Raw genomic sequence first — 248426 nt, 5'->3', positions numbered from 1 at the left:
GTGAACTTGCCGGCATGTCGGGCGGGTGGGGAGGAGAGGCTGTTACAGCTTCACTCCTGGCCGCCCTTAAAGTAATGTGACCGCGTCATCTATCTGGCCAATATAATGTATAAACAAAAATCTGGTGCCTATAATATCTGCTGCCTAATGGCAGACTTAAAAGTATGGCCCGTTTGCTCGTTTCTAGGGGAGATTTCCGGCAGAGGTGCGAGGGAAGCAAGACAAATTACGTCTATTTTACAGATGTTGAAGCAATGCCACTTTTTTAATAATAGCCTTTTCAAATAATAGTACAGCAAGTAAGACATACCTCTCAAGTTTTCCAATTTTGGTGTGAGACAATCTGATTTGTGGGTCGTAAAAGGGGTGTACTTAACAAAGAGTGGATGGTGTTTTACCAAATTTATGGGCAGACTTTCAGCAGAATGGGAGGCAGGGCTTATTTTGTCCCAATTTCGTGATTCTAAATGTTAGGAGGTATGAGCAAGTAATTGCTACTGTAGTTATAATAACTATTAACTTTATCCTCTTCATATTTATCTGTTTTCAAATTTACTTAAAAAAAACAAACAACACACAACGATACTTTTTTCCTCCTCCCGCTCCACCACCCATTTTTCCTGAACCCCTAAGTCTTCCCCAAATTTTGAAAAAGAAAAACCCTCAATAAAAATGATTGCCATTAAAAATCTCTTGTTTGTTGTGTCTTGTTTGTCTCTTATATTAAGCGTCATTAAATATGGGCTGAAGGACTATGATCTTAGTTGGTATTGCTCTTGTATTTGTCCCACATATAATATATAAATGTCTAGTGGCGTGTGTTAGTCTGTCTGTGTGTGTGTGTGTGTGTGTGTGTGTGTGTGTGTGTGTGTGTGTGTGTGTGTGTGTGTGTGGAAAAAATAAAACCAAGCTGCAGCGCCACCTGCTGGGCGAAGTTATACACTGACCTACTAAATTCTTAGTGTGTGTGGAAAAAAAAATTCAGAAAGGGCTGAAATTTGGTATACTAAGATGTTTTTTAATTTGTTAATTTAATTTGTTAATTGTTAAAAGTGTTTATAAAGATTTAAAAAAAATATATATATATTTCTTGAAGGAGAAGTGACAGTTGGGAGTGGTTGGTGGTTGCCGGGGGTGACAGTGGGGAGTGGTTGGTGGTTGAGGCCTGGGCTATGGCCCAAATGCATGACAAGAACCTTTTTAACACCTTAAGTAGCTTGATTTGACTAGAATGCATGAGTATCATGCACGGGTTAACTTGTGTTGTATATATGTCTTTATTCTTTCAATAAAAACAAATAACACCAAAAAAACAAACAAAAAAATAAAAAAAAACAGCAAACACACTGCAGAGCTCTGTAATGCATCTGTTACTTGTATATCTCTACATTTTTACAAACAAATATATACTTCTAGATTTTCAGTTTATGTTTAAATAGGCACTATAGAGCAAAGTAATATATTGTGTTCTCCACATTTAAATATAGGATACTGCCTTGTAACCAATGTTAGACAATAAAATATCTTGTTTTTATTATACAGTACTGGAATCAATGTTTGTAGGCACACAGTGTCTTTAGAAGAAACTTGCACAACATTTGTGACTTGTTTAAGCTGGGTACACACTACATGAAATGCTAGCGATTTATTAACGACAGACAAAAAAAAAGTCACGATCAGCATGCCGATTCATGTGTACACACTACACACGATTTACCTTCAGATTTACAGCCTATCACCCTCAGCCTGGAAGATGTTATTGTGAGGAACGCAGGGGGGGGGTGTTTCTGGGTCTCCAGAAACTCCTCCCCTCCGTTAAAGAAGTGCCCTATATATTGGCACTGTACTATACAGCAGCCGCAGCGCTGTCAAAGAAGCGTCCGCGGCGGTGCTGTATTGAAGCATGCAAATGTCCTGCAGTGTCAGCTCTGCCCTTAAAGACCACACTTCGTTTATTTAGCTAACCTAGTGAAGCATACATCAAAGACTTGTGCTGCAGCAGAATGAATGAATGAAACGGCTGCCATTTTTCACTATCTGTAACGCTGACCTTGTGCTTGCTCGCTGTCTCTGTTCTCCTTCCCTCAGGATGCAGATAGTGCAGATTTACACTGAACTGTCAGCAGTTCACTAGCTGCTGAACGACAAAAATCAAACCAGTATGACCAACCAGATGAAGCGATGATCGGCACTTTGGGACAACTTCGGACCAACGGGTAAGTATACACACTCACTGATATCTGGCCAATCAGTCGTATATCGTCTGATTTGCCCAATAATCAGTGTAGTGTGTACCCAGCTTTAGTTATATATTTTTCTCCATTTACTGAAATAGCTTAGCTCAATATAAATAGCCTATAGATAACATCAGTTAGTTAGGGATAATTTAGCTACTGGAGATGAGCAACTTGTGCAAAATATCACGCAAATCGAGTTTCATGTTGGAACAGGATGTTTCACATGTGAAGTTCCGGTGATGCAGTCTTCAAGTTCCCCTTTTTCTTCACCATTCTGCAGATTCCCATTTCATATTGTATTTTAAAATTCACATTTCATGTAATTTATAGCCTATAACAGATGGTTATGCAGTGTACTAGATTTAATATTACTAGTACTGGTTAATTTTTTTGCCCACTGGCTAACGTGGCTAGCAAACCTATTGATCACTGTGATCCTTGTGATTTGCCCTACTGGATTAAGTAATTGTCTTTCATAAACTTGTAAAGGTGTGTCTGTGGTCTGTCGTACATTGCTGGTGATCAGACTTCTCCTTCATCAGACTATGTGTGCAATGTGCACAGGGGACTAGGTCATTTAGTGCTGTTTCAGTTCAGGAGAACATACTACTTTACCAAGTCAGACCATTTGATCTTCATTTTGTGTACTAGATTAGATTTACTATACTAATTATTTATTGTTAACCTGTTTTATCCTTACTGGCTAATATACCTATTGATCACTGTGAGGATTGCTAGGTTCTTGTTCTGTGACATTTAAAAATAATCACTATTTGGAAAGTAGTATGTTGTGATCGTGGAGCATTCTAGGCTACTGACATCGTAGACAATGGAAACTCACAGGGGGCTGATCATGCCCAGCAAAAATATGCTGGTCTCAGTCTTGTGTTTGGAGCAATTAAGAAAGAATGTACTGTACCCTGGCTGGCTATAGCCTTCCCATGGCCAAATAAGCAGCAATCTTGGGGCTCAAACAAACTGTTCAGCTCAAGTAATTACACAGGAAAAACATCTATCTGTATAAAGCGTATACTGTTTTGGCAAATACTGGACCAATTACATCAATACACACCATTAGAAGTTCTGTTGGGCCTGTGTCCAGATCACAGGTGGAGGGATGCATCCTTAGGGTAATTTCAAAATTGTCTTCTACATCCAGTGGGTCAAAGCTAAGTAGCGGACATTTGCAAGCTTGTAATCTTGGCACTTGTTTCACAGCACTGTTCCAGTCTGGATAGAAGATACCTTATCAGCAAAGAAGTTTGCAAACTCATTGCACCTTGACTGGTAGAGGGTTGTGTCAGGCTGCAGACATGCAAAGTATCTACACTGTATGGAATAGCTGAGCTTGTCTGTTGTTTGTTGCCACAATCTCACTTGACAGGAACTCTGGCCTCTTACGGGAGTGTTGTTATGAGCCGCAGCGGCTCTGGGCACTGCCGCGACTCGCTCCCCTCTGTCTCCCGGCGTCCCGGCCGTCGTCATGACGACCGGGGCGTCACTTCCGTCTTACCCCGACCATTGCCAAGGCAACGGTCGGGACGCTTTTGAGATGCAGCGCCGCGTCCCGGCATTCAGGGAAGCCGAGCGTGCGCGCTAATTAAACCTTAGCCAGGTGACTAAATGTAGGACCTGCCCCCAGTCCCCTTCTATTGGCCAGTTCACATTTATAAGGCAGGGAGGGGAAATCCTCCCCTGCTGGTTATAGTCCCTGCTTCTGTATACTTGTCCTGCTGTGCTGCTGTTGCTGAATTATATATTTTCTCTCTGTTGCCGACCTTTGCCTGGATTCTGACTCTGATTGATTGCCTGTGACCTCGACCCCTGCTCGTATTAGACTCTGCTGATTTTCTTGTGACCCTGTACCTTTAGCCTGGACTTGAACTCTGCCGTTCTGCTTGTGACCTTTGCTGACTGTGGCCTGGACCTGATGCTGCAGTTCGCTAGCCACCATACATCCCTTGCCGGGATCTTCACTCCACCTCTGTGTGAACACCTGCGCTAGGTTCTCTGGTATCAGCTCCTACTACTAGAGTACAAGACCTGGGGGAATCAGAGTACCTGTGAGCGCATCTAGCTCTACGGGAAAATCGGTTCCTATAGGTGAAGACCTCTGAAGCGGTTCTAGGAGTTGAAGCCTGGGGGCGTGAGCCGTAACAGGGAGATTGTGATTTGGTATTTGCCAGTGTGTTTGATTAGTTTTAGCTTGTTCTTTACCACTCAGGTCTTCTTTTCTGTCACTGTCTTTCAAGCCTGCAACCCCTCTTCTTCACCTCTGCAATACTGTACTCAAATGCATGTACTTGAGAAGGACGCTGAAACCTAAACTTGTAGAACTCTGGAAAGCAATACACTCAAATGAGCGAGTTATTCCCACTGGGTACAAGACTGAGTAGCACGTGTCTTGATCCTGGTCACCTTTGTATAACACTTCACAGCAGATGTAACTACCTGTGGATGCCATTGCAAACATGCATTGGTCCATTCAGGACAAGCAAAATTGCATCTCTGTGACTCCTATAGTCCTTCTCTAGCCCTGGGCTGGTGGTGAAGGTAACTGTGGGGGAGGAACAGTGGTATCTCTAGACAAAGGGCCAGAGTTACCACACTGAGAGCACATTATCACAGCAGCTGTTAATGTAATGGAGCCTGTAACAGATTACTTTACATTTCGCAGATTAAAATAGGGTACGCTATGACACAGATGGGAACGCTTTAAGCGCATCTCACGAAATGTGCGCAATTTGCGTCCTATTCTGAGTTACACGTATCTTTAGATACATGCAGCTCGGAATATTAAGTAAATTACAGGATGCAATTAGAAAAAATGCATCCAAATTTACATAAGGCCGTTAGTGTTTTACCTGTGGGGTATTTTGTACTTGCCACCGAAAAGTCTCTGAGCATAATTGAGGTACCTTACACATATACACTTTTTACCAGTTTAACGTCTAAGTGACGTAAAAGCTCCTGAAAGGGTAATAAACCGCGACAATCACTTTTTCTAGTGGAGTTTTTAAACAACTTTCTCCGATATTCCACTTATAAGAATATAGATCTAACTCTTCTTCACTCAGATTATTGACTTTTATTTTAACCATTTCCAGTCCGGATAAAGATAAAACACAGGTACAGAAAAACAAATCTTGGCTGTTTAATTGAATAAAAAAATCAGACAGATTCGAGAAGTTGTAAAATGATTAACACTGAACAAAATAATTCAAAATACTGTCAAGTATTCAATTCAGCTTCATCCAGCAGTAAACAAATGAATAGACACAGTAAAATAATATTAAGTAATGCTATTAATATGCTACTGGAGGTATTTGTGGTGCACACATCTTTTAGTTACACAGTAAATGAAACATTGTTCCTGAGCTGGTAATGTGTTATAATGGAGATGTTGGAATGTCTTCATAACACACCTTTGGGGAAAAACTCATTAAACCTTGTGCGATAGTATCAAATAGTGCTATGCTATTTTATGTGGTTGTTTTATCACAGATCCTCAAATAAGCCTGTGTTTAAATAATCAATCTCATGGCCTGACATAGCATGCACTCAAAGTATCTCATGTGAGATAACATCACTTGTTTGATTAATATACCCTTTGTCTATATGCATGGCCTAGAGTCAACAGTATGTCTTTTGTCTATAATTCTGTTCCTGGACAAGAATAAGGGAAGACTCCGCGCATCTCAAATGCTTTACTGAAGTCACTGGCTTCGGTCTGTGCGCCCTTCACCAGTTTCATGTTCTTCATGCAGCCATGGAATGAAGTCTGGCTGGTCAGGCAGTTTTGCTTCACATCAGCTACAAAAGAAAAACAAATAAAGAACACATTGTAACACACAAAGGAAGTGATGTTTATTTTAGCTAGATTACAAGCATCTATGTTCTAGAGCAGGGGCAGGCTATGCTCAATCAAACTCTAAATCACATAATGCTCAGCTAGCCAACAACTGACAAGCTACATGGTTCATTTAAAGTAAAAATGTAATATAATTGTAAATTAAAAGTAGAAGCAAAACAAACTTTGACATTACAACCAGATTACATTGTAAACTGAGCCATCTATACCATCTATGTCATTGTCATTCTGTGCATAATATATTGGTGCTTTATAAACAAAGGGTAATAACATCTATAATATAAATGTCTAGTGGCGTGTGTTAGTCTGTCTGTGTGTGTGTGTGTGTGTGTGAAAAAAACAAAAAAACAAGCTGCAGCGCCACCTGCTGGGCAGAGTTATACACTGACCTATATATTTCTTGAAGGAGAAGTGACAGTTGGGAGTGGTTGGTGGTTGCCGGGGGTGACAGTGGGGAGTTTTTAACACCTTAAGTAGCTTGATTTGACTAGAATGCATGAGTATCATGCACGGGTTAACTGACCTACTAAATTCTTAGTGTGTGTGGAAAAAAACCCTCAAAAAGGGCTGAAATTTGGTATACTGACATTATTGACGAGTTGAGGGGGTCAAATTAATTTTCGTGAGGTAATTTTACCTCATGAACACACATGTGTACAGTGGCGGATCCAGGGGGGTGCGATCGGGGCAATCGCCCCCCCCCTAGCAGGGGTTTGCTGCCGACGGCTGCACAGTATGTGCAGGTCCGTTTGGCAGTGACAGTGTGCTGCCCGGCTGCTCTGATTGTGTTTTAAACACAGTCAGAGCAGCCGGGCAGCACACTGTCCCTGCCTGTCACTGCCGAGCGGACTTGCACATACTGTGCAGCCCCCGGCAGTCTCAGAAATCGGAAAGGGAGCGGGGCCTAAATCGCCCCGCCCTAACATCCCCCCGGGGAACAAACATTTTCTAGATCCGCCCCTGCATGTGTAGCGGCGTGTGTTAGTGTGTGTGTGTCTGTGGAAAAAACTATTTTCTCAGAAAGTGCTCATCCAAATGACCTGAAATTTGGTATACTGACATTATTTGACAAAAAAATGCATGAGTATCATGCACGGGTTAACTTGTATAATACATACATTAATGGACAAATCTCTGTTGATGTTTCTGTAAACAATCTCTGTATAAAAGGCATATTATGATATCAGAATGCTGCAATTATACAGTAAAAATGAATCTCTTATCTTTTCCTGATGTGAAGGATGACTTTAAGTCTTTCCCCCATACTCTGCTCATAAGTGTGTCAGCTCCTGAGTCCAAGGATGTGACTTACGCAAACACACAGAAAGTCGAGATTGCGACTCCCTGTAGGCTGCGTCTTCAGACCCAGATACTGCAGATACTACTGCACAGGTGATGGCAGCAGTAGCACGGGTGATAGTTCCAGTGCCGTTGCTTCTGTGTGTTACTGTCATTCTTTGTTAGTCAATGTCTTTGTGAATATGGAGCAGTCAATTTTGTCAGTTATTGACAAAAATGTGTATGTCCTCGTCAACTCAGAAACTTGCACTAGGCCTATGGAACATGCAAAGATATGACACCTAAAAGGCATATCTCAAATAAACGTCTACGTCAATATTAAATGCATCTTTTTCTTTTAGGGGGCATGGTTCCCTTGCTTCTTTATGCCCAACATAGCTGAACTTACTTATAAATAATACCTGTTACCCATATAGTTAATCGCAAAATGCAACTAACATATAATAACTATACATTTGCTGTATTCAAAAGATTACATAGAGGAACACCCGCAGCTTCACAGATAACAAGCTGCCAGCTGCTGCCTCTTCCTGCAGTGGCGAAACTACCATTGGTGCTGCAGGTGCCATGCACTGGGGCCCATGGAGATAATGGGCCCCGCTCCGTGGCAGATGCAGAGAGTTGGGGACCTCGGTTCCCTCCTCCATGACTCCCTGTATCGGGGCCCAGAGCTCGCTAGTTCCACCTCTGCCTACATGTCAGTGGCCTAATGGACATAAGCCCTGGAATAATCACAGATGGACATAGTCTTGCATTTATTAACTACTTTGGTCCTCTCCTTCACCACCAGAGCAGCTACTACAGTAGATTAACCTTTCTATGTCTATATGGTGTTGAACTGGTATATTCAAATTCAGATACCAGTGTAGTGAGCTACATTTCATAAAGCTGACTCTGCACTACAAGTATTGGCTACTTAGCAAAGGGTGAGGTCAGGCGGAAAACACTGACTTGAACGTGTCATTAGTGATTCATCCTTCCTACTGTGTGGTTTCAGCAAATTCCAGATCTGATCTGATCCAGAAAAGCTGTGCTCATGTTATTTTAACACACTGAGGTCATTTAACTAATTTGAACATCAGACATGGTACTATCTATGAGCACAAAATTATTTAATTTTTCTAAATCTCAATTAGATCTGTTAGTTGATATCATCCTAGGAAAAGTTAAATTAAATGTATAAATTTCCACCCAATGCAACAGTCAGCCACTTGCACCAAATAATGTTGAGAGGCAGAAAATGCCATTTTTTTTGCAGATGTAGTTGGAGGAGAACAAATAAATAAACAAAGAATGTAAAAGGTACAACTAATCAGAAAAGTGATAAGCATCTTCTTTTATTAATCCCACATCTGCGGCAGAGTCCTGATGCTATCCTGTGAACATTTTAGAATCTTTAGAACTTTGTACTGCTTGCATTCATCACTGCAAATTTCAAGATTCTAGAACACTATTGCCAACCCATTACTTATAACATGTCTACACAATAAACATTAAAGCTGTCAAAACTCATATATGCTCCATTGTTGTCTCTGGTACTGCTACACAAGTGGCAGAAAAAAAGTGTGACCAAGAACAATCCAAAACAAAAACAATGGTTGTACTGGGTGATATTCTCTGACATTTATGGGGTCATCATTTGACATCATTGGGGACATCAGTGAGATGTGGCTGTTCAGTACAGGGCCAAACGTATGTGGCCAAATGTTCTCACATATCAGGCAGTTAGGCAGTTGTGTCACTGTCTGTGGACACCATTAAATAACTAGCAAAGAGCTATTACCTGGGTAGCCTCCAACAAAAACTGGATTATTTGTATCTGCAGAGGTTGATTGGATGTGAGGACTGTCAGTCTGAACTGTGCTCTCATCAACTGTAAGGACGATCTTGTGTTTAATCTTATTGGCGTGAATCTGGTGCCATTTCCCATCACACAGTGAGCTAGTGTCCTCTGGCTTGTAAATTGCCGTTATTCTGCCAGCACCATTGTTTACATGGAACAAAACCTGTCAGACATGAAAAACAATTATGTTTGCTATAAAAATGTACTTATCAAAATTGCATTTGTATGTTTAATAATTATTTTCTTTTCTATTGAATGCATTAATTCATATATGTATTTATATTATACATATAATACGTATTTATTGCTAAAACATTCTGCACGTTATTTAAATAAAACATAAAAAAATAACAATCAAAATAAACACTAATTAAATAGAAAACACTCGTAGAACTCCCATCATTTCATTTTAATCGTAGTACAGCCTTTAAAATTGCAGTATAGAAAAGAAAAACTTACCCTGCCATTTACTATCTCCAGGCCAATTGCATCGACTTTAGCACTACTTATTCCCAGGAGAACACCACTCATGGCAGTAGTGCGGAATTCTAGTGATATGTTCAGATCTGATCGCACTTTGTAACCCTCCTTAACTAGAAAAAGTTTAAATGGAACACAATCATTGCATCGTCTACAATACAAATACAATAATACTTATTTCCTTAAAAAAGGTGTCCACGTGTGGACATATCCTTCCTCTAATGTAACACCTCTCTGCATCTTAGTATAGTCCTGTGGACTACCATACAGATAAGGGAAGGCCACTATACCATACTTGCCAACCTTTAAAAAGTGAATTCCAGGAGATCCCAGACAAGGGGGCGTGGTTGGAGGGCAGGAGGAGGCGGAACGCGGTGAATTGTATCATTTGGCCCCGCCCCGCGTCAAAATGACAAATGAGTAAGTTCCAGTATGCGGGATACTTGCCTGCTCTCCCGGGAGTCCGGGAGACCTACCCGAATTTTGGGAGTCACCCGGACATTCCGGGAGAGTTGGCAAGTATGCACTATACTAGAAGAGTCACATGAGCTAAAGTGGATGTCTCCACCAGTGCTTGTCAAAATACTGCAAATGTAGAAAACTTGAACCGAATCAGTGTATAAGTTAATAACCTATGTATTACTGCATGTAGAAATACATGCCAAATATTTAACATATAACAAAGTACAAAGTGCTCTACTACTTTAGGATTGCATGAAGTGCAAGTGATACCTTGATGCTTCTTTCACTTATCGGTTACAAATTCGACTTCCAATGCTTCATTTATTCTGATTCTGATTGATTTGATGTCTTATGAATGACCACCCTTTATCCCCAGACCCCACTTCAGGAAAACTCATCTCTGCCAGATCAATAATGGATTCTTGTAATCACATTGAGAAGTGGGACCTGTTCAAACGGGTGAAAGGACAGAGTCTCTTCACCCTCTCTGTCTCCCGATTGTCAATGTGGAGAGAAGACGAATCGTAGCACTGGTGTGGTGAGCTCCCTCCCAGTTCTCCCAGTTAGGGATATGTATCTATCCAGTGCTCTCCTAGGCAGATTTACACTACATTTCATGTAGACATAGTCATTTCAAAAGCAGAAAACAATATCAGATAAGGCCACTTTGATAACAGCAATGAGAAAACAAGAGGAAGAAAATAATTTTAATGCAAAAGCAGACTATGCTGTAGGTATAAGTGACACTTACCTAAAGCAGCAAATCCAGACCCATCAAAATAGGTTCCCTGTTGTGCGGACGTATAACATTTATTCACAGCATGTATGGAAATGGCTCCCTCCTTATCCACTTGCTTATTGTTTATAGTAACATTGCTGATGCATGCTGGAATACTGTGTGTCAACTAAACACAAAAAAAACAGATCCAATCATGTACTCAGCTGCCCAGCTGATATCAGAGAGTACAGCCAAGAGAGGGCTTTACAACAATGCTAATGGTTTCAGTTTAGATATGAATACAAATGGTGACAAAGTTGGGTGCAGGTTAAAAGGAATGGAATTCCAGAGGTAAGGATCAGTTTTAGAATAAGTTTTAAGGTATGATAAGAAGTGGGAGTGGATGTGCTCAAATAAAGCCATATTGAGATGATAAAGCATATAAAGGCTTATATGAAGGAAGATGCATTGGCTGGAATATGGATTGAGAAAAGGTGACTTGTAGCATGACAACTACAAAGAAAAACCAAATACTGTTCAGACATGGGGCCCGATTCATTAAGGATCTTAACTTAAGAAACTTCTTATTTAGGTCTCCTGGACAAAACCATGTTACAATGCAAGGGGTGCAAATTAGTATTCTGTTTTGCACATAAGTTAAATACTGACTGTTTTTTCATGTAGCACACAAATACTCGATAGCTTATTTGTACACTGCAATTTAAAGTTGATATTTGTGTGCTATATTAAAAAACAGTCAGTATTTAACTTATGTGCAAAACAGAATACTAATTTGCACCCCTTGCATTGTAACATGGTTTTGTCCAGGAGACTTAAATAAGAAGTTTCTTAAGTTAAGATCCTTAATGAATCAGGCCCATGGAGAGGATTATGAGCAGCAAGGGCAAAACTGATGCCAGATCCCGCTAGGAGGTCTGATAATATCTTTACAAGCAGCACCATATTACAGCAAATGTATGCCAGCAATTCACACTTCTTACATGCACATATACATTTCTTCTGAAGTCTCCTTCATACTATTATTGGTATAAGGCAAAGATATGTTTGAATTATGCATTGGATATGTACTTTTTATTATGTCACCTACTCGCTTGAGCTCCTATATATCTGTGTGTAAGGCACTACATATAATTAATTGTTCTCTCAGCCATCACTTATACTTTCACTACAGTCAATTTAAAAATATCAAAAAAGGAGGATTCTATGATCCAAACAACAAAATTTAAGAGAATGATTAGTTATAACCAACAAACGTTATCATGTGTTACAATTAACTTTATGTACTTTTCTGCATAACGATTTTTTTGTGTGTATTCATTAATTGCTTCATTTCTGTGTTTCTATTGCTGAAAAGAACTGTCAATTTTAGCATTATTTTAGTGGATCATACGGTTTGCTTTTGGTATGTATTTAATAGGTGGGTCCCTTTAATACTTTAAATTGATATTAAATGTGTTGAAATATTCAAAAGTGCATATCATATATATATATATATATATATCTATCTGCATGAAAGGATAATGCTGTAGTAATGTGGACATGAAGAGCATGGGGTTACCAAAATAAAACCATTACATTAAATACTAACAGAGCAATGACTCATTCATAAGAACAAATGTGTCACTTACATTTCCTATGCTCTTAGCTGTATAGGTTGGTGGCAGACCGCCCAGGTACAGCTTTCCCTCCACATCCAGAGTGTTACTCTCACCAGGAGCACTGACCGAGGCAGATTCCTCACCATCTACAGTGATGGTGCTTTTTCTTTTGATGTATTCAGTTGTAATCTGGGCATGAGAGAGTGAACATGACAATGGGGAATTACATTATAATGGAGTAATTTAGTAAATTATTTACAATGGACATTCCTGAAATTACTATATTTCAAATGAATAGAAACATTGTGAACATACATCCAATGCTTGCAGCACCATCACAAATGCAGGCAGTAGGAGGTACAGAGATGATATCCTGTAACACTCTATTGCCAGGATGTTTTACTTGTCCTAGGCCTATTAGTATAAGGGGGCTGCCATAAACATCCTTGCAATGGAGTCTGGTTAGTAGAGAACCTAAACGTTTCTTTGGTTGACCAATGTAACCCTATTTCCTGGGTCAACTTAAAAAAAAAGTAAGCTCAACCTTATCCTAATAGTCTTTTTCATAACCGTTACATAGCCCTAATATTAGCCAAAGCACTGAATTTGAACCCACACCAAGCATCGATCAAAGTACTATCTTAAACTGTTACATTAATTCATATCCTAACAGAACTATATATTTTGCCAGCCCAATTTACAAAAAATAAAAAAAACAGAAACCTCACACATCAAATATTACACTGTGGATATGCAGATGCATTGTACTAGGCATACTGTAGCATACACTAAGATAGGTAGCAAGTTACCCCTCATATTTTGCAAGAGGTTTTGTTCCCTCTTATGTGGTTTTTTCCACGGGCCCACTGATTTGCATTAAAGTTTGCATGCAGTATATTTTTTGGCTTTATTTCACTCAATGAATTGTTATTTCCATTTAAAGTTAAGCTATTAACCCATAGGATTTTTGCCTTTCAAACTATACACAATGTTCATCCTTTCAATCCCTTTTTTTAACATTGCATTAATTCTTGATACTTGTATTTTCTTTTATTTCCTTTTAAATTCAGCAGTTACACTTGTGAGAGTGATAATAGGTTGATATGCAAATATTGAAATGAGGTAATGAGATAAACTGAATAGAAGTATCACCACTTAATGTAATATAAATTGATAATTATCTTTAATGGTAAATCTTAGCAGAAATCCCAGCTGTAGAACTGAAATGATCTCAATCTAAATACTGCAGAAAATGAGCATGAATTAGCCAGTCCCACAGCATGGTAGTTCACAAATAGAATATGTCAGTATCTGTTACATACCGTGTGCCATTTCCCATCATTGATAATAGCTGAATGCACAGTCTCAGTGCGTCCTTTTCCCATATCAAATAAGAAATACAATTTCCCTTCATGAACCTGAAGTGCAGCATAGTCAACCTGGTTTTGGTGAGCCATATAGTAGATGAGACCACTGGTGGCATATGTCCTGAGAGTCAACTGGACAGACAGCCTAGAAAAAACAACACATACATTTTGCACATAAACTGATTTGTTACAAGTCTCTCCCTGCCCTTCATGGAATATAACATCTGCTTAGAGCAAAACACTCACTGACGTAGCTTTACGGCTATGATGAGCAGATAGATTAACATGTAGACTATAGATTTATTAAAGTGCAATGTTCCTACGAAATCTCACAAGTAATACAGTTGTTAGAAAAGAAATGGTTTTAGTAAATGCAAGAACTGTCTAGGTTATAGGTGTCTATAATAAATGGACATTATCATTCAACTATTCCAGGTGATTGGGACATGGTGCAGCTAATAAAGCAGTGACCTCCTGCCTGGTAGAGTGTGGGTGAGGGCTTGCAGCTGTCACTGAAGCAAAAGTTGGCTCAGCCTGGTATTAAAGCGGCTTCTAAATGCCAGGAGGTGAACTATCACTGCGATATAGGCCGCTGACAGCCTGCCTCTCAGCATTGGTGGTCAGCACTGTAAGCTCCTGCCAGAAAGTTGGGCCTGAGACAAGGTTCTCACCTCATTGCAGGCACAGCATTGAAGTACTCACAAACGCTATAAAAACTATTCTTCAATTGCAATAACCCTCTGTGCTCTCTAGCATAGTCCCTGTCTAATCTCCCAATGTAAAGTGTCTCACGTATTGTAAATATGTAACTGTATACTTTTAATAAATATACTTACTTTCTTCTGACTGTTGATTGGTCAAATGGCAAAATAATATGGCTTCCTCTGGTAAGGCCAAACTGGTGAGCATTGGGTACGTGACCTGGCAATATGTCCTGGGCACACTGTAATGGCTTAAACAACAAATAAGATAATTTAGTAGGATTATGAACAACAGGACAATGTTTTCCATTTATTTTTTGCATACTATAAAAGAAGATTTTTACTTACCGTAAATTCGATTTCTCTTACTCCATTGGGGGAGACTGCGAGACATTGGGTATAGTGGGACTAGGAGTTTAGGCACTTATAAACTTCTTTGTCCCTACACTCCTCCCCTACTATGCCCCTCCTATCCAGCTCAGACCTCAGTTTTGTATAACCAAGCCAGGAAGAAAGGAGAAGCAATACAGAAAATAGCACCAAAAACAGTACTACTTTTCAGAGCAAGGAAGGGTGCGCAGTGTCCCCCAATGGAGTAAGAGAAATCGATTTTACGATGAGCAACTGTGGATGGACTTGTTATTTCCAGAATAAATACATCTGTTCTGATAATTACATAAAGGCGAGGCAATACATTTCATCCTGTACTTTGGGGTGCACACAACTATTTCAATTGCTTACTTTTGTGACATGTGATCTCTGTATCGGTGTGGTCATAGCTGTGTTCTTCAAAGTGATAGGTCCAGCGGGTATGGCTGATGGCTGTACTTCTTGTTCCACAATATTGGCACTGGGCTTAGGTTTCTCTGACAGCATGCAGCTATCCATTTGAACGTTCTCATACTTTATTACAGTGGTGAAATTAATCTGCCTAGTTATTGTTGAACAGAAAAAGTCATTACTCGTATATACTTACACATATGCCTGTCATGAAAACTGGTTAAACATATAGCTTTCGTGACAACTAAAAGGCATTTTAAGGTTGATTGAAAGGTCATTTCAACATTGGGAGATGTATTATTTCAAAATATTAGTGGTACCTACTTGTGGCCTGCATAGGTTATTGTAGTATCAGCAAATTATACATGTCGATACTGACAGGATCCAAGCTGATTTAATGTAGCGGAGTGGTATTATAACAATGAAGAAATAAAAACTCTAGACATTTTCTAGTTAAACTAACAGCATTTCAGTTTAAACAACATATTAAAAGCTATCTTAGCAAGATGGTGGTCAAGTGACAATGCCATAGTCAGTAAGTCAGCAAGTGTTTCTCAGCTGAACAGGTGTATAAAGAGTGGCAGTTCTACTCTAGTACTATAGGTAAAGTTAGCAGCTATATTGTGCAGTAGCGGACAGGCAAACAAGGATGGTAATAGGCTGATTGCCAGTGTATGTTGCATGTCATCATTGGTTTTTGTAGATGCTGAATACTATTACACAGTATTAGACACAATAACAATATTAGAATTTTAAAATATATTTTAGTATAGGATGATAGAACAAACATATTCTGTGTAATAAATTAAAATAATATTTAGAACATTTTAGTTTTAAAGCAGTATGATAACTCTGATACATAATTACTTCCCGATAGCTCTATTCAGGCCTGAAGCAGTTTCCCTTAACCTGGGTACACATTACAGGTTTTTCAACCAAATCTCGTGTCAATCCCACGATAAACAACTGTTAGGTCAGATATTGCATTAGTGTGTACGCTCCCATGATCATGTTTAATCATACCTAAACACATTGCATCGTTGATTTGATTTTATAAACTGACTAAAATCACTATGAACGATGGAACGATGTTGGGCAGATTCTGAAGTGTGTCTGTACTCATGACCAGCAGTGTAGGCAGATCTCCATAGAGTCACAATCTTTTCAGCAAATGGTTATGAGAGATGAGGAGCACAGATCTGAAGGTAAATCGTGTAGGTTGTGTTCACATAAATCTGCATTCTTATCGGGACACATTGGTTAAATTGTTACAGATATGTGTACCCAGGTTTACACTTATAACCATAACATTTTGGGGCAGTGTAAGGTGCAATGAAGGACATATATAGTCACTTTAATCATGAGAAGATCTACCAACAAGGTGACTTTGTAGGCAAACAATTGCATTTTTTTTATCAATTCTCTTAATTTTACCACCCCACAAATGTTGTTTGCTTGAGCCAGTTGGCTCAATTTGCAACACTGATTTTATCATTTGTTTAGAAGTTGACAAGCTTTCTAGTTTATTATATCTCACAGACATAACATTCTATAAAAAAACAAAAAACAAAAAACAAAGAGCAATGGAATTGTTCAGGTGACAGAAATGTGGGGTATAATTTACATTTGTGCTGCATTATTCATTATATGGAATAAGATTTCCTAATAAACACTAAAGTGATGACATTAGAACTCACCTTTTATAAAGATATTATTTATAGGAGTTTACACAAATATTAGCATCATTAGTGTATTGATGAAAATAATAATACATTTTCATGGGTTACAATCTATGGGGAAGATTCAGTTAGCTGTGATGTGCGACTGCGCACCTTGCTGGCTAATACACTACAGAAATCTAATTTTCCCTCGCTTCACTATGGGTCGTAAAGGAAAATGAAGATTTCTGTAAAAACTCTGAAGCGATATGTCTCGGCAGAATGTTCCGGAGAGACATCGTGTCCACTCTCGCCAAACTGAATCTGCCCCTATAGTGCAGCTAACCACTGAGCAGTAATAAACTTACTTCATATTTAAAATCAAATTCTGAATGCATCCATAGAATGATTGGCTTGTTCTCAGCATGGTGGCGCCCATTTTGCCGGGGACTCCACCAATGAAAAACTTGAAGCATTTATGGGGGTCAGTTCAACAGATGGATTTAGCTTCAGTTCTGTTGGCTTCCCTTCATCAACTTGCACACTTATAAGCCTACGAAGGACAATTGACAAGTAATTAGTTCTCTTTTCCAACTGATGTGACACATTCACATCAGTGCAGTAATACTACATTATTCTACTTAGTACAGCAGAGGATATAATTAATTCTAAACATATTCAATAGATGCAACAGATGTTTATAAAGGGTATGTTGAGCAAGCAGATGAGCACTTTATAAATACATCTAATTATATTTCTAATACAACAAGACCGTAGTAAAACAGGATTTGTTCTTGCTATCCGTTGTAAATAACTTTTATTACCAAATCTATCACTGGTGCTAAAAAATGATAACTTGTTGATATGCTTAGGAATAAAACCATGTACCTCTTGTTACGAAGAAGAATAACAGAATGTTCTTGTCCATCACTAAATATTCCAGCAGGCGATTTGACAATCACTTTTTTCGTGCTAATTCCAGTCATCGGATTGATATGTAATTCAATGTGTCCATTTACCAGCATTATAGCAAAGAATGGCTTAGAAAATAAAAATAAGAAACATAATGTTAACATGACAAGGTCCTAATACTTTGAGATTTTGCTTGCACAGACTGTAATTTAGTCCTTCAATAACTGATGGATTGTTTATTGAGCACATGCAGGTGGAGAGACAGACAGACTTGGCAATTGCAATGGTTATTTATAACACGTTCTAAGCTATACCAAAGGTTAACAAATTCCAGTGTCCACTTAACAACCTGGGGCCTGATTCATTAAGGATCTTAACTTAGGAAACTTCTTATTTAAGTCTCCTGGACAAAACCATGTTACAATGCAAGGGGTGCAAATTAGTATTCTGATTTGCACATAAGTTAAATACTGACTGTTTTTTCATGTAGCACACAAATACTTGATTGCTTATTTATACACTGAAATTTAAAGTTGATATTTGTGTGCTACATGAAAAAACAGTCAGTATTAACTTATGTGCAAAACTGAATACTAATTTTCAACCCCTTGCACTGTAACATGGTTTTGTCCAGGAGACTTAAATAAGAGGTTTCCTAAATTAAGATCCTTAGTGAATCAGGCCCCTGAATACTTGTACCATCAAAATTCCACAGAATTCTAAATCTCATGTGGATATTCTGTAAAAAGTAGATTTTTAGTCACTATAAAATCAATTTCTCTGACTTCATTGGGGGACACTGCGAGACATTGGGATATAGTAGTGGGACTAGGGGCTAGATTTACTAAGCTGCGGGTTTGAAAAAGTGGGGATGATACCTATAGCAACCAATCAGATTCTAGCTTTCATTTATTTAGTACTTTCTACAAAATGATAGCTAGAATCTGATTGGTTGCTATAGGCAACATCCCCACTTTTTCAAACCCGCAGCTTAGTAAATCTAGCCCTAGGAGTTTAGGCACCTAATAACTTGTTTGATCTTCACACTCCTCCCCCTACTATGCCCCTCCTCTCCTGTAGATACCTCAGTTTTTCTAAGTGCCTAGGAGATAGGTCACCTCGGTATAGGCTCCTGCCTATACTTATATTAGTTTTAGATTTTCCAATTCTAAATCTCATGTGGATATTCTGTAAAATGTATGTTTTATGGTCAAACTCATTACACAAATAAGCCATTGAGTTGATTAATGAGTACTTCAGAAACTCAAATGAGGCGAGAAAACAGGCATCTTGTAATTCTAAACCCTACTAAGCTGGATATTAGAGATTTAGATGAAGTAAACACATATGAAAATTACCATTGCAGGATTTTAACACTCGCAGTAGCACAATACACATGGCATACCTATCCTGAATAAAGAATAGTCTCATGGCTTTGTGACCTTATTATACAGAATGATTGTGCTTCAAGCGCTGCCTCTGGTTATTGAAGTCTGAAAATCTAATTTAAAAAAATGCCTGAGGCTTTGTCAGACAGCAGTAATTCTCTGACAACAGTGCTTTCAATGTGAAATCACACACGTACGAAGAGACTGGTTTATATGCAAAACAACCAGAGATGTATTTTTTTTTCTGGACAAGAATTCAACATGACCTATTCCCTTTACACAGTCTGCGTGCATATTTACACGTGGAATGCACTTGTGTTCTGTCTGTATAGTTACCAGTGTATCTTCTCTGACACAAAGGCACGGTCACACATCTAACTAGCCACCTTCAACGTGCTCAGCTAAGAAAGGGCAAGTCCATAGAAGCCAGGAGGCCATGTAATATAAACTCTACACACTTATTGTTAAAATTGTTTTGCATGGAACTTAGCTCACTTTATCTAACTTATAATAACAGTAGTGACCAGTGATGGCACCTATAAAGTAAATCTAGCCCTCTGTGAATACAGTGTCTACTGATGATATATCAGATGATTGATATATATATTATAGACTATAACTGCCTGCAGGGCCGCCATCAGGGGGGTACGGCCAGTACTGTTGTGAGGGGCCTGGACAGACTAGGGACCCGGACAGACCTCTCCGTCTGTCCGGGCCCCGCAGTCACCGACCGTGCCTCCCCCCTTTTTTTTCTTACCTTCTCCGCGATGCTGCAGCTCTGCCTCCCAGACTCTGATAGACTCTGGGAGTGCGGCGCGCGGTAATGATACTCTCATCACCGCGCGCCACACTCCCAGTGTATCAGTGACCAGGAGGTAGAGCTGCAGCAACGTGGAGGAGAAGGTAAGTAAATAAGCTATTATTTGTTTTGAGGGGGGAAAGAGGGAGAGCCCGGGGGACCTGGGGGACCATAACTGTGGAGGGAGGGGGGAGAGGGAGAGCCTGGGGGACCTGATCTGTGGAGAGAGAGGGGGGAAGAGGGGGATCTTAACTGTGGAAGGGGGGGATAGGTGGATCTTAATTGTGGAGGGGGGAGGGAGAGGGGACCTTAATTGTGGAAGGGGGGGGAGAGGGGGACCTTAATTGTGGAAGGGGGGTTGAGGGGGGCTTTAATTGTAGAGGGGGAAGGGAGAGGGGAACCTTAACTGTGGAAGGAGGGGAGAGGGGGACCTTAATTGTGGAGGGGGGAGAGGGAGAAGGGGACCTTAACTGTGATTGGGGAGAGAGGGGGACCTTAACTGTGATTGGGGGGGAGAGGGGGACCTTAACTGTGATTAGAGGGGGGAGAGGTGGACCTTAACTGTGATTGGGGGAGGGGGACATTAACTGTGGAAGGGGGGTGGAGGGGGACATTAACCGTAGGGGAGGAGAGAGGGGGACATTAACTGGTGGGGGGGGGGAGGGGGACATTAACTGTGGGGTGGAGAGGGGAGAGTGTGACATTTACTGTGATTGCGGGGAGGGGAGAGGGGGACATTTTCTTTGGGGGGAGGGAAACATTTACTGTGATGAGGGAGTGGGGGGGAATGTACTGTGATGAGGGATAGGGGGCGCATGTATGGCAAAGATGGAGGGGTGCACATGTATGGGGAGGGGGGCACATGTATGGGGAGGGGGGGCCCCGCCAGATTAATTAGTACTGGACCAAGGGGGGGGGGGGCGCTGGATTAATTAGTACTGGGCCCCACAGTTTCTGATGGCAGCCCTGACTGTCTGTATATATATATACACAAGGAAATGCTCATGCAAAATATATATAAACATGGCTACAATGTACAAAGTATCGACATATTGAAAGTTACACTGAATTTTACTCTCCTGAAACAATAGGGTCAATACTACTTACACATACTGTAAACACTAGTTTAGCATTAAAAAATGGACTACTCACCAGTTGGGCTTGTCTGCGATTGCGGTTCTTCACTGCCTTACCAAAACCAGCCAAGATAATTCCTGTCTCATTAAGTGTGGAAAAGGACACCATGAGCTCAGATTCGGGTGACAAGGACACAGGCAACATTTCTACGTAGCCATCATTTAGAACAGTTATGCTATGAGCAGGCTAGAAGGGAGGAAGAAGACAGATCACTGTCACTGATTTACAAAATAGATATGTTTGACTTTCAAAGTGTACCTTTCAACTAGACAGTGTAGGCAGCCAGTTTGTGAGTTTAGCCAATATTCAGCCTATCAATTCAAGAAGACCTAGTGACATCATTGAGGCATGAAGTAGTTTGTGCATTCCCGTGATATTGTTTCAGTGAACAAAATGGCTGCATTATGTCTACCGACACACATAGCAGCAGCCATTTTGTGAGTTAGACTAACATTTAGCCAATTCACTAAAAACTAGTGATGTCACTGATGCATGAATCACACTGTGCTGTCTTGTGTATATTGATTCAGTGCACAAAATATCTATATTAGCCTCAGTGGTCACTAGTTCCTTGTAAACTGATAAGTGCACAAAATGGCTGCATCCTCTGGGTGTAGGTGACAAGTACAATTTAATTATGGTTTATTCAAATGGCATTTCTTCTGTCTATGCTACGTTAAACAAATTAACATATAGTGCTGGTCGTAGAGAGTATTATTTCTCAGCATATTTGAAAGTATGTAATATTGCTTGCTTTTGGCAATTAAAAATAAATATGATTTACAGGCAACATTGTGTTCAGATTCTTGTGAAAAACAGTAAAAGATTAGATTAAAATGACATAGAAGCAACTTTTGAATCTAAGGGGGCAATTCAATTCAGTGATAGTTGCCCTACATGTCATTTATCTGAGTCTAATACCAGGAGTGCGATTCAACTATGAGACCATCATGAAAATAGGGTTTGGTTTTGCTCATTAGAAAATAAGAAGCAAATTACAGAAACCAAGAATACCTAGCACTGAGTTTTCATTTTTGTATTTTTTTTTCCTACTCTGTCTTATTAAAAGTGTGAAGACTCAATGCCTTTATCCTTTTCATTAAAATTAATATTATATGTAACACAAAGTGTTTCTTACCTCTAATTTGCAACCTTTTCTCACATCATAACCGTATTTTTGCAAGTCAAAGTTTGAGCGTGAAATCTCCAAGTTTTTTATGCAGCCAACGTAGGATCTACTGCTTAGTTGTCGCCTAAACAAAATCAAATAATTTGGATATAGTTAATGTTAATTAAAGAATATGACATGCTTTACAAACGAGGTATCTTGTTCTGACGACACTAATATTAACTAGTGTTATCATATTATATAGTCTTTTTAGCCATACATATTTTTAATTATCAAACATTTTGAAACATTGACCACCAATTAGAGTAATTTAAAATTTTCAATAAAGTTAATGTCACTTAATTTCAGGTCATTTATTTACTTTTTATTCATACAAAATTTGCTATATATTTGTGTCCTATTGTGGGTTTACGGGAAAAAACATTTTTTAATTATTTGATAAAATTGTCATTTTTAAAAAGTTGGCCAGGAGGGCAATACAGGGGGACAGTGCAGATGCCTGAACATGACTGACAGACTTGCAGTCTCCTAGCTAACAAAAATCCTCTGTATAGATTGGTAAATTCATGCAAAGGAGTATGAACCATGATTTCACCACAAACATAACTGAATTGCTGGACTTTGATATTTAGTATAAATTTTGACAGCATTTATTAACAAAGCTGTAAAGTCAGGTACACATTTTATACATTTATTTTTGGGTTTTCTTGCTCCTTTAGCTCTGCAGATTATTAGAAGAATAGTTAATAATAACATACCTGATAACCCGGGAAGGAGGAAGCCCACCGATATATATGGGATCCTTATCTGACCTGTTCAGGTCTGAAGCAGTTCCTGGGGCTTCTCCCTGTTTGGTCTCCTTGTGGGTGGAGTTGTAGGAATCCATAACAATTAAAGTACCTTTGCAGCAATGACAAGTATGTTAAATTATTATTTAAAATATATGATACGTTTCACTGTTACAATCCTGCACCCGAGGACATAATGTATGACAAATGCATATTGTTGACTTGTGTAAATTTTTTTCTATTGCACAACATCATAAAACAAATGTAGAACTAATATTCCCCCAAATACATCAATCACTCCTACAAAATCTAACACCGCTAAGTGATCCTAGGCATTATAAATATTTTATGAACACGTGTTGTCAACTGAAAAGCTTAATTGACGTTACATTATGAAGTAGCAACATTTCACAAGATAAATATATTAGTAGCAGTTAGAGCTCCAGAGTAGATGTAAGGGTTTCACAATCATTTACAGCACAGTCTACAAATCTATTTAGAGTAATATTCTATTATATCAGGCTTGGCCAACCTTTGGCTCTCCAGGTGTTGTGAAACTACATGTCCCAGCATTCACTGCCAGCGATCAGCTGGTTATCCACTAAACAAAGCATGCTGGGGCTTGTAGTTTCACAATACCTGGAGAGTCACAGGTTGATCAGGCCGGTACTATACTATAGTAGATATATTTTACTGGCTACAAATATTCTGTAAATTGCATGATGTTTGGCAATTATGATGCATTGTACAAATTTATGTATAAGAATACAATATTTGATATATGATTATTAATTTTATCCAACAATTAAGTCACTTCATATAAAATCTGTCTCTTTCATGTTTAAAAGAATCAAATAATATTACCCAGCTTTTTGTTTCGGTTGAAGACAACTTTATACCACTCTCCATTATTGTAACGACCATCTGATGTCAGGATTAGAGGGCCCGAGCCTAGTTCCACTGAAAGCCTCAACTTCCCATCCACTATTTCCAGAGACAGAAAATCTCTCTGACAAAGGAAAAATGGATTACTCATATTACAGTCCTTATTATAATTCTACCAATATGTATCATGAGAAATCTTAGCTTACGGTTTCTAAATGAATCTAAGAATTGAATGCAATGCCAAATATTGTGTCACCTAGAACAGAACTCTGGCTGTAATAATACAGTTTTGGCAGGAGCATTTTCAAACAACTATCAATACAATGCTCTCCTTACCCTGCTGTCAGCGAGACTGGATCTATTGTTCAGTACAGAATCCAAAAAGGTGGGCTCCCATTAAAGAGTTACACCAGGGCTACCAAATTAGACAAGGATTTCCAAAAGTGCACATCAGTTTAACAAATGAAAAGTTCTGCTAAAATAAACTAATAACATCTGAAACACATAAAATCATATATCTCCCGGGTACTGGAGCAATATTTTAGATGAAGTTTTTTTTTCTAAAACTCCACATGTATTTTATTTAGGAGTTATACCTAAAGACCTATCTGATACATTATATGATTCTTCAGGTGCATGTAATAAGAATGTGAAATGACTTGCACTGATCTTACCGTTCCATTGGAGGCCAGATAGAGCAGTAGACCATTAGGTGAGAATGTGCGGAAATGGATGACCATCTGTGTGGTGGTAGAACGTAGAGACCTTTCCACTGTGGAATACGCAGTGCCATCAAAATAGAAAGCAGGATCTTCATCCTGAGGACTAGAAAGAAAGCAATATGCTATTATACACTCTTTAAGCTTGAATTCAAACACAGAAGGCTATTTACAGACTGCAACAGCAACAGCCTCTACTCTTATATGACCATAATGCATAAGGTACTAAAACAGCCTCTAACTTTAGCAGTATCATTACTTTATCAGTAGTAGTAGTAACTTTTGTAACTTTTATAGCTATTGTGTTGTCATTTAGTAAGATGCTCATTTCCTGATTTTCTGTTCGCACTGTTACTTTGTGTATTTTCCCTGTTTCTCTTTACATGAAATAAACGTTCTAGAGACTTTAAAAACTGAACACATTTTATTTAATGCACTGTCCACATAGATTGTGATCCAGTCACTTGATATGACAAACAAGGAACGGAGGTGTATGCAATCTGATCACATGTGGATCCATCAAACAGAACAGATCCAGTGTGTGAGCTGATGATAAAGATCGTTAATGGCATAATTTTGTCTGTTACACTCAGGTCAATGATGTCAGTGGTGACAGGATATTACGCCTGGGGCGATCAGAAGCAGATTTGCTGGAGATGATCTGTTGATTGGATTAAGCCGTCATATACAGAAGTTTCATGATCAATTGAGCAATTGAAATGATGGCTTAATACTGCTGTACAATCAACACAACCAAGTAAAAGTTTGTAAGCACTCTCTTGTAGCAAATTATTAAAATATTTTTATATGCTTTTTCATTTAAATAACCAGTACGGTGTTTAACATTGCTCATAAAAAAGTAAAACATACTTTAATAAACTTTCAAGGCAATGGTAGTTCATGTTTGTGGTTGAGGCAAAAACGTGCAATAAGTAAATAGCTTACTGTAAACAAATAAATCAGTAACAGTGCGTTTCCACTGGCTTCTGAATGGTAATGTGATGTCACACCATCCAATCTGGTCAACGCAATCGACTGCTTTCTTTGTTGTCAAGCACAAGGCTATGCTATTTTAAAATGGGTGAAAATATGTTGCTATCCACATTTATACATTTACATACTATGGCTGTATGTATAACGTGTGGCATAAAATAGAAATAGGAACAAAAATATCTGTATTATTAATATATTATGAAAGTGAGCCCGTAATTATGAAAGTATGCCAATTTATGTTGTGCTGCAAGACAAATGTCTAAGTACAAGCTTACAAATGAAAATGCTGTGTGTTATTACACACCGCCATCTGCTGGTTTACATATATATTACACGCTGAGCTTAACTATGCAATCTCTGATTTACACTACCAGTGTGTTTGTGCAGAGAATTTGGGCATATTTCGTCAGGTATGAGTTAGTAGTATTATGTATGTTTTTTCCCCCCTACTAATTAGTATTGTTTTCTGTTACTGGGGTAGTGTTACTGAAACCGTGTATGTTTTAGGATAGTACTAATTTCAAGAAATGGCCATTTGTTTATGCAATGGGTTTAGTGGTTCCTGCAAGCATCTGGAACATATTAAAGGACGTTGGATATGGTGACAGATATTTCCTGAAGACTGTGTTTATTTTACATTTACTATGCTGTAGATAAATCTTACTTCTCATTTTAATAATGTGCAAACTGGATGCAATTTACTAACGTGTTTGAAAACTGAATATCCAGAGGCGATTCATACAAAGCATAAGTGTCAACAGATACAGGGAATAGTTAATAATAATAATAATAGAGGATAGTTGTGGGCAAGCCCCCAAATTAAGTGGAACATCTATTACTTATACTTCTTTTAAATAATTCAACATTGTCATTTTGTAAATAGCAAACCTGGAATTGTTTCATTCATAAGGAAATTTACCACAACAGAGCAGTAAGACTAACACTATTAGTTAATTCTCCAATAAATACCTCCCAGAGCATCCGGCACACTTGCCCTCTCTCTGGGCATAGTTCCATAAGCCAAAAGATTTGCCATTCAGAGATGCTTCACCCATACAGCCTGTGAAATCTGTTGTTTGGACTGTTGGGGACTTCTAAAAAAAGCAACAACAAAACAAATAAATATTATTATTATTTAACTAAACAATACAATGGTAGCGGCAAAGGCTCTTCTGGTCCTTATTTTAACCATAAATTAATTTAACAGTACTGCTAATTTACTAACAAACATGATAGTAGAGTAAAATCAGTGAAGTCAGTAGTCATCACTGTTGGGATTGTGGGTGAAGATATGCAAAGTACTTCTCTGTTACTCTATTTGGCCAACTAGGCACGTTAACAGCTTAATGGCAATGTACCATGCACTCACTCTTAGGGCTAGATTTACTAAGCTGCGGGTTTGAAAAAGTGGGGATGTTGCCTATAGCAACCAATCAGATTCTAGCTTTCATTTATTTAGTACCGTCTACAAAATGACAGCTAGAATCTGATTGGTTGCTATAGGCAACATCCCTACTTTTTCAAACCTGCAGCTTAGTAAATCCAGCCCTTAGTGATATTAATGTACCATGGTGCTTTTTCAACAGATATAAGGATGAAAAATAATGAAAACACTGACAGGGTTTGTGGACGGTAATTAAACATTAAAATAGGAGGATTGACGACCACATACACCCTGAATGTCTTCATTGTTTTTCATGGTAGCAGCTTTGACACAGCAAAAGATGCAGAGCTGTAAGTCCAACTTTCAGACAGATAAACAGATGTATTGAGCTTATTAGCTCTACTCTGTGTATTTTGTTTTTGCACAATGGGCTCAATTTGCAATTTCTACAATTCAAAGTAAGGGATAAATCCTTTATTAACTGGTTCTTTAAGACAATAGATGGTTGCTATTAGCTAGCTTAAGTAAACAATTTAATAATTCTTGTAAAAAACACATACAACTCTTCTTTTAGAAGGTTAGCACTGTAGTACTTACTTTATTTACTTTTAGTCTTGTATGTACTTTTTACAAGCATTATTATATAAACATAGCTATTACCAGAAGTTATTTTCCTGACTAATAAAGCAAAGTAAATGTCATGCAATACCTGTATTCCTCCACCAACTCCTCCAACAAACATTAGCGTGGAATTATCCACATGGAGAATGGATGACGTTCCTGGAGAAGTTGACGTTTTTGCTGATGTTTTCAGGGATGAGTTGACTTCTTCTACACTCAATGTGCCTGATCTACCAAACCTGAGGGTAAACAAATGGCTCAATGCTGAACTGTATTCTCTAGTTTGCAAGCTAGGCCACAATAACAAGAGGTAGGTAAGGTCTAGAATGTGTACGTAGAAACAGTGAGTACTTTTACCTTGTTGCGTGTATTTTATGCCATTTGTTGTTGTTTATTTGGATATCCGGGTCTTCAAGCCTTGCCGATCCACTGCCCGTGTCCCAGAGAAGAGCGACTTTACCCTGCCGCATTTCCACAGCCATGAAGTCAGCCTATCAAGCAGCAAACAATAAAATTAAGGACAACGTACTTGCAATTTCACATTTTGTCATGAAGGTACAGGGCACCTAACATGCTGCATACATTTCCATCTAATGTCCAAGGCTTCTGCTGATGGTGTAATTTTGCTACACGTACCTTCTCTCATATATGGTGGAACTGCTCAAAAATTACTTCATATTGGCAAAGGGCGCTCAAAAGCAATAATAAGGCCAGAGGTACCATCACAGCCAGAGTTCTGACTCATTTCTCTTGTTAGCTCCTCTATCTCTAGTTACAAGAAGTCTCTCCTTAAACATTTAAACAATGCTGCTAAGGTGCTCATCCACCTATATTGAAAACCCCCTTCATCTTCCTCCATTAACGAGTGGTTCAGTAGCTTTTTGCCTGTCTATGAATGAAATTACCATGTCAGTGATAGATAGAATCTATGAGTTCTATGAAATAAGAAGTTTCTCAAGTTAAGATCCTTAATGAATCAGGCCCGTGATCCATGGCCGATGTAGCCTTTATTATTTAAATGTATTATTCTAATATGCCCATGTGACATTAGCCTTAAGGAAAAACAATTAAAACACACAATAATACAATTTATACCTAATACTTTAGCAGACATCAAATGTATTGTGATTCCTTCCCGATATTGAGCAATGATATCTTCCCATAGAATAGCAATTAGAGAGATTTACTGAGATGTAGGAGATGGTGCTAGGCTGGCGCTACCATAAATTATAAATGAAAAACTAAGACACCCATGTGTGCTCAATGTTGCATAGGCTATAAAACCTAACCAATGCTTCCTTTCAAGTCCTAGGAAAAACAATTGTAGCTACTTAATCCTACAATGTCATGTTAATGTGGGTTCATCAGGAGGTGAATATACAGGAAAATAAACATTGTGAGGTGAAGATTGTGGGTTAAAATAGGGGACCATCCTGTGAATCCTAGGGCACATGGACGCCCTATGCTAGGCATGCCTTGTTGGTGAAGTGAAATAAAGCTGCATGCTTCAAAATGATGCTACCATTGGTTCACCATCTCAAACCAGAGCTTTTGATATTTATTCACATACTGAGCAGGCAAACAGATACGTGTGGTTCAATGTTTACTAAATGACTCCAAGTGGGAAATCAAGTTACAGTTTGTGAAAATAATCAGTTTTCAGCAATTCGCAAATCGCCATCTGAACCTTTAGCCATAATAAGAAGGACGAAGAAATTATGAACAAAGGTTCAAAATAGAAGGACAAATTAGCACTCCTTATGTTTATTAAAATATAACTTTTATTGATTACTGATTAATAATAATATCCTCCCGGAAGACAAGGTGAAATATTTTAAAAAAATAACTATCAAATACACACATACACACGTGTAATAAAAACGGAGACACCAACTGATAGGGATCTGTTATATCAAGGATTAATCATATGAATACAGAGAATTATCTGTGTGTATCCTTGCAGTGAACTTTACCATGTACAGGTAAGTTGTGGTTGATAGGAAAACAGGATGATTAATAGAGTGAATATAAACCGTGTCTCCTATGATGTAAATACTGTAAATCTTCTAAAAACCACTATGACTGTTATTGCAGGCAAGTAGCGGAGAAGAGTGTATGTTCTCCGTTAATATAGTGAGGGGAAACCCCTGGCTATAAATAGCGTTGACCTTCTTTATAATGATTACAGTATGGGACTAATATGGCTGATTCTGGGTCAATGGGAAATTAAGACACTGCACATTATACATTTGTGCTAATGTGTCAAACAACTCGTATGGTCCAAGCGATTTGTGAACTTATCAACTATGATGAATGCAATTTACTCAGGTGTAAATAGAAGCTCTGTTGTACCGAGCGATATAAATTGCATCAGAGTGGAGTGGATTGAAAAGTACCCATCACATTATCTCAATTGGCAGGAAAAGTCAAGCTGTTTAAAACAGACAGACTGATTGTTAATTTAGAGATTAGTCCTGCACGTTATAACTACTGTAGAGAGACCACCCTACCAAAGTGATAGTTCTAAGAAAGACCCTATAGAATAAAAGCCATCTCACTAGTTTGCCATAAGAGAGGGGATAAAGAAAAACGAGTGTGGCTAATAACGGAATATGTATTGTCCGTGATGTTGGCGGACTTGAGTAAAACCTCCATAAAGGAGAATGTTCTACACATTCAGACTCAATTTATCTGTATGAATTATATCCCATATAATGTGATCTCTTATGTGGCTAATCTGCAGTAAACTGAGGTAGACAAGTGTAACTGGTAGCGTGATGAACATTGTCCCTAATCTCAGCGGATTTATGTATAACCTCCGTGGAGGGCAGTGCTCACCGCAGTTAGACTCGTTATAATTATATAAGTGAACTCCCATAAGGTATAAAAATCTCGTGGTAAACTATATCTATGCCTGCTGTTTATTGGTGACGGCTGCTACATCCCTATTACAGTTGGTGTTGGCGCCAAATAACGCTGGCCCCAAGTCTGCTGTACTTCCGTTATCTGGCACGATCTATATATCATCCTGTTTCCACTCTTGACATGTGTTGAAACCCGCTGGTGGATAAAAGGATTACTTTCCATTATCATCGTTTTCTTTGGCAGATTGATCCTATCTCGATCTAAACGCTCAAAGATTGATAATTGGCTGCTTGACCTGTCCATCATCATCTCCGTTTTCTTATTTGCCACTTACAAGGGCTTTCCCTGTACAGAGACCAGTCTCTCCTAGTAACCTATGAGTGGCTTACACTATGTCACTCACCGGACTGTGAGTGCTTCTTCCCGGACATTTAGGAACCGTGGCCGTCCTCCATCCTGAGGGTCTGCGCATGCGCAACCCTTTCAAACCCTTCAGTACCTGTTCCTTTAACTTAATTGGCAGATCAGGCAACACTCCCTATATTAAGCACCTGTGGTCAATGCCACGTTGCCTGATCTTGGAGTCTCATTCCATATGAGTCTCTGAAGGTGTTCCTGTGTTTTCCTCGTGTATTCAGCGCTGCTGATTCCTGTGGTTTCCAAACCACTTCTACCTCTGTGGTTTCCAAACCACTTCTACTCCTGTGGTTCCCATACCACTTCTACCCTCCTGTGTATCATCGTGACTGTTAGCTGATTCCTATCCGCTGCCTCCGTGCACTACAGTCTTCAAGCCACTTCAACTCTATTATATCATTGTGACTGTTAGCTGATTCCTATCCGCTGCCTCCGTGCACTACAGTCTTCAATCTACATCAACTCTACTATATATCGTTGTGACTGTTAGCTGATTCCTATCCGCTGCCTCCGTGCACTACAGTCTTCAATCTACATCAACTCACCTGTGCATCATCATGACTGTTAGCTGATTCCTATCCGCTGCCTCTGTGCACTACAGTCTTCAACCTGCAACTCGTCTGTGTTTCATCGTGACTGTTTGGCTGATTCCTATCCGCTGCCTCTGGGCGCTTCAGTCTTCAGCTCATCTCAACTCTCCCGTGTTTCCTCGAGACTGCTTCTACTATTGCTATCCGCTACTCTCCGTGATCAACAGTTCCAGCTCAGCTCTGCTTCCCCGTGTGCCATCGTTACTGCACCTGCTGGTTGCTATTGGCTACCTCCGTGTGTCTGCAGAGTCCTGCTGCTGCTACTCCTCAGCTCTACTCGTCCTTCTACAGCTGATCCGCTCTCCATGCTTTCCTGTGTTCCCGCTGGTCTCTACCCGCCTGTCAGCATCGGATCTGCGCCTCACTACTTACCTCTCAGCTAGACCATCGCATCTCTTCAGGGTCCTCCAGGAGTCCAGTTCTACATACTACTGCTTCCTGAGTATTTGTTTCCCTGCTGGTCTACCTACCTGTGCGCTGCACCTACTTGACTACCGCTTCACCCATCCAGGGACTTCGCATCCTGCCGGCCTCCAGCCGTTCAGGTATCTCTGCACTCCTGTCTGACAGCCTGCTTCTGAACCACGGTATGCATACTTCTCATTGACTGTGCTGGTGTATTGCATATCTTGCTGGACTGTGTTGGTTCTCCTCTGGAGTTTGCTATCCGCTGAGTCTATTGCCATCATTGACTGTGTTATCTTGTGCCGGATTACCTCAAGTGACTTTCTATTATTGCAGTGCTGTTCAGTCATTTATATATTGTGCATATTATTGTGGATCAAGATTAAGGTGCCCGTGTATCTCCTGTATTGCAGTCTCTCCCCGTGCTCCTCCTCACATATATGTTCAGTGGTACAACTTGCTAGAGGCAGACCACTGACCCCTGTTTCCTGTATCACCTGTTCCAGTATCCTCTCACATAGCAGTGGTACAACTTGCTAACGCAGACCACTGACTCCCCGGATACCTCCACTTGGATTCCATTCCTTCACTCAGACAGCGGTACAACTTGCTATCCGCAGACCGCTGACTCTCATCACCTCCTCGTTTCTGTTGGACATTCCTCCTCACTATAGCAGTGGTACAACTTGCTACCGCAGACCACTGACTACCCTCACGTGTCCTTTGTCCATACAGTTCCTCCTGTATTATTACCTCCATATTACCAGTGCTGCTAGTCATAGACTTTCCTGAGCATCTCATCATCTGCTATTTCCTGTTCCGTGATCACCCTGCTACCAGAGTACCATATTACCACCTATACTGCTCTGGTAAGCCTATCACCTGGTGATCCCTGGGTAAAGACTCCTAGTGCCCGTGACACACTATGTATGATGTCACGGGAATTCCATCCGTTACTGGTTGAACACAGTGTCAATCACAACATCTGATTCCGCTCTTTGATTATAAAAGATCTTCTCATCGGTTTAAACGGTGATTCCCCTTGAAAAAGCCTGAGGGTGAAACGTACGTTGGGGCCAGCGTTATTTGGCGCCAACACCAACTGTAATAGGGATGTAGCAGCCGTCACCAATAAACAGCAGGCATAGATATAGTTTACCACGAGATCTTTATACCTTATGGGAGTTCACTTATATAATTATAACGAGTCTAACTGCGGTGAGCACTGCCCTCCACGGAGGTTATACATAAATCCGCTGAGATTAGGGACAACGTTCATCACGCTACCAGTTACACTTGTCTACCTCAGTTTACTGCAGATTAGCCACATAAGAGATCACATTATATGGGATATAATTCATACAGATAAATTGAGTCTGAATGTGGAGAACATTCTCCTTTATGGAGGTTTTACTCAAGTCCGCCAACATCACGGACAATACATATTCCGTTATTAGCCACACTCGTTTTTCTTTATCCCCTCTCTTATGGCAAACTAGTGAGATGGCTTTTATTCTATAGGGTCTTTCTTAGAACTATTACTGTGGTAGGGTGGTCTCTCTACAGTAGTTATAACGTGCAGGACTAATCTCTAAATTAACAATCAGTCTGTCTGTTTTAAACAGCTTGACTTTTCCTGCCAATTGAGATAATGTGATGGGTACTTTTCAATCCACTCCACTCTGATGCAATTTATATCGCTCGGTACAACAGAGCTTCTATTTACACCTGAGTAAATTGCATTCATCATAGTTGATAAGTTCACAAATCGCTTGGACCATACGAGTTGTTTGACATATTAGCACAAATGTATAATGTGCAGTGTCTTAATTTCCCATTGACCCAGAATCAGCCATATTAGTCCCATACTGTAATCATTATAAAGAAGGTCAACGCTATTTATAGCCAGGGGTTTCCCCTCACTATATTAACGGAGAACATACACTCTTCTCCGCTACTTGCCTGCAATAACAGTCATAGTGGTTTTTAGAAGATTTACAGTATTTACATCATAGGAGACACGGTTTATATTCACTCTATTAATCATCCTGTGTTCCTATCAACCACAACTTACCTGTACATGGTAAAGTTCGCTGCAAGGATACACACAGATAATTCTCTCTATTCATATGATTAATCCTTGATATAACAGATCCCTATCAGTTGGTGTCTCCGTTTTTATTACACGTGTGTATGTGTGTATTTGATAGTTATTTTTTTAAAATATTTCACCTTGTCTTCCGGGAGGATATTATTATTAATCAGTAATCAATAAAAGTTATATTTTAATAAACATAAGGAGTGCTAATTTGTTCTTCTATTTTGAACCTTTGTTCATAATTTCTTCGTCCTAAATATAACAGGACCAGCACCTCCACATGCCACTTGTTAAAGGCTTATATCCTGTTATATATTGCATGTGGTTGTTTCTTTTCAATCCCTGTGCAGAGCATTTCCCCCCCCCTTGTTTGCCATAATAAGAAGACAACGCATCCATGCATGGCATGCTGCCACTTGTAGGGCAACAAGTGTGCAGTATGGTGCCTTTATCATGGCTTAATAAGTGTTGCTCTATCATATCTAATTATTGCCCCTGTTAGCAGTGAAATAGTATTGCCCCCTTTATTTAATTATAAAATAACATTGCCCCCTTAATCTCAGTATAAAATAATATTGGCCCCTTAATTTTATTGTAAAGTAATATTCCCCCATTCATTTCATTATAAATCAATTTTACCACATAAGTTCATTATACGTTAATTTTGCCCCCTTAGTCAATAAATATTGCATACCTCATAATTCATAGGTTGATGGTGTTTGCTCTTATGTTATGAATGGCAAGATAGCTCAAACAGCATTACATTGCAATTGTGTTTTGACCCTCCAAACCGCTAGATCATTCATCCAATCGTTTGGATGGGAAAATCCCTGTCGATGTGCGATGGTTTCAAAACTGCCAAAAAGGGCAGCTTGATACACTTCCGGCAAAGTATTACTGTGTCATTATTATGTGTGTTAAACTGTGAAAGTCATTTTATACTGATAATGTCACTCACCTTAGTGTTACTGCCCATGTAAAATAGAAGGTTGTCTGGCTCGTTGGTCTTGACATTTAATGTTAGAGTATTGAAGTTAGAGGAGCGAATATCAGGGTGGTAAGAGCGCACACAATCTCTGTCTGCTGCAACAGCTACTTTAATCTGAAAAAAGGACAAACCACAAAGACTTAGCAATCATAAAATGATGAAACATATGTAAAAGAAAAATTATGTATGTAGTCTATGTATGTGGTCTATGTATGTAGTTTATGTATGTAGTCTACGGAAGCAGTCGTAAAAGTGCAGTATACTCCACATAGAAAATGGAAAATAAGGAAATGAGAAATGAAATAAACACTTCACACATTTCTTTCACTGAAAATTCATATCACTCTAATTGATAATAAGATGATTTGTAATGCATTGTTATTAAATGTTATGCTGCCTTCTGGTGGAAAAATAAGTATATAGATGTAACAAAGCTATTCAGCACATGATGTTGTGGACAAAGTGTGCTGCATTAACTGCACTGATTCCATATAGTGTGTATGTCAATGCGGTGCACTAGAGTAAGTGTGCTGTGTATCAAGTTGTACATGGAGAGGTTTGTCTCAAATAAACATGCCCAACCTGTATATTAAACTTGACCTGTCATCGGTTGGGGTATGGGGTTTTATTTATATATTGGAAAGAGTACTGGTTTATAAAGAGCTTTCTAAAATGTTCCCCGATCAACCTTTTCATATAGGACAGGTGCTGCATTGTAGTGTCCCCTGTGATAAACAGGATATGTGGACAATCAGCCCCCTCATCTCCTGGCAGGTAAGGATTGTAAACAGGAAGAAAGCTGGCACTGGAGAGACTAGGATATGACTGTCCAACTTATTAGCATTGTAATTTGAGGGGGTGGAGCAGAGTTTCTCCAGTGACCGCCTCTCTCCTGTACGTCAGCCATCCGAGTCCTTCTTACTGGTCAGGGGCATGAAAGTACTGACATTGGCACACTACAATGTGACCCCTCCTCTTGGTGAACAGATGGATGGAATAGTTTATTTTAGAAAAATCATTACAAAACAGTAATCTTTTCAATAAATAAATAAAACCGATCCCCTTCCCTGGTGACAGGTCCACTTATAGTTTTTTTTCTAAACAAACCAGCTTGCGAGGGGGGAAATTTCAGTTAGAAACATAGAATTTGATGGCAGATAAGAACCACTTGGTCCACCTAGTCTGCCCACATTGTTTGTATTAACCTATGGTAACCTCAAACACTGATCCTTTCTTTATTCTTCAAAGGTATCCTTATGTCTATCCCAAGCATGTTTACATTGCTCTTCTGTATTAGCCTCTACCACCTCTGATGGGAGGCAGCTGAGTTTGAAAATCCTTCACCACAATGGACCAGCAGCCACAAATCTTGAACTTTGTTAAAACAAGGTGGCAGCTGTCTGCAATGCAGTTAACCCTGAGCTTAAGACACCAGCAGTATCAGGACTGGTAATAAGCACCAGCACGAATTAACCCCTGCGTGGGGAGTCTGCTGCCCTCTATAACTGAGGGAGTTACTATTTACAAAATAACTGCATGAAATCTCTATAGACTTTATTGCTAGCTGGACATTGTTTATCTATGAGGACTAAACCTAGCACCCACTGCAACCATTGTTTTATGTACATTAATATGTGTGCGCACTTCTGCTTCCATTTGTAAAACATACTTGCCAACTCTCCCGGGAATGTCCGGGAGACTCCCGAAATTCGGGTCGGTCTCACGGACTCCCGGGAGAGCTGACAAATCTCCCGCATCCCACTACTGCCACCACTAAATGATGCGATTTGCGGTGAATCGCGTAATTTTGGCCCCGCCACCCGCAGCAAAGCGGCATTTTTGTCGCAGGGCCAAAATGACGTGTTTGGCACTCCGCCCCCTTCCGCCCTCCAATCATGCCCCTCTCCCGGAAAGAGCTTTGCGAAAGTAAGTAAGTATGTTGTAGAAATGAAAGATACACTGGCATACTAATTTGTTTAAAATAGTTGCTTTCAATAATAAAAAATTGACATGTTTTATGAAGGAGATACTTTTAATTCCCGCTACTATAAAATAAATAATGAACGTGTTAATATTGAAGTGACTGTGTGGCTCCAGTACACTTACCGATGCAGCTTGTTTCCGTACACGATTAATCAGCTCTTTTATTTCAGACAGATTCCTGCTCAGATTCTCCTCAAGCAGCTTCATGGGTTTCAGTCTGTCCAGTAAAATATTCGCTTGTGTTTCCACTTCCTTAATTCTATTCTCTGCTGATAGAGCTAAAACAGTGAAAACAGACATTAAAATGAATCATTCGTCAATGATGCATCACACAACTGCTGTTGTTATTTACTTACTACAGCAGAAGTTTATATGTATAGCGGGTTTTTTAGCACTATAGTATTTGGTGGTAAATGGAGTATCCCCTAATAATACAGTGCTCAGCTTTGTACATTATTAACGTGGTTAAAAGGGCTATAAATACTTTTAATTATTGAGTTTCCTAAGCTGCTCGTCGACGAACTATGAAGTCATAAAAACTATACAAGCTTTTCCTCACATATACTACAACATTTGAAATATTTGTCATTTTTATGTGCAGCACTGCAGACTCCATACCAGTCTTAGATGAGTCCACCAGAAGCTCATTGGTCTTCTGCAATGTGTCGTTGACCCTGGATAACGTAGATGTGGCATTTGTCAGCTTTTGGCTGAAGTTCATGATATGGCTTAAGGTTCCGGCTGCACTGGCATTGGCAGACAAAGCCAGATCTTTAGCATCCTGGAGTTTTGCACTTGTATCTGGTAATTAAAAGAAGCCAAAAATAAGACAATGGGTCAATTGTGTGCTTTTCTTATTTTTATCCAAAATAAACACCTAAGATAAATGAAATTTTCCAAAGTTATTCCCAACTGGCACGTCTGTATGACCGAAATAGTAAAAACAAAAAAATCAAGGTTTGTGACACTCCCCGATACTGTAATTTATAGATATAGGGCCTGAGTCATTAAGGCATGTATATTGAGTGCATTGGGCCCGAGTCATTAAGGAGAGCAACGCATAAAAAATGAGTAAATTTGCATCCGGGCAAAACCATGTTGCATTGGAGGGGGAGGTAAATTTGTCTATTTATGTTCAGTGTAAAAGTAAAACTATCAAGTATTTGTGTGCTAGATGAAAATTCAGCCAGTATTTAACTTGTATGCAAAATAATAAACTAATTTGCACCCCTTGCATTGTAACATGGTTTTTCCCGGAGAACATTTGCTCCTTTTTTTTGCCTTACTTTCCTTAATGACTCAGGCCCATTGTGCGTTTGTTTAAAACTGCACATAAAACGGCTCTAAATACTCCCAAGTCAACAAGGAACGGATCTCAAGATACGTTCCTTGTAAACCCTATGGAGATCCTGATCGTGAGTGCATACACACTGCCGAATGGAAACAACATTGTTCCATCGTTGAACGAGATTTTTAGTCCGGACTAAAAACCAAATGATATTATGTGCTTTGGAACGATCCTCGTTCATCGATGCAGTGTACACACTAATGCAATATCGGGCTGAACACTATATTTTCGGGTGATTGGCCCAATAATCGACTGAAAACACTGTAGTGTGTACCCAGCCTTAGACTAGCCCTAGAGCTAGTTCAACAGATGCGACAGAAAAACAAGTAATTTTGAAACAGCCAGCGCTTGATGCAGACGTGGCTGCGAGAGCAGGAGCGTGGCACCACCTTATTGTGCATTTATTACGGCCACATGCCCCTTCCTCTCCCTGTTCACTCCCCAAAATCATAGACTGTAGTAAGTGTCCTGTTGCATCCGCATATGCAGCGAACTTGCCTTTGTTGACGGATGTATATCCCAGTTCTGGGCATGCGCATAGTGATTTTGCATAAGATATGCTCAAAATCGGCAGATTTGTGCCTTAATGACTTAGGCCCGTATTGTTAATACACCAGACCACCAACATAGGCACAGTCCTCTAATAGGAAAGCATTGATTGGTACTGCAAAAATAAAATGTTCAAGTAATTACACAGCATTACAAGGTGGTAGGGGTAGGTCACAGTGCATAGTATAAAAGCTGCAACAATTCCTAGTTGGCCGACTACTTCCCGGAGCACTGTCATAATAAGCAGGGGCAGGTGGGGAGATGACTGTGGAAGTCACCAGCCATAGACCTGATTATTCTGTACTTCTACTAATCTGAGGCAACAATCAGAGAACGTTGTGTCAGACCATTGTAATAAGCATTGTAAGATAACACCAGCAACATAGCTGATGGAACCGATCATTAAAGGAAATCTATTAAACTGTGTAAAACCCTTTTTTCTGGTCAACAGTTTTAAGCCCCTAAGGGGTTGATGCTGAGTTGGGCATATTTCTGTTTGTTTAGCGTAAAATATGCAAACTGGTTCTGCACATGTCTACAAAAAAAGCGTACACCTACTTTTTTAGGAGAATATATATTTTTTCCATACAATACACATTTTGAAATGTAAAGTAAAAAATTCTGCCTGTATGGGGTGATCCTCAAATCCTGTTGTCCAGGTATGTCTTGCCTGACAGTTATGCATCCAATTACGTGTCAATTTCAGGATGACAATTTTAGATTGTACAGCAGTGACATCACTACTCTACAAATGTAACCAAATATAAGAATATATATAAATATCTTTTTCTAAATTGAAAAAGACATTAAACTTTTTAATCCCAGCATCTTGGCTGAATAGTCCACAAATTAAAATATATCACAGCTGCTGCATTACATGCTTTACACAGCTCTCCAGGAAGACAGTCCATTTAATGTACTGCCCTACACAAGTAAGCTCTCCCTGTCATTTTTCCATGCACACTTGAAGCTTGATTACCATTTTTATTACAAAGCTATGAGTATAAGGAGAACTTATATATTAATTACCATTTGGCAAGGTTCTCAGAGCACGCAGCTGCTCCTTTATCTGTCCAGTAAATGCACGCGTGCGCTTTTGTATCTTATCCACTTTGGTCTTCAGTCCTTTCAAGTGAGACACAAGTCCTATGGGAGCAAACAGATGTAGGTTAGCAGAGGGATCTTATCAACTAAGGGGGGGGGGACTATGAAAAACAAATAAAGTGCCATAGATTGCTCTTGTCTCAATCAACATAAAACATCCTATAATGAAAAGTGCATTGTGGTATTCAACTACAACAAAATACTTAAGCAAGCTGAAAACTGGTAAACTAAAAACTAGAAGTCCTAATATCAGTTAACAACAGTAGGTTTGTGTCTTTCATTTATTCAAAATGTGGTTGTAATTTGGGAAAACACTTAAAAAAATACCTTCTGTGTTTTGACTTAAATTTCTTGATTCATATAGAAGCTGTTTGCTGAAACTCATGGAGTTCTCGGATGTGGGATTTAAAGATCCATCTGGTCCTGATAACTTTGGATTGAAAATGAAATCTATTGTTAAAAATGTTCTACTTAGTCAATATTTGCACAGCATAAGGAACACAGAAATAGCTAATGTATATATCATTCATCTTGTGTCTCATTCAAAAGTTCTATTAATCCAAATATATTTTTTACATTTTCAACTTTACCTTATGCAAACATTAAGATATACATGTGGAATATAATTTACTCTGTTAGTCCTTATACAGGAAATACTAAGTCGGTATACAGAGACGCCTATACATGTGTAGGAAATATAAGGTCACCCATGCCCTTTAGCTCGGTTGGACGAGCATTCACAATCACCAGCCAACCACCTTAAACATCATTCCCAACTGATAACTGGTGGTTCCACACAGAGCCGGATTAACAATAGGGCTAAAGGGGCTACAGCCCAGGGGCCTCAGGCAACTGGGGGGCCCGCCGACATTTATCGGGTCTCTGACTGTCACTTGTTCAAGGAAAATGGTAAGCAGCTAACAGCAAATGTTATGGCTGCTGTCACTGTAGGACTTACCGCGTAATTGCTACAGCGAGTAGAACAACGGAAGGAGGTAAGTTCACTAGAGGGACCTCATGGGGGGTGCCCTCACAGTATCCTTAGCCCGGGGGCCTCCCTTCCCTTAATCCGGCTCTGATTCCACATCAGAAGAAGATCAGGACCAGCAGCCTATTTTGGCCCTCACACACTGGGCCTGACTCATGTCCGAAAACAACCTGCATGTGCGCTGCGCTTTTGCAAAGAGCATGTAAGTCCAAGCGTATCTCAATATATAATTCAATCTGGATGCATGTACACTCTGCCTAAACAGTACTTGCCGTACGTAGACACATAGAACAGACATAACAAATGCGTAAGTACAATAAAAGCTCACATCAGAACGCATAACACTTTTATTTGATCATGAAACCAAAGTAACAACTATTAAAGTATTTTTTTTACATTAATTACATAAAGATGATTTCAATGATCACTGTACATACAATGCATTTTAATAGTATATCATACAGCTGTTTTAAGATGTAGGAAGATTAAGGGTAATGTGCAGCTACTCAGTTCTAAAATACGTGCTAATAACAACTAGTGGAAAACTCAGAGATTCTGTATGTTGCACAGAGCCGGATTAACAATAGGGCTAAAGGGGCTACAGCCCAGGGGCATCAGGCAGCTGGGGGGCCCACCAGCATTCTTCGGATCGGGGGTATCCCCGCCCCCGGATCCAACTGTCACCTGTTCAAGGAGAATGGCAGGTAGCTAGCAGCAAATGTTATGCCGTTAGCTGCCTGCTGTCACTGTAGTACTTCCGCGGTGCACGATCTCCTTACTGAGGAGATCTCTTGAGAGTGAGACTATGAGTCATAGTCTCACTCTCACGAGATCTCCTCAGTAAGGAGATTACAGCAGGCCACGGAAGCACTACAGGGAGTTCAGCAACGGAAGGAGGTAAGCTCATGGGTAGGGGGGAGCTCATGGGGGGGCCTCACAATACCCTTAGTCCGGGGGCCTCCCTTCCCTTAATCCAGCCCTGGTGTTGCATAATGTATTTTTTAAGGATTGGTAATTTGAACTATCATTATGTATAATTCAGACAGCTATTTAAAATGCCTTCATCAGTTTAGTGTTAATATGCCCTGTGTCTATAGTTCGATTGGGGTGAAAAGGCTCCATCGCGAGAACCTTGTTACAGGAGCCTGTTATTACAGAATACTAAATTGTTAACTGTACAATGATAGATGCCATGGGATGGATTTGAAACATGGAGGAAAGAAAGCACTTCCTTCCACCTATTCCAGTTTTAAACTTTGGGTCCACTGGTAAATAATAACAAGCACATATCTGTCTCCGTCAGGGCCGGATTAACCCGAGGTCTAACTGGGCTATAGCCCAGGGGCCTCGGGCATCCAGGGGGCCCTTCAAACTCCTCAGCAGCATTATTGATCGGTCGGGGGCGGGGGCGCCCCCTGCCCGATCGATGCTGCTGAGTACTGTCAGTGCAGTCCTCCGTCCCGGCGCGCTGTAGTCTGCTTACTGAGGAGATCTCGCGAGAGTTCATGAACTCTCGCGAGATCTCCTCAGTAAGGAGCTTACAGCGCGCCGGGACGGAGGACTGCACTGACAGGTAAGTGCTTGGGGGGGTCCTCGCGGGGGGTGGGGGGCGGCGGACAGCTCACATTGGGGGCCTCGCGGGGAATGGAGGGCCCCTTAGCCCAGGGGCCTCCATTCCCTTAATCCGGCCCTGGTCTCCGTGTAGACTGGTCAAATCTATTTGTAAAGTTTCAAACGTCTCTAAATTTTAAGTCTAACCAATCTTCAGTTTATATTAGTGTTGTTTAATGTGTACTTAATAAGTCTGCTTTGGTACTTACCTGGGCCAGCGCCTGTGTGATGGTATAGTTAGACTGCTCAGCCAGTATCTCAGCTTGGGTAATCGTATGTTTAATGCCTGAGTGAGCTTGTATAGCGTTTGTGGCATTTAACGAAGTGTTTCTTACATCTGAGAGAGAACTGAAAAAGACACAGTTGGCATAAGTAGAAGAAACCGTCTTCCCTCAATTAAAATTGAATACAAAAGAATAAGAAAACTAGCGTAATGGGATTGTGGAGCTGGTTTATGCAATTATAGCCCAGTGCCACACTCCCAGGCCATCACTGATATGGAGGAGCAGCAGTTGGCAGCTGCACAGGTAAGAGGCTGCCTACTCCTCCATGCCAGCAGCTGGCAGCTAGTGTCAGGCAATGTGAATAATAAAAAAGGTGAGATAGTGACATTGTGTCACTCATTCAGGGCATAATGTTGAGTTAGGAGCAAAGCAAAGAAAAGGAGCAATTTTGCACCTTGACAAAACCATGTTGCATTAGAGGGAGAGGTAAATTTAAAATGTAGGGATAGATATATAGTTGGCATATGGCATGTCATAGATCAAGTTTAATTTCAGTGTAAAAATAAAGCTATCAAGTATTTGTGTGTTACATGAAAAAACAGCCAGTATTTTCCTTGCTTGCAAAAAAAGAAATCAAATTGTACCCCTTGCATTGTAACATGGTTTGTCCAGGTGCAAATTTGCTCCTTGTTTTTGTTTTGCTCCTAACTCAGCATCAGGCCCTCAGTGTTTACGGTGCTCCTTAAACCTTGGCAAATAGGCAACCTCCATAGGTCACCTAGTAGAAGCACCATCCAACCACAATGTATCCCTATTGGAAGACAAGTATCCCTGCCTTCGAATCACTGTTAAAAATAAAAGTGTAGTGAAAAGTTGACTGAATGTTCTTCGTGTCTGCAGTGTTTCATATGGTAGATTCTAAGGTTTCAATTGTATTGTCTACAGTTTATTCAAACTAAAACCTCACAACCTAAGTACTTGTACACTACTAAAGAGGTCCTTGTTAGACCAATTGTCACTAGAATGGACAAAAAAACTAACCATACAGAAAACTGATTCCCAGCTGCACACCTGAACATATTACTTTATGGGTGAAACAAACATGATACCTTTTTGTGTTTGTATAAAACACTGTGTGCTAAAAAGGCTGGGGTGTGACACAACCTCCAATATCCAATGTTGGTGTCTTGTAGTTTAGCTCAATAGAACAGCAATTTGTTTATTAACATGACATTAGGAACAGAACATGACTAGCAAGGAGCTTTAGAGTGTTGTGTTATCTACAGGGCCTGATTATCCAATAGGCTGACTAGGGCATGTAGGTTTTTGGGGCACAATTTTGGGGGGTACAAACTTGTGACAGGGAGAGGAATGAACTTAAATTAATTTTAAAATAAGATAATACTTGTTCTCCAAAGTATAAAGCAAAAAGTAGTAAGGTTTTAATACTGGAGTATTCACGGCCATCTTTAATTAATTGTATATAGAAATCTAGGAGTAAATACTTTATGCAATGTGGAAAAAACATGATATGTAAGTTAATAAAATATTTTTTATATTGTTTAATACAGGAATAAATGCATATTCTGTCTTAAAAAAATTTGTTTGTCCTCTGATATGGAAACATTTTTGTCTCTTAGACTAATGGGGAGAGAAATGTGTATTTTTATAGGTGCAAATTCTGAAATATACATTTCATATAATATCATGTAAAATGCCACATAGGTTATCTGTGTTTGTTGTTGGATCTATGATTTTTTTTTTTTCCAATCAATACCTGTTCAGGGAATCTGCAAGTCTCTGTAGACCAGCTGCATAGCTCTCAGCTTTGTAGACCAAATCAAGTGCATCTCGCTTGGACATCTGCATCACCAGCTCATCTACATGGTGTCTCAGCTTTGTGTTCCACATGATCAACTCTTCCTGGTGCATCTCTAATATCTGCAGAGAACATAAACATCAGCTAGGTGCAAACTGCATTGCAATCCACCACTAGGACTACTTGGTTAATAATGTGAAACATACAGATGTTGCATTAATCGTGTCTTCTGCAAGCTGAACTGCCTCATCAACCAGGACAAGTCCTTCCTCAATCAACACCACGGAACGATTCTTGTTTTCCTGGAGAATCATTTTTTTTACCTGCAAAACAACATTACATTTAGGTAAAGTAACTTTTGGACCTCCACTGAATTTCCACTGTTTAGTTACAGTACATTGGATAATGTGACCAATCAGATTTGTAAAAGATGCCATGGCAAACTAATTAAAAAATTAAAAATACTCACTTTGAAGTCTTCCAGGTTCTTTTGGATGATAATCAGCAGATTGTTGGTGTTATTGGTGTTTGATTCCGATTCATGTATGAAGTGTTTAGCTGCAAGTAATTTGTTGTTGTGCTGTGTTACCGCGTCCTGAAGACTCTTCTTCAACTTCCTTAAGTCCAGATGTGGCTTTTCATAATTATTCCGAACACTGGTCAATAAGTCTTCCGAAGCTCTGTTGTTGATACGAAGCAACACAAATAAATATAGCAAAGTAGCTGCACACAAGTCAAGGTAAAATCCAGGAAACCAAGACACTGTTTATAATTCAATTAATAACAGAGATGAATACAATATAAGACAAAATATAGACATAGATGCAAAAGAATATCAGCCTAAGGCTGGGAACACACTACAGGGTTTTCAGCAGATTATCGGGCCAATCACCCGATAAACGACTGTTTAGCCCAATATTGCATTAGTGTGTACACTGCAACGATAAACGGTTATCGTTTCAAAGCTCATCATATCGCTTCATTTAATTTTTAAAAAGGACTAAAAATCTCTTTCAACGATGGAACAATGTTGTTCCAATCCTGCAGTGTGTATGCACTCACGATCAGGATCTCCATAGAGTCATAGGGCTAGATTTACTAAGCTGCGGGTTTGAAAAAGTGGAGATGTTGCCTATAGCAACCAATCGGATTCTAGGTTACATTTTGTAGAAGGTACTAAATTAATGAAAGCTAGAATCTGATTGGTTGCTATAGGCAATATCCCCACTTTTTCAAACCCGCAGCTTAGTAAATCTAGCCCATAATCTTTTCAGCTGATGGTTATGACAGATGAAGATCACAGATCAGAAGGTAAAGCTTGTAAAACATGTATAGTGTGTACGCATGAAGCGGCATGATAATCAGGACTTTTTCTTTTATCAGTCACTGGTAAAAATTTTGTAGATAACACATTGGGAGAAAAATTCCGTAGTGTGTACCCAGCCTAACAAATCATTGTGAAAATTTTTGAAGTAGGAATTTATAAGTGATGGTATAGAAAATGTAAGTGAATGGAATTTGATAATTTTACAATCCAAGCCCCTCCTATTCAGCTCAGACCTCAGTTTTTTCTAAGTGCCTAGGATATAGGCCACTTCGGTATTGGCTCCTGCCTATACTGTTAATAGTGATAGGTTTTCACTTTTTTATTTTTATTCCCTCTTTTGGTACAGCAAATGGATCGAACCAAGACCCAGAGGAGTGTAAAGCCAGAGGCTCCCTTCACTCTGGTCCCTGCGGAGGAGGCAGCAGCTTCTGAGCTGACTCACCCCTCGCACAGCTTGCCAGCAAATCTCTCCCTAGATATATGAGCAGCTGCAGGGTCACTAGGTTATAAATCTGCTGGTAAGGAGGCAGACAAAGCATCTGTATGCAGTTCGGCCAGGAGTGAAGTTATTACAGCCTCTCCTCCCATCCCGACATATTGTTCCCCTAGGCAACGAGCATGGAACGAAAGTCATCACTTCATCTATGGGGGACAGTCAGTGATCGCACCCCATAGGAGGCGATACGCTAAAGACATAGCGCAGCAACCTGGGCACTTTAACTTTGCCAAGCGTTTGGTACTAGCAGTCAACAGCCATGTTATAGGGCTGTTCGACAATGCAGAGAGGCAGACTGGACAGCGGAAGCAGGAAGGCGAAACTTCCCCTTCCCCAGCAACATGGGCTCTCGCTCGGCAACCATTTTCACAGCATACTGGTAAGGTATACTCAAACGCTGTCTCCTATAGTTTGTGCCTCTGTACCCTTATCTGCACTGTTTATATATATATATATATATATATATATATATATATATATAGATCTTTCCGTCACTATACAAGCATGCAGTGATTACTCCTATTCTAAAAAACAAGATTCTGACCCAAACTCTCTCTCAAATTACCGTCCCATCTTTCAGCTGCCGTGCCCCTCCAAGCTTCTAGAGAGACTTGCCTACACTCGCCTCACACGCTTCCTTTCCGCAAACAGCCTGTTGGATCCTCTTCAGTCTGGCTTTCGTTCTCAACACTCCACAGAGACTGCGTTGACTAAGGTTGTCAATGATCTTATCACTGCTAAAACTAAACGCCATTACTCTCTCCTAATTCTCCTGGATCTCTCAGCTGCATTTGACACTGTTGACCACTCTTTTCTCATACAAACACTGCAATCCCTAGGGCTTCAAGACACTGTTCTATCCTGGTTCTCATCCTACCTTTCTAATCGCTCTTTCACTGTTAATTTCTCTGGGACCACCTCTGCTCCGCTTCCTTTATCAGTTGGAGTACCGCAAGGCTCAGTGCTAGGTCCTCTGCTGTTCTCTATCTATACCGCTTCTCTTGGAAATCTAATAAGTTCCTTTGGATTTCAGTATCATCTCTATACGGATGATACCCAAATTTATCTATCCTCTCCTGATCTCTCGACATCTGTGTTGTCCCGTGTTACTGACTGTCTTTCTGCCATTTCATCTTGGATGTCCTCTCGCCAACTCAAACTTAATCTTTCTAAAACAGAGTTAATAATATTCCCACCCACCAACAAGAGCATACCTGACATTTCTATCTCTGTTGATAACATGACCATAAGCTCGCTGCCTAGGTGTAATCCTTGACTCACACCTATCCTTTGTTCCCCACATTGACTCTATATCTAAATCATGTTACATACATCTAAAAAACATTTCCAGAATTCGCACATATCTCACACAAGACACTGCAAAAACCTTAATTCATGCACTTATCATCTCCCGCATAGACTATTGCAATTCCCTCCTTACTGGCCTTCCCAAAAACAGACTCAAACCCCTACAATCTATTTTGCACGCTGCGGCAAGATTGATTTTCCTTGCAAATCATTATTCCTCTGTTGAATCATCTGTATGTCTCTACACTGGTTGCGTGTTTTCTACCGAATCCAATTTAAAATACTCTTACTAACCTACAAGGCCATGAACAAAGCTGCACCAACATACATCTCCTCTCTTGTCACAAAATATCTCCCAACTCGGCAACTTCGTTCTGCACAAGATCTGCATCTCTCATCCACACTTATTACATCCTCCCATTCCCGATTACAGGACTTTTTCCGGGCTGCACCCACTCTATGGAATTCTCTCCCTCGCACAATAAGACTCTCCTCTAGTCTGCAAGCTTTCAAGCATTCTCTGAAAACCCACCTTTTCAGACAAACTTATAATATTCCTCAACCACCCTTTTTAACTTCAGTACATTACACTATTACCACCTGTTATACAACTACCCCTTGATCACCATTGTTGTGTGACAGGATCATTTAGCTTATGAGTCACTTTTACCTTTGCAGTCTGGCTGGGCCGACTGCAAATGTAGACTTAACCTCACATGTCAAACTCCCATTGTCCAATAGATTGTAAGCTTGCGAGCAGGGCCTTCTCACCTCTTTGTCTGGTTTACCAAGTTTGCTTATTAGTTTGCTATGTTTGTCCCCAATTGTAAAGCGCTATGGAATATGTTGGCGCTATATAAATAAATGATGATGATTATATATATATATAAATATATATATATATATATATATATATATATATATATTAATATGGATATATATGTGTTTGAATTATGTATATATAATTTTATAACAAGTAGAACTTATCGCAGGGACTGAGACTCTGGTGTGCAGGTTCCGGAATACCAGGTTATAACCTGTGTATTTATCCTGCCTCACAGGCTAAAGACATAATGTTTAAGTATTTAAAAAAAAACAAAAACGGCCCACACGGCCATAGGGAGGTTTTTCTAAGGGTCTCTCCGACAAGAAGTGTAACCGGGTCTTCACTCAGCTTAAGTGAGGGCATGCAGGGTCATAGCTTTATCCATAAAGCCATCCAGCTAGGGTCAGAGCAGTTAGCCAGAGGCTTCCAAAATGACATTCCAAAAATGAAACCTTTCACTTCTGCAGAATTACAATGTGGTATTCAGGGGCCACTGCCTTTTCTGGAGTTGAAATGCCACATCACTCCTCGCCTCCCAGAGGAGCATGTAGTACATGCACAGTAGCAGTTATGAGAGGAACCTATAGGCCTGGTAACATTCCCGGAGGTTGGAGTAATTTAATACAAACTCCTCCTGGCCCACAGTTAGACAGGTTCTTCCATCCCATTTAATCTTGCAGTCCCTCAACAAGCAGGCCTTCATTCTCTTGTTTCGGTTGTAGTCCCTATGCACAGTCATTGCAGGCTGTGAACAAAGAGACTACCTGGCCTCAATAGACATCAACCAGGTCTTCTTACATGTACCATTCTAGGGGAGGCACCGATGTCTCTTCCGTTTTGGCTGTACAGAAGCTTCAGTCCTGGATCAGGCACCTGCCCCTCGTTCTGGTCACTGTGGCTCAAGGGGTTCTAGGATAATGGCGGTAAGGGAAGGGCTACTGCACGCCCGCCGTCACAACAATACACTGTCTGGACGACCTCCTTCCGAAGGCTCCATCATTTTTTTTTTCTCTCTCTCAGATCCAGATCCCCATCCAGTGCCTGGAAGTGCTCTACTGGGTTTGGAACCTACCCAAGTCCTCACTCTTCCTACCACAGCAGATGCTTTTCTTATGCCTCATCTTCTATGCTGTGATCCACAGGGTCTTCCTACCAGGGAACAGGGCCCTCTCACTTCAGCGCAGGACCAGGATGTTCCTGGTGCACACAAAAGTTTCTCTTTTCAGTTGCACGAGGCTTCTTGAAACCAGGGTATCAATGTTCTAGGCAGTAACATTTGCATGCTCCACTCCCCACATCTCCAGAGGGAAATTCTCCAGATAGGTTCTGACTCCCATGTTATTGGATACACAGATATTCACTCTGTCCTAACCCACTCGTACATCCTTCTTGTGGTGGTTAGCCTAAATAAGTCAGGAGTGAGGTCCCTGAACCATGGTCATAACAAGCGCTAGTCTGTTAGGTGGAGGTGGATTAACAGGATCCTTAGGGTTCCACTGTCTTTTGAACCTGCCTAAAGAACTGTTCTTTGAAATTTGGAGCTCACAGCTGCACAAGGTGTTGCGTCAGGCTCAGCTGTTCCTAATCAGGAGACCTTTAGACATTCTGTCAGATAATGGCACAAAAGTTGCATATCTGTACAATCAAGCAGGGAACACGTAGCCCGAGGGAAATGTGAGAGACAACCAGGTTATGGCCTGAGTCTAGGGCGTCCATATTAAATTCTCAGGTCACCCTTTACTGCTCAGGATTGTAAGACCCTCAGGTAAAATTTTTCCAATGCCAGGATTTTCCCCTGGATCTTCAGACTGGTGGTCCAGTCTCTTCCATGTCCCATGTTCTCATGAGCGCTATAGAGTTTTTAAAAGAGGCGGCTTCCAGCTAACCTGGTGGACCCTCGTTTGCCTCGCAGAACATGGTTCTCATACATTCGGCGGCTGGTGCTTACACCATCCTTCCGCCTTCCAATGCCAGCAGATCTTATAGCTCAATGGCCTCTCCTGTCACTCTTTTGATCTCGTCTAGCTTGGTGCCATGGTGTTGGAAACCAGAGTCTTAGGCAAGAGATTCTTCGCAGGAGGCTGCTGGGTTCCTTGAATACAGCCTGTGTAGCATCTTCCGCACCCGTTCTCATTGGTCTGGGACTTGTACACCGTTTGGTGTGAATCACAATGCTTTCACACATCCTTGTGCTGGCTCTCTAAGTTGTTTTCTTTCGCTACTTGGCTCCAATATGAGACTCCACTTTGGTTCTCTCAAAGTGCAGCCTCCGGTGCTCTCTATCTAGCACTGGTTTACAGGATCATGGGAGGTTGTCTTTTCTTCAGGTTCAGCCCCCCTTTGGTTGGACAGGTGAAGGCATGGAATCTAGATCTCATCATCAGAGCGCTTCCTTTGGCCTCCCTTGGCCCTCTGATTTTGGGAAATTATGTCATCCCAGGGTAGGGGTGATCCCTTGGATATCGCCTTGGTTCGCAGGGGTTCGGTGCCGGGAGTGTGGATTGCACTTCCACATTTTACTTCTCCAAGAGGATACAGTGGTGCATCGCACCGGGCAGTATTGGTTCAGAGGATAGTGTCTTTATCTCACTTGACACAGGGGTTTGTGCTTAAGAATTCTCTTATTCTTTCCTCTTTTCATGTGACACTCCTCGTCGGCTGGACGTGGTTTGTGCTCTTCACCGAATCATCTCTGTCCACAAGACAAATGTCCTCTTCATCTTATTAGACACTCAATAGCGGGGTTGGCCAGTTTCCAAATAGTCTCTAGCCCGCTACATCTCTTCCACCATTCTGTTGGATTCTGTTCGTGACCCTCATCCTGTTCAAGTAACTTTTAAAGCTCAATCTCCGGGGGAGTTGGCGCTTCTTAGAAAGCACGTTGGGGTGCTTCACAGGAGCAGTTGTGCACAGTGGCAACGTCCACAACTTCTGCACAGTTCTTAGTGGCATGGCTTTGCATCTGAGCTAGCTTTGGCCGCAGGATATTGCGCGCAGCTGTTCAAGAGCAATCCCTTCCTTAGTGGCAGCTTTGGTATGTCCCAATGTCTCGCAGTGTCCCCCAATGGTAGGAAAGAGAAAAGAAGATTTTTACGCACGTAAAATCGATTTCTCTAACTCCATTGGGGGGCACTGCGCACCTTCCCTTGCTCTGAAAGTAGTGCTGTTTTTGGTGCTATTTTCTGTATTGATTCTCCTTTCTTCCTGGCTTGGTTATACAAAACTGAGGTCTAAGCTGGATAGGAGGGGCAGAGTAGTGGAGGAGTGTGAGGAACAAACAAGTTGATAAGTGCCTAAACTCCTAGTCCCACCTACTATACCCCCAAAGTCTTGCAGTGTTCCCCAGTGGAGTAAGAGAAATAGATTTTACGGTGAGTAAAAATCTTCTTATATGCAGTCTATAATATAGAAATAGGAAGAGTTGGAGTGGATCATGTGTAAGAGATTGGAGGCAAGTACCAGTAAATAAAAAGGGCAAAGCAGAGAATGTGAAGGGAACCCTTAGAAGGTGTTGGGAGTTAATGTGAGTATACTGCCCCTGCTACGGTTGGTGACGGCCTCTGCACTGTTGAAATTTAGGGCTTATATGTTAAAACAGCAGTATTGTAAAAGAAATGGACGGAGTGTGGCTGGAGTTAACTGACAAGAGAGGTTATTAGAATGGGCACATTGCTAATATCTTAATTAGGGTTATCCTAAAATCTTATTTATGTCTTTAGGAAAATAAAGTTAAATACACACATGGTGATTTAATTATCTATGTTTGTTTACTTAGAGCAAACTGATTGAAATTGCTGCATGTGTGGGCTTCTGAGATCAATAAAAAATTGGTAATACATTTGCATCTTGGAAGAGGGAATTGACTTTTTGTTCCCATATAGAACAAAAAGATCTATTAAATAGAGTACATAGAGAAATAAATGATGAAACAGGAAATTGTGCTCAAAAGAAGGTCTGTCACTCCAGAAGAGACGTGCTATCAAGTAGCGCCAAAGAGGAGAAAACACAAGTCACATATTTTGATTATGATACTCTCACCCTAATTGAATTGAATGTAAACAACATACATTTAGTACCGTTTGGTCCACAGTAAATTGTTATATATATATGTATGTATATACATATATATAAAAGCACATCTTACTTTAGGTTTGTGGTAGCCTTGTAATTTTGATCATTAAAGCCTCTTGCACTCATTGACTCAAACTTGGATGAAACATGTTCCTGATAATCCAGCAGTGTATTATTAGACATTTGGAGATCACTGCCTAGTGTATCATTCAAACTTTCTGTGACTTCTATAAGTACTGAAAGAAAGAGAAATGAAATGTTTATAAATAAGCACTCCAGTTACTGTATCTGCATAGAGAGACAATTGAACTATTTTATTCTACTTAAACAAATGCTCATTAAAATACAATTAAAATAAGCCAAACCAAAATAACAGGGACAAATGTAAATGTATAAATGGAAACACATTGGTAACCTGGGCAAATGATGTGGGAAAATTCAATAACTGCATCATTATATATATACTCTTCATCTTAGGTTGCTGGGACATGGAACAAGGTAGGGGTGAAGGAGATGAGGTGTTTACCGTGCCACTCTCCCGGTAACAACTGTGGATTTCCCTGTGAAAAGGGGTAGGAGGAATATGGAGGGAGGGAGGGAGGGGGGGGGGGGGGTCATGGTGGAATATAACCCACTACCCTAATGCAGAAGGAGAAATGTAATATTACATAACAGCTACAACTTTACTGATTAAATATTTTACCCTCTTTATGGAGAAATGGCAATAGTAATATCAATAATTAATCACTTTATCTGCATACAAGAGCTAATAACTCTAATGAAGTGTATGACATATAACATGACTAAAAGAAAACAAGGACGAGCATATATGATCATGTAGCTGTAATGCAAATAACATTTCAAAACTTACATAATATAGCATACATGCAAAAGCTATTACCTTTAATTGTTGCTTGCAGTTTGTCAATAAATCCCATTAGTTCTTGGCCATTGTTCAGCGTTTTGAAGGTGGAATTCTGCACACTTTGACCATGTTCTTTTATCTGTGTCATCTTCCAGACAGAAAAAAATGAGTTGTGACAGATATCAGAAAACCAGAATTGGTAACTTTAAACAACAAGCACAAGGACCAAAACCAAATTGTAGACCAGGACAATCAAATTTTGCATTTGTCATTCAGAATATTATTGCCCCATTCCTTCCAGCATGTATATTTAAAGCATGCTCTAAGGATACTACTGCAGTATTTCTGTCCTGGGCCCCATGGTTTCTGTCCAGCACTCTAGGGGGTATATTTGCTAAACTGCGGGTTTGAAAAAGTGGAGATGTTGCCTATAGCAACCAATTAGATTCTAGTTATCATTTATTTAGTACATTCTACAAAATGACAGCTAGAATCGGATTGGTTGCTATAGGCAACATCTCCACATTTTCAAACCCGCAGTTTAGTAAATATACCCCCAGGGCTCATTCTCTCCCAGTGGCTGTGGTGGACAGTGGGGGACAGTTGCAGTTAGTGAGGTCAATGTGGTACACAATCAGAATGAATGAGTTTTCACTCTGTTTCGCTGCGAGACTGACCCTGTACTACTGCAGAACTTGGTCTTGGAAGACCCTTTTGTTTGTGAAGTGGAGGAGCACAATATTTGTCCAGCTCAGGAGGAAGCCTAATGTTGGGAGGCATGAGTTATTTAATATCATCATAATTATTAAATAAAGAGCTGCACATTTAACAAAATCTTCCAAAGTTCTAATCAGTAAGGGTGGATGTCCAAGTTTGTAATTAGGCAGTGATTTCTCCTGTTTGTTTTACATTAGTAACATTGCAAACATCAAAGTTGTATATCCCAAAAGTACAAAGAGTGCACTAGCTGTACATTGGCTCAGCTATTTGCCCAATCTCACACTTTTCCTTATTCTCACAAATATAAACATTGGAAATTTCTGAATAACTATTGGTAAATGTCACAGTAGCCATGAGGAACGACTTTATACTAAAAGCAAGGCTGTGTTAGGATTTACTGAACTACCATCTCTGTTCAGCTGTTGGTACCACAGAGCTCAACTGTCATTGCTGTTTCAACATCTGGTCAGCTACCCACTGAGCTCAATTGTGATTTCTGTTACCATCTCTGTTTGGCTGCTGGACCCTCTGCACCTAACTTCCAGCATCCTGGACTTCATCATGTCAGGGCTACATAAACTGGCTACTTATTAACCCCAGCGAGAGGGTGGTAAAGTAGCCTTCACCTCCTTCATTGTCCTGCACAATTTGGATCAGTTGTTACTTCCCACTCTCTCATAACCTACCTTAGCTAACACATATTCATTCATATCTATCCATTATGCACCTACTCAATTTACACTCCTTCTCCTATTCAATTTCGTCATACTTCTCTGCAAACTCCGCTTCTCTCTCATGCAAAGTCTAAGCATCATTTCTCCATACGCATTCTCTTGGGCCTCTCTGCTGTTTTTGACACTGTTGATCACTCTCTTCTCCTACACACCTTTCACTCCATTGGCTTTCATGACACAGTTCTTTCCTGGTTCAATTCCTACCTATCGAATCTCTCCCTTTAGTGGTTCTACCTCTGACACATCCTCCCTTCCACTCCCACTGTCTGTTAGATTCTCTTCTTGGCCCTTTACTTTTTTCACTGTACACCTTTTTTTGGGGAACCAATTCGCTAATTTGGCTTTCAGTATCACCTCTACGCTGACGACACCCATCTGTCTTTCTGCTATATACACATGGATGTTCCAATGCTACCTGAAGCTCATTATGTCCAAAACAGAACTTAACATCTTCCCTCCTGCCAGAGTCACCACTTCCCCTCAAATTTCTTTCACAGTCGATAACACAGTCTTCCAAGCCTACTGCCAAGGTGTCACACTTGACTCCGCCCTCTCCTTTACTTCTCACTTCCAGATTATCTACCAGACTTGTTGACTGTACCTTAAAAACATTGCCAGAATACACCCATTTTTTACCCAACATACTACCAAATCTTTTATCTATTCTCTCATCATCTCCCGTTTTGACTACTGTAATCTCCTGCTATATGGCATTCCTGACACACATGTATCCCCCACTTCATCCTAAATACTGCTGCAAGACTGATCTTCCTTTCTCACTGCTTCACATTTGCTACACCACTTTGCAAATCATTACACTGGTTCCCTGTGTCCTCCAGAAGCCAGTTTAAGTTACTCACTCTTACCTACAAAGCCCTCAACAACACTACCCCTGCCTACTTCTCAAATCTCATATAAAAAAAACTCTTCCTCCCAAGCTCTTAGATCTACATCTGATCTGCATTTTGTCTTGTCTTTGGTAACTACCTCTCACTCCCACCTACAAGACTTCTCCCGCGCTGCTCCCCACTTATGGAATTCCCTACCACGTCCAATCAGGCTTTCCAACAGCCTTCCAATCTTTAGACAGTCTCTGAAAACCCTTCTCTTATTTAGAGCTCAACTTATCCCTGATGATACTATTCACACTAATGCATCCTTACACCTGTCCCAATCTTCATTGTGCCTTCTTCCACAAAGAAAGCAAGCTCTCTAATGAGCAGGGTCCTTCATACCCTTTGTTTTCATGTCTCTATTTATTTTGTCTACCTGATTTATATATGTACTGTTTTCCTTACTGTACAGCGCTGCAGAGCACTATGGTGCCTTACAAAGATATGATAATAATAATAGATGTAAATGATCCACTGGGCATTACCAAGGAACAGATAAATAAATAAAGAAGTAATTTTTCAATCTATCTTGCTTTACTGAAGTTTAAACACTGCATTTTATCTTGTGGATCTGCCTCAGCCTTAGGGCTTTAGTTCTGCAGCTCAGACATAAATGTGAATAAAACGTAAACTCTGCACCAATATTATCCTGCAATATTATTTTTATTATTATTAATATTACTTTGGGCACTTTATTATGACTGTTTTGAAATTATCTCTCACATTTTAAAAGGTTTCAGTGTCAAGCAACTTTATTTGCACATAATAGGTGGCTAAACTATGTTTAACAGATGTACAGCAGATGGCTATTAATCACAATGGTTTTGCAAACAAACATGGAGTGTATTAAACAGTATAAACTGTTTTGCTTTGTCATTTGTAATGTGAGTGCACAAAAAGATTCACATGAATTAATGAATTAAGTCAAATAGACCAGAACTTGCATTTGCTCTAACACTGCAGTAACATATTTTCATTATTTACTGAATCCTCTATGACAGATTTCTATAAAGACAATGTGCTGATACTCACTCTCTTATATAGTCTGTCCGTGTCTGTAGATACAGCAACCAGTTGTCCCATTGCTTTGTCTAGGGTTTGTGTAGTATTATCATTTGCGTTGACAGATACCTTTAAAACAATCCAAAGCAATTTTGGCATAAATAAACTGTCACATTAGCTTTGACAACATGCAAAATTAATTGTTTTCTTGAAGTGGGTGGTGTATATCATACTTGCCAACTCTCCCGGAATGTCCGGGAGACTCCCGAACTCCCGGGAGAACAGGCAAGTATCACGCAAACAGCAACCTGCTGTCAAAATGACGCGATTTGCGGTGAATCGCGTCATTTTGGTCCTGCCCCCGCGTCAAAAATGGCATTTTGTCGCTGGGGGGGCAGGGCTAAAATGCCACGACTCACCGTGCCCCACCCCTCCCGCCCTCCAACCACGCCCCCCTGCCCAGGTTCTCCCACAATGAAGTTTTAAAAGGTTGGCAAGTATGGTGTATATTTACAAAAAAATAAACGCATTACATTAAGCCAAGTGTTGCCTGGTATAAATACACTGAATAACTCATATTAATAATAGTGGGAAATCTGAAATGTGCATGTTAATCATATTGTTTCCACCAGCAACACTACGGTCAGATTTGATGGTATATCTTTGGCGATTTGACCTAGGTATAATCCAATTGCAAGATCACTGTTAGAGAATGCTTATAGGTACATTTAAGAATGTTTTATATATTTAGCAGTCACAGAAGCATAATTAACTCACTTTTAAATGACATAACATTAAAGATTAATAACACAGAGTTATTAATTATTCTAAAAAACAATATTTATTCTGGATCTCTCTTCCTGATGAATAAAACAAGGAATGTCTATGTTGGAAAAATGTTTTGATCAAAGTGTAGATGCAAAACACATTTCCTCCCAGGTTCATAATTAGGTCCCTAGAGGCTGTATTCCATTGGTGTATATTGCTTTTATTATACTTGACACCAGCTAAGGAAGCAGCATGATAGGTTGTATTAATTTATATTTACAAAACGATATAGTGAAAACAAAATCATTAGTTTCAATCAGTGCTCATCTACTCAGTAAACCACTCATGTACCCTGATCCAGGTTCTACCAGGCTAAGTGATTGGCATTTGCCTTGACTTCAGTCTTTTTGGACTGTGAGTAAATGAGTTAATATTGCACATTGTAATCTATAATGTATATCTGATTAAAGGAGGAAAACTCAAATATATTGTTATTTTTTGAGACTATATACACTTTTAGAGAACGCCATCCGTGTGCCCCTTTCATTAATGCCAGATCTTAAAGAACATTTGCATATATTAACAAGAATAGGTTAAATATGCATTCAAACTGAACATAAACTCCATAGGCCCGAGCCATTAAGGCACGTATTTAGCGATTTTGAGCGTAAAATCACTCTGCGCAGAACTGGGAGGTATGGCCGTTAAAAGCAACCCTGTATGCTGTGAGCATGGACGCAACGGTACGATTTCTGGAAAGGAATGGACAGGGAAGAGGTGTTTGGCCATCGTCAATTTACAGTGAGGGCATGTCAAGCTTGAGCACACGCAGCCACGTCCGAATCAAGCTCTGGGCATTTCAAAGCTACTTGTTTTTCTGCCGTATCCCTTGTACAGGCTACATGGCTAAGTCTAAGTCCTGAGTCCAAGTGATGTCAGTGTCGTGTACATGCTATAACGTGTAATCAGAAGCAACTGTAAAAATGTATAAAAAACATTTTTTTTTAAATTTTCGTTTATAATCATAAATTACTATATTATTGACAGGTAACATTTATTGCTTTATATTTTTTTGTGTGCGTTGTTTTGTGATTTTATATATTACACATAGGTATTGTACATAACCTGTAGTGTCTGGTCTATTTGAGCAGAGTAAAACTACACCTGTAGTCAACACCACACGTATCTTTAGGTCCGTTCCTTGCTGAATTCGGAAGTACGGAGAGCCGATTTACATGTAGTTTATAACAAACGCACAATGCGCGCAGTATAGGTGCCTTAATGAAGGTACCTATATATCCATATATATCCTATATATCCATAGTCACAAAAATGTTGCAGCAATGGAAAATTAATTCTGTAGCTCTTCAAAACATATCTTCTATCAGACATAGCAAAAACAGTTTGGTTTAGCAAACAAAATTATGATTTACACTGTACCTACTTGTTTTGCCTATTTAAAAATATTTTGTTTATAGTAACTACTGAATAAGAAACCGCTTGAATATTGTTGCATAGGAAAGCACAGAGCTTATGTCTCTGCCCCTAAAGGAGTATATATTCCAATAAACAAAAGATTATTTTGGATAAAAATCCAACATAACCAATTTTTACCGTTTCATGAGCCTTTTTTATTTGTATTATAATATTTACTACAATTGCTTTTCTAAACAATTCTCAAGTTGATCCTCCAAATTGTATTTTACCCACCAATAAAAATCAAAGTGCATATTAAAATGATATTTCCTTGTAGCCTTCAGCAGTTCTAGAGCATATACACTCTGAAATAAGACATGATTAAAATGTAGCATACAGAGTTCTTAACGGCTTCCTCTTTAGAAATCCAATTTAAGCGCTGACTCTGTCACCATAAATATCACAAATTAAATTTCTTCTACTTTGTTCCATCTGGACATCATCATCTACAGACCATCTACGAGGTTTAATTACATTTCTAGACAAAGTGATTGAGGGGAATATCAGGAATTAGAAGAAAACAAAGAGTGACCATAAACAAAACTCCTAAAAACTTTTATTACAGCTTTGTCATCAAAGACAGCAATATGATGATGTGTAAATAAATAGCATCACAAAATACTTGCTAAAATAAGTGTTGTATTTCATAACAGAAATACTGAACACATTTGTTCATATCAATGAATAATAGAAAAGTAATAATTCAACTTATTTTGTCGCTGCTTTGCAGAAAAGATGGTGTTGTCCATTGCAGTTAATAAAACTCATTTGTCTACTACTATTTGTATTTAAAAGCAAACATCTATAAGTTGTACATAAATAATGCAGTTAAATGGATCACTAAATACATAAATGTTGCAAGTTGTCAGGACATAAAGGTCTACTTGCCCAATGAAAGAGCTTTTGAGTGGGATGTACCATAGAGTGCTCCCGGAACAGTCGTGAAAGCACTCAGCGGCGAAGTAACTTTACAGGTTTTTCAATGCACCACATAGAAGTGCGCAAAAAAATGAGCGATATTACGGGTGCCGTAGTACATGGAAATGAGATTCTGAGAGATTCAGTGAAACGTGATTTCACCAGCGGTGCTCAAAGTTTTGCATATAACTGTGTATAAATTCTTCAAAAAGCAAATGTGATAAAATATTGTTATAAAAAGTGTATATTTAATATGAACTTATAATGTTGCACTGTAATAGACTGAATATAAGTGTGTACCTTTACATTCAGAGCCATGTTTTCCAGGTTCGACATAAATCCATGAGGCACAGTGACGATTCCAGTGATGTTTACAGAGAAAATGATCCGATGCAAATCATCCAAATCATCAAGTAATGGTCCTGAGCAGTCGTCATCACATGCTATATACAGACACAACATTAATGCAATATATTACATATTAGAGATATCCAATCCCCCAAATTCCCTTCTCATGAGGCCAAACCACAGTGATTAGCATTGTGCCTATAAGCGATGGGGCTGTGGGTACATCTTTACTCCAGATGATATGATAAGACGAAAAAGTCTATATTGTACAGGATCAGAAATTCAGATGTAGCCATTTTCCCACAAATGGATTCCATTAAAGTAGAATTTAAGAATTGCACGGTAAGATTAACATATGATTGTGAAGTATAAATTATTTATTCCTGCTGTAGAATGTATGTGGGTCAGACCTTCTTATAACATGCATGTGTCATTAACTCAATTGTTTTTAAGGGCATGTAATTATTAACTAAACTTCTTCGTAGATACTATCAAAAAAGCTACATCTTAAGGAGCTAAGAAATTACTATCAAATATAGTAAATAGGAATAAAATAAAACATATAACCAACACTTTGCTTTTTTGCTCTAAACTGTTGCATCTTATACATCCTATACAGTAAGTTCTGTTTGTGGTTTCTTTTCAGTGTTCTCCCCAGCACCTATTTCCTGGATGCTCCACCCGGCTGTTTTTACTTGCCACTCATCTCTTGGAGCCCAACACAGTCCTATTATAATAGAATAAACCATTGTTTCTTCTATTATAACAGGTGATATAACTATGTGAGCACTAAAGCCAGCAGTGTGTGTTAGACCACTGACCACCAGTCTGACCAGTCCTGGCAGGTGTGGGCAACAAACTCCAACATTTTTCATTATTATTGCAAAGTGTTACAACTTCCCCCATCTGGCTACTTCTTAATGCCCCCAGGCTGGCAACATTTTCTGGGAAGAACACTACTTTTGCCATAACATCAAAGCAGCAAACATTTAATGACGTTTAAAATTTAATAGAGGAACACTGCATTATCTTTAACAATAAATAAACTTACATATGCACTGTTGGTCCAGCAGAATATGCCTTACTTCACACGTGTCACAAAGACGTCCCGTCACCCCCGGCTTACAAATGCATTGACCAGTTCCTCTATCACAGTGATTACTCAATGAGCCACTTGGATTGCAATCACATAACTCACAGCTACCACTAGGCTCAGCTGGATTACCAAAGTAACCAAGAGAACACCTACATGTGACAAAACAATGAATTATATTAATAAATATAACTGGTCATCATTACAGAGCATTTCATGACCTTGGGTTAGATTTACTATAAGGAAACGTGGTGTGTTACCCATAGCAACCAATCAGATATTAGGTATCCTGTTCTAGAAAGTACTATGCAAATGATGGCTAGAATCTGATTGGCTGCTATAGTCAACATCTCCACTCTTACTTTTGAAGGTTCAGTAAATCTACCCTCTTGTGCCTTAGACCTTATGTTTACTAAATACATAGAAATTTCACACTGCAAGTATATAAAGATAAATTAACTAAGAGAAATTAAGCCCCCAAAATTTATACACAGAAGTATTTGTAATGTGTAATGTACAACATTTAATTAAATCTCAGGCAGTAGTGAATCAAAATAAAAAAGGGGGTACTGGGCAGTGCTTTGTTAGTCACTAGAACACTGCGCTCCAATCTTGATCACTGTTTCAAAATTACATTTCCATTGGAACATTCAGCAAGCTCCTCATCCCAAGTGTATAATGAGGTTAAACCACAAACATTTTGCAAAAAATAGCAATTTACTGGAATATCTATTGCCCCCCACCACAAGTTCTGGGGCTAAAACCTGATATGGCCATATTACAATCTGTAATTGTGCTCATCATCTTTTGAACTGGGAAATTATCTGAATATTTTTTTCACTGTGAAAGGTATTACGATGTATATACTTAGTGTTAAGAATATTTTAGAATGTTCAGTAACGAGTGGCAATTTTTTAATGGCATTCTAACATAAAAATGTTTTTTGCTTTATTGTATTTACAGGGGAACTCATATACTAAACCTAGTTTTACAATAAATTACTAAAAAGGCAATGAGAATTATGTCTGCTAATTCTTAGGCTCCTCTCTGTCATATTTTTTGGATCTCTCTGCCCTGATGTAATACCCACCTGTGATGTCATACCACCTCTTACCACTAGGTCAAACACCAAGTTATTGTATTGTGAAAGAATTATCCCACATTAATGCAGAGAATCAAAGCAATGTTTCTAGAAAAAACAAGTCTATTCTGATAACTATGGGAAGACATTGCAGATCACCCTCTACTAATGCATACACACTTTATTTTAGGTCTACCATCTCCCATAACATCATTTTATGTGTGATCTTTTAAAGACCATGGAAGCAGAAGGTCTGCTCTATTAGCTTTCTTAAGAACATAACTTTGAAGCCACACATTAAGTATAAGGATTTGTTTACTCACAATAACAGTAAAAAGAAAAGAACACGTCCACCTTCATGGATTTTTGGGAGGGGAGAGTCTGTTTTGTAAAAATAACCCCTTCCCTACTCTTAGGGTTATATTTACTAAACTGCGGGTTTGAAAAAGTAGAGATGTTGCCTATAGCAACAAATCAGATTCTAGCTGTCATTTATTCAGTACATTCTACAAAATGACAGTTAGAATCTGATTGGTTGCTATAGGCAACATCTCAACTTTTTCAAACACACAATTTAATAAATATACCCCTTAGTGTTTAAATACACTCCTTAGCAACAGGGGCTGGCTGGGGCGGGGGGCAGGGGGGCAGATGTCCCCCGGGCCGGACCCAAAAACACTATTTTGGGCCGGCTTTAACTTCACTTACTCGGTGGCTGGCCCCTTCTACGGGACCAGCCACCTTCTCATTGGCTGCTGCTGCCGACTGCCCATCCTCCCTCCCAATAGGCCGGCTGTGACATGGGGCGCGCACCACATGATAGGTGCATGTCAGAAGACTGCAGAGCAGAGCGTGCGGCGCCTATAGAACAAGGTAAGTGCGGGGGGGGGGGGGGCGGGGGGATGTCAGCAGTATCGTGTATGTATGTGCGCCAGTAGCATTGTGTATGTATGTGTGTCAGTAGCATTGTGTATGTATGTGTGTCAGTGTCAGCAGTATTGTGTATGTATATGTGTCAGCAGCATTGTGTATGTATGTGTGTCAGTAGCATTGTGTATGTATGTGTGTCAGCAGCATTGTGTATGTATGAGAGTCAGTGGCAGCAGCATTGTGTATGTATGTGTGTCAGTGTCAGCAGCATTGTGTATGTATGTGTGTCAGTAGCATTGTGTCTGTATGTGTGTCAGTAGCATTGTGTATGTATGTGTGTCAGTGTCAGCAGCATTGTGTATGTATGTGTGTCAGTAGCATTGTGTCTGTATGTGTGTCAGTAGCATTGTGTATGTATGTGTGTCAGTATCATTGTGTATGTATGTGTGTCAGTAGCATTGTGTATGTATGTGTGTCAGTATCATTGTGTATGTATGAAAGTCACTGTCAGCAGCATATTGTATGTATGAGAGTCAGTGGCAGCAGCATTGTGTATGTATGTGTGTCAGTGTCAGCAGCATATTGTGTATATATATATATGTGTATGGGGCCAGTATATTGTATGTGTGTGGCATACAATATACACACAGCATATTATATATGTGTGTGTATGTGTGTGTGAAAGGCCAGTAAATGAATGCAAAGTGTGTAGGGGGCAGTAAATGAATGCTGTGTGTGTGTGGGGGGGGGGGGGGGGAAAGGGGGGCAGTGAATGAATGTAGTGTGCGTGGGGCCAGTAAATGAATGTAGTGTGGAAGGGAGGGGGGGTCTTAATATAATGTGGGGTAGGCTATTAATTTAATTGCGGAGTGCAGGTGGGGGCTAATTATTGGGTGCTATTTTATTTGTGGGGTGATGGTGGGGCAATTTCATTTAATAGTGGGGCCTATGAATTTATAAAGGGGTAATTAGACCTTTAATTTAATGCTGGGGTGGTTTGGGAGCTATTTATTAATTGTGGGCTGGTTGTGGAAAATGAGGTCTATTTATTAAATGTGATTATGAATTATTTAATGCCTGTGATTGTTGTGTGAAATGGTAATATTTGTTAAATGTAAATGCTATTTAAATTATTATTGGAGCTGTTTGGAGGGAGGGAAGTAGGTTAATATATTAAATGTGTTTGCTATCTAATGGCAGGGTTGGTTGGAGAGAAAAAGATATATTTAGAAAATGTGAATATTATTTTAATGTTGTGGCTGGAGGGAGGCCTAATTATAAAACGTGAGTGCTATTGTTTTAACATCGGGACTGGTTGGAGTTTTTTAAGTTTCATGTACCCATTTTTTTTCCATATAGGGCCTCCAACATTCCAGGATCCAGACAACCAGCAAATGAGCTAAAGTAACCAGCAGCCACAAGTGGTGACAGTGGCAAGACAGGTAGGAGAGAGCAGGACAATCTGCCAACTGTCCTGAATCTGGTGAGACAGTCCCGAACTTGGGTGACTGTTTCGCTTAGGACAGTTGGGAGGTATGTCCCGCTTCACCATGTACTGCTCGTGAAGGCAGAACTGTGTGCATCGAACAGTAGTGCACACAGTATTGCCTGTGTATTTGTCTAAAATGATAACCATGTTACATCATAGGGGGTTATCCTGTCTAATGTGCCCAGGTCCCCTAGAGCCTTAATCCAGCTCTGGGTGGCATAAAAATATATATATGGATTAAGCAACACTACAATAGCCTCTTTTTATATAGATAAATATATATTGTACCAAAACCACCATTTAAGGATGGGCCGCTACTGTGTGCTTGCCCCCCGGGCTGGAATCTGCCAGCCCTCCCCTCCTTAGCAAAGTACGATTTGGTGAAGAGGACTGATCTTTAGTGGGTCGGCTGTATGAAGTCCTCTGGATAAACCTAGCCTTTGGGTATATTTTGCACATTTACCTCCCTTCCCCTAACTTATCTTTACACAGGTAGCACAGGAACATTCATTCGGCCCTACAGCAGTCACAGAAGAACACTACAAGGAGCAGTCAATGTGTAACCTGTGACACTAACATTACACACACACACTAATCATTGTTTCTTTCTCAAAGTTACTGAGGGACAGTAATTACAAAGATACTTTAATAAAAAAGAACTTGTATAAGAGAAAACGGTAAATCATGGTTACAATTATATAATTTTCCCACATATTGTTTTTGTGTTCTGTTTTCAATGCGATAAGAGAATGAGCAATAAGTGGAATGATTAATAGGAATAGAAACACCTAAATTCAATGTTCTACATCTAGGTATTATTATACAAGGAAAGCGTCACTTACTGTTCACAATATTTTCCCTCATATCCAGGCAGACAGGCGTCACAACGGAAATCATTATTTCCTTCAAGTACACAAGAAGGACTAAAACTGAAAGAAAATACAATACAAGCTATCAATATTGTGACATATCTCTGAATACATATGTATAATGTACACATACAATGAGAGACAGGCAGAACATACATTCAATAAAACCTCCATGCACAATAACGTACATTTCATTCCACATAGTAAAGTATGTGGGTGTTACCTTATCGAATTGCCTTTTGGGCAGGCACAGAGTGAGCAATCTGAAATTGACCCTGTCACTTTGCCGTAGTAACCGAGGGCACAAACATGGCAATTATGTCCAGTGGTATGATCTCTACAACCCTGTTATATGAAAAAGTAAATATTTAAATTAATATTACTTCAATATAAAATAAACATAACAACTGTGCAAATATAAAAGCACATTAGTAGTCAGCTGAATATATCTATTTATCTATATATTTATATATACAGATATATATATATATATATATATATATATATATATATATATATATATATATTCAGCTGCCTACTAATGTACATATATACGTACTAATGTATACATTCATATATGTACATATATATGTGTGTTTGCATTCATATATATGTGTATATATATATATATATATATATATATATATATATATATATATATATATATATATATATATATACTTACATAGTGAAACACCATCATTACATGGTATAGGGAAACAGAAATATTAACTGTTATGGAAATATCTAGAATTGTAAATGTACCCCATCTTTATGGAATAATTAACATTAAAGCTATAATAAAGGTATATATTTTTTTACTGTATATAGTTATAGTCAGCTTTTTCAGTTAGGGAGTCGGTAGGTGTAAATGTCATTTCATAGTTCCTATACTGTTTGCAAGTGCTGGGCAACCTGGTAAACTTAATGGGCCAACACATGACCCTATTTCCTCAAATGGGCTGTAATTTATATTTGCGAGGATGTATTTAACCACCCTTTCTTACTGCACCACTTACACCTGTGTTCACACCTAGTATTTCAATTCAAAACCTAAGAGACAGGTTCACCCAGCACATGTTACAGATTAATCAGGGATTGGTGAAACTATCACCAGCCAATCATCAAATCACCTAACAACTGAGTAGTAAATACAGGCTCTTTCTTAGCTTCCAGAATGAACATGAAAAAGGACTAAGGGTATAAATTGATAAGGAGACCTCATGTGAGCCCCTCAAGGGTTGCATGTGTCGCCCTACCCCTGCCTATCACTGCTCTATTTATTACATTTTAGTCTTGGTCCAGATTTTAACAAATGGAGATTTATTGACTTTACTAGTGTGGTCTTACTAGTTTTCATGTTTTGTTACCAATCCATTTCACTATGAGAACATAATTAGTGCACAAAAAAATTGCTATTCTAGAAACTGCCATTTCTGCTTTATTAAATTATCAGGGCACAGAAAGCAGTCGATGCGTCATTAAATGGATTAAAGTTAGTGTAACAACGATGCCTGTATATATAACATTTATTTCTAGCCACATGAAACATACCATGCATTCTCCAGTATCTGGATGACAATTCTCACTGTGGTTACTGCACTGACAAGGTACACATGGGGCGATCAATGCTTGTAATCCTCGTACATTTATTTGTGTCAGTTTCTCTCTGTAGAATCCAGGTGCACAATCCTGATCATTAAATAGATAGACATGGTTATATGAGGTACATCCATTTACCCCTAAATGAACCCAAAGCATCAAAGAAAGTCCTGCAAATCACCTGACATGACAGTCCTGTATAGCCTGAAGGACATTCACAGATCTCTATAAGATGTGCTGCTTCATGACCAGAATGCATGTCTGCTGCTTCCACTGCTAAGTCCATTGAGATATTCGATATCCTAAGAATCGTTAGAAATAAGAACTAAGATCTGCATAGGAACGAAGGATATTAAAAGCTTTGCTGTATCTTTAACTGAGCTGTTCTCTGGAGTGTTATTGGTTAACTATTTTGGTACGCCCATCCGGTGTTATAGGGGAGGGGTTCAGAGGCTATAAGTTGGATGGGCGGAGTTTTAGTCAGCCTTGCAGATCTGCATGTTGCCCACCCACCCTCCCTGTTTCGTTGGTTCATAAGAACATGAAGAATCGGATGGTTACTATTCAGGATGGGTACCAGTTGCTGGTGGTGGTCATAGTTGTCCGCGAAGATGGATTGAGTATTTGCCGGAAAACGCAGTTCAGTCGACGGTCAGTGGTTGTTTGGGCGCACATTTTTGGTATTGGGCACGTTGAACCCGCCTCTCTTCGAGTGAATCGGCTATTAGTCTCGGTTCAGGTACCGCCTCTGTGGGTTGCCCTGTGGCTGCTTTCCGTATAGCCCGGAGGATGGGCGGGTTCGGTAGAATTGGGACGGAGTGCCCCATCCAGGTAGATATGTGCGCCCGGGGTGTAATTGGTTGTCCCCCACTTGAACCCAGGGGTTTAGTTGCCCCGGATGAGTCCTAAGGAGATGCTGGGACAGTTGGGTTTTGCCTGGCACGCATCGGACTGACTGCTTTATTCTCCTCCGCCATAGTTAATAAATTAATTTAATTTTTCCACATTTAAGTCTCGTGTCATTACTTTAAGGTAATAGTTGAATAGGACGAAGAAGGTAAAAGAGTTTAAGATATCAGACATAATCCTTTTATAGTATACAGGTGACTACATAGCTTCTTAAATACAGAGACTCTGCAGCTTATCTGCTAACATTGCAATCACATGAAAATTCTGCAATAAACCATAACAACCAATCTTACTATAGAGAGATAAAAGATAATTGCTGATTGGTTGCTGCGGTTCAGTGCAAGTTTTGCACCTTAATGCAATATTAGTAAATGAGCCCTACTGAATATGAACCTAAAATTGCATTACATCTGCATTGCGGCATCAGAAAAACTGACACTTTTTCAACCCAGGTTGTATTTAAAACAATTTTACTAGTGCACATGTATCTAGGAGTTTAATGATCACATTCTGGAGCTGGTCAGAGCAGATTTAACAATAAAGAGCAATAGTGGCGTTTCCTCTCTGTGCATATATAATAGTTATTTGAGAAAATACATACCTGCTCTGTTGTAATCCATAGCCATAGGATGCTTTTATAAGAATGTAATCAATGTTGCTTAGAACAGACATGAAATCCATCCTTGTAACTGACTCGCCAGACATAAATTTATAGTATTTCCAGTTATTCTGCAGTAGGGAATAAAAAACCCCACAGATTTACGTTCTGAAGCCTTTGTGAATGGATGATTTAAAAAAAAAAAAAAGACCAGAACACAGGAAGATATAACAAACTACCAATGGCAGGGCTGTTTGGCATTTATTTATACAATTAGCTCTTCAAGTCAAGTAGCTATCTATAGTTGATTATATATAAATCTGAGGGATAAAATGAAAAAAGTGGCAAAACCACTGTACACAATAATAAAATATTTATTGAACTAATAATAACCAAAATTCAAATAACATAAATACAATGAAAAGTAAAATACAACAAGCCCTATGGAGGCAACTAGTCTATCAGTCATAGAGAATAACACAACATTCTTGAAATTATGTAACAGTTCAGGCAATAATATTAAGCACAGAGCATACTACAATACTGAACATGTGTCAGTGGCATAATGCGCTGTCTTTTAATCTGAAAAACTAATGTTCATCAAAACCCTATGGGGGGGATGTTATTCGGAGCATAGTGCCACCAAAGCCTCATGCTATGAGACTCTGCTGCAATCTTCTGGTTGGAATCTCTGCTCATTTTCCTTTGCACCTCATTGTAGTGCGATGAAAAATGAGTGGAGATTCCTCTACCATAATTGCCGGAAATGCAAGAAAGGGCACATTAAGAAAGGCTCCGGCAGTGGGTAACTGAATTTCCCACTTTAAGTTGCTTCAGTTTCTTTATTTCAAGCGATTAACTCTAGAATCAAAAGTAGAAGTGAGCGTGAAGACCTTAAATACATCTGGTGCAAATGCACGGACACCCAGTGTATGCTACTTGGATTTAAAGCTAAAGTATTTCAGTTACTATTTTCAATGGATAAGAAAAGTGTTTAATGAAGCGGCCGGATGTCCAAGTTATCAACATCCTTGGTGGTAACAGAAGAAAGAATATAGGGGTATATTTACTAAACTGCGGGTTTGAAAAAGTGGAGATGTTGCCTATAGCAACCAATCAGATTCTAGCTGTCATTTATTTAGTAAATTCTACAAAATACCCCTAAGTGTCTTTGTAACGAAACCGTAGCACAACTTTTGTAGGAATCTTTTGGAGCCCTTTCTTGTCACATTTAACAAAATTATACATACATTGGGTAGAGGACATTTTTAACACTGAAGTAAATGTGGAATAACAGAGTACAAAACGATCATTCAATCTGATTTCTATTGAATTGTTAAAGAATCTATACACATGTTGGTGACAAGCTATTCTATACTATCAAAGATAAAAGGCCACATTGATAATTGGATCACTTTTGATCAGATTGAATCTTGGGCACTGTACTTTTAAAGTCTATTGATCTTACAACTGAGCAACACTTTTCATGCAATGAAAATGTATATTTTACTTAGATCTGATTGAAAATGTTTGTTAAAAATTTACCAAAAATCTTATATTTGGATCCAGCAAATCATTTAGTAAATTGGTACTGATTCAGCTGATAAAAAGTGCCCTCTATAGAATCAGAACACACACTGACAGTGACAAGCAAATGAAAAAGAGCCAAATCGGTCACTCTACAAAAGTAGCAGCTTCACACTCATGATCCCTGGTTTTATGAAAGGAGGACTTCTATCAGAGTCTCTTTAGTGAATCTTGACTTCCGTACAGCTCTACCTATTAAACTGTTGCAGTCTATACGGCTCAGACTGAACCCTGCAGAGTTTTGTCAGTTTAATAGAGTATGTATCTTGAAAAATCGTGGTGAATAATGTCTTAGATGTCACATACATTATACAAATCAGAGCAGGTTTTTTTTTTGGTATCTTAGATCTGTCTTTCAGTTCAACCAGAGTTTTAAGTTTAGTGTTTTTCATTAATATAATTTATTAGTAATTGTGGTTTCAGATAATCTGCAAATACATTATGCTTAAAGACCTAGAAAATTGCCTGGCTCAAGATATTCCTGTTTTTACATTGCAGTAGGTGTGGACCCAGATCACTAGGAAATTGTCCGTCGTATTACAGTGTCTAATAAATTCTGCGGTAGGTGTGGCTATAAATAATATATATTTTATACTTATACCAACTTTTCTATTTGTTTAGCAAGTCTTAAAAATACCTTTTCTAACTATAAAACAGCAGTGTGTGTTTCACTTATGGTGACAGCAATATGCCTGGAAGAAAATAATAAACTACAACATTCACAAATACATATGTCTAGTACTGGGAGTTCACAAAACACAATTTTGTCATTATTTGCAGAGCTCATGAACCAGATTTAAATGCCATTATTTAAATGCACACAATTCTTACTTACCTCCCTCAGGTTGATTTGCATCTCACTCTTCACTCCATTTGTAGGGTTTGGCTTGTCCATATAAATAACAAGCTTCCTGAGAGGTCCACCTTTCATTATTATCTGTGGCTCAGAATCTGCAGAACCAGAATCAGCCTGTGCGTAATATGTAACAATAAACTTTATCATCCCTCCGTAAGACAATATCTGGGAAGAGAAAAGCAAAAGAATACCTAAGACCTAAGTAAAAGGTTGACATAAACATTCTTTTGGAGAAATATTGACCCTAAAACAGCATATAATTACAAATATGTACACATGATAACAAACTCTGATACATCAATAGAGCCTGAAAGAGATATACAGGTGAGAGAAATATAAAATACACCTTATGCTACAAACTAGCTCTCTCATTGAAAAATACATACAGTAGTTTATAGAGTATTTAGAGAATAGAAGCTAATTACAGAGGATTCGTAATGTCTCCACACAACAGAGAGTATCTTGGCTTCTAATGCTACAAACGTGTCAATTATTGTGCTGAGATATTGGCCAGAACATAAACAGGCATTATAATTTAAAAAGAATACATCTCTAACTACAAAGTACTTAAAGAAGGATTTACCCTCAACTAACAGAATGGGCGGTAACCAACAACTGATAATGTATAGTAGTCTGCAAAGAGTATAGCAGCTTGTATTATTTAAAAACATGGGGCTTATGTTGAGTTGAACACAAATTGCGTTTTGGAGTGTAATATGCTGTTTCACTTCTGCGCAAGCGCACAAAGCTCTAGTCCCTAAGCTAGTGGTTTGTGCGCATATTCATATGTAAAAAAGCGTATTATATGCCAAAAACATAATTTGCGTTCAACTCACAATGTTCCCCATGATCTCCAATAGTCTACACATTCCAGTTTTATGAAAAACTCACTATTCTACCATTTGGAATTGCAATAAAGCACAAAAACTTTTACTTACCTTATCACCAAGGAACTGTGCTGGCAACTGCCAATAAAATATGTCTGACAAAAGGTTCTGCCGAATCACTGATGCGTCTAACAACATATCAACAAATTCAGAAAATACACCATCTGTAGTTCCCTTCATGTCATCCAGAGAGACAACACGGAGCAATGACTGGTCTGGAACCAGCGAGATCTAAAACGGAATCAGAAATGTAACCTTTATTTATGTATCTGATTAGCTAGGCAAACTACACAATAAGGCAAAGGCAAACAAAGCTATGCCTCTAAGAAAGAAACAACACTTTTTATTTCAGGCTTTAATGTTTACATCTCTTATAAGATAGTCACTCCCTGGTGAGAAGAATTGTGTAAATTCTGCATCTGCAAGAAGTACAGCTGTGGCGCTATCAACAGGTCCAATTTTATTCTCGCTTCAGCTGCACTTATCAGGGGGACATTTTTCTATTCCAGGTCCATATCTTGGCAAAGGCCACATAGGTCCAGACCAGCAGAAACACATGGTTGGCACTTTGCTCACTTGGCTTGTCATTATTTTTTTTGTACATTAAAAATGTACCTTACAGTAAGCAAAGATGGGGGGCCTGAGTCATTAAGGAGAGCAAAGCTTAAAAAATGAGTAACTGTGCACCTGGGCAAAACCATGTTACATTGGAGGGGTAGGGAAATTTAAAATGTGGGGATAGATTTATAATTGAGATAGGGCATGACCTAGAACAACTTTACATTTTAATGTAAAAATAAAGGTACAAGTATATGTGTGCTAGATTAAAAAACAGCCAGTATTAAACTTATGTGCAAAATAATAAATTAATTTGCTCCCTGTCATGAACATAGAGATCTTACAGTTATTTATAAGGGTTAACCCATCACATAATTGTGGGGAATAAGGCCTAAATCATAACTGCAGTGTAAATATGTTATATCAAATGAATCCATTGATAAGATGAACTACTAAAGTGTAAAATGTGAAGACATAGTCTGATTTGATGGCTCTGCACATTCCAGTGTGAGAAGATAGGAGTGTCACCTGTGGCAGCTTCAAAGTGCCTCTGCTGTGAGATATATCCTGGCCTGTGATGAAGTTTTGACACCTGAATAGACTTTTAGGAACCATTCAGCATGGTGTCTGGCTCAAAGAGGCCATTTGCTGATTTAGGCTATATGTGATATAGACAAAAAGAATTCAGTTTTAAAATATGCCACTTAAAATCAATAAAAGTAGTGATCAACCACATATTCCTCAATAGCATGATGAAGGGCAGCTCATATGTCAAATTAAGAATTCTGCAACACAGAGAAGTTAATGAAATGAGTGTAAACTCTACGAATAAAGTTTATTTAGGCGTGTTTGGTATCAGAAGATGGACAAATTCATAGGGGATTTATGAATAATAAAATTGGGTCTGTGTAATACTCCACAGAAAAGTTAGGTCACATAGTAGAATTGGGTAGTAAATCAGACAACATGCAAATGGTGATTGAAAAAAGTATCACATACCACAACCCCAGGGGGTGGGAAAGGGTGTAAAGGTGTCTTAAAAAGCTGAGACCAGTTACAGCAAATTGTCAGTCTTTTGGGAAATCAATCATTCATTAATAAGCTGTCCATCTTCAAGCCAATTTCCCTTGGCTCAGAATATAACACTTCGATGTAAGTTATACTCTGAATATAATCCTTTTTACTTTAAACTGTTTTGCTTATGTATGTTATGTCAACTTATTACTTTTATCAATTGTTTTTTTATATCTGAATGCCCTGTACTTTTGTAATATTAAATCTATAATTTAATATGTGGCATCCTTGATACTCAAACGAATCCATTAGCCTGTTAAGAAGAATATAGCTCGACCAAGTTAACCCTTTGAATGCCCGTGTGTGATTTGTTGATACATTTAATTAACAAGCTTAGTATGTGCTTGTTTTTACATTTCTGCAACAGTCTGGAGGTGTGAAGAGTTAACCCTGTGTTTGCTGGTGGGGACCTTGTTAGCCTGTGGTAGCTAGAAGCCTTGTGTGCCAGTGTGGTACAGCATATTGGGGCCCTATTGCCCGTATTCAATAGGTGGTGGCAAACCTGAAGTGTCTGGGGGTGTGAGAGAGCGCTGTGGGGGAGATTCAGTAGTCCTATAACCTGTGTGATAGGTAGAGAGAGATTGCGGGCTGGAATCGTGTGTGACCTTATACAGCAAACACCCCAAAGTCACGGCAGCTGGCAGCATGTTTGTGACACTCCCCTTACATTGTAACATGGTTTGTCCCAGAGAACATTTACTCCTTTTTTTGCCTTACTTTCCTTAATGACTCAGGCCTGGGATGTTGAAAGGCTTGGACAATGGACAAGAATGACAATGGAGGAGTGGGTGTTTGAGGCAACACAGAAAAAGTGTCTCAGGGCAGCCAAAAATGTAAATCCTAGCCTGTTCTTTTAGCTGCAGAATGTGTTTATTGAAAATGTATGTTTAAAGCCGCAAACCCAAGAAAAACATCAGGGGTAAATGTATCAAGCTCCGATGTTGAAAATCCAGCGATTTTCTCAGGAGAGTTGAAACTCGCTGATGTATGAACCTGAGATTTCATGTAAAATCGTCATAGATGTGTTTCTGTCAAAATCGCCATTTCCAAAATCGATAGAGATCAAAGTCCCGACTATTTGTACACTGTACAAGCTCCAATACGCAATTAGCAAAGCTAGAGTGGCAATCTGTTGTAGCACCGTTTGTCATCTTCTTCCTTTTTTTTAACATGTTCCGGTTTGGTATACAATAATGGGTGCCCTTCTGGCCTGAAGAACAGAAGATATTTCCAAGCATGGACAATTGTAAAATAAATTATTTTGGGACATTTCAAGCATGGACAATTGGAATAAAAATTATTTTGGGACATAGTTAACAAGCATTTTTGGATTAAAAGCTGCTGACAACAGATGAAGAATTCAGATTGGTAAGTATATTGGGGTTTTATTATTTTTAATAAATTTATGTGATATTTATTGGGGTTTTATTATTTTTATTAAAATGTGGTTTTAAACAAGGTGTTGTGGTTTTGTAAACATTTAGTTTTGTGGAACTACAGTTCTCAGCCAGCCATGGGTGTCAGGCCATGTTGGCATTTGTGGTTCTCCTAGTGCCAGTATGACCTGGCTGCCATGGGTACGCTGGTGCTTGTAGTTATAGAAGCATCAGCATGCCCACACTGTTGATGGCAAAGTGGCATGGTTGGGACCTGTAGTTCCACAAACAAAATGGCCTCCATTTTTTTTCTTTACTTTATTAACGCCGATATTACCCTACTACCCACAGAGGTAGGAAGAGCCCTAGTGCTTTCAGCACTGGGCTGGGTATTCCTATAGGGGGGCCTGCTCGTTTTTTTCGGCAGACCCCACGCCCAGCACTGAACAACCTGGGATTGGTATGTCATTATGGAAGGGGGACTCCTTCCACGTGTTCCCATACTATAGTGCCAACCACCCCGGCTGGTTTGCCTACTGCTGGTTATGTGAAAATCGGGGGGACCCCATGCAAATTTTTCCCTGATTTTCACGTAATCAGCATTAGGCTGGCAGCACTAGGGTTAAGAGTGGACGGACGGCGGGACCCCGTGCTTTTTTTTGGAACATTTATTTATTTTTAAATTTTTGACAGCTGCGGGGACCTGTGGCTCTATAGACAGGTAGTGTAACAGTGACGTGTTTACTAATCACGCAGCTAGGAAGCAGAATGTTGTCTATGGGATTTTTAACCTAAACACAGGAGAGTTAGCTAAACACAAAAGTGTTTGACATCACAGCAAATCGCAAGAGATGACCAGCAATTTTGGAGAACAGAGTAAAATCGTAGCTTAATACATCTGGCGACTTGGGGACTAAAATGCGGGTTATCAGCCGCGATTTGCCGCACTTTGAAATCGCTGAATAAATCGGAGCTTGATACATGTACCCCCAGGTGTTTTTTCGTTTTACTTCCTCTGACTGGGAGTGGCAGGCTATAAGAAGAATACTGGTATTTACAATTTTGATTGCTTTTTTTCTTCAAACTGCTATTAATGATTTATGACACTGAACTACCATGGAAACCAAAGTCACATGGCACAGAGTGTAGTGAGCAGAGAGGCTTTGGAACACCCCTCTGAGCTCTGTCTGCACTGTGACATCTTCCCTCTCCCCCCGCTGGCATCACATGACATTTTCAGAGCTGTGTGTCTGTGTAACAGACTGACAGACTATGTGTCTGTGAGCCATTTCTGTTTGTCAAACAAAGAGCATTTGAAAAGGAGATGATGATTTTTAAAAGAATAGCTAAGACAAATGACTATGGGATACATGTTAAAAATGTACTTAACTTGCTATTTGAAAAAGAAAAAATGATTCTTTGTTAAAAAAAAGCTGCGTTTAGAAATGATTCAATAAATATAAGATACAAGACAAAGTGCACTTGCTGTTTCACTGTATAATATTAACCACATAAGCAGCCTCGGACTGGCCCGCCGGACAGCCGGTCAATCCACCGGTAGGCCCAGCGGGGTTGAAGCTCCGCCCCCTCCGTTGTTAGGGCGGAGCTTTATGTTGAACTTTGTTTAGATGGCGGCGGCGGTCACATCTCCTGTAACCACACTACCGCGCAGATGCAGAGAGCCCAGGCGCGGTAGTGTGTTTTTCAGCAGTTTGAGCAGGGGAGGAGGACGTCCTGATATTAACATACTGATCCAAGATCAGTTTGGTCATCATAGGTTCATGCAACACTGGACGCAATAGACCACGCCCCCTCTGACGCTGCAGAGTTTCCCCGGGTTATCTGAAGCCCAGCCAGTTTGATCGTGGCTGGGATACAGAAGCTGGATACTGCCGTTTGATCGAGGAAACATATGGACTGAAAGATACCTTTTTAACATACAAAATGTGAGTGTTTTTAACCCCATGTTTTAACTTAATAAATAGAGAACGTAAAACACCATGAGATCTTTCTCTGTTCTCTCCCTGGTCTCCCATATGTGCACTCTGGTGAGGAGAAGAAACAGGTTTAGAGGGGAGTAAAAGTACATCGTGGTGGTGCTTTTTGAAGCAAGAGGACACATTATTCAAATACTGTATGGAATAGAAAAGGTCACATTGATGTAAGTTTACCATCTGGGACATCGGTATAGGTGGAACTAGAAGACCAACATCCTTTAATGACTTTGGGACCGTTTTCCCCTTGACTTATTCATTGACCCAATCCTTGTGTTTCTTTACCCTTCCCCCATTTGCGCCCGTCCTTTGATATTTATATTCTCTTTCATACAACACTGGCAGCATACCAGCATATATGGAATAAATGTGACAGGCTTTGGATGGGCTGTATTCTGTTCATTTTTTTGTTTTTTAAAATTCCCTTCTCAACAAGCATTCATTAGTGAAGTACGCAACCGTAGTAGCACTGATGCTGTGTGTATGGTCTTTGACGAGTGGCATATTCTGTAAGAGTCCTTAAAAAATAATTATAACAAAGAGTCATTTTAATAATCAGACTGTGTATACAAGATCTGGCAAATGAAGGGTGCTTTTCATGTAGTCTAGTATTCCAATTGCATCCAGTTGAAAATATAATCATTCAGGGTTGTATAATATGTTGGTCTATATTGTATGTTAGTGTAGAAAGGCACATGCATAGGAGAACATAATTATATTTATATATTTTTCCTTTTGCCTATTGTGCATTCTTTTTGATGGTTGTCCTGTTTAGAATTTAGGGGTGATATAGTGAAAGTATTATAGGCATATATCAACCGTATTTAAAATGAAATTAGATGGATTTCACTGAGATTAGTTGAGAATTACAATCACTTGTTTTTTTATGAATTGACTTTTATTCCAGGACATGTCACAGCAACAACAGGTTGGTAACCATTGTACTAAAAAATTAATTGTGCAGTTTATGTCTTCTAATTGATGATGTTATTATTTGGTTTGTGTAGCCCTTGTAATGGCTTTTAATAAGCTCAATACATGATGGGCAATAACAACATATGAGGCGAGGGTTGGAGGTAACCAAATGATGCACTTATCATAAGTAACTGTCTTGGTGCATTAGGAGACGACAGGAGCTGGTACTGGAGTTTCTTCCAAACCACAAGTGTTTTATTAATGGGTCCCATGTAGTTCCCTACCAGTAGAATGGGCAGGGTCTAATGCAAAAGGTGCACATTTAAAATAGTGCTATAAGTTGTCCTCCATAGCCTGACCACACCCCCTTTACTGGCCACACCCACTCCTAAAGTTGGCCACACCCCAATATAGTGGGCCCCTATCACTGAATTCCCCCGGTGGGCCCTTCATGCCCCAGTCCGACACTGCACATAAGTCATAATTGTGTAGAGGCATCAGATTTCCATACAACAAAGATATTTCCTTTTTTTACCATTACAACTAGCTATTATTTACTTCCATGTAAAAAAAATAAAATCCAAATAAAAGCAGAGCACAAGCCACCCTGAACAGCTGTGTAGTCTCTGGCAATGTGCAGCATTCGTACTTTCATGAGTGTCATGTGTTAAATGAATCTTAGGGTATATTCAATTGTTGAATATCCCCGCGGTGTTAAAACTATTACCGTTATTACGGTAATAGAAAGCTAAAATTCAGCGAGAAAACTACCGTAATAACCGATTTTACGTGCACTATTACCGTAATCCGCCAACAATTGAATATGCCCCTAAATATCTCAACTGCTGTTTTTCTGCTTATTAACTGAACGCATTTTGTGACGGTCCATAAGATAAACAAATCATATACAGTAGGACTTACAGGTATGTGAACATAGTCTTCCACCTCTGCACACAGCTCGGATATCCCAGAACAGAAACATGGGGAACAACCGATGGGGTTATCAGCACGAAGGGCAAAGGTTCCACCTTTACATTCATTGCAATAACTTCCTACTACATTGTCCTGTAACAGAAGGCATAATAAATACTGAGTCGTTAATAAGAAAAGTTCACGTATTCAGCCACAGGTTGGGCTTTTGCACAATTCCCATTTAAGCACAAATTACTACCACTGTGTTTATGACTTACAATATCCCCACAGAGGCCAGTCCTACCATTCTGCCACACATGTGGGTTGCCAGATAGGACAGACCTGCCAGTCTGGTACTCGGGCAGGTCTCTGTAGTCTGCTGCACCTGCCTGCTGCCATTCCTGAGCAAGCTCTGCACTAGTGTCAGTGGGCTCACTCACAATTTTGACTAAGAACACAGCCATGAATAAAGAATGGTACCAAAACATTCTCCAAGAGCAACTTCTCCCAACCACCCAAGAACAGTTTGTTGATGAACAATGCCTTTTCCAGCATGAGGAAGCACCTTGCCTTGGTTTTCAAAAAGAAGGGTCACCACTGCAAAACTATGAATAAAAGCCTTTGACACTTATGAAATACTTGTAATTTTACTTCAGCATACCATAGCAACATCTGACAAAAAGGTCTAAAAACACTGAAGCAGCAAACTTTGTGAAAACGAATATTTGTGTCATTCTCAAAACATTTGTCCATGACTGTACACTAAAACTACAGTAGAGAAGACACATTCACATTATACCCTCCTTTACAGCATAGTGTGTTCACTTAGCAGAACATATGGATAATGAAATCATAGATCCATAATGAGAATGAAACTTCTATGCATAGTGAGGGCTAATGGAACTTGGATGCAAAAAGTTAGGTCATGTTGTGTGTATGGAGCATCATTCCTGTTCATGGACGAAGCTTGTTGTACATGGTCAATGTGATTTGTTTTAAAAAGTAAAAAAAACAACATTTTTCTTAATGATTGATTGAGGTTACAGTTTACTGCACCAAGGGTGTATGACAAATCAACTGTGAGTTAAATACATGCCATTAAAGAGTATTTTCTACAAAATAAAAGGATAGTGACTATATGAATCTACCAGTAGGTGGCAGTGTCTGAACAAACATTTCAAGTACAGATTATCAAGCTATCATTTGATGTATGTTGGAACACCGTTTGTAACAGTATAACTCAGACCCCAAAACAATAATCACTTATATCAACAAGTCTACTAAAGAGGATTTGTGAGGTGTAATGAATTATAATGTAGGCCTATAAGCTTTACATGATTCATTAATAATCTATAAAAAAACCAGCACATTAAAATGTTGTTTTATCTTGGGCATTTGTGATGTGACATGAAGTATAATATTAAAACAGTACAAACAGGGTTCATTTACCTTACAAGCACAAGCACCGCTCTCTTCCTCACAGCTGCACATCTTTTGTGTATCATCACACCAAGCAGTCTGGGTGCCTTTCACATCACAGTCACAAAAGATGCAATTAGGGTATTTTCTGAATCCAAATAGACAAGAATTGCAGGTCTGCCCACCAAACTCCTCTCTGCACGGACACCGGCCTGTGGTGAGGTCACACTGCAGACTGGACGACCCTTCTCTGCTGCAATTGCACTCCTGGAATAACGTCAGTATTTAAATTCTGAGCCCAACTACAGCTTCCAAACTAACTTAACAAGCAGAAAATGTTGCAATTTACAAATAGTGTGTTGGCAAAGGAGGGTTGTGTCACTGGGCCTGGAACTATTCAGTGTAAATGCCATTAAAGGTGGAGTTATCTTTTAAAATCTGCATCAAAATCAGAATTTTTCGCCATCCTGGTCATTACCGCAACTAACAGAACCAGATGGGCCTATGTTAGGTACCCTCACAGTTTGGGAAAATAAATTCATGCTGCCATGCATCTTCTTACCACATTGACAACCCGAAGGAGACATTGTGTTGTGTAGTGTGACCAGCAATGTCCAATCAGTGTCTGTGTTAGACATGAACACAGCACAGTTTGAGTCTGAAACTTTTTCAGTGGTCAACATAAGGCCAGGAAGCTTTTGGTATCCATATAATACACAGTTATTATTATTATTATCTTTTCTTGCACAGTGCTTACATATTACGCTGTACATTGAGGGGATCATAATCATACTTGCCAACTCTCCCGGAATGTCCGGGAGACTCCCGCATTTTGGGTGAGTCTCACGGACTCCCAGGAGAGTATGGCAATCTCCCGAATCTGCCTACTTCCTAGTGAAGTGGGCAGAATTAGGTCCAAAATGATGCGATTGAATTTGGCCCCGCCCTTGCTGTAAAATGACGCGTTTTGCATCATTATGTCACAGGGGGTGGGGCCAAAATGACACGATTTTCAGGGACCCGCCCCCTGCACACCCAAGTTCCCTCGGCAGCTCCCGGATCATGTTTGCCATAAGTTGGCAAGTATGATCATAATACATACAAATTACATACATTGACACAAAACACAAGGTAAACATGGCCCTGTCCAAATGAGCATAACTTCTAGTTTGCTTTTACATCTCAGAGAGGTTTCCTGCAATGACCTCAAAGACAGGAAGGTCAATGTGCACAGGAAAAAAAAATCCCCCAATAGCTCTCTCTCAAACATCTTGAGGTCTGGTAAGCTCCTGAAATAATTACTTAAAGATTTGTTAATGTTAATAAAACAGTAGTTATTTTATTTATAGTGAGCTTCTAGATTTTTTTTCTTACCAAACATCCAAGTTCATGATCATGGCCCCAGTAGTTGGCATCACAAGATTCACACTTTGGCCCATGTGTGTGGGGAGGGCAGATGCACTCTCCAGACTGCGGGTTGCAGTTATTCTGTGTGTGCTCACAGTCACAAGCTAGGGATAAACACATGCAGATCCATCCAATCAACCAAGGCACAAAACTTAAAAAGAATATAAATGGAATGCTAATTCAAGTGGAACATATTTTGATTGCTAATTAATTTTGTGCGTAGAAACAGTTTCCCCTAGTATCTTTATAGTGCAGCTGTCAACTACACACAGAGGAGGCGGCCATTTTGTGAGCTGGACAAATATTTTAGCTCACCAGGAACCAGTGACTCATTGAAGTGCCAGATACACTTTAAGTTCACTCACACGTAAGCTGTTTTATGAGACACCCCTAAGACTACCAGAAAAACCTACGTAAACCACCACAGTCTATTACCAGCACCAGCTCTCATAAACAATATCCATCTTATTTTAAAGGTATACTTTTTCTGTAACAGCAGCCCTTAAATTCTTACACAAATCTGGACGCATGGACTGCAGAACTTGAATGGGGCCTCATAATCTGTTGCTTGTGTATGTATATATGCCTCCAACTGGAAGCCATGTTTTCTAATGAAGAACTATTTATATTTGAAATCTTTTTTGCATAAAATAATTGAAGTCTAGTTGTATAGTATTTTAATTCTCATGATGAGAAACACTTGCATGCAACCTATATCTCAAACAAACATTATGTTTTTGAAAAATATTCGTTTGTCCAGTTATGAATTTTATGTGTACTTTACTATGTCCACTGAAATGAAACATCCACAAGCTGCTTCAGCCAGTGCGATCATGACAATAATGAATAATACATTTCTTAGTGAGTGAATCGGTGGAGAGGGCACATTTGCATCTCTGGATTTCAGCTCTCCATGCCACAGGAACTCGTTTAGGGACTGGCTGATCTGGGGAGCAGGGGAGCATCTGCCCCCCTCTCCCCAGTCCCGGGCCATTCCCATTGTGGACTAGCTTGGGCTGGGTAACTAGGGTATCTGCATTTTTTCCTTTGAAATACTCCTAACAGCCTGCTGAGCCCTCCAGTCCAAAATTTGCCTGTCAGTCCCTGAACTCACTAGAGTCAAAGGTCATGCCTTTGAAGTCTTGCTGTCACATGGTCTGTATTGACACAAATTAAACCTGCCATTACTCTTGCTAACTAAATGAAAGCAATTATTTGTTTAAATTATAATAATTTATTATTAGAGTTCTACATCAATGCCTTTGTATTTATATCTCCTAATTAAAACATAGACAGTAGGATTGTAGAAGGTAAAACTTCTTTAGTGACAGCGGTTATAGTTTAATTGCTACACCAAGGAACTGAATCAGACAATGTTAAACTTACGTATGCAGCCACCATCCTTGTATGCATAAAACCCATGAGCACAGATGTCACATTTATCCCCTGCCACTCCGGTAACACATGGACACTGTCCGGCATCATTGCACACTTTAGAGATTGAGCCTGATTGGCTACAGTTACATGGAAGGCAGCCAAGACCAGATGTCAAGCCGTAGAATCCAGGCTGGGGAGAACATTAAGATCACACTTAACAGGATGGAAAAGTGAAAGTTATGTAAAAAGTTCTACTGAAGCCAGTTTCCAAATAGTTATATTACATTAAATAAAGTAATAAACCAGGACAGTGAATTTAAAGACGCAATGCGCTGCCAGGGCTGTGCCTAGCCAGTCGGCTGTCCGAACTGAGAACAGAAATGGCGTTCTTCTCATCCCTTACACAAACCACCATAAACATTCATCTATGAGTACTGTGCATTTTAAAACACAAGGATAGTAACGTTTAAACATTATTACATACACCAATAGCTATTTATATTGTATATTTATGTTATTTATATATTCCAGAAAGAAAATTGGTATTTTTGCTGCCCCCAACACACACAATCACATACATAAATCATACATAGAAAACGTCAGTATTGATAGTTTCTTACTTCACACTGGTCGCATTGTTTTCCAAACACATTTGCTTTACAGTCACACAAGCCAGTTTGATGGTGACAAAGGGCAGAGATGGAGCTGTTCGGATGGCATCCACATGCTTAAAAAGGATGAAAATTCAGTTACAATTATAGAATATATAAGTATGTTAAACTGTCTCAGCTAAATTACCAACATTCATCTAAAAATCATTATTTCTTGCTTTATATTACAAACACGCAGCGATATTGTGGTAGATTGAGCTTGCAGCAAGGTCACTTTATGATAAATAGAGAAGAGGGATTTGGGATAATAGAATTACGGGCACATTATATGTATATAATTATTCAAAGCAAATGGAAGGCAGACTGTGGAAGAAGCATATACATACTACTCAGGCCCGGCGCTCCCATTAGGCAAGGTTAGGCACTTGCCTAGGGCGCTGGGCTCTGGAGAGTGCCTGGAGGGCCCCACAGTATTCTAAAAGACTTTAAAACTGTGCGGCGACCGCTGACCATATCTGTCACAGCCGCCGCACAGCATCAGATGCACGGGGTGGGGGGGAAGAGGCTATTTTGTCACCACCGCCGCCTCTCTGCTCCGTCTCCTCCCCTCCACTTACTAGTGTCAGTGAGTGGAGGGGAGGAGACGGAGCAGAGAGGCGGCGGTGGTGAGACAAGGTAAGGAGAGGAGGGAGGAGGGAGGAGAGCGGCGATTTTTGCGGGGGAGGGGGGGCGACGATTTTTTAAAAATCCCTAGGGCGCCGTGGACTCTAGCACCGGCCCTGATACTACTATATTCCATCCATGATCTGTTATCGCTTAGTTCTCGCTTGTACAGAAGGTCCGTTTTCCATGATGATCCCTGTGACAATCCCATTTGGCTCTGTACCTGTACTCCGTTTACCACATGGGGAGCAAATGCATTAGGGAGTAATCCGCCCATGTGTACATTCTCTTAGAATGCAACAACTGTTTCAACAAAGTATCTGGGATCACAAGGCTCTGTCAAACTTTATCAAAGTGAGTGATTGAGAACTAACAGGAGGAGGGGTGAGAGGGCAGGAGTCATCTAGATTGTGATTCAGACTGGCAGATGTATAAATGAAATGTAAAAACTGCATAGTGTTGATATATCTCTTTCATTGCAACCAAATCTCCTTCACATGTTCAAACACACTACAGTATTACTGTACATGAATAAATAAACACATGGGGTCTGATTCATTAAGGAACTTAAATTAAGAAGTTTCTTATTTAAGTCTCCTGGACAAAACCATGTTACAATGCAAGGGGTTAAAATTAGTTTTCTGTTTAAAGTTAAATACTGACTGTTTTTTCATGTAGCACACAAATACTTGATAGCTTATTTGTACACTGAAATGTAAAGTTGATATTTGTGTGCTACATGAAAAAACAGTCAGTATTTAACTTATGTGCAAAACAGAACACTAATTTTCACCCCTTGCATTGTAACATGGTTTTGTCCAGGAGACTTAAATAAGAAACTTCTTAATTTAAGATCCTTAATGAATCAGGCCAATGGACACCAATGTAAGTTTGGCAAAAGGTCACAGTTTTATTAAACAAAAATGGTGGCAGAGAGAGCAATGCGAGTCAGCTAACAACTAATAGCAAAACCAAACAGTGGAAGGTCAAATTGCCATTACACCACTGGTCCCAGGATATAATCCTTTACGATTGGCTGGTGCTAAATCTGACATCAGTACATCCTTTCTGGACTCACAATGCCCACACACAGCAGGTAAAGGGATCCTCCACACAAAAGGACCGAGAGTCAGGTTACTAAAAAGGGGGCAGTGACCTGCAGCCAATCAGCGTTGGCACTGTATAAATTAGTTGCTGACTGCAATGCTCTCCTGCCTACTGTGCCTCATTTGTAAGAGAGAGAAAAAAAATGTTAACACCAAAAGGAAAACAAAAATACAATTACACTTGCAGGGCAGGAGGGAGGTATTCAGTACAGCAAACAAAGAGACCCAGCATCTACTGGGGGGAGAATATATAGAGAAACCTGAGACCCTCCCTGTGGATATTTTTGACTGGGGATTGCAGGAGACTTAACACCTAATGGGTACGTGAATGACACTCGCACAAACACATGAGTTTAAGTGCGTTCGGCTTATAGTCATTAAAACATCTTTAGTAAGTGCTTTATTCCCAGCATAAGGGAGAAGAAAATAACAATTGGTGGATTTGAATATAAAAAACATGTATCAAACATAAAACAGAATGACGCCTTAGAAAAATGTCTGGCAATTTTGTAGCAGTGATTGATTTATTGTGTACTAGATTCAAATGGTTATAAAAGAAAGAACGCACAAGCCCATGATGTTATTATCAGCAGCAGCATGCAGTGTTTTTATAATACACTAAATACAGTGTAATGTACACACATACATTATTTTTATATAGGGCTGGGTATGAAATCTGAGGTACACATCTATATCAAATTGGGGAAGCCCATCACCGCTTCACAAAGAACTGCAGGTGGGTCCCTAATGAAACCATCCATTTATGGAACAGTGAATTCACCTTTTAATGGGGCTTTAGCCTATGTACTTGATTCCTAAGAAACTATTCACATGCTATACTGACAAGGAACACTTGTGGATAAATGAGAGGCATACTGGACCAAACATGAAGTAAGTTACCACCAATAGAGTTGTGTAGCTTTGCTGTAATTGGTGCAACAAAATCACCTATATGTTCCAGACCTACATTCTTTGCTAACAATAAGTGCTCCACACACCCATTTCACAGAGCAGTGAGACACTTATGAGACACTTACCAGTACAATTCTTTGCTAAGAGCGCATCCCCATGGAAGCCATCTGCACATCTCTCACAGTGGTGCCCAGCTGTGTTATCAATGCATTTAAGACATTCTCCTGTCGTTGGGTCACAATGACCGTCTTCAAAAGGATCTATATTGCCATTGCAATCACAAGGGACACAGGATCCTCCAGGTACGGATGGATTTCCAAAGTAACCATTTGCACACCTACAACACAGGGAGAGTTCATAAATACTGAAGTCATAACCAAAATTAGCCAATAATAGTCTGACTGAAAATGATTTGATAATTGCCAAGAATGTTGTTTGCCATTTAAAATAAATTACTTCAATTCTAACCACTGTCAGCATAGCCCAGAGGTTGTAGGCTTAGTTTAGGCTGCAATGCACAAGACCACCAATATGCATCCATAAGTATTTTTGGTATAATCACATGTCCATATCGCATAGAGGGGACCCCAATGTAATGCACATTGCCAGTCATAGCTGTCATAAGTAACCCTGATTCAGTTCCTGATAAATTCTGAAATATTAATAGGAATTAAAGCTCCATTCCTCATATACTCCACCATTAATTTTCATAATATTTTACATGTACATCACTGCCGTACTCATGACAATAAACAATATGGTTCTCAGGAAAAAAAATCATGACCAGGTAGTTGAATGGTTATCATGTTATATAATAAAATTAATAAACAGTTTTCCTATAATTGTAATAAAGTCAACAACGTATTTGTGTAGCCAAGGTGAGTTTTCTGAGACACATCGGTTGAAGAGTATGATCTGCTGCATCTAGATCAAAGACACTTATTTAAGAGACACCGTACTAAACAATTTGCACCACTGTGTCTAGATGCATATATATATATATATATAAAGGTGGAGGTCTAGTCTCCACTCTCAGGAAACGCCTACAGAAATTAGAATTGCATTTGGACCTGCAGAGAAAATTCTAAAAGGGTGCACGATGCAAAACTGTAAATGCCATATCAAAGTCCTGCCTCCTACCACTTGTGTTCCACCCTTTTCATTAAATTATACTTTTCCACTTTTCTTCTTAATCATTGCTCAAATTAGCCTCATTATTGCTTAAAATAATCATTTAAACAATAATCATGAGGATGAGGGACATTAGGAAGGTCTTTATTACATGTGTCACTTTTGTGCGCTTGCAGCTGTGTTTTGCGTTGGGCAAAGTGCACCTAGAAATGCGCATTTCCCTTGAGGTGCAAAGGGAAGGTGCGAAATGTGTCCCATTAAAAGTATAGGAGAAGACCCAATCTCTGCCAGCTCCGAGCTGGAGCAAAAACCGAGTCCTTCTGCAAAGTGGACATGGTCATGTACCTAAAAACCTTGATTTGTCACTCCTCCACAAAATAGATACCACTAGTGCGCCTACTCTGTAATTTTCAAGGAATGACCCCAACAACTCTGGTGCAAACTTCTGCTCTCCCGCAAACACCGCCATGTGGCTCAGTGAAACGGATTCTAGACTTTGTCAAATCTATACACATTCCGCCACTAGAATTTGGGTTGTGCTTTGTAATTGAAGTTCCGTCAATTGGTGGATAGGAGAGGGCTAAGGCACCAAACGTTATAGTCCTGTTACTATTATAATAGCTTTTATTCAACCAGAGAAATACAGTAAATAGCGAGATATTAATATATGCTTAAAATATACATACTTTTCACACCGTGTCCCAGTATAGCCAGGTGCACACTGGTCACACACCACTCCTTCTTCCACGGACAAATAACATGTCGGGCTGAAACTAAAAGAGTGGAGATATGTCAATCATTTAGAAATAACAAATCAGCAAGACATTTATCTGGAAGAGAAAACAGTATAATGCAGACTTCATTATCAGAGTAAACCAGTCAAATAATAATTAGGCTATATTTGGGATAATATACCGGTAATAGTAATACGTTTCTGCTGATGACTAGATGCTGTGGAAACATTTAAATACAGTTTGTGACATATTGACAATAACACAAATGTCTCTTACTTGTTAGAAGAGATGGTTAAAGGACATGCACAGAGCTGGCAGTCGTGAGGAGTTCCAGCTGATGGATCCCCATAGAAGCCTGGCAAGCACTGGTCACAATGGGAACCTGTAGTATTGTGTTGACAACCCTGAGAATTACACAACAGGGACAAATATCACAATCTGACATTAAAAAAAAAAAAAAGAAAAAGCCACCAGTAGTAGCAACTAAATAAAAAAGTAAAAATAATAATACAATTGAAATTTAAAGGAACCTTTACAAGACCATGCAAAACCTAAAAAAGGTATTTATCACATACGTTAAAAAGGTGTGCAATCACAAGGGGCTATTCTTAAAAAGTAGAAGTTTTAACAAAAAAACAAAAAAATCAATTAAAATTTTAGAACTATACTCAATACACAATAAGGGTCATTTTTAAAATTGCAAAACATGCAACACATACTGTGCAAATTACAATTAGACCTATTTTTGCACATTAAAATGGTGGAGTCTGCAGGGTGTAAATTGTTGCATCTTCTGATGGGGGTAGAAGGGCTGAGTTAGGGCTTTCCTTGCTGAGTTGGGGCAAGGCCTTGCTATGCACCTACATGCAAAACGAGGTTCTGCTTTGTAGTATAAGATTATTTAAATAAGTTCCAACTTGTGGGGGGTGTTCTTTGTTTATTGGGGGAGGCACAGATCATTTGGTCCAATGGGAAACAGTAGAACCAGTAGGAACCAGGAATTGTGTCTTTTGCTCCTTCCAGTGCACTTAGAAAATGAAAGCACATTCTAGGGGCATCTTAACAAACGTAAAAGAAAAAATCAAACACACAAAAGGGTAATAAAGAAAGTCCAGACAGATATTCTGCAACTCTCATGATTTTGAAGGACATTAATGAGGCTAAACTGAGCAGTAGTTGTAGAAAAAACCTAAAATATGCGCAGATTGATCTTCTCCGGGAAGTTTTCAAACCTGTCAGAAATAGGAGCATTTGTACACAATGAACAGTTCTGTGTGTCTGCATGTTTTGCATTCTTGTAAAAAGACTTTACTTGTCTGAATCAGATACATAGAACATGAATAAATATATTTGCAGAGTAAATAGAGTGCTTATAACAATAAATGAAATTTAAATTCTTACTCACATAACAGGCACCATTGATGTCACATTCAATAGCATGGCCATTGCACTCACACGGCTGACAAATGCCTCCAAAGAGGGTTCCACCGACCCGGTAGTGTCCAGGAATGCAAGACTAGAAGAGAAACATTTATCTAGAGATTCACCCTCCAATATAATAGCTGCTGGTTTTAGATTTAAATGTATTTTTTTCTTTTCATATTAAAACTGATGTAAAAATATGTTACATTTACGGGACTGAAGAATGTATTTATTCATTTGATACTTGTAAACCCCCTGAGGAGACAATCATGACATTAAATTCTCCAAGCAGCTCTTCCTGGAGAAACTGTCAAAGGGATGGTGGCATCTGGCTGGATGTTGGAGACATCCAACTTATCCGATTGCTCTGCATAGTCTCCAGAAAAAGATGCCTGAAGTCTTGAATGCAGCAACATTCTAGAAGCACAGTATATAATTAATTGTAAGCCCCAGATCCCCCAACATAAGACTAAGCATGGTGATGGAAGGGTCATATAGCTGGTGAAAAACTTCCCAAGTGTGCAAACCTTGGAAATGAGTTTTTTCCTTTACTATAACCATATGGTTTAATTAATGTGGAGTATCACATTGTATTTCTATATTTTGCCCTTAATTGTTTTTAAATCATCTTAGGTGTCAGTTCACTGAATCCTTGCTGTCCCTGCTCCTGGGCTGGCCTTCTGTACATATGATATTATTATCTATAATACCATATTCCCTATATCCCCAATTAAGGGAAAGATAATATGTTGCACTTTTAAAACCTAAAATATTTACATTTTCTAAAATCTGTATTGTACAGAATAAATAAAAGGGTTTAATAAAATATTATTTTCCAGTTCATGATAAATGTGAGCCCTGGGCTATAATGATCAGAACAAGAAGCTTTTGCTCTACCTATAAATAAATTATCTTTCCTTAACTTCCACCCATTACCTCACAAGATGTCCCGGCATAACCAGGTGGACATTCACAGTTCTCCACTTGTACGGCCGGCAAGAGGTCTATCACATTTGGTGTCGCTGTGTCCAATGTTACTGAGCTTATTCTAAGAAAAAGAAAAAGAATATGACAGAAGTGGGATCTTTAATTAGACAAACTCAAATTATGAGAAATTTGTATGAAAAGTAAAAAAATAAAAAAGTCTCCCTTTCTGCACACATCCACTTTTATGTTACAACACTATATTATCATTTTTTTATATTTTCATGCAAATAAGGTTAATATGACAGGTCAGAGGAAATGGACTGACATTGGAATGAACATTGGTCTATTTTGGATTTTGGATTTCAATTTATTTAATTTTCCATTTATTGTGGTTTCTTTGTGCTGTAATTGTGACAGTGCCTGATTTTAATCACTATTTTGACTGTTATTTGTTTAGAAAGGTGTGGTGGTACTTTACATATGAAAGGGGCGATATCTGCGGAAGTGCTGTTTCTTTTGCAGTTTGCTTTTAAATAGCTATAAATTAGATTTTTCTCTAATACACCGAAATTAAAATGATTATTTCTATATTTCAGACACACAAAGCAGCATGTTGTGGTTCTCTTTTGCTCGTTATCTTAAAACTAGTATATTGCATCAATTCACTGCAGCACGTCAGAATGCCTACGATCCACCCAAGTCTGCTTATTGTCCTGACATATATGTGCAGTTCTGTAGAAATGGGTAAATAGATTCACAAACAGAATTTTGTGACATTGCACTCCTGTATGTACATAGCCTGTCCCAGTGTCTATTAAAGGGAATTCTATGTCCACCTATAGACACTAGACAAACCGTCCTTCACCCTGACTAGTAGAATGAATGGGATTCCTCCTCCAGTCACCTGATCTACCCACTTAATCTACTAATGGGGAAATGTGGATATGCATTATAAGATTTTGTTTGATAAGTCAAAGCAGGCCTTTTGCTATTATTTTAGAAATGCTGATTTACCATACTTTTATTTCTGTACCTGCTTAGTGCAAGTACTAGATCCAAACTGTAAAAAAAAAAACACATACATTTCAACTTATCACACACTCCACAAACACCTAGGTTTGTTATACACACACATGAATTGTACAAACATACATACCAACATATATACATACAAGGTCATAGTTAGTACCTGCTGACTGCTTTCTGAGCAGTGTTATAGCTAGCTCTTATCCAAAGGTGATTTATATTAGCAAGAACGGTCATTAGCCCGTCTCTATCCACGGGTCTCTTTGTATAGAAGTCCAAGAAATTATCTGGAAGCAGTTTTAACTCTGCTGTGTATTCCTCATAAGGCTGCAACAATAAACCATCAGCCTTTGTTCCTATGGTAATGCCACTTCCCTGAAAGAAACAGGAACAAGTACATGATAGATGAACTAATTTCTAAAAGAAGATATAGGAAAGGCCAGATAATAAATAACTTTGCCATATATCCTTTATTTCCTTTCTTCTCATGTTTACAGAAGTATTAGATTAGCAGCCAATTTCAATACTTGTGGGATAGCTACATTTTGATAGATTTATTTTCTCTCTGAACAGATCATAATACCATAAATATTCAACCACACCACACACTGAATGTCTATCACATATGAAACCCTCAGAACTTTTCCTACATGGTGGAGGAGTTTCTGGACATTTGTGGCCAGCACTAGCAGTCTCTTCGCCTAATCACTAATATTTAGACAGGTAAATAAACTAAATATTTAAAAACCGTTGTTACTTGTATTGTATACAGATATATTTTCACAGAGTAAACAGCCATGGGTGTCTAATATAAATGTTAACATCTGTATTAATTTTTTCTATATATGTATTCCTAGTAATCAATATATATATATTATAGAGAGAGAGAAAGTGAGAGAGAGAGAGAGGGAGAGAGAGCGAGAGATGGAGAGAGAGAGAGAGAGAGTGAGAGAGGGTAAGAGAGAGAGAGAGCGAGAGAGCGTGAGAGAGAGAGTGAGAGAGACAGTGAGAGAGTGAGAGTGAGAGAGAGTGAGAGAGAGTGAGAGTGAGAGAGAGCGAGAGAGAGGGAGAGAGAGAGGGAGAGAGAGAGAGAGAGAGATGGAGAGAGAGAGAGTGGGAGAGGGTAAGAGAGAGAGTGAGAGTGAGAGTGAGATCGTGAGAGAGAGTGAGAGAGAGTGAGAGAGAGTGAGAGAGAGTGAGAGTGAGAGCGTGAGAGAGAGAGAGTGAGAGAGAGAGAGTGAGAGAGAGTGAGAGAGAGTGAGAGTGAGAGAGAGTGAGAGTGAGAGAGAGAGAGAGAGAGAGAGAGAGAGAAAGAGACCTAATTGTAAAGTCTATCTGTGTAAGAGGTAATCAACTATTTTATTGCTTCTTTTGTCTTGTGTGAGGGGATCTAAGTTTCACAGAAATTAATCACGCCATGCACAGTAGTAGACTGTTCCTCAACATAAGAGGCTGAGTACAAGTACCAGCATATGCAGAATGTACATAGCTAACCAGCAAAGCCCATATGCATGCTTGATAGCTAGTCACACGTAATCAAGACGTCCATATTCTGGATGATAACTTAAATAATATGGCATAAAGTCAACAAATATATTAGTACATAAGAAGTATGAGATAAGTTACCAATAAGGGAATCAAACACAATATGGCAGGGGAACATTTACTAGTATTTCTGTTCCCGTCACAGAGCAAATTATAGTGGCCCAACCTCATACTAGTGCATTTAATATTTCTGAACCTTAGCTAAACTCCCATTACTTTTGGATTATTTTATAGTATCTCCAGGTTTGCTGAAATACTGCAATAGAAACAAAATCTCATCATACTTCAGGGGGTAAATGTATCAATCTGCGGGTTCTTCAACACCCGCGTGTTCAGCCTCTTCCGCGATTAAATTTCAAGCGGCGCTGCATTGTAAAGGGTTAACTTCCCTTTACAATGCAGTGCCGCTTGAAATTTAATCGCGGAAGAGGCTGAACACGCAGGTGTTGAAGAACCCGCAGATTGATACATTTACCCCCAGGTCTCTTACATATATTTAATAAACTGTATTGCAGTTGAAAGAAGGAAAAGGAGTATGACACGTACATTGAAGCTCTAAGAGTAACCGCCGATTGTATACATTACCTGCATAACAAGGTCAACATTAGAGATCAGTTCACCATCTAAGCTCTCCACTGGAGCGTCATAAGATACTGTATACCTCAAGAATCCACCGAAAGATGTCAACTGCAATAGTTAAATAATTATCGTTATTAAATAAACAAGACATTATAACACTGAAACAAAATACATTTATATAAAAATGTTCTAAAGCCACAGTCAATAAGTTAACATTGCAGTTTCTAGAAACTATTTAGACCACGGTACTAATAATCACTGAGAAGTGACACATTTTATAAATGCAATACACAGTAATCAGTTCACATTTACATATGTTAAGTAAGGTAAGGCTGGGAGGAGAGCTCCATATTGGGGAATGTGGATGATTGGTTAGCCGCCTCATAGACTGAATCTTGGGCTAGCCAATAGGAATCCTGGAATGTGGATTCCTCTTCCCTCACCTTTTAGATTGGAAGCTCTATTTGCAGTACCTAACTTTGTGTGAATATTTTGCCCTGATATCAAGTAAGTTACTTACGTGGTATCAGGGCTAAAATATATGGACTTGTAAGCAAATATTTATGACTGACAATATGGAATAAACCTTCCACATTTTTCTCACAGTTAAATATTAAACACACACACAAGGCACTGAGAAATTCTGAGAAATTCAAAGTTGCAGAGCTCGTACTTTATTTCCGAGGTAAGCTGGTGGTGCTTCCCAGTAATATATAGATTGTAAAGTCTTCCTGACTTCTGTGTTGTTGATGCTTATTTGATGAGGACCATCAAACTGGTCTTGTTGGGGCTGAAATCTTTCGGACCCACGCAAATCACTGACATGCCAGCCACCTATATCAGAGGTCTGTAGCAGGGAAGAAGAATAATGAGAGTGAGGAGACATCTTAACATACCTACAAATATGTTTCTCTGAAGTACAACACGAAGGTGCAGAGTGCAACAAATTAAAACTCTAGGACAAGACACAAACACTGCAACTCTGAGTTGGAACGAAATTCGAGTCCTTTTGATAAAAGAAAATGGCCACGACCCCCTCACTCCACCTGACTCATCCCTTTGGCCTGTGCAAACTTCTGCCTCTCCGAAAGCACTGTGTACTTTCTCTGTAACTAAACACCTTAAGGTGCATGGTGGAATCAAAGGTGATTATAAGTTGCCCCTTGTCAATTTTGTTCTTCATAAATGACCTCCTCTAAAGGTAAAGTACACCTCAAATAAAGGTTACTTACATAAGAATACATTTATATGGTGCCATACAATATTGTACAGAAAATTACAGAATACATTATATTGCAAATAAATACAGGTACACACAATACACAGCTTACATAACACATAGCACATAAAGCCACTAATTGACATTAATATATAGTAGATGCTATGCATTACTGAGCAAAATAATATACATTAAATAAGTGCAGTGTTTATACAGAACTTAATAAGTCCACCATACCCCTTTTCAGTTCAAGTGCTCTTTAACAGCAGGTAAAGAAGGATTGACAGCTTGGCAGACTGACTTTGAAGAAACAGATTGGTGGACTGACACACACGAGCAGGACCAGTGACATCACTTTAACTGAAATTACAGCAGCCTCTGCATTCTGACCTGCATCAGAGCTGTGTGAGCAGGGAGATAATATTTTACTTTTAATAGAGCTGCAGGGGAATATTAGGTTACCCTGTAATGTATTTTACTGTTATGGATCATGTCTGACAATTAAAATTTTTGGGTTTTATAGCAACTAGTGTTGAAGATTAGATCTAAATTTCAAATGCTTAGGAGTACACTAAACCCAGTTCATAGTAAAGTTGCGTTCCTGACAATTAGTTAGTTGTTAGGGTCAGGCCGCTTGTTGTTAATTAGTGCCAGTTGTGTTGGTTGTACATACTAGCCTCACTTGTAGAGTAGAGGGAGGCTGTGTTGTTTTCTTGTCTTCCACAGTGATGGAGAGGAGCAGGAGAGCAGGGACCAGAAGTTGGAGTGCCCGGGTGAGTATAATGCTCTATTCTTTCTTCTGGTTAGGCCCTCACTGAGAGGTGAGTGGAGTATTTGGGGCAGAACTGTTCCTGGTCCCAAGTACTCGTAATCCCGCGCCCTTGGCAAGAGTAAATCGAGGTGGTGGCAAGTGAGATTGACTTGAGTGTTTCTGCTCATTGTCGTGGTCTCAGACAGTCCTTTTCCTGGCAGGCACAGCCTTAATTTCTGTTTCTTCCGTAGAGGGAAGTGGAGTGAGGTGACAGAGGTTTGGCTGCTGGTCTGCTGGGATAGGAGAGTGGCTGGGGTGACCCTGAAGCGGACAGGAGGTAGCCATCGTTTGTAAGGTAATATACTTGTGTGCGTCTGTCCTCTTCCCCGCAGGCGTTACACATGAGCAAAGTAAGTTATGCTTATTAACTTCACTGAACAGCGCATTGCACTATTTCTGTGTATGTTCATAAAAGCCTTCTACTTTGCTCACAAAGATGCAATCTTGTACCCATTATCATTTCTAGTAGACTCACTGGGAGGTTGAGCCTGCTCTTTGACTGTTTAGTGTCCACCTCACATACGAGACATTAACCTCAGTTGTCAAAACAGAAAGTGACAACTAAACTACAGGTTAAAAATGTCTGACTGTCCTCAATGAACAGAGGACACTAAATCATTAAAATGGTCATCCCCATAAAAGCTGCTTGTCCCTTACTAGTCCCTGACCGTACACATGAGAAATACTGTTATACTCTACCTGAGTAGTATGCCAAAAGAGCTCATCACAGACACCAGAAACACCGAAGCAGAAGCATTCAGTACATCCCTCTGGATTGCGCTCCTGCAGGTTGTAGTATCCAGCCTTACACCGATCACAGTTTTCACCTTCCACATGTTCCTGTAATACATGTTAATGTAGTCACTCTTGCTAGACACGCACAAGAAAATCTTCTCAGACAATTTTCAAAAAAACTTGTCTTGAATATGCTACATAGAAGACACCAAAGCACGTGTTTGAATGACTAAAATGTGGCTTAATAATGTGTATATATATATATATATATATATATATATATATATATCTATATCTATATCAACAGTGTTTAAAGTGGGCAGGTCTATTGTTGTAAGCCATACTGCCACTTCTACTACTGCTTAATACTTAGTACATTATGAGTAATGTAAGGATGACTTAATATGTATTTGCTCACATCTACTACAAGCAAGTTGATTAGTCTGCTGTAAAGTGATGAAGAATGTCTTGTTTATCTTTTCATCTTATCTTGTATTTCTGTCCTGATAAACTACGTGCTTGCTAAAGTGCACTAACCCAGAGAAACCAATCACCAATAAGCTTTAGTACAAGTTAAAGAATGAAATGAAATGTCGGTCAAATATGGTCTACTGCGCTATGTAATGCAATAAGCCCAGTATATAATAGAGTGTGGTTGCAGCAGTAATCTCAGTAATATAATATATTGTTTCTTCTTGGGAGTCATTACCTCACCAATTCCACACTGTCCTGTCTCACCCCAATGCTTTAACACATATATTTGAACAGAATAAAGGACATTGCATAAACTCACCTTACATATGCACTGTTCTGCACAAGGATCATCATTCAAGCTTCCTATTAGACTGCAATTGCAGCGCATACAATTTGGGTATACCTTATATCCAAATTCACACTTATCACACTTTTCACCTGTGTAACCCTGTTTGCACTGGCACTGGCCTGGGAGAGCACCTTTAAAATACAGAGCAGAATTATCACCCTGACAATGTGGCACAAACCTGTCATGACAATTCAAAATGATCAAACTTAGCATGTATTCTTAAAACCCCGGATCCATTCAATATGAAATAAGGCAAGACCATAATGACTAACACTAAATAATTATTTTAATATAAATCAAAAGCATAAGAAAATAGTACTGTTAGAAATATGTATAATATATAAAGGATAAAAAAGAATTGGAACTGGAATACCTTGCTTAGAATGACTATCATCTACAACACAGACAGGACTAAGAGACCCAAATGGATCACATTCACATGGACGGCACGGTGCTTCTGCATAGGGGGAGACCTGTACAGGAAGTACAACATTAAGGCAATAATATCCATTTCTAATACTCAATACCACAAGTTATAACTGTTTTTACTCTGTGTTGCCATTAGATATTTAAGGAGGGGGTGAGTTATACCTTGTGCGGCCTGTAGTATCCTTCAATACATGTTTCACAGTTAATTCCAGTTGTAAAATCAGAGCAGTTTATGCAAACGCCTCCTCCAATGTACTGATCATGAATATTCAAGCTCATATTACGATCAGCCACGGTTTGGTCATAGTAACAGTCTTCTGCTTTGTTATGGCAATTACATTCTGTAAAAAAATATAATAATAATAATAATAATAATAATAATATATATAGAAGATTTTCATCCAAAAAATATACAAAAATATTTAGTCATATAGTTCCACAAGGCCCAGGTGATGGTAAAAAAAGAAATTCAACACCAGGATCATTTATTTACTGGAATTCTCCTATGTTATTTGCCTCTGTTATCACCATAAATCCCTATCCCTCTTTAAGTTGAATAATATTTATTTTGGACCCAAACCCACCTTGTTCCAAACTATCCATCTTTTTGGTTACCCTACTGTATTTGTATGTCTAACCATTATGTATAAATTCCTACACTGGCCTCAAAAACTGTCTATTTGGCAGGTACACGAAGATTAATAATATCATCTTCTATATTAGCATGTGTTTGTCACGGGTCAGAAAAAATAAATAATAAAATAAAACATAATAAGGAAAATATCGCCCGTTCTAGCTGTAACTTACCATGGTAACTTCATCATATGGGCCGCTGCTGGCGACGGCCCACCTGTGACTTCTCACGTCCCGGTTGTTGCCCAGGTAGCCAGGACGTCATTTCCGGTCTGAGCATCTGGGCAACCGGGATGCTCTCTGTTCACTGCCGCTGCGCCCGGCGAGTTGTCTAATAGCTGGTCACATATGCGCAGTTACAATTAGTTAGCTGCCTCCTGGGGGCTGATTAGTGCAGGTCTCAGCTCTGATTCAGGATTGGACAACAGAACTATTTAAGGCAGGGAGGGCTTAGCCTCCCTGTCAGTTATAGGTTCTGTGTTGTTTCTGACCAGCTTCAAGTTTCCTGCTGTTCTCTCTGCTGTACTGGACTGATATGTGTTGTGACCTCAGCTTGTTTCTGGACCCTGCTTCTTTGCTGATTGCCCCTGACCTCTGCCTGGATTTGGAATCTCCTTGCCTGCTACTTGCCCTGACCTTTGGCTTGTCCCTGTTTACTCTGCTTGCTAAGGACCTACAACCCTAAGACTGTATCTAGACTTTTCTCTTATTCTCCAGTTATGCCACCTACCACCTGCACTAAAGTCTCCAAACATAAGCTCCTACTCCTAAAAGTTAAGTTCTGGAGGCATCTGAGTACCTGCGAGCAAAATGAGCTCTACGTGAAAAGCGGCTGCTAAAGGTTTAGACCTCTTTCACTAGTTCTAAGAGTTGATGATTGGGACGCTAGCTTAACAGTGTTAGGGGGGTATTCAATTGTTAGCGTTAACGAAAAAAAACGAGCGCTCAAAAAATATTACCTTTTATACGGTAAAATTGCGCGCGAAAAGCGTTAATACGGTAGTTTACTCAGGGAGCGGCGAGCTGAAATTCCGCGAGTGATTACCGTATTAACGCTAAGATTTTTTAAACGCTCGTTTTTTCCTGTTAACGCTAACAATTGAATACCCCCCTTAAAGTGTTTTGTGGTGTATTTCTGGGTGTTTAGTATCCAAATGTCTGTTTCAGGTTGAGCATGTGTGAATGGAATCATAAATAATCTGAAACGTTGCACAAACAAGCACAGACCCACAAGCAAGAGTGTGAGGATGAGTGTGTCTGACTATTAACACAATCCATAGACTGCAATAATTTAATAAGATTCTTCAAACATAAATCAGTTCCCTTTATCCCTATCACTATACAGGACAGCTACAAGAAAATGGTTCAACAAAGGAATGTATGAAAGTAAGGATTTAATCATTATAATAATAATATTTCATTGAAGAGAGAAAGAGAAACCCATTTATAACAGCATTAATTATAAACAATATTTTAGTCATTTTTTGAGTATCTGCATCAGAATCACTGAAATAAATGTATTGAAAAAGTTCAAACTTTCCAACAGTTTCATACAAAAGAACAGAGACCCAACTTACTCTCGCATTTATTGCCAATGGAAATGGTGCCAGGTCTCCATGGATTCTGGTGGTAACCTGGGCAACACTCATTACAGCTCTCTCCACAAGTGTTACGCTCACACTGGCACTGAAATCTCTGTATGTAAAAACAAACAAAACAAACCCCAAAAATGAAGAGGCTTTAAAATACTAAAACACATTTTCACAAAATGTAAGTTAAGTTAATTTAATTATTAACTGAGTGTACTGAAATTGAAATACCTTTCACTTGTCCACAGTAAATGCATGTAATGTGAGAATCTGAAGCCCAGAATCCTTTGCTTAGACTGTAAACCCTTTTGGGCAGGGATTTAAATTATAATGTTTCTCCTGTCATACCATGTTTTACTCCAAATATTTGTTTTACGATTTACCAAGAGAGTTGTTTACTGTATACCCAAGCACAAGACTACTGTGCTGTGTTGCTTCATACTGTTCTAATTAAGGCATACTCCACAGTCATTTCTAGGAAACGTGCAGTGAAGACGATCTAACGTGGGCTACCACATTTTTTCAGAAAAAAAAAATAATAAAATAAAACATAATAAGGAAAACATCGCCCGTTCTAGCTGTAACTTACATTGGTAACTTCATCATATGGGCAGCTGCGAGCATGCCCATAACAAATGCACATTCCTCCAACTGATAGGTCTTTGATAGAATAGTAGTACTGCAAAAAGGTAAAATGAGGAAAATATTATATTATAGAAACACTATAGAAAACACACAAATTAAAATAAACATGTTATCATATTCCCCGTTGTTGAAGTTAGAAATCACCGTAACATAAAAAGGTGAGACAACAGTGTCATATTGATCTATTATACCCAATCACTAATCTGCAATGAATGTACTGATCGCTTTAGTCTTTCTAGCGTTGTTTTATGCTTGGCTCAAGAATTTTTGAATGCTATTACAGACTAAACTGTACTATTTATGCTTGAAACTTATTCTTTGTAAAGTCACAAATTGCACAAAGAGACATAGCTAAACTACCCCAGGAGTGTGTTCAGAGCAGGATAGTACGAGTCACTGGGGCTCATGGAGAGTTAGAAGCAAACTGCGTTTTCAGCGTATAATATGCTCTTTTAATTCTGCACATGCCCACAAAGTTATAGAGTCACATCTTGAGCTTACGGAAGCTTACGCTTCCCCTTATGATTGAAGAGACGGAACAGGGTCAGGGAGTGGTGTGTAACCATTTACTGGATCAAATGTGACTAATCTAGACTGAGACTCAGATATATATGCACCTGTCAGGAAACGGGAAACTTGCAGGTGCTCGATCACTGGTGTGAGGTACATACTGATAGTGATGACCATCAACTTAGATGTGTCAGGCTAAACAAAGCCCTGTAAAATGTATTTTTTTTTGGGATGCTATTTCCTTCTGCATTTTAGATGGAAATTGCGCCCAGCTCTAGATAAGGATCTCACTATTTTGTGTTTTGAGCTTTCTTCAGTTTGCACTTGAAGAAGGGACCGTGCCTCATCACAACACAGTGCTTGTACCATCCTGGATTAAATCCATAACTTTTAACTACATCTGTTTGGAGCTTGAGATTTGTCTATTTATGGAATGGTGGAGGCGATCCTTGCACATGTTAGCGCTAGATGGATTCATTGCAGTAAAGGTGTGCACCATAATTTAGATTATTATAAAGCTTTTCCCAGGCATCATTTGCCATTTCTCGAAAGCATGTTTGGTAACATTACTTCTGAAATCTGAATTTGCAACAACTTTCAAATGCTTATTGGTTATGTTGTGTAAAACAACAGCTGTGCAATCCGTCTTTTTTCTCATCAATGGCGGAAGCACAGAGACCCAACTTACTCTTCTTGTTACTATGGGATCCACATCTTTTAAATCCCTGTGACTGAGGGTCATAAGATCTGCGTTAAGGTTTCTAATACGCTGCAAGCGAAGACGGATGTATCTTGCAGAGGTGAAATCCAGCAATTCTGGAGTAAGATCATCAGCGCTCGGCCTTCCATTAATCAGTGAAGTGTGGATCTAAGTTGATGAAGAACAAAAGTATTTAAACTTGAGATATGTGTATTTTTTCAATGTCTGTATCCTTTAAACAAATTCAATAAGGCGACCTTAAACACTGCAGACAGAGCTCTCGTACTAAACTAAGCAGAGTAAGCATAGTACTGAATGCTACTTAATTCATATTAACTGTAAATAAAGTTGTGTGTTATACATTAAGACCTTTACGATTTAAAATGAAAGCTTTTAAAGTAATACAATAACAATATAGATTAAACTGTAGCTGGTATCAAGAGGGCATATTAAGGTCGATGCCAAGAAAATTATTCAAGTGGCTCTACCTTTCTATAGAGATCAAGTAGCATGAAATAATCTATGCTACATGGATAAAATAAAAAATAAGCTAAAAACTTACTTCGCCATGTTCCAGTGGCACAAGCTTGGAATAATATGATGTACAGATCACTTCATCATCTCTCTTGTATGTTGGTGGACCAAGTCTTGGTGTCACGTTGTAGCGAGTCAGGCACTCCGTGTCACTAATTGCATAATATTGCCATGGCATAAACTCAATTCCATCTAGAGAACGCTCTAAAACCCAGTTCCCAGGTCTTGGAGAATTTGCTGCCTTGATGATTATATATGCAATTTGAAAGACCTAAAGACAATATTTTATATACATTATTATTGTATACAAATATATATATTTGTTTAACTAATTTATTTAAAACAACACATGTGATAAATACAAACACCTGGCATATATACATAATAATTTCAAACTATAAGAGTCAAGCCTAAAATAAGATGTAGTGTTTTGATTTATACAGTATGACTAATGTCAATATTTTATCTGTGTGTATGGTAATACATAATAATTCATGATTTGATAATGTGTGTTTCTCCATGTACGCCTGTAAATGTGTATACTATAAGGAATAAAAGATGAAGCATAACTAAATATGAATCAAGGGTGAACTACTCTTAATATTTTGGAGCTAGAACATCCACAAAGAGACTTGCAGCTAATCAGTTGTACTATTAAGGGGTGGCAAACAGCCAGCTTTTTATGTTATCATTTTATTATTTTGTACCTTGCTCCATTATTAAAGAGCAAGAGAACTCATAAATGGACAATATTCTATTTGAAAACATGTGTATCACTAAACAGAACAAATGTAGCCAGAGTTTGAGTGTTCAGCTTGCAATCTTAACAGAAATGCTCTATACAAACTGTGGATTGGAAGATTCATATACAGATGCATGTACAGTGGCAGACATAGCAAGCTTAATTGCTATCCTATGCTTTATTTTTCAAGCTTGTATTCTTATTTCAAAACCAAATGTTGATGCGGTGTGTTGCATGATCTTTTTCTAGTGGTAGATTGAAGGTAACATGACAACACAAGTTTTGATGCTACATTTTGGTTGAAAATTTTAGCTCAGGCTTGCCTGCTCTTCCGGAAATCCAGGGAGGTTTCCGATTTTTAGGGAGTCCTGATGGACTCCCGGAAGAGTAGGCAAACCTACCGGATTCTCTGAAATTCACGGCATTGAATGACGGGGGCTTAAATGTGTCATTAAGCCCTGCCCCGTTATTCAATGCCATGAATTTCGGAATTTAGTAGTGGGCTACAGTGACGAGACGATGTCACCAAGCTCCCTCCTACCCCGTCACATGAAAGTTGGCGTGGATGTTTTAGCTGTGAAACACATTCACAGATTACTGTGTAGTGTAGCTCAGTGGTATATATAGGATAATATACCCACTACTGTAAATAATAAGGATGACAGCAGTTACAGGGAAGTTCCATGAATATATAAAGGCACAGCACAAGGGTAACTGCCAATTGCTTTTATATAGTTCATGTGGCTGGAAGTTGAATTATAATTTATTAAGGTAGAGGATACAATATGTAATATAATACACACAATTAAATAAAAATAAAATGAAAATAAATAAGCAAGCAGCAGGCAAAATATATAGAAAGTGAGACATACACTGAAACAGATACAATGCCCCAAGGTACAATGATTCTGGGTGTCAGTTGGGTAAGCTATATGTAGAACAAGGGTGGACAACCCCCATATAACTCCTAGATTATGTCCTAGAAAACAGTCTCAAAAGGCATGTTCTTCAATATGTCTGTAATTGGTTTGTGGGTCATGAAAGCTTTACATAATACACCAGCAGAAATTCAATTCTGAAATTCAACATAATTTGATCAAGATGGATGAAGCCTAGATACGCTCTACAGATAAGTAAATTGTAACCTAATTTATACAGATATTATTTGCAAAAAAAGTAAGTGGACAAATTCAGCTGATGTAGTATTCTGGTAAAAATGTCCCTTAACCCTCTGAAACATCTAATTATAAAACATTTATGGTTAGGGATATATATATATACAATCAACAATACCATTCTATCTCAAAGAAAACACAAAGAGCTTTACAGTATCCTACATGCAGGAAATTGAGGATAAAGTGTGCTATGCGTAGACTTCAGAGATCAAAATGACAAAATGATGATGAAAGGGAGAACAAACTGTTATTGATCTGCTGTGTACAGTAAAAAAAAAATCTATTATATACCTGCACACTAAATAATGTTTTTACCCAGTATAGTTGTTTCTTTCGAAACAAGAGTCAGAGGACTTCATATTGTATCCAAAACAATGGTTCTCAGATAAGTTGTTATAAAACTTCTGTGTAAACCAGTGAGGTAAGCCGTGAAAGAGGGGAAGAGACGCAGCCATCGAGGGGTGCAGTAGACTCCCTCCAGGCGCAGGTGAAGGTTCGTAAACGCCTGTTGCTCACTGTTAGTGTACACATATGGAAATGTATTAAAATCATCAAATACGACTGATTCGGCAGGACTTAGAATAACTTCTGTACACTCCTTGTAATCACTTTCATAAAACTTTTATTCTTTTTTTTAGTGACTAGTGTTCAATGTAACACAAGTTTTGCAGAAATAGCACATGTCAGGGCTAGTGATGTGCCCTAATGTCCCTCAACAAAAACTCTCAAACTACGGGCAATAAAAGTATTACATTGTTTCACAATAATTATCAACTCTGTTTCTGGTCTCTTTTAATACATTTTATTGACTAGATATATTTGGGAACAGTAGACCTATGTGACATACATTTGCTGAGGACAAAAATGTCACACTGTGCTTCCATACTACAGATGCTGACACGCAGAGCTGCCTGTTACATGGTTGGTTGAGCAACAAATGAAGCTGTTTCCATTATGCTGTTTTATTAAATGGCTCTGGCGTTATCAGAGTGGACAATGCCAAAGCTGATACAGCTAACTGTAAATCCACTGTCAAAGAGTTTTCATGCGACGCGGAAACACTACTGCAAATAGCACATTAATCGTTTGACAAATGTAATGCAAGTATCATGCTTTATGCATATAAATCCACATTTCCCACGGACACACTGATATGCAATCACTCCAGCTGCATAGTCAGCGTTACTAAAGGGACATTAAACAGAAACGTATTGTACTCTGTAGAGCTCTCCTACATGATTAAAGAGGGAGGATTCATGTCTGTGAGAGGCTTTATTAAAACATACTTACCATAAGTACTCTATACTTTTCTATGATATTTATAGCTATCTAAGTGCACTATCCCAATCCAGTCTATGGCCCATATTTATCATAGGGAGATAAGCCCTGTCTCCAGTGAAAATGGAAGTTTTCATTTGATTAGGGGATTCTCCCTTTTTACCAAAGCCCTGGGCCGTGAAAGCTATCGCCACAAGATCATTATCCGGGATTCACAGGTTGAAGGCATGCATGGGGAAATCAACAGCAGCGGTACAATATAAACCCCCCTGAGATAGCAGGGGGAATACATAAAGAAATACTTTTTTATTTAAGGCAAGCTGCTCACACATGTGCATAAGGACCCTAGAGAGTCAGTGCAGTCGGGGAGTTGGGTATCTCTCAGCTGAACTTTCATTGATAAATTGAGGCAAGAGAAGATATTTTGCTGCTATAATCAGCGCTAGAAAAACTTTGATATCGCCTAACATCAATAGATGAATCCCTATGACTAAATTTTCTTCTGTAGTAAGGCAAGCAGTATAGCAGTATATTAATGAAGGCAAACAGGCAAAAAAATAAGGTTCTCTATGGAGAATGACAAAGTCAATGGGCCTGAGTCATTAAGGCAAGCAAAGCAAAAAAAGGTTCTGTTCCAACATTTTAAATTTACCTCCCCCTCCAATGCAACATGGTTTTGCTAAAGTGCAAATTTGCTCATTTTTTTGCTTTGCTCTCCTTAATGGCTGAATATATTTTTGCAAATCAGACATTTCTTTTTGCACTTAATAGTAATATTGGTAATCCAGCCCTAGTAGACAGTTGGGTATAGACAAATTATGTAAATATACTATATGACCAATGCTTAAAATGAAAAATAAATTACTTCAATATTCTCACTGACAAGATAAACAAAAGAGCATAACAACAATATACATCAAAATTGCAATCAAAAAACAAAATACAAACTGGGGCACAGATTAGGGAAAATTCCCATAGATTTCAAAAAGTCTTAATAGTATAATCCTGGAAGAAAAGTCCCAAACAGGCAATATCTCTATTTGTCCGCTAGAAAGTCTATATTGGTGATGTCCCAGAAGATAGGGTAAAAGGTTCCAAAACATAAACAATACAAATAAAGATTTTAGGCACAATGCGCCCAGAGTACTAGCCTCTGCTTCAGCTATATGTAACATGGTTTGTCCAGGTGCAAAGTTGCTCCTTTTCTTTGCTTTGTTCCTAACTAATACCCCATTCATACTGCACCAAAATCCCGGGTTTTTGCCGGGGCGAGCTCAAACGACCCGGGTCTTGGTGCAGTATGAATGGTACAAGTCAAAAATCCTGGGTCTAAAAACCTGGGTCTTCAACCCGGAATTTATCGAGGGGTAATTCCCGGGTCGGACCCTGGTTGCCTGCACTATGAATGGTGCAACCCGGGTTTTTCAACCCGGGTTGCACAGAAAACAAGCTGATTGGCTGTCTGCCTGTCTCTGGAGGATTTGGAATTAGGCATTTCTCATTCATTTTATGCTTGCCAAAAAGAGGCCATTAATTTTCCATCTAGAAGTCTAGTCTTTTGGGGTAATCATTGAAATATGCAATGCCTAGCTTTAAAAGCTCCTACAACCTTCCCTTAAATATATGTTTCCCAGTCTCTTTATGCCTTTCAGAAAGCCCTCCTAGACTAGTACGACTAAATATATAAGCCAATTGGAGGTATCCTTTATTCATTATTGTATTATTGTATTATTATATTGTGTATCACCATTTTTCAGCCAATGAAAACTGCTCTGGTGATGACTCCCACAAATTGCCAGGGCACAGACTTGTGCAGTATGAATGGGGTCAACCCGGGAAATTCCCGGGTCCGAGGTGCAGTATGAATGGTGTTTCTGAGCTGGGACGCTCCGAGCCCCAGCAAAAACCCAGCTTGAAAAACCCGGGATATTGTCGGGGCGGCAGTATGAAAGCGGTATAAATATCAGGCCCTCAGTGTTCAACTTTCTCCACTTCTTCCCCTCTGTTCTGCCATGATCATCTTTCATACATGAATATAACAGAAGCATTTTATGTATAAGGATCAGTAGACCACAAACAACTACTGTGACAAATTAACTGAAACATTTTGTAAGAAATTGCTACATTTTTAAAATTCATAAAATAAATTTAACAATCATTTGTATTACACTACGTATTGTCAAAAAGTTTGCATTGTTGAAATAAAAATCCCATATACTCGGTTTATCTAACCTCCATGAAAGCTTGAGCTGACACGGAAATATATAATTTCCCTATTTTATATAAATATTCTGTGAACTTCCTAATATACCATCTTAGCAAATATATGATTCACAATATTTACTTTTATAAATAATACATAAGTAATGCTATCATCACATGCTAATTTGAAGGTTTGGCTTAAAACCAAACAACCGACAGTATTTTATAACATTTATTGACCTAATGATGTCTGTTTTCCAATTGATTCTACAAAGCAGTGCTGAATGAGGAGTTAAATTGGACAACAACATTACAAATGAAATACTGAATCAAGAATACATGTTTGATGTTTATTTAAACTGTTAAAAAGTAAAGTATTTCTGTTCCTGATGTCTAAATTTCACACAAGTCACAAAAATTTTAGTTTTTAGCAAAAATAGCTTTTTTAGGTTTTTTGCAAAAATTGCTTTTATTTAACATTAGAAAACTTTAAAGATGATTTTAGTGGAGTAATGCAGGGTTGAGTAACCCTGCATGACAGTTTACAAAAATGCTTCAGAAACCATTGAAAGTCACATTTTATAGTTAACTGTCTATGAAAAGACTTAGGGGTATATTTACTACTAGTTAACCCGTGCATGATACTCATGCATTCTAGTCAAATCAAACTACTTAAGGTGTTAAAAAGGTTCTTGTCGTGCATTTGGGGCTAGGCCAGGCCTCCTCAGGGGAAGAGCATTACTTCCCGACCCAAGCGCCCTTTTTTAACGTGGTTTTGTCCACATGTTACCACCTCATCATTTTTCTCCATCACCTCATCCTTCATCTTTATCGCCACATCTATCCAGATGTCTATCCAGACACAGGGATCTCTCTCAACGGTCCTGAGTATCACACTCCTCTAGCTCTGTCACCCCCGGCAACCACCAACCACTCCCCACTGTCACCCCCGGCAACCACCAACCACTCCCAACTGTCACTTCTCCTTCAAGAAATATATATATATTTTTTTAAAATCTTTATAAACACTTTTAACAATTAACAAATTAAATTAACAAATTAAAAACATCTTAGTATACCAAATTTCAGCCCGTTCTGAGTTTTTTTCCCCACACACACTAAGAATTTAGTAGGTCAGTGTATAACTCCGCCCAGCAGGTAGCGCTGCAGCAAATTTCAGCCCTTTCTGAGTTTTTTTCCCCACACACACTAAGAATTTAGTAGGTCAGTGTATAACTTCGCCCAGCAGGTGGCGCTGCAGCTTGGTTTTTTTTTTCCACACACAGACACACGCCAGTAGGCTTTTATATAGTAGAAACTGCAGGTCTGAAAAAGTAGAGATGTTGCCTATAGCAACATATCAGATTCTAGTTATCATGTATTTAGTACATTCTATAAATGACAGCTAAATTCTGATTGGTTGCTATAGGCAACACCTCCACTTTTTCAATCCTGCAGTTTTCTAAATATACTCCCTAGTTAAACTTCATCCCTGGATAACTTGTAAATTAGGTTTAATGGTACAACGACAGGAAGTGTAGAATGTATAGGAAAATAATGTCCCCATCATGATAAAATGTGTTTCTCAAATATACCTAGTTCTGATGAGTTCCTGCACCGTTTGCATTTGTACATACAAATAGTACCTCTTCTACATAAATTAGCATGTATTTTTGCTTGAGTTGTCATTTAAATTGTATAACAACTACACTACTGTGTTCCCTCTTGCTAATGCAATGTGTTCTGCCACACTAATAATTCGTATTCATCCTCACTGTCCAGCACTTGCACATCTCAATTGAGGAAAGAGAGCGCTGAGAAGAAAAGAGCCAGAAAGTAACTGAGGACACAACACAAACAGTCATGTGCCCCAGGAGATGCAGGTCTGAAGGAATGTCTGTGAAAGCACCACTGCACATAAAGGGAGACTCGGCTGCCTGCAGGAAACGCCTCTTTTCAATGTAATGGATGAGCCATGTGGCTGCTAATTTTCCCAGAACAAAGATGTGAAATCCTTGGAGCTTCCCTCTTTTACTGTCTGAGTCTTAAGCAACTTAAAGCAAGAGTCCTGCTTGAGCTGAAAAGCGTAAGTATTCTTTATACTGGTGAAATCTTGAAACACTTTGTTGCTTACATCTACAGTACACTAACTCCGGGTTAAATTGGTTACAACAAGCAAATGCCAACTATAGTGAGAGTGTAAAGAATCATCAATTAGGGCAAATTTCTGTGTTATAAATGACATATTGCTTTTCATGTGTATTATATCACATAGCTCTAGTTTTTATTACCATCTAACCTGTTGAATTTGACACAAGATTTGGACCTTTCTAGGAACAGATGGAAAACAATAATTTTTTTTTTTAGAACATAATTTCCTCAAACCATTTTACAAATACACATTAAATAGTGGGGAGTAAAAGAACGCAGCATAAAATAAAATGCTATAATGCATAATATCTATATAAAATTCACTAATAATAATGATAAAATGTCATTACTTTTTATTTAAATGTATTTAGTTTTGTTGTGTTTTTTTGCTTTTCCAGTTTTTTCCTAGCTTTTAATATATATTTTAGTATCCTTAAGGGGTCTTTGGCCATTTCACTTTAAATTTCCTTTCCTCTAATGTACCTATTTAGGAGTGACTGTATAAAAATGTTATTCCAGGATTTTATATAGTTTCTATGATTGTGCTAGGTCTGCTTGCAGAGCGCACTGTTTAGTGTAGATCCATTATTTGTTTTCTTCTCCCCATTATCCCTTTATCCCCTCCCCGAGCTGTGATAATCCTCCCACATTGCAATGGGTTTCGTGCATGGCCTAATAGTAAGACATGTGTCTGACTTCATTTGGGTGAAGTATGAAATCACTAGGGACCTGGTCAGATCCGAAAATATGAAGGAGCAAGCAAAGAGGTGGCAGACACAACTCTGTAGGTTTGCACAGAGGGTTTAAACAAACTCTAGCATATACATTATTCCATGCTAGACACAATTAATAACAGACCATTTTTGATGTTAGTACTCATCTAAGCCAAGCACACTATTTTGCAATTTTATCCTTTGTAGAAATGTTCCTTCACCCTGGTATGTTGTTTAATACTTTGTACACATTTCTGCTCATGGCATTTTCCCTCAGAGTTCCATGATAACAAGATACATTCCTGGACGTGAGACGTTACTAAATTGATTCTGAGGTCCAGCCTCTGAACCAGTCATAACTATAATCCCAACTTGTACTCTGCATTTTTACAAACTTTAACCCACAGCCCACTGAAGACCTGAATTTGGTGGTGAAAATGATATGGCCAGATTACACGTTATATTGTGACAATCAGCAGGGTATTTCTGATCAGTCACTGAGGGCAGGCACCACCATAGATGGACAGGATGGGTATGTTGGCAGATAATGCGAAGATAGTACAAAACTTATGGAAATCATAAGAACGATACAGTAACCACATGAAGAGAATAGTCATGCATTCAGGGTCATGAGTACTGAGCAGGCAGTAATATAGCTAAGAGACAAAACCAGTAGGGGTAATAAGTCAGGCAGGGGTCAATAACATAAGTCAAATATAAAAATATAAACATTGCACAGACAAAACAATGTATATCAGGCAGGGATAACACATGGATGGGGAAGGACCTCTCATCCAAATCACTGATGGAGAACTGACGTGTCTTGGGCTTACCTTTATCCTGAGGACTGCAGTCAGGTACTTGGATGCCCTTCGGACATGGAATACCATGAAAAACATCACAACTACAACAGGGCAAACTGAAGTTATAGAACCAGGAGAGAGAAACAAGGGAATGGGCAGCAAAATCAGAAAACAGCAGACAACGGCTAAACGACTGGACAGGGGAAACAGGATAAACAAAACAAATGCTAAGACAAAGATGGAAGGCACAAGACCAGAGGCTAATATAAAACCTCAGACTGCAGCAAGTGCAGATACATGGATACAAAAATACGAAACAGGGACGGACACCGGGACAGACCACAAACTGCTCCATCAATCTCCAGTATACTTACATTCTCCTAGAGGTTTCTAAAAACTCATTACAACTGGGCACTGAAGCACAAATGTCCTGGGTTCAAACACCAGAAAATCCTTACACATATTCAATATTCATGCTAGGCATTCAGTAACATATTTATATGTTAAAAAATGCATTTCATTATATAACCAAGTTACATGGATAAACTTAAGTAGCAGTAAAACATAACAAAATACTGTTTAATGTGTGAAGAAAACCAACTTGACAGCATAATAATATTATAAAACTTAAACAGTATAAAGCTCTAACTATGCTGTATGTCTGGATGTTGTTCCATTTTTTGTCAGGTGAATGGAGGAGAGATTATTATTAACTATGAAGAGAAGCAGTGCATACAGCCAACTTTAACAAAACAAATGATGGACCAGAAAAAGCACTTTCCCCATATCTTTATTCTGTCATACACTTTAGTAAGAATGCCATATACACGAAATTGACATCTCTGCATATAGAGCAAGATCTCCATATGAGCTTCTATGTCTCTTCCGTTCACCTATCAACAAATGGATAAAAGGGACTTGTTAAATTATCCCTAAATGCACATACCCTAACGTATTGGTAAATAAAATGTATGTCCCCTACTAACTGAAGCTATCTGCTAATGAACATAAAACAATGTAAAAAATTATCTGGTTTAAGCTTAAATATTCATTGGTAACATGTTTTCCAGGGAATGCTAACCGAAAAAGCCAGAGCAGAGTATTTTTGTTGCAATTTGAAAGGCACAGTTGTTAGAATTGCATCCTTGCCAAGCTGGGGCTATTGAGTTCCATTCAAAATTGAGCATCATATGTGTGTAGTTTGTATTTTCTTCACATGTTTGCATAAGTTTCTCCCACAGTCCAAGAAACTACTGCTAGGTGAGTGTTAGGCTGTAAGCTCCAATGGGACAGGGACCATGGTGAATGAGTAACCATTCTCTGTAAAATGTTGCGCTACATATGGAATGAATACTAATTTAGCAGCTTCTGCACCAGAATAAGGACATCTGCAAGTTGTACTTGTTTTAATTGACTATGAAACCTGCCACAGGAGCTTAGTTAAGGTAAATGTGCCTAGTGAGTCAACATGCAAGATCATTAGTTGTAGGGTTTCAGACTTATGAGTGAGAAATGCACTCTCCGTTTAGTAATGCATTGGAAAATATACAATATATATATATATATATATATATATATATATATATATATATACACACACCATAGTTGTCTACTCTCCCGGAATGTCGAATTTCTGGGAGAGCAGGGCAAACTCCTGGTTCTGGCCACTTAGTTAAGTGGTGGGGGTGGGGCTTATGACATGTTCGTGTGTCACCGTGATCATGCCCCCTGCTGTAATAGGCTACAAATTGTGATGTCAGTTTAGGGGCGGGGCCACATTATGCAGTTCATCAAGCCCACCTTCCCCCGGATCTCCCGGAGACCAACTTGTCAAAGTTGGCGAGTACGATATAAACCCCACAAAAGTGAAAAAATGGACTGTAGTATAACAGCAGCAACACGCTCAACTGTCTTTAGCAAACATGTTCCGTTGAGTGTTGAGGAAGCTGCTATGACCCCAGTATGACCGTTGTCCCTGAAGAGCTAAACCGTTGTTTGCATAACATATTGAAATAGAACCACAGCACTAACAAGGCCCACGGGACTGTTCACTACATAACTGCATACTGTGATAGAGAGGCACCACAGCACTTCAGACAAGGGTCACTCAGCACATCTTGTTTGGTGTTTTAGATTTGTCTTTACCAATAAGTATACCAGATATGTGCACAAATCTTTTTAAACAAAAATACAAAAACAAAGAAAAGATCAAACAAAACAAACTGAATAAAGAAACAAAAGAACAGTTGGTTAGGGGAGTACAATTACAATTTTTCCACAGCAGTTCACTTTTGAAGGTCAACTCAATTTACTGCAGGTCATAAACAACATTTACTTTAGCGAAATTCCTCCAATGGAATTAAAGTGTAAATGGGAAGAGATTGGTCAAATAGTAACCAACCTTCAAGTCAAGTCAGCAGCAGTAGTTTTGTTACTAAATGATCTGGCTGTGGTTAAATGATTCACTATATTATTGCTGTACTTTACAAATAATTCATAGTTCATTGATTATGAACATTTAAATTAAAGCTAACAGAAGAACAAATTGTTATGCAACTAGAATCACTTTGGCTGAGCTGGTTTATAAGAAAGATTTGTTAGAAAGATTGACGTGTTCATTAAAATATGTGTAAAACTCGGAGGGCCTGACGTAGAGACAGACGCAAGTCCAACTGATCAGTGCAAAAAACACTATTAGCCAAGGATCTGTCTCAGTTTGCTCCGAATGACATGGATTTCCCACTTGCACCCTTCCCTTAGAAAGCTGGAAGTTAGTGGGTGAGTCTTGCTCCTGGTGCAACCTCACTGTCTTAAAAAAAGAAGTAAAAAATTCAAACATTTTTAAAAAAGGTGTTCACCTTAACCAAAACTTGTGCTGTTTGGGGAAGGGGGCACATTTTTTTCTAAATTAATTAATTAATGAATTAATTAATTTATCTGCTTTACAGGGCTGCTGTGATTGATACGCTTAAGTGTATCATGCACACTGGCCCATAAGGCAGAAAAGAGGTGTGTTTGTGCAATTTTCATAGTATCCGTAGTCACACGGATCTAAAGATTTGTGCAACTTAGAATCCTGTGTAAATTACGGGATGCAGTTTACACTTATGATTTCAGTGTAATACCCCAATCATACTGCACCAAAAACCCGGGTTTTTGCAGAGGCACGCTGAAAAACCCGGGTCTTGGTGCAGTATGAATAGTCCAACCACAAAATCCCGGGTCTAAAATCCCGGGACTTAGACCCGGGATTTTGCGAGGGGTAATTCCCGTGTTGGACCCCGCTAGTCTGCAGTATGAATGGTGCAACCCGTGTAATTCCCGGGTCTCACCATTCATACTGTAAAAAAAAAAAATTGTGAGGTAAAAAAAAAAGATTTTAATTAATAAAAAATACATAAGAAATGTTTACTTAACTTATTTTCAGCCAGCGGTGTCTCCGGTGCGTTGCCGGCTGTCAGGGGGACCTCTGGGTACTAAAATGACATCATTTCTAATGGACTAGAAATTACGTCATTTTAGTACTCAGAGGTCCCCCTGACAGCCGGCAACGCACCGGAGACACCGCTGGCTGAAAATAAGTTAAGTAAACATTTCTTATGTATTTTTTATTAATTAAAATCTTTTTTAACACTTTTTTTTTTCTAAAACCCGTGTCGGGCAGGTGCAGTATGAACCCGCCCGACCCGGGAGTCTTCTTATCTATACTGCCCTGTGCCCCGGCAATATCCCGGGTTAACAACCTGGGATATTGCCGGGGCGGCAGTATGAAAGTGGTGTAAAGTGCATCCAACTCAACATCAGGCCCAGAGTATGGAGCTATATAAGGGAAATGTACATGAGTTTGTTTCCAAACCTATCTGGAAATTGCTGCCTACTATAAGATTTATGCACAAATATCCGGGGGCGGACCGAGAAGGGACTGTGTGCTCCATTTGGAAAACAAGACAGATAAAACAATGTGGCAGAAGTAATATTGTAATGAGATGAAGGGGATGGAAACTGCACATATATGAAGTTACATTCAGTTTTGTAGGATTATACACTGGTTCTTAGTTTAGCAAAATGGACTGATTTTTCCACCATCTAATATTCAGACCTAGTTCACTACGGTAAATGGTATGTATTTTACACATCTAGGAGTAGTATTTATATAAAAAAATAAAAAATTCACAATGATCAAAATAGGATAGTAAATATTGCTTCCAGGTAAGGTTATTATGCTGTAAACATACACATTTTCCAGCAGACCAAAAACCATCAAAAAAATGCACAAAGCTTTTGCTCAGACAGACCTTGAAATGTAGGCAACATTCAGCTGCTGACGTACGATGTGGTCAAAAACAGATGTAGTTACAAAACAAAAAAAATGTCTGTTTGATACTACTCTGCTAAATTTCCAGTTGTAATTTGAAAATAAAAAACCTGTAAACATATGCAAAGCAGACACCACAAATAGGTATTTTGGGCGTTGCCAGTGTCGGATCAAGAGAATGGAGGCCCCTGGGCTAAGGGGGCCTCCATTCCCCCGTGAGGGAACCCCCCCCCCCCCCCCGTGATCCGAGCTGTAGCCCAGTTAGCCCTATGGTTAATCCAGCCCTGGGCGTTGCATGTGGTTCTTGTCTGATAATTCTTGGTTCTTGGTATCTGCTTCCCCTTACAATATACACTGTGGGTTGCATAGATTTAAAAACGTAAATGGAAGAATTCTTAGTGATATTTTACGTTATTTTGCAGCCTTAACTGTTGAAAATGTAGTCGCCATTATTTATGCAAATTTACATTGAACCTAAATAAAATCACAGAAAAGTGTGTTCAATTATATCACAACGTGTCTTTTAATGGAATGTTTCCAAACTTTCCTGGAAGTAAAGTGACTCTCAATTAATTTCACCTAGCGGATGTGGCCATTAAAGTCATATCAGTATAACATGCCTGGAAGAGAGTGTTACCAGCTGGAAGAACAGTTAGATGCGAGAGCTTTTTAAGCCTGTACAAGTGACATCATTACTCTGTAATTATAGCAGATAAATTGCTAGCTTTCTTTTCTAGGGCCAGGTATTTTTTTCCCCTTTCATACCATTGTGGCCTTTCATACCATTCGGTATTTTATGGATTATTCCCTGGGACCCACACTATTGGGGCAATCCAGGAGGCCTGGCGCCTTATGAACTGTTTTAAGGACACTATGTGGCTTGCCAGGAATCTCCTCATTTTGAAGCGGGAGAAGATGACCATCCAGGACTGTCGCAGGCTGATCCACAGCCTACTAAGAGACTATAACATCATGAACAGTCCTGAGGAAGAGAAAGATGATTCATTTTTCTGCATCCCTCTTCTCCTTCTCCCCCTATGTGTTTGTTCATTCAATAAAGCCTTGGGCTTGTGTCTCCCCCTCCCTTACCCCCTCCAACCAATTCCCCCATCACTGTTCGAAGTGTTATTGAATGTCATGCCTTATTTATCCACCCTTCCCTATGTTTGTGTATGTCCTCAATAAAGCCTTGGGCTTGTGTCTCCCAACCCTGCCCCTCTCACCTACCGTTCCCTCACATCCATTGCTTTTTTGAAATGTTATATTGTTTAAGTTTGTATGGTTAGTGCAGTACTCGATGTTTAGTGGTAGATGTTATATCTTGTACTTTATGCCTTATATTGTACTAAAATGTATGAATGACTATGTTTCACGGTGTACTGCGTACACTTGAATGTAATGTAACGTGTGTGTTTTGTACCTTAATACAAATAGTTACTTTTTCAATCAAAAATTCAGTATAACGTGCCTGGAAGGGAATGTTACCAGCTGGAAGAAAAGTGAGATGTGAGAGCTTTTTAAGCCTGTACAAGTGACATCATTACTCTGTAATTATAGCAGATGAATTGCTAGCTTTCTTTTCTAGGGCCAGAAGGTATTTCCCCCCCAAAAAAAAGTTCAGTAGCTTTGTTGTACCACTCAACAGACCCATTAAAGGTTTACATAGTGTCAGTTGAACTGTTTGTTCTTACTGGTTAATAGACACAGTAGGTGAATCTATGCATACGGTGATGAACCCAGCAGTTCCTAATGTGAAGTGATGCTCTGAGCTTAATAGAAACATTTAAAAACACTATAACGTTCTTTTAAGTTCAGTAAATCACATTTATAAGCTTTAATTGTTCAAATTCTTCCTGAATTCATTAAGCCAAATCTACCAAGAAATGTCCTGACCATAACCAAGATAAAGTACTATGTGTAGACAGTTTGAGGGGAAGTACAGAGAAGCAGGAGAGATACATAAGCAGGAGATGTACGGACATCTGGCACAGGCTTCTATACCTTCTATACACAGTGTAATGTCTGTGCAGGCAGTGTTTACTAGAGGATATAAGGTCAGCCAGTTTTTTCAATACGCCTTACTACCTTATTATAAAGATTTGTTCAGGGAACACAGCACATAACTGTATTCGTCCTAGTCCAATCATAACACCGTTTCTTGAGTTAGTGTTACATGGAGTGATACTGTTGTCAGTAAGGAGGATCAACATATTTTCTTATGGTATATGTCTAGTTGATGTCATTGGCAGTATTTATTATTTAGTATAAATGAAACTGATGACTATGCTTTGAATAGGTCAAGAACATTTTACAGTTAAGAGAATCTTGTTCATTTAATATTTCTGTATAATGTCACTTGATCTAATTTAGATTACATAAGAGTGACAGGTTTTGGGGAGTGAAAAACTTACATACCTCTCAACATGTCTGTCCCCGGCAGCGAGACAGGGAGTGTGGCCATGTGGTAAAGGGGTGTGGCCGCACCCCCTGGAGGGTTGCCAAGTGCTGTAAAATGCTAAGCTGCCCATTACACACCTCCCTTCCCCCAACATTCCCACCCGTGGGACAAACATGTCTCGGGCGGGACAGAGCCCTAAATTTGGGACTGTCCCGCTGAAATCGGGACAGTTAGGAGGTATGATCTTGCCTCACCTTCATAAAAATGCAATAATTAAGCATTATTGCTTTTGCACAATTTAGTGCCACTAATACATCTTAACTTAGAAAAGTATTTTCAATACTTTGAGTCAGTTAGCGGACTGTATTCAAAACAGACAATAATATTTCCTTTATGGCATGACCATGCCGTTTTTCGAGTGAATACAACTGAGAGAACTGCCTGGCAAATAGTGCTACATAAAATCATGTGAACAGCCCATGTTGTCCAGATGTACATCAATTATACACATGGCTGAGATAAGACCACGAAAAATAGACACTATTTTCCCATGGTAACCTCTGAGCTGTGTATTGCATTGTAGTCCATGTGGACAGCCTAGATGGAATGCTATAGAGGTCAATGGATGTCAGTGCCACTGTATTTAAATAGCAGTTCTGTTATATGTGCATTCCAACGCTCGTGTGGATAAGCCCTGCTTATATTACATTTAAAAAACAATGGTGTATTTACTTGTTTTAAATCCAGTGTTATGGTGACCCAGTGGTACACCCTCCCATTCTGAATACTGGGACTCTGCCACCAATCGTTTGTGCCATCAATAGCATTGGAAATTGGGTGCCGTTCTGAAAAAAAAATCAAAAATCAAAGATATTCATTTTAGAAACCATATGCGCAGAACAATATGGGGAACAAATGAAGGATGGTAAACAAAGTCATGATGGCCTACTATATTAACTGTCAACAAATTCTGTAATGCCAAATTCTCTTTAAAGTTAGATGGGTACATATCTATGCAATTATTGCGCAGATCACATGACTATCGTGTTTAGTCAGATATTGCAAGAGTGTGTATGCTCCCACGATCATGCTTTATCATGCCAAAACACATCGCATCTGTTGATTGGGTTTTTTTAAACTTCATAAATATCATGATCAATGATGCAATGAAACTCATACACATATGTACCTGTCAGGAGACAGGAAACTTTCAGGTGCTTGATCACTAGTGTAAGTTACAAACGATCAGTTTATTAAAAAAGAAACAGACATAGAATCTCTCAGTCTAAGCTCAGTAAAGATATTTTCTCTTACTTAGGTGAAATTTCTTAGTCAATAATGTTCTACAATATTGATTGAAAACTACTAAACTTGAAACTTGTTACATTTTATCACAGTTTATCAGAAATAAATGTATTTAAATAAGGCTTTTGCTATTGGCCATATTACTTAATAAAATACATAAGTAATGTAACTATAAATAACTACAGACATAGTAAAATAATGTAAATGTAAAACTCACTAATAACTGGTGTACATATATCTTTGTGTGTGGACTAAATTGCATTATCTCATTACAGCCGTGACTGGATTTTTTGAAAATGATATTGAATAGTCTAACAAGGTAATATTAGAGCCAATAGTCGAGGTTAGACGTGACGGCATGGAAATATAATGGGGATATAAGCGAACAGAATTTAATAGTTTTTAGGCTTTAGGAGACGTCGCAGTATGGCATACAACAGGTGGCAATCGCCCCCCCCCATCCTCGACAGCACAAGTGTGTCCCAGATGGTGATAAAAACAGGGAGGGCATGGCCAGTCGTGGTAGGGGCGGGGTCAATCGGAGCAGCCAATCAGAATGGAGGGATGTGTTTATGCTAAATACCACCCCCCCTAAAAATTTAGTCTAGGTCCGCCCCCGCATACCACTGCATACACCCCACTTTGAGCACTGATTGTGGCTAAATAATAAATTTATACAGGAATAACTATTTTAATATTTTTATTCAGGTGATTATGAATTGTACATTATGTAGTTGGAATAAAGTTATTTGAAGTTAATCCACAGCCCTGAAGGTCACATTCTTTTTGCCTGCCATTTTTGCTGTGGCATTGTTTTGGCTTGTATTTATTTTACACGTAACAAAAGAAATTAAATGCTGTATAAAAATAGGTATATTAAATAATGAATTTACCTTTGGGGTTAACGCTGTTCTGGTCACAAATACGACATTGTGGGTTTCGTACTATCCTTCCTGGAACATGTTCCACCAGTTTGCAGAACATCTCTGGTCCCATTTCCCCACAGGTAGCATTGGTGGTGATGTCTGCATTGCTGGCAAGGTTTAATATAGCAGGGAACAAGCCTACAAGCAGAAAGAAGTAAAAAAAAAAACATATGACAAACACGATCATACAGTATACTATATATTTTAATTCGACCTACTGATGTGTAATAAAATTATGCTAACTTACTAAAATTGTGTGGGGAGGGGGGTTGAATGAATATTGTTTTTTTAAAATACATTTTACATTTTCAAAATCAAAAATTAATTTAAAAAGCACATAAATTTACTATAACATAATCATACAGCTGGAAACCATGAGAGTAAAATTAAAGAGATTTAAAAAGAAAATACATTGAGTACACTCCGTAGACTAAACAACGGAACTAAAATATCTGCTTGGTATGACAACAAGCACTAGAGATAAGATATCAGGACATAGCAGCGCAGACACAGACATAACCCAACAGACAGAACTGTTCAAAATAATAAGAGGAATTTGCAAGATTGACAATTTCAGAGCTCTTCAACATGAACACAGATAACAGAATCCCAAAGCTTTTTTTGGCAACTAAACTGCTTCTGAAACTAGAGCACAAACCAGACAGACAGACGTGCCAGTCTGTGTGGAGCAAAACAAATAATGGTAGTCCAGTATCAGGTGACATGTCAGCTGGAGGAATGGCTGAAAGACCACCTACTCATCAATTTCTGGCCAGTTTAATCTAAATCAGCTAAGCTGACAAACACATTTACCAAAAAAACTTGTGTGACCAGTATAATTCAGTAATAGCACAAAGTAAAAACTAAGCTTCCTACTGACACTTTGTTACAATTTGCGTGATACCCACATACACAAGTCTATTTAGCCACCAGGCAACGGGATTTTCTGGCCAAATTAAAATCATGTCCAATCAGATATTGATGTGATTGATAATTTTGGGCCAATATAATATAAAAATACCTAAATGCCCATTGAGATTGAAGTGTGTGAATACTGTAACTGTGCAAAGCACTTATAGAGAACCAGTGGATCTGCGCACACACATTCCAAATCAACAAAAGAAAGCACATTTATTTCTGCAAATATAATTACAAAAACCTACATTTTGAGAAATACTACAGAACACAAAGAAAAACAATACCGCTATTATTAAGAAATGCTCCACCTTTAAATATCATTCCTTCTAGAACGGGCATGGTGGACTTTGAAATTAGACAGGTTATGCTTAATGATCAAAACGTTCTGTAATAACTAACAATTATGGGTCTTAGGCACTTGCCTGGGTATACTGGTAGACATATGGGAGATTACATACACACATTTATGAATGTCTATTCATTTATATCCAGTGAACTTTTCATACAAAGGACAATACAGAAGATAAGGGGTCATCAGTTGCGAATGGAAGAAAGACGGTTTCACTGTAAGAATAGGAAGGTATTCTTTACTGTAAGGGTGTTTAATTCATTACACATGAGTTTGCGATGACAAATTCACTAGCAGAATTTACAAATGGTATAGAAGCATTTCCTATAAGAAATGGTATCTGTAGCTATAGTTACTGGAGGACATTACGGGAGAATTGATTAAGATAATTTAGCCCTTTACCATTTTTTGCTTAGAAAAGAAAACATTTTTTTCTCCTGGGATGTTAAATTGGCAACTGTCACACTAGAAGTTTTGTTTTGCCCACCTCTGTATCTTTTCTTACAGCTCACTTGTAAGCTAATTTTATTTACTTGTTTACCTCATGATAACGTTGCAATTACTACGGATGAAAAACAAAGAACAGAACCTTGCTAGCCCGTAATATAATAGCACAACTGGGAATCATGTCTCATTAATATGTGCAAAGGATGTGGCTGAACAGGAGATCACAGCCGTACATGTTGCCTGTCTTGTTTCTGAGCTGCAATACTTGGAGTTATACAAAATTATGTGAAAGTTGTGCTGCACTACTTAATGTAGAGCAAACATGGCCTAATTTTACACTACGTGCATAGATTCAGTAGAAAATGATATTAAAGGTGTTTAGTGGAGTAGACTGGGTCCCATGCCAGTATTATATAGGTAGAATAATGACCTAAATAAGAGATAAAGTAAGCTTGGAAAGAGGAGTTTACTGAATATTCTAAAAACTTAGATAAGATAATTTTGCTATTAAAGTATGAGGCCTGCTGTGTATATACATGAGATACAGCTTGCTCCATTTTTTTTAAAGACAGAATAAAGTCATCAGTACTCCTGAATGACTCTAAAATTTTGTTTCTGTTGCGTGAAAGAAAGTCAAGTGGGGCCCATTTTTTGAGCAACAACCAGTGCTTATGCCAGTTTTATTCTGTTTCTGCAGAGATTGTATTTGGTTAATGTCACAAAACTGGAAGAAGAAGCTTTAACGCTACAAACCCATATTTTTTCATATTCAGAAATTACCCCCTTCCCCCCTCATCGACTGCTCAAGGATGTTCATTTCCAAATAACAGAATGCAAATGAGAGACATTTATTTTGACTCGCTGACTAGAGATTGGAATTAGTCTTATTATAACCACATACATCCAGTTCTATATATTTATAAGCACAGTCTTTACTTATTAAAAACATAATGCAGTGCATAAAAAAATGTACTTGAAATGCCAAGGAATAAAAGTGAGAATAAACATTAAAAACAAACAGTTACAAGTACTAGATTATGAGCCTCATTTACACCTAGGACAAAGCATGTTGCAATGCAAGGGGTGCAAATATATTTTTAAACTGCAATTTAAAGTCGGACTAAGAAACACTCACTCCCATTTTTAACTCTGTCTGCACATTTAAATTTGCCCCCCTGCAGTGTTTGACATGGTTTTACCAAGGTGCAAATTACTTCCTTTTTTTGCTTTGCTCTTAAGTCTAAAGGAGGGCCGATATGTTAAAAGAATCAATAGTGGACAACAGGCAGTATTAGGCTGGTAACCCACTGGTGTTAGGGAAACAGCTGTGACACCGCATATCATGTATGATATAATGATTCTAAAGGGCGTATTCAATTGTTGGCGGAAACGCTGAAAATCCCGCGGTCTGCGCACGATTACCGTTATTACGGTAATCGTGCGTGGAAAAACAGTTAATACTGTAATTTACTCCCTGGATTTCAGCTCGCAGCTGCCTGAGCTCGCGAGCTAAAATCCAGCTAGATTTTACTGTATTAACTGTAATAGTTTTAACGCCGCGGGACTTTTTAACAATTGAATACGCCCCTAAGGGGCATATTCGATTGTTTAGTTTCCTTGTGGCGTTAAAACTATTACCGGTATTACGGTAATAGTAAGCTGGATTTCAGCTCGCGGCTCAGGAAGCTGCGAGTTGAAATCCAGCGAGAAAAGTACCGTAATACCGGTAATGACGGTAATAGTGCGAGCGCCCCCACACGATTTTGGGCTATAACGCCAACAATTGAATATGCCCCATAATGTCTTTTGTGTACAATCTGTGTTTTCAAATAAGTACTCCATATCTTATTCCACACTGCAAATGTCAAGTGCAATAATTCCCTTAAGAAAACAAGAGCCAAAAAATACGATACCCACCATTGGGTTCGGTGGTAGTCATTTTTGCGGCTATCATAACTCCGACAACACTAGGAGCTACGTGAAGATTGTGAATGATGTAATTACGACATGGAGGAAATACAGACTTGATGATAAAGTGACAGGCAAGAATTCCGGCAACACAACATAAAAGCACTGACATTGACGTCTATTGAAATGGCAACAGTTACATTACTGCTATTAAGGGGGCAATGCGAGGACTCAGCCGCTATCTAATGTTTTTTAGGAAGCGTTGGACATTAGACTGCCGCCGTGTCCTCGGTGTGCCCCTTAATAGCAGTAAAGTAACTGTCGACATTTCAATTGACGTCAATGTCAGTGCTTGTATGTCATTGTTATTTTATCATCAAGTTTGTATTTCCTTCATGTCGTAATTACAACATTCACAATCTTCATGTTGCCCCTAGTGTTGTCAGAATTATATAACTCATACACTCGTACCCCACCCCATTGGGTTAGTTATAATATCGGATTAAATGATACAAAAGTCACCATAAATTAAATGACACTGATATTGGAATTAAAGTGAAGTGAAAGTAATATTTAAGGAAGGAACAATCCTGACATAAATGTTTGGCTATCCTTTTAAAGAGTATGTTTATAATGATAACCATTATGATAATGTATACTGTGCCACATTGAAGGAACATGAAAGTGTCTCCCATTCACTTTCTAAACAGAAATTTGTGACAGTCTGTTCACATAAAGATAACTCGGGTCATGTAAATAATCACATTCTTCACCTTGTGTACCAAATGTAGTAGTTATCATCATCATCAGTTATTTATATAGCGCCACTAATTCCGCAGCGCTGTACAGGGAACTCATTCACATCAGTCCCTGCTCCATTGGAGCTTACAGTCTAAATCCCCTAACATACAGACACAGACAGACAGACAGAGAGAGACTAGGGTCAATTTAGATAGCAGCCAATTAACCTACCAGTATGTTTTTGGAGTGTGGGAGGAAACCAGAGCATCCGGAGGAAACCCACGCAAACACAGGGAGAACATATAAACTCCACACAGATAAGGCCATGGTCGGGAATCAAACTTATGATCCCAGTGCTGTGAGGCAGAAGTGCTAACCACTAGGCCACTAGTTATAGAAATCTATTCACAGTGGAGAGAAAAATGTAACAGCTGGAAGTAAATAATATTATTGGGTGACTCATATTAACGGTGGTTATACAGGAAGTCATATTTGGAATGAGAACACTTTTGTCTTTCTGAACAGTGACAATTTTATTGGCATGTAAAGTAGTTATTGAATCTTATTTTTAAACAAAAACTGACGGGAAATACCCTTTGAAACAATTATGTTTATTTAAGGGTAAAAAAAACTGTCAATTCTGTTCATTATGTTTTCTTAACAAATTCTCTTTGCAACCACCATCACTGTTTGTGTTACAGTGTAAATATATTCATCTCTGTTTGATTTTCTCAGTTGTGTATTGTCTGCACCCTCCATTCTATATCACAATATGGGTAACAACTAGTAAAGTCAACATTCATTATCAGTCTTCTGTGTTTGGTGTGGGCTCATCAACAGGGAAAGAACAGGCAGGGTGGTGCCGCTGTCTGTTGCTTAAAGGGCTGTGTGAAAACAGCGATCTTATAGCCTGAAGACACCTGGCCAAGCATAAGACTCTCCTACTGAACAGGAAATGAGTGGGATTGAGAAACACTATCACTCCATACACACAAGACATCTGGGAGCACCTCCTGGAGGCATCCATGGCTGGATTACCAAGAAAAATGGCAGAGGATGTTTACTTTTCTAGTCTCTGTATTATATCTTTCTATAAACAGTTTTTGTTTGCTGAAGAAAGTTATGTGAAGTAGTTAACTTGTTTTATACTTGTTTGTATGCTACTTAATGCATGCAATCAATATGCATTATTGTGGATTGTAGCCCTCATAGCTCTGGATATTCACATGTGTCACACATAACGTAGTTTTATCTTATCCATTTTTAGCATTTATTTTGTAAACTATATGTGAATCTAATATATAAATATATATATATATATATATATATATATATATATATATATATATATATATATATATAATATATATATATATATATATATATACATATATATATATATATATATATATATACATATATATATATATATATATATATATATATATATATATATATATATATATTAAATAAACTATCTTCCTGCATCAACACAGTTGTAAAGTAAATGCAAATCATAGAAAAAAATATAGAACAAACAACCTATAGCAAATAAGAGATGTATCATTTTACATTCATTTCAGTTGTAAGAGGCTAGGGAATTAATTTCTTAACCAACCTTTGTTTTTACAATGAATTGACATTCTGAAATACAAAAGCTATTCACAAGATACTGATTCAATGGAATGTTTTAATAAACTGAATTGTTATCAATCACCAGTTAAAGCAACAATCAGCCCAGGGCTACAGTCTCTGTCTTTATTAGAAGACATTTGTGTAAACATGTACAAGCTCATTGAAGAGATCTGGTGTCTCTTGTAAACCATGGAAATGTTAAATGGTTAATTATTAGAAACAAGTATAAGTTGAATGTGTATTGGATAAGGTTTCCCACATAAAAAATAAATGTAGAGCAGAACCACTTATCCGTTTCCTAAATAGATTGCTTTCAAACACCTTCTTAAATGATTTACAATGTAATAACATGCACTAAACAAAACAAACTATGTTGAAGGTGTTTTATTCACCACTGGTTGCTACAATTGGATGATAACTAGAAAGAAGGAGAAAAGAACATTGTGTATTGGGTTCAATTGGTCATGTTGATAAGTATGACTATTTTGTCTGGTTATATTTGCCCCATTCCTTTGCTAGACAATTTGTGTAAATCCAAACAGTCTCTTAAACTTTATTTTATGCCATATGTAGAAGAGTAGCTAAACTAAAGGTAGGTCAGACTACAGAAAATTTCTCCAGATGTGATATCTTTAACGATTTTACCAATGACTGAAAGTCCCAATCAACATGCCGATTCATCTGTACACACTTACATGATTTTACACAATATACCTTCAGATCTGTGCTCTTCATCTGTCTTAACCATCTGCTGAAAAGATTGTGACTCTGTACACTCTATGGAGATCTACCTACACTGCTGGTCATGAGTGTGTACACACTGCATAATTTGCCTGACATCGTTCCATCATTTATAGAGATTTCTAGTCTGGTTATAAAATCAAATGAAACAATACAATGTGCTCTGGTAAGATAAGACATGATTGTACATACTAATGCAATATCAGACCTAACAGTCGTTTATTGTGTGATTTGCATGATAATCGAGTGAAAAACCTGTAGTGTGTACCAAGCTTTAGTATTTATACAGCGTTTGCATGATGGGTTTTTTAATCCAATGGTATATTTTAATAATCTAGCCTTAACATTAAAATGTTGTGATGAAAAATTTAAGCAGACATGGTTTATTCTATATGTAGGATGTAAAAGTGATGAAAGACTTCCTATAGTTTAATATTTTTGTTTATAGTCTTCTTTCAACACATCTGTCTGAAGATTTTAGTTCAAAGCTTTGAAAGATATTTGAGGAACAGGAAAACTGTAAAACATTTAGGAACTTTCAAAGACCAGTATTATTTGGATGAAAAGAATAGTTCACAGTTCTGAGATCACTGTTATAATCTAAAAAGCCATCTGGCAAAGTAATAGTTATTAGGCTTTTTAGCATAAAACTAAAAAGCATTTACTGTCGTATACTACCCATGCCCCTGCTTTTAGCAAATGCATCCTTTTTTATGGGAAAGAGCATAGTTTGGTGAGCCAAGATGGCAGCAGTCACATGGATGCAAATATTTGGACTCAATGAAAAGGTGAATGCATTTGTAAGTTGTGAACTTTATAAGTGGTTCGCTTAGGCTGGGTACACACTGCAGAAATTTTCGACCAATGTGTTATCTACAACGATTGTTCTAACGACTGAAAGAGAAAAAGTCCCAATCAGCATGCAGATTCATGCGTACACACTATACTTGTTTTAAAAGATTTGCCCTCAGATCTGTGCTCTTTAACTGTCATAACTGTTAGCTGAAAAGATCATGACTCTGTAAACTCTATTGAGATCCTGATTGTTAGTTCATAAACACTGCAGGATTGGAAGGACGTTGTTCCATAGCGGAATGAGATTTTAAGTTCTGCTGAACAATCAAATGAAACGACTCTCTATACTTCACTTGTCGTTAATCGAGCAAGTGAAGTATAGAGACTAATGTGATATCCGTCCAAACGATCGTTTATCGGGTGTTTGGCCTGATAATTGGCTGAAAAACCTGTAGTGTTTACCCAGCCTTATAAAGTAATGGGATTTAACTGTTAAAAGAAATAGCTGAACACATGCTACTTACAGAAACTGTGTCACACACCAGGCTCTCAGGTTCTGTCACTAACCTCATCGCCTTTACAAGTTGTCACTGCGATCCTCAGGCTCTGCTGGTTTCAGACCTCTCTGTAAGATACTGTCCAGTCTGACTCCATTCCAGAGATCCCTCCAGCAATTTCTACACGGAGAAAGCAAAAGTTGCGTACATTATCTCCCTCCTGTCGGGACAAGCATTAGCCTGGGCATCTCCATTGTGGGAAAGAGCAGATCCCCTGCTTTCCTCATGTTCTGGATTCACAGCAGTCTTCCCTCAGATCTTTAACGAGCCTGGCAGAACCACATCAGCATCCTTAGAAATTCTGCACCTTCAACAAAGCTCTTGTCCTGTGGGCCAATACTTGGTTCAGTTCCAAATATTAGCTTCTGAGGTGAAGTGGAATGATGAGGCCCTGATTGCGGCCTTGAGGAGTGGCTTGTCCGATAAAATTAAGGATGAGCTATCTACTTGTGATCTGCCTTCTACACTTGATGAGCTAATTTCCCTACGTACTAAAATTGATTTACACATTTGGAAACGTGCCCTGGAGAAAGAAAGGGGTGAAAGGGTTAACCAACTTCGGGTCTGGCAGTCCTCACCGACAAGCGATGAGCCGATGCAGGTGACCAGCTCTCGTTTAACCAAAGAGGAGCGTCAGAGACGCCGACTGGCAAACTTATGCCTTTACTGTGCAGCTCCAGGACTCTTACTTGATTCCTTCCCCAAGTGTCTGCGAAACTCCCATTCCTAACCGGTGATAGAGAAGCTAGGTTAGGAGTAGTCAATTCTTCTCCACAATAATCTGATTGTGTATTTACAATAACTCTTGAACATGCTCAGCGAACCAAGAAGCTCTCAGCTCTTCTTGATTTTGGTGCTGCTGGAAACTTCATTACTGCCACAGTGGTTCAAGAGTTGCGGTTACCCACAGAGTCGTTACCTCGAAGACAAGCTAGATGGACCTTGTTCTTTTCCAGGTTTGACTTCAAAGTAACCTATCGGCTAGGATTCCAGAATTGTATGGCCGATGCTCTTTCTCGTTCCATGCTTCAAGATGAGGATCTTTGCCTCACCCATCATCTATCCTGTGTTGTTTTCTACCACCAATATTGTTCCTACCCCGTCTTTGGTGAATATTTTCGTAGCTCCAACACTTCGCAAGAAATTGTTTCAATGGGCTCATGCCTCCTGATTTTCTGGAAATTCTGGAGTTTAAAAGACTTTCAAATTTCTCCAAAGATCCTATTGGTGACCTGCTCTTAAGCAGGACATCCACGAATTCATAGCTTCCTGGTGTGCCCAACATAAAATATCTCACCAGACACCTGCTGGCCAACTTCAACCATTGTCAATTCCTCACCAACTCTGGACTTATCTGTCTATGGACTTCATTACTGATCTACCAGTTTTTAATGGGTTCAACATCATCTGGGTTGTAGTTGACAGGTTCTCCAAGATAGCCCATTTTGTCCCTCTCACTGGACTACCCTTTGCTCCAAAGCTGGCTCAATTGTTTATTCAGGAGATTTTCAGAAATAATCTCTGATCGTGGGGTCCAGTTCATAGCCAAGTTCTAGCGGTCTTTGTGTTCAGCTCTTCAAGTGCAGCTCAAGTTTTCGTCTGCCTATCACCCTCAAACAAATGGGCAAACTAAAAGGGTGAATCAGGATTTAGAAACTTTTCTTCGCATATTTATCTCATCTTTACAAGACAACTGGAAATAACTCTTACCGTGGGCAGAATTCTCCCACAATAATCAGTAGCATTCCTCCTCTGGGTGTACACCCTTTTCAAAAGTTTATGGTCTTCATCCCAGAATACCTGAGTTCCATCCTCTTCCTTTTGCCATTGTACCTTCTGCAGATAGAACCTTAAATCAGTTCTTTAAAATATGGTAGGAAGTCCATTCTTCCCTGTTAAAGGCTTCCTCCAATTACAAAATATTTGCTGATCACAAATGTCGAGCAATACCCACTCTCAAACCAGGGGATAGAGTCTGGCTCTCCACTTGCAAACTGAGGCTTAAGGTTCCTTCCATGAATTTGCCCCTCGTTACATTGGTCCATTTCCCATTGAGCGAGTCATCAACCCAGTATCTTACAAACTCAAACTTTCTCCATATCTATGAATCTCAAATTCCTTCCACGTATCCTTGTTGAAACCTTTGGTCATGAATAGGTTTCATTCTGCACTCCCTAAGACTCCTAAAATCCAAACTCAACGAGAAGTCGAGTATGAAGTGGAAAGGATTCTCGATTCACAGATTCATCATGGTCATCTTCAGTACCTTATTGATTGGAGGGGTTATAGCCCATAGGAACAAGCCTGGATTAAAGCCACTTATGTATATGCTCCACGCTTGGTCCGTATCTTCCATACAAAATTCCCTTTGAAGCCCAAGAGGTGTCCAGGGTCCATCCTCACACACCAAGCTCTCAGGTTCTGTCATTTACCTCTTCGCTGTCTTTCCAAGTTGTTCCTGCGGGCCTCGGGCTCTGCTGGTTTCAGACCGCTCTGTAAGATGCAGTCCAGTCTGGATTCGGTCAGCCAATCAGGTGATAACAGCCTCCATTTCAGATTCCCTCCAAAACCAGTTCATGAGAGCTGCCATCTTGGATATATTAAACTGATCCATCTTAGCAACTCAGAGTGCTGCTTCTGCTCAGCTGATTGCAGTCTCCAATCAGGAATCAACAAGAGCTATAAAAGGACTTCCTGGAGCCCTTACCTGTTGCCAATGCAAGATTGTATTTTAGATCCCAAGCTGGTTCCCAGCAGTTTCCAGTCTTGCTATCATCTTGCTACAGTCTTGCTATTAATCCAGCTCTGACAGTGCAGTGTGCATTCTGGTTCTAGTCCGGTTACAGCAATCCTCTTCCAGTATACCGGTTACAGCAATCCTCTTCCAGCATTCCGGTTACAGCAATCCTCTTTCAGCATTCCGGTTACAGTTTGGTCCAGCATTCCGGTTACAGCAATCCTCTTCCAGTATACCGGTTACAGCATTCCGTTTCCAGTCCGGTTACAGCAATCCTCTTTCAGCATTCCGGTTACAGCAATCCTCTTTCAGCATTCCGGTTACAGTTTGGTCCAGCATTCCGGGTACAGCAATCCAGTTCCTGTTTGCTCTCCTCTGCTAGTGCAATCACCATCTGCACCAGTTCATTCACTACATGCAGAGGACCATTATCAGGCCATCCAGCTTTGTCCACGTAGTCACCAGTCCAGCTCCAGAGACACAACCCAATCTGGGTACAGACAGATCCTCAGGAATGACAAACTGCATTCACCAACAGCTCTGGACAATGCAATTTGCTGATTTTAGCTCTCGTTGCTTTCATTAGTTTATTTACACCGGTCCCTTATCACTCTCTCAAACCACTATCACACTATCAAATAACACAATCAGTCTTTCTTGCTATGCCTTCATTACATTATCCTCAGAAATCCGCTATCCCCCTTCATCACATCCCTTTATTCATATTAACCCTCAACACTCCACTCCCTTAAGATACAGATTGCTGTACTTATTTCTTAAGTGCAATATCCTCAAACTTTTGACACCAAATAAGACCTTTTAATTCTTACAATTACCTTCTCCACCTTTCAATCCTCCTGCTTCTTGTAGTTGGTGATATATCACCAAATACATCTCATTGCCCACAACTCCCTTACACTTCATTCTGACTATGCACAAATCCAACAAACCTCAATCATATCACCTGTCTTACCAGGGGCGCACGCATGATTTTAAAAGCGGGGGTTTCCCGAAACCCCCCTGAAAAAAAAATAGAGAGATCTGCTCCATTTCGGTGGCACTGTATTGTACAGCAGCCGCGATGCTGTCAAAGAAGGGTCCGCGGCGGTGCTGTATTGAACTACAATACAGCACTGCCGAGGACGCTTCTTTGACAGCGCCACGGCTGCTGTACAGTACAGTGCCGCTATGTAGGGGCACTGTTTAGCCCCCGATCTTCGCGGAGGGGAGGGGTTTCTGGAGAACCAGAACCCCCCCCTGCATGCACCCCTGCTTACATTAGGTTTAAGATCCTTCAAATATGCTCTATGGAATGCACACTGTAACAGACTAAACCCCTTCTATGACCTCTTCTCTCAAACATTCTCAACCTTCCCGCAATAACAGAAACATGACTCACACAAGCAGACACTGCCTCACATGCAGCTCTCTCATAGTGGTTTCCACCATATCCACACTTCCAGGCCTGGAAACAGACAAGGCAGTGGTGTTGGACTTCTCCTTTTCATATGCTGCACATTCAAATTTTTCCCACCGGTTTCTTCACTGAAGTTTCCATATTTTGAACTATATATATATATATATATATATATATATATATATAATGGTGGAAGCAGATTCTCAGCCACTTCTATCTGGGTGTTGCTGTGATCTATCATCCACCTGCACCCCCTCAGAAATTCCTTGAACATTTCTTGGCCTGGCTCCCTTATTTATTTCCCACTGACATTCCCATCACCATCGTGGATAATTTCAACATCCCAGGTGATAATCCACATCATCCTTTTGCCTCAAAAATACTCTCTCTCATTGGTGTCTCCTAGTGGAGCAGCTCTCATACTCGTTGTGATTGTTATAATCTTGATCTTATTTTCTCCCAACTTTGTTCAGTTTATGAATTCTTTAACAATCCACTCCCTCTCGCAGACCATCATCTGATCACCTACAATCTCTTCTCCACAACTTTAACATCTTTGCACTCTAACTCAGCCAAGCTTCCTCATATCTGCAAAAATCTCAATTCTATTAATATTCAACGACTTACAAAATCTCTGCAGCAACTTCTCTCCCCAATTTTTACATTCTCCTGTCCTTATATGGCAGTACAATATCCTGATCATGTCCTAGCAACAGCTCTTGATTAAGTGGCTTAAGTTATTCTTCCTTCCCAATGTTAACCGCAACCTCAGTCAGAAACACATTTCCTTCAAAATTACTTGAGATTGCTTCCCCAAATATATTTCTATTTACTTCTCCTACTGAAATGTTCTTGACATTGTCCAACATATAGGCTTCTCATATAGTAGAGTAGAGATGTGCATGTAGTAGAGTTGCTCTCAACTCAACTCAGCTCAGTCTTCTATCCTTAGAATGCCTCCTTTAGTGTTAGTTTCTCTAGATCCACCTCCACCCCGTTTGCTCTATTAGTTGGAGAACCACAAGGCTTAGTCCTAGGTCCTCTGTTTTACTCTTTGTATACCACTTCACTTGGAAAATAAGCTCCTTTGGGTTTTAGAATCTCCTCTTTGTAGATGAGACCTAAAAATATCTATACTCTATGGATCTTTCACCATTGATATTGGCCCATATTACTATATATCTTTCTGTCATTTCATCTTGGATGTCTTCTCACAATGTTCATTTTTTTTGCAATAACTGAGCTATTCATCATTTCAGAAACCCAGTACTTAGCTACTTACCTAACATCTCTGTTTCTGTGACAACTTCTCAAGTTCGTTGCCTAGGTCTCATTTTTAACTCAGAACTTTGTTCCTCACATCCAATCTGTATCCAAATCCTGTTAAATATATCTAAGAAACATCTGCAGAACATGCCATCTCACTCAAGACACTGCAAAAACTTTAACTCATGCACTAATAATATCATGAACTGCCTATTGCAATTCTCTTCTTACTGGTCTTCCCATAAAACAGACGCCATTTTTAAAACAGTGGCAACAATATATATTTTTTTTAAATAGATTGTTCCACATTAGTTGCCTGTATTTCACCAAAACCAATATACAATACTCCTATCATACAACGCAACATACTTCTATCTCTAACCTCATCCTGCCACCAATCTTGCTTATGGGACTTTTTTTAGGCTGGACTCACTCTGCAGAATTGAATCCTTTGTTAAAGACTTTTCTCTAGCTTCCCTGGAAAAGTGTTCCCTGAAAATACAAAGTTATGAAATTCCCAAATCAACCGCTTAACCTCCTCAAAGTATTTTATCTGACAACCACCCCACTACATAGTTCACGCAAAAAAAACAATTATTCTCTTTCTATTCTCAAACAACCTACTGACCATCCAAACCAACATTGTCTAGCAACTGTAACTTGTAGCCCTACTTGGAAGTGAACATAATAGGACGAGTATGAAAAGGAGCAAAAAAATAATTTTACTATCACTTTATGACCGCAGCCTTTATTAGTTTAAAATTTTTACATTAAATTTAAGAATAAGAGAACATCTGTTTTATGACATGCCACTATTGTACATTTGAATGTTTTTTGTGGAATTGGCAGGAAAATGCATTTTCCCGTATACAGTGCGCCTAGAACTAGCCTGGACAAACTGTGGCTTTCCAGGTGTTGTGAAACTACAAGCCTCAGCATGTTTGCCAGCTAACAGATAGCAGATTGATGGCAGTATATGTTGGGGCTTGTAGTTTCACAACACCTGGAGAGCCACAGGTTGTCCAGGCCCAGCCTAGAAAGTGCAAAAAAACGTCTCCATTAAAAATATAGACTTAAGCCCAATTTCTGACACTACCGACTACATGCAAAAATAAGTTATTTGCAGTCCTGCACCTGATTGCCCCTGTAATCATGCTCTGTCTAACCCTCAAATCTCTTTTAAATGAAATCTTCCATTTGCATTTGAGCACAATAACAGGTGTACACATATGGCCATCCCACATTTACAAATGAACATTGCAATTCGCCCAGCCTCACATCAGAAGAAATAACATTTTGCACACCCTGGAGAACATCATCATCTATTTATCTATATAGCGCCACTAATTCCGCAGCATTGTACAGAGAACTCATTCACATCAATCCCTGCCCCATTGGAGCTTACAGTCTAAATCCCCTAACATGCACACACACAAACCGAGAAAGACAATTTAATAGCAGCCAATTAACCTACCAGATATCACCATCTTGGCATGCAGATCTATTTGCTTCACATGAAAAGGGTGAATTTTTGTATAAATGGTCGTATAAATGTCATATGTGCGCTTGAAGTTATTCAACTTCTTAAAATAACCTTGCACGTTTGTACACTTTACCGGACCCTCCTTTATGTTTCCAAATGCTTAGTTTCTACTGTACAAAAGGATAAATAGTTTATCCAAAAAAGTGAAACAAATTAAAATACTTTTGAAAGGCAAATGCAAAACTCCAAAGGATGTTGATTCTCCACATAGAAAGTTAATGAACAATCAACAATAAAACTTTGTTCTCGGTTAAAATGTATAGAATGCCAGAGGGGTTAACTGGTAATGTCTCAGAGCTGCTTGCTGAGCTACAGTATCCAAAATGTGGTTGGCTTATTCAGAGCTTCAGGGGTCAAACATTAGTATGCTGTAGACAAGACTGGAACAGGCTTGTGGGATCTGAAGCTATCATGCTTATAATACAATGAGCTATACAGAAAGAATTATGGAACTAAGTTCTGAAGTTATGTGAGAGAAAGTAAATCAGAAACAAAACATGTATTATCGCTTGGGTAAGCAGCCAAGAATTAACTATAGAATTATAAATAAAGACATTAAGATGTTAGTACTATTTATTACTGGTTGGTTAAATAAAAAATAACTATACTGAAGTGGCACTGATAATTATGTTCACAATACTCAAATACATACAAGGACAAACCCACTGAAGTGTGATAAAAGCTAATAAATAATTTGCACAAATAAGTGCTTGTAAGAGGTAAGAGTCCCCTGATTCATTCCTACATTATCTATCAACACTGTAGCAAATGTGGAGAGTTCTACAATATGTTAGTTAGTGCCATAGCAATTCCTGGATGTTTGTTGAACAACTCTCTGTGTCCCCTATGAACAATCCAAATTGCCAAAGTGTAGCTTGTTTTCGGGAGCGTAGGCCAGGTAGTCAGAAATTATGCAGCCTTCCGGCAGCTATATTTAGATGTGCAGTGAATATGGTTGTTCAGGACTTGGACTCACCTAGCCCTAGAGAATAAAGAAGTTCCTTGTGTTAGTCACCAAAGAATAAGGGGCCTGATTCATTAAGGATCTTAACTTGAGAAACTTCTTATTTCAGTCTCCTGGACAAAACAATGTTACAATGCAAGGGGTGCAAATTAGTGTTCTGTTTTGCACATAAGTTAAATACTGCTTGTTTTTTCATGTAGCACACAAATATCAACTTTAAATTTCAGTGTACAAATAAGCTATCAAGTATCTGTGTGCTACATGAAAAAACAGTCAGTATTTAACTTATCTGCAAAACAGAAAACCAGTTTGCACCCCTTGCATTGTAACATGGTTTTGTCCAGGAGACTGAAATAAGAAGTTTCTCAAGTTAAGATCCTTAATGAATCAGGTCCAAGGTTATTAACATCCTTCACCATCCTTGTTTAAGTGCCCATCTACAAGGAACCAGAGGTGACCACTAGTCTGTTGAAATGTTCTGAGAGGAGACAGCCAGACCGACCAATGAAACACAGTGAAACCATTTCACGCCATAAGAGATTTTACTGTAAATGCCTACAAGTAATATTTACTTTTTCGAAAAACAAACCTGTTACTATAGTGTTTTCTGATTTAAATATCTTTTCTAACCTAAAATATTTATTGTATATGTATTTTCTGTGTTAGCTTACAATATATTCCTAATATAACAGAATATCCCTAATGCCGATCCACTATATGAAAAGTAAAGGTATGAGACAGAATTAACAAGAGTGTCATATGAAAGATGGCTCATCTACAAATAAATGTAACCATCCATTTGTTTGTAAATGCTCCATCTAATGTCTGCATCTTAGTTTTACTGTTTACAATAACAAAGTTCACCAGCAGTTCTTGTAACCAGGTAAAACGTCAACACTTTTTCCTAGTGGTTCTGATCACAGTCCTGTACAGCTGGGTAAACTGTGAATGTATTGTACTATATGCCCACCCAGAATTAACAGCCAATTATGCATTAACCAGCTGTCTGCCCATAGCAAACAAGACTGTTCTACAAACCGACCTGAATTATTTGGAAGATAACACAGGTCTGCGAAATTTAAGGTATTGAAAGCTTTTTTAATAATAATATTATATTCTTCATTACTCTTGTGTAGATCAAGAAATAGTATATAAAAAAAAATTACCACATCACATTTACCTATAAGGGGGTTATATACATTTTTAAGAAAAAACAAGAAGTTTAATTGTTCTTAATTGTGAAATATGAAGAAGTGTAGATGATATCACTGTGTTTTTGTCTTCATTACATAATAAAATAAAACAATAATAGAAGCAAAACCATAATTATTGAAAAAATCGTTAATATCTTGTTTCTTCTGTCTTCAAACTTCATTTTGCCACTTATAAGTTTTTTCTGTGTCGTTCCTGTGTATCTTCCAGCAGTAGTCAGCCATCATGCTGACGTCCCAATGACCCTGGTATCTTCTTTCTACATCTTTAACGTCTTGGTGGAACCATTCACCCTGTTTTTCACTGCAGTCTCCGAGATTATTCGTGAAATGCTCAATATGGAAATTCAAAAAATGTACCTTTAAACTCACATTGCAGCCAACGTTTCTGTAACTATTAAGCATTTCCCTGACAATTTCTTTGCAGTTTGGAACCTTGACATTGCCTAAAAATTTTGAAATCACTTGTTTGACGAAGTCAACGCTGAAGTTCCACAATATTCATCACACGCCTGAAATATTTATCTTTTATTAACTAATGTCAGGGCCTGTAAAAATGACTTCCTTCAGTTTAGCATCGGATTTGTTAAGGAACTTGGTGCAAAGATACTTGAAAGTTTTGCCATCTTTAGACAGTGCTTTTACAAATTGTTTCATCAGTCCTAATTTTATATTTAGAGATGGAAGTAAAACTTTATTTGGATCTACTAAACTGGATTTGATGACATATTTTTTTCCAATTTCTAAACTTTTTCGAGCTGGCCAATTGTTTTTTTTTACCAATGTAAATTTTTAGCTCTGCTATCCCATTCACAGAGAAAACATGGGAATTTGGTGTAACCTTGTTGCTGGCCAAGTACCATGCATACAATTTTAAGATCTCCACATATTAACCAGTTGTGTCTTGCATATCCAATCAGTTCCAAAACAGTTTTCAAATTTTCATATGTTTCTTTAAGATAGACTGAATGTGCTAATGGTATTGAGGCGTATGTGTTGCCATTGTGCAATAAAATAGCTTTTAAACTTCTTTTTGAAGAATCTATGAATGTATATTTACTTTGTGTGTGTGTGTAGTGTGTACTGTGTGTATGTATGTGGTGGTCACCTTGTAGTTGTAGTTGTTGTGTGTGTGCAATGTTCCTGTAGACAGTATGGGGTTTAGTCCCCTTGTAAATTTCAGCTCCAGGCCCATGTGGACCTTAATCTGGCACTGGGCGTGGGGGAAATTTTATGACAAGAACTGAATTGCAATGTTCTATACTACCGACTGAATTCATTTAAGACAATGTTTTATAATAAATGTAGGCAGAATACATTAATTATTTTAAAGAATTTGAAAAAAATGACTTATTCATAAATACACATTTTGCCGCAAAGCGTGATGTGATATGCATCATCGTGATCTGCAAAATCAGGAGTAAGCCAAAAATCTATAAGTATCACATAAATTTGTTAAAAAAAGCATTTTCATCACAGACCTGTGTAATTGAACAACTTTAGGGGGTATATTTACTAAACTACGGGTATGAAAAAGTGGACATGTTGCTTATAGTAAACAATCAGATTCTAGCTGTCATTTTGTAGAATGTACTAAAAAAATTACCTAAAGGTTTCTCTGGTGATAGGAAAGTGATTTGTTGATTACTTTATGTCCAGAACATTTTGTTGGATGTTTTGGAGATTATTTGCCTTTACTTGCTTTACGTTTTCTCAACCATTTTTTTTGTAATCACATTTAAGTATTTTACACATAATTAAGAATGATTTGTTATGACAAGATGAAGTCATCACAATACTTCAGATTGGTTCCAATTCCTTTTTGACTTGGGTGGATTTTGTGCATAGATGAGTAGTTCTCAATCTTCTTGATGTTGTTACACACCTCGCACATGATATTTTTTTTTTCAAAAACACTGATGTTAAATTTCTGTGGCACATCCAGACTCTTGTGTTTCCGACACTGGTTGGGAATCACTGGCATTGGTTAGAGTATGCTGAGGCATATAGCTTTGGGAGATGACATTACAATAAGGTCTTTGCACAACTGCTCTAATTAATGTATATAGGGCATATGGAACATAATATATATTATATTTCAGATTATATTTTCCAACAAACAGGCTCAAACTAATCACTGTACCAACAGGCTCAACAGAGCCAATCTCAATAGCAGAGAGGCTGCGTTTTAAGTATGCAAACATGTGTAGATTGAGGAAGGCAATACAGATTTTTTTTTAAGGACAGTATCTATGACTAACTTTGGCTTTGAAATTCATGCAGTCTGGAAATTCATGCAGGTTGTGAGACTCAACTTTGTGGATAATATCATCAAAATATTTGCTGAAAGACTAAACATTATAAGTGCACCTGAACATCAGACCAAATTTTATGCGGGTCAGATGTTACATATACAATGACTCATTGAGAACAGATGACTATGATGTGCTGCTAAATGAATCTGTCTGTGAAAATCTTGAATCACTTCTCTGAAAAATATACATGTAGGCTACCTATCACAATTAAAAGTGAGTTACCTCTGTTATGTGATCAAGGCTGTCTATAGAGTTAGGAATTGTGAGTGAAAATGCCCTAACTTAGTAAATGCACAACCTACAAGTCTATTCCCCTCTGCTAAAATGGGGTGGTTGATACTGAGCATGTGGCCTACTACATTTGTTTCTGACTGTAGGATGCTCATCCCAGTAATCAGAAAGAGATGCAGCATGGACCTTTGGTTTCACAGGTGAAGATTGAGTGCCGAACTGTCACTTAATGACAAAGGTAATTTATGTAGTATATTCTATTCATGACAATGAAAGTCACTTCTGAACAGGCGCAGGCTGGCAAATTTCAGCCCGGGGGGGCGCACAGGCGGACGCATCACATGACAGGCGATGCGGCCGCATCATCAATGACGCGGCCGCATCGTGTGTCATGTGATGCGGCCGCCTGTGTGCTGATGCGACCGCATCGCATGTCCATGGATGCAATATTGAGGTAATATTGCATCCACGTGGGGCGGCCGGCCAAAATAGCGGTCAGACTGAGCAGCCCAGGGGGGCGGTGCCCCCCTGCCCAGCCCGCCCCTGCTTCTGAAGCACTTTGTTCTTTGGAGGTGCTCATTTATGTGTAGCCAGGTGTAAAATTGCTGTAGGCACCCTGTGCAAAAGTCATATCAAAGTTCAACCTCACATCACCCCTCTTAATAAAATAAACCTTTCAGTTTTTCTCCTAATGTGCCACTCAGTTTAGCGTCTCATCATGAGTGTAATGGGACAAGGAAGAGCCGAGTAAAAGGGGTAACTGTCCAGGGCGCGAAGCTGCAGGGAATTGCAGTATAATGAATATTTTAGGTTGATTTGGTTACAGTTGAGGGCTAGGGGGAAGCCATTTTCCTACTTGCCCCAGGCAATAACATTTTTAGTTACGGCTCTGGGATATGGTGACTGACAATTCTGTGTTTCTGCATTTTATTACATTGCTCCGAGTTCCTCCTTAAAATGCGCTTGTCTATCAAAGTTCAACATGGAGGCGCCCAAAGGAGTACATTAAATGTATAGGATAAGACCCAAAGAACGCCAGCTCAGAGATAGTGGAAAAGTAAGTCCAGTTGCGGAGTGGAAATGGCTGAGTGCCTCTCCGCATAGTATGGTTTTCCCCTAAACACGAGCCCTTTCCACGCCTTTATCACATGAAAATAAAATCATGACACTAAATAAATCTTGTTTTCACACTGCTCCACAAAACTAGGCACTCCGGTGTGCCTACTCTCTCCTTATAATCTATAAATGCCACCAACTTTGGTATCAATATAGATACACTTGCGCAGATCGAGGTAAATGGCATCACCAACAAGGGATCTGTGCTGTGCCTTGGCCATTTTACACTTTGTGAGGCCCAACATTTTCAATTAAACACAAATTCCATATGTAACCACATTGCTATCGTACTCATTATAACACAAATAGTACTGTACTGTTAAACTGATTAAAGCTATTGTTTTAACAAATATTTTAGTAAAAATTAGTTAACTCGTTCCAGTTTAATAACCCAAAGTAGGCTATAAGGGCAGAGTGAGCACATCATTTGATGTTTCAGATAACACTAGGCTTATTCATGAATTGTCTAGACAGCTTCAAACAAAGGGGAACCACTGACAGCAAACAGCTGCAAATCCCTGAAAATGCTTTTTATCTCTAGCTGCTCGTTTTGTTGTGTACCACTAACTGTGCGAACAGCTAAGGCACTAAAACTTCTATAATCTCTTCCATGGATCTTCCTGTGTCGTTTTCCAGGCCAGAGTACAAAGGATAAGCAATGATTTGCACCACATTATGAAGTAAAGCTTAATATTTTATAGTATTATAGTTAGTTTTATATGTCATTTATACATTCTGTACCAGATTTCAGCCTCAGTCTTGGATATTTTAAGAAGTTAAAACACCGTAGGGTTTATTTACAAACATGGTGCAAGGTTCAAAAATGTCTAGGGTTCCCATAATTTTGAAATTAAAAAATGGAACAGCCATGTGGATTGAAGTTTCCTCAGATTAGACAATCCACCTATATTTTCTTTAGATTCTAAATAAGTGAAAAAGTTTTATGAGCCTGTTCCAACTTGTCCTGGTATTTTGGGATCATCCATCTGAAATGGGATAACAACTATTGGGTGTTAAAGTGTTTAAGAGAAAACAAAGGGAATTATTCTGGGATAACCAAGACACAGAAGTCCTCGTAACAACCAATCAGATCATAGCTGTATTTTTTCTAGCACAGTCTAGAAAACAAAAGCTAGCATTTGATTGGTTACCAGGCATTGAACCATATAAGTGCACAGTGAACCATATTAGTATTAAAAAGCCTCAGGATTGTGAAACAGTGGCTGAATCCCAATTTCTAGTTAGATGCACAGTATCACTTCTCTTGACAGATAACTAAAATACCTAGAATGGCCACATCATTAGGTACATCTGCCCAAGTGTGAATTTCTGATATGTGAGTTACCGGGTCTAATCATAGAAAAATTACTTTAAAGTTTTGATGATTTTTGTAAACTGGTGCAAGGTTGTTGTCACTACATGACCCAATGACCATTTTAATGAATGGATAAATTGGATAAGATTAGGGGCCTGGGCAGTTTACGGCTTCGGTGGGGTCTGTCAATGTGCTAAAATTATGACTGAAGACAAATTAAATACAAAAATATTATTATTGCGCTTCACATTCATTTTTGCTCCTCACACACAGAGATATCAGGACAACTTCTTAGCATAGGGAGACTGGTCACACACCGCAAATCACACTCGTATCATTGGAATAGTCAGTGATCATGAAACGTTGGAAGATATAGTGCTCTCTTTCTGCACTCTTTCCAAAATGATTTTTGGGATATTAATATAGGACTGACAGCTCAACTTTACATATTTGTTTACAAAAATACAATTTATTAAGAGCATCAGCAATCAAGGTTGAGAAAAAAATTACTGTAATAGTGAAATTATCTGGTACCTTTTAAGATAGAAACTCACCTATGCAAAACATTTTATGATACTTATTTATGAAATAATATCACATATCCTATATATCTATCAGCAAGGGATGAAAATGTGAATTTAGCATATTTAGCAATGGATCGTTCTCCTTACTATTGATGACAGAACTCTTTCTTGGCATATTTGGAAAGTAGCAAAAACACTTCTTCAATCACAACTTCTAGGCCGAATGGCTGGGGTTATTTCACTGTGGGTGAGATTCTAACGAATCTGAGGAAAGTCAGGTAATATATTGCTGGGGTGATGGAAATTTTCTTTTTCTTTACTGGTCTAATTCAGTCAAAAAGCTCAGTTCAAAGCAGCACAGAGGAATCCAGCTATCCCAGAAAACAGTGATCAGATCATTTCAGGCTGGGAGGCCATCAGTGGCATTTAAACAGCTGATCACAAACGTTAGGGTGGGTGCACACTACAGGTTTTTCACCCGATTATCAGGCCAATGATACGATAAACGACAGTTTGGCCCGATATCTTATTAGTGTGTACACTCCAACGATCAACAATTATCGTTCCAAAGCACATCGTATTGTTTGATTTCCTTTTATAAAGAGATTAAAAATCTATGTAAATGATGGAACTATGTCATTCCAATACTGCAGTGTATCGTCTTCACGATCAGCAGTGTAGGCAGATCTCCATGGGTGTAGTACCTATTAACGGTACTGACTACCCCAACAGCGAAGAAGATGACATGAGGACTCCCAATGCATACTAGAGCGACTGCAAAAAAGCCTACTTACCAGGATGCAGATGAGTTGATGGGACGACTCGGTTGCCGACTCTGAAAAATGACGGCATCACAAACCGCAACTTGTGTTAAAGCGGCAATGGACGGACTCGGCTGTGATTGATGTAATGTATGTATTATTTTAGGGGTTACAAGTTAAGGTTAGGATTAGGGTTAACCCTAATCCTAACCCTAACCCCTAAAATAATACTTGCATTACATCAATGACAGCCGGGTCCGTCCATATACCGATCTCTATAGAGTTTACAAAGTCATAATCTTTTCAGCCAATGGTTATGACAGATGAAGATCACAGATCAGCAGGTAAATCTTGTAAAACGTGTATAGTGTCTATACATGAATCGGCATGCTGATCAGGACTTTCAGTCATTGGAAAAATCATTGACAACATCACATCTGGAGAAATTTTCTGCACTGTGTACCCACAGCCTTAAACCCACATTTGGCAGCCAATGGTTTGTCTTGGTTTATGAACTATAACACATTATCTACACCTTCAATACACGATGTAGTGTAACTTATATTTGGAGAGTAGTGGTGTAAGGCTGGGTACACATTACAGAAAATTTCTCCCGATGCGACATCTATAACGATTTTACCAACAACAGCAACAAAAAAATTCCCTATCAGCATACCGATTCATGTGTACAGTGTACACACTATACATGCTTTACACAATTTACCTTCAGATCTCTGCTCTTCATCTGTCATAACCATGAAAAGATTGTGACTCTGCACAATCAACAGAGGTTTATGGACACTGCTGAACGTGAGTGCATACACACAGCAGAACGACATTCTTCCATCATTGATCAACATATTTAGTCCGGTTAAAAAATCAAATGAAACAATATGATGTGCTTCGGAACGATCCTCGTTCATCGTGTACGCACTAATGTGATATCAGGCTGAACGGTCGTTTATCGTTTGATTGGTCCAATACTTGTCTAAAAACACTGTAGAGTGTTCCCAGCCTTACATGACACTTTCAGAGAATTCCATAATGGAATGTATATGTTAGAGAAGGCAACCTGGATAGGAGGTTCATCCCAAAAAGCAACTTGCTTTATTTCACAATATGAAACAATGAACCAGGAATAATGAACCATCTTATTGTAAAATAAAAAGCATATTAAATGTCACCTCTGAGTTCCATGACCTGTATATTAACAAAAGGTTTTATTGTCATTAAATTCCTCTCTGGCTTCTAAAATCCTTACATTTTTCAGTAGTGGGTACATTATAGATATATATACATTAAACTTGTATATATATTTCCCCTTCCCCCCTTGCAGTGAAACATGGCAAGGTGCAAACTTGCTATTTTTGCTCCTAACTTGAAATGAGGCCCTAAATGTGTAAACAACTGATCTGTCTCCAATGGTGTCACAGTCTGGCTGTAGGAACGCCTAAAGAAGAGCAACTGTTTAGTCATGGTAAACAATGAGCTGAGACAGGAACAAAGGTGCTTGCCAAGTGTGAAAGCAAACAGCAACATGCAGTCAACAAATGCTTGGATATCATCAGTTCACTTTCACTGACTATTCAGCAATTCATGAGAGAATGATGGTGCTTCTGTGACTGTGCTTTGTACTGAAGGGCAAACACTGTTTCATTTTCACAACTACACTCAAGAATACACCCTGGGAAGAATTATAATGTACTTCTTATTAAATATATAACACATCTACGCACATCTAGGAGATGCTGGTGTCCATATGAATTAATTTTTGAAACATTAATCAGATATTATCAGTTAATTACTGACATTAATATATGCCCCCATAATTCACTCATTTTCTTGTTGATCATTATGTAGTGCATTGTAAAGACTATTAGCTCCTCGTGTCATGATGATGATCTCCAGACAGCTGTCATGATGTTTGGCTGTGAAATATCATCTAGTCAGGGGCAGATTTTACAGGCAAAGGCCTGTTTAGAGCTGACGGACACAAACTAGCTCTGTATTAGTTCAAAGGTACATTTTGCTGTGTAACTAGAAGCATTGTAATTAGAGATTGTAAGAATGGAGACGATAACAATAAAAAAGACATTTCTAGATATTTCACTTTACCACTTATCAAAGTAATATTTGAACCATTATGTTTGAGCAGGGAAGAACTACCACCCCAAAACACCCCATTATAAACCACCAGTGCCGGCGACCATAGGCTTTATAAGGGTAATAATAGATGTACTTATTTCCTCTCCTGACGTCTGGGTAAATTTTTCCTCTCACTGATGGCATAGGTCAATGAGAGTTGCCTAGGCCTGCTTACTTCTTAGTGCCTTGCAGAACCTAAGGCAGCCCTGCTATCTCCCAGGCTTAAATTTTTAAAAACAAGAGTGGCCCAGAAGCAACTACCATCAAACTATTGATTCTCAGTTTCCAAAGTGCTGTGTTCTTACCCACTCACTGATCTGATCCCTGGACCTGTCACTTAGAGGGTGGGTAATTGCATCACTTGTGGAAGCATAGGGACACCATTTCAGCTTGCCACTTATCTTGATTGACTCAGTCGTGTGTTGAACACACCAAAGTAGATAGGCAGGTAGTGGTCATATCATCATAATCATAATCATCATCATATATTTATATAGCGCCACTGATTCCGCAGCGCTGTACAGAGAGCTCGTTCGCATCAGTCCCTGCCCCATTGGAGCTTTCAGTCTAAATTCCCTAACATACACACACAAACAGACAGACAGAGAGAGACTAAGGTAAATTTTTGATAGCAGCCAATTAACCTACCAGTATGTTTTCGGAATGTGGGAGGAAACCAGAGCACCCGGAGGAAACCCACGCAAACATGGGGAGAACATACAAACTCCACACAGATAACGCCATGGTCATATAGTGGTTAATATGTCATATCTGTGGAGGTTAACAGCACCGCTCTTAAAAAAAGGGAATGAAAAGGCTCCAGACAGAAATGCCTGTGGTGTTTTGCTAAGTGCATGGTGGAATAGTGGTAAGCAATGGTGCCTCACAGCACCGAGGCCATGGGTTCCACACTATCTGTGTGGTGGAATTTATGCTCTCACTGTGTCTGCATGTTTTTCTTCCAAGTCTTCCAGCTTCCCCCCACTGTCCAAAAACACACTTGTAGGTTAGTTAGCTTCTGACTTAAATTAACCCTATGTGTGTTTTTTTGGTAGAGAATTTAGGGATATAGACTTGTGTGACTGATTCAATATTCTTTGAAAAGTGCTGAGTAATATGGTCTTGATATAAAAGTAATGCATAATAATAAAACAATAATGTGTGTGGCCTAATTATCTCACAGTATAATCTCTTCTACATGACTTTGTATGTTCTTCCCATGTGGGTTTCCTCCCAGTGCATGGATTTCCGCAGAAGGTATGTAGAAAGACATACTACAGTAGTAAGTGATTTCACAATTATCAACTTTAATTTGCTCCCCACTGGGAGATTCAGGAGGGAAGATCAAGTGTCAAGTGCAGGCAGTGGCGGATCCGCCCCGATCGCCCCCCCTAGCAGGGTCTTGCTGCCGGCGGCTGCACACTGTGCAGGTCCGTTCGGCAGTGATAATGTGCTGCCCGGCTGCTCTGATTGTGTTTTAAACACAATCAGAGCAGCGGGACAGCACATTATCACTGCCGAACGGACCTGCACATACTGTGCAGCCGCCGGCAGCCTTAGAAGTTAGAAAGGGGGCAGGGCCTAAATCGCCTCCCCTATATCGCCCGGGGTAGAAAAAAATTCTAGATCCACCCCTGAGTGCAGGGGGAGCCTTACACTGCAAATTATGAGAACTGCAGCAATCGTTGTGCCAAACTGACATGGTTCACAGCAACTCTCATCAATGAGGTCCCCTAGTGAAATGAGCGAGATCTGGGAGCAAAGCATTCTCTCCCGGGGGTCCAAGAGAACTGCCGGAAACTTGTGAGTCTCTCGGACATTCCGGCAGAGTAGGCAAATATGAATAATTGGCTTCTGACTAAATTAGCCCTATGTGCTTGAGTACGTGATGTAGGGAAATTAGATTTTAAACTCTCCAGGTCAGGAACTGATGCGCCTAAATAAAGATTTCTGAATTAAATGCTGGTGCTATATAAATACAGGATTAAATTATTATAATAATAATAATAATTTCATGATACAAAGATTCATGTATTTCTTTTCCATTCCAACATTCATCACACTGTGTTCGTTTATACAGGGGATAGAAAAGAGTTTGCCAAAATGTTTGTTTTAGGGTGTCCTAATGTTCTGTGTGCGGGAACTACAACCAGTTAAATAACCGTTACTGAACACAAAGAACCTAAAGTTGAACATTAGCAAAATTGCAGCCATTGTTCGCTTTATCCTGATGACTTTTAAAATAAAAATTCTAAACTCCATGTATGTAAAACACAAATAAAGTATGTGGGAGAAATATTTACACATGACTTAAATGCAGCAGTGGAGGATGCAATTACTCTTCAAGACAGTGTAAATGTCTCACATAATGAGGTGTGAAGGGTATTGTGTGCCAAAGTCTTCATAAGAAGAATTCAGTACTAAATGAATCACAGGTTACTTAAAAAGAGGTATGTCCCATCTGGAGCCCATTTTCCATTTGTCCAGAAGAAGAAAATGACACATTCCCATAAAAACTTGCCACAAAGGAGAAAGGACCACAAAGTGTTGAACACATCAGTGTTTTCATTTAATGACCAATCTAATAAACTTTGATAAGTGTTACTGGGTCATTAACTTACTGCATCCTACCAGGAAGGATGAGCTTCTAAGGCCAATAGCTTCACAGACAGTCATGAAATGTACACACCCCTCAACATTAAAAAAAATGGCCTCAGGCTCCATCTCCTATTGAGAACAAAGAACAGCTATTTCCACAGCTGGTTTTCACTTCATTTCATACTTTAATGCATTAGAACTTTCCTGCATGTTTCCATAGGGGATGTCCGTTAAATAGGAAATACCAGGTGACTAAATTCACATTACACATCTGTACACAAAGAACATAATAACAATATTACACTACTGTGATTTTATATTTTGGCATAAGTCAAAACTTCAATGTAACCAATTTGTCCTTTTCTTATCATTTAAGATAAGTAATCCCCAGACACCCACAGGAAAATATGTTTAACATACGCAGGAACTTCAAGATAAACTATTATCAGTCATTGTTAGATTCCACAGCAGGGGTGAAAATAATATCTAAACCCTGGTAGACACTAACACTGAGACCTCATGCAGGTAAGTACAACAAAAATAGCCTGTGTACAGAGACATACAAAAGTGGGATTAACTAATTAAATCCATAATGTTAGGAACTAATAAATAATATATCCTCCCCAAAAATACTAGTCAAAGTCAATGAGCTTGTCATTTGTCCAAAAATGAATAATATAGCACAATATGACTTTGCAACTACATGCAAGACTGTAATACTGCAAAGCCACATGTATTAACCATAGTTGCCAACCTTTAAAGACTGGCCTCCGGGAGTCTCGGAGTAAAGGTGGGCGTTAGGGGGCAGGGCTACGCAAATGGCGCAATCTTGGCCCCTTCCCGTGACGTAATGACACAAAAGCGTAATTTTAACACATGGAAGGGGGCGGGCCAAAATGATGCGATTCCCTGAGAATCGCATCATGGAGGCTTCAAATCTGCCCACTTCACTAGAAAGTGGGCAGATGCGGGAGAATTGCCAGCTCCTGGGAGACCTACCCGGAATCTGATTGGTTGCTAAAGGCAACATCTCCATTTTTTCAAACCCGCAGTTAGATAAATTTATCCCTTAGTCTTGTGGGGCAAGATTAGTGAAATTAGATAAATAATATTTGCCAACATTAATGATTTCCTCTTCAGTAAATCAGTGGCAAATGCAGGAAGGGCGGGGCGCCTCAAATAGCGTCATTTTGCAGCCAGGATTACGCGATGTACAGCAAATTCTGTCACTGGATCTCTTGGACATTCCAGGAAAGTAGGCAGCGATGAGATAAAGGGGTACTGAGAGTGCATTTTTAGTAAATTCCTTTCTGTGCAGAGGACAAATGTTCATTCCACAAAATAATTAGATTTTTTTGCCTCAGCTCTGAGCTGGCAGAGATCAGTTCTCAGCCTACACTTTTAATGGGATTTTACTCCTTAAAGCTGCAGCTGGGCAAAAAAGTGCAACTGCTGCTGCAGTTTGCCTAATGTAACTCAAACCTTCCCACACACAAAAGTATCACATGTATTAAAGTCACTCCAGATGTCCCCTTGTCCCATGATTAATTAAAGCCATAATGAGGCTAAACAGAGCATTATTTAAGGAGAAAAGCATAACATTTTTATTGGCTAGAAAGGGCTGATATTGATGTTTACACTTTTGCACAGTGCATCTCTTCCAAATTTTTTGCATCTCCGCAACACAAAGGAACACTTTTAATTGATGAAATCATCCTCTGAGAGTGGAGAGTAAGAATGCACCTCGATGTACGGGGGAGGATCATCTAACCATACAGGTGGCAAAACACACACACACACACACACACACACATATATATACATATATATATATATATATATATATATATATATACACACACATACACACAAATACATACATAAAAAGGGTTGGCGGGACAGCGTCCTGTAAGAGCAGCATGAGGGCCCCCCAGTATCCTATCCGACGGCTCGCTTAGTCTTGGAGTCCCTCAGTGCAGGGGGAGGGGGGTGTTCTCTTTTGCAGGCGCAAATTCCAGGCTGGGAGGTGCTGAACATGCCAGCGCTGGCCCTTTATATCTCTCTATATCTATCTATCTATCTATCTATCTATCTATCTATCTATCTATTAGGGATAGATAGGTAGATATTACTCTTTTCACAAACTTTTTCTGCCCAGGAGATCTACAAACGGTGGCTGCCAATGATGTAGAAAGGAAGACAATGAATGGAATAAAAGCACTCCTGACCCATGATAATATGCAGAAAAATTCCCAACAATTTCAGGCCTTTTTGTTAAAGGGTCCTGTTGGGTTCACTTGGAATAAAATCATTGTTAACCTTCTTAAAGAAACATAATACTGTAATGGGCTGTGAAGCATTAGGTAATGGGATGCTTACACGTTCCTAGTTGCAAGCCACATAGCAATAATAGAAGTAACATCTGGACAAAGCCCCTCTCCCCCACAAAACAAAATACAACAGGATGTGAAGATAGGATCACTCTGCAATACTGGAGGAGATGGAATACAAATGAGCAGCAAAGAGCCACATGCAGCGCTGAAGGAATTCAGCTGATCCTGGAGTACTTGAGGTGAAACTTTCATGTAATGCTCAGCATCAATCACAACCTCTGTGCAAACTTTAAATGCATGCATCCATTCACCCTCAAACTATAGCTCACGTTACTGGCAATAAGAAATACAATCGGTTAATCTGTTTTCCAGTCATAAAATTAAACTTCAATAAAGTACTGATAAGAAAGGGTTAAAAGTCATTGTCATACAAGCAAATATGTGAAATACATGTGAAAGGATCGTGGTTGCAGGCTGCTTAGTTGGAACTATTGTACTTTCTCTGCGCCTTGTCATTATATATAAGCTCTCACCTCTGAGCTGGCACTGGACCCCAGTGCACAACACCAAAACCAACAGCACTCGGCATGACATTTCTAACTGCATAGACTCCAAATCTGATCTGCCAGCTTCTTGGATGAAGGACAAGGAAGGGTGCCCGTAAACTGCTGCCAATTATTTATTTTTCATCCGAGATGGGGATCTTCGTGCACTCACTGCCAGCAGCAGTTCTTGCTTTGTAGCACCGGCAGATCTCTTACTATTTCTCATTCAGAATCTTCACCCATCCAAAGTCCTCCAGCAAAAACTGCTTGGGGAGAGGGGGGAAGAGGGCAGGGGGATGAACCATTGAGTTACAGAGGGGGTGTAGCCAATAAACAGACAGCTATAGTATGCATTTGTGTGTGCACTTTCATTGTGTGAGCTGTGGTCTGTAATATAAAAGGGATTTGTGGAAAGCAATCTCAAAGATGCGGTTTCAAGTGATTGAAGATGAAGTACTAAACTTCAAAGAAATATATTCACCCCCAGAAGACAGTTGGTGTGCTCCACTAGTGTCTGGTATTTAGAGTAGAAGCAACTTTTTATCGGGATTAGGTAAAAGTCAGAATTGCCGGGATGCCGGAACTCCGGAATGAGTCAGCTAACTACAGCACCCTCTGCTGCTTGGTGTCTTGAGTGAAGCTTGCTGTGTTTTCTTTGCCTGTATAGTGCATTATGTTCTGCTACACAGATATGTTCTCTGTACTATGTGGAACAACTATTGCACATATTATATTGCATATATATTGTATTGTGAATATATATATATATATATATATATATATATATATATAAAATCTATTTATATATATTTCTGTATATCATAGCTATATATTCTAGTTATCTGTTCTACCCCCATGAATGTCGGAATGGAGAGCTGAGTGCATTACCCATCCATTCCGGCTGCCGGATTGGAGCTCCGAGGACCTTAACCATTCATCACGGCTGCCGGCATTGGGCTCTCAGTATCTTAGAAAATTATTTCAGGTGCCGGAATGGGGCTCTGAGTACATGATTCATCCCTTCCGGCAGTCGGAATGGGGCTCAGAGTACCTTAGTCATCCATTCTCAATAGCTAAGCTATTCATTCTGGGTGCCGGAATGGATGTCTCGATATCTTACCCACCCATTACAGCTGCCGGCATTGGGCTCTCAGTATCTTAGACAATTATTCCATGTGCCGGAATGGGGCTCTGAGTACATGATTCCTCCATTCCATTAGTCGGAATGGGGCTCCGAGTACCCTAACCATCCATTTCGGCTGCCAGAATGGGGCTCAGTGTACCTTAACCATCCATTCCGGCTGCCGGAATGAATGTATGAGTACCTGTATGAGTAATCAATGGTTAAGGTACTCAGACATCCATTCTGGCAACCGGAATGGATGTCTCAATATCTTAGCCATTCATTCTGGGTGCCGGAATGTATGTCTTGATATCTTAGCCAACCATTGCGGATGCCAGAATGGATGTCTGAGTACCTTAACCATTGATTCCAGTTGCCGGAATGGATGTCTGAGTACCTTAGTCATCCATCTCAACTGCCAGAATTGGGCTCTAAGTATCTTAGAGAACTATTCCAAATGCCGTTATAGGGCTCTGAGTACATTAATCATCCATTCTGGGTGCCGGAATGGATGTCTGAGTACTTTAGCCATCCATTTCAGGTGCCGGAATAGATGTCTGAGTATCTTAGCGATCCATTCCAGGTGTCGGAATAAGGTTTTGTTTATATTAATCATCCATTCCGGGTGCTGGAATGGATGACTAATGTACTCAGAGCCCCATTCTCGAATCCGGTATGGATGCTTAATGTACTCAGACCTCCATTCCAGCAGCCGAAAAGGATGGTTAAGATCCTCGGAGCTCCATTCCCGCAGCCGGAATGGATGGGTAATGTACTGACAGACCCATTCTGGCAGCCGGAAAGGATGGGTAAAGTACTCAGACATCCATTCCGGCACCCAGAATGGATGACTAATGTACTCAGCGCTCCATTCCGGCACCCAGAATGGATGATTAATGTACTCAGAGCCCCATTCCGGCACCCAAAATGGATGGCTAAGGTACTGGCAGACCCATTCTGGCAGCCGGAATAGATGTCTAAGGTGTTCAGAACCCCATTCCGGCAGCCAGAATGGATGGGTAATGCACTTAGCGCTCCATTCCAACATACATTCAGGCAGGTAGAACGGATTACTAGAATATATAGCTATGATATACAGAAATGACATATACACAATATATATGCAATATAAAATGTGCAATAGTTGTTCCACATAGTACAGAGAACATATCTGTGTAGCAGAACAGAATGCACTATACAGGCAGAGAAAACGCAGCAAGCTTCACTCAAGACACCAAGGAGCAGAGGGTGCTGTAATAAGCTGACTCATTCTGGCATTCCGGCAATTCCAGCTTCCACCCACACCCTGAGCTAGTGTGGTATATTTCTGAATTTACAGGATGTGTATTTACCGTTATCTACTAGAATGTAATCTCTCTTTATTGTATAGGTGCAATAATATTTACATGTTATGACATAAAACACATAACATACACTAACCTATGTACAAGTACATTTGTGGACAATATAGGTATACTGTGAGAACTGTTTTTAGATTTAGCAGAAATGTCAGTCTTGCAGCACTGGGGTCACGGGTTCAAATCCCAACCATGGCCTTATCTGTGTGGAGTTTGTATGTTCTCCTCGTGTTTGCGTGGGTTTCCTCCGGGTGCTTTGGTTTCCTCCCACAATACAAAAACGTACTGTTGGTTAATTGGCTGTTATCAAATTGTCCCTTGTCTGTCTGCGTGTGCATGTGCATTAGGGAATTTAGACTGTAAGCTCTAATGGGGCAGGGACTGATGTGAGTGAGTTCTCTGTGCAGCCCTGCGGAATTAGTGTCGCTATATAAATAAACGATGATGATGTTTTATTTGTGTGTATTTTTTATTCCATTTCCAAGAGGACTGTATATAGAGTGCATTGAGGTTTCCTCAAGGTGATGCTGAACTTACTGAGAATTTTAAAATGTTCATATAAATAGACTTACATCCCAATTAATAGGCATGCCTCTCACGTGTGGTATTCTTTTCTCTTCCTGCATCCATTAGTAACGCTATATAAATAAATGATGATGATGATTGCCAGCCCTTTCCTAAGGATACTTGAGCCATTTACAGTTTGCGAATGATGTGAAACGTTATTGCTTAGAAGTTCTTTTACATGTTTAACAGTATTTGTGAAAAGGAGCATATTGCATATTGTCACTGATCACCCTGCTAGATATAAAGCTTCTCCTGTTTTGTCTCTGTCTTATCACTTAGACTGATCATTCTGTCATCAGATATTGAAGTAATAATTTCTAGGTGAATGCCCTCCCTTCTTGCACTTCCTTAACATAACAGAATGGTTCACATTCTTATTACCTCACTTGGAATGTTTAATGAATCCCCTGGTGTGCTCAATATATATCACAAGATCTAACTATTGTAAACATTTAATTACTCATTAATTCTTGTAAAACATACAATAGTAACGGTATTAAACTTTATTTATAATCCTAATTAAGTAATCATATTCTACATTACTGATGATTTATTATTTCCTCTCCTTCCCATCCTACTTTACCTCCTCTGTCCCCTCTTCTTCTCTTTCTTCTGCTCTGTCTCATCTTCTACTTCCTCCTACACTATCTTACCTCCCATGACCCCTTCTTCCCCATTCTCCCTGCCTAATATCCCAATCACCGGCTCTCTGTCATCACTTAAACATACCGTCCTGCAACTGGGACTGTTGAAACAGGAGTTTTACTTCTTTGAAACAAGGACCCTCTTGTTTTCTATGAACATGAAGGAACTGAGGCAAAAACTTTTTCTGACCATTCCTATGGGGATTTATTAATAGGAAGCTGGTGGGCTGGCGGGCCCAGGGCAAACGCCCTTTTTTGCTCATTTACTAAAATGGCCCTGAATGGTGGCAAACAAATAATATACATGATGCTTGTAGCCCATTCTTTACAGACCATTATGCAATTCTGTGACATTCCTGGTTAGGTTTCTGGTGTAGAGTCTGGCGCAAAATGCCGTAAAAGCCTCTAATCTGATGGTTTATTAGGACATTTTAGATTTGGTTGGCCACAACTTGCTTTTTGTATTGGGTCTAAAATGCTGTCAAACCAAATCAACATTTAATCAAGATCTATCAGATTTCAATTGGGAGTGCCTCGGTGGAGTGATGATCATGATCTGACATTGTGTGCAGTCTTTTTATACTCATACTAATTGTGTTTCATAGGATCTGCCATTAATTATTGAGAGCCAAATGGCTGATTGTTTCCAATATAACAATGTATGGCCAAATAACACATGCATCCGTCCACTCAGGGCTGGATTAACCTGATGTCTAACTGGGCTACAGCCTAGGGGCCTCGGGCATCCAGGGGGCCCTTGACAGTGCTCAGTGGCATTATTGATCGGGGCGGGGGCGCACTGTCACTGTAGTCCTTGCGCGGCACTCAGTAATTTCCTTACTGAGGAGATCTCGTGAGGCTCACTCTCACGAGATCTCCTCAGTAAGGAGCTTACAGCACGCTGCGGAAGGACTACAGTGACAGAAGAACAGAAAGAGGTAAGTGCTTGGGGCGGGGGCCGATGGGTGGCTCACAGGGGGGGAATGGAGGCCCCCTTAGCCCAGGGGCCTCCATTTACCTTAATCCGGCCCTGCATCCATTTGGTAGGCTTAAAATCTACACTTTTCACCACACTATAACACAAGAGGTAGACCCTCCTTTGGGCACCCTCTTATTTTTGGGATGTACCTGTCCCCAAAACTAACTGTATTGGGTGTCTTCAGGAGAACTCTGTGAGAGATCTGCATGAAGGCACTGATTGAATAACAGGCAGCTCCTAGCTGGATGGACCCACCACTCTTCCAAACATAATCAGCTTGTCATCTCAATAAGTTCCTATATGGTGCTTTCTGATAGCCTGCTCTCAGCAGTTCTTCTGCCACCGGTATGTTCTCAGCGGTGTGCCTGTCATGGGGCAACCTCATGCTTCTCCTTCTTCTTGTTCACCTTATCTTTTATTCCCAAAGGAAGAAGAGAATCCTGTTTGCTGGTTAATTCTTGGTGTTAAATTTAATAGTGCTACATTTCTATATTTATATTAATCTGGTTTGGAATTTGGTCCCATATGTTTATTGTATGTCTGCAGTGGCGCACGCAGGGGGGGTTTCTGAGTCTCTAGAAACCCCCCCTGCGCTAACTAAGTGGCCACTTCCTATACGGCAACCGCGGCGCTGTCAAAGAAGCGTCCGCGGCGGTGCTGTAGTGTATACAGCACCGCCGTGGACGCTTCTTAGACAGCGCCGCGGCTGCTGTATAGGACAGAGCTGACGAAACGGAGCTGCTGCGCATGCGCGGGCACATGCGCAGCAGCTCTCTCTCGGGTTGTTATGGGCAATCCTCCGTGCACCCCTGGTCTGTTTGATATCTTTAAAGGCAAGAACACTTTTTGGCATTCTTTTTATTTACACAGTAAAGTTTGTGCATGCTTTCTGCATTAGTCTGTGTGTTTTGTTGACCTATAGAACATTGTTGTGACTAGTAGGTCAGAAAACATCCTGCTGAAAACCTTTTCCATTTCTATCTTTGCCTGTCTGATTATGGTTTAGTGTCATAACCAACAAAGAGCAAAATTACTTTAAACCAGATGTTTAAGTGCAGTTAATTACCATGAAGAGCAGTATTTCCTCTTTGGATTTTTATTAAAGTAAAGCACAAGTTCCATTCTCCTATGTTACCACAGGATTGAACTACAATGAGATGAATGTCTTTGTTTCTTGAGTAGTTTGCATTATGTGGGACAGAAACTGCTGTTCTACTAGACAAAGAAACTTTTATACTTGGCAGGAGTCTCACAATCTTTTGGATCCCCATTGTCTATTTATGTATATTGTTTTATTTAATTAAATTTTAATCTGTTGCAGTTAAGCACACAATCAGGCAGGATGCATAATTTTGTCCTGTGTTTCAATTTTCCTTTTGTAATGCCAGAAATACCATCCCACATGTAACTGTACAGAGCTTGCTCACAAGAAATACTCGATGCCTACCCACCAGTAACACTAAAACTGCAGATGTACTATATGTGTTGAATTCATTTGAATTCTATTCTATAATTGTTGCTTATTCAATTGGAGCCATCTCCTACACATGGCAGTGACACCCGTTTTGTGGGCTAATGATAATGAGAATTCAGCCTATCAATTCATTAGGAATTAGTTATACCAGTGAGGCATTGTGGGTGAATTGACAGGCAGAAAATTGGTTCAGTCGACCAATGTTAAAAAGTGCAAATTCAGAACCAAAAACCCCGCCCTAATTCACATAACCACACCCACATTTCCCATCCTTTTTAGGTACAGTAAAATAGTACAGTCCTACCAGAAATGAGACTAATAGGGGAAAAGGTGCAGTGTGAGATCCTCTTTTTGGGCACAAATGTTGCACAGGGTTATAGGCATCCCATGCTAAGTAGGTATTAGGGTCATTGATGCACCCAGTTTTGTGAAATATTTCAAAAACTATAACACAGAAGAGGGAAGATTGTAAGCTTGCAAGCAAGGTTCCCTTACCTCTCTGTCTGTATGTATTACCCAGTATTGTTTTATTAATGTTTGTTCCCAATTGTAAAGCGCCACGAAATTTGCTGGCGCTACATAAATAAATGTTGATAATGATGTTGATTGATGAGGGTGCATTTTACTTGTTGTGTGGAGAGCACACAGTTATTTCTACTCTGTGAAAGAACTTGATTTTTGCACCAGCTCTGAGCTGGCAGGAAACCGGTGTTCTCCTCTACTTTTAGTACCAGGGGCAGGCTGGGCTGGAGTTCAGGGGGGCATCTCCCCCTTGGCCAGTCCCATAGTGGGCTACCTTGGGCCGGGTCACTGTGCCACCTGCATTTTTTTTCCTTTAAAATGTTCCTAATAGGCAGCGAAGTGGAGTCTTGCCCCCCGGGGCAAAATTTGCCAGCCCTCCCCTGTTTATAAGGCATTTCCAGGCGCACTTCATCAATGTAAAAAAACTTCAAATGCCTAAGAGTGACACTAAACAGAGAAGCATTTTAGGTAAAACACTGAACATTTCTATCTAATAAAAGGGTTGTTCTAAAGTGTTAGAAGGTTGGAATTTGATGTAACATTTACACTTTTGCACAGGTTGCCTCTTCAGATATTTCAACCTATCACCCACATAAACAAGTTTGTGGGGGCATTTCCCAAAGTGGGAAAGTAGACGTGCACCTTCATGTGTGCAGAGCAGATGATCTAGATGTACCAGTGCAAAACAAAATATGTGTTATAAATAAGGACCACTGTACCCACAAGTCTATTAGGGACTTAATGCATGCATCATGCTTCAAGAATGGGTCTCTATTTACTACATAGGTGTGGAGCACTGTGGCTCCTTACAAATTAATAATAATAGTAATAATAATAATTGTTATAATCATAATAATAATAATAATAATAATAATAATAATAATAATAATAACATGCCTAGGGCAACCCCTATTAGAGGCAATTAGAGAAAAGGCTGTTTTTCATCTTCTTTTGTTATTTATTATTTATTCAAGGTACCTAGAGTAGTACCAACATCATATGAAAACCACAAAATTGTTAAAGTGAAAAATTCGATATTTACAATTTAAAATACGGTGATACCACAACTAGGTAGGAGGAGTACCTACACTTAGAGGGGAATTCAATTAGCCTAGATGACACTTCACGGGGGATATTTTACAGAAATATCTGCTCATTTTTCCTTGCGCCCCATAAACGTGCGAGGAAAAATTAGCATATATTTGTATCATAATAACGGTAAAAGTGCACACATGGCAGCTAATTGAATATGCCCGATGTAATTCATTTGTATAACAGGGTACATACCTCTCTCTGCTGCATCTGCATACAGGTTATAAATAATACTGGTAGAACCTAGATGAAAGCTCCTTAGTTAAATATGAATAAATAGGTGGGATAGCTTCAAAGTGCTAAACCGAAATAAATAGAGGAGGATTTATTCTGCACAGTCATATTTGTCAAATGCTTGGAAAGGTGCAGAACAGTTTTGACTGACTATAGGACAAGAGATAATTAGGTCATCTTATTGCAGAAGATTAACAGTCACAATTTGATCAAAATGTGCACAAAGAATCTTATGTTTATTTCAGATATTAAATTATTTAAATATTACAAAGCCTAATACAAAAATGTTTGTTATTGTGATTGGTATGTCTTCAGTGTTTTAAAGTTTGCTCCTGCATACTTCTCCTATGTAAATATATAGATGAGTATAAAACTATATATAGCCACTGTATCTGAAATGTTTCTCTATTCAGGCCCGGCGCTCCCATTAGGCAAGGTTAGGCACTTGCCTAGGGCGCCGGGCTCTGGAGGGCGCCTGGAGAACTGGAAATTAATTTTAAAACTGTGCGGCGACCGCTGACCATACCTGTCACGGCCGCCGCACAGCATGCAGATGCACGGGGGAGGGGGGAGAGGCTATTGCTCACCACCGCCGCCTCTCTGCTCCGTCTCCTCCCCTCCACTCACTAGTGTCAGTGAGTGGAGGGGAGGAGACGGAGCAGAGAGGCGACGGTGGTGAGACAAGGTAAGAAAAGACGGGGTGAGGGGGGAGGAGGGAGGAGGGCGCCGATTTTTGCGGGGGGGGGGGGGGGGAAAGGGTGCCGATTTTGCCTAGGGCGCCATGGACCCTAGCACCGGCCCTGTCTCTATTGCTACACTTTTGAATGTTGCATCATAGACTGTTGGTATAATCATTCAGTTCAACCTAATTTGGACTACTTGCTTGAAATAGGATACAAAAGAAAACCTATTACATGTGGCATATAGTAAGAATGTGATAAGTATAGTGGACACCAGCATTAACATTGCTGTGTCAACAAACAGGACAGACATTCCAGTGGGTTAAATATTTGCTTCAGGGCAGCTTTTTTAGTATGGGAATGACTGTGCATTCATGCGGTCAGGTTACCCTGATTCTACATGTTTGCTTTGCAAATCTGATTTGCTTCAGTAATTTATTTTAGAGCTCTAGTAATTCGCTGTCCTTCTTTGTCCATTTTATTGTGTTGAATGTATTATTTTATATTTTAGCAGTGTAGATATTCTATAAGAGATACATACCAACAACTGGTGGGAAAATCAGTACAAATAAATCCACACACTCAGCCCACCACAGCCACACCTGGATCTATCTAAATCATGCTTAGATCCATCACCATTTTGTAGAGGTCATTTTCAGGTGTCAAAAATTGGAGTCATCGCAGGATTTATGTTAGCAATTATACTTATCATCTTGCAAGATTCCAGTTAATAGTAGTTGTTATAAATTGCAAGACTTGTAACCATGGGCTTGGCTGGAGTTACATTATTGGAGCCTGCAGGCACACATCGTTTGGTGTCCTTATACCCCCATTCACTAACAGTACCTTTTATATAGTAAAGTAGGTAGCTTTATGTTGCAGACCAGACTATACTGCCATAAGTTTACAAAATTAATCTTATACTTGCAATAGCTGTTTTTTTCACATTCCCTAGAGCTTAAAATATGCTTATGTTCAAAATTAGTATATTGTTCAATCAAAATACATTAAACAAAGTTGAAATCAGTAAAAAATCCTGTTTGATGTCATTGGTAGAACAACTACACCTCTTCATCTATTTATTTATATAGCGCCACTAATTATACAGCGCTGTACAAAGACCTCATTCACATCAATCCCTGCCCCATTGGAGCAATTTAATAGCAGCCAATTAACCTACCAGTATGTTTTTTGGAGTGTGGGAGGAAACCGGAGCACCTGGAGGAAACCCGCACAAACACGGGGAGAACATACAAACTCCACACAGATAAGGCCATGGTCAGGAATCGAACTCATGACCCCAGTGCTGTGAGGCAGAAGTGCTAACCCTAAGCCACCGTGCTGCCCTCTGTGGCCACAGTGCCTGTACTCGTTTTGACATGTTGGCTACAGATCTGGTAATTTGGTTTTTATGGACGACCAGATCTCAGCTGCTGTGACTCACTTAAGTCTTGTCTGCATAATGTAAATAAAAGTAAATGATGGAGAAATCTTTAGAATATGTAATTAAGTGAACAATATTAAACTAGTTTAAATAATTTATTGTCTTTAATAAGGCAATACATTAATTAAAACATTTGGTGTTTGGCCAGATATGCCAGATACATTTTCTAGATGCCCTAAGTACACCTGTCTATCAGTGGGACTTATGTGGAGGTCCCACCTGATTAGAAGGTGAGACCTCCATGGCCATATGGTCAGGTGCTGCTTTCACTATACCCCTCGCTTTGACAGTTTAAATATTTACTTGTAGCACCTGTCCTTAAAACTATTACAGGAATCAACAAAGTTACCAGCAGGAAACCTTTAACTAACTAACATCAGGTTATTATATATTCTATAGTACATAACAACCAATTCTTACAATCATCAGTGGCACTACAGTACAAAAAAAAGCCTATTGGATTTTTAATAGCCAGTAGAACAAGTGTTGCCTTGAGCACCAGCTGGCTGTTGATTCATGTACAGAGATGCACGAAAAATCTCCAATCAGCTGACATCCGACCATGTGATCAGATATTGTGTGAGTGTGTATAGTGACACGATGATCTAAAGTCGTCCCAAAGTGCCGATCATCATTTAATTTGGTTGGTCGTACTGTTTAATATTTTCTGATCAATGACCAACTGATCATGTAGTGTGTATGCACTCATGCTTACGATCTCCATAGAGTTTACAGAGTCAGGCTCTTTTCATCTGATGCTAGCGATGAATGTCCTGGTGAATAAATGTAGAGAGTGCTGTAGAAGGAATAATTCATTTGTTCGGTCTGAGACAGAATGTTTCATTTCAAAGTCACAGAAGCTATCGAAATTTGTTAGGACATGTGAATAGCTATAATAAGGCATTTTAATCAGTGCGACAATATGACAATAATTAATGAATGAATATTGTGCAGTCATTCTCTGAAGACTAGAGGGCCAGATGAAGAGCACAGATCTGAAGGTAAATAGTGTCAGTATGCATGAATCGCATCACTGATCGGACTTTCAGTCGTAGGTACAATCGTTTGAGATAACATGTCGGTCAGAAAATTCTTCAGTGTGTACCTAGCCTTAGGCACTGTAGTGGACCACAGGAGAGTGAGAGGCTACAATGGGCAGGAGCGGACTGCTCTGAGACTGTTGTGTTGACCATGGGGCCTGTGAGTGGGTCAAAGGAGAACAGAACACAAATTATTGCTTCATCTGCTACAATATGGCACCTAACCTTGCTGGAATTGCTAATAGCATTGCTGCTGGTTTTCTTTCTAATGCATTAAAATAGATTGAGACTAAGTCTAAACATGATAATTCTGGAAAGGAACTTAACAAATATGGATTATTCAGCCATTGATGAATGGAGAGACACCTTTAATATTTGCATCAGCTCATTGGTTCAAGTTGAGTGGTAACAATGGAATTCCTCCCTTTGAAACTCAGTCGAGCCCAGCCCCCACACGCCCACCTGCCCTGGGATCTCCCGGAGCACACCAACCAAAAGTTGGCAACTATGGTATAGATTCAACAGGCTTTGTTTTTATTAATACATTTTAAAATATCACTTTTTTTATGTGAACAATTGAATGCTTTTAAAGGTAAATATCATAAATTAGATAACAGGGACGTAACTAGAGTGATGCGGCTGATACCCTAGCGCACAGCACAGGCTGCCATGGGGGCGGAACTGGCCAACGCCGCCATGTCCATTTGCCGAGCGCCTGCTGCAATGTTTTTATAAGCGGTGCGCCCGACTCATTCTCTGCAATATCTTCCGTCTCCCACAGGGCTGTCAGAACTTGAGGAGAGGGAGGGAGAATGACGTCTAATGGGGCAGTGTGAGCTGTGGGAGAAGGAAGACAGCTGTGGAGTGAGCAGTGAAGTGTGATGTGGCAAAATGAGTTGTAGGGGGTGGGAGTGAGCTGTGGGATGAGCAGTGGGGTGTGATGGGACAGTGGTGTGAGCTATGGGGGGGTGGACATAAAGCCTTTAACACCTCCCCACCTTCCCCAATGCGTATGTGTATTCAATTTCCTGAAATTTATAACTGCAATTCCGATAACAAATAATAATAATGATTTTTATACAATTGATATTTTATTATATAACTAGAAACCATACGTTGCTGTCGAGGAAATTTTAAAAGTAGGGCATCTAAAAGGCAACGGCTACAATCAATGGAAGTCGAACCTAAAAAGTTAAGGCCAATAACTTCATTTTTTAAATCATTGTTACAAGAAAACGCTCAAGTGATCCAACAACAAGTGCTTCAGGTTCAAGGTTTTTTGTTTTGTTTTTAAGAAAGAGGGGGGGGGGATTTTCCTCAGGCCTCTACGAACCTCTGAAAGGGCCTGCCCCGGGCAGATTCTAAGTATCTAAGTATCAGGAAGCCCCCTTTAAGTTTGCGCCTGAATAGTCACTTCTCCACTCATCAGAGTTTGCTGGAGCATCATGTCTAGTCTTCCAGAAGATGTTGTGAATAAGGTTAAAAATGTAAATAATTATTATTAAATACATTTAAAGTAGCCCAGCAAATAGGTCATGTACACATTGTGGTACTTTTATAAGTAATATAAATAATATATATATTTCTTTTTCCAAGACAGGAACTTAAGGATTTCTCCTTGCTGTTTCCGTGGCGCGACCTGTGAGGGGAAAAAAATAGGGGAGGGCGGAGGGAGAAAGAGAGAGAGAGAGGGGAAGGGCGAGAGCAAAGGTGTACACCTACTGCAACATCCACTCACTGAGGAACTACAAGATAAAGGTAAAATACCATAACTGCTCTTTTTAGAGCTAAAAACAAAACAGCTACTTTCATTTCTATTACACCCGCTTTATAGAGCACACACACCACATTAAACCCCGTTATCCACCCCACTTAGATCTCCACCCACATCTCCTTAAGAGACACCATATCCTCCCCCACTCCCCTTAAAAGGTATCCACACCACACATATCCATTATTAGGGTACAATAATACACTCATAGGAGTTAAAGCCTGCTTGTTCACCCCACAGCCATACACACCAATACATATTTTTAAGGAAAGCAGGCTTAGTCATTTTATAGCGGATTTTCTGCAAAAGCTTCTAATACAAGCTTGAGGCAAGGCACATAAGTCCCCGTGCCCGCATAAGCCCTACCAACCTCAGTGTCCCAAAGTATACACGGCACTAGAGCTATAAACAAGGCCCAATAGCTTAGGACCTATATTGCAAAAGGAGCTATAAACATATCCCAATCGTGTATACTGCCTCGCCTGTCCTTTGCTCTCGCCCTTCCCCTCTCTCTCTCTCTTTCTCCCTCCCCCCTCCCCTATTTTTTTCCCCTCACAGGTCGCGCCACGGAAACAGCAAGGAGAAAACCAAAAGAAACCGGACCTGGAACATCCGGACCATCCGTCAAGGCAGCACCCACCCTCACAACAACAACGACAAAACAAAGCGCAGACGTCCTAGGTAAGCCCTTCCAAAAGGGTCTATACCACCCATCTCAGGAACTTAAGGATTGGCAGCAGCTTACACCACCATTGAATGGGCATCAAGCTTTATAGTCATTCACAGACATCCACATCAGAAAGTCAATAGCTCCTTATTGTTATTAATAGCACATTCTTGCTAACACATTAGTAGCATACTCTATATTTTGTGTCTTTTACCTGATGATTTGATGCTATCAATATTTAAGAAATTGGAATAAAAATCCTGAGTCGTGTCAGACTTACAATCAACATTTGTTCCTCCAGCTGACCTAGAAATCCCCTTGCTTTTTAGGGTGGGTACCTAGTATCTCTCATAATTATTATTATTATAAACCTTTTTTTTTTATATAGCACCAACATGTGCACAGAGCATTACAGAAAATGTTTAAACATTCACGTCAATCATTGCCTTCCTTGCAGTTTATGCAACACGTTATACCAAAATTCCCAAGGTGATTTGGTCAAATGTCTCAATGGAAAAGCAAGTGCCAGCATACACATGTTCAATTAAAATTGGATTAAGGGATGGAGAGCACATTTTAAGACTAGATTAATTTAAACTATCAGTAAGAGGTTTATAGTACTAACCATTAAAAGTTATTAAAGGTGTCACTGAAACTTCAGTGTTCTCCTAACCAAAAAGTCAATCTGCTTTCTGCCTAGAAAAGGTAAGGAATGTCAATGCAATCTATTGACTGTGGAAATTTGAAAATTATTTTTATAGTGTCGAAATCAGTGGTTGAATTGGAAATTTAGAAGTGACAGGATGGAAAATGTAATTCAGTGGCTAAAGGCAACCTTGCTCCCGAAGCTTTAGGTCATTTATTAGGTTTAAATTAATTTTAGCGTTAATGTTAGATGTTTTTTAATACTATTTACATCCAGGGAACAGCTTTATCAAAAAAAGTAGTAAAATGTTTACCTGTCTGTGTCATGAAATGTATTCTGAGCATGGCATGTGGAAGAAATAAACTAGAGGAGAATTTTAAGAGGTGAATTCATTTTTATTTTACAGTGTATCTCTTTTATTGATTGCGTTATATTACTTGTTAGACATTTTTCTGAAGACCAGTATGCACTTAGGCCTATGCAAATAGTTCACCCACTATGACTTTTTTATTGGAGACAAATTTGTTTGTGACAATTGATTTAGTGGTGAGCAGTGTGTTGATGTGCTCGTATGACATACTGTATGACATATATTGGTCCACTCCGACCACTGGTCATAACCAAATTGTTATTTGGGTATTACAAATGGTGGAGAGGGCTGAAAAAAGAAAAGCACTTGATAGATCAGGTGTTTATTGATAATTTTATGGAAGTGATCATTTTTGCACTTACACCGTTAAGAGGTAAAATGGAATATCTTTTAGTAGCAGGCTTCTCAGAGCCTAGTGACCTCCTATTCCTACATGTTGCTGTTTCTCCTTCTACAGATGATCTATAGGCACTTTAACAAATGCTATTTAGCTGATATCTTATATGAAAAAACCCTACAAATGCATCTCCATTATTAGCGCTCAGGAGTTTTGTCGTTTCTAAGCACTGTTATGTTTCCTAGATACAAACAGACAAGTAGATAAGATGGCCCTGCTGCTCACAAGCTTACAAGCTATAAGACATTGGTAGGTTCTGCCACCAAGGGTCCATGCCTTGTATCTCAAACACAGTGTCCTGGGCAAGTTTTAAGATTGAGCTTTGTTTAAAATAGTGTTTTAATAGATTTACTTATTTGATTGGCTTAAATTATTATATTATGCCAACATCAGTAAAGGTATTATAAAGGGAGATTTTCTCTTCTGTGTCTCATGTAACTTTATATAACCTTTGTGCACATAGTAAGTGTGTGGTCAGCTTAGTTATGGGGCTGGAGTCCGGCACTCCTGAGAAACTAGCTATTGCCCTACTAGTGACCTCCAGCACTGTTTTATGGAAATTATATTAGATGTTTACAGTCAAGTTTCAAGATCTCTGGTAGAGATTAATGCAGAAAAAGTTGTGTGTAAACCACAAATAATATAGTGTTAATTGTATGCTCCTATTGCAGTATATAGTCAAATTGCACAAATAATTATTGCCATAGTAGTCTATGTAACTGCTATTGACCCTGGAAGAAAAGAGTCACAGGGCCTGATCATATATCGACTCCTTCGATCAGACTATTTTGTTTATTCATGCAGCAAATAAAAGTAATGTGCATATATTATTCTGGAAACATGTTGATGGCTATAAGTTCAGCAACCAAGAGAAACTAGGAATTAGCATGAGGTTGAGGACTCCTTTACATTTTCTATTTAGTCATTTAACTTTTAACTTCACCATTGCTTCTGTGTTGTTGTTGAAAAAGTAAATTGTATATTATTACTTCGTAAAACTAATGTGAGGTTTTCAGTTAACAGACAACACATGGTCCCAAAACAACACTACTTACTTTCAAGAAAAGAAGAGAGATAAAAGGCAACAGATAGAAAGATAAATTGATTGGCATTCCAGAGGCATTGACGATGAGTCCAGGCTTGTCCAACAATGAATGCCTTATGCCTGCATTACTAATCAGAAATAAAGTGTTATTTACTGTTTATCAGAGTAATGTGTAGAGCAATAATCCCATTTCTAACTTATTTTTATGTGATATGTATGTATGTATGTATGTATGTATGTATGTATGTATGTATGTATCTATCTATCTATCTATCTATCTAACACATTATATATACAGATAGCATTTAACTACTGAGCTTCTCCTCCCTCTCTTATTTTTTATAAATATTCACATTTTACATCTTAACAATGCCCATGTTTCTAGTGAGCAACGTTTTGTGGCTTTCTAGATTATATACATTATTTCATTAATTTAATTTCTCATATAACAATTTACTAAGTTGCATAGCAAAATTAACAGTTTTCTGCACAGGGGAAAGTAAACGTTAACTGATAAAAAATATTCTTGGAAACATAACTCTGTCTAGTGTGGCTGCTGAAAGGAAAGTGCATGGTCTATGATGAAGATGATGATAACCAGCACAGGCCTTGATCGTGTTAAAAAACAATGATAAATAATAATAAAACAATCGTGCCCCCCCCCCCCCAAGAAAAAAAGTGTTCCCTGCACCAGTGCTCACAATCTATGCTGGTAGGCAGGGCTGCCAAGAGGAATTCAGTGCCCCAGTACAACAACTTCATCGGGCCCACCTTATAGCATGGTAAAACATTTTGGGCAGCCGCGCTGGGTGTATTCATACGATTGGGGGCGTAGCTATGCATCATTGGGGCTAGCAGGTGAAAAACGCTAGGCCACCCTCCTACAGAAAAAAACCTGCATTATTGTGCACTCCTGACTTTCAGAACGTCTAGCACCATAGTGTAGTAAAAAACAATGCAGTGTGTATATAAAGAGTTAACAGTTTTGACCTGCCCCTTACATTGGGCAGAACACTCACCAAAAATTGGGATTGTCCCACAGCATTTCACAGACTCTCCTGCTCTCTCCTACCTGTTGTCACGTTCACCACCTGTGGCTGCTGGTTTCTTTAGTAGCGGGTTGTCTGGATCCTGGAATGTTGGGGGCCCTATTTATATAAAAAAATTGGGTACATTTAGAAAATTCCAACTAGCCCCAGCGTTAAATCAATAGTACCCACGAGTAATAATTAGCCCTTCCTCCACTCCCAACATTAAAATAATAGTATTCCCATTTAATAAATCAACTGATTTCCCTCCCTGCAAACAGCCCCAGCAATAAATTAATTGTATTTACATTTAATAAATATACCTATTTCCCACAACCATCACTGCCATTAAATAATTCATAGTCACATTTATTAAAGAGACCTCATTCACCCCCATGCGGCGCTTGCAGTGCATGTCGGGCGTGACATCATTACGCCCGCCGGACATCCATTGCGGAGCGCAGCACGGAGGAGGAGACCAGGGAGGGAGCCGGATCGCCAGCTGACCGCAAGGTAAGTATTGTCTTTTTTTTTCAGTTTTTTTTTTTTTTGCTGCCTCCGATGGGCCCCCCCTGGGATACAGGGCCCATATATATAATATATATATATTTATATATATATATATATATATATATATACAAGTTAACCTGTGCATGATACTCATGCATTCTAGTCAAATCAAGCTACTTAAGGTGTTAAAAAGGTTCTTGTCATGCATTTGGGCCTAGCCCAGGCCTCCTCAGGGGAAGAGCGTTACTTCCCGACGCAAGCGCCCTTTTTTAACGTGGTTTTGTCCACATGTCACTACCTCATCATTTTTCTCCATCACCTCATCCTTCATCTTCATCGCCACATCCTTCATCAAGCTACTTAAGGTGTTAAAAACTCCCAACTGTCACTTCTCCTTCAAGAAATATATAGGTCAGTGTATAGCTCTGCCCAGCAGGTGGCGCTGCAGCTTGTTTTTTTTTTTTTCACACACGCCACTTGGCATTTATATAGTAGATATATGTATATATAGGGGCCCCGGTGCACTGCTTTGCCCGGGGGCCCAAAATGTTGTTAAGAGGGCCCTGCCTAGCACTAATCTAACACAGACCATCTGTCTATTAAAACCGCTTTTCCAGCATTGATTGCTCTGCCCACAGCCTTTTAAACCCTAAACTCATCCCCAACTTTATCCTGATAGACAGATGTATAACCCAAGTCTTTGCCTCCCTGAGTTTGACACCACTCCTCTCCTAGATAAACCTTGTTAGGACAGGTGTGCTGTTTTGCCTATCTGTAAGACCTTGTCACAGCCTCACCGTGGGGCCTGCCACTGCTAGACCATACTTTTTACTCTTTCAAGGGGAGCTGAAGTGGACGGAGCAAGTCGGGAAGCAGCACGGGCCGTCATTTTGGTGAGTAGGGGGGAGTGGGAGATGTGCCAGAATGATGTGAATCGGGTCATGGAGGTTCACATCCTGCCCATGGAGTGGATGGGGCACTGAGCACATGGGGCACAGAATGGATAGTGCACAGAGCACACCGCCCCTACTTTCCCCCAGCTGGCTGTTCACGTTGACAGGCAGCTGTATAAACTCCGGCCTGCAGGTTGCACCGTAGTCAGTTCGCCTCTGACTAATGACGGAGCAGCAACAGGCAATTGGCGATGGGGGGAGGATATAATATAATTGGTGGAAAGGGGTCAGGCATACTGATTGGGAGTTAATTATGAGGCTGAGGGAGTTAATGATCTTAATGGTATAGTTTTAATGAGGCTGATGGAGGCAATGATTATAAAGCAGTTAATGATGAAGGGATGAGTTAATGATGAGGCTAAAAAATTTAATAATTAATGAGGGCTTCATTAATTATGAGGGGGAATGATGTGGGAGTTAATGATTATAAGGGTGTTAATGTGTAATGTTGGGGGATAATTAAAGATGGGGTGGTTAATGTTGATAAATAGATTATTATAGTGAAAAGAGGTTTAATTATTTTGAGGAGGTTAATGCCTGGATGAGGGGATTGATTTATGAGGGGGTTATTTATGAGGATTTGGAGGCTATTTATGATGGACCGCTACTGTGTTCTTGCCCCCCAGACTACAATTTGCCAGCCAGCCCCTGCATGTAATGTGTGGGGATAGGAGTGGGGATGGTATTGGTGTAATGTGTGGGGATGGTATTGGTTTAATATGTGGGGATAGGAGTGGGGGTGGTATTGGTTTAATGTGTGGGGAGAGGGGTGGGGGTGGCATTGGTGTAATGTGTGGGGAAAGGAGTGGGGATGGTATTGGTTTAATGTGTGGGGATAGGAGTGGGGGTGGTATTGGTGTAATGTGTGGGGAAAGGAGTGGGGGTGGTAATGGTGCAATGTGTGGGGAGAGGGGTGGGGGTGGTATTGGTGTAATGTGTGGGGAGAGGAGTGGGGGTGGTATTTCTGTAATGTGTGGGAAGAGGGGTAGAGGTGAGGGTAGTATTGGTGTAATGTGTGGGAAGAGGGGTAGAGGTGAGGGTAGTATTGGTGTAATGTGTGGGGAAAGTGGTGTGGGTGGTATTGGTGTAATGTGTGGGGAGAGGGGTGGTGGTGGTATTGGTGTAATGTGTGGGGGGAGGGTTGCAATGGTATTATTGTAATGTGTGGAGAAAGGGGTGGGGGTGGTATTGGTGTAATGTGTGGGGAGAGTGTTGCAATGGTATTATTATAATGTGTGGAGAAGGGGGTGGGGGTGGTATTGGTGTAATGTGTGGGGAGAGGGTTGGCGGTGGTATTATTATAATGTGTGGAGAAAGGGGTGGGGGTGGTATTTGTGTAATGTGTGGGAAGAAGGTTGGTGGTGGTATTAATATAATGTATGGGGAAAGCGGTGGGGGTGGTATTGGTGTAATGTGTGGGGAGAGGGGTGGTGGTGGTATTGGTGTAATGTGTGGGGAGAGGGTTGCAATGCTATTATTGTAATGTGTGGAGAAAGGGGTGGGGTGGTATTGGTGTAATGTGTGGGGAGAGGGTTGCAATGGTATTATTATAATGTGTGGAGAAAGGGGTGGTGGTGGTATTGGTGTAATGTGTGGGGAGAGGGTTGGCGGTGGTATTATTATAATGTGTGGAGAAAGGGGTGGGGGTGGTATTTGTGTAATGTGTGGGAAGAAGGTTGGCAGTGGTATTATTATAATGTGGGGGGAAAGGGGTGGGGGTGGTATTGGTGTAATGTGTGGGGAGAGGGTTGGCAGTGGTATTGGTGTAATATGTGGGAAGAAGAGTTGGGCTGTTACCAGCTAGTTGTCAGAAGTTTTTTTTGCTTTGATTTGAAATCTAACATTTGGAAGCCCCTCTCCTCAAAAATCCTGCTTTGCCCCTTGGAGAGCATTCTGCATCAGACATCAGTGCATCTGTACTCCAGGCTTACTGCCAGCCGGGAGGAGGTAAGTTACTATTATTAGTTTACAAAAGTCAAGTGTGTGAGGGTGTGGGTATTGGGGGGCAGTAGGTTGATCATTTACCTAGGATGTAGAGGATCTTTGCACCGGTCCTGTCTGGGAGCATATGTGCCTCAGAATAAGCCCCATAATGACTGTTAAAGATATTCATTTTGTTATACTATGCTGTGTTTTTATAAAATAAAAGGATCATTCTGACACAAAACTGACTACTGGTGTTTTTCCACCACAGTTCACAGTAGTACATGCTCCATTTTAGTTGCATCCTGCTGTAGTGGACACAGCTAACTGTACATCAAGTAAAACACATTATTTTATCCAGCCTTACTGAGCTGAGAAAATTATGTTTGTCCATCAAGGCGGAGAGTTTGTACTAGTTCACATTATATATATGTAGTACCCAGATTTCCATTCACTCATATAATCTGACAAAAGGCAAATGTACACAATAACATTTAGAATGTTCAATAGTAATGCACTGAATAATTTCCAAAACTAAATGCTAGTTGATTTACATGAAATAACCATTAGGAGTATATGTAAGTAGATATGCAAATATTCGGGAAATTGTTGGCACTAAGCGTATTTGAGATAAAGTTGTGCTACAAAATGGAGATTTTTCCTGTACTCATCAGCATTACCTATTAAATGTTATATGTATTAAAGGAGACATCAGGGATCTTCATGAAACTGATAACAGAAGCCAATCAAGTGAATTAAATGTGTGTGTATTATATTAATCAACTTGGTTTTAGTTATCCGTGGTCCATAATAAACACATGACTTAAACAATAAAGCTGCAGCAACACTTATATACAACACTAATTAAACAAAAACTCTGCAAACCATGAATCATGATACTACAATCTTTATATTCTCTTGAAATATATTCCTTTCTCTTGTTATTTGACATTTTAATCTTTTCAGGCACCTGCCTTGATATTTGATATTACTTCAAATTACACCTTGGTTCAAAGACTGCCCTTTAAATCCTAGATGAAGTGGCCTTTTCAGTCCCTTTTTATTGCACTGTTTTCTTTTTAGATGTTTTATATATGTACAACACCTCTTTTGGCCTTAAAGCTTATAATTCTTGAAAATTGGACTTTTGCTGCAGGATAAATGTCATCTAAGGTTTCAGACAGACAACACTTGACGTGGCATTACAGGTACTACTGGAACAACATTTGTCTATCCATGTATATAATGACTGGTGCAGTCGCTCCATCTTGTTTAACACATAATACAAAAAAAATATACAGGAATACTTCCATCATTGTTAAAAGTATGTATACATTAAGTTCTGAACTAATGAAGTGTATAATTCTGTATGGAACAACATGGTTAGAGTAGTGCCGATAAAATCTCATCCCTGTTCTAAACCATTTAAAAAAGTACAGGTATGGGATTTATTATATTAAGTGTTTTGAGACTTATGGATTTTCTTTGCATGATTTAGTGCAGCATGCCTAAGGTAGGTTGTACCCCCCCTCTCAGGTGACCAAAGCCTCCTCCACAGCAGCACCTTATGTCAGACAGGGAGTGTGATGAGCTATGACATCATAGTCCAGCACCACATTCACAGCCCATCTGCAACATGGAGGTGCAACAGCCAACCTCACAGTTACGAAGCTGTCTCTTCATGTCAGTGGCTGGTGCCACGTGTGTAGGTGCCTCATGGAAAATAGGTGCCTAAATCTTGGTGACAGCCTAGGTTCTCCTAGTGGTAGCGGTGGGGTAATGGACGAAACAATGGAGGCCGATTTTAATTGCGACAGACAAGAATCCCATAATTTTATCGAACATTTAAGAGATGGGAGAGAGTTAAGCTGGTGGGGTCTATTTTTTAGGGAGCCCACAGAGATGCTAAAAATATTAGAGCCCCCAGAGAGATGCTAAAAACCATTACCTGGTTTTTACCCCAGTTTTACTTTTTCTTTGGCATAGTCACACAGCCATTGTGCCACAGCCCAAGGCCCAGTGGCTGGCAAACTTTAGGACGGGGGGGCAAGGACACAGTACTGGTCCATAAGTAGCGGCCCATCCTTGAAGGGTAATTTTCGGTACAATATATATTTATCAATATAAAAAACAAGGCTATTTTAGTGTTGCTTAACCCAGCGATACTTTGATATTATAAATGATAAATCTTAAATAATGAAAATAAATAATGGAACAAAAAAACAAACCTCACTTTATGTTGCATTGTATTTTATATGTTCCTTCCCCCGACAGCTCCTTTTTCTTTACATACCTGCCTGATTATAATGGGGTATATAGTTATATCATATTATAGCAATAGATTATATAATATTGTTCTAGTACAGTACTTACTACAGGGGTTGATTAAACTGCATTGTTCAGATGTCCCGTTTCCGTGCACTTATACCATTAATAGACTGTCATTTCTTATTACTTTATCAGCATGTAATAACCACCAGATATAACTTGGCAAAAAAGGTCACAGTTTATTTTAATTTAAATTAAAATAAACTCTAAGATTTTGGCGGTGAAAGCAGAGAAGTCAGCAATCAAACGCAAAGCCAAACAGTGGAAGGAAGGTCATACCATTACTCACTGGTCCCAGGAGTAAACTCCTTTATGATTGACTGGTGTTAATTTAGGCTAGCGAGATGACTGCGCCCCTCCTGGACTCGACATTGGCGCTCGCTCAGAGCCTACCAAGGGGTCCTCCACTCAGAGGAAGCAAGAGTTGTGATTCTTCGGAAGGGGCAGTGACCCCAGCTATATCGGTAACACTATATGCTTATTATCTGCTGACTGTCCACTCTCCTACCACCGTGTCTCCTTTATGAAGGAAAAACACGGATTGTTAAAGTGAGCCACGCAACTAAGCCGGGCGGGAGGGAGGCAAATGATGCAGGAATGAAGAGACCAGCCCACCCACAGAGGGAGGATATATAGGGAAAAACCTTGGAGCATCCCTGTGGCACCCATTGGCTGGACACTTCAGAAGCATTAACCCTCAATGATAAGCCCCTGTCAGACACACACCATGAGTTTTGGTGTGTCCAACCTATTATTTCTCATAGCATTATAAAAGTACTAAAAGCCCTATTGCTTTAAAAAAAATATGTTTTTGCCAGCAAAAGGGCTTTAGCTGAGCACTGGGTGTCAATCTGACCCAGATTTGGATTAAGGCTTTGGGGTGCATGGGGCACTTAAGAGAGGGGTACCCCTATGATGTAACATGGTTGTTATTTTAGACAAATTTTAGACAAATACACAAGCAAAACGGTGTGCACTACTGTTATGTACTGTTGCACCCAGTTCTGCTTTCACAAGCAGTACAGTATGAAGTGAAACATACCTCCCACCTGTCCTTGCAATCGGACCAAATCCTAACTAAGCAAGACAGTCGTTCAAATTCGGGACTGTTCCACCAGATCCTGGACAGTTGGCAGACTGTCCTCCTCTCTCCTACCTGTTCTTGTCACTTTCACTACCTGCAGCTGCTGGTATTTTTAGATCAGTCGTTCAAATTCGGGACTGCTCCACCAGATTCAGGACAGTTGGCAGACTGCCCTGATCTTTTCAACCTGTTCTTGTCACTTTCACTACCCGCAGCTGCTGGTATTTTTAGATCAGTCGTTGCTTGTCTGGATCCTGGAATATTGGAGGCTCTATTTGGAAAAAAATGGGTACATGACACTTAGAAAACTCCAACCAGCCTGGGATTATATAGATAGCACACACGTTTTATAATTAGGCCTCCCTCCAGCCCCCAACATAGAAAGAGGAATAGTAGGAAAGAGACTGGTACAGAGAGTGGAAGGAGAGGCTGGTGTAGACAGGGAACGGGCACATGGGCTGGCACAGACAGAGGAAGGGCAGAGAAGCTGGCACAGACAGGGGAAGGGCAGAGAGACTTGGCACTGTTGGGGGAGGGTATAGAGGCTGGCACAGTAATGGGGAGGGCAAAAGAGCTGGTGCAGATGGGAAGAGCAGAGAGGCTGGCACAGACAGGGCAAGGGCAGAGAGGTTGTCACAGGCAAGAAGGGCAAAATGGGTAGAGCAGGAAGACTAGCACAAACAGGGGAAGGATAGAGAGGATAGGGGAAAGGCAAAAAGACTGGCACAGACATGAGTGAAGGTAAGAAATACTGAACATACAGAAAAGTATGATATTCCATAGAAAAGTAGAATGTGTTTATCAATACATACTTACCTTCAGTCCCATGTTGCCAGCTACATGTGCAGTAGCAGGGAGGAGAGGTGCTCAGCACGCACCACAGTCCAGAGGAGGAGTACTGGTGGGGGGTCAGGGTACAACTCTGCAGCACCAGATGAAGCCGCCCCCGCTCTGAGACACGTTCCAAAACTAGCATGACACCCCACAGTCAGCGACTGACTGAACAGCTACACCAAGAGCAAAGCGCTAAGCAGACAAATCACAAGTGGGCCAATCACAGGCCGGCAATGTCCTGAGACTGTGAACTCCAACCAATCACAGTGAGACAAACCCCGTCCCCGGGAGCAAGATCGGATCAGTCATAGGGAGAAAAACTCCACCCACCAAGTCACCCTTCATCTCCCAGATGAAGTGCACCAGAAAATGGCGCTGGTGCCTATGTAGCTTATAATTTTTTAATTTTATTTTATACTTGTGCTGACATTGGTTAGGGAGCGCGTGGCCCCTAGGCATCTGTCCTAAAGTTGGCTAATGGTTGCACCATGCACCGTGCCTCATTACACCTCTTCATATTTGGAAGATTAAATTTTCCCAGGTACATTTTTGAAAAGCTTGATTAAGAATCTTAATATTTTGTTAAGTGAATATAATTAGCAACATTTGCATTGATTATAATAGTTGCGGAAAGATTATCATTTTAATTAGGTGGCAGCTACATGATACAGGGGGATATTTCTATTTCTGAATTTCTGTTGTGCTTTTATTAATCAATGTGGAACATTATCAGCATATAGTTGTGAATGGTGAAGTGATATATTGAGTCCTAAATATTTAAGTGACTTAGTGGTGCATTTGAATGGATTTGTGCCTTTCTAGCCTTTCTTTGTCTTTGGTAAACGTGCCAGCACTTCTGTATTACTGGTATTTTCTGTAAAACCTGATAGTTTTATATTTTAAAAAGAGTGAAATGAATAATCTTTTTTGTATTATGAATAAAAAAGAAAAATATCATCTTTAAATGCAGATATCTTATGCCGCTTTAAATTTCTATTGACAGACGTCGCGCCGACCTTAGTCTGCACTGCCGACCACTTGTTGAATCGGAATCACTTGCTGTCATTATCAGTCTTTCATCGGAGATGTCCAACGTCGGCTTGAAGGTAAGTCTGTTTATTTTCACATCATTTTTTCAGCATTTCGGATTTTAGTTGCAGAGTTTAAAGTTGTCGGAATAGTGATAATAGTTAAAGCGTACCCCACCCGTATACCGTAGTATGCCATACCGTCACTTCTCCTACTGTCTTCATTGTAAAACTATTAAATTACATTAATTTACATTCCCATTACATTTTATATACCGCCACTTCAAAATTTCCACTTCGACCACTGGATATCATGTATTAAAACTAAAAGGGTATACGCTCTTAATGGACTTGTTTGGATCAAAATTCTCCTAATGTTTTCCTCATACAAAAACAAAAAAGAAATTTAAAAACTGGCATAATAACTTTTTATTAAATGGACTATATATTGCTAAAATGCACTTACATAAAAACAATTGTATATAATATAAAATTTCCTTACTGGTGAAATTTAAGCTGTTGCAATCATGCAAATCAATAAAGTCCTTGTTTGGATACTGGGTTAAGAGACTGCATAGCACTCAACATCAGGCTTAATAGACCTTGGTCACTCCAGGCTGTAGACACCAAGGGGTATATTTACTAAACCGCGGGTTTGAAAAATTGGAGATGTTGCCTATAGCAACCAATTAGATTCTAGCTGTCATTTTGCAGAATGTACTAAATAAATGATAGCTAGAATGTGATTGGTTGCTATAGGCAGCATCTCCACTTTTTCAAACCCGCAGTTTAGTAAATATACCCCTAACACTTTTCGACTTGATCTTTCTCAAAGTAGTTTTTTTTTTTCATGTGATGTAGAGACATAAGAAGTGGATGTCAATCATGGAATTATTGATTACTGAGGAATACGATAATATAACACATTGCATTTGCTCAATATCTATTCACTTATGTATTGTTGAATTGTTCAGGTGTGATTCACGTATGAAAATATATGTATTGATTTTTTATTTATTTTCTTTTTTCATTTTGGTTTTTATATTCGTGGAAGAGCCACGTGTTTATACCAATCTCTTTGTATTTAGATTATTCATATGGGTAAGTGGTTCTTTAAGGTATAATCATGATAGAACTCAAAGGAGCACTAGAAAACTATTCATATTTGTCTTGATCATATATAGATATAAATAAATACAGAAAGGCAGGGACAAAATGTTGATATTTAGACATTCTGTTGTTCTGTCCATATCTAGACTTACTATTATATTATTCTTTTCCTTAATTTGGTGGGTATGGGACATAGCTCCTATCAAGTGATGATCATTATGTAGAGAGCCTGCCCTTGGTAAATCCCATTTGTGCTGGTCCTAGCAAAGTAGACAAATAAGTCAGAAGTTGTGTTGTCTGATATTAGTTAAAAATGTTATGATATCTTGATTGAGTAATAAATTTGGTGTATGGGATTGTACCAGCTTTAGCTCTGTATTTGGTTTTGGTAATACAATTATTCTAGCTAAATTAAAATCATTTGGTGCCAGATAGCCATAAAGTATTGAAATAAAGAGAGTTACCCGATATAGGGCAATGGAGATCACTTTTTAAACCTCTGCAGTTAAGCCACTCAGTCTTGGGCATAAATGTATCAAGCTGAGAGTTTCTGTCAGGTTTGAAAAGGGGAGATGTTGCCTATAGCAATGTTAGAAACTTGTCTGCTCCACATTCCTGCTCCAGATCACTGACGCCCGCACTGTCAGCATCCGGGCGGGCATCACAGCTTGCTGTGGTCATGTGACTGTGCGCGGGGAATTTGAATTCCCCTCTTTTATTTCAGACGCGCTCTGACACACTGCCTGTGTCAGAGCAACAGGTTTTTTCTGCTTAGCGTCTGGCTCCCCTTGTGTTCTTGCCTTGTTCGCTTCCCTGTTTTCCTGTGAATGACCATTGGCTTGACTGACCCTGCTTCAGGATATCTCTTGTGCTGACTGTGCTCCAGTGTATCCAACTCAGCATCCATTTACTATAGTTTCGGACTCTCCTGTGTGTGCGGGGATGCTTCAGTGTATCAGACCCGGCAAACCTACTAACTACGGCTTCGGATTCTCCTGTGTGTGCTGTGCTGCTTCAGTGTACTAGTTCGGCTTACCTGTAGTGTTCTCGTCTGCCTTGCCTCGCTGTACTACACTGACTGCTAACTCGAGTCTTTACTTTCCAGACCTAGCCTTTGGTATTTTGCTGTTATCATCTGTCTATCATCTGTCATGTCAGCGGGCTAACCTAAGGGTCTCGACCTACGATGCTCCGGCAGCAAAATTCGTCCTGCCTTGCAGTGGTCCTTAGTGAAGACCAAGGGGTTCATTAAACTCCATGCCTTAGGAAGGCCAACGCTATCTCTGACTGATAGAAATCTCCTGTGAGCGCAAAAATCAACCAATCATTCTAGCTATCATTTTGTAGAATGTAATAAATAAATAAATAACTAGAATATGTTTGGTTGCTATAGGCAACATTTCTACTTTTCAAACCCGCTGGAGATTCGCAGCTTGATACATTCACTCCCTGGTGTTTTCCAATGTGTAATGAAATCATTTGTCATTTAACTTCTAGTTCTGTTATTAGAGCCACTAGTGTTTCTCTCTCTACTTCTATAAATTTCCTCAGTACGGCTTCTTTTAGAAAATAAACCTCTTGTTGTAGATTATCCACAGCAGTTCATACTATTGCTTGTAGTAATTTATGAATTCATCTGAGATTTTATGAGATTCTAAGATCCTTTGGTGAGAACTTGCCTAATAGCAGTGATACGTTTAGTTGATGTGTTTTTCCTGAGCAAATTAGATAATAATTTACCTGATTTATTACTCCAGTAAAAATATTTCTTTGGTAGTCTGAGTTCACTTGGGCTCACTCTGCACACAATGGGCCTGATTCACTTAGGAGAGCAAAGGAATGAAAAGGAGTAAATTTGCTCTTGGACAAACCATGTTACAATGCAAGTGGTGCAAATTAGTTTATTATTTTGCACGTAAGGAAAATACTGGCTGCTTTTTCATTTAGCTCACAAATACTTGATAACTTATTTTTAAACTGAAATTTAAAGTTGATCTAGGACATGCCCTACTCCAACTATAAATCTGTCCCTACATTTTAAATTTACCTCCCCCTCCAATGGAACATAGTTTTGCCAAGGTGCAAAGTTACACTTTTTTACCACTTTACTTTCTTAATGGATCAGGCCCAATTTGTTACAAGTGATTTAGCTTCTTTGGGTCTGATTCATTAGCATTCTGAGCGCAACTTGCGTAACGTAGTATATGCACATGAGTGTAAACAATGTACAGACAGATTTATCAAGAAAGGATCTTCAGATATGTACCAAGGTGAATTTGGTCGCAAGCTGCCTACGCAACGTAAAAAGTGACGTAATAGACACCTGCGCACAACCACGGAAATCATACGCAGAGGGCAGGACGGACTACGGACTTTAGAGAACTCAATGAAATGTCTGCATACAACTTGAATAGTGTTGGAATGTAATAAGTGTACTGTGCGGAACTGTTCTTAGGTACATACCACATTATTTGGATTTCCATTATATATATATATTAATTACTAAATAATAATAATAATAATAATAATAATAATAATAATAATAATATTAATTAAAAGTAATAATTATTATTAACTGTCCTACACAGTAAACTCGAGGTTTCACTTTAACTCAATTCACAATTCATCAGAACACAACACATCTAAAATCTACTACACTGAACTATTTATTATAATTTTATATGTTTAACAATATACATTTTTAAAATTATTAATAATGTTTTTACAAAGAGCTTACTTTGCAGTGAAGCTGATTTTGCAACATCTACCAGGGTTTCTGTCTTATTTGGATCACACTACCATGTAGGTGACCAATAATGTGTGTGTCAATTTTTGCATTAAAAATGTTGTTTACACTTGTGTCTGTGTAAATGTTTCTTTGGGACATGACAGGTCCCAGCATGGCTTTGCAGCTGTGGAGTATGCTGGTGTTTGTACTAATACTGTTATTTAAAAATGTAGGGACTAAATCTGGTAGAAATGGCCAAATGTATATTAGATGTTAGTTTATGTTTAATATTTCCCTTCATTAAAGGCCATATTTACGTGAATACACATTTTCATTTATTTGTATATAAAAAACACAGATACACAGTCAAGCCACAAAAAAAAATTAAAAAAAATAAAATAAAAACAATGCAATGAAGCATGCAAAAAACTTTTTAACAGGCACATTAAAACATTTGGAAATAGAGAAGCATTGTTTATGTGGCTCCCAAAAAATCAATACAGTTTAGACATTCAAAAAAAATGCACAAGACATGCATCTCAACAGAAAAATAAGGTAAATAAATAAATTTGCTACCTATTATATAAAATCTTTTACAACAACCACTTTAAACTCCCAACAATTGTAAATGTGTGCATCAGTAGATCTCTTATAATGGCTGTAATGAGAGAAGGGTATGCAGGGGTATGGCCAGCTGTTTATGACATGCCCAGAGTGACAGAGCTATGTTTAACCAGTGCTGCCAATCAATATTACTGTGAACTTAGACATGACCCAAGCTGGGACAAGTGTAGCGTGTTGTATTACTTAAATTGCTGCGTTCAGCAGAGTATTAATCAGACGTATCCACAGGTAAACGCCTACTTTAAGTATTTCCTAGTGGTGTCCGCCCATCCCATGTTGCTTTTTCTTCCCGAAGACCAAAGACATAGGGCTTCATGTGTGATCCTTGCACTTGTTTTTGTTGCAGGTACTTTACTTACTAATGCGTCCGTATCTCTAGGGGTTTTTGTCCATAACTCACGGTTCTGAACATGCGCAGTGTGGTTTTGCGTACAATATGCACAATATTTTCAGATACTTACCCTAACGAATCAGGCCCTTTGTCTTGTTTTGTTAGTTTCATTATGCAGTATGTGTAAGTCTGAATATTAGTTAATTCTATGTTTAGGGCATGAAGACATTGCGTGATATTTTTATTGTGTTGAATTACATAAGTTATTATATGTCGTCTGATAATTGGTTTGGAAGCCTGCCCAAAAGATTTATATCTGATAAATGTTTTATATGTTCATCTATACAAATTTAAGAAATTACATTCCATATGTGATTTAAAATACTTATGAAACTAAAAATGAAGGAAAATGCCAGTTATTATAACTACACAGGAGTCATTATTTTCACCATGAACCAAGGAGTATGATCTGAAATAACTGTGTTTTCTATATGAGATTGTATAGTCCACTGTAATAAAGTGTTTGAAATCAGCCAATAATGGATGTGTTATATGGGTGTGGAAAATAAGTTTATTTCTTTCTACTGGATGCTGATATCACCATGGGTCTATGAGTCTATAAGTAAATCAGTGGGAGTCGGTGTACTGTAACATCTCTTACCTTGCTGGGCTGATCTATCTATCATTGGTTTCTCATAGGAATAAAATAAGCACCCAATATTATATGGCCTTCTGTCCAATGCTATAGTTTGCTATATAATTCTGCAAAATAAGAGTGATTTCGGAAAATTTAGCGCATTTAGATTTTCTATGGTAAATTTCATGTCTTCAATTTTTATTTAATTAATATGGGCCTGATTCATTAAGGAAAGCTAAGCAAAAAATTGAGTAAGTTTACTTACTCAATGTTTCTAGACAAAACCATGTTGCTATGCAAGGGGTGCAAATGAGTTTATTATTTTGAACATAAGGAAAATATTGTCTGTTTTTTCATGTAGCACACAAATACTTGATAGTTTATTTGTACACTGAAATGTAAAATTGATCTAGGACATGCCATACCCCATATAAATCTGCCATCACATTTTAAATGTACCTCCCCCTCCAATACAACATGGTTTTGCGTTACTTACTTTTGCTTAACTTTCCTTAATGAATCAGGCACTATATAATATTCTTTTCAATTTTATTGAAATGTTAACTTTTTTAACTACTCATAATTCTTTAACTCCCTGTTGTGTAGTGTGTTCAGTTTCAGCCTGTTTGCACGAATAACAGTTTTTCTTACCAGGGAAATAAAATGTTCTAAATGCTATTCTACTGCAATTTGTTTTCAGTGGTTTGAGCACAGGAACCATGTTTAATAAAGAAAGAAGACAGTATTATTATACCTCAGGTAATCATCACCACATGAAGCACAATTCTCTTTTATAAGCAGCACAAGCATCTTTCTAGCTCTTCATCTTCTGATTTCAAACCTTATTCAAGTTATCACTCAGTTCCTTTTCCAGCTATGATAGGCTCGTATACACATCTGCGTTAATAGATGTTCTGTGCATATATATTATTATTGTCTTTTTTTTTATAAAACACTGGTATACTATGTAGTGCTGTACACTGAGTGGATAATGATATTTTATACAATTATATCAAACAAAAGGTAAAGATGATACTGCCAAAATGAGCTTACAATCTGAGATGTTGGAGGAACATCTGATACATAAAGAAGCAGAAAAACAATTGCAGCAGTTGAACTGTAAAGTGTGTGTGTTGTTATTACAAGGTAGCAGAAGTATCCCACAATAATAAAGTAGTCAATGGTGGATGGACATTTGCATGCAGCTCTCAGTGGCACGTCATGCATCTCTATCCAATCACAAAGCCCAATATTACGAGACTTGTCCTTGGTGATAAGGGGAGAGGTACTCAAGGTTTATAGAAAACCCAGCACCCCTTGTAGAGGCAAATAATGTCACTGGTACTCTCATAAGGCAGAGGTGTCCATACTCAGTCCTCAAGGACTCCCAACAGTTCATGTTTTCTGGATTTCTTTAATCATACTGTAATGGGATGGATGGTTGACACCCCAAAACTAGTGTAAGGAAGGATTCTACAGGCCCATTGGTATGGTAGAGAGGCGAAGGTCTCCTTTGTAGTGTTGGAACAAAACAAGGAACACAGGCCTAAAACTGCATAAACTTGTGGATTTATTCTCTTTGCTTGTTGCATAAGGCTTTACCACAGCAGCAGATAAGTAGCAGTAGTTTAGGGAAGTAATACTACGATACCATAAACATGCAATGTTTTTCAACATGTCACAAAATAAATAACATTTTAGGAATCTTGGCTCAACAATATGCAAACATATGTCGACACAATGCATCGGTCACTGAATAAATATATCCCATTTTAAATTTATGCACTGTGTTTCAGTGAAATGGATTTTACTAGAAAGATACTTTAGGAGACAACCAGTTACTACAAGTTAATTAGACTATTACACTAATGCTGCAGCAGCAGATAATATAGATCAATCAATCACAATACTTTTATTGCAATTAAAAATTCACAGTTGCCACAATGCAGTCAGGTGGGTAGCGTTCTTTCAGCATCCGCCAAACCCAGACTCGTCCATCTTACTGCCAGAGAGGCGTGATTCGTCACTCCACAACAAGTCTCCGCTGCTCCACAGTCCAGGGTCGGTGTGCTTCACACCACTCCATCTGACACTTGGCATTGGTCTTGGTGATTTGAGACTTGCATGCAGCTGCTCGGCCATGGAAACTCATTCCATTAAACTGCTGCTGCACAGTTTTTGTGCTTACATCAATGCCAGTGGAAGTTCGGAACTCTTCAGCTATGAAATCTGCAGAGCGTTGGTGACTTTTAAGCACCATGCGCCTTAGCAGTCGTTGACCCTGCTCTGTGATTTTACGTGGTCTTCCACTTCATGGCTGTTGTTCCTAAGCGCTTCCACTTTCTAATAATATCACTTACAGTTGACCGTGGAATATCCAGCAGGGATGAAATCTCATGAACCGTCTTATAGCAAAGATGGCATCCTATCACAGTACCACGCTTGAAGTCACTGAGCTCTTCAGACCGACCAATTTTGTATCACAAATGTTTGCAACTGGAGACTGCATGGCTAGGTGCTTGATTTTACACACCTCAATTCAATAATTAACAGGTATGGCCAGATACTTTTGTGAATATAGTGTATATAAATTGCACTTCCATGTTGGGACTTTCATAAATTATCCATACTAAGTTACATATTTTAAGACTGCAATCCATGGCAGACAACTTAAACTTAGATGCAAATATACTTTTTTTCTTTACTTACCTGCAAATGTATTTTTCTAAATGTTGGTGGACATTCTAAAAAACTTGAAAAAAAATGCCTTCAATGTTACACATACGGCTCAGTAAGAGTAACTGGGTCAGTGACTTTGACATTTGCATAAATATAGGTATTTCTTTGAAACCTGTAATGGTTTAACCATTGGAATGTACTGTAATTTGACATGTCTGACCTTTGGTTTTGCATTACTTTGAACATGCCAAGGGTTTATAGAATCTGCTTCATCTTTAAGCGTCTGAATTTCCAGTCAGTAGTCACTATATTAATAAACAATATTACTGTTGGTCATAGCGTATAAACTTTGAGACTTTTCAGTTCTCATCCATTGACTATTTGTATCTTGCCAATATTATCTCTACATACAGTAGTTTAAGCTTATTTATTTCTACCTGTAAGCTTGTCAAAAGTCATATATAATATATTAGGAAACCTGATCTGTTTATGTTATGTTGGGCCTACTGGTGATTAGAGGTAAATGAAGACATGATGAGACATTCCAGTAAAGCTATAGAGAGTGACAGTGGCAGCTGATTGGTGTGTCGCTGTATGTTCAGCAGTTTCATGGACAACAGTTTCAGCATTTTCACAGTTTGAAAAACAACTTCAGCTCACTCAGTTTGGGAAGCAACATGAACTGAAGCCAAAAGTCTTTCTTAATCTCTATATTTTGGATAAATACCTATACATGCCGAAACTCCTTCTCACCCAAGTTAACTACGTTTCAAGTTCAATGGTTCAACTTGAATGTGATTATCAAAGAAGACTTGAACTAAGAGCTCATGTTTCTAAAATCATTTCTTTGGATAAGCCATGGGAGCCAGATTTTCAACTCAATCCTCCAAAAATAAGACAAAAGGGCAAAAATCAGTAGAAAAACAAACAATGCTTAATTCATTGTCAGACTCTCATCCACCAGTGAAAAAAGAAGTTGTGAACTTCAACTTTGTTTTAAAGGATGCTGCTGAGATCCCCAGCTTTGTTTGGCAAATGACATCACTTGAAAAGCTCAATCTCTCTCACAACAAACTGACTAGGCTTCCTCCGACAGTGGCCAAACTGGAACAAATGGTGGTGTTGAACTTGTGTGGAAATTGCATTGTTCATCTTCCCAGAGAGATTGGCCTGTTGTGGAATCTCAAAGTTCTTTTTGTCAACATGAACTACTTGTGTGAAGTGCCAGAAGAACTGAGCTTATGCAGGAAGTTGGAGGTCCTCAGCTTGTCACACAATTGTATATCTGGACTTCCTTCAACATACAGTGACTTATCTAAACTAAGGAAGCTAAATTTAAGCAACAATCAGCTAGTGAACATTCCTGCCTGTGTCTTTCATATTAAAACACTGGATTTTCTGCACCTGGGATCAAATAAAATAGAAAGTATTGCAGATGGCATTAAATATTTGGAATGTTTAAAAATATTGATTATTGACAATAACTCCATCAATTCTTTACCTCACTCTATCTGTTTATTGACCTCTTTGGAGCTGTTAAATGTGGATTACAATAATATACAAACACTTCCCACTGATCTTTTTTTGCTAAAGAGATTGACAAGAATTGCATGGAATCCAGTAGACAAAGGTCTTCATGTTGTAAACAATCCCTTAGTCAAATCCTTGTCAGAGTTTGTGGAAGGGGGACTTGATATGCTATTTAGTTACCTTAAAGACATAAACAAGTTAAATTGACTTATGATAATAATAATAATTATAATAATAATAATAATAATAATAATAAAAATAATAAAAATCAACAACACAATATATATATATGTGTGTGTGTGTGTGTGTGTGTGGGTCAACTATTTAATAATAAAAATCATCATCATTTGTTTATTTATATAGCGTCACTTATTCCGCAGCACTGTACAGAGAATGCACTCACATCAGTCCCTGCCCCAATAGAGTTTACATTCTAAAGTCCTTATCACACCCACAGACAGACAGACTAGGCTCAATTTAATAGCAGCCGACTAACCTATTGGTATGTTTTTGGATTGTGGCAGGAAACCGGAGCACTCGGAGGAAACCAAAGTGCATTTTAATCATTGTAGATTTTCCAAAAAACGAGTTCTTTATTTAGAAATGTGGTTACCAAATCTGTAGCATTTGCGAAACAAATGTAAAATATAATAAACTATATATACTTAGATATGTTTCAAATACTTATTTTGAATGTATACTTACTTTATTAATATAATTCTTTTTAATATATGTCATTTCCTCTGGTAATTTTGAGAGTGGTCTTATTGTAACTACATTTTTTAATAAACCCAGTCTTACATATATTGTATTATAGCTTACAAATATTTTCAGGTGGATAGTTACAATGTGTGGAAGGTTAAAAGTTTGAGAAAGCATTTTCTGTTTTCAAGCAGTGTATATAGCATGATGTGTGAAATGAAAATTTAACTTGTCAATCTGTTATGGGGCCATCTGCTGGAGAAATATGGTAAATCTTTTATTTTTCAGTAATCAGCATGGTTTAATAAATAGACAGAGGCCCAAATTTATGCAAATGTGCTGGGCTTACTAGAGCTCCAAAAAGTTTATGTAGTACAGATATTCTTAACATGCAGAGGCTGCTAATGAGAATTAATATATCTGCACTGACCATTAGAGAGAAACAATCAAAAAAGCACTGATTAAGATGTATAGTAATACCCATTAAATTTGATCTAGGTAATATAAGCTATTTTATCTAAGTGATAAAAATAATTAACTTTATATATATTATTTTTATATCTATTTATATTAGATATTAGAAAAGTGGGACATTATTACTACATTACAGAAAACCCTTGTGAAATATTACAAACTGTGTGAAAAAAAGAAATTCCTGTGTTGTGAAATGCATATTAAAATCATTAATGCCCCCTCTTCCAGTAGTTATATGCATAAAAATTAATCCATGTCAACAAAAACCACAGTAGATTAAGATTTTATTCTCAATAGAAAAACATTTTCTTATATATACCTTTCGGGATATATAAGTGGGGAGAAAAAGTAATATTGTTTCTGATTCAGATTTTTTTTTCATTTGTAACCAGTCCCTTAGATACTGTGTATAACATTTGTGGCAGAATTCTCTATTAGTTGTAGCAAATGATTTTATGCAATTATCAGTTATAGTTTCCAATACCATTCATATGGTGTAAAACATGTTTCTGAAATATCTATAATTTATTTACCCAGCTTATTACACTGTGCCCTTTATAACTACAAGTGTTCTCTTGTCAAATACTTTATTATAAATTCGTCACTGAGCTATATTTGCTCATAACACTTATATTGGTACACTCGTGTACTAGTGCCAAAATAAGTAGAAATAGAAATATTATGCTCCAATAGCCACTATTATATTTTCTAAAAATATATAAAATTATATTATAGTTATCAGTGTTCTAATAGAATACTATAGTTCTAACTTTTAATCATACTTGCCAACATCTTTGATCTCCCACAGGGGGATCCTAGAGGGGATATCAGGCTGTTGTGTCTGGGGATAGAGGTGGAGTGAATCCTGTTATTAAACCATGCCCCCCCTTCTCAGCGCCACAATGCAGCAGAGGGCGGGGCCAGGATGATGCGATGCACTAGGGAAGTGGGCAAATGCAGAAGGTTGCATTGCTCTCCCGGAAGTGAGACTCATAGAAATTCGGGAGTCTTCCGGACATTCTGGGAGAGTAAGCAACTGTGCGTTTAATTGATGTTAGTGTCTTGATATTAATGCTGATTTAGTTACAATTAGAGTGGTAAGCCAAATGTTAACTTGTAGGAGTTGTAAGTTTAATTATTTTCTTCACTAACTGTATATTGGTTTACATTGAATGCATTTGATATTATTCATGGTGATAATAATGTTCTTTACACTGCAGTCTGGGATTGGGTTGCTTGAAAATGACATCAATAAAGTCATTCCAGCCAATGTACGTTATTCAGAATACTTAGGGGTATATTTACTAACCTGCAGGTTTAAAAAAGTGGGGATGTAGCCTATAGCAACCAATCGGATTCTAGCTTTCATTTATTTAGTACTTTCTACAAAATGACAGCTAGAATATGATTGGTTGCTATAGGCAACATCCCCACTTTTTCAAACCCGCAGTTTAGTAAATCTAGCCCTTAATCTTAGAGCAGTTACAAGACATTTTACGCTGTTTATTAGTATTGTTCGCAGAGTGACAAAAGAATTGCGACTACAATACTTTAAACGATGATGTCACACTATTTTTTGCATTTAAGCAAAAGGGAATTGAATGAATATTCCAAGATATTTAAAGCGCACCTATCATGAAGGCAGCCATTTTGAGGATGCAATTCAACATAACTTATCAATTCAGTGGAAACTTATGACATCAACAGGGCTTGCGGTTGCTTCATTGATCTAGACAATAAAATGTTTGCCTCCAGTGTAGTGTACTTGCCACAGGTGTACTTTAAATGGTATATATAACTATATCTATGTATCCATCTATCTATATATATATATATATATATATATATATATATATATATATATATATATATCTATATATAAATATATATATATATATATATATATATATATATATATATATATATATATATATATATATATAGGTAACAAGTGTTTTCTCAGTGGACACTACTGTGACACATTAAAAGACAGCTCCTAGAAATGTTTAGTTTATATCTGCAATCATTTTGAAATATATTTTTACAGCTTTTAGAACACATAAGCTTTAATTTTTTCGAAGTTTTATGATACCAATTTTCTTTTATTGTGACCTTTAAGGAATATACTTACACTTAGATAAAAAAAACGGAAACAGCTTGAGAATCCATATTTTCTATTGCCAGCTGCTAAGGTTAAATTTAATTGAGAGTATGACATTGTACGTGGAGAAAAAACATGGAACATATCGAACTGCAGAAGTGCCAACCTTTTTTTCTCTGTCATATTATTTGTCAAAGGAAACCAATAATATTGGCAGTAATCAAGCACTCTGGAAATGATATATGCAGTATGCTGTATATAATATACTTACTTCAAAAAATCTTAAAATGCAACAAAACCCCAACACTTAATTCACATTTTAAAACTACTTATAAAAGGCATCTATTAACATGCTGTACCATGAACATGACAGTTTCCAGCTCTGCCCTTGAATTTCCCAATTAATTTACTACTGAAGTCACAGGGGCTGAAATAATTAATACATTAATGGGAATGGTATACTTAATTCAGACTAGGTAACCGCAACTGTAAATGGGAAGTGGATACTGTAAGTGTAAATGGGAACTTCGGTAGCAGTCTATTTTGTTCCGGGTGGAAGCAGTGATATGTTGAACACTCTGCAGATATGTGAAGTCTATTTTGTACTGACTACCATACGTTCTACAATCTCTATATTGCTAACTAGGGCGTTTTCATTATGTTTTCTCTTGAAGTTGGCACCACTTTGTTATACAGTATCAGAGCCGGATTTAGACCTCATGGGGCCCTAGGCAAGATACTGGTTTGGGCCCCCCTCCCTGAAAAAATCCATAGCACTATAGTTTTTTAGCATAACATATACCCCTATTCAGGGGCTGGTTGGCAGACTTTATCCCGGGGGGGGCAAGCATATAGAACTAGCCCATAAGTAGTGGCTCATTTTTAAAGGGTGGTCTCACTGCCGGCCCTGGGAGGGCCCTGTGGGGACTGCTGGGCCGTAGGCAATTGCCTAGGTTGCATAGTGGTAAATCCGGCCCTGTACAGTATACACTGATCAGCCATAACATTAAAAAACCTGACTAGTGGAATGATTATCCTGTTACAATGTCACCTGTCAAGGGGTGGGATACATTAGGCAATAAGTATTCATCAGTTTATGAGGTTGATGTGTTGGAAGCAGGAAAAATAGACAAGTGTCAGAATCTGAACAACTTTGACAAGGACCAAATTTTGATGGCCAGGTCAGATCATCTTCAAAATGGCAGATCTTATGGGATGTTCTTGGTATGCAATGGTTAGCACCTACCACAAGGTGTCCAAGGAAGGACAACCAGTGAACTGGGGAAAGGTTCATGGGCACCCAAGGCTCACTGATGCAAGTGGGGAGCGAAAGCTGGCCCATTTGGTCCAATCCCACAGAAGAACTACTGTAGCACAGATTTCTGAAAAACTTTATGCTGGCAAAGATAGAAAGGTGTCAGATCACACAGTGCATCACAGCTTGCTGCGTATGGGGCTGTATAGAAACAGACTGATCAGAGTACCCATGCTGACCCCTGTCCACCGCCGAAAGCACCTACAATGAGCACGTGAGCAGCAGAACTGAACCATGGAACAATGGAAGAAGGTTGTATGGTCTGATAATTCAGCTTATTATATTACATCATGTTGGCAGCCGGGTGTGTGTCATTTAGGGGGTGTGTCACTTGGGGAAGAGATGGCACTTGGATGCACTATGGGAAGAAGGAAAGCTGGCATAATGCTTTGAGCAATTGTCTGCTCGGAAACCTGGGTTCCTGGCATTCATGTGGATGTTACTTTGACATGTACCACCTACCTAAACATTGTTGCAGACCAAGTACACCTCTTCATGGTAACGGTATTCCCTGATAGCACTGGCCTTTTTCACCAAGATAATACGTTGTGCCACACTGCAAAAGTGTTCAGGAATGGCTTGAGGAACATGACAAAGAGTACAAGGTGTTGACTTGGCCTTTAAGTTCCCCAGATCTCAATCCAATCGAGCATCTGTAGAATATTGTGGAAAAACAAGTTCGAGCCATGGAGGTCCCACCTCACAACTTACTGGACTTAAAGGATCTGCTGCTAATGTCTTAATGCCAGATACCATAGGACACCTTCAGAGGTCTTGTGTAGTCCATGCCTCAACAATGAGTTGTTTTGGCTGCAGAGGGGGACCTACACAATATTAGGCAGGTGGTTTTAATGTTGTTGCTGATCAGTGTGTATACTGATGGTATGGTTACAGATATACTATACATTGTCTATTTTAAATGTAAAGATAAGTAAATAAAGTGTCACAGATTGTCTTAGATATCACTGGTTCAGAGTGTGGATGAGAATGCGATGAACTGTGCTGGGCATTTAACATTGGTTTACCTGAGGTATGGAGTTTGGTGCAGGTCTCATCATCACCAGAGTTCCCCACAATGCTGTGAACTTAGCGGTGAGACACCCAAGTTGCATTGACTAAAGAACAAGTAGCAGTTCTGAATCTGGAACCTACTTATGAAAACAGTTGTGAACCCAACGTGCTGAGAGGAAGAGATCATTAGTGGACACAGCTCAGGAAGCTGGTATGTCAGAGTAATCCTCTCTTATAGATGACCTATAGACATTCTCTACACAGGCCTCAATGGATAAAGCAGATAGCAGAATGTACAGTGGAGCATGCATCGATTGTAAAAAACAACTCTGCATTCCCATAGTCTTGTGAAAACCTTTGGAATGAATACATGGTTGATGTAGTCCAATAAAAAGAGGGAAATGGTTAAGAGAAGTTACTCTGATTCTAATGTTTTTAGTGGAGACAAGAAGTGCAGGTTGTTGATGTTTTACACGTATGGTTCATGACAAATAGAAGCGTGCAGAAGAGCATCATGAGTTTCTTTCTTGATAATTTGGAAATCAGAAATTTTATTTTCAAGGAAAAGGACCCCAGAGAAAGTAGAGACTGAAAGTATAAGTTTAGGATGGATACCTGATGACGAAAAAAATTAGATTGTGTCAATAGATTCATGAGCTTGATTATTGTGCGCAAGGAAGTAAAAGTGTCCATTTAGCTTGGTGTGGGGAGACATAAGCCGTTAGGTAAAAATTGATGACCTGACTGTCCTTCTCCATCTCTTTATTAGACTATTACAAATATTGGAGGAAGCGGCACTACAGGCCTATGAATATGTGGCCAACCAACCTCAGTTACAAGCTTTACGAGGCAGAGAACAGCATCAGTTGTACCTGTTCCAATGGGGAAGGGAAGTATGCATCATCTGACTTTTTGGCTGATGCACAGGAAGAGGTAGGGGTAGAACAGCTTTAGTTCAAATCTGAGCTGTTGAGGGAACAGACTGAACAGTTAGAGAACATCCAACCTGGGAATAATTCACTAGCTGCATGGGATGGACTCATTTGGTTAGTGTGGAGGCTATGAAATCAGGCAGCCAGCATACTGAGTAGCCCCTGAAGTAGTTAAAATGTTAAAGCAAGCTATTGATAAGATATTGCAAAGGGTATTTGTGCAATCTAAAAGTCCCTCGGCTGTTGGTGTAGTGGCAGCCCAAAGAAGACTCTGATGGTTAAACAAGGTGACCATCACTGATATATACCCCATGACCACTGTCACGTTCTGGTTACTAGCTGGTATTTGCACAGCAGTGCGAGGAGGCGCGGAGTCTAACACACCCCCGGTGTTCACCAGGCACCCCTGCAAGGGAGTTTGGGCTTCGCTGCAAGAGGTGTGCAGGTCGCGGTTCTCCAAGATGGCCACAGCGTAGGAACAGAGAGGATGAAGCGTAGTCAATCAAACCAAGTCAGAACCAACGAGCTGCGAGGTACAAAAGGAGAAAAAAGGAGAATCCAAAGGATAGTCAGGGACAGGCCAATATCAGGAAACCGGAGCTGGAGCGAGCGAGGTACAAGGGAAATCCAATAGGAAGGTCAGAGGAAAGTCAGGTCAGAATAATATCAGAAACAGTGCAGGCAAACGCTGAAGCAGGAGTGGCGTATTCGTGATAATGAAAGGGAACAGTGGCAAAGTAAGCCCAGCCGGTTCCCAGCAACAACAGACAGGGTGGCATAGGCGGGCCATCCTGTCACAGATTTCTGGTGGTGAGCGGTGGGATAACCGCAGGCGGCTTTTCGTGAACCAGTCAGGGGAGCCGAGTTATTCAGAGAGGAATAACTGCAGCCAGAAGAACGCACAGGATGTCTGATTACACCAACATGTCCAGAGCGGATCTCAAGATTTTATGCAGTGCCAAGGGTATTAACATCAGCCATTCGCCAAACAGCGCGGAGATGAGGGAGGCGCTGAGGGAACGGCACCAACATCATGGTACCCCAGACGGCCAGACAGCAGAGCATCTTGATCAACATCCTGCAGAAACCTCTACCCAGCAGACTTCACCCACACAACCAGCCCCTCTATCCTATGATGAGCGCAGGGCTGCCGGGCTAAATATCCAGCTGGCGACCTTAGGGGACAACGCATCTGCAGCTCAGCGGGCACAGGTCATCGCAGCATTGCGCCAAGAGGGAAGGGTACCAGCCATGCAGCCCAGGGGCGGGGCGCCCCCTAGAGGATCAGGACTGTTATCGTTACCTTTCCCTAAATTTGAGGACTGTTTTGGGAATATTGAGGAGCACCTGCAGATATTTGAAAGGACTTGCAGGCTACACGCTGTACCCAGAGAGGAATGGGTTAAGCATTTGGTGCCCACACTGCAAGGATGTGCACTGGAGGCCTACCGTGGGTTGGCCACAGAGGACTATAGGGACTATGATGTAGTGAAAGGGGCACTCCTTAAACGGTACACTATTACCCCAGAGACCTATCATCTGAAGTTCCGGGACTTTACAAAGGACTTCCACGCCACTCATGAGGAGTTTGCCAGGAAGTGGGTGCGCGGGGCAGGTGTCCAGACCGTGGATGAGGTAATAGACTTGATGTGCAAAGAGCAGTTTCACCGACAGTGCGCACCAGAGGTGAAAGGATGGGTGCTGGACCAGAAGCCAGGCACCCTGGAAGCAGCCGTACAGCTAGCGGATCAGTCTGTGGCAGTGAGGTCACACTGGTAGAAGCGCTAGGCTAACAGCCAACCCCAAAGGACTATAAAGAGGGTGACACCCCTCTACTACTCACCCCCAAAAGCAAGTACCTAAACCTTCGGGTACTCCTCGCCAGCCACTACCCCGCCCTATCCCTGGGAGTTATCACAGACCATCGGAGCCCAGGCTGGAGAGACAGTGCTACAGCTGCGGGAAAATCGGTCATTTAAGGATGGACTGTCCCACAGCCCCAGCACCCCAGACTCGTGCCCCTAATCCGAGTACTGGGGCCCGGCTAATTTGCTTAACTGGTGAAGGTGAGCCACTAGAGACTGTTTTCACCCCTGCCAGCCCAATGGAGTGTGGCATGTCTGAAGAGCACTCAGCGGAGAGAGTCACCTGTGTGTTTAATAGACCCCTTAAAAACATGTGGAGAAACCTGCAGCTGGTCCAAGTGGGACCCCTGCATGGTGAAGGACTGAGAGACTCAGGGGCCTCAATTACTGTTGTGAGTCCCCATCTTATTGATCCTGCTGCAGTATTGTAGAATCGCACTGTCAAAGTTACTGTGGCAGATGGACTTGAAAAAGAAGTGCCTGGAGCAAGGGTGTTTCTGGACTGGGGAGATGGCCAGGAGTTGCGAGATGTTGCTGTTTTGGATGGCCTCCTAACTGATGTGATTTTGGGCAACGATGTTGGGGGTGGAATTGTGGCCGTCTTTCTGAACTCTCTTACCCGGAGCCAAGCTGCTATGCTACAGTCTTCAGGATCTACACCTGCACAGCACAGCCCAGATAAAAAGACAAAAGCTGCTAGACAACAGTCATCACCTGCAACCAGAGGAAAAGACCACATCTGCTATTTCTTCAGGAAACAGCCAGCCCTTTGCCTCTGAAAAGACTACATCCCCTAGCAACGCAGAGGATGTTGTCTCTTGCCAACCTGATCTTGTGGGGGTGCCCGGTGATGATCCTGTACTTAGCAGTATATCAGCTCCAGCAGTGAGTACAGATGACCACAGTGACACCCCTTTGATTGACTCCACTTTGACTGACCCTAGTCACCCCAGCATAGACCCCCTGCAGCATATCCTGACTTAGATGATAGTGAGGGCCGCAGGGAAGAGTCCAGGGCAGCGCAGCTCTCTGATCCCTCTCTTGAAGGCATGATGCGCCAGGCTGGCGGCAGCACCCTCCAGCGAAGGAGGTAGGGAGTGTGACCTGGCGTAAAGGGTTCTTGTACCGTGTAGCTAGGAAGGTAGATGGGGATAGACCAGTCTGGGAACAAGTTCAACTGGTGGTACCACAGGGCTTTTGTGCGCAATTAATGGCAGTTGCTTATGAAATCCCTATGGAGGGAGACCAGGGCAGAGACCGAACACTGAAGCGCCTGACACAGAACTTTTTCTGGCCTGGAATGTTTATGACGTCCTGGCCTACTGTGAGTCTACACCAATAATTGGGGAACCTTTTCAGCAAGTGGCTGTGGATATAGTAGGTCCCCTGCCTGTGCCCATGTCTGACACCTACCCTTTGCCCTGTACTAATACTTCTGTAGATGAGTTAGGCAGATTTCAGGGTTACCTAGAGGACATTTCCAATTTCAGCAAGATTTGGGAAGATAATCTAGAGCAATAGGGCTGGTGTTATGGAAGATGGGGTGGGAATGTTTGACTGTTAGGGCAGAGAAGTGCCAGATGGGGATGTCAGAGGTACAGTACCTGGATGATCGTGTGGGGGGAGGAAGGGTTAGCTCAGAACCAGCTAAGGTAGAGACAATCTGGGCCTGGCCAGGCCCTATGTTTGACACTTTACATGGGATGTAAGCAAAGTGACCAATGAATGTTTTAAGGTTTATATTCATAGCTAATGTCTGTGCCCGAACATCCTGGACCCAACTAGGCCTTTGGCTTTTCCGCTGCAAGGACTAACAGGAAACAGCCTAAATTTAGGCAGCAAGAGATTGAAATCCGGCAGCTCTTCACCCCAGCTAAATCATGGGCTTGGGATGAGATAGCAATGCAGGTCAATGCCGTGGCTCCAATTTGTTGCACAGTGACTGAGGTGAAAAAAGGGTAGTGTATTCATTGGGGTCCACTAATTCATACATTGTTATCTGCAACCCTAGCACAAGTCAGGTTATTGTTAAAAATAATTTAAAGATTTATATAAGAGGGAAATGTTTTTTGTTTTTGGGAACGCTCATTGTTCATATTTGTATTTTCTTTACTTGTGGAAAATTGTTCTTAAAAAATGTGCACGGCCCTTTTTATTGTTTGCAAAAAAGCCCAAGGTTAAATACATTTTTTACAATATGTTCAACAAATCAAAGCAAATACTAACATTTTTTTCCTACTTTGAATCATTATTATCTTTTCTCATTTTCACATAGCTGATAAGACTTTAAGCATCGGCTAACAGACAAGTTGAGGGACCAACGCAAGCATGCGCAGACTACAGGCGGTGGTCTCCCGCTCAAATTGACCACAGTCCCATGGAACATCTGTTGAATCATTCTCTTCCCTCTGTCTTGATGCTAGGATTAGGTAACAAATGTGAGCATAAGGGAGTGGTGGCAGATTAAAATACATTACTCGTATGAAGTGATCCTCTATTTATTATCATTTATTTATATAACAACACTCATGCTGATCATATTTAGGTGTCGTTTACTTGTAGCACTGATGTACAGTGCATGATTGTCCATGAGGCCAATTGCCTTTGGCAAAACACACCTCAAAAAGATGAATAAAAATTAGGTATCAAACAGGAAGCATGATATATACAGAAAAAAGTCTATCGTAATAAATGTGAAAAAAATATTGTCATTGATACATGAATGGCACATTAAATGGAAATGTAGCAAATTATAAAATCATTTAAATTATTTCGATGCTTTTAATAACGACACTGAGTATAAAGACATATATATTCCGATTGCCATAAAAGCGACCGGCTTGAAATGCTGACTTACATAAGGGGAGCACGCAGGATTGTCAGGGGGGGGGTTTCCACCCCTGACCCGAAAAAAAAAAAATATGCGAGAGAGCTGCTGCTGTATACAATACAGCACCGCTGCGGACGCTTCTTTGACAGCGCCGCGGCTGCTGTATAGGACAGTGCCACTATGGTGGGCACTTAGTTAATGGAGCGGGAAACCCCCCCTGCGTGAGCCACTGTACATTAATAGAGACACAAAACATATCCGAAAACACTACCTTGCAGACTGCTATAAATTCCGAACTCCCTTTTACACTTCCGTTTTACAACACAAAATAGAGAGACATTCAGCTTTGTGAATTTAAAGGGGAAGCTTAAGCCTAACCCTTAAAAAAAAAACTGTCAAGTTGTGGGGTCCCGCCTTTGCTGCTTTAAATTCACAAAGCTGAATATCTCTCTATTTTGTGTTGTAAAATGGAAATGCCGGCATGCAGGGAGTTCGGAATTGATAGCAGTCTGCAAAGTGGTGTTTTTGGATATGTTCTGTATCTGTATTAATGTAAGTCAGCATTTCAAGCAGGTTGCTTTTATGCCAATCGGATTATATATGTCTTTATACTCAGTGTCATCGCAGTAACGTACCCCACCCCCTAATACTGCCCCAGGACTTCTTTTGTGACATTTCCCAAATGTTTTTCTAAAGGAAAACATCACATCTTATAATTGTCCGGAATAGAGTACACCATGGTAGCAAGCACACTAATATCCAAAGGTCAAACAGCATCTCTTGCCATCAGCAATGTGCTCCCTTTCCCAGGGTAGCTTAATGTGTCAGATGAGTTTAATTTGTTCCAGAATGAAAGGTGGGTGGAATACCTTGATGATAATATTGAACATTGTGAAGACCTGGTGCTTTCTTGGGAGACGTCAAAGACAGTTATGTGCAGCCATGTAATCAATTATGTAACTAAAAATAAGAAAGAGTAAAAATACGTTAGATTATGCGAAACGTAAGTATTACAGTTGGGAAAGCAAAACAGGGCGACTTCTGTAGTAGCAATTAAAAATCCAATAACAGACCTCTTGTACACAAAATCAAATTATATTTTGGCGAATTTTCAATCCTACTATAATAGTCTATACCAGGCTGATCCACTGTATGCAATATTGCAAGAACAAGTACTGAGAGAAACCAAATTACCTAAACAAACACAAGCTCAGAGAAACATACTTGAAGGTATCACATGAACAGAAATGATTTCTTAGGTTTACATGTTTGCAAGGCACCTGGTCCAGATGGGTTTTCTGGAGACTACTATGAGCTAAAATATTGTACCCTTCCTGTTAGAGTTGTTCCAAAAAATACAAAGACATATATTATCCTTCCTTTAACAAAGTACAAACCATTTTAATACCCAAAACCTTAATAACAGCCTATAATTCTCATTAATACATATTTTAAAATCACAGCTAAATTTAATGCCACAAGACTCCAATCAATCCTTCTGAATCTACTTACTGACCATCAGTTGGGCTTCATGGGAAGTCGTCACTTGGTGAACTGAAACCGCAAAGCTATCACAGCACTGGTGGTATCATCTCAACAACCTCATACATATAATATGCTGCTGTGAGGAATTTATCTGCTCCATGCTCCTGAATACAGCACTCTCTTGTTTACTTCCTGCTTGGTGCTGCAATCATGTGACTCTGGGCGGGGAGTTTGAAACTCCCTGAACTATAAAAGATGCACTCTGAAACACTGTCCCTGTCAGAGCAACACTAACCCCATCTTCTGGCTCCCACTGGGCTTTCTGGTTCCCGGCTCCTAGTGAATTTCTCCTGGCTTGTCTGACTACGTTTTCTGGATTAACCCTTGTGCTGCTTTCTTCAGTGTGTATCCGAAGTGGCTTGTTTTCTGATAAGCTTTCTGGATTGTCCTTGGCACCATGTACTTCAATGTGTATCCGATCCTGCTTGTTCACTGACCTCGTTTTCTGGCTTGCCCTCGGCTCTGTGTACCTCAGAGTGTATCCAACCCGTTTGGTATATTGACCATGACCTCTGTACCTGCCTGTGTTTATCCAGCTGTATCCGTCCACCTACTCTTTATCACATAGGGTGGCTACCCTGAGGGATGCGACCTCCATATTTCCGGCAGAAAAATCCATCCTGCTTTGTGGCGGTCCTTGGTGAAGACCACGGGGTTTTCGTTAAACTCTGCGCCTCAGGAAGGCCTGCGAAAATCCTGTTTGATAGTTGCCCTCAGTGGCTGTAACAGTTGCTTAGCCTTTATGCAAATAAAGGGTTCAGCACAGTACCGTGGTCCCATTTATTATTCTGGAACCCAGAGCTTTTGAGTCTGACTTTTTATGATTAATCCAATAGTTTTGCAAAAATCCCGCTGTACCTCTCTTGCTGAATGTGATCAAAGGAGAAAAGGTACAAATGAGCAACGGCACGCAACATGGATACCCCCTTTCACCACTCCTGTTCAACCTCACATTATATATTTTACTGTATTTTGTCCTATATTTAAAGGAATCCAAATAGGAAATGAAATATAAACATTTCGGAATTTGCAGATGACGTCCTTTTGTGCATCACTAACCCAGGCAACTCACTGGCAGCATTGATAAAGAAATCAAAGAATTTGGGAAGGTTTCAGGCTTTTCAATCAATATGGTCAAATCAACGACCATGTATTTGAATGCAAAAATCACAAAGCTGAATTGGAGCAGGGGTATTCCTCTGGGTGGGTTATGTGATAGCGAAGGTGAAAATTCCAACACTAGTTACACCGATAGGGTAATCACGACTGACCTCATTTCTGACTGTCATAAAATTAGACATGTTTAAATACTGACATAGAATAATTGTGGCAAACACACATAGTGACGGTGACCTTTACATCATTTCAATTCATGTTAAGGGGGCAATGCATACACCCGGCTGCTGTATAATGTACAAGCCTTCTGAAAAAACATTATACAGCGGGTGGGTGTTTAACTCTCTTACAGTATTTAATGTGGAAAATAAAGAGATAAGGAACTTGCCTGTTGAAACTACAACAACGCAAACCAAATTAAGACATAACATTTCAAAATATTTTATAGTATAACCAAACAGCCATATTAAGATATCTCAGAGATTGCCTGCATGATCAAGATACATATGTAAACACCTCCCATTGAAAAGAAAACTTCCTTGCAAACGTAATCTTACAACTATTTGATAATCTCTTACTCTGTAACACACGTAAACTCTGGCATATGGTTTTAATGCACACAAATTTACCACTACTTCACAATCCAGACTTTCAGGATAGGCTTTTTGATGAAGTATGTATCCTTTACTCTTGAATGAGCAATTTTTTGAAAACTCCCACAAGGTCAAGGAATCATGAGAGGGAGGAAGAAATTGATAGGTACAGCGCTCACTAACTAGGTGATTATATATATGAGTATATAATTAAGTGTTCTTTTCATGTTTTAAAACTTGTTTGAAGTTATTAGTTCGTGACTCACCTCAGCGGTGGTAGTCATTTCATCGGCACTTACAATGCCGACACACACTTCAGCACTACTAAAAGTGATTCTACGTTAATTAGAAAGGGTATATATGTTAGAAACAGCAGCTAATTGTTGTTTTTTCGTTTTGCTGCTGCAGTGTTAATGTCTGACTGGGTGTGATCACATGAACTCCACTCACCTGCAGCTCAATCTGACATGCCCTGATTGGCTATCACTGCTTTAAATACATGTCAGGTTCACTGAACCTTTGCCGGTTATAGCATTCACACGTTGGCTTTTCCTTGCTCCTGTTCCTGAGAATATTCTGCTCCTGTCTGATACTCGGTTTTGACTTGTGCCTGTGACCTGAATACTCCTGATTGCTGCCTCGATTGACCTTATTGCTTGTGACGTTTATTGCTGCCTGGACCGACCCTTTGCCTGGAATTTGTCTCTGCCTACTGTAGTGATATCTTTTCTCAGCTACAGGATTGTGGTGCCACTATCTGCTCTATTGGACCTTCCTGTGTCAGTATTATGGGTCATAGTTACTGTGAAGATACCTATTTTTCTGGCCCAATTCTACCTACTTCACTCTGGCTGGCCACCCACGGGTGCCTTCCTAGTCCAGGGATGACTACCAAGTACTTTCTTAGGTTCTTATTACTCACTCAGGTAAATGCATTTAAAAAAGTACATTTATTGTAACAAAACAATCACTACAATATTATGTACACAGTAAATAAATGGCAGGCAGGTTCACCACATCATCTGTCCCTTTCCCTTACCCCACTAGCTTAAGGAGTTACAGTCATCTGGCTGTCCAGACTTGACGACCCATTAATCTGCCAATGTATTTCACTGGTAGGGTCACCAGCCACCCTGCAGCTTCCAGACATCAATTCCTAGAATGAACATCCCCTCCCATCCTGGAGTGGCTCCTTATATCTAGGGTCAAATTTCCACAGTCTTTTCCCCTCCCTGGGCAAACCCCTGGCTCTCTCTCTCGCTCTTTAAACATTGGTGGGTCCTGGTATAGGGGGTTGGAGAGGGGAGTGAAGATGAGCTGTACTTTCACAGAAACTCCCCTACCAGATTGTAGATCAAATGTCTGGAGTAGTCTTGCGAGAACAATGGATAATAATTAGCCTTCTCCCTCACCAGTATCTTGCAACCTGATACCCATAACCCACCCGGACTTTAAGGACAATAAATAACAACGTCCATGCGATATCAACAAGATACAATGGACAGTATACATATTTACAATGTCCACTTATCCACATGTAATTAGACACTGCAGTTGTACACAGTTGAGCTGGGGAACAAAAGCAAGGGCTATAAAAAGTACATGCTATAATCCACATATTGTGATAAAAGAGGGACAGGCTGGTTAAGGTGTTATCACACTCGTTTTGTCACAGTTGCCAGGATAAACCTTTAGAACTAATGATTAGAATTTTTCACCTTTAGCAGCCGCCTTTTCCATAGAGCATATGTGTTTGCAATTACTCAGATGCCCCCAGGTCTTATGCTCTAGCATAGTAGAAGTTTATCCTTGGCAGCCGTATCGAGACTGTAAATAGGAGGCAGTAGACTGGATGATAGCGGGTAGACATAAACCGGGGTCAGCGGTCCATAGCAGGCAGCGAGGTCAGAAACAGGCAAGGGACAGGACTGACAGCAAGCACGAGTATCCGAGAAACAGCCCAAAGGTCAGGGCAACAACGAACAACCAGAGTCAGGAAAGCCAAGGTCAGTAACTGTGGGACAAACAGAAATAAGGAGCCAACTAGCAGCAGGTCAGCAAACAGAACTGGAAGCTGTAACCGGCATGGAGGCCAAGCCCTCCCTGCCTTAAATACATGAAGGGGCCCTCACAGGGCAGGAGGCACAGATGGAAAAATTAGCCTCAGAAGGCTGATATTAATTAATTGGCCCCCTTTGCGCAAATGCCCAGCTGCCCTCCATGCTTGGACGCGGCGTACTAGCAACAGAGTGTCCCAGCCGTTGCCTCGGCGATGGCCGGGACAGAAAGGAAGTGACGTCCTGGTCGTAATGAAGATGCTGGGACATGGAACCACAAGAAAACAGCGAGTCGCTGTGCCCTGGGGCACTGCCGCGACTCGTAACAGTCAGCTGTGTTTTACCATCCAGATTTACAGCTCGATCTTGCCTCTGCACATTCCCTTGCATTGTGTGTTGCTCTCCAGCGCCATCCTGACACAGGCCACAACTGGCATTACATGCATCATCTACTCAACAATGCTAAGTTGTATAACTGGTGGAGATTGGTTCTACACCTTTCTGCAACCCAGTATATCTGTTTATTCTGATCCAGGTGCATTCTGTATCCCCATTGCCATAAAGATCTCAGCTCAGCATTCCACTGTGGTGCCCATCCACCTAAATTAAGTTACCACTACTGGAGATTAAGTCCTGGGGACAACCAAGTACTGGTAAAAATATCTGGTTCCATTGGAACTGGAGTTGCTAAAGGCGAAGCTTTCGTCTACAGCAGGTTCTGATAGCTTAAATGGTAGAGTGATTCATGACAATATATAAAAATTACAATGAAATTGGGGTCATTCCTCTGATGACGTTGCCATGAGTGGCAACAAAACGCCTCCAAAGGACCCTGTTTGGAGCTGGATATGGCTTCAGATTTCTCCATCCATATCTATACCCCCTAAAATAAAGATGCATTGAGAGCGCTGAATTCAATCCAGATAGAAGAAAACCTAATCACAGGTTGGAGTTGCTAAAGGTGAAGCTTTCGTCTACAGCAGGTTCTGATAGCTTAAATGGTAGAGTGATTCATGACAATATATAAAAATTACAATGAAATTGGGGTCATTCCTCTGATGACGTTGCCATGAGTGGCAACAAAACGCCTCCAAAGGACCCTGTTTGGAGCTGGATATGGCTTCAGATTTCTCCATCCATATCTATACCCCCTAAAATAAAGATGCATTGAGAGCGCTGAATTCAATCCAGATAGAAGAAAACCTAATCACAGGTTGAGTAAGTGACTCACTTCAATGAAGTATCCGTTTATTTATGCTCTCTGTGAGAAAAAGAATCACTTTGATCCATATACACATGAGATTGGATTATCACTTAAACTATTTCTGTGCTGATTTTTTTTGCTGTTGAAGCAGATCTATGTGACCTTGGTGATTAATTAGCACTATCCTAATTGTGTGGAACAGTGTGTTGTTTGTTCGATTGGACATTTGCATCCTAATTATTACATCAGCGGTTACAAGGGGAGAGAGATAGAGACATTTCTATTAGAGGCTTGGTTTTTGGAAAACCGAGCCCATCCAAACTTAGCCGATCTGAGTACCGAGCCGAGACGGCGGCTCTGTACTTTCGCGCGCCTTCAGAACTGAAAACAAGGCATAACGTCATCGTCACGTCGACGGATCACGCGAGTTTTGGATTCTATATGTACCACCCTCCACGGAGGTCCTGCGCCATTTCACAGAGAGACACAGAAGGGGTTGGCAGTCTCCAGTGTAGTTGGCCAGCATCATAGCTTAAACAGAAAGAGGTGGGGTGGCAGTGTTCTTCAAAGGCTCCAGTGAACATTCTACAGTATTATAGTTCACACAGAAACAGGAGAGGTGGCAGTTTTCAGTGCTGAAAGACAAATTATAGGGCTGCCAGTGTTCTTCAAAGGCTCCAGTGACATTCTACAGAGATAAAGCTCACACAGAAATAGGAGAGATAGTGCTGCTGTAACTGTCTTTGTCATTTTTAAGTTAAATATAGTGCGATGAGGGGTTGTACTGGTTAGAGACAACATTAGAAAAAGAAAAACAAGAACCAAAATTATTTGACACCAGGGCAAGTTACATTAATACCTTAACCAGGATCACGGAATTCAACTGTTTGTCTTGTAGGGCCTCCTGTGCAGTCCTTCTCCTCGCTCCTTTTATAAAATTTTGAATAAATTATATTGTTTAAAATAAGGCTAGTAGCTCTACATCCATACTGCACATACATAGTTTCTGTAACAGTTTATTTGCTCAATAAAGCTCATATTGTAATTTATGAAGCCAGGGAGTGACTATAAGGCCAAATGAGCTTGACTTTGGATTTTGAACCTGTGTCTCCGCTACCCTTTTCATTATCATTGCATTACAGAGTTCTTTTGCAACCAATGCATATAATTTGTGATAAATATGTCTTTTTTGCTATTTCTAAACTACATTTGATTGAATTGCTACCATGTTTTCAAAACTTTTTTCCTAATTTTTTTAAATTAATATTTCAGATCAAGTATCATTATCTGTTACTTTTGTCCACTTTTAAACAACCCCTCCATTATCAAACATGTCCCTCACATATTGCAAATAGGGGGATTCCTGGAAAGCTTTCATTACTTAAATCCAAAGCTGGTTTACACTGAATGGTGCTCTATTTATGCTCTATGGTTGAAATTTCCAGGGCCATAAGCCGAGACATGATCAACTTCAGGTAATGTGTATTTCCCTGTCTGTGTGTGTGTGTGTGTGGGGAGGGGGGGGGGGGGTGGGGGCTCCCCTTTTTTCTACACATACACAGATGTGTCGCTCTCTTCAGCTAGTTTTGCCCCAGAGAAATCTCTCCCCTAGTCCCCACCTCTTCTAGGTCCTGTACATACAGCTTAGGCAACCATTTTATGAGGTGAACCAATGATCGTGAGTGCAGCCTATCGTGCCACTAAGAAAAATCTATATCACTTTGTGCCTCACTTCTCAGGGATGTCACTGGTTTATAGTAAATTCATAGGCTGAATATTGGTTCAGCTCACAAAACCATACTCCCAAATCTCCTGTTTTTTCACGGTACAATCCTGTTTTTCACAGCAAAAAGGGACAGAACCTACTAAATGTCCGCTTGGAGGTGTGGCGTGGTGAATGGGAGGTGTTATCTGAATTGATCAGGGTGCAATGGTAGAATTGTGGCATGCCTAAAATGTGCCTATTCAATTTTTAATATTTGAAGACATGAAAGAATAGCTGCTTCCATTGTGTGCCACTTGAAGGTATAATCTAAATAAATTGGTGTGTTTTATAAAAAAAAAAAGCTGGAAAAAGTTCCAGCTTTTAACATTACAAACAGAATCTAATTTTATTAAAGCATACATGTCAGAAATTGTAATATGTTACAGAGAATACAATAGATTGCTCCCAAATCATGTCATTAATATTTTCTAAAGCCTGAGAAACCTGACCTCATAGAAAGACAGTTAAATATGTAATTGTATGTGTTAAGAAGACGCAGGAGATCTTTAAATTTGTACACATGTGGAAGAAATGAATGGACTTTAAACAAATATAAGCCATAAACTAATACATATTCATAGTTTCTCATGCATACTTGTCAATCTTATTCTCTTAATAATTTATAATAGACTACAGAACAAGCTCTGACTCTGGCAAAGGTGTTGGAGAACACAGGGGAATCAGTATAATGGTTCCCCTATGAATATCTAGTAGTTATATTATTTCTGCCAGCATAGTTCCCTGTTTAGTGAATGGAGCCTGTAATCCACTCACTTGTTTGCTAGTCATTCCATTAGGACATCCAACTTTTATTCACTCAAAGGAAAGAAAAAGCCTTTATATTCAAAGAAAGCTCTAAATTATATTCCTTCCTTCTTTAAAACACCAGGCTTGAATATAATAGCAAGAGATATTTTCCAGTGTGATTAACTTATCATTCAGCTTGTATATGCCCTGTGAAAATGAGAGAGACCATGCAAATTGATAAAGAGCCATTTATTACTAAGTTTGGCTTTAAAGGGATATTATACTAAAAAATAATTATACATAATGTTCTATTTGCTCTACTTTGATATTGCCAAAAATCTGAGGAGCAGTAAATTGTGGATAATTAAGTTTCTACATATTTTCTTGATACAATTGACTTAAATTGTGCTTTCTTTTTTGATGCTAGCTCTAACTATGGAAAAAAAAGTGATATTTGTTTCTTACAGCTTGTAATAGACATTATTTGTAATCTCAATATGCAGGTTTGAAAGTAATGCAAAAGTCAGGAGATAATTTCTGAAAATAAAGAGCAAGGATTCAATTTAGGCAGTATTTTCCATGCTTCAAGGCTTCTTCAGCCATTTAGGTCATGTTGACCAAATATTGAATAAGCTTGTCTGTGATGATACAGGATGTTATGGCTTAAGCCTTCTAGGTGACCCTGGTATCTAGGGGATCTTAGATTATATAGGCAATAAGAAATGGAAGATACAACAGTAACTTTATTACAGAAAGGCAAAAACACAACTGTAAAAACAAATAAAATATGTTTACAACAGCACCCAAATGTTACCAGATCCCACAAGAGTCTCCCCAGCATCCCAGAATTAATAATATAGCATCTGCTATAAAGTTCAATAGAACTTACCTAGCCAGATCAAATTACACAGCTCCCAGGCCAAGCTGTAGCCCCTATACTTGTGTATGCATTTTACTCCTCCCAGCTGTAAATTTGCTTCCCCAGACAAGGAGTAGATATGCTTCTGCCGACCAACTGTAAATATGCTGCTCCCAGCCAAGCTGTATAAACATTATTTCTGGCTGAGCTGGGAATCCGGTTTCTCATCTCTTATGGTCCTGGCTGTTTGTCCACAAGATCTCCACAAGAGTGGTGGGAGTCTGAATACCAGTCACCCTGCTCCTGCAGGAACACCAGGGAGCAGGCTCCATGAGCTACCCCTGATGGAGGAGTGTTTTCTCCGAGGCAGGTTGTCTGCTATGAGAAGCGAACTGTAGCAGATTACAGTATAGGTACACACAGGGTCGCAGGATATCATCCAAAATTCACACAAGGAAAGTTACACCCTGCAAGGTCATCCTAAGGTTTGTGTTCCTGTAATTTGGCTGGGAGTTGACCAGGGGTTGGAAATGGATGGCCTGGATGTTCAGCTCCACATTCACCCCTGCTGAGATGGTGCCCAGGAATCTAGTAAAGTCCATAGGGAAGTAGTAATTGCTCAAACTGGCTAATGCAGCACCTAATCCCAGTTGATGAAGAGTAACTCCCTCTTTTAACCCTTCCATGATTTTTCATGATTTCCATGAGCCCACGTGACTACATTTAAGAACTTTAGGTTGTAGTCCATCACTTCATGTTTTTGATGGTGACTTGCTGGGTCCATATAGTCCAAAGCATGAAATTAACAAAAGTCTATATATATGAAAAATTATACAATAAGGACAATCCATGTCCAGATATAGTCTTTTGGTCCATGGTGACAGATGGGGGGTGATAACTGTAGTCCCTCTTATGCTGATAACTGTGGCAAAGTGTGAAACGGAACTGAACCTTTCAGCTAACACAATCCAGAACAATGAACATATTTTATAAGGGCATTGCATACTACAAAGCATAGTAATTTTGAAATATGTAAACCATGACCAAAAATGTGCCACCAGAGTGATGAAAGTGGAGGCAAGACATTATTAATTAGTTAAGAAATATCTAACCAAATCTACCTGCCTACAAATATTGCTTATGTAGGTTTAACTGAGTTAAAACTGTGTTGCCTGAACTGTTGTGAAGTTGAGTATAAATTCATTGCGGCCATCAAACTTTAATACCACTTGACGCTGCAACCAGTTAATCACTAAGGCTCTTTCACACCTCTCCACTTATTTGCAACTTTCAAATGTCAAAAGTGCAATAAAAAATAGGTAAAAGAAAGTGAAGGGGGCATAACTACCATTGCATTCTAAAATTGTAATATGGTATGTCCTATTTCCCATGCATTCAAATGTGCTACCAATACAGAGAATTGTAATGGTAAAAGCAGAATGATTAACTTTTTAATCATGCCGATCTTCTAAAGAGGAAACGACTAAAATATACAGAACTTTAAAGAACTAAGTGAATATAAATATTAGCCATTTCTAATGTGTAAATGGACCAGACTAACCTCAGCTGCAGTGCAGTTTAATAATGCGCAGAGTAACACTGGGAGCAAACAAGTTTTGAAAATATAAAATAATATTTAGACTAAGCTACACTGAAAGAGAAGTATTGACATGCATCATAAGCAATTAATACGAGAGAAAAGCACCAGGCCTTTGCATAAACTAAAGCCTATAAATTACTTTAAAGTAGAAAAATTGAGCCAAGTGAGACAGTATGAAATATGCTACTAGCAGGGCCATATAAATTACAGTTGTAAATTATTGAAGATCTTAAACAAGATATACTGATAATATGTCTGGGAATATAAAATGCTCACATTGGTTAATTTAAAGTTGCACTGATTAGGCTGTAGAAGCACTCAATGTGCCAAGAGGTTATAGTATAAATCTTCTGGTTTTCATGCGAGAAGGAATCAGAGATTTCCAAACTAATGATAACAGCATCTATGTCTTTCCAGCTGGGGAGAAGATTTACTGTCTCTTCCAGGCAGTCAGCATGTTGAGTCACTCTGCCGCCTCATCAAAGATACCTCTAAATTAAGAGATGAGATATTTAGCAATTCTTGGAACCGTTATTAGAACTTGTCTAATCTATCACTGGATCCAGGTGTAATTCTCCACATTAATTGTGCACGCTTCAGATAAAATGTGCTCATGAGGATGTTAGGTACATCGTTTTGCAGTTTCCAGGATGAAATTTGTGTGGGTGTAAAATTGTTTCTACAATAATTATGAAATGGTTTAAACAGAACAGTGACATTGAGACGCACAAGAAAAAATCTGTTGTAGGTTGTGAAAATGCTTAATGTGTTAAAGTTTGCACTCTCTTGAAGTACTATATGTTTGAATTTAAGCTGGGACAGATGATACATACTTTGTTATATTATATACTTATATGTTGCAGATTTGTGTGTCTTTTAACAAGTGGTGAAGAGCCAAAATGCCAGCGTATACACGGCAATGGCTCTTTCACCCTCTATGAGGACAGCAGCATTAGGTAATTTATTATGCTCCGACAAGCAAAGTATTTCTCAGCAATGTAATAACATCGCAGGATGGCATTACTAGTCTAGTTCAATGGGATAAAGCTGAAGCCTCTCCAGCTTGCTGGATATCTCCCATGAGAGAGCGCTATGTATTAGGCTGCTAGTGAACAGAAAAAAGGCTTTGTTGAAGAGGAGTGTCAATGTTGGAGCTCCCAGATCAGAACCGGGATAGTAAATTGCAGTGTGCTTCCCTATGTACTGCTGCAATTTGCAGTGGTATATATTGCGGTGGTAGACACTTCACCAACTAGAGAAACGACAACACCAATTTGCCCTACATGACAACAGTGATGTAGTGCTTAACAGCAGTGTGTTCCTCTCAACTGCTTGGAAAACAGACTTCAAACAAATACGGCGCATCAAGAGGCCGTCCGGCCAAAATGCTGTCACTATAGAGAGCGACACTATCATTGTTAGAATAGCAATGTAGTAGATAGTGTCATCATTTTGGACGGACGGTCTCTTGATGATGTGCCACATTTATTTGAAATCTGTTTTCTAAACAGTCGGGCGGAACACACTGTCGGTAAGCACTACATCGCTGTTGTCAGGTAGGGCAAATTGGTGCCAGGGTTTATGTAGTCAGTATTTAGTACCCAACCCATATATTGATGGTTACCGCATTGGGTCATAAATAGACTCCTTGGTCACAAAAACTTAACTTAAGCATAACTAAATATATGTTTTATTATTTTATTAAAATGGTGTGCATGAAAGGCACAAAAAGTTGCCCCCCCATTCTCATTGATGTTCTTCTGCTGTTTCCTATGGGGCTCCCAAATGTCAGGGGTACACACCCAGCATGCTTATCACCAATTGACACTGGTTATAGACTGTGCTCAGGGATACTCCTGCTGTCTGCGCAAGAAATTCCCATCATCCTGTCCTATACAGGATCTTACTGCATAGTTAACCACAGTACCTAATCTCCAGGGACAGTACCAATTATTGAAAACTTTTTCTGGAAATGTTGGACGTGATGTTTACATGCAGCAGCAGTGTGTCCAAGGAAAACATTTTAACAAGTGCGTAACAGAGCATACCTGACCAATGTCATAAGAACATTGTTAAGGGAATCTATGGCAATCCATATTATTGGCTAAATAGCTCATTTGGAATAATATTGGCATAAGTCAATACAATATTGTAATTAGCCAGAAATGGGTACACAATTGTTAGCAAAATAAAAGCTCCGCCAAGACCCTCATTTACCTTTTTATTTAATTATTGTAGCTCAGTATGTCAAAGCTTTGGCTCTCTAAGGAACCTTTTTCAAGACTTGATAAAGATTCCGGCGAGAACTGTAACTTTGACATCTAATGCTACAATGAACTAATTTTTTTATATTCTCTTGTGAGTGCCATTCATTGTTTCATTGTTTTGAAACTGGGGGGGGGGGGGGGGGGCATGAATACAGTTATTTGAATAAACCCCCTGTGAAAACTGAAAGTTATCCTTTAAAGTAGATAGTCAAATACTGCCACCCCAGCAGAAAGTTTAATGGATATGCATGGGACAAAACAAATGACAATCACATATTTGAAATACATTTACAGTTTAGAAGAAGTAAGTAAACATGTATTTGTGTCAATGTATACAGTTAGCTATATGACAGAGAGAACACTGACTTACACAATGGGGGATATTTTCTAAAAACTGGTGCAAATGAAAATGTGTCATTGCTTTTATTTAAAAAAATGCACTGGAAAAAGTAAATTTAGATTCTGATTGATTGCTATGAGCATCACCACCTTTTCCTCTCCACCAGCATGCATAAATGTTCCTCTATGTGTTAGTGAGTAGAAAATGTATAAAAAAATGATTGCTCCTCAGTAGAATGAGCTGCTATTTGCAACAGTATATTTTGCCTATAAAATCAATCATAATAACAAAACATATTGTAGCAATGCAACAATTTTGTATACTCCTGTAACCTATTTTCATTACTTTGGTCCATACAATTTTGAGTTGGGTCACAAAATCAATATTGTACCACAACATTTGTTTCAGCAAGCAAATATGATACAGATAAAATGTGCTTTTGTAGCACAAAAATGATTTTGTAGCCACAAATTTAATGATTTTAAGCTGCCACAGCAAAATAATAAAGTATGATTTTGTAATATAAACCAAATTATGTAGCGACGAAATCAGGTTTGTCAAATAAATATAATGCTACATAAAACCCTAAAGCAAGGGTGACAACCTTCGTCTATCAGTATGCCAGCTAAAATCTAGTCAAGACCAGGTGTGCCAGTTGTTTGTATGTGTGTGAATGTCTGTGTGCATGAATGTGTGTGTGTGTGCGTGTGTGTGCGTATATATATATATATATATATATATATATATATACATATATACTGTATATATAACTATGTCTTATTTTATGATGCTAATATCATATTGTTAATAGTAGTGGGACCAACAAACAAACGTGTTATGCCACACAGTAGTGCCCCAGTTCAAATTTTGTACATAGTAGTGGCCCAAATTTATACTATGCCTCATAATTGTACCCCCAATTCATTTTATGCCACATATCTGTGCCCCTAATTCATGGTATGCCAATTAGATGTGCCCCCAATTCATAATATGCCACATAGTTGTGCCCCTTTTCATAGTATGCCACATAGTTGTGCCCCCAAATCATATCATGCCACATATCTGTGTTTCCAATTAATTTTATGCCAATTAGATGTGACCCCCAATTCATTGTATGTCACATTTATTTGCCCCACAATTCATAATATGCCTCTTAGATGTGCCCCTCAATTCATAGTATGCCACATAAATGTGCCCCTTAATTCATAATATGCCACTTAGATGTGCCCCTCAATTTATAGTGTGCCTCATACTTACTTTTGGAGACACGTCTTCCGCTCAAGAAACCCGGGAGCTGCTTCACTAAATCAGCCGATGACCGGCAAAACTGAGCTGCTGCACATCATTGGCTGCTTTAGTGAACCAGCAGCGCAGCGCCGACCTGTTCTACATGCCATGTCTAACACGTGTGCCGGGGGTTCCCGTCCCCTGTCTGAAGGCATTCTCTTGTAACATGCATATTTTCCGTCAAGCTCGTCAGAACTTGTTCTGTTTCTATGTGTGATTTACTTTTCAAATATTTTGTTATACCATCTGTCCGGTGCTATAGAATTTTGTTTTGCCCTATAAATAAACAATGATGAAGATGTTGATCATTTCTGATGCTTTTTTTTAATTTTGTTATAGATTTTAATACACAAAATATATTTATATTGCTTCTGTTACACTATATTCATTTTAGACCTCAATATTTGGTTTGTAGCAACAAAAATTTACTTTTGTGCAGTTAGAGTAAATTTTGTGTGACAGAATTCATTCGAAACAGAGATTTATTTTGTAGCATGACAATCAATTATGCTGACAAAAATGACCGAATAACTAATGGTACCCCACACTGCAGTAGATAGTGATTGTTTGCTTTCCTCAGACTGTCGAACATGACAAAATGCTCTACTCTCCACTTTTGCTATTGCAGTTACCTGTACTTTTTTAATTAATTGATTTAAAAAAAGAAAGAAAAAAACAACCCACGTCAATTCATAAATTAATCACAGGTAACTGTGATAGTAAATTAAGTGAATTTTGGAAGCAGATCATTCTGTACTTGAGGGAAGGCATCATGTTGAAGGGTCTGTGTCCTATTTTTGCTAAGTAATTGCTGTTAGCAAGGTTTCTCTGGTGTTCCTATAATTCATGCTGTTTTAAGTTTGTGAGAGTGCAGACAGAATACAAAAGTAGATGTTTCCACAAGTTCTCAAGGTGAGTGGTAATTTCCTGAGCATTCTTTCTTTTAACTGCCATGTGTGAACTGGCATTTGATAAAAATGCTGTAAATGAAATTAAAAAGAAGTAGGCAGAGAAAGAAATACTATGTCTGAAAGTCTAATTAGGATGAGTCGTATTAAACAAGTTTCGGTGCAGTTTTAAATCATACAGACACAGGATATGTGTCTGCATTCAATGTCTGTTCAATTTAAAAACAACAAACTTCATTATTTAAAGCCAAAATACATGGTATACCTGATGTATGAGGCACCTATAATAGACAGGTTGGTTGCCATCTCACCAGGCAAACCTTTAGGTTAAATAATTAATTTAAAAATGGGCAGTGTGCCCCCACCCTAAAATCATTAGCCAACTCCAGCACTATAGAGTTTGGTCTGAGTCCCACTTAAGCAGGGGAACAAACATAGGGTCCTAGCATAGAAAGCCTGAGCTGGTTCCCACTTTTATTATGGAGACCTGCAGATTGGGGCCCCAATGTCATAGTGGAAACTAGCTCCAGCCTGATCAGGGCAGGTCTGGAGCCTCTATTGTAAGGGGGACCTTACAAATGAACATATTTTAGAAGTTACTAGCTGAAAAGCGCTGGGACACCTCCTGACATTTGCCAGAGAGCTTAAAATCTAGAGAGAGAGGGCAATGCTGAAACAATAGAAGATAATGGGAGATAGAGTGTCCATGGAATTGGAGCTGATAGAACATGAAGAGGGAGATGTATCAGGTTGCAGTAGGAGTGGCTATAGTGAAGAGGTGGGTTTTGAGAAAGCACTTGAAAGATTAAAGATTGTGAAAGAGTCAGATCAGGTGGGGTAGGGAGTTCCTTATGTGGGGAGCAAAGCAGGAAAATTATTGAAGATGGGAGCAGTGTTCCATCTAAGCTGAGCAATCTGGAAAGGAAAGAGTTAAAAGGTCACTCTAATGAGGGCTCCATCCGAAAGGTTTGCATTCACAATCTGCAGGATATTTCCTAGTAAGACACAGGTTTAACTTTATAATTTCCAGATTGCTCAGTTTAGAGGGAACAATGGGTGGGAGGGAGAAGTGGTTAATAAAGAGAAGGACAGGCACACATCCAAGGCAGATCACAGAGGTGAGAGGGAGGATTTTAAGTGATGAGGTCAGAGTTATATGAAAGGGAGTAGTTTGTGAGAATTTTTAAGGATAAGGGTTTTCTTAACATCCTGAGTGAGAAAGAGGCATATTCTGGCTAAATTTTAAAGGAGGAAGTGACAAGAATGGATGTGTGGAGTGAAGCTGGGTGAGTGAAAGGTGGAGTCAAGAATGAGATAATAATGTCAACCATGAGGGGGACTGTTGCAGGAGGAGTTCTTTTGGACATTTTCAGCTTTATATAGCATTGGGCCAACCAGGTGGAGTTTCCAAAAAGACACCTGGACACATGGGATAAGAGAGAAGGAGAGAAGAGAGGTAGACTTGTGTGTTGTCAGCATTAGAGGTTATAGTGGAGGCCTGAAGGAGTGTATTAGATCAGAGAAGAATAACTATAACGAGAGCCTTGAGGACAGGCAGAGTTAGTGGAAGAGAGGAAGTGTCAGTAATTGGGACATTGAAAGAGTGTTCAAAAAGTGGAGAGCAGTGTGGTTAAGGCTAAAGGAGTGAAGAGTTTCAAGGTGAAGAGGATGATCGACTGTATCAAAAGTGGCAGGAGGTCAAGGAGAGCAAGTAGGAGAACTGACCCTTGACCTAACCATGAGTAGATCATTATTATTCGCTTTACTGACAACAGTCTTGGTGGAGTTTAGAGGGTTGAAAAAAATGAGTGAGTGGAGAGAAAGTGGGTAAGGTGGGTGTATGTAAGTCACTCAAGTAGTTTGGAAGCAAAGGACATGAGATAAATAGGGTGGTTTAGTGTATAGAGAGATAGGGTAAAGAGATGGTTTCTTTAGGATAGGAGAGATGAGTGCATGTTTGCAGATGGAAGGGAAGGTGAAATGGAGAGGGATAGGTTGAAGAGGTGACCTAGGTGTCAGTGAATGGGTTTGGAGGGTTTGGAGGGTTGGGATGTAATGGGATGGGGGGGAGAGAGGGGTGTGTAAACCTAGTTTGGGAGAGAAACAACTGAGTGTAAATATATAAGTGGAGGAGAAGGTGTGTGTGCAGGGCCACCTTAACTACTTTATAGACCCCCGGGCAATGCAGTGTACCGGGCCCCTAAAAAAAAATAATATATATATATATATATATATATATATATATATAAATAGTGTGTGTGTGTGGGTGTGTAAAAAAAATATATATGTATGTAAAAAAAACGTGATTATATATATAATCACTTTTTTTTTACATATATATATATATATATATATATATATATATATATATATAGGGGCCCCCTTAACTTACCTTAAGTCCGATCCTCTTCTTTTTACCGCGCCGCTAGGTCTCTTCGGCCTTTTTCCGTGCTGTGGTTGCAGTGAATGCTGGGCGTGACATCACGCCCAGCATTCACTGCGAGCACAGCACGGAAGAGGGGACCAGGGAGGGAGCTGGTTCACCGCTGATGTGACCGCAAGGTAAGTATTTAAAAAAAAAAAAAAAAAATTCGAACGGGCCCCCCTTGCCTGCAGGGCCCCCGGGCACCTGCCCATCGTGCCCAATGGAAGAGACGGCCCTGTGTGTGTGGGGTAATGGATCGGGAGAGAAAGGATTTGTTGATGGTTACAATTTAACTTCTGAAGCAGGTAGCAAAGTAATGAACATTGAGGGAAATAGGCAGGGGATGGGCAGAAGAGCCAGTTGCCGGTGACAAAGAGTTGATGGGGATTGATTGATTGGGTTGATATTAGGTATCCAATTTAGGTTTGCTTGACCAGAGAGAGGGAGGCAAACGAAGCCAGGTTTTTGGAAATGAAAAATATGGGACGTTTCACGAATTTTCTGTCATCCATTGTACATAATAAAGAAATAGATAAATAAGTAAATAAATAAGTAAATAAACAACACACATTTGTAAAGTAAAGTTCAATTAAATAAAACTATCCACAACACCCTCATTCTCCACTTTATTATAAAATAAAATCTTCTTTCTTCTTTATTGTCTCTCATCCTTTTCAAATGGGAAAGTTGTAATCCAATGTGAAAGAAAAACAAACCTTTAATAGACGACACAAACTAAGTAACTGAACTAAATTGACCTAGACACATTTTTACTATTGAGCCAAACCCAAGATTGTTCCCACGCATCAGCCAATTATATCATCATGTGTGACACTTCAGTCAATTCAGAATGCAGTCATTTAATAGCAAAACTCAAAGCAAGCGGTCTCTTGTCACTGGTTATAGTTTTTCATTTATTTTCTGTGGATAACAATTTATTAGTGTACCCGTAGATTACAATTTATGAAGATGTCCCTTGGATTATAGCAGAACAGGATTTTATAAAATTGGAAACAGGGGTTTAGGGGTGTGTTTCATTTAATTAAACTTTATCATACAAATGTGTACCTTTTATTTATGTACTTTTTATACTACATTGTTATAATTATATTGGGACTACTGCAGTGCCATAGTTGCCACTCCAAGGGACCTAAATTTTTTAAAAACATTGGCAGCCAGAACCCAGAAGAGCCCCAGAGTTGTTTGTAGTAGCAGTCTCTGGGGGTGCACACTTTCTATTGTGCTCCCCCCCCTTCCCATAGAGGCTCCAACTACTATGACAGGAAGAACCCAGGGCAGGTTTTCCTGTTAAAGTGTGAACCGGCCCAGCCTGTCTCGATTCATTTCCAATGTAGATGGGGGAACCTATGCCTGTTGTCCACCTGTTTTAGTGAAAACCATCCTAGGGTGTATAGCTAAAGGGCTTGATAAATTTACTCCTTGGTTTTGTTTTATTTTTTTATAGGCAAATTGCTCAAACAGCATGCAACCTAACAGAACCACTTTTATCCTATTTTGCAAAAATGCATCTGATTTTGCATGAGCATACAGGAGACGCTCATTGCCGTTTTTCTGTGTTTTTTTTATATCAATTTCAATGCAAAACACATGTTACAATTTCCTTTCACACTGAGTTTTAAATTTGCCATTTTCAATGTATAAATGACCTAAAAATATTACCTGATTTTAAGTATCAGAAACTGCAAAAAAAGATGCAATTTTGCAACACCAGCCATTTCAAGATGGCTCCAGCTCTGCATCTGTAGTATATTCATCAGATTTACAGCAGGCGTTTTTTCACACATAGATAAACACAGAGCTAGGACATCCGCGCAATAAAACACATTTGTTTTCATTGGCAAACATGTACTTGCTATTTGTTATTATATAATACAGTACATTTAAACTTCCTTCTCACATACTCATTAAAGTAACAAAACATTTTTTTTTTTATAAATACACACACAAAATCCAAAAATATATGCACAATCAATGAAGAAAGTAACTAGCAGCTTCAGAGGTGAATTCACAATCATCCAATCAGAAACAGATAATTAGTGCAGGCGATCATCATCACCAGCAGTGTGTACTTGCACCAGCCCTTATGTTGGAACCACAGAAACATGCAATCATTAGGATTATTATTATTATTGAAGATTTTTACTCCATCGGCCTTCGTGACAGTTTTTTCCTGGTTCACTTCCTATCTATCGAACCACTCCTCTAGTTTTTCTATCTCATTCTCTCATCCACTCCCACTATCTGTTGGGGTCCCACAAGGCTCTGTTCTTGACCCTTTACTTTTATCATTGTACACTTCTTCAGGGCCAGTACCACCTCTATGCTGATGACACCCAAATCTATATCTCTTCCCCTGACCTCTCCCCTCCTGTAATATCTCGTGTAACCAACTCTCTTTTAGCTATCTCTACTTAGATTGTTCCAACACTACCTAACACGCAACATACCCAAAACAGAGCTTATTATCTTCCCTCCTGCTAGAATCACCACCTCCCCGTCAATAACACCACAATTTCCTCAGTCTCCCAAGGCTGCTGCCTTGGTGTCACACTTGACTCCGCCCTTTGCATTATTCCTCACATCCAGACTCTCTGCCAGTTCTGTTGACTCCACGTTAAAAACATTGTCAGAATATGCACTTTTCTTACTCAACATGCTACCAAAATTCTTATCCCTTCTGTCATCATCACCCGTCTTGACTACTGCAACCTTCTGCTATCTGCCATTCCAGACACCCATATAGCCACACTTCAATCCATCCTGAATGCTGCTGCAAGCCTGATCTTCCTCTCTCACCACTACACATCTGTTGCATTACATTGCAAATCCCTACATTGGCTCCAATTCAAATTACTCAACTTTACCTACAAAGCCCTCAACAACACCACCCCTTCATACTTCTCAAATCCCATATCAAAATACTTTCCCTCCTGCCCTCTTAGATCTACCTCTGACCTGCGTATTGTCTTGTCTCTGGCAACCACCTCTCACTCCCACCTCCAAGACTTCTTCCGTGCTGCTCTCCACTTATGGAATTCCCTACCATGCCAAATCAAGCTTTCCCACAGCCTTTAAATCTTTAGACGTTCTCTAAAAGCATATCTCTTTAAAGCTTACCTTATCCCTGATAATACTATTCACACTAATACACCCTCACAGCTGTCCCAATCTCCACTCTAAGCCAAACTCGCTCCTCTTGTTTCAGCTGTTCCCTCTTGCACTTAGAATGTAAGCTCTCTAATGAGCAGAGTCCTCCATACCCTTTGTTTTCATGTCTGCATTTATTCTGTCTAGCTTGTATGTCCTTGTTTTATGTATGTTCTGTTTTTTCTACTATATGGTGCTGCGGAGCACTGTGGCGCCAGAATTAATGATTCTGATGCTTTCATGATATTTAGAGCAGTTTGTTCATGTTATACTCTGTTTGGAACAAGGTATGAGCACTGCATAATTGGGAGCACAGTAAGCATTAAATCATATATGTATGGTACCATCACTTCTGGTATCTATTACATATAACTATTATATGCTTTGTGTACATTATTAATCATACCCTATATTTTCTGAATTACACTAGCACATTTCCAAATTTCCAAAGATATTAATCAACTTTTCAAATTTCCTCTTCTAATTATTATAATTTCTCTGAAATATTTAGTGGTTTTTTTTTCAAATGTCACACTTATATCCTTGACTCAGAGACTAAGGGGCCTATTAATCATTCCCGCCCAGAACTCTCACTGGTTGTATTCCATGTCATTTCTAGAACAATGTGATAATGATCCCTATTGCCAGCTCGATTGCTGTTAGCCCCAACCTGACTCTGAGCTTGTCTGTTCAACTTGACACAACAGTATGTTTTATGCGGGTTATCCTGTTGTGCACAAGTCATGGTAGCAACAAAGCAATGGTAAGCATAACTGTTTTTTAGGTAAATGGTGTTTCCATGGTGAATAGCCTGATCCCTGGTGTTTTTCAAAAGGAAATAAGTCCTGACATGACACATATAAAATTACGAGACAGATCCTGCTCCCCAATTATTTAGCTATGATGGCTTGAATAAGGACTTTGATTGTCTGGGCACTTTTGGAAAACTCTACAAAGGTGAATAATTTTGTGTCACAAGGAATAGTGACTAAGGTGAAGCTCTGACATTCATGTAAAGCCTATCAAAATAGGTGAATGGTTCACTCTCATGAATAAGATATCAGAAAAATGTGTTAAGGTTTATTTCCTCTTTAAGATTTTTCGACAATGTCTGTACACTTATTATGTGAAAACTATTGTCCTCTATTGTCTCCTAAAGCCACCCATCAATTTTCTTTACCAGGTTTACAGGTATTGGGTTGCAACCAATATCACACAAATTAAAACCCATTGTCTTTAATGACCCCCATATCCATTATTACTACTTGCATTTGTTTGCACTTTTCCAAATGGTGGATTGACCACCAGTAAACGTATTGAGGAACCTAAGTCTCCAATGACCTCAAAACCCCATCACCAAACACATAAAAATGGATTTGTATTTGACATGTGTTTGTGTCATATTTTTACTCCAACATAAAAAACCCTCCAATGTCTTTCCATTCTCTAATCTAAATGACTTTTTTTTTAGACCTCAACAGTTGCAAAATTTATGTATTTTGGTTTACAAATGCATCACAGCAAGTGTTATTAAAATGTCCCTCTCCTTTTTAGCAATAAATGGTACAGCAGTTACTAAGGAGAATATTATGTCATATATCTCCTACAACGTTTTTATACTATTTTATAAATAGATATTGAAATCCATTATGACACTATTTATTACGATTTTGTTTACAGCAGTGTCAATCATTTTTTCATGCTTGCAAATTATTTAATTAAAAATGATGTTAATAACTTTTTCATGTAAGCAATATGTTTTATGAGTATGTATATTAGAATTGGTTCTCTTCTTGTTATTTTATTTTGTTTTGTACTAAATAACTTAACACTGTAAACATTTTGCATTGAATTCTATTTTACTCGTTGTATTACAATAAGCAATAAAAAGTTTAGTAAAAGAGAACATGCAAAATATACAATATTGTCATATTGTGTACCAATAACTTTAAAAGTTGGTTGCTGTTGCAGGATGAAGCAGTGGATGGCGCTCTTGCTTTAAATATTAGGACACATCAAACTAAAGATAAACCATGCTCTGTTTTGTAATAAAAGTAAATGCATTTCTTTTCAACTTACTCATACAGATATCTCACAGCCAAAAGTATGGTCATTACTACGTTTTTCCAAACCATTATCCTTTTTTTTAATTTAAAAAAAATTAACTATTAACAATAGTGAGCGGTAGTACACAGTTTCTAATTATACAAAACATTTTGTAGCAGATTTGTGGGTAAATTCATTGCTAATTTATTTTAATGGAAGTATAACTATCAAAATGATGAATTATATCATACATGCTTTTTAGACCTCTACCTAACAAAAGAAGTATTCCATTAATATCAATTTGAGCATTTGCTTTGAACTGCACAAATGAAAGCCTCACACCTTGTTCTGCTATTATGCTAGTGTTTTATTTTTATAACGATGATTTCCCTAATGTTGCTTCTCATCTTTTTGTAAAGATTTATGAATATCAGTCTGAAGTGCTTTTATAAAGCCGTCACATTAACTGACTTCACATTTCTAGTTTAAAACTCCATTTGTACTATTTTTACTTTGCTTTAAATGCATCAAACAGTTAAATGGTCTCTTTGTGTACTCTAAAAATTCCCTGCAAAACTTTTAAACAAAAATTGTATATCTTTTCTATTATTGTTATTATTATTGTTACTGCTATTATTTATCTGGATTTCTAAGGCAACAACTTCTACGGCACTGGACATTTAGGGATAAAAACTACATTCCATGTTAATATTTATTATTTTTTATTATTAATGTTTACTTAGAGGGCAGCATAAAATTCTGCAGTGTTGTACAGAGCAGAAAATACAAAAAGGGTAGAGTTGAATAAAGTATCATTACATACTACAAGTGACAAATAAGATACATAGGTTGCATAATACCCTCATGCTTCAATGCAGAAATCACCGCTAAGGAGCCCGGAATATGGTGAAAACACACTATGATTATTGTAGTATGGTACAAACCGGATGGTGTAGATATAGGACAAGGATTGCAGGGAGATGCAGAAAGCAAATACCAGGGACACGGCTGATGCAGGTGAACAGGTAGTATCAACAAATCCCAGGGAACAAGTGAACCAGGAGCACAGCAGAGTACAGCACAGCATCAACAACAATGACCAGCAAGGTATAATGGGAGTGGTGGGTATAAATAAAGAGAGAATCAGGTGCAGATGATTAATTAGTGCAGCAAGTACTCATAGTAGTGGGAAGAAACAGGCACAATAGCAGCACCTTTGATAGATAAGAGTACTGTGGGAGAACATTCAAATAACAGAACAAAAGTCCAATATATCCCAGAAGCAGGAGCTGCCAGCATTGTGACCATGCTGCAGAGGAAGCCAGGCAGATCTTTGTTCTCTTCTTTCGCCTTTTCTTCTTGCAAGCATTCCTCGGAACAGGAGCCTGAACCAATTGGGTGGAGCACAGTGGTATCAATTGGTCTGATGTGATAGGTGTTATTGCCGAAAGTAAAGAGGCCCCGCAAGATGGCATAGCGAGAGATGTAGCAAAGTTGCAGATAACTGTTTCAGTAAAGGATTCCAAGTCTGATAGGATGGGATGAGCCATCTAAATAAATGGGTTTACCCATTCCAAAGCTTCCCCTCTAAAATGCGATATTAGAAACAATACCTGTCTCTTAGGGTCATTGATGAGGCTACATACAGAGGGAATATGTGAAGCACAAAACCTCAGAAGGGCACTAAGCTGGGAAAGGTGCCCCTCAAGGAAATGTGACGTCTCAGACTTGGCACCCTCGGCAAGAGGCGGCTCGGACTTGGCACCCTCGGTAAGAGGCGGCGCAGACTTTGCACCTTCGGCAAGAGGCTACTGGGACTTGGCACTCTTGGAGGACAGCCCAGTCTGGGCACATTTGGCTGGAGGCCCGAACTGGGCGGATGACTTGGTAGGATGCCCAGACTGGACAGCACTCAGAGCAGACAGCACTGTGAGAAGCCTCAGAGCAGAGAGCACTGTGAGAAGCCTCAGAGCGGACAGCACTAAATGTCAACTCAGGCTGAACCGTATTAAGTTGCAACTCAGGCTGAACCATATTAAGTGGCAATTCGGACTGAACCGTACTCAAGACCGGTGACAAGGGCTAGAAACTCGGAACTGGAGGCAAAGGCTGGAGACTCGGAACTGGAGGCAGAGGGTGGCACCTCAGAACTGGAGGCAGAAGTTAGCACCTCGGAACTGAAGGCAGAGGCCGGCACATCGAAACTTGAAGCAGAGGTTGGCACCTCGGGAATTGGATGGCACCATTGAACTGGATGGCACCTCTGGACAGGCGACAGGAGCTGGCACCTCTGAACAGGTGACAGAAGCTTGCACCTCTGGAGAGGCGACTGGAACTGGCACCACTGCACTGGAGGCAGAGACTGGCACCACTCGACTGGAGGCAGAGACTGGCACAAGTGGACTGGTGGCAGAGACTGGCACCTCTGTACTGGTGGCTGAAACTGGCACCTCAGGACTAGGGATGTGCACCGGCCACTTTTGGTGTCTCATGTTTTGTGTTTTGGATTCGGATTTGCTTGAGGTTTTGGGTTCGGATTTGTTTCGCAAAACACCTGACGAAAGGTTTTGGTTCGGATTTAAGGTTTTGGATTCAGATTTATTTTGAAAAAAACATAAAAAGTGCTAAAAAACAGGTTTGTGGCTTTTTTTTTCACTCCTACGCTATTATTAACCTCAATAACATTCAATAACAATCATTTCCACTAATTTCCAGTCTATTCTGAACACTTCACAATATTGTTTTTAGGCCAAAAGGTTGCACCGAGGTAGCTTGAGCACATAATGCCAAAAAAAAGAGGTACAAGATGGAATTGTTCTGGGCCCTCCCTCCCACCCCTCGCGAGATTCGACGCAAGACTTGGACGACAGAGCCTCGTTTTCAATTTTTTGCCCGCCGGAAATATCCGAACAGTGCTCGGATCCCGTTCGGATCCGCACTGTTCGGGTGGGCTCGGATTAGCGCAATCCGAGCCCGCTCATCTCTACTCAGGACAGGCAGCTGGAACTGGCACCTCAAGATAAGCGGCTGGAACTGGCACCTCAGGACAGGCGGCTGGAAATGGCACCTCAGGACAGGCGGCTGGAACTGGTGGACTAGGCCTCATCCCAGGGAGCAGAACAGGCTGTAATGTGGGAATGGAAAGTGAAGCGCAAGCAAAGTCAGAATGAGGAGGGGAATAAACAGAAGATGGTTTTGCAGGCTGTCATGGTCTGCGGAGAGGACAGTTTTGTAAAAAATACATATTAATGGCACAGTAGAGACATAAAGACATAATTTATTAGTCTTTCTGTGCCGCAGCTCTTCTTCGGTCAGATGGGGGCGTGGACCACTTGTGAACCTGGAGTTTGTTACACCATAGTTCTTGGTAAACAGTAAATTTGTAGCAGCATTATTAAGAGATTATATTTGCACTGATTCAGCAGCAGATAATGTTGGTTGTGGCAAATCAACAGTATTTTAATAGTGAGAAACAAAATTTGACAGTCTCCTAAGTGGGTCCATCAGTAAGCCAAAAAACTGAGACAGCTGAGATTGTAATAAAATTATATCTGCTTGTAGAGTCTGTAGCTGAGGTATTTCAGTGATTTGTAAGGCAGACATGTTGCAGGAGAAAGCGTATGAAAACAATTGCAGGAAAACTCCCAGGAATAAAAATCTGAAGAAGAGTCTTTCACACGGCTCCAAAGCTGTTTTTTGGGCTGACCATACTGTCACGCTTCAATGCAGAAATCACAGCTAAGGAGCCTGGAATATGTTGAAAAAACACAATGTTTATTGCAGTATAGTACAAATCGGATGGTGTAGATATAGGACAAGGATTGCACGGAGATGCAGAAAGCAAATACCAGAAACACGGCTGATACAGGTGAGCAAGTAGTATGACAAAATCCCAGGGAACAGGTGAACCTGGAGCACAGCAGGGTACAGCACATCAACATACAACAACAACAATGACCAGCAAGGTATACTGGGAGTGGTAGGAATAAATACAGAGAGAATCAAATGCAGGTGATTAATTAGTACAGCAAGATACTCAGAGAAGTAGGGAGAAACATGCACAATAGCAGCCCCTCTGTTTGATAAGAGGTACTGCGGGAGAACATTCAAGGAACACAATAAAAATCCAATAAATCCTAGAGGCAGGAGCTGCTGGGATGAAGCAGTATCCTGACGATGCTGTAGAGGAAGTGAGGCAGACCCTGACAAATACAAGTAATGATACAGAATGAGGATCAATTAGTGTGAGTAGTATTACAAAAGGCAAAGTTGTAAGGATAAACATAGGTAGCAGAGTGCGGGTAGCATCCTCGGATATATATATATTGGAGGGCATAACAAATGTGATCGAGATAGTGTATTATCTTACTACAACATAGGTCGAAATGTGTAAGTGTGACCTTCCTGGTATGTATTGAGAGTTCTTCCCTGCCGGTGATTCGTTTGCCCATAGCCAACAGTGACCCATATTTATAAAAACTTTGAGAATCTGTGACTCTGGTAGGCAGTTATCTCTCACCCCATTAGGATTAATTGGACTTATGTATTTTTAAGTTTCGATTTTTACTGTGTTTTTTTGGTATGTGGATTAAACATGTTGTTGTAAGATAATACACTATCTCGATACTCTTCTTCTTTTACCTCTATTGGATGTTATTGAGTGACATCAATAGATCATATTGGGTTTCATCTAGAACACTTAGGAAAGAAGAGACACTGTAGAGGTTATGATATGTGATAAAGACCAGAGCTCTGATCTCTGGTAACTAAAGAATATGGGTGATACGCTAAAACAGTTTTGGACTGCAAAAGACTTTTAAAACTACTGTGCTACTGTTTCCTATGATTTTTCCTATGACTATTGGGTAGTGTCTATGGTTGTATATATTTATTTATAGTTAGGGTAGAAGAGACAACCATCATGGTGAATGACCTGGTAAATGTAGTGGGGAGAGATTAGGGTGCCTTGTTGTCTGCCAAGTCTGTAAGAGAGAGCAGCAGAGAGGTGGTGTGGGAAGAGGAGAGCCAGATTTTAGTGATGGAAAGGAGGTTAAGACAGTTGGAATTAAAGAGATCATAAATGGAGGCCAAATTATTGCAGACAGAACTGGCACAGAAGAAAGGGGAAGATGTGGATAAGTTTGGCAGGATTGTTGGTATGCGAGGGGGTGGTGGCAGTGCTATAACTAGACTTTTAAGTACCCTGGTCGAGACATGGCACCAGTGCTCCCCATCTTAGTGAGAGTGACATTTTTTGAGTGGGCATGGCCAACCGACTGTGTGCAGTGTCGGACTGGGGCATGAAGGGCCCACCGGGGGACTGCAATGCTAGGGGCCCACCAGAGGGGGTGTGGCCAGCCATCATAGAGGCGAGATCAGACACTAGAGGGGGAGTGGTCAGCCCATGAAGCTCAGCTAGCACCATAGTGTAGTATATAAAGAATGCAGTGTGTATATAAAGAGTACACAGTCTTGACCTGCCCCTTAGAATGGGCAGAACAGTCACCAAAAAGCGGAATTGTCCCACTAGGCCAGGCTTGGCTAACCTGTGGCACTCCAAGTGTTGTGAAACTACAAGCCCCAGCATGCTTTGCCAATATATAGCAGCTTATTGCTGGAAGGGTATGCTGGACCTTGTAGTTTCACAATACCTGGAGTGCCAGGGTAGCAATATGGATGTCTCCTATTTTAAATTACTTGAACTGAGAGGAGCATTTTTATGTTGCTTTTACCCTACCAGAAACTTTAATGGGTTTTCCACATTAAAAATCAATTTTGGCTGAATCCCCTTCGCTTCAATAATAGGACTTTCGAGGGGGGTCCTCATCTAGGATCCCCACTTTCACTTTCCGCTCCTGACACTCACAATTAGCCAGGATCTATGCCATTTCCCTATTGTCACAGCAAAGCTTTGGCAATGCTTGTCTCTCTCTCTCTCTCTCTCTAGAAGGGTAGACAGGTGCGGGCTGGCAAGTTTCAGCCCGGGGGGAGCACAGGCGGCTGCATCACATGACACGCGATGCGGCCGCGTCATGATGACGTAATAATTACTGACATTTCCCATTATATGAAATTACTCTAGCATATAAAATAAAATGCTATAACCTTTTACGGATGTTACTGATTTAAAACTCCTATGCATACCTGAACTCCAAGACCACCAATGAGAGGAAAGACCCCTTTCTAATTAATATAACTATGTGTGAATTAGTGTGTATCAAGTATTAAATATCTTTAAACAAGGGTTCTTAATTTATTTTTGCATACAACCAATATTAAGGAACATTTTATAAAGTGGAAATGCATCACTTCTTCCCAGTAAATGTATAATGGGAGCCCCTCCCTTGGACCCTACTTCTTCAGGGACCTATGAATATATTAGGCTGGGTCCTCACAAAGGAGGAACTAATCTGCACAAGTCATCAGAGTGTTCTTGGAGTGTTCTCTTGGGCTAGCTTCTACCATGTCAGGATGTTTACTTATTATGCAGTGTAATATGTTTGTAAAGCCCCAGCTCAAAAGTCACTAAGCTAATACTTTCAAATCACATTAAATAACTTATATGAAGCAGTGACATGATGCATTGGAGAGGAGGCTTGGCAGAATGCTGCACAGAGTTCTCCACTTCATCTCCTCCTTTGTGGAGTCTCAATTTCTTCAGTGATTCCACTCCAGCACTGAAGATACAGTCCTAGAAAAGGATACACATATAGGGATAGAGCTACTTATTTAAAGGAACAGAATTCTGGGACTCAGCATTGGCACCAATAGTTTAGATTTGAATTATTAATGTATTTTCTTATGTTGAACATAATAGAAAACTCAATTCACCTTGGTTTTCTTTTTAGTACACTCCTAGACACCTTAAAACTTGAACTTTTTTTGGTCATTAGACCCAAACAATTAATTTTATCTTTAATGGTAAACAATGGAAAGTAGCATACATTTCCACAATTGCTACAGGTATTTGAAACAACAAATCTTCTGTACTAATAAGTCATTTTGTGTTTAAAGAAAGTTTGGCTTATAATATATTTGCCTCTATGTCTGTTTCATGCAGCCACTTGCATATCTTCTCATCATTAATCAAGCATTCCTATTCTATGGGACCAGCCTGGGGGACCAGATGTCCCCTCCCCGCTGCCCTGCCTGCCCCTGCCCTTACTGAAATGTTGTTATGGAGCCTGATGATGCTCTGTTATGCCCCTGGCTGCAGAGTATGTTAGCACAATAGAAATAAATGTTAATAATAATTCTATTTATGATGTGACAAAATTAATGGATATTACGCAACAAGTGGTGTTTAGGTATTTAATATATGCTTGGAATCCTCCATGACATATGTTGGTAACTGATTGTCCTGACAGAAAAGTAAAATCATTTAAAATTGCATCACACAGTTAAATGCTGCATTGTCCAGTGTTTCTTGTTGATTTACTGTCATAGAAGCAATAAAACTATGTATAATGTAGAACTGCAAGATTTTAAGTTCTGTGGGTGTTGCAATAAGTGGATAGATGTGAGAAGGTAGGACATTAGAGGGCTGCACGTGGGGCTCATCAACGGTATGCATGGCCTCCTGCTGAGTAACAACACTTTCTGACCTGTCCCCTTCTTGTGTCACTTACCTGTGTATTTTCAATGCTCCAGCATGCTTCCCCTCTGGGCGACCGCGGCGATGGACGACTCCTCCTCCCCTGCTGAAGTCAAAACCACACTACCGCGCAGGTGCAGAGAGGCTGGGCCTACCAATTTATAGCCCGGCTGGCCGGCAGGCCAGTCCGAGGCTGACTGTGGGGGTCTGGCTAGCGGTTTATTAGCATTAGACCACACTGAAATCCTCTCTGGCCCCATTTTTCCCATTCTGATTTTGTAAGGATCTTAGATCTCTATGTAATGAGTCTCCATAGAATCACAGTGCTTTCAATGCAGCTATCATATGTTATCTGTATAAGATAATGAATTGGTTACTGCACTAAAACTCACTGAAACAAATTGTATAAACTACATTTCCTTTTAAATCTCTGTAACTAAAATAAGCATGTTAAAATAAGAACCAATATAATACTAAGTAAATGTTCCCATAAGTTTATAGAAGTGACTTCCTAGCCTTCACACTTGCAAACTCTTCTATCACAGTGTCAAAGTTAAAGGAACTTGTTAGTTTATGGTCAATGAAGAGAATTGCCAAGGTTGAAAGGCATTGCTATCCAATTGAAGACCTGAAGTAATTCTTCACTAGCTGTAATTCACTGAAACTGCATTCACAAGATGCCACAGTGACAGGTATACACAGTGAGATGTGCAGAGCTATATCAATATTGGGATATATAGAAATCAGGCACCACTCATGTATGAGGTTTAGAATATCCTCTGGTTTTGCTGTTCTGCAATTTAGGAGGATGGAAACTACTTGGAAATTGAAACTTTCAATCTCTGTCACAATTTTAGTGGCATTGAGATCATTAGAGTACTTCTGTGCCAGGTCAGAAGCACACTTCTTCTTCAAATCAGTTAGTGGCATATAGGAGAGGGCAGGTCCAGTACGGAACTCAAACTCTGAAGAGGTTTCCATCAGTGTTTTGCACCGGCCACTTCAGTTGTGCAGTGTCCAGTACATTAAAAAATTCTTCTCTGAGAACCTGCTCAGTGGTCAAACTGAAACCCTCATCTTGAGCTTCTTCATAACCGATTCTTCTTATCTTTATTTTCCTTTTTAAAAGAAATTCTAGAAGAAGATCAATTGACCGAGCATGATCAACTGGATCTTCTAGTGCTGCATCAACTCCTTGCTGTAGTCAATTCTGAAGTCCACTTATCAGTTTTGCAGCTTAGTCAACAGATAACTCTTTCTTTTGCAATGCTCAGTTAACACAATCAATATTGTTTCAAATTTGACCCCATATTAATAGTAAGCAATTGAATTTAAAATTAATTTACATCACCAGGCTCTGGGATGACGTCTGTTGGGATATCTTGTGCAGTGTGTGAAGAACTCCTGGCAATTGATCACTTAAGGACTTAATAGCACATGCTTTTGATGAACACTTGGTGTCACTGTGACTTTTGAGCGTAATTTTGAGAATACTTGTCAAGGTTTCCTATCTGCTTGTAGAACTAACAAAATAATTAAACAGTCTCTGAACAGTTCCAAAGAATGACACCATATCTACAGAAGAACTGGTTGTATAAACTAGTATGAACTGAATTAAGTAAATGTGCAGCACATGGAACAAATCTAGTCAGATTATTTATTTGTTTCAGACTTGCCTGCACACCATCATATTTTCCTGTCATATTTGCTCCATTAGCATAACCCTGTGCACTAGTATTATCAGGATCTAATCCATCCTTGCAGAGCTTCTCTTCTATTTCTGCAGCAAGACCGCTACCTGTCTTCTCAGTAGTTTCAATAAAATCTATAAAGCTCTCTTTAACACTGCATTGTCCATCAGCAATTCTAACATATCTGATCATTTCACAGAGGTGTTCCTTGTATGAGGTGTCCGGAGAACAATCAAAGATAATAGAGTAGCATTTTGCTTCTTTGATTCTGTTAATTAATTCTTGCCTCACTGTGTTACCAGGAAGGTTAATAAATTTATTTTGAATGACTGGGGAAAAATAGGAAACGCTGTCTTTCTTATGTTTTTTAATATGACCAGCTAACTCAGGATTGTAATGACTAATCAATTCAAGCAAATTAAGAAATATCCCTGAGTTGGGTTGGCCAATTATGTCACATGAACCGCAAAGAGGGAGATTTTTGTTACAGAAAATAATTGCATCAAGAATTATTTTTAAAACAGTGTACCACTTCTCCTTTTCTGAAGCTATAAGGGTTTGGAGTACATGGTTAATTCAATGACCAAGTTTTAAATGCAATTCTAAAGACCTCCAACTTAAATCATTTTGACGATAATCAGGTGAGTATTCGTGTTCTCTTATCCTGGGGTTTAAATGTCTCCAATCAGAGAATCCTGTCTGTGGGTTTGCAATGCTTGGAGTGTATGCTGATTTATTTCCAAAAAGCATACATGGAAAACAAAACACAGCTTGGCATTTCTGAGTACATAAGCCAGGTTCTCTCTACTGTCTCTCCATTAAGTAAAGCTTTAATGAACCAATCATGACTAAATCAACTCCCGCCACTAGTGGTTGAAAGAGTGATATTTGAATCTTTCTGTTGCTCTTCTCCATGTTTAACTAAACAGCACCTCACATTATCTGTTAGGCCAAGAATGTGACTCTTTAAATGTAAGTCCCGACATTTAATTTGGGGCTTACATTTAAAGAGACTGACAGTTGTGCTGTCAGTCTCAATTTCTATATTAGTGTACACGTCAGCACTTCCGGTAACGGCATGAAGCTCTTCCGGACTCTCCCGCTCAGAATTGGAAAAGTGGACAATTTATTGCTTTATATTTTTTTTTTGGCACACAGACCTTGATGATCAGAACAATGCAGCAAAAAAGCAAATGTGAAAACAATACAAAGAATGACTTCTCTCATAAATATTTGTGGACAGAGTTTACCAAAAGAATACTTACTCTATTTCCACTTTTTAAATAAATTAAAGGTGCATTGGTATAGAAAACTACAAACAAAGGGTAGAAGAATACTATGGTGCATATTCAATTCTTTGAAATCCCCGCGGTGATAGAACTATTAACAGTAATAGTAAGCTGGATTTCGGCTCGCAGCTCAGGGGGCTGTGAGCTGAAATCCAACTAGAAAACTACCGTAACAATGGTATTTACGCGCACTATTACAGTAATAATGGTAATAGTGCGCGCGCCGTGAGATTTTTGGCGTTTTCGTCAACAATTGAATATGCCCCTATATGTGAGAGCCACTCCTGCTAGTAAGGGTAGATGCTGCCTCACTTATTTGAAAATTAGAATATTTTGCTTTTTAATGTTTTATTTGATATATAATAAAAGTTATGTTTTATTGAAGTTTATGTTTGTGTCCATTATTCTGGATGAGAATACGTTGAATTTATTGAGGACCCCTTAGTGTTATTTTTGACTTATTCAAAATGTATACAACATCTATTTATACCCTTACTACCAGGAGTGTCTCTCACAGATAATACTCTTCTCCCCCGTTTTTGTAATTTTCTATAACAATACACCTTTTATTAATTTCAAAGGTGGTAGTGGGTTAACATTAAATGAAGTGTTAAAAGACCATCTCAGCACATGTGACCACCCCATACCACCACCCTATACCTCTCTATTCTTTCTGAAGTTAATTATCTTTTCAACTTCACTTCTATACTTCTGTATTCTTCTTCTGTATTCTGCTGAGTGCTGAAGACAGTCCTATGTCAGATTTTCTGTCCCAGTCCAGCCGCCGCTGTCCTGTAGCTCCTGGCTCCTCTTGGCTCCACTAAGTTCACTGACAGAATCATGGCGTCAGACACTGCAGGGACAGAGCGCAGATATCACAAGCCAAGAGCTGGGCACCATTTTGGAAGTGCACTGGGCGATAGCACCACCTGCACCATCCTAGTTACGGCTCTGTGTGGTGGTGGCAGGATTTGAGACATGGGGAATGGCCAGAGCAGTGAATCGGTATAGGATGATGCCCAGGGATAGGAGAGATGTCTCCAGTGATCAGTTAAAGTGAAGAGAAAAATGTGGGAGTAAGAGATGTGAAAGAAATGTGAGTGATGGGCTTATAGAAGTGGAGGCAGAAGGCAAAGCAGGACAGGTAAGAAGATGGAGAGATTGTTAGAGGGACAGCAAAGTGAGAATGTTGAAGGAGCGGAGAGGGGAAGAAGGCCAAGAGGTGGAGGGTAGGTAGTGTATGTGCAGGAGGATGCTTTGAAAATGGAGCTAAGGGTTGAGAGGGTGATACAGAGTTGGGAGCACTTAAAAGATGGGGAGGGGCAAGTGGATGCCCAGTAAGACTTAGCAGGGGAGGAATAAGAGTTGATTCTGGGTAAGATATGGTAAAGGAAGTAAGGATGAAGTAATGATGGCAGGGGAGAAAAAGTATGCTAGAGAGAGGTGAGGTGGCAGTGGGAAGGGGAAATAGGTGAGGTAAAGCTATGGTGATAAAATGAGGTAAAAACAATGAGGCCTCAGAGCAGATCTTGACTCACACGTTGCTGTCAGCAATGTGAGTGGCATCTATTGTGAAGAGTCCTGGTTCAGGAGGAGCGCATGGGAGGCCTTGAATGCTGGTATGAGCAGGTGAGGTATGCGACCTACATCAGCAAAACTGGAAGAGGGAGGCCCTTCATTTAGGGACTGTTCCTGTCAAGCTCCATTCAACTTCCGTATTGGCACTGCCGCCTGTCTGTGCCCACGCCACGTCTGGTTGCTGGGCAACCAGACGTGGTTGCCAGGCAACCAGATGCTAGACTTCCAGCTCTCCTCCTGGTCCCTTTGCACATACGAGTCCCATTGCTAGGCATCAGGACGCTATTGGAAGCCCTGTCTGTGTGCGACAACACTGCACTGCCGGAACTGTTCATTGGTGCACTCTAGTATTTAAAAATGTTTCTGGCACCCTTCTGATGCCAGAGTATTGGGTCCTCAGCTCTATTGTTACAGTTGCTTCCACTGTGAGATATTTCTGTGTATGACCTTGGCTGTATCCTGACCATTCTCCTGCAATCTCCTCTGTTTGGTTACCTGGTATCAGTTCTCTGCCTGTTATTTCTCCGGATCCTTCCTGTGTTCTCCTATTGTCTGTATGATACTGTGAGGATGCCACCCTTAGCTGGGATGGCAGTTACTCTCTGTGGGATTCAACTCACTTGGGTAGACAAGAATATATCCAAAATAAGACTTCATTACTACAGCACAACACCACAAGATGTACACCAGTTACAGGGTAAAAACGTCTCATCCTCCTACAATATTACCAACAGTTACAGTGTTGCCAGCCTGGGATACTGGCTAACACAGACCCTGTCCTGGTAGGGTTTCCTCCAGCGGCACCAGGATGCCTGGCCCAGAGTCCTTTTCACTGATCTCTTGTACACCAGGATCCTCCAAGCTAGACTAGCTCCCTTGGCATTCTCCTCTCCCTATATTCTTCACAGTATACACAGGAAGTAGGGTCAAATGTCTCAAACCTCCCCCTTACAGCAGGGGTCTCTCAGTGGACACTTTAGCTGCTAGACATACTGTCCCTGTTAACTAGATTATACAATAGAATGGCTTGACTCAATTATTTTGGCTGGATACATTAAACACGGGGTTACAATATTACATCACGGAATGACACTGCACACTTACATGAAACAAGACTTTTGACACATTGTATCAGCAGTGTTATGCCATCTGAGTCTGGGATAAATTTTGATACAATAACATTTATACTAATACATATTAATACATTTCCCAATGCTATTTCAGCCAGTATATTACTGTGGAGGCACATTGCATATCATCTAGAAGTTCTAATCTATTTACCTCTCAGATTACCTGGTGACCTAGCTAATTAACATGGGCTGCCAGCTAGTTAACTGAGACATTGTTCTGATTACAAACCAAATCTAAGCTGCACCTCATAACAATAGACATTTGAGACAAATGGTAATTACCTTAGCTAACACAAACAATATGACTTCTGCTGTCCTATTATCTTCATACAGTATGGCCATATTCTTTATATTTCTACTACATACAATACTGCAGGTAATAGCAAGGGCAAAATGTACCTAATAACATGAAATAATAATAACATAATACACCGATGCTTTGGTGTATATACTTAGACTGGGCCAAGGATTAAAAAGTACATTAAACCGTGAGAAACGGGTGATGATTACAAAGTTCTCAGTGCAGTAGCACCCTGTTTCCTCACAGATACCGACCCGCCTTGTATTGTGACCACCTTTCTTGAACAATCCCTGTGTACCTTGCTGAACCGCAACATTGACTACTCGCTATTTTCTGTACCTCGCTGGCATCTCTGTTGGAGGACTGCAACCTGCGTGTCTCTCGCAGCAAAACCCAAACCTCCTTGCGCTGGTCCCTGGTGAAGACCAGAGGCGCATTAGACTCCATACCTTCCTCTTAAGCTGTGCCAATGCCAGCAGGTACATTACAGTATCTCAAGTTGTGACAGTTCCAGTTACACCTCTCATGTCCAGAACCAGTCCATAGGTCCAGAGCAAAAAGACAAATCAGTACAGAGATGTTGATTAATAAGTCAATAGGTGTTCTTAGTTTACATTGGCTTATACAAAAATGCAGCTCACAGAAAAAAATAAAAACTGCAGAATGTATTTTAGCAGACAAAAAAATTCCACATGTATGCATTCTTGTGGAACAGGATAGGACTAGAGATGCTGACTTAGCAGCTCCGAGTACAGAGCCGAGCCGGCTCGGTACTTCTGCGCGCCCTCGGAATTGAAAACTAGGCAAAACGTCATCTATACATCATCGGATCTTCTCGCAAGCTTTGGATTCTATATGTACCATCCTCCGCGGCGATCCAGAGCCATATCACAGAGGGAGACAGAAGGAGTAGCACAGTTCTTGGCAGTCTCTTATGCAGTTGGGCAGCGTCATAGGTAGAAAATAAAGAGGAAGGGTAGCAGTGTTCTTCAAAGTCTACAGTGACATTCAGGAGATCTCCATTGCTCCATTGCTAATTGTCATTGCTGAAATAGAAATAATAGGTCTGGCAGGCTTGGTCTTCTAAATCTGCAGTCTTTGTTTGAAAGTGTATGAAAATAATATTGTGACCTGTGAGGTGGTCAAAATTGACGGCAAATGACTTGAAATTAGTGTTATTGAGGTTAAAAATAATGTAGGGTGAAAAAAAGCAAAAATATGTGATTTTAGCAAAAAACAAATAGGCAGTGTAGAAAAAAATCGGGATCCAAAATCAGAACGAAAACACGCAGTTAATCCAGATCCAAAACCAAAACCGGAACACCGGGGTCAGTGAACATCTCTAGATAGGACACAACTTCCGTGGGTAGACTGAACACAACATTCTCTAGATAGTGCTAAGCTAAAACAATAGTAGTTGTCTACCTTTTGCAACTTACTATAATGGGCATAGTTCTCCATACTGGGATAAATGCAAGTACATAGACATGTTTAAATATGTAATATGGTATGATTTTTTTAAACCAATATATCTAAATAATATTGCAGTTTGAAAGACTGTAGGGATATTTGGTACTTTTAATAAAGGATATAGAGAACCATAACTAGAGGAAAGGTTAGAAAGATTAAGGATGTTTACTTTAACAAAACAAATGTATACTGTGATATTGAAATATAATTAAAGATCAATATAAGCATCTCTTTATGCCACCTGCATTTAAGATTACACATGGTCATCCTTTGAAACAAAATAAAAAAAACATCCTATCTGCAACACAGAAAATCATTTTATAGTGGGAAGTAATTTTATGGAATGTACTGTGAAGGATATAGAACACTTGGGGCTAGATTTACTAAAGAGCGTTTTTAATGAAACCATCAGTTTTTGGTCATGTTTTCGGCTTTTTAAAACTGCCATATTTACTAAAGGCTAAACCAACATTAAAACGGCTAGAATTAATATTTTTTTAAAACCACCACTTTACAGATCGCCATCAGGATTTTAACAATGATGAAAATACAAACAGCCGGATTTAGTAAGCTGGGGTTTGCAAAACCTGAGACTAAATTGACATTCAAACAGCCAAAACAAAACAGGTAGTTGTGAGAGGCGCGATTGCTCAATTTCCATGCTGGTTGAGCTTTCTTGTCATTTAGAACATAAGAGGAGGCACTATTGACATATAAATTATGGGGGCAATTATTATTGATTGATTTAGGGGCAAAATTAATTTATAATTCACTTATGTGGGCAAATTTAATTTTCAATATATTTTGAGGACAATAGTACTGTAAAATATTATGGGGTAACTATGAATATATAATTATATTAATTGGGCAATAATATTTGATTGCAAATGGAGGCAATAATTATTTATCTTGCACACATGTGGCACTACATAATGCTTCCATGATATAATAATAGAATAATATTATTCCTTTAATATAATGAAACATAAAATTTGCACAAATAAGTTAAATATAATTTAATTGTGCCCCTTAATCAATAAATAATTATTGCCCCATATTTTATATGACCTTTAGTGAATCCTCTTATGCATGTTTGAGCTATCAAGCCAATCAGAAGCAGGTATTTTTCCTGGCGGTTTAGTTGTTTTCAGTGCGCCACAGATTGGCAGACATTTTAAATTGCAGCCTCAAACAGTCCTATAGTAATTGCAGCAGTGGAGTACTAAACTTCCGGCTTCCAAAAGTGATTTTTAGTAAATTTACCTTTTAGTCTATGTTGATAGTATTGTTTTGTGAGTGTTTTGGAAGTAACATTTTTTTGGGATAATTAAGGAAAGGTTAAACCTCTGTATATTTTAAACAATAAGCACTATGTTAACATTTTTATCTCTCACTCATTTCAAGTATTATTATTCTGGAGGAAAATCTTACCTGTATGTCACAAATGCAGTACAGAGATGCTTAGGTTACACTATAGAAATATAGGATAATTACAGCATCTTTCTTTTAGTAGAATAAACTGATAGCACTATGTTTCAGAGGACTATCATTGGTCCTTTGTCAGGTGCTTAAAAGCCAAAAAATAGAAGATGTTTAAGTAGAAACTTAAAACACAATTGACCATGATGCCCAATTGTTGTCACCCTGAATTAAATTAATTACCATAATTAAGCAATTAAGAAAATCAAAGGATGAATGCAATCCCTCTTTAGCATAATAATCATTGAGGAATATATATATGGTTGTTACAATTTCAATTACTTATGGTCAAATTACTTAAAAACACAATGCTGCAACAAGTTAAAACAAAACAGAAAACACTTTAAACTGAAGACATCATAAAAAGTCTTTCTGACATCAAGTTTACAAAGCCATCTTCCTCTGTAACAGAACTTGCTTTTACTATAGGACCCTAGAAGGAAAAATAATATTTCATGCACTTCCAAGTCGCTGTAAATATGATAGGGTCTGTGCTTGCATTCAAAGAAATGCCTGAGCAGTTGTGATTTTGCAAAAAGCTTATCGTGTGCCAGAGTGTACATTTGTGTAACTAAGTATGTAGGGTTCTACTGTCCTAATACAATTGCTGGTGGCAGCTATTATTTGTAAATGCATGTGAGAGACCTGCTTTGTCAAGATTGAGCGCTGAATCCTGTTTGATCTCTTGCAGTAACATTCCAAATCACGTATGCTGGAAATTTGTTTGTGACAAGTTACAAAAAACAAGATGAATGCTACAGAACAGTAGTGGGCAATAAGTGGCCCAAGGACTGCATGCATTTCAAACCTTCACCAGCACCACTTTCGGCACTTCCTGCTTAATGTCCCATTGGTCCTTTTTTGCTTTATGCCATGTCAGCCCCATCTCTAATTATCTGCTTTATGTTTTGCTTATCTTCATCCACAGCCCTTTTTCTTATTTAATAAGAACTGTGGTAGCAGATGAGGCTTGGCAGATCATAAAGCAGAGTATAAGGCTGAAATTGATCATGAGTCCTACTTATTCATTAAATTAAGTTAAGGAATGAGTAGGCCAGCCCTTTTATGTACCAGTGTGCTGCTAAATTGTTGTCTGTTTTTGGCTTCTCTTATACATGTGAAAAAAAAACATTTTATTTTATAGGGCACATTAAAAACAATGAGAGCAACAGGTTGGCGAATGGAAACCTTTCTGCAAAATTGCATTGGGGCAGTTCCTGCCTTACACCTAACTTTCAAAAGCTAATGGAAAGTATGGTTTCCCATAAGACATATTGAATTGTTATATTTGTCTGTCATAGTTTGTAAAACTTGTTTTTCTTACATTAAAATGCATGTTTATATTTTGTAAAAAATTGGTGTCTCTATGTTTGATTAAATGTAGTTTTAAATTGTTCATGAGATTAAAGGTAATGTGAGGTCTGTTTGAAGGTTATTATTATTATTTATTTATAGAGTGATACAAATGGTCCGCAGTGCCGTACTGAGGGCAAACAACAAAACAGTACATGGTATTACAGGACAGAACAGTAAACGTATAGCAATACAAATATCAACACTGCTAATAATAGCCTAAATGGGCAATTGAGTACAATGGATGTTTTCAGTGCAAGCTAAAACTTGAGCACAATAGCGTGGGCAAGACTAACAAGGAGGAGGTGCAAATGGAGCTGGTGAAGCAGAAGTAATGAAAGTAGAGGAACAGGAAGGAAGAGCGCCCTGCTCATGAAAGCTTACAATCTAAAGTGAAAGAGGCAGACATACCAATGGCACATTGTGTCAGTTTAAAGGGATCAAGAGAACAGCAAGGTGGAGTTCAAGTAAGAGTGGGTGAGATGGAGGAAAAAAGAAGGTGAGGTGTACTACGTAGGGGAATGGTTATACAGTGAAATAGTAGTCTTTAATGAACAGGTGAGATTTTAAGGAGTGTTTGAAGCTTTGTAGGCTAATGGATAGTCTGATAGAATGAAGGAGATTGCTCCATAGGCTGGTGGCAGCACAGGTGAAATTTTGAGACAATGATCCTGAGAGGGCAGGAGGGAGTGTAAATAAAGATGTGGTTGGAAATGTAGGTAGCAGTTGAGGTGTATAGGGCTTTGTACATAAGGGTGAGGATTTAAAAGAGAATTATGTAGGAGAAGGGGAGCCAGTGTAATGCTTGGCAGAGAAGAAAGGCAGAAGAGGAGCTGCAAGAGAGCTTGTTGAAGCCTTAAATATAGATCGAAGAGGAATGAGATTGAAGAGGGGGAGACCAGTAAGTATAAGGGTGCAATAGTCAATGCAGGAAATGATCAGTGAGTGAATAAGAGGTTTGGTGCTGAGATGTAGGGTCTGATACAAGCAATGTTCCATAGTGGGAAGAGACCGGATTGGGCAAGAGATTATATGTGGGGGGCGAAAGAGAGGGAGGCATCAAGGATGATGCTCAGGCCATGGATTGGGGAAACGAAGAGATAGTGGTGTTTTTAACAGTGAAGCAGAGGTGTGGAGGGGAGGAGAATCTTGAGGGAGGGAAGACAATGAGTTCAGTCTTGGCATATTCAGCATGAGAAAACATAGAGATATCCACATCCAGGAGAAGAAGGTGAAGAGGCAAATGGACACCCAAGAGAGGAGGAAAAAGGAGACAGTAGGTAAAAAAGGGTAAAGTTTCGTGTGATTGGCATAGAGGTAATACTGGAGGCTGAAGGAACTGATAAGTTCACCCAGGGAGGAGGTGTACAGGGAAAAAAGCAAAGGTCCAAGGACAAAACACTGAGAGACTCCTACAGGAAGGATTGATGGGGAGGAGGAACCAGAGGTTGAAACAGAGAAAGAGCAGTTGGAGAAGTAGGAGGTGACAGTGTCAGAAAGGCCAATGGTGTGAAGGGTGTGCAATAGGAGAGGATGATTCATGGTGTCAAAGGCCGCAGAGAGGTCCTGGAGAATAAATAGTTAGAGGTGGCACATGGATTTGACTGAAAGAATATCATTGGTAACTTTGGCCAAGGCAGTTTCTGTGGCATGAAGGGGCAGAAGCTAGAATGGAAAGGATCAAAGAGGGAATTATCAGAAAGATAGCTGGTGAGATAGTTGTAGACAAGCCACTCAAGTATTTTGGAGGTAAAGGGGAGGAGAGAAATGGGAAGTAGTTAGAGAGGGTGGTAGGGTCAATATTGAGTTTTTTGAGACAAGAGCATATTTGAATGATGAGGGGATAAATGAAAGAGATGAAAGGGATAAATTGAAGATGTAAGCAAGGTGGGAGCAGGCAGTGGGAGAGTGGGAGTGAAGGAGGTAAGAGGGGATGGGATCCGGGGGGGGGGCAGATTGAGGGGGGAGAGGATAATAGAATAGAATAGTCTTTGTCGCCTGTAGTGGGGTAGAAGAAGCACAAGAAGTGGTGGCTGGAGGGAGAGCAGAGTTGGGTGGTAGGGAGGGCAGAAGAGAGATGGGAGGAGGAGATTTCGAGTTTGATGGACTTACTTTTAGAAGTGAAAAAGAGGGAAAATCAGTGGCAGTGAGGTGGGAGGGGTGGAGAGTGATTAGAAGATTGGTAGGAGATGAGAAATTTGGATAAAGAATTTTGGCAAGGGATAGGGCGGAGCTGTAGGACGAGAGGATGAACTTGAAGTGTAGGAACTCTGTCAAAGAATGAGATTTCCTCCAGTGTCGTTCAGAGGTATATGAGAATTTTTGAAGGAACCAGATAACTTTGGAGTGCCAAAATTGGGGTTTAGAATGATAAAGGCGGTCATGAGAGAAGGGGGCAGCATGGTCAAGAAGGGTGGTGAGAGTGTGGATGTAGATGGAGGCTGCCTGGGATAGGCCAGGATGAAAGGGGAGATAAGAGTTTCAAATGAGGAGGAGAAAATAACATAATCAAGGGTATCAAGATTGCATCTCATGAGGTATGATTTAGGCACGGAGAGGGTTGCAATGGATGAGGAAAGAGTGAAGCAGAGGAGATGGTGGTGGAAAATGGGAAAGGAGAGCTGTAGAAGTCAGAAAGAGTACATTGATGGGAGAGGACAAGGTCGAGGTATTAAATATATTAGGTATAATTATCTGCGTTCTGTTTGGGTTGTGTGTAGGATGAGCTGCCGATAGGAGTTATGGACAGGTGACCCTTAATCCTTCAGAGGGAACTGATAAGCAAAATAATTAAATACCTGGTGCTACGGGTAGAGGTGTTAAAAGGTAGGCTAGTGTGTTATACAAAAGGCTTACACCGCATAGCCAGCTTGGGTGATGTGAAAAAATTATTTTATTCACTGAAGTGGTTACATATGTTATGGCTAACGGTCTTAACATAAACCCGTAGAATCAGGTAAAGAGGTCTTCACCTATAGTAGCCGCCTTTTCCGTAGAGCCCGTTATGATCACAGGTACTCGGATGCCCCCAGGTCTTATACTCAAGGTAGTACAGGTGTATGAGTGTACCGTAGCACAAGGTAGTGGGGAGTAGTATTTAGCATAGTCAGGAAACAGGCTGAGGTCATAGGTCAGAAGCAGGCAACGTAGTGAGGGACAGGCAAGATGTCAGGGCTGGCAGCGATGAAAGGAGGTCCGGGTCACAAGGCAAAAGGTCAGGGCAACAGGCAAGAATCAAAATCCAAACGAACAGGCAAGTGGTCATACACAGAAGTCCAATAGAGATAAAGGTTTAGACACAGCAGCAGGCTAGGTACACAATAAACTGGAACTATAACCGGCAGGGAGGCTAAGCCCTCCCTGCCTTATATACAACTACTGACCAATGGCAAGCAGGGGGGAAACCAGCCAACTAATAAGCCCCAGGAGGTGAATAATATAAAAAATGATTCCCTATGTTTTGCGCACGTGCCCGGCTGCCCCTAATGCCGGGACGCGGCGCTGTATACATAGAGCGTCACGACCGTTGTCTAGGTGTCAAAGATTTTTTTTTGGATGAAGCCAGTTTATTAACATGAAAATATTTACATTGTTTTATCTTATTTTAGTATATCATTTATATTTGATGTGGTTCTATTATGTCAATTGGATCCTTGAGTGTAAGCTGATGAGAGGGATATGAACAAGAATGAAGGAGTTAATTCAAAGAACAGATGTTTCTAATCAGAGATGGTGAACAAAGACTTGCAAGAATTTCTCCAAAATCTCCATTGAATCCAGGGGAGAAAAAATGACCAAGACACGCCTATATGCCATCTAAACCAATTGTAATATGACATTTGTGAAATGTAAAAAAAACTACTTTTGTTACTGATAAAAACTGTCTGGTCTGTGAACGGGCAGAGATTTCAGAGACTTAAATTTAGAAGTGATAATATTATCCAAGCGCAAGCTTTTCTTTTGTAAATAAACAATGATATAATTTTATTCTTAAAGTTTCTTTAGCTGAAGAAATTAAATTATTACTTTAACACTAGGCAACGGTTGGGGTGAAACTGGAAGTGACGTCCCCGTCGTCATGGAGACGGCCGGGACGCTTCCCGTCGAGCACATAGAGTCGTGGCGGCCTGAGGCACCGCCGCAACTCATAATAACATATAAATGTTCTGGCCAGAACAGTACCATCAAATGCAGTGTAAATAGCATGCAGAAGGTTTGTATAAAAGGGGCTTTTCAATCACGTGATTGCAATAGTTTAAGGAGTGTGTGATATACAGCATAAAGGTTTATGAGAGACCATTTGACCATTAGACAAATTGTAAATAAATACCAGTAAAAAAATATCACAAAAACAATCCGGTCCATCAGAAAGGAGAATTTAACTGATGAACTCTAAGTATCAGGAAAACTGTAGCAAAAAACTTGAGTTGGAAATTGTTTAAACCACCACTGTTATTCAGACAGAAACTGGGTCCTAATAACAGCCCTAAATGGCTTTAACTGTGCTGCTATCTGCCGATTTACTTTCATCAATTTAACTTTACATCCTGCATGTTACCCTATTCACCATTCATTCAAGGTATTGACTCAATGGATATAACCTCCCCCCTTTTTATGGGGGGGGGAATTCTTTTTCATATATATATGCATATATCTTTTTCTGGTCTATTTCTGTGATATTTTTGTCTATCTATTCTTTTTACTGGTATTTATTTACAATTTGTCCTACAGTCAAAACGTTTATAAACCTTTATGTTGTATATCATACACTCCTTAAACCAATTTAATCACTTGATTAAAAATTCTGTATATACCTATTGCTATTTATACTACATGTGATGGTATTGTTCTCGCCAGAACATTTATATGTAACCACTTCAGTGAATAAAAAAAATTTTTTCACACCACCCAAACAGGCTACGTTGTATAAGCCTTTTGTAATATATACTAGATACTATAACACACTATCCTACCTTTTATCTCCTCTAACCCTAGCGGCGCCTTGGAGTTCATTATATTGCATAAGGTTGAGGTAGTGTCCACGACAATGGGTGGGGAAGAGGTCCATTATGAGAGGCCCGCAGGTCAATGGGGATGTTAAAGTAATCCAGGATGATGAAAAGACTGGTCTGAAGAGAGGTAGTGGGGGAAAATTATCAAGAAACTGTGAAGTGGGACCGGGGGGGGGGGGGGTGTATTAGATGACTGAGACATTGAGACATCAAGATGGATGGGGTAAAAGGGACATATAGAGTGGACCTAAAAGAGGTAAATGAAAGGGAAGGCTCAGGGGACATGGCATGAAAGGTACAATTAGTAGAAAGGAGGATACCCACACCACCGCCCAGATGGTCATTAGGTCTCACTAAGTGGGTGAAGAAGATGCCCCCATGGAAGAGAGCAGTGGGGAAGCCAATGTTAGTGGAAGAGGGTCAGGTTTTGGTGATGGTAAGAAGATTAAGAGAATTGGAGATGAGACTGTCATGGATAGAGGGCAGTTTATTAGGAATGGATTTGGCATTCCAGAGAGCACAGGAGAAAGGGAGAGAGGGAAGTGGGGAAATATGGATGAGATTATCAGGATTGGTGATGTGCTGGGTGGGCTGGATCTGGGACTGAGATGAGGGCAGGGTGTGAGGATGAGTATTGGACAGGAGCGAGAAGACATGGTGCAAGACTAAGGCAGGAGAGGGTGGAGGGAATGAAAGGGTGAGGATAGATGAATGAGTGGGCAAAGGACACAAAGAGGGGAGCTGGGAGGGGGAGCAGGGGGTAGAGAGGATTGGCAGCATGAGAGACAGCAAGATAATGAGCTGGAAGCTGGATATCCAATACCCACAGGATCAGGTAAGTTCAGGGGGTTCAGGGTAAGTTTGTCACGATTCTTACCTGTCCCAGTTTCAGTGCCATCCCCTCTCTATCTGCTGCATGGAGCTTCTGGGTATCACATGATCGCATGTCGGGATGGGTAATTCAAACTGGACTGTCTATTTAAACCTTGGACCCACCTTTCAATGGATTTCATCACTGATTTACCTCTCTTCAAGTTTTCACGGTCATTTGGGCCATCACTGACCGTTCTTCTAGAACCGCTCATTTTGTGTCTCTCTAAGATCTCCTATCTTCTTCTACCCTGGCTGATCACTTCATTAAAGAGATTTATTGATTACATGAATGTCCTCTTCATATCATATCCCATCGCGGTTCCCAATTTGGGCCTAGATTTTGGAGAGCTTTTTGTGATAAAATGTAGATTAAACTCAACTTTTCATCCTCCTACCATCTTCAGTCCAATGGACTAACTGAAAAGACCTAACAGGAACTCGAGAAATTTTTGTAGATTTATGTGTCTGCCAATCTGATTAACTGGGTTGGACTTCTCCCCTGGGCAGAGTTCTCCCATAATAACCATTCTCACAAAATTATCTCCAACTCTCCTTATCTCAAATTCCTACCTCACCTGTGCCAGCGGTGGATTCTCTATTTTGCAAATTCTCTGTTATCTGGGCACAAGGAAAATCAAGTTTGAATAAGGCATCCAGTCATTCCAAAGGAATCTGGTCCCCAGAGAAAAGGTTTGGTTATTCACTCGAAATATCTGACTGAAGGGTCCCAGTATGAAACTGGCACCCAAATTTATTGGTTCTTTCCAAATCTCTGAAATAATCATCCAAGTGGCCTTTAGGTTAGATCTGCCTCCTTCCTTCCGAATACCTCATGTATTTCATATTTCTCTCCTAAAACCTGTAGTCTATAATCGATATTCTACCTCTAATAAATTGCCTCCTTCTGTACTGGCTCAAGATTATTGGGAATATGAGGTCAACCAAATGATAGTTTCTGGTATATTCAGAGGTTCCTTTCAGTTCCTAGTAGATTGGAAAGGTTACGGCCCAGAGGAACGTTCTTGGGTCAAAGCCTCTGACGTCCATGCTCCCCGACTCCTCAAATAGTTCCATAACAAGTTTCCTGAAAAACCCTTGTAGGGAGTTCAGTGACCACATTTATGGTAGGGAATACTGTCACGATTCTTACCTGTCCTGGTTGCAGCGCCGTCCCCTCTTTCTCTCTGCTGCACTGCACTTCTAGGTATTGGCAGCCACATGATTGCATGATGGGGAGGGTAATTCAAACTGGGCTTTCTCTTTAATCCCCGCTCTGACACTCTTACAGTGTCAGAGCAACTTGTTTGCCATGCATCTGACTCTTGGATCTACATTTTCTTGTGTCTGTTACTAGTCCCTCTCCTCAGTGTGATCTCTATTTGATTTCCTGTGTAGCAAACCTCTGCTTGTACTGACCATCCTATTGCCTGCTGTTTGATTGCATGTGTACCCAACACAGCTACTCCTGACTCCGCTTCTGCCTCCTGCACCAGTCCTGCTCTGTCTGCACGTGTACCTAAACTTGGTTTGGCTTGGCATCCCTAGTGTCTGCTGTATCTTATTCCACTGCCAGCACATTTACTGATATTTGGCTTGTCTGACTACGCTACCTTCTATCTCCATGTACAGCTGCCCCGTGTGGTGTTCTCTTCCTTCTAGTCCACAGTGCTACATCCTGAGGCAGGCAAGTGGACCACAACCTGTGAGTTTTGACAACAAAGCCCATCCCACCTTGCGGTGGTACTTGATGAACCAGAAAACTCGTTAGACTCCATACCTCTGCTCGGCCAGTGTCAATCAGGTTCAGTACTTGAGTTCTTTTCATCTCGCATTGTTGCAAAGTTTAGGTAAGTTCAGAAGGATCCAAGGGTGAGGACATGAGATTCAGGCAAAGGTTGCAGGAAAGAAAGCAGAACAAGCTGATTCCCCAGCCTCAGTTAGTGGAGCCGATCCGCTGTATTGGAGGACGACATCTGAGACAGGTAAGGGGCACCAGAGCAGGACCAAGGCAACTCCAGGCAATTTTAAAGCATAGATGATAGGTCCAAGTTCAGAGTTCACAGGACATGTCTACTCAGACCAAGAGCTGACCCTTGAACTGTATTAGGTAGCCCATCACTGCTATAGATGAACAATTTTGGGCATTTGTGCAAATAGAAAGGCTCTGCGCTTTTACATAAATGACCTTTTCTGTGTAAGTTTTAAAACTTTCTTATTTTAATTCATTTTGAAAATCAGTTTTCAACCTGCTGATATATTTATCACATTTGAAACTTGACCAACCACCAACAATAAATCCTTCCCACCAAAA

At 39.5% G+C, this 248426-nt stretch overlaps 2 protein-coding genes across 2 annotated transcripts; one reads left to right on the top strand and one right to left on the bottom strand.

Annotated features, from left to right (window-relative positions):
• Positions 1-5367: 5367 nt before the first annotated feature.
• Positions 5368-152023, bottom strand: LAMA1 (laminin subunit alpha 1). The gene is given in 64 exon segments (XM_075213325.1): positions 5368-6050; positions 9191-9413; positions 9710-9843; positions 10944-11097; positions 12560-12718; positions 13852-14041; positions 14733-14848; positions 15339-15528; positions 17404-17500; positions 17503-17588; positions 17924-18075; positions 21287-21457; positions 22410-22524; positions 23159-23300; positions 24053-24197; positions 24748-24898; positions 26755-26879; positions 27879-28029; positions 28148-28281; positions 35124-35267; positions 37260-37414; positions 37755-37937; positions 40063-40179; positions 40465-40567; positions 42946-43084; positions 44738-44901; positions 44986-45102; positions 45249-45459; positions 52881-53043; positions 53709-53820; positions 57052-57150; positions 60484-60626; positions 61583-61776; positions 65907-65993; positions 66157-66278; positions 67488-67625; positions 67717-67837; positions 69046-69173; positions 71465-71650; positions 72424-72603; positions 79211-79354; positions 80651-80887; positions 81995-82131; positions 83414-83594; positions 84025-84131; positions 86822-87033; positions 88514-88600; positions 88838-88965; positions 89967-90077; positions 90920-91031; positions 92100-92311; positions 94067-94168; positions 94734-94907; positions 96790-96930; positions 97619-97779; positions 98022-98121; positions 98240-98418; positions 100288-100405; positions 100889-100978; positions 102143-102322; positions 102717-102959; positions 119198-119310; positions 120664-120834; positions 151797-152023. Coding segments are annotated over 64 exon segments (9315 nt in total). The 5' UTR covers positions 151870-152023; the 3' UTR covers positions 5368-5889.
• A 34493-nt stretch (positions 152024-186516) lies between these two features.
• LRRC30 (leucine rich repeat containing 30) lies at positions 186517-187395 on the top strand. Its single transcript, XM_075211350.1, has one exon. It carries the CDS (start codon positions 186517-186519, stop codon positions 187393-187395), a length of 879 nt encoding a protein of 292 aa, XP_075067451.1.
• Positions 187396-248426: the final 61031 nt, after the last annotated feature.

The sequence above is a fragment of the Mixophyes fleayi genome, chromosome 5 (genome assembly GCF_038048845.1).
Source record: "Mixophyes fleayi isolate aMixFle1 chromosome 5, aMixFle1.hap1, whole genome shotgun sequence".
In the NCBI taxonomy this organism is placed as follows: Eukaryota; Metazoa; Chordata; class Amphibia; order Anura; family Limnodynastidae; genus Mixophyes; species Mixophyes fleayi.
Note: the sequence above shows the minus strand (reverse complement) of the source record. Positions and strands in the feature narration are given on the sequence as shown.

Excerpts from the sequence above, each read along its gene's own strand:
- LRRC30 (XM_075211350.1), top strand. The coding sequence starts at position 186,517 with ATGGGAGCCAGATTTTCAACTCAATCCTCCAAAAATAAGACAAAAGGG.